Source organism: Nannobrachium achirus (assembly GCF_963921795.1).
Source record: "Nannobrachium achirus genome assembly, chromosome: 18".
NCBI classification, from domain to species: domain Eukaryota; kingdom Metazoa; phylum Chordata; class Actinopteri; order Myctophiformes; family Myctophidae; genus Nannobrachium; species Nannobrachium achirus.
In genome coordinates, this window is record NC_137825.1 from 37,103,568 (window position 1) to 37,385,316 (window position 281,749).

The 281,749-nt window shown below is 41.5% G+C and overlaps 17 protein-coding genes and 1 long non-coding RNA gene across 22 annotated transcripts; 11 read left to right on the forward strand and 7 right to left on the reverse strand.

Annotated features, from left to right (window-relative positions):
• The first annotated feature begins 30,541 nt into the window (after positions 1-30,541).
• On the forward strand, positions 30,542-187,157 carry pkmyt1 (protein kinase, membrane associated tyrosine/threonine 1). 2 transcript variants are annotated; one of them, XM_080747632.1, is made up of 8 exons: positions 30,542-30,618; positions 180,446-180,883; positions 181,749-181,986; positions 182,845-183,118; positions 183,875-183,981; positions 184,340-184,512; positions 185,821-186,035; positions 186,703-187,157. In XM_080747632.1, the coding sequence occupies exons 2-8, from the start codon at positions 180,521-180,523 to the stop codon at positions 187,112-187,114; spliced, it is 1,782 nt and encodes a 593-aa protein (XP_080603758.1). In that variant the 5' UTR covers positions 30,542-30,618; positions 180,446-180,520; the 3' UTR covers positions 187,115-187,157. The 2 variants fall into 2 exon arrangements, with proteins under 2 accessions (XP_080603758.1, XP_080603757.1); XM_080747631.1 differs by lacking the exon at positions 30,542-30,618 and adding an exon at positions 179,887-180,078.
• On the forward strand, positions 45,667-53,726 carry sult1st6 (sulfotransferase family 1, cytosolic sulfotransferase 6). Its single transcript, XM_080747013.1, has 7 exons — positions 45,667-47,742; positions 47,857-47,985; positions 49,807-49,904; positions 50,317-50,443; positions 50,969-51,063; positions 51,172-51,352; positions 51,939-53,726. The coding sequence occupies exons 1-7, from the start codon at positions 47,556-47,558 to the stop codon at positions 52,049-52,051; spliced, it is 930 nt and encodes a 309-aa protein (XP_080603139.1). The 5' UTR covers positions 45,667-47,555; the 3' UTR covers positions 52,052-53,726.
• On the reverse strand, positions 53,003-66,285 carry atp2a1l (ATPase sarcoplasmic/endoplasmic reticulum Ca2+ transporting 1, like; the record flags this gene model as incomplete). Its single annotated transcript, XM_080747391.1, has 23 exons — positions 53,003-53,016; positions 54,543-54,660; positions 55,169-55,286; positions 55,537-55,670; positions 55,796-55,881; positions 55,980-56,182; positions 56,354-56,574; positions 56,684-56,907; positions 57,055-57,166; positions 57,885-58,103; positions 58,236-58,352; positions 58,481-58,612; positions 58,712-58,814; positions 58,953-59,041; positions 59,320-59,486; positions 59,619-59,916; positions 60,057-60,142; positions 60,372-60,452; positions 61,530-61,668; positions 62,954-63,058; positions 64,441-64,523; positions 65,093-65,110; positions 66,168-66,285. The coding sequence occupies 23 exons, from the start codon at positions 66,283-66,285 to the stop codon at positions 53,003-53,005; spliced, it is 2,985 nt and encodes a 994-aa protein (XP_080603517.1).
• On the reverse strand, positions 75,941-85,323 carry LOC308303850 (serine/threonine-protein phosphatase PP1-gamma catalytic subunit B-like). Its single transcript, XM_080748348.1, has 7 exons — positions 84,912-85,323; positions 82,252-82,383; positions 81,276-81,506; positions 80,050-80,154; positions 77,841-78,064; positions 76,985-77,119; positions 75,941-76,862 (listed from the first exon to the last, which is right to left on the reverse strand). Exons 1-7 carry the CDS (start codon positions 84,964-84,966, stop codon positions 76,767-76,769), a joined length of 978 nt encoding a protein of 325 aa, XP_080604474.1. The 5' UTR covers positions 84,967-85,323; the 3' UTR covers positions 75,941-76,766.
• pelo (pelota mRNA surveillance and ribosome rescue factor) lies at positions 94,009-100,934 on the forward strand. The gene is made up of 13 exons (XM_080747549.1): positions 94,009-94,194; positions 95,216-95,308; positions 95,845-95,995; positions 96,206-96,296; positions 96,554-96,717; positions 97,336-97,396; positions 98,088-98,249; positions 98,330-98,376; positions 98,503-98,576; positions 98,677-98,748; positions 99,632-99,706; positions 99,817-99,848; positions 100,354-100,934. Exons 1-13 carry the CDS (start codon positions 94,154-94,156, stop codon positions 100,446-100,448), a joined length of 1,158 nt encoding a protein of 385 aa, XP_080603675.1. The 5' UTR covers positions 94,009-94,153; the 3' UTR covers positions 100,449-100,934.
• On the reverse strand, positions 101,627-104,728 carry LOC308303073 (progestin and adipoQ receptor family member 4-like; the record flags this gene model as incomplete). The annotated part of the gene is made up of 3 exons (XM_080747393.1): positions 101,627-102,063; positions 103,075-103,293; positions 104,563-104,728. The coding sequence occupies 3 exons, from the start codon at positions 104,726-104,728 to the stop codon at positions 101,627-101,629; spliced, it is 822 nt and encodes a 273-aa protein (XP_080603519.1).
• Positions 105,644-124,116, reverse strand: LOC308302688 (uncharacterized protein). 4 transcript variants are annotated; one of them, XM_080746976.1, is made up of 29 exons: positions 124,006-124,116; positions 120,233-120,292; positions 116,859-116,903; positions 116,618-116,674; positions 116,423-116,485; positions 116,112-116,180; positions 115,965-116,003; positions 114,880-114,945; positions 114,325-114,363; positions 114,182-114,226; positions 113,940-113,990; positions 113,731-113,784; positions 112,881-112,937; positions 112,199-112,267; positions 111,946-112,014; positions 111,646-111,711; positions 111,420-111,467; positions 110,929-110,970; positions 110,604-110,675; positions 110,435-110,503; positions 109,450-109,521; positions 109,281-109,352; positions 108,685-108,744; positions 108,457-108,519; positions 108,308-108,352; positions 108,174-108,212; positions 107,423-107,791; positions 106,798-106,854; positions 105,644-106,701 (listed from the first exon to the last, which is right to left on the reverse strand). In XM_080746976.1, exons 1-29 carry the CDS (start codon positions 124,010-124,012, stop codon positions 106,697-106,699), a joined length of 1,869 nt encoding a protein of 622 aa, XP_080603102.1. In that variant the 5' UTR covers positions 124,013-124,116; the 3' UTR covers positions 105,644-106,696. The 4 variants fall into 4 exon arrangements, with proteins under 4 accessions (XP_080603102.1, XP_080603101.1, XP_080603104.1 ...); XM_080746975.1 differs by having other exon boundaries at positions 111,411-111,467; XM_080746978.1 differs by lacking the exon at positions 109,281-109,352 and having other exon boundaries at positions 111,411-111,467.
• Positions 148,183-152,487, reverse strand: patl2 (PAT1 homolog 2; the record flags this gene model as incomplete). Its single annotated transcript, XM_080747563.1, has 12 exons — positions 148,183-148,216; positions 148,834-148,974; positions 149,079-149,176; positions 149,316-149,456; positions 149,547-149,703; positions 149,884-150,026; positions 150,103-150,150; positions 150,249-150,361; positions 150,458-150,575; positions 151,861-151,984; positions 152,088-152,162; positions 152,405-152,487. The coding sequence occupies 12 exons, from the start codon at positions 152,485-152,487 to the stop codon at positions 148,183-148,185; spliced, it is 1,275 nt and encodes a 424-aa protein (XP_080603689.1).
• On the reverse strand, positions 157,707-169,614 carry LOC308303074 (transforming growth factor beta-1-induced transcript 1 protein-like; the record flags this gene model as incomplete). Its single annotated transcript, XM_080747394.1, has 11 exons — positions 157,707-157,973; positions 158,863-159,011; positions 159,617-159,698; positions 160,276-160,449; positions 160,811-160,993; positions 161,722-161,806; positions 162,641-162,722; positions 163,387-163,523; positions 164,943-165,004; positions 166,153-166,310; positions 169,527-169,614. The coding sequence occupies 11 exons, from the start codon at positions 169,612-169,614 to the stop codon at positions 157,707-157,709; spliced, it is 1,467 nt and encodes a 488-aa protein (XP_080603520.1).
• On the reverse strand, positions 173,868-178,303 carry LOC308303228 (elongin-B-like). Its single transcript, XM_080747554.1, has 4 exons — positions 178,230-178,303; positions 177,491-177,625; positions 176,863-176,971; positions 173,868-175,268 (listed from the first exon to the last, which is right to left on the reverse strand). Exons 1-4 carry the CDS (start codon positions 178,230-178,232, stop codon positions 175,156-175,158), a joined length of 360 nt encoding a protein of 119 aa, XP_080603680.1. The 5' UTR covers positions 178,233-178,303; the 3' UTR covers positions 173,868-175,155.
• Positions 187,158-192,948: 5,791 nt separating the features above from the next.
• On the forward strand, positions 192,949-196,071 carry LOC308303075 (uncharacterized protein; the record flags this gene model as incomplete). The annotated part of the gene is made up of 3 exons (XM_080747395.1): positions 192,949-193,138; positions 193,622-194,503; positions 196,064-196,071. The coding sequence occupies 3 exons, from the start codon at positions 192,949-192,951 to the stop codon at positions 196,069-196,071; spliced, it is 1,080 nt and encodes a 359-aa protein (XP_080603521.1).
• Positions 195,686-198,713, forward strand: LOC308303354 (uncharacterized protein). The gene is made up of 3 exons (XM_080747709.1): positions 195,686-195,886; positions 197,060-197,250; positions 197,470-198,713. The coding sequence occupies exons 2-3, from the start codon at positions 197,061-197,063 to the stop codon at positions 198,396-198,398; spliced, it is 1,119 nt and encodes a 372-aa protein (XP_080603835.1). The 5' UTR covers positions 195,686-195,886; position 197,060; the 3' UTR covers positions 198,399-198,713.
• Positions 198,714-199,509: 796 nt separating this feature from the next.
• LOC308302767 lies at positions 199,510-200,916 on the forward strand. The gene is made up of 3 exons (XR_013962961.1): positions 199,510-199,647; positions 200,427-200,617; positions 200,826-200,916. It is a non-coding gene; the product is annotated as an uncharacterized lncRNA (long non-coding RNA).
• Positions 200,917-202,951: 2,035 nt separating this feature from the next.
• Positions 202,952-207,787, forward strand: LOC308303369 (uncharacterized protein). The gene is made up of 3 exons (XM_080747723.1): positions 202,952-203,208; positions 204,353-204,543; positions 204,685-207,787. The coding sequence occupies exons 2-3, from the start codon at positions 204,354-204,356 to the stop codon at positions 205,647-205,649; spliced, it is 1,155 nt and encodes a 384-aa protein (XP_080603849.1). The 5' UTR covers positions 202,952-203,208; position 204,353; the 3' UTR covers positions 205,650-207,787.
• A 2,222-nt stretch (positions 207,788-210,009) lies between these two features.
• LOC308303363 (sesquipedalian-1-like) lies at positions 210,010-212,395 on the forward strand. Its single transcript, XM_080747717.1, has 4 exons — positions 210,010-210,123; positions 210,650-210,776; positions 211,165-211,477; positions 211,757-212,395. The coding sequence occupies exons 2-4, from the start codon at positions 210,696-210,698 to the stop codon at positions 212,191-212,193; spliced, it is 831 nt and encodes a 276-aa protein (XP_080603843.1). The 5' UTR covers positions 210,010-210,123; positions 210,650-210,695; the 3' UTR covers positions 212,194-212,395.
• A 5,118-nt stretch (positions 212,396-217,513) lies between these two features.
• Positions 217,514-220,033, forward strand: mylpfb (myosin light chain, phosphorylatable, fast skeletal muscle b). The gene is made up of 5 exons (XM_080746962.1): positions 217,514-217,564; positions 219,014-219,194; positions 219,391-219,469; positions 219,580-219,628; positions 219,912-220,033. Exons 1-5 carry the CDS (start codon positions 217,529-217,531, stop codon positions 220,011-220,013), a joined length of 447 nt encoding a protein of 148 aa, XP_080603088.1. The 5' UTR covers positions 217,514-217,528; the 3' UTR covers positions 220,014-220,033.
• Positions 220,034-222,643: 2,610 nt separating this feature from the next.
• Positions 222,644-228,189, forward strand: pgap3 (post-GPI attachment to proteins phospholipase 3). Its single transcript, XM_080747837.1, has 8 exons — positions 222,644-223,078; positions 223,906-224,003; positions 224,396-224,548; positions 224,952-225,014; positions 225,276-225,337; positions 225,515-225,651; positions 226,165-226,369; positions 227,059-228,189. Exons 1-8 carry the CDS (start codon positions 222,859-222,861, stop codon positions 227,120-227,122), a joined length of 1,002 nt encoding a protein of 333 aa, XP_080603963.1. The 5' UTR covers positions 222,644-222,858; the 3' UTR covers positions 227,123-228,189.
• Positions 228,190-233,288: 5,099 nt separating this feature from the next.
• Positions 233,289-270,673, forward strand: erbb2 (erb-b2 receptor tyrosine kinase 2). Its single transcript, XM_080748106.1, has 27 exons — positions 233,289-233,522; positions 248,862-249,013; positions 250,175-250,355; positions 251,562-251,702; positions 251,914-251,979; positions 252,412-252,527; positions 252,687-252,828; positions 253,461-253,595; positions 253,987-254,113; positions 254,388-254,461; positions 255,136-255,226; positions 257,634-257,836; positions 258,698-258,827; positions 260,322-260,415; positions 260,761-260,915; positions 261,048-261,095; positions 261,559-261,697; positions 262,523-262,645; positions 263,057-263,155; positions 263,537-263,722; positions 264,506-264,661; positions 265,024-265,099; positions 265,221-265,367; positions 265,772-265,869; positions 266,192-266,383; positions 266,823-267,174; positions 268,320-270,673. The coding sequence occupies exons 1-27, from the start codon at positions 233,450-233,452 to the stop codon at positions 268,667-268,669; spliced, it is 3,846 nt and encodes a 1,281-aa protein (XP_080604232.1). The 5' UTR covers positions 233,289-233,449; the 3' UTR covers positions 268,670-270,673.
• Positions 270,674-281,749: the final 11,076 nt, after the last annotated feature.

Here is a 281,749-nt window from a genome sequence, read left to right on the forward strand (position 1 = left end):
TCCCAATCATTGCACAGTGCTCACTTTAAAAACTAAACGAATTAGTTGTGGGCTCGCCTATAAGGCGAGCACACTTTAGATATTGTCATTATTTCTTTATTTATTAGTGTGGTTGCCCTTACAGGGCAACCACACTATAGTTCTAGGGTAACTTTATTAAGTGTGCCTGCCAGCATGGCAAGGACACTTATTGTTATCGCTCAGGAAAACTTCGGCACGCTACTAGTCCCGCACCATTTACGCCACCCCCGCAATACATACATCAAAACGTGCGGCTCGGTCGGGAATGGTGTGCTATTACTTTTCTTTCCGATCCGCGTTACCATGGCGACGTAATTGGCAAAAAACGTCGACATTGTTTTTTTTCCTTGATCAGGGTAAAGCCTATCATCAAAATGGGAGAATGCAAAAATTCACATTCAAGTATTTTTCTCTCGCAAACCATATGGGCTACAGTTTCAAAACTCGGAGAGGAGATTCATAATAATTTTAAGAATGAATCGATAAATAATTACATCACTCGGTCTCATGGTGGCGCTATAACGACCCACTTTACGTTTTGCACCGTAACTCTTTAACCGTAGATCGGAAAATGATAATTCTTTTTTCCCTGGATTCCTTGGGTCACGACGCATCTCTCCATATAGGCCACGCCAATTTGCACATGGGAAGATTTTTCACCATTTCGAATTTTCTCCAAAACACTTTTTGCTCCTTTTCCTACATATTTTCTTCAAATCTCACAAAAAGCGGTACACGTGATCTATGAAGCCATGCAATGAACTTAGTCAAGGGATATTTCGATAGTCCATACCGTTCGTTCGTAACGGCCTTCCAAAGTTAGCGGGAGGGGCCCGTTTGCCACAAAAATGCCATAAATCACAGACAAAAGGTCGAGTCAACACTGAATTTCAACCACAGGTCGCGGGTGGCATACTCAACAGATCCCCAAAAGCATTTCCACTTCGACCCGTAGGGGGCGTCACAAACGCGCGAAACGTAACCGTTTCGTGCCAGAACGCGTTTTTCAGGTGGAACGACCCTCTCAAAACTTAACACAGACGACTTGGTGGATTGCCTCACCGTCCAAACTCGCGCATTTAGCGAGCTGCAGGCACACTTGTAAAAATTGACTCTGTCAATTCTAGTTGTACTCGCTCATACTTATGTCGGACAGACGGACGGACGGACGGACAGACGAAAACTTCTGCGCGTAACTAGTGCCGCACCATTTACGCCACCCGCGCAATATATACGTCAAAACGTGCGGCTCGGCCGGGAATGGTGTGCTATGTAACCTTTCGTTCCGATCCGCCTTACCATGCCGACGTAATCGGCAAAAAACTACGCTTAATTGTCCCCATTGACTTATAATGGGACAATGCAAGAAATCACTTTCAAGTATTTTTCTCTCGCAAACCATAGGAGCTACAGTTTCAAACCTCGGAGAGGAGATTCATAATGATTTTAAGAATGAATCGAAAAATAATTACATCACTCGGCCTCATGGTGGCGCTATAACGGCCCACTTTACGTTTTGCCCCGTAACTCTTGAACCGTAGATCGGAAAATTAAAATTATTTTTTCCCTGGATTCCTTGGGTCAAGACGCATCTCTTATATAGGCCACGCCCATTTGCGCCAGGATAGATTTTCCGCCATCTTGAATTTTCTCCAAAACACACCTTTTGCTTCTTTTCCTACATATTTTCTTCAAATGTCACAAAAATCGGTACACGTGATCTATGAACCCATGCAATGAACCTATTCAAAGGATATTTCGATAGTCCTTACCGTTCGTTCGTAACGCGATTCCAAAGTTAGCGGGAGGGGCCCGTTTTGCAAACAATAGCCATACATCACAAACAAAAGGTCGAGTCAACACTGAATTTCAACCAAAGGTCGGGGGTGGCATACTCAACGAATCCCCAAAAGCATTTCCACTTGGCCACATGGTGGCGCTATAACGGACCACTTTCCTCGTAACTCTTGAACCGTAGGTTGGAAAATTAAAATTATTTTTTCCCTGGATTCCTTGGGTCAAGACGCATGTCCCCATATAGGCCCCACCCATTTGCGTCAGGATAGATTTTCCGCCATTTTGAATTTTCTCCAAAACACACTTTTTGCTCCTTTTCCTACATATTTTCGTCAAATGTCACAAAAATGGGTACACATGATCTTTGAACCCATGCAATGAACCTGATATTTCGATAGTCCATACCGTTAGTTCGTAACGGGCTGCCAAATTTAGCGGGAGGGGCCCGTTTGGCAAAAAATAGCCATAAATCACAAACAAAAGTCGAGTCAACACTGAATTTTAACCACAGGTCGCAGGTGGCATACTCAACAGATCCCCAAAAGCATTTCCACTTCGACCTATAGGAGGCGTCACAAACGCGCCAAACGTAACCGTTTCGTGCCAGAGCGCGTTTTTCAGGGGGAACGACCCTCTCAAAACGAAACACAGACAACTTGGAGGATTGTCTCACCGTCCAAACCGCTACACAAGGTTGCACATTTAGCGAGCTGCAGGCACACTTGCAAAAATTTACTCTGTCAATTCTAGTTTAGTATATGGGTTGTCAAAGAAACGTGTTGTACATGCTGTTGTACATGTTTCTTTGAATCACTATAGCACTGGTCATGGGCCTGACAGCATCTGACACAAACAGAGAACAGAAGAATAAGCTATTATTAATGCATTCCTTATGTCACATGAAATCACAGCACAGATAATTAAGTGTGCCTGCCCTGCCATGCAAAGCAATAGCAAAACACTTATTGTAATCCGCCATACTTATATATATATATATATATATATATATATATATATATATATCCACGAGTTTCCAACGCCCCATAGTGCACTGCGCAGACGTCTGCACCGAGCTTCCGCCGCCGATTTACAAGCTCACAACGGTTGCATCTGTGACGCGACGTGAGCTTGTATGTCTGCTGTTAAACCCGGAAGTTTGGTCCTGATAGTCTCCAGTAAGCTCCCGGGGAAACTTGTGGATATATATATATATATATATATATATATATATATATATATATATATATATTATTAAGTGTGCCTGCCATGCAACGCAATGGCAAAACACTTATTGTAATCCGCCATACTTAATTAAGTTTCGCAACAAATTTCGGCACGTAATAACTGTCGCACGATTTACGCCACCGTCGCAATATATACATCAAAACGTGCGGCTCGGCCGGGAATGGGGTGCTATTACTTTTCTTTCCGATCCGCGTTACCATTGCGACGTAATTCGCAATAAACAACGCCAAAAAACCCCATTGACTTAGAATGGGGGAAATTTCGGCACGTAATAACTGCCGCGCGATTTACGCCACCCCCGCAATATATACATCAAAATGTGCGGCTCGGCCGGGAATGGTGTGCTATTACTTTTCTTTCCGATCCGCGTTACCATGGCAACGTAATTCGTAAAAAACTACGCTCAAAAACCCTCATTGACTTTGAATGGGGGACTCTGAAAAAAAACAGAAACTTTGTCCCCACATTACCCTGACATACTTTTGCCTAGCAACGTCACTTTAAAATGCACAACTTTGGTCCGGCCAATAGGGATGAGCTGTGATTGATTAAGCCCCGCCCCCTCTGTAACAGGAAGTGCCCTTCGCCAAACAGGAAGTGCCTCTACATCTCATGAACTGTTTGTCGTACAGACGCGTGGGTGGCGTCAAATGACTTGATTAAGAGTCCTTAACCTTAATTGGGGCATATTTCGCCAAACAGGAAGTGCCCCTCACCAAACAGGAAGTGACCCTATATCTCATGAACCGTTTGTCGTACAGACGCGAGGGTGGCGTCAAATGACTTGATTAAGAGTCCTTAACCTTAATTGGGGCCTATTTCGCCAAACAGGAAGTGCCCCTCACCAAACAGGAAGTGACCCTATATCTCATCAACCGTTTGTCGTACAGACGCGAGGGTGGTGCATTATGACTTGATTAAGAGTCCTTAAAGTTATACCATGTAACTTTTTTTATAAAACAAATCTTAAAATTGTCCTAACTGTTAAATCGCTAAAGTTTTAGAACCCCCACTCCGTTATTTTCAGCTTCTAAAGCCTTCTCTTTATATGTTTTCTATTATCCCTACCGGGGACCGGTTTTCACGGAAAATTTGCGTCATCACACTACCGGCCAATCACAGCGAGGGTTATACACTGCCGGCCAATCACAGCGCATCTTGGAGTGGGGTCGCTAGGGCGGCCATATTTGTAGTCTCCCGTGTGTCTCTATACTCGGGTGCACGGTGAAGGAGTGAATCTCCGGAATGGCTGAACGCACAGCAACCAGGGACCCCTCAAAAGATAGATCTCGGCGAGGTGGAGGCAGACGCGGGAGTGTGAGAACCGAAAAACGGCCGAAAGACGCGGACGCGACCAAGGTTTGCTATAGAGCTACTGACCACAAGTTGAGCAACTTACACAGTATAGCTTTAACCTTAATTGGGGCCTATTTGGCCAAACAGGAAGTGCCCCTCACCAAACAGGAAGTGACCCTATATCTCATCAACCGTTTGTCGTACAGACGCGAGGGTGGTGCATTATGACTTGATTAAGAGTCCTTAAAGTTATACCATGTAACTTTTTTTATAAAACAAATCTTAAAATTGTCCTAACTGTTAAATCGCTAAAGTTTTAGAACCCCCACTCCGTTATTTTCAGCTTCTAAAGCCTTCTCTTTATATGTTTTCTATTATCCCTACCGGGGACCGGTTTTCGCGGAAAATTTGCGTCATCACACTACCGGCCAATCACAGCGAGGGTTATACACTGCCGGCCAATCACAGCGCATCTTGGAGTGGGGTCGCTAGGGCGGCCATATTTGTAGTCTCCCGTGTGTCTCTATACTCGGGTGCACGGTGAAGGAGTGAATCTCCGGAATGGCTGAACGCACAGCAACCAGGGACCCCTCAAAAGATAGATCTCGGCGAGGTGGAGGCAGACGCGGGAGTGTGAGAACCGAAAAACGGCCGAAAGACGCGGACGCGACCAAGGTTTGCTATAGAGCTACTGACCACAAGTTGAGCAACTTACACAGTATAGCTTTAACCTTAATTGGGGCCTATTTGGCCAAACAGGAAGTGCCCCTCACCAAACAGGAAGTGACCCTATATCTCATCAACCGTTTGTCGTACAGTCGATAATGTTAAAGCTAATGCAAAAAATGCTAATGTTAAAAAATCTAGCGCTAATCTAACGCTAATACTAACACTACCCGCTACACAAGGTTGCACACACTTAGCCAGCTGCAGGCACACTTAAAATTTCTTAGAAATCTTCTTTTCTAGTATATATATATATATAATGTTCTGACAGAATTTCGGCATGTAATAACTGCCGCACGATTTACGCCACCGCCGCAATACATACATCAAAATGTGCGGCTCGGCCAGGAATGGGGTGCTATTACTTTTCTTTCCGATCCGCGTTACCATTGCGACGTAATTCACAAAAAACGACGCCCAAAAACCCCATTGACTTAGAATGGGGGAAATCTCGGCACGTAATAACTGCCACACGATTTACGCCACCCCTGCAATATATACATCAAAATGTGCGGCTCGGCCGGGAATGGTGTGCTATTACTTTTCGGGAGAGTGTTTTCTGCTGGTGTTTCAGTCCGAGTGTATCAAAGGGTTCGTTCGGAAATGCGCACCGGGTGTGTGCTCAGTGTAGTGAGTGCCTAAACCTAACCCTAATCCTAACCCTAACCTCAGTAAAACTATATGCCTAAACCCAACCCTAACCCTAACCTCAGTAAAACTATGCCTAAAACTAACCATAACCCTAACCCTAACCAGAACCGGTGCGCATTTCCGAACGCACCCTTTGATACACTCGGACTGAAACACCAGCAGAAAACACTCTCCCATTACTTTTCTTTCCGATCCGCGTTACCATGGCAACGCTCAAAACCCCCCATTCTGAAAAAATAAATAATAATTAAACTTTGGCCCCACATTACTCTGACATACTTTTGCCTAGCAACGTCACTTAAACTTTAAAATGCACACACAACTTTGGTCTTTTTCCGGCCAATAGGAATGAGCTGTAATTGATTAAGCCCCGCCCCCTCTGTAACAGAAAGTGCCCTTCGCCAAACAGGAAGTGCCTCTACATCTCATGAACCGTTTGACGTACAGACGCGCGGATGGCGTCATATGACTTGATTAAGAGTCCTTAAGCTTAATTGGTGCTTCCTTCACCAAACAGGAAGTGCCCTTTGCCAAACAGGAAGTGACCCTTTATCTCATGAACCGTTTGTTGTACAGACGCGTGGGTGGTGTCATATGACTTGATTAAGAGTCCTTAACCTTAATTGGAGCCTATTTCACCAAACAGGAAGTGCCCCTCACCAAACAGGAAGTGACCCTTTATCTCATGAACCGTTTGTCGTACAGACTTGTGGGTGGTGTCATATGACTTGATTAAGAGTCCTTAACCTTAATTGGGGCCTATTTTGCCAAACAGGAAGTGCCCCTCACCAAACAGGAAGTGACCCTTTATCCCATGAACCGTTTGTCGTACAGACTTGTGGTTGGCGTCAAATGACTTGATTAAGAGTCCTTAACCTTATTTGGGGCCTATTTTGCCAAACAGGAAGTTACCCTTTATCTCATAAACCGTTTGTCGTACAGACGCGTGGGTGGTGTCATATGACTTGATTAAGAGTCCTTAACCTTAATTGGTGCTTCCTTTGCCAAACAGGAAGTGCCCTTCGCCAAACAGGAAGTGCCTCTATATCTCATGAACCGTTTGTCGCACAGACGCGTGGGTGGTGTCATATGACTTGATTAAGAGTCCTTAAGCTTAATTGATTAAGAGTCCTTAACCTTAATTGGTGCCTCCTTCGCCAAACAGGAAGTGCCCTTCGCCAAACAGGAAGTGCCTCTATATCTCATGAACCGTTTGTCGTTCAGTCGATAATGTTAAAGCTAATGCAAAAAATGCTAATGTTAAAAAATCTAATGCTAATCTAACACTAATGCTAACACCCAAAAAAATCACCAACACCAACCGCTACACAAGGTTGCACACACTTAGCGAGCTGCAGGCACACTTCTTTTCTAGTATTAATTAAAACTGCCAAATTCTTCAAAGAGTATTTCACAAAGAATACAGAATATGTATATAGGTAGTAAGTAGTAAGTGAGTAAGTAAGCCTTGCCGAGGAATGTGTCTCCTGTTTCTGCAGTGTGAGGCAGTTTGATGACAATTATGCCCGGACATGATGCTATTATGTCGCAGGGACTACCCCAAATAAAATTCAACCCTTGATGCTGTTTGCCATTGGGTCCTATTTTAGAGTCTTTGGAATGACCTCCCAGTCTCAGGGCGAACATTATCGCCACAAGGCTAGTTATAAAGTAGGTAGAAAGCATGCAAAAACAAGTAGTTCTAAGCCTTGCAGAGCCATGAGGCCCATAGGGCAGGAGTGTATCTCCTGTTTCTGTAGTGTGAGGCAGGTTGATGTACAAGTACAACCCCTGGACATGACACGAGTATGTCGCAGGGACTTACCCCAATCCAACCCTCGATGCGGAGTGGCAAGCAGGGAGGGAGGCATTGGGTCCCATGTTTCTTTGGTGTGACCCAGCCGGGGATCGAACCCCGACCTCCCAATCAGACACTTGAGTGTCTAATTTGTTAAAGCATTCATCATAATCCTGTTAAACATAGTATGCTCTCAAAAATGAGACGTCATCAAAGAAATACCACCATTTGTTGTCCTTGAGTGCATACCTGTCAAGATCGTCAACAGGATTACCATGGCCACCTTTCCGCAGTAGCAACCATAGCCAATGTAATCCAGGATTGGCAGGCTACCAAGTACCGTACATTTAATCATTTTACGGAAGTGCCAAAGGGCACGTTTTCTTCTGATTGCCGCCTCCGAAGCTATTTGAAGGGACAAGAAGATTGCTTAATTTCACATGGTCCACAAATCTACAGCAACACAATTGATCTGACTGTATCCTCGTTACTGAGGATGTTATTTGAACACATTTGCTCTAAATTCAATGTTTGCATGGCACTAAACCGAATTCAATATTCTATGGCTTAAGGTTAAACTGCATTCAAGTCTGCATGACTCAAGTTAACCTTAAATGCCTTGCGATGGGCCCGCTCTTGGGTACCATTGGGGGGTTTTGCATAGCGCTCGCTGATTTTGCTTAGGAACTGATATTGACATCAGTCATAAAGGATCAGCAAGTAGGCTTAATAAATTAACATCATACTGGAAAATTATACTGGATATTAATAACTGGGATTCGTTTTGAATCGAAAATTGATTCTGAATGATGAATCAAAGAATTGGAATCAAATTGGGGTATACCAAAAATATTAACAACCCTAATAATAATCACCATCATCATAAAGAAACTTTGGCAGCAAATCAAAACCAACAGGACAAGGGATAACAGAACACAACAGATTGAGACAGTTCTTTCTGTGCCAAGGGCCAAAATGGCCCCAAGGTATTTGTGCCAGGATTTTGTATGTTTTTCTTTACTATGCAATGAAAAAAAAATGTTTTTTTTTATAAAAGATTTGGTCAATCAGACAAATGGTTCCAGAGATAGAGCTGTTTGAATCAAAAAAAGTGTCCATCCACTAGAATGAACACACATTTTCTCAATCAGCTAAACGAGGGAGCCAACACACAAACAGAGAAAAGCTGATCTCTGATCTCAGGTCATTTTGACATCTTTTTTATAGCCTTTGATCAAAAGACGTCAAAGACGTCATTGGCACACAGGGCCCATTGAAAAAAGACATGAGACGTCATTGGCATTGAGTGAACCTAGTCTACAACAAACAAGATAAAACCAAAGTCTGTCTGTATATGATGTTTCTAAAGTGAAGAAAGCAGCTAGATAGTGTTGTTAACATAACCCATGTTGGATGTTGAATACTCACAGACTAGGAGACAGATGCACAGGACAAGCACAACACCACCTAACTTCATTTTAACTCTGAAGATGCTGTGATGTTGGAACCGGAGCATCTTATGTGGTATAAAGACCTTGGGGCGTGATCCCAGGCCATTGACGCCAATGTATACCCTTCAGGCCAATTTGTATACCCTTCAGAAGGGTACCCTTCAGGTATACATTGGGTGAAATTGTTTGTCATACAAGCTCCATCATTTGCTCTTCCAAGAAAGGCTAAAAGAACAGAAAAACAAAGGAACACAGGTCATATTATGTTGCGTACACAATATGCAAAACGTGCAAACAAAACAAAACTGACCCCACAGCCGAGCTGAACCAAAGTGCGTTACATGGTTAAAACACAAGCAGAAAACAACAGAACTATTCATGAAACAAAACAATTCAAAACAACAAAATAAAAGACAACATCAACAGACAATATGCTTAGCATTACCATGTGGAAAAGTTAAAAACAAATTAGGTAAACTCAATGCAATAAGATGCAATGATGTGGATCGAGAGGCAGACTATAGAATCGAGGGGCCATGGCCATAAAAGAATGGTTACCCTTGGATGTAAGGTTTCACAAGCGCAGAGGTAGGACGGTGCTCTGTGCCGGTATAAATGAATTACTATCTGTTGAAAATATTAATTTGAGTATGGGGAAACCTCATAAAAAACTGATTTGAGTTTGTGTCCCATTAATTTACTATACAGGAAAACAATACAAAAAATAACTAAGCTTTAAGTAGCATGTGAGGTGTCAAACTAGGGGTTTTTCATGATGCTGAATCCATTGCAAGCATTTGTTTTGCATGAAAAACATTCCTTGGGCTAAAAACTGACCCACAAAACGATGGTTTAGTGATGAATCATCACTTTTCACCGTTTTGTAGGGGCCATTTGTAGCCCACGGAATATATAGTAAAGTTATAGTCCTGTCCTGTATAGTAAAGTTAATGGGACACAAACACAAATAAATGTTTTTATGAGGTTTCCCCCGGGAGTTGAATTTCAACCTTTTAGTACATATTATTACACACCTTTAGAAACACATTGGTGAAGAAATTTCTTGGTAACGATTTACTTCGCAGATTTTCTTATGTTCCCCTTACTATTGGGTCAATGTCTTTGAGTTATGTCCCCTCATATAAATATTTGGGTTTTGTTTTTCATGAATTTATGATTTTTTCTGAGGGAAGGAAGGCTGACTCAGCTGGAAGAGCATTAGGTGCCATATTAAGTAAAACAAAACTGTGCCCTGATTTAGCTTTTTTTTTTGCTACATTTACCAAGCTTTATGATTGTATGGTTTCTTCTATTTTATTTTATGCAGCAGGTGTATGGGGCTTTGAGGAGGCCACCGAATGTAAAAACATTCAGAGTAGAGCATTGAGGTGTTTTCTCGGGGTGCATAAGTATAACACTAAATTGGCCATTGAAGGTGACACAGGTTGGGAAAGCTGCCTTACAAAGCAGAGGTGTGAAATCATTAGACTGTGGAACCGCCTTACCCAACTGCCAGAAGGGAGGCTTACAAAAATTATATTTAATTGGAATAGAACAGGTAACTATCCATGGATAAGAGAAGTTTCTTTATTTTTTTTCAATTTCTGACTTAAATAACGTATATTTCATGAATAATCTCCCATGTAATATAAATATGGTTAAATATAAATTGTCAATACTACACCAGGAGCAATGGAGGGTGGACACTTGTAAAAAAGCAAAGTTAAGAAATTATATCCAATTTAAAGATGATTATATAACGGAATCTTATGTTTTATTTAACTTAAAGAGAGGACAGCGGTCCGTCTGTGCCCAGTTAAGAACTGGTGCATTACCTCTGGCAGTTGAGGTGGGTAGGTATACTGGTATTCCTGAGGAGCAGCGTATGTGTGTTCTTTGTGATTTGGGAGTTGTGGAGGATGAGTTTAATTTTGTTTTTCACTGTCCACTGTATCATGACTTAAGAAATTCCTTATTTGAAAAAATGCAAGCCAAAAATCCAGATTAGTTTTGGATGTCTGAATGTTCTATGTTACGTTGGTTTTTTAACAAGGAAGTTGTTGTTTTGGCAAAATTCATAGAGAAGGCATGGCAGTTGCGTTGGAGAACATTGTACCCCTAAATAACAGCATGGACTATTAATGGACTATCAACTATCTTCTTAAGCATTTTTGTTTGTGGTGTATCTTGGTGTATGTATATATTATGTTTGTGAGTGTCTTGTAAGCCCATGTGGGCTAGGCATCATTTGGTGCAGGACACATAAATAAAAATCTCTATCTATCTATCTAACTATCTGGACGAGATGAAGGCGTGAATGAATAGCCATCTCAGTGATGACGGAAGAAGTCTTAACTGAAAAAAAGGATGGTTTTAACGATGGAACTGATATGTTGATTGAATTTGAAGATACTATCTGTAGTTACACCAAGGTTTTTGGCAGATGAGCGCATATAAGGGGTGACAGTGTCCGGGATAGTGCAGGGTGGGATAGTGTCATGGTCAAATAATGATTTCAGTTTTATTTCCATTAAGAGTCAGAAGGTTTTTTAACAATCCAGGTTTTTACATCCTGGAGGCAGGCGAGCAGTGACTGGAGAGAGTTAGTGGAGTTTGTTTTTATGGGAAGGTACAGTACATCTGGACACCGTCAGTGTAGGAGTGAAATGAAATGTTATGTCTATCAAAGATTGACCCTAGAGGCGCAATACATAATAAAAAGAGTAGTGGACCTAAACTAGAGCCTTGGGTGACCCTGCATGTTAGGGGGGCCCTAGGCGAGGAGAATTCCCCCAATAATATAATATATAAAATATAGCGATATTATGACGGTGCATGGTTGAAATAGCAGCAGATGTAACAACATCTAACTATTAATTTACAGAATGTTTATACACTACAGTACCCGTCTGACCGCCTGTCTGCATGCTGACACCACTGATACTAAACAGTGTCGCCACCATGGTTACAATGCCCAACTGACATCAACAAAGCCCAACTGACATCACTGACTGACATCACTACAGTGCCCAAATTTGGAGATGAAATCACGGATTGGCCTGGACACGGAACACCATATATGGTGATAAAAGAGTGCCAGCCAGACAGACGGATACAACGGGTATTTCACAACAGGACATCGATGGTGACTATTCTGCCAAACGGGCAACGGTCTGGGTTCTCAAACATTACTTCTGAGACTCCTACATTCAATCCCTCATCGCACACCCTCGGGCACAGGACTAGTATACTGTATTTACAGTACATGATTCACATTGTTTCTGGAAAATCACAATTAAATGTGGCATTTAAAAAGCAGTTCACTAGGAGAAACCAAGCATCAGACAAAAAATAGGTTTAGGTTGTTTATCATAAACCCAAGAGTATGGTCATTTATGGGCGCATCGCATGCGTGGCATGGGATGTGCGGCATAAACGGACAAGAATTCAGAGTGCTAATGGTCATCTAAGGTCATCACTACACGCAAGCCCTAACAACATTTAGCTTTTGGTGTATGATCGTTTATGGGCGTATCGCCACGTTTACTGGAAACTATACAGTACCACCGTGGTTGGTAGAGGAGGAGTTGTCAGCTTGATAGGAGATGGGTGAGATGTTGGCACTGGGTGGCATGGCTGGAGTTACCAGTGGCTGGTTAGAGGTGGTTGATTGTCCTCTGCTTGGCCACACCTCCCGAACTTCAGTTGTTCCATCATTAGAAAACAGAAAAAGAAGGAAACAAAGGAAAACAGGTCATATTATGTAATAACATTGTCAAATATACATACCTTAAGTAGGTTGCCTTGGGAGCTAACAATTCCCAATGTGTCGATGTACAAGTGTAATGGGGTCAGTTTTGCACTGAAGTTATGTTTTCCTTTTTATTATTATTGTGTGCTTATTTGATCAGTTGTGTGTTTTACCTTTGCTGTGTTGATTTGTTTTGGTGCACAATATTTCTGTGTTAACTGCCCCTAGAAAAGTTCCCACGCCAATAATGGGCAGCTCCGGACAATTACACTCATCAGCGACGGCTGCGGAAACGCCGCAGGTGCACAGACAGTTAAGTCCCCCAGAGCACAACGCCAGAGAGAGACGGTACACAGAGCACGCCACACGCCGAACGTGAGCAGAGCAGACAGCACGCCAGCACGCAAAGCAGCAGAACCGAGGAAGCGAGAGACGAAACGACAGCCGAGAGAGACAGAAAGACGTTCCGGTATAGCAGCCAGACAACGGTGCATCCTGAGCAGTGAAGCAGCCGTGGTTGACGGACGGACGCGCCCATCTCGTCTCATTCAGCGCTTTGACCAGAGGGGAGGCCTTACATCCGCAGCAGAGGGGCTAAGTTACGACTTGCCCCTCTCTAAAGTTTAAGTCCCCTCTATAAGTCGCCTATATCTGCACGTGCTGCCCTGCTTTTAGCTTGCGTTTTAGTCCTTTTAATTGCCCTTTTAATTCGTTACTTCTCACTGTATCAAGGCTCCGTTTTTGGGACATTTTTAGCTAATTTTGTTTACTGGTCCCCACTGTTTTTTTTTATTATAACCACTGCATGCTTTTAGTTTCCTTTTAAACTTTAATATTGTTTTATTAGAGTTGTTATATTTTTAAGTGTGCAGTGTGTTGTTTTGGAGTGAAACGGCCAATAGGCCATTGGGGGCTTTGTATTAAAACCAGCTATTTTATTTGACCCTTTCAAGGAGGCCTGTGAGAGAGGAGGAGAACTTTGGACAATTTGGAGAAAAGGACTCTAGTGTGTGCTGTTCCAACGGACTGCCTGGAACGTTTTGTGTAGGCCACTGTACATCAGAAGAAGCCCATTCATCTGTTTTTTGCACATGTTCCACTGCCTGTTCATTTTATCTTTTTTAATAACTCAGTAATTTTAGCAATAAAACTATTTATTGCACCACTTTTGCTTGATCATTTCTCTGCTCAAACCTGATAAAAAAGAACCTGTGTTGCACACTATTGAGTATATTGAATAGAGTTCCTGGGCTCTCCTCCAGGTGGCGTTGTTGGCAACAATAATTTTTAGACTTTTTAACCTCGCCACAGAGCCAATTTTGACGTAGGTCGGCAGGATCAGGTGTATTGAGCAGAGATTTATCAAGGTTTTTATTTTTGTTTTATTTTAAAACATGATGATGATGCCTGTTTTTCCGGGTGCACCCTGGGTGCCAAAGTTTGGTGGTGCAGACTCGGAAATGAAATATGGTGAATGGAAAGAACAGTTACAGGGACTAGTACAATATGCAGGCCAAACAGAACAGCTGAAAGTGAGTGTTTTAATGGGGGCACTGACGGGAGTGGCTAAAAGACAGATAAATGTTTTAATAGTAGAAGAACGTAACACTGTCGAAAAATTGTTCACAGCATTAGACAAGCTCTATAAGGTGAAGGTTCCAGTCTCCGCAGTCAGGGCACAGTTTTATGGGTGTCGACAGAAACCAGACGAACCTGTACAGTCTTATGTGCTCAGGTTAAGGGAGCTCTATAGTAGGCTGCAACAACATGACGAAGACGAGGCCCCTACTGATGAACACCTGAGAGCACAATTCTTGCTTGGTTTAGAGGAGGGCCCTTTAACCCAGACTCTGAGGAGATATGCTCGGCAAAATGCAGCAGGTAGTTTTGATGCCCTTCAACAAGAGGCCTTGCTTCTAGAGGAAGATGGATGTGGACGTAAGTGGCCAGAGGTAAGCTGTGCTGCTGTGGGGGGGGCAAATGGCTCTCGTCCTCAGGCTCCTCACCCACAGAAAGCTGATTGGAAATTAGAGTTCAAACAGGAGATCATGACTGAAATGAAAGACCAGCTGAAGGACTGGGCCCAGGAGTTTCTGCGGGAGCTTGCACCAAAGAGCCCACCAAGACAGACCAGATCCAGGAGCCCACCCAGGCAGACCAGTTACGTTCCTCGAAATAGACCTGAGCACCGCCAGGAAGCACCTGCACCGTCCACTGATTGGACACCGGATGGTAAGCCTATCTGTAGACTCTGTCGTCAAGTGGGACATGTTGCTCGTACGTGTAGACGCTCTAGCCAGCCCACACAACATTTAAACTAAATGTCCCCACTACTGAGGCTCGGGCAGTGGGACAGACAGAGGTGTTAGAAGGGCCAATGGAAGCATTGATTGGACAATGCCCACAGGTTGAGGTTGTGATGGGTGGGGTTGAGATGACTGGACTGCTAGACACTGGCTCACAGATATCTATAATACGACATAGCCTTTTTCTTGAACATTTCCCAGACTATGCGGTCAAAGAACTCCCAACCATGATTAAACTTAAAGCTGCAAACAATGTCCGTATTCCCTATTTGGGTTATGTGATGATGGATTTTGATGTCGAGGGCCACAAACTCGAACCAAGAGGGGTTTTTGTAGTGGAAGACGAATCTTCATCTAACCCCCTTCTCATAGGCATGAATGTCGTACAGGCCTGCTGGGATGCTGTATTTAAGAATGCCAATGGGCCTGTGTCTTTTAACAGTCAGAATCCTAAGTTTCAGGGTGCCTGGAGAGCAGCCTTTGCAGCATGCCGTGGAACTACAGTGACAGCGGAAGATGGGTTCCGGGGCTACATTAGGCCCGCCTATCAAAGAAGAGTGGCCATACCTGCAAGGAGCGAAGTGGTAATCTGGGGGCGAGCCGTGGCTGGAAACAGCGACTACCCGGGCTGATTGAGGCGCTCCCAGAACCTGGCACCATTTCTGTGGCTCGAACAATAGCTGTGGTAAGAGAAGGGAGGGTTCCTGTCCGTGTCCGTAACCTGCAAGACTTCCCTGTCCTCCTAGGACGCTACCAGAAGCTGGGCAGGCTATTCCAGGTGGGGAAAGGTGACATCCATGGAGCGCGTGATGTCAGCCTGAAGCCTGGGCCCGATGGCGTCGTTGAGGTCAATGTGGTGGATGTCTGTGCTGGACCGGAGCAAGATGAACTGTACGAAGGGCTCAAGCAGGCTGAAAGGCCGGACCTGACCCCGGATGAGCAAGGCCAACTGACCGCCCTACTGGACAAGTGGGGGAAGGCTTTTGCTGCCCATGAGGAGGATTTCGGGAGGACCGACGCTGTGAAGCATGTTATACTGACAGGTGACGCAGCCCCTGTACGAGAGCGTTTTCGACCACTGCCACCCCTGCTGTACCAAGATATGCGAATCCTGTTAGCAGGTATGTTGCAAAATGGTGTCATAACTGAAAGTTCAAGTCCATGGGCTGCACCCATTGTAATGGTTAAGAAAAAGGATGGCAGTTGGCGATTCTGTGTTGATTATAGGAAGCTGAATTCTGTTACTCATAAGGATGCTTTCCCACTCCCTAGGATCGAGGAGACGCTGACCTCGATGACCCGAGCGGAGTGGTTCTCCACTTTGGATCTTGCCAGCGGCTACTGGCAAGTAGAAGTGGAGCCAAAAGACCGTGAGAAAACAGCGTTCACCACCCCCCTAGGTCTTTATGAGTTCCAACGTATGCCTTTTGGCCTATGCAATGCCCCAGCGACATTTCAGCGCCTAATGCAGCAGTGCCTCAGTGGCCACATCACTGACTCCTTACTAGTCTATTTAGACGATATCATTGTTTATTCCCCTGACTTTGCCACACATTTGAGACACCTAGAAGAGGTCTTTGAGCGCTTATGGAAAAATGGCCTAAAACTTCGACCTGACAAGTGCAAGCTGTTCCACAAGCAGGTTAAGTTCTTAGGACATGTAGTGGACAAAAATGGAGTAAGCCCAGACCCCGGGAAAGTGTCCGCTGTGGTTGATTGGCCCGTCCCCACTACAGCTAAAGAACTGAAGGGTTTTTTAGGCCTAGCCGGGTACTACAGGCGTTTTGTCCCGGGGTTCTCTAAGGTTGCCCGCCCTCTGAACTCTCTTCTAGTGGGGATACCGAACGACAAGCGCATGGGCTCCCGTCGTCTAAGTTGGTCCGCAGAGGCCCAAGCATCCTTTGACGAGTTGAAAAAGACATTAACCGAGGCCCCTATTCTTGCATATGCAGACTTCTCTAAACCATTTGTTCTCTACACAGATGCCAGCAACCATGGACTGGGAGCAGTTTTGGCCCAAACTCAGGAAGGTAAAGAGCGGGTGATCGCTTACGCTAGCCGCAGCTTACACCCCACTGAACAGAACGATGCTAATTACAGCTCATTTAAACTGGAACTGTTGGCGTTAAAATGGGCGATTACCGAAAAGTTCAAAGACTATTTAACAGGGGCTAAGTTTGTTGTATACACGGACAATAATCCTGTAGCTCACTTGCAGTCAGCGAGATTGGGTGCTGTAGAGCAACGCTGGGTAGCCCAGATGGCATCTTTTGACTTCGAGGTAAAGTACCGGGCCGGGAGGGAGAACACCAACGCAGATGCTCTCTCTCGATTTCCCACAAATAGGACTCTACCTGAACAGACGACTGACTCCGTAGCCGTTTTCACGACAGCTGCAGTGACTCAAGAGGAGAGCCCCCTGGCACCGGAACTGGACTGGGTGGCAGAACAACAGGCCGATCCAGATATCCAAGCGGTGATGAGGTATGTGGAACAAGGCCGACATCCTACCAGGCTTGGACAGAGAACCCTACCGACTGGCACTGCCAGATTGTTAAAACAATTCAAGAGACTCTGTATTCGTGATGGCATTTTATGTCGCAGATTTATTGATCCTAACACCCACGACCAGTGGTCCCAGATCGTGTGCCCAGGTCCGAAGCGCCACGACGTGTGGAAGCAGCACCACGAGGCAGCGGCACATGCTGGAGCAGGGAGGACCATGACAACCTTGCGACGCCGGTTCTTTTGGGTTGACATGGAGAAAGAGGTGCGTGTTTTCCAGTCAGAGTGTGTTGTCTGCAGCCTACAGAAAGACAGGGCCGAACCAAGAGCTCCCTTGAACCCAGTGACTGTTACATATCCTTTAGAGGTAATTGCTCTAGACTTCCTGACTCTTGGTAGACCCAGTGATTCGTACCAAAACATTTTGGTTATGACTGACATGTTCACTCGTTATTCCTGGGCGGTGGCCACTCGTGACCAGACGGCAAAAACCACAGTGCGAGCAATTTGGTCCCAAATTATTCAAACCTTTGGTTGCCCTGTTCGTTATCACTCAGACCAAGGTGCTTGCTTTGAGTCAGAACTAATGAAGCAGCTATGTGAGATGTACGGCATTTCTAAAAGTAGAACAACTCCTTATCATGCAGCCGGAAATGGCAGGTGTGAGAGGATGAATCGATCTTTGCTCACTATGCTCCGTACCCTGGGAGCTGAGAAACAAAGTAGATGGCCTGAGCATTTGCCCAAGCTCCTGCAGGCCTATAATAACACCATACATAGCGCCACAGGTTTCTCCCCGTCGTACCTTATGTTCGGCCGGCACCTTAGGCTCCCAGTAGATGTTGGGTTGGGGGTGGTACAAGACCAGCCAAATTGTGAATTGGGAGGTTGGGTTCGTGAACACAATCAGAAATTGACCTATGCTTACGATTTGGCACGTGATAGAATGACTAAAGCTGCAGACCAGTCTAAACGCCACTACGACCAGCGAGCAAACGCCACCCCACTATTGATTGGTGAGCGCGTATGGGTCCGTTGTCGAGACAGACAGGGGCAGGGAAAGCTCCACGGGGGTTGGGACCCTGAATCGTACCGCATCTGTGAAACAGTGGGAGACACAGGGCTAGTGTACAGGGTGAAGCCAGAGAGGGGAGGGAAAGAAAAGGTTTTACATAGGAATTCCCTTAAGCTATGCACAGGCCCACCGCTACAACCAAAGCCCATACCCTTACCAGTCCCAAGAGAGAGACTTCCAGAGGTTCCAGGTTTCTATTGCACACCTGTCTACGATACTGATGTTGAAGCGGAACCTGTACGGCTCCCATTTAGACGGAACCGAGGAGTTCCACCAGCCCGTTATGGGATGTAAATGTTGCTGGGACTGCCAACTCAAACTGGGGTCAGTTTTGCACTGAAGTTATGTTTTCCTTTTTATTATTATTGTGTGCTTATTTGATCAGTTGTGTGTTTTACCTTTGCTGTGTTGATTTGTTTTGGTGCACAATATTTCTGTGTTAACTGCCCCTAGAAAAGTTCCCACGCCAATAATGGGCAGCTCCGGACAATTACACTCATCAGCGACGGCTGCGGAAACGCCGCAGGTGCACAGACAGTTAAGTCCCACAGAGCACAACGCCAGAGAGAGACGGTACACAGAGCACGCCACACGCCGAACGTGAGCAGAGCAGACAGCACGCAAAGCAGCAGAACCGAGGAAGCGAGAGACGAAACGACAGCCGAGAGAGACAGAAAGACGGTCCGGTATAGCAGCCAGACAACGGTGCATCCTGAGCAGTGAAGCAGCCGTGGTTGACGGACGGACGCGGCCATCTCGTCTCATTCAGCGCTTTGACCAGAGGGGAGGCCTTACATCCGCAGCAGAGGGGCTAAGTTACGACTTGCCCCTCTCTAAAGTTAAGTCCCCTCTATAAGTCGCCTATATCTGCACGTGCTGCCCTGCTTTTAGCTTGCGTTTTAGTCCTTTTAATTGCCCTTTTAATTCGTTACTTCTCACTGTATCAAGGCTCCATTTTTGGGACATTTTTAGCTAATTTTGTTTACTGGTCCCCACTGTTTTTTTATTATAACCACTGCATGCTTTTAGTTTCCTTTTAAACTTTAATATTGTTTTATTAGAGTTGTTATATTTTTAAGTGTGCAGTGTGTTGTTTTGGAGTGAAACGGCCAATAGGCCATTGGGGGCTTTGTATTAAAACCAGCTATTTTATTTGACCCTTTCAAGGAGGCCTGTGAGAGAGGAGGAGAACTTTGGACAATTTGGAGAAAAAGACTCTAGTGTGTGCTGTTCCAACGGACTGCCTGGAACGTTTTGTGTAGGCCACTGTACATCAGAAGAAGCCCATTCATCTGTTTTTTTGCACATGTTCCACTGCCTGTTCATTTTATCTTTTTTAATAACTCAGTAATTTTAGCAATAAAACTATTTATTGCACCACTTTTGCTTGATCATTTCTCTGCTCAAACCTGATAAAAAAGAACCTGTGTTGCACACTATTGAGTATATTGAATAGAGTTCCTGGGCTCTCCTCCAGGTGGCGTTGTTGGCAACAATAATTTTTAGACTTTTTAACCTCGCCACACAAGCAGAACACATGGAGGGAGAGAGTATGCCCCAGGATACTGGGAAACCAAACCCACCCCTGCAGTGTCAAAGTCACTATTTATTTTCCTGGAAAATAATATAAAATTTTGCAGGAGTACATGTGTGCACTATGGACTCGTTGAACAAACACAAGACACTGGGTGGATGCTTGGAGCTACGAAACTCTGTTCCATGTATGGTCTCGTCATACAAGCTCCTATCAGTTGCAGTTTGAAGAAACTTGGAAAGAGAGAAAGAGAAAAACATGGACACTGGACAGTGTGAAATATAGTGAAAGCATGATACATACTACATACATACGGTGCATGGTTGAAATAGCAGCAGATGTAATAACAGATGTACACGAGTGGCATAGTTTAACGCAAATGACAATTAAATGTGGCATTTAAAAAGCAGCAGGTATGATAACAACCATGAATATATACAGTCATACTTTATAGTCATATATATCCTACACAGAAAAACTAATCGTGGGTGGTGGCCTGTGTCATCAGGACAGCCTGGTGACAAGGTGGGCTCAGGCGCTCGGCACTGTTCAACAGTCAGTTGGAGACTGTTCAGAAATCTGGATTTCTTTGGATACATCGGCAGGCGGTATAGAGCTGGCCTGGCCATGAGCCAAAGTTGAAATTAATTATTCATTGATAGAAAACAAAAACATACATGTACATTAAGTAGCCTACAATCTAAATGTTTCAGGTTTAATTATTCATGTATTCACTATTCAGCTTTTGGGGTGAAGGAGAACTGGATAAATGGATCCGATGAGCCACAGGGCTTACATAATCGGGGGATATCTTAAAAAGTCCTGGAATAAATTCCTTACCAAAACATTTCTTCACCAATGTGTTTATAAAGGTGTCTAGTAACATATCTAACAAAGACTGAAATTCAGTTTCCCTAGGAACATCTTTGACAGCTAGGGTAATTCTGGGTCTCATTCACTCACTATACACTATACTATAAGGGAAAACAAATGTTTTGCACCAAAAACATTCCTTGGGCTGTTCAACAAGTCAGCTGCATTGCTGACTTGTTGAACAGGAACACAAGACACTTGAGCTGAGTGAATGGAACGAAGTAGGCTATACATCAACAGAAAACAACAAAGAATTACAAAAGGCTGGCATCTCATTAGTCTGGCGTTCGGTTAGGGTCAGGGTTAGAGATAGTGGTGAGAGTTTGAAACATCACGATCTGAAGGTTGTCACTATACATACATACATTTTATGTATGTTTTCAGGTTCTAAGGGGACTAACTGGATAACTCTCTGGGACCGCTTGGTTCATGGGAGAGGACTGTGTGCCCAGCTATGACTTCTGGGAGTGCTAACAAAAGCTACGTTTGGAATGATGCAGAATCCTGCTAGACAGGAACATTACATACTGTGATGACGCCAAGAGGGATGAAGATTAACTCTATTTAGGACACATCCAATGACATAGCAGCCCCATTGATGTTCAGTTTATATGCAGATAACTTCTCGTCCTTTGATGCTTATTTGTGACCAACAGTTTTCATCATACATAGTATTAACCACTGTCGTATAATGGTGTCACACTGCGAAAATAATCAATCTAAGCTCTCGCAATTTTCTTTTTAACAATTTTAGAAAATATTTGCCTATAATGATATGTGCTAAATGTGGACACCAGGTTAAAAGTGGTTATTAATTGAATTAATAAGTGGTTAATACATTTGCTAAAAGATTATGGAAGCTCACCTAAATCAGAAACAACTGAGGTTGTTCTCCTGGCACCAGAGTGCCAGTGAATTGAGCTCATCTCTGTATCAGACTCATCATTGTTGACATTCTGGCTTATCACTGTTGTATCATCCATATTTCACTTAAAAAAAACACAATCTTATCTTCTACTCAGACCTTTGTGAACACCAGACAGTTTTCAAGTTGCTAGATTCAGAATTTATATATTTGATATTCATTTTATCAGACAACCCTTTCTATACAAACCCATTGTAACTTCAAACTCCACATTTAACCATAGTACCTACTACAGTATTCATCAAAACACCCATCTTGGTTCTGGTGACACATGCTGCCCTCTTATTACGTGAGGGGGCCATGTTTTTTTTATTACCTTTTTCATATATTTTATTTACAATTCTTCTTATTGTATTTATTTTATTATTTTTATTTTCAAAAAATATATACAAAAGAAATGAAAAAAGTAGTTGAAAAAACATTCCCATCTGTCTATCCTGCCATTTCCTGTCTCTCTCTATTATCACCATCAAATAAAGGCTTGAAAATATAAATACAAATATAAACAACAGGCACAAAATGGAGAAATTAAGTGGCTTTGTCTGAGAGAACAAACCCTCTCTCCTTGTGCACTCATATTGACTCATACTCAATGCACATGGACTGTTGCCATCACCTAAATGACAAAAGAAAAAGAAAAGCATTAGGCAGCCACGACTGTCACATACCAGCAATGGCATATCGACAATAAAGTATACATCGGGTTTACAACGAGAGGTCATAGCATGTTGGTCAACCTTGTAGCTGTCAAGTTTGGGTTCCGATTATTTCCACACGGCACATAGAACTTTAACTAATATTCTGTCAATCACATAAAAATTAGTCAAGGGAACATATAGAAATATTGTATATTGTATATTCTGTGGCCTCACTTGGAGTCTTGGAGTCTCACTTGCCAATTAACAACAAAATCAAGAATGTCAATAGGCAAAAATACTCACTGGGACAAGTAACAGTCTTGGTGGCCTTATCACATTGGTGTTTGTATATTTTTGTATATGGGTTGTCTATGATAGGCCAACATCCAGGGTGTTGCATTGCATCACCATAACACTTGTCATGGACCTGACAGCATCTAACACAAACAGAGGATTAAGCTATTATTAATGCATTCCTTATGTCACATGAAATCACAGCACAAATAATAGGCAATCTCCCGGCTATTTCTCTAGTGTGAGGCAGCTTGATGTTCAAAAAAATACACCCTCTGGACATGATGCAAGTATTTCGCAGGGACTTACCCGCAAACCCTTGATACTGAGGGGCCTATTTTGATTGTCTTAAAGGGGAGAACCACCCGTTTTCAACATTGAACTATGTCATTAATATACCCTTGAGTTGTTATGTGGAAATAAGAAAAAAAGTCTTCTGTGTTGCCTAGAACTGGAGGATTGATTTTGGGGTTTGGCTTGAGAGGTACACTGTGATGACATCATCACGGTGTACTTTGACACCACAAGGCCACTGAGCTAGTTACTGTACATAGTACAGTATGTAGGGAGAAATAAATACATATTTTCTTAAATAAAGTAGTAGTAGTGTAAGCCTTGCCGAGCCATGAGGCCAATAGGGCAGGAGCCCATCTCCTGTTTCTGTGTGAGGCAGGTAAGTACACCCCCATGACACTAGTATGTCGCAGGGACCTACCCAAAATCCAACCCTCGATGCTGAGGGCCAAGCAGGGAGGGAGGCATTGGGTCTCAGGGCAGACACTCTAGTCTCTAATTTGTTAAACTAAGGATTCGTCATAATTCTGTAACTATATACTATACTGTGCATAGTATGCATTCAAGTGCTCCCAAAAACTAGGCATGGCAGAGGGAGAGCAGAGCCCAGGATTACATAGGCAATTGGCACTGGGTGAAAAATGGGTTGCAAAATCGTGGGATAAAAATTATATAAAAGAAAAAAACTCATAGCCTATAAGATCAGGCAACAAATAAATACTTAAAACAAGAAAGCAACATACTGTAACACATCTTTGTAACATTTACATTCCCATCCCACCATTAGTTGTCCTTGAGTGCATACCTGTCAAGGTCATCAACAGGCGTACCATGGCCACCCTTCCCACAGAAGCAACCATAGTCACCGAATTTCAGGAGTGGCAGGCTATTCGGTATTGTGCATTTAATCATTGACCAGAAGTGCCAAAGCGCACGTTTTCTTCTCCTCGCCGCCTCTGAGGCTATATGACAACGGCACTAATCTGTGTATCGAATTTGAAGTTGCAGTCGAATATGACGCAGAGGTTCTTTGCGCTGGTGTGAATGTTGGATGTGAGGGGGCCCAGGGTGTTTACAGGAAGGGTGGGGTTATGGCCGAAGATGATGATCTCAGTTTTATTGTCATTTAGATGTAGGAAGTTGGCATCCATCCACTTTTTTATTTCATTGAGACAGTTAATCAGGGGGTCAAAGGAGTTATTGCTGTTGGGTATGAGAGGCATGTAGATTTGTACGTCATCAGCGTAGCAGTGGAATGATATGTCATGTTTGGAGAGGATGGGGCCGAGAGGAAGCATATATAATAGGAAAAGTAGGGGGGCCAAAATGGAGCCCTGGGGAACCCCACAGGTGAGAGGAGCCTCTGATGAGGAGAATTCACCCACCTGGACCGAAAAAGTCCGATCGGTCAGATAAGATCTGAACCAGGATAGGGCCGTCCCGGAGATGCCCACCTGGTTTTCCAGTCGAGAGAGCAATATTCTGTGGTCGACTGTGTCGAAGGCCGCTGAGAGGTCCAACAAAACTAAGATGGCTGGGCTACCCGAATCAACTGTTAAAATTAGGTCATTAAAAACTTTTAAAAGGGCTGTTTCCGTGCTGTGTCCGGGTTTGAAACCTGATTGAAATTTTTCGTGGATGTTATGATTGATTAAAAACGACTGAAGTTGCATGTAGACTATTTTTTCTAAAACTTTTGACAGGAAGGGTAGCTGTGATATTGGTCTGAAGTTGGAGAGAATTGATGGATCTAAATTTTTCTTTTTAATAAGCGGGTGGACTATAGCATGTTTAAAGGGGACGGGGACCAGACCTGAGTTGAGGGACATATTAAAAAGTGAGGTCAGGCTTGGGCCAATGGAGCAAAAAACCTCTTTGAGGAGGCGGGGGGGGGGATGCTGTCTGTGGGACAGTTTGTAGGCCGGAGATGAGAGATTATGTCAGAGAGGGAGGAGAGGGATACCTCTGTGAAATGGTCGAGGGTGGCAGGGCACGGTAGAGATGCAGGGGGTGGGGTAGTGAAGGTGTGCAGTGACCTGAGAGCAGAGATTTTCTCAGTGAAAAATGCTTGAAAGTTATTACAGAGTGAGAGAGAAGGGGTAAGAGGGGAGACATCACGGGGATTGATGAGAGAATTAAAAATATCAAAGAGCACTTGTGGTTTGTGGCTATTGTTAGTGACAGTAGTGGATATAAAAGCAGATTTAGCAGCTTTTACGGCTCTTTGATAAGAGGCATGGCATTCACGGAGAATTTCAAGGTAGACCTGGAGTTTATTTTTTATTCCAACGTCTTTCAGCACGCCTGGAAGAGCGCCTTAGAGCTTGTGTTATATCATTCAGCCATGGCTCCGAAAGTGCGTTAGTGCGTTTTAGCCTGAGAGGAGCGATGTTATCTAAAATGGAAGTGCAAGTTGCGTTAAAATTTTCTAGGAGCACCTCAGCAGTGGGAGAGACATTCATGTCAGTGTTGGCGGCGAGGACAGTGTCATTGAATATATGGGAACCTGCTGATGATCACAAGTGATGATAGAGAATTGACCATTGGTTATAGTGAGGCAAATCTTTGTCACCATTCAGGACAGGTAGATGTGCTGCTGAAAAACATCAGTTCTCCGCGTAGGGTTGCCAATAGAAATATATCTAATAGATAGATCTATATGTTGCCAACTACATGAAATTCAAGCTGTAATAGGCCTAAGGCCAGTTTCATCGTACACGTGTGCACTGTTAAGTCGCTGATGTCATACAAGCTCCTAGCGGTTGCAGTTTCATGAAAGTTGGAAAGAGACAAATAGATAAACATGGACAGTGTGAAATATAGCGATAGCATGATATATATATATATATATATATATATATATATATATATATATATATAGCCTACAAGGACTGACAAATACAGAGATCTCCATTTATGGCTTTAAAAGGGACAAGGTCTGACAGACACATGCACATATATGGGCATATATCAGTCACATCAACGGTGGCATGTAGGTTTCGAATTCTAAACGTGAGGTTCTAGTTTTTTTCACCATTTTAGAAAATGTTTTCCCTATAATGATATGCCTACATGGACGCCAGCTAAATGTGGTCAATACATTAGCTAAAAGAGTATGTAGCTCACCTGAGAATCAACTTTATTGTCACTGCAAAAAAGTTTTTCTCATTTCAGAATATTTCCAGGAATTGCATGTACCGTAGGAACCCCGAAGCTCCATCATTTGCTGTTCCAAGAAAGGCCAAGAGAATAGAAAAAGAAGGAAAATAGGTCATATTATGTTATGTAAAACAAATGTCAAATATACATCAGTAGAGTAAGTTGCCTTGGGAGCTAACAGCTCCCAATCATGTGGCTTAAGGACTATTACAGCTTGATGTGCAAGCACTGAACCCCTGGAGTGAGAGTATACCCCAGCTAATAATGATACAGTCAGTACACACTATGCAAAACATGCAAACAAAACCCATCCCTGTGTCAAAGTCATCATTATTTTTCCTGACATTTAGGAGTACATGTGCGCACTGTTGACTCGTTGAACATGAATACAAGAACAAGACACTGGGTGGATGGAGCTCAACTCTATTGCACGTTATCATCACATGTCATAAGCTCCTTTGCTATTCCAAGAAAGTTGGAAAGAGAGAAACAAAAAACATACACTGGACAGTGTGAAATATAGCTATATACATGCTATATAAATACTTTGCATGGTTGAAATAGCACCTAGACAAGTGCAATCTGAAGGTCAACAATATTTATCAGCTTTGGGGATGAAGGTGAACTTCATTGGCGGTCACAATAAATACATGGACTGAAGGTACATGGCTGAAAGGTCAAACAGGGCATGAGTTATACCTATTCAAAGATTTTTTTAATATAAATATATAAACAGATTAAACACACAGCAGGCACAAAATGGAGAAATTAAGTGTTAATGTTTTTTTTGTTTTTTATTAAGAGGAAGACACCTCAGAGCCAATATATCATGGCCTCAATGTGTGTGTGTGTGTGTGTGTGTGTGTGTGTGTGTGTGTGTGTGTGTGTGTGTGTGTGTGTGTGTGTGTGTGTGTGTGTGTGTGTGTGTGTGTGTGTGTGTCTGTTGCTTAATGACAGCGTTTGTGGGGAAGGTGATGATGCTCCGGAATGTATTTTGTACGGGAGAAACATTCGACCGCTTTCCTGTCGCAGTCACAGATACATTTATCACATTTACTGTTGCCGTCACCTAGATGACAAAAAATTAAAAACAAGAAGATCATTAGGCAGTGTCACATACCAAAAATAGCAGATCTACAAACTTGTAGATGACAAAGTATAAATCGGGTTTACTACGAGAAGTCATTGCATTTCAAATAGCTTCAGCCAGCTTCTTCAGAAACTTGGTAATGGAGAAACAGATAAGTAAAGAAGACTTCACCGTGGTTAACGTAGTACTTAGTACATAGTACTGTAACTAATATTCTGTCAACAAGTGAATCATGGGAAGAACTCCCTGTTAATGTCATGTGGGTACATAGAAATATTGTACACAATTTCTAAGCTTATACAGTATGTTCTGTGGCCTGTTTCCAGTTAGATTTAGTTACTTAAGCCCCTTTTCCACTGGCCCAACACCACACCACTCCACACTGCCCACTTGTGCTAGGTTTTCCACTACAAGGACCTGGGTAGAGTGGTGTGAAAGTGGTACTAAACATGGTACTAAAAAGTATCCAATCCAGAGTCTGAGCTAGGCCAAACACATCATAATGACTGATCATTCACTGACTTTTCATTTAGACCACCAGCATACAGTATAGTTGTAATACATGATAATAGATTATATTGTGTTATAACCACTATTATAATCTATTATAGTGTATTATAGTCACAGTTTTATAATCCATTATAGTGTATTATAATTAGGTTAGTTGTAATACAATTTTATATTGTATTTATACCTGTCAAATTTAGTGCGCTATTAACTAGTTAACTCACAATCCTTTTAATGCCACTAATTTTTTTAACTTGCGATTAATGCAGCTGATGTTTGAGCCTCGGTGCGCTCCGTAGTATAGAGAGTGAGGAAGCGAATGCGCTGACAACTCGCATCCTTATTATTATAGCTCTATGCTCGCATCCTATGCTCGCATCAAATACCGAAGCGTTGAAACGGCACATCTGCAGACAGCGCAAGCCCCAGACACACAAGCTCCCAAGAACAGGAGCGTTCCAACTTGTACTGTACACGAGCACATAGTAGCCTACTAGCCTACGTTCGTTATACAGTGCCCCCCAGAAACCCCGCACCAACACACTAACAGTGACCACCAAATGCATGCAACAACGGCCAGAGAACCCACATAGCAAACAGGTTTGGCCCAAATCCGGCTGTTATGGCCCACATCCGGCTGTTCTGGCCCAACTCCGGCTGAAATCCGGCAGGTCTGGCTGACTGTGGCTTGTGTGCCACACATCTCCAACAAGCCATCAGTACTCTCTACATCATAACAGCTGGGTTTCTCATAGTGAACTAGGGTGCCCAATAACACCAGTCCAGGGTGCCTCAGAATATTTTGATAATATTTAGAATGTATCAATATTACTTCAGTTAAACCAATTTAGACCCTCTAATGCCTCATGCTTGCTTTGTAAAACACCCGAGTTGCACTGTACTTGAGTTATATTTATACACCAACTCTCTTCACCAAAAATAGCCGATCTACAAGATCTTGTAGCATCTTGTAATGAGCTTGTAAATCTGCTACATTTGGTGAATATCCCCTTAGAATAGGGATGTTGGGGTTTAGTGATTGCTATTTGTCTACTCCCATGTTGATATGAGTATTAATATCAGTTTTAGGTAGATTTAGAACAAATAAAAAATATGCGATTAATTGCGATTAATCGTGCGATTAACTATGGACAATCATGCGATTAATGGGATTAAAATTTTTAATCGACTGACAGCCCTAATTGTATTATAATCACAGTTAAAAGGGTCAATTTGCTTCTTGCCGATAGGGGTACTTTTGTGTAATGGAAAATGTAGATAATTTAAATGGTGCGGTGTGGTGTGATGCAGTGTAGTGTTGTGTAGTGTGGTGCTAAAGCTGCAGTCAAAAAGGGGCTTTAGATATCACATGCATTTAACAACAAAATCAAAGAGTGTCAATAGGCAAAAATACTCACTGGGACAAGTAACAGTCTTGGCGGCTTTATCACATTTGTATTTGTATAGTTAAGTGTATGGCAGAAACACTTATTGTACTCGCTCAGGAAAGCTTCGGCACGTAACTAGTGCCGCACCATTTACGCCGGCCACCCCCGCAATATATACATCAAAACGTGCGGCTCGGCCGGGAATGGTGTGCTATTACTTTTCTTTCCGATCCGCATTACCATGGTGACGTAATTGGCAAAAAACGAAAATTACGTTGCTATGGTAACGGATTGACTTATAATAGGAAAATGCAAAAAGTCACATTCAAGTATTTTTCTCTCGCAAACCATAAGGGCTACATTTTCAAAACTTGGAAAGGAGATTCATAATAATTTTAAGAATGAATAGAAAAATAATTACATCACTCGGCCTCATGGTGGCGCTATAACGGCCCACTTTAAGTTTATCCCCGTAACTCTTGAACCGTAGATCAGAAAATTTAATTTATTTTTTCCCTGGATTCCTTGGGTCAAGACGCATCTCCCCATATAGGCCACACCCATTTGCGCCAGGTTAGATTTTCCGCCATCTTGAATTTTCTCCAAAACACACTTTTTGCTCCTTTTCCTACATATTTTCTTCAAATGTCACAAAAATCGGTACACATGATCTATGAACGCATGCAATGTGTTCTATATCTATGAATGTGGAAAATCTTGCAAGCACATTCCCACTAGGTCAAGGAACAGATGCCACCCTTCTTACATTGGCCTGTTCAGCGACGTAGGAGACGGGGGGGTCGCGTACGTTTTGTCCCCCGTGGGCCGCGGACCACCAGTTGGGCTGCCGCGACGCTGAATTCCAAAAAGGAGAAGAAAAAAGCCTCAAATGGGGCCGGCACTAGGACCACACGGACGCTAGAAGAGGCTGCGGTCAGCCCGTAGGCTTCCCTATGCTCGAAACTGGTCGTGTCATGTAATTCTAATTAAGTCCATTACTTCCTGTAAGTAGACTTAAAAATAAAACCAGTTCCCTACGGGAGTAGCCTCTTATTTTGAAATCTACCATTTTGAGAGGAAGTGAAGTGCTTCTGCTTGTTAGTTATTGGCTACTTGGCGCAGCCTTTCTGCAGCCCAATGTAAACAGAAGAACTCACGTGTGGACCAGTGTGGATTGTACAAGCTTTTGACTAAACTAAAGTTCATATTATGATATGAAAACAATGCTCCTTTGACTTAAACAACGTACACCCTTTGAAAGTTTGTTAAACTTTGCACATCCGCAGCAGATTAGGTAAGGAGCTGGTTAATTACCTTCTGCTGGTTGGCTGTTCTTGTTGTGCCTCGGTGATAACTGATAAGAGCATAGATTGTAGAAAATAATTATGTTGAGAGGCATAGAGCTGTTGCTTTGGTGTTGCGACTGTCTCTTTCTCTTTATAGTTGTTTATTTTGTCTCATCTCTCTGTGATACAGTAGTAGTTGTGCTCCGTGTGTACAGGAGTGTTATCAATTAAAACAAGCATGCATGTCGTCACTCGTCATGCCGTCATGTAATTAACGGTTCATTGCTTTTAAATGTTCTAATGATATTTTGTATGGCTCTGTTGCACTGCACTGTTAGGCTATGTGCTCTAAATCAGTGCTGAAGTTTCTCCTCCATTCTTTTTTTGCACAGTTGAAATTGGCTTAAAAATCCACATTCAAAGACGTATTTGACATGTATTTAATGGCTGGGCTGGGCTGTGAAAATTGATGCTGTGTTGGGGCAGTTTGAGCTGGGTCAGAAAATTAAAATGTGTCCATAAAAACCCTACACGCGCATCACTAGTGTAGTGCATGTGTGTAGTGTGCACGTATGTACATGCTGCGCTGTGTGGTATAACTCATTGTTACACACCAGAACCGACCTGGAAATGCACACAGAAACCCAAACAAAACCGAATTTTCGGCCGATCCGAACCGACCCGAACCGCGTTTTTTTGGCCGGCGCCTTGCGGCGCCGGCGAATCATACTGGACTAGGCTGTTGTGGGCTGGGTCGGTCCAAATAGGACCCCCCCACCTGGGAACCTACTGTAACCCTACGCCTATGGGCCTGTTATAGCGCCATGAGCGGGTCAACTTTTACATAACACATTTTTGGAACAAAATGCCTCAAATCATGCATGCAGCGTCTGATTGCGTCAGTAACGTCAAAGAGAGCACTGCTTGCGATCTTGACATTTTGTACTTTTATAGCCATTGTTTTCTGGCTTGAAGCGAGCCCACAATTGTTTCGAAGGAACAATATTTTCTAGTTTCTTTATCTATCAGACAGTTCTCCTCAAAACTTTGGCACCTTTCTACTCCTACATACTTAGTGAGAAAATGAAAATAAAAACATCAATGTGTTCAGCCTACAGTTGCGACGTGTGCTATTATTGTGGGCTCGCCTGTAAGGTGAGCACACTTTAGATATTGTCATTATTTATTAGTGGGCTCGCCTGAAAGGCGAGCACACTCTAGATATTGTCATTATTTATTTATCTATCAGTCAGTCAACAGTTCTCCTCAATAATTCCGTTACTTTCTACTCCTACATACTTAGACAGAAAATGAAAATAAAAACATCAATGTGTTCAGCTTACAGTAGCGAAGTGTGCTATTATTTTTTACAGCAATCGGCCAAATGGTGGCGCTGTAGGAAGCCTTCGAAAGTGCGAACTTTGAACAGGTAGAGCTCATGCTCTGTTTGAGGTACAGCCATGAAACCTGTATACACGTATGCGTCTCCTCATGCCGAACAACTTTTACGCTCTGACTTTTAACCTTTGACCTTTAGATCCCCCAGAATTTTGAATTATATGAAAAACAGTAAAAAAAACTTTTTTCACATGAACTTTGGACCAATACGGTCAAACTGTCTGGTCGCATTTCTTTTAAAGTGAAATATATTTTTTTAATAATTCAATCAATATTGCGGTTTTATGCAAATTATTCTTCTGCCTCTAAATCATACATGCAAAGTTACACGTTCATGGCATTTGGCAAAGATGTAGAGGGTTAGTCAAAGTATCACTGAAACCAATTTTATTCCAATCGGCCAAAGGGGGGCGCTATACGAACGGGCATAAGTCATGCCTCGTTTCGTTTGAAGACATGCAACTTGCTTACACGCGTGCTTTGACTCAAGCGGAAGACATCTGTGTCTTTGTTAAGTAAGCTCCGCCCTTAGATTTTCCGCCATTTTGAGCAGTTTGTAAAACGCTTAAACCCGCTTTTATTCTGGAATTTTCGCATCACGTCCACAAAACTTTTTTTACATGAACTTTGGACCAATATCTAAAGATCTGTCAGATCGGATTTTTTTTTTTAAATTGAAACATGTTTTTTTTATAATTCAATGAATATTGCAGTTTTATGCAAATTATTCTTCTGCCTCTAAATCATACATGCAAAGTTACACGTTCATGGCATTTGGCAAAGATGTAGACGGTTAGTCAAAGTATCACTGAAACCAATTTTATTCCAATCGGCCAAAGGGGGGCGCTATACGAAGCGTTTGAAAATTCAAACTTCAAACGGGCATAAGTCATGACTCGTTTCGTTTGAAGACATGCAACTTGTTACACGCGTGCTTTGACTCGAGCGGAAGACATCTGTGTCGTTGTTAAGTAAGCTCCGCCCTTTGATTTTCCGCCATTTTGAGCAGTTTGTAAAATGCGTAAACCCCCTTTTATTCTGGAATTTTCGCTCCACGTGCACAAAATTTTTTTTACGTGAACTTTGGACCGATATCTAAAGATCTGTCAGATCGGATTTCTTTAAAATTTAAACATGCTTTTTTAAATAATTCAATGAATATTGCAGTTTTATGCAAATTATTCTTCTGCCTCTAAATCATACATGCAAAGTAACATGTTCATGGCATTTGGCAAAGATGTAGAGTGTTAGTCCAAATATCACTAAAACCAATCTTACCCCAATTGGCCAAAGGGGGGCGCTATATCATTTTGAGCAGTTTGTGAAACGCTTAAACCCGTTAGGATTTTTTTTTGCAATTTGCATGAAACATTCTACACACAATCTAAGGACCATTATCTAATATGCCTATGAAGTGCACACACACACAAAAAAATAATAATAATAATAAATATAGCTGCAAGCAGCCATAAAGTGGCCAAGGCCAAAAACACATCAAATCATGAACACAGCCTGCAATGTGCGTGAAATCTTGCAAGCACATTACCAATAGGTCAAGGAACAGATACCACCCTTCTCACATTAGCCTGTTATAGCGCCACCAGCGGGTCAACTTTTGCACAACACATTTTTGGAACAAAATGGACAAATCTTTGACGTCGGTAACGTCAAAGAGATCACTGCCTGCGATCTTGACATTTTGTACTTTTATAGCCATTGTTTTCTGGCTTGAAGCGAGCCCACAATTGTTTCGAAGGAACAATATTTTCTAGTTTATCAGTAAGTTCTCATCAATACTTTGGCACCTTTCTACTCCTACATACTTAGTCAGAAAATGAAAATAAAAACATCAATGTGTTCAACTTACTGTGGCGACGTGTGCTATTATTTTTTACAGCAATCGGCCAAATGGTGGCGCTGTAGGAAGCCTTCGAAAGTGCGAACTTTGAACAGGTAGAGCTCATGCTGTGTTTGAGTTACAGCCATGAAACCTGTATACACGTATGCGTCTCCTCATGCCGAATAACTTTTACGCTCTGACTTTTGACCTCTGACCTTTAGGTCTCCCACAATTTGGAATTATATGAAAAACAGTACAAATCTATCTCCTCTTGGGATTTTCGCGTTACGCGCATGAAACTTTTTTCACATGAACTTTGGACCAATACGGTCAAACTGTCTGGTCGGATTTCTTTTAAAGTGAAATTAAATTTTTTAATAATTCAATCAATATTGCGGTTTTATGCAAATTATTCTTCGGCCTCTAAATCATACATGCAAAGTTACACGTTCATGGCATTTGGCAAAGATGTAGAGGGTTAGTCAAAGTATCACTGAAACCAATTTTATTCCAATCGGCCAAAGGGGGGTGCTATACAAAGCGTTTGAAAATTCAAACTTTAAACGGGCATAAGTCATGCCTCGTTTCGTTGGAAGACATGCAACTTGCTTACACGCGTGCTTTGACTCAAGCGGAAGACATCTGTGTCTTTGTTAAGTAAGCTCCGTCCTTAGATTTTCCGCCATTTTGAGCAGTTTGTAAAACGCTTAAACCCGCTTTTATTCTGGAATTTTCGCGTCACGTCCACAAAACTTTTTTTACATGAACTTTGGACCAATATCTAAAGATCTGTCAGATCGGATTAAAAAAAAAAATGAAACATGCTTTTTTAATAATTCAATGAATATTGCAGTTTTATGCAAATTATTCTTCTGCCTCTAAATCATTGAGCAGTTTGTAAAACGCTTAAACCTGCTTTTATTCTGGAATTTTTGCGTCACGTCCACACAACCTTTTTACATGAACTTTGGACCAATATCTAAAGATCTGTCAGATCGGATTTAAAAAAAAATTGAAACATGCTTTTTTAATAATTCAATGAATATTGCAGTTTTATGCAAATTATTCTTCTGCCTCTAAATCATACGTGGGTCAGTGACGTGACGCCCCAAAAAATGTGTTTTTAAAAAAACTTTAAATTGCAGGCATAAAAGTTATTTACTTTTGTTCTACTCACTCTCAACCTTATGGAAATACATTTTGTTTTTAGATATTTTATTGGAATCAGACTTTATTCAGCAGTTTGTTGTACTTGTGCCTAAAATCGTCATATGGTGTGACATGAAAATAATTGTTCATAAAATGAAAATGGAGTACATCTTTCTTAAGTTACTCACTTTATCAAAGTCCTTTATCATAACTAACCAGTGATCCACTATAGTTTTTTGAAAATTAATTATATCTGTATATTTTTTTCATAATCGACACTCTGTGTGAGGCCCATGTTCATGATCTTACAACATATTTTAAATGTATTCTGTCAAAACTTTCTCTAAAATTACACAAATATTTGTGACTCTTCCTGATAATATTCTCTATGTAATCCATAAACATTTTTTTGGTTTAATCATTAATAAAGGTATGATTATTCACTATTTGGAATGTCACACCAAATGATTTAGTGTCACACCGTATGATCATATCTTCATGTGTCAAAGCAAACTGTGTTTTAACCTATCTATTAGTGAGTACTGAACTTTACTGATTGATTAAACAATTACCCAGGATAACATGGCCTTAATATTTCTGAACAGGATATTATTGTAGAGCTTTAACATGGGATAAGAAAGAATTGTAGTAGTAGATGGATGATGAGGATGTGCACAGGAATGCTACGCACACCTAAGTCTTCTGCCGGCCCACGGCAGAAGGATCCTAAAGAGACAATAAGGCGCATAGCCACACTTGGAGCCAAGGCAACATTTTATTAACACCAATTAGTGGAAACAGAACTCAGCATTCAGGTAAATTGCTTTTTTCCGAAGTCTCCTGAACTTGAACACAGCATTTTGTGTTGAACAAATGTAATTAGGAATCATGACATTACACCACATCTCCACTAGCTAAAGAGTGCTGGGTTGCTCAACTCCGAAAATAGCTGATCTACAAGCTCTCGCAGCACAACGTGTTGAGAGCTTGTAGATCAGCTATTTTCGCTAGTTTTGTCTCGGGTCCTACCTTAACACTTAGTCCAGGCAATCTAGCGTTTTACGACAAAGTAATTGTAACATAATTTTTTTCTTCACAGACCTTTTCTATAAGGTCTCCAGAACAACATACTAAAAGTCCTAAGAAATCCTAGTTGCGGAAATATGTTTAATTGGCACCAATCCAAGAAATCCACCCAGGAGGAAAATACCCAGAAAAATATTTTTTTTCTGGGTATTTAAGGAGGATCTGAGGGGTCTAACTAGGAGTTTGTCATGATGCTGAATCCATTGCAGGCATTTGTTTTGCACAAAAAACATTCCGTGGGCTAGAAATGGCCTCAGAAAACAATACACGTATGGGTGAGTATTCATGTTAGTCGGAGGCCTTAGGGTTTTTTTTCTCGTGCTAATCAGTCTAAAAGTGCAAAATTTTGCACAGATGTAGCTCAGGGCATGCTCTAATGATTTAGCTAGGGCGCCCGAGTCGGCGACCTTCGGGGTCACCACAGCACCCACAAAACTCTGACTCATCACTTTTCATCACTAAAGTCGATGGGAGCCCAACTTGATTTGGCCGCTGTGGCGACCCCGAATGTCGCAGACTCGGGCGCCCTAGCTAAATCATTAGAGCATGCCCTGAGCTACATCTGTGCAAAGTTTTGCACTTTTAGACTGATTAGGACGAGTAAAAAAAAAACTAAGGCCTCCGACTAACATGAATTCTCACCCATACGTGTATTGTTTTCTGAGGCCATTTCTAGCCCACGGAAGATTTTTTGTGCAAAAAAAATGCCTGCAATGGATTCGGCATCATGACAAACCCCTAGTTAGACCCCTCACATCCTCCTTAAATAAATAAAAAATAAAAAAAATATATTTTTCTGGGTATTTTCCTGGGTGGATTTCTTGGATTGGTGCCAATTAAACATATTTCCGCAACTAGGATTTCTTAGGACTTTTAGTATGTTGTTCTGGAGACCTTATAGAAAAGGTCTGTGAAGAAAAAAATTATGTTACAATTACTTTGTGTTTTGGTTCCAAAATGAGCTAGTTTGCCTGGACTAACTGTCCACTGTCCAGTCCAGTGAGTGAAAGTACAAAAGTATTAGATCAGATTAGATTATACATTTAGACTGTATTGTACATCAGCCAGTCGTATTTGGTGAGGGTAGCAAACCGGCTGCCTTGTTGCGGTTCTGCTATGCCACAGACAACCTCCTGCTCTTCGTAGAAAATGCAGTCTCGCCCCTTTGGCTCCTCTCTCCTTGCTGGGTCATTGTTTAGTTTCTCCCTGTACTTTCTCGTTCTCTCAGCACTCATTTTCCAGCTGACAAAAGAAAATGGAATGTATAGTTTAAGACAAAGAGAAAATATTGTTTAGATTGAAACAATATGTTAAGGTTTCTGTGAAGGGGTTTCTGCTCTGTCTGATGAATTTGAAGTATCACTGAATGAAGCTAAATTACATTTTATGTAAAAATGTTTAAAACAAATGTTTAAATGTACAAAAGAAACATGGAACTTTGTTATTTATTGTTATATCTGTAGTTAAATACAGTATAAATCATATGGTGTGACAATCAAGTCATATGGCGTGACAAGCAGACATGTCACACCATTATGATTAAGTGTCACACCATATTACGTTTTCTGCATTTAGGTTTACCTTGAGGCTACTATGTACACATTAGCATGCTAACAGCATGCTAGCTATAACAAAGCAACCTAGATCTACATGGAAATATGACCAAAACTTCAAATAACTTAAGCTTTTTTTAATGAAAAGGTGTCACACCAACAGACATCCAAAGTGGTGAGTTTGTCAAAGTTTCAACAAGATGGCATTTCATGAAAATGTTAAAATCATAACTCACCTCAGACACCTGTCTTGCAGTTGTGCTGGGAGTGCTGAATAGCCTTACAGAAGAAGGACCTCTCTAGCCAATAGGTGTCCAAATAATTGCCTGTTTAATTTGTCCAAACTAGTGTCACACCAAATGATTTTGGTTTGGGGGACAAAATGTTTTTGATCAGAAATGACTGAAAACATTATGCTTTGACTTTGAAAAGATATAGGCTCACAAATAGACATTTGTTTAGCCTAAATTCATTTTCAAATGATTTTTAGCAATTCTTTTTCTTAGTTTTATTCAAGTTCCCACTTTGAGAAACAAGGTCAGGACAGTCACACCATATGAGTTTTGCCATGTTTGGTTGAAAATTCTGAAGTAATGAGGAATGAAATGTTTTAATCTTGAGTAAGTTCACATAAAGCTTAATGTCCTGCACAATATTCAGAAGGTTTTTGACAAATATATTTTTTATTTATACATGTTTGACACCGAGGACAGCGAAAACGTTACGTCACGTCACCCACCCACATGCAAAGTAACATGTTCATGGCATTTGGCAAAGATGTAGAGTCTTAGTCCAATTATCACTAAAACCAATCTTACTCCAATTGGCCAAAGGGGGGCGCTATATCATTTTGAGCAGTTTGTGAAACGCTTAAACCGTTAGGATTTTTTTAGCAATTTGCATGAAACATTCTACACACAATCTAAGGACCTTTATCTAATATGCCTATGAAGTGCACACACACAAAAAAAATAAAAAATAATAATAAATATAGCTGCAAGCAGCGATAAAGTGGCCAAAGCCAAAAACACCTAAAAAAAACACCTTTTAATAATTCAATCAATATTGCGGTTTTATGCAAATTATTCTTCGGCCTCTAAATCATACATGCAAAGTTACACGTTCATGGCATTTGGCAAAGATGTAGAGGGTTAGTCAAAGTATCACTGAAACCAATTTTATTCCAATCGGCCAAAGGGGGGTGCTATACAAAGCGTTTGAAAATTCAAACTTTAAACGGGCATAAGTCATGCCTCGTTTCGTTGGAAGACATGCAACTTGCTTACACGCGTGCTTTGACTCAAGTGGAAGACATCTGTGTCTTTGTTAAGTAAGCTATGTCCTTAGATTTTCCGCCATTTTGAGCAGTTTGTAAAACGCTTAAACCCGCTTTTATTCTGGAATTTTCGCGTCACGTCCACAAAACTTTTTTTACATGAACTTTGGACCAATATCTAAAGATCTGTCAGATCGGATTAAAAAAAAATGAAACATGCTTTTTTAATAATTCAATGAATATTGCAGTTTTATGCAAATTATTCTTCTGCCTCTAAATCATACATGCAAAGTAACATGTTCATGGCATTTGGCAAAGATGTAGAGTCTTAGTCCAAATATCACTAAAACCAATCTTACTCCAATTGGCCAAAGGGGGGCGCTATATCATTTTGAGCAGTTTGTGAAACGCTTAAACCCGTTAGGATTTTTTTAGCAATTTGCATGAAACATTCTACACACAATCTAAGGACCTTTATCTAATATGCCTATGAAGTGCACACACACAAAAAAAAATAATAATAATAAATATAGCTGCAAGCAGCGATAAAGTGGACAAAGCCAAAAACACCTCAAATCACGAACACAGCCTGCAATGTGCGTGAAATCTTGCAAGCACATTCCCAATAGGTCAAGGAACAGATACCACCCTTCTTACATTGGCCTGTTATAGCGCCACCAGCGGGTCAACTTTTCTCACAACAAATTTTTGGAACAAAATGGACCAATCTTTGACGTCAGTAACGTCAAAGAGAGCACTGCCTGCGATCTTGACATTTTGTACTTTTATAGCCATTGTTTTCTGGCTTGAAGCGAGCCCACAATTGTTTCGAAGGAACAACATTTTCTAGTTTATCTATCAGTAGACGGGAACTTCGGTCCTTTCTACTCCTACATACTTAGATAGAAAAAGAAAATAAAAACATCAATGTGTTCAGCTTACAGTGGCGAAGTGTGCTATTATTTTTTACAGCAATCGGCCAAATGGTGGCGCTGTAGGAAGCCTTCGAATGTGCGAACTTTGAACAGATAGAGCTCATGCTCTGTTTGAGGTACAGCCATGAAACCTGTATACACGTATGCGTCTCCTCATGCCGAACAACTTTTACGCTCTGACTTTTAACCTCTGACCTTTAGATCCCCCAGAATTTTGAATTATATGAAAAACAGTAAAAATCTATCTCCTCCTGGGATTTTTGCTTTACGCGCACAAAACCTTTTTCACATGAAATTTGAACCTATATCTATACAGGCTATGTGGTGAGAAGTTTGTACATTAAATAATGATTTTTTAATAATTCAATGTATATTGCGGTTTTATGCAAATTATTCTTCGGCCTCTAAATCATACATGCAAAGTTACGCGTTCATGGCATTTGGCAAAGATGTAGAGGGTTAGTGAAAATATCACTGAAACCAATCTTATTCCAATCGGCCAAAGGGGGGCGCTATACAAAGTGTTTGAAAATTCAAACTTCAAACGGGCATAAGTCATGACTCGTTTCGTTTGAAGTCATGCAACTTGTTTACACGCATGCTTTGAGCGGAAGACATCTGTGTCTTTGTTAAGTAAGCTCCGCCCTTCGATTTTCCGCCATTTTGAGCAGTTTGTAAAACACTTAAACCCACTTTTATTCTGGAATTTTCGCGCCATGTGCACAAAACTTTTTTTACGTGAACTTTGGACCAATATCTAAAAATCTGTCAGATCGGATTTTTTTTTTAATTGAAACATGCTTTTTTAATAAATTCAATGAATATTGCAGTTTTATGCAAATTATTCTTCTGCCTCTAAATCATACATGCAAAGTAACATATTCATGGCATTTGGCAAAGATGTAGAGTGTTATTCCAAATATCACTAAAACCAATCTTACCCCAATTGGCCAAAGGGGGGCGCTATATCATTTTGAACAGTTTGTGAAACGCTTAAACCCGTTAGGATTTTTTTTAGCAATTTGCATGAAACATTCTACACACAAGCTAAGGACCTTTATCTAATATGCCTATGAAGTGCACACACACAAATAATAATAATAATAATAAATATAGCTGCAAGCAGCGATAAAGTGGCCAAGCCAGAAAAAGCAGGAAAGCAAAAAAGCTAAAAAGCAGCTCTGGAAAGCAAGGGAAAAGTGGGAAAAGAAATTAAAGAAAAACTAGAAGCAGTGCTCTTCCAAACACTATAATACGCAATTTAAATAGTCCGCATGAGGTGAGACTTGAACCGGTGATCATCGGCGTTAAAGACATAAAACACTGACTGGAACCTGTAAAATAACCTCTCTAAATTAAAATATCTTGTGTGTGCGTGTGCGTGTGCGTGTGCGTGTGTGTGTGTGTGTGTGTGTAATAGTTTCCAAAGTGCCAATTTTAGGGGTGCCAGGTAGATTCTGTCTACCAGAGAAATATTCAGCGGTGGTCACACCGTCTCCTTAGCGTGACCATGTGTGTAGCTATGAATGTCTGTAGCCTGGCCTGCAATACCGCTGGGTGACTGTTGAGCAGCCTTGAAATGTACTGTTCATGCACGCATACACACAACCTTGAAATGCATGGACACCACCGCTCCATTCACACTGGTGTGATTTTTATTTTACACTTCTCCATAATTAGATATTTACGAAATGTAAACGCAAAAGTCAAGTCAAATCAAAGTACCCAAGTTATGTTTGTAACCAATACGTTTCAAAGCAACCACAAACAAACAAGTCAATTGAGTTCAACCCACAGTTCAATGAATGAACACTTTTAGCCACAGGCATGTCAAGTTCCCACAGATTTTAGTTAACTCCTCAAGGTCTTAACTCTCAATATCTTTATTTTCCAACTTTTTCATTTGTTGTCTTCTTTGTTGAAGAGTTGGTCATCAGGTTGTAAACCTTCAAAACAGAAGGTTAACAAACTTGCCATTTTCAACAACGTAAGCATCTCTTTTAAATCACTCAAGTCTTAAAAACAATGTTTTCAAATAATTCAAGTAGTAAATGTCTTCAAATAAAGTTTTTAAACGTTAAGTATTGTGAAGTCTGAACCCAAACCAGCACACAGAAACAGTTCTCAAGGTGAAAACGCAATAAGCGTTGTTTTATTCAAGGGGGCGTTCCCCTAAAACATGAAATAAAGTTTTTCCAAAAACCGGAGCTTTTAACTCAAAATATGCTTCTTTCAGGACTTAACAAACAGGGGTTATGTTCGAAACACGTGTTTCACAGTATGCCGTTGCTTCCATAAACACATGCCATTTCTCTTCATTTTTTTCACCACTGGTTAAATGTAAACAGGTGCTGACATAACTTGATGAGGTTCCCCTCCAGTGATACTGTTCATATTGATACTGATATTAAATGTAAGCATAGGTTAATGAGGCTTCTTGCCTAACTGGTCCACATGCAACCATCAGTCCATCACAGAGAGGAAAAAGTCTTTGGGATATTGAACATTTTGTGCAAAGCATATTTGCCTGTGCATACCTGCTGTATTCTTATGTTTGTTTTGTATAACTGCTGACTACAGTAGGCCTACATGTCCCTGTCTGTCTAAAATATGCCACAACTAAAGCCCCTTTAACAAAAACATACCTCAGGTTTTTTCACAATCATCAAACTCAAGGAAATCACCATGAAAAGAAGACATCTTACTAACGAATATCTCTCTTATATCATCATATTTATAGGGCTTCAACAACCAAAACATAAAATATCTTCTTTCCTCTGGTTCGGTGTTAAACCTGCCAGTCTCCAGAGCTAATGGTAACGTTCCTGGTGAATTATGTAATAATACTAATAAATATATCTACACGCAGCGATAAAGTGGCCAAGGCAGAAAACGCAGGAAAGCAAAAAAGCATCAAGGGAAAGCAAAGAAGAAATCAAATAAATACTAGAAGCAGTGTTCTTCCGAACAGGTCTCCGGCAGGTCAGGTGTTTTTTTTTGTTGCCTAGTGGTGACTCTATAATAGGCCAAAGTGAAAAGGGTACCAAGTGTTCTTGGGCCTTTCACGGCAATCGCTGCATGTGGGATTTGAGGCATTTTGTTCCAAAAATGTGTTTTGCTAAAAATGACCCGCTGGTGGCGCTATAACAGGCCAATGTGAGAAGGGTGGCATCTGTTTCTGGGCCTAGTGGGAATGTGTGTGCAAAATCTCACACACATAGCAGGCTGCGTTTGAGACATTTTGTTCAAAAAGGAGCAATCCTGCAAACCTTGGAATTCAATGTTAGCCAATTAGATAGAATATGATATCGGACAAATCCGTCATGATTACATCACTGTAGAGATACTGTGTACTGATTTGTGTGATTTTCGGATAAAATCTGAAGGAGTAATATCGAAGAATGTGTTTTACATACTGTAAGTCTGCCTTCTGGTGGCGCTATAAATGGCAGATGTGAAAAATGCAGGGCACAGGTTTTTCCTTGGCCTCTGGGAAGTGTGCATACAAAGTTTTACACTAATCGGTGGTTATAGGTAAAAGCACAAATTGGCCTCTACACAACATGTATGCAAAAGACTGTAGGCCTATATGCAACAGACATAAAATACTGTGATACTATTCACCTGGACAGTTTATGGTGCTGTACATAGTAAGCCTTGCCGAGCCATGAGGCCCATATGACTCGGCAGAGCCATGAGGCTCATAGGGCAGGAGCCCATCTCCTGTTTCTGTAGCGTGAGGCAGCTTGATGTACAAGTACACCCCCTTGACATAACGCTAGCATGTCGCAGGGACTTACGCCCAATCCAACCCTTGATGCTGAGTGCCAAGCAGGGAGGCACTGGGTCCCAGAGTCTTTGGTATAACCCGACTGGGGTTTGAACCCCGATCTCCCAGTCTCAGGGCAGACACTCAAACATGATATCATTGTAATCCTTGGGCATGACAACATAGAGTATCTGTAGACATCACATAGTTTGTATTATAATGCTTGGTTCAGGAGTTATGATGCAAAATACCTTTAGTAATGGCGGATATAAAAATATGCATCAAGGAGGGGCATTTTTGGGAAGGCTCCATAAGGACCCAAACTGTACAAGTCTAACAAATGTCATGGTTTTATGCTTATATCAACCCCAGGCGGGATTTGATCCACCAACCTTCTGCATAAAAGGCATATGCTCTAACCGCTAGACAGCCACACATTTGGTGTCAGTCATGTTTGTTAAAAAAGAAAAAATCACACCCGTGTGAAGTGGAGCTGTGTGTGTGTGTGTGTGTGTGTGTGTGTGTGTGTGTGTGTGTGTGGATCATGTGTACCGATTTTTGTGACATTTGAAGAAAATATGTAGGAAAAGGAGCAAAAAGTGTGTTTTGGAGAAAATTCAAGATGGCGGAAAATCTATCATGGCGCAAATGGGCGTGGCCTATATGGGGAGATGCGTCATGACCCAAGGAATCCAGGGAAAAAATATTTTTAATTTTCCGACCTACGGTTCAAGAGTTACAGGCCAAAACGTAAAGTGGGGTGTTATGGCGCCACCATGCGGCCAAATGACACAATTATTTTTTATTTAATCCTTGAAATCATTATGAACCTCCTCTCCAAGTCTTGAAACTCTAGCCCCTATGGTTTGCGAGAGACAAATAATTGAATGTGGGTTTTTGCGATTCCCATTATAAGTCAATGGGGAAAATTAATTCACTAATAAATTAATATCAATTAAACTATTGAACCTTTCTCTTAGCGAGTTACTAGCCCACAATTCCCGAGTAAGCCGGTCGATTTGACATATGGCACGAGTGTGTGGTGGCAAAACTGTGGGACTAGTAGCGTGCCGAAGTTTAGGAAGTTCAGGCTACATACAGACACACACACACACACACAGACAGACAGACCCACAAAGCCACGTATAGGGAGCCTGTGTTTCACACAGCTCCAAAAAAAAAGGTTCCATGTAGGCTGAGTGCCTTCGATTAAACAATGATTCAATAGCCGTTGCCACAGTATTTTATCGATTTTCCGTCATGCAGCGTCCGATTGCGTCAGTAACGTCAAAGAGAGCACTGCCTGCGATCTTGACATTTTGTACTTTTATAGCCATTGTTTTCTGTCTTGAAGCGAGCCCACAATTGTTTCGAAGGAACAATATTTTCTAGTTACTGTATGTTACTAGAAGATTACTTAGCCAATAAAAAACAATGTGAGTATTTGCCACTTAACTTGCGATTATATTTAGAAAGTGAAAGAGCAGTAAAGCTTACTCAGTTATTCCGGTTGTTTTTAGGATTGATTTTAAAATTATTTTACTTGTTTATAAAGCTCTAAATGGTCTGGCACCTTCGTACCTCTATGACTGCCTGCATAGATACGTTCCAAACCGCCCACTCAGGTCTTCTAGTGCTGACCTACTCGATGTGCCTAAAATGAAATATAAAAAATATGGTGAAGCAGCTTTCTGCTTCTACGGACCGACAGTTTGGAATAAACTCCCACTACACCTAAGACAGGCAGCCTCTGTGGATAGCTTTAAAGCACAGCTCAAGACCTATTTCTTTACTCTTGCTTTTAGCTGAATTATTTTTTTATCTCTTTGATGCTATTGACGTCCACACTGTTCTGAAATTGTTCTTCAATGTTTTATGTTTTTATTGTTCTGCTTTATTGTATTCATGTGTATTTTATTTTTTCTGTTAAGTAACTGTGCTTCATTTTCTGCTCTGTAAAGCACTTTGAGCTGCATTTCATGTCATGAAAGGTGCTATACAAATAAAGCTTTATTATTATTATTATTATTATTATTATTCATTATGTGAAAGTCCTATGATGTGTATGACATCTGACATTTATGCCCATACATGGAGATCCCTGTCTGTAGAACCAGCCACACAGATATGGGCTGTCTTGGCCATCTGTCTTGGCCATATATGGATTCTGTTAGTGTGTGTCTGATGTGGCCTCCATACTGTATATGGGCTAAACTTCTTTGCCATATACTATTTTGAAAAACTGTTTAAAATACTTCAAATAGCCGTTCTACATCGACACGTTGTGAGCTTGTAGATCAGCTATTTGAAATGCTAAAAAATGTTTTTCAAAATATTAAAACATGGCAAAAAGGTTTAGGGCCATGGATAGAGCCTGTACTGTCAAACCAATGGAATTGTTATTTAGGAATAACTGTTGGTGTTTTTTCCTTGTCATATTAACAAGTCAGTCACACAAGAAAAATGCTCACACATTTTGGAAGATGTTAGGTCCCATTATTTTACACGCTTAGCATATTAGAGACGCAGGCAGCAGTGTGCAAAGTCTGATTGAACTTGTGACCATTAAGCTATTATGAAACTTGTGAAATAAAGTATGTCAGCTGTGAGTTGTATCCAGTGCAGAAGACCCTTTCAGGAAAAGGGCAGTAACTGGCTCATCATGAGTCATGACTAGATCACTCTAACCTAGGTTCCAAAGGTTAGTTAGTGCAGGAGAGGGTCTACTGTTCTGCCTCTCAGTATTCTGTGAAGACAATGATAGTCACACCACACCATTTGTAAGGAAACTGACATATTGGCAAGAAATCAATCTTTTTCTTGTGGCTCTACACACAGGGGCGATTTCCTCTATGTTCATTCATTGCTTCCCTGTTTATCTACCTGTCAAAGTTAATGCTCAACCCAACTCATGGACTCTAGGCCACTCAATCTGAGGCTTGACCCAAAAGAAATTGCAATAGGAATCATTCAGGGATTTTCTTATGATCTTATTCATCCAAAAAACATGTTAAATGTTTCTCATTATATTCTTAGTGGATCAAAGTGAAATCAGGGGGTTCAAGTTTGGGTCCCTTCACTTACTATACAGGGGGAATGAAATACTATAAAATACTTAAAGAAGAATTTTTGGGGGGTCTTTTTTTCTTTTGGGTCAGGCCCTTTTTAGCTTAGATTGACTGGCCTACTCTGTGTATATGAGTAGCATGCTCCTCCTTGGTTCATGTGGAATGCAGCGATTTAAGACCCTCCCTTGTCCTTTCCTAGAATTTCAGATTCAGGAATAATATGCAGTATATTATTGTTGGGAGGAAGAGTGGAGTAACTGGGCTAGTTACATAAGGGCACTTTATCATAGCACGATAGAAGTGAGAAAGAGGAGTCATGTTTTAGACAGAGTGACTGAAACACTTGAGCTTTAAATCTTTAAGTCTTCAAGAGGGAGAGGTTTGGGAAAAAATAGAGAGAACCCCTTTCCTAGAAAGAGGGATGTTAAATTTGGAAAGGGAAAAATGTAATGCTGAGGACTAAGAAGAACCAAGAGGAGTTCTCACAGACAAAACTAAAAGACTTGCTGCTGTCTGACAACAGCCACCTATGGGAACATGATAGAAAGTGGATGATTACACAGGGAGTGTAAACCTATCCAGTGTACTTTGGAACGAAATCAAGCAGGAGCATTTTTGCAGAGGGTTCAAATTCAAGGCTCAAGCGAGTGACCGGCTGTGCATATTTGACAGTTGACACTGGACCAAAACGGAACCACCCCGAGAAAAGAGCATCTGGGAATGTGACTTGAAAGAATCCTGTTGTGCTCGATTGCATCATCGACCCCCAACCATCCCGAGGTCTTGCTGTGCGTGTCTTGGTGGCAGTCAGTTTCCGCTGACAACATTCTGTGCCTGCCCTGACAACTTAGTTGTCATCTGTCACCTCGTCATGTCAGGGGAGGAGGACATATCCATGCGCGATGCTTTCGAGAAGGCCCGGGATGCCATCTATCGTTTCCCACTTATCCCCATCAGGGGTGTACCTCTTATGAACCACATTGCCAACAACTGGGACTCCATCTGGGCTTTTCAACCTCACCCCTCAGATCTCCTCATCGCCACCTATCCCAAAGCAGGTAGCTTTCTCTATACCAGCAAACAGCAAAGTGGCAGTTATACAATAGAGTTTCAGAATAATAGAGAATAATGAGAGATATCAATGTTTTTACCTGTCTTTGATCATGGCAAAGGAACCACATGGACCCAGGAGATAGTAGACCTCCTCCTTCACAATGGAGATGCCGAGATTTGCAGAAGGGCTCCAACACTTATCAGGATTCCCTTTCTGGAAATCTTCTCTCCTCCCCCCATCCCCTCAGGTATGCATTTCCTTCGCTATTTCCCACTGTGACTTTCCTAAAAAAGTTATACCGTATCTATAATCGTAATAATTGTAGTGTGGACTGGACATCCATTTGAATTAGAATTGTTTTTCGATACATTTATTGTTGTGAAGAAGGAATAGAGAATAAACACAGCATATGAACAGATAACTAGCTGGTACCGTATGTCGTGTTTATTTTGCAGTCTGTCAGCTGGCCTGGATGCTGCAGTAATTTTACAGGGGCTAACGTCTGTGTTAGGGGCACAGGTTCAGTGAATTCTCATTGATTTAGGAATATTGCGATATTTAGAACACAACTCTAAGATTTCCTGGACAAAACCATCAACAATGTTCAGAAGCATGTGGGCAATATAGAAGGTGCACAACCATGGACCTGATCCTGATTGCAGACTCCTTGTCTCCCGTTTCCATTATCACTACCCAAGAGTTGTGCGATTAATTAGACATTGCTTGACACTGCTGCTGCCTTCAAATATACAGTTTGAAGCTTAATACACAACCAAGAGCACTACCTGGGGAATGGAGAGAACAGACAAGGAAATACTCACACCTTACAGCCATAATACAGCACTGTAAACAGATTTAGTTCACACACAGTATTTGTGTTGAATTGTTCTCATCATCCTCCCTACAGGGACACCCGACATGGGTGGCCCTGATTCAGGATGGAGAGCAGCCAGTTGGATTGTTAGGTTCCTGGTTTGGTCCCCAGCTCGATCCTCCTAGCTTTGGGTCGAAGTGTCCTCTGTCATTGGGATGTGAATGTAATGTACATTGTAAACTACTTTGGATAAAAGGCCCAATATAAATGTACCATTTTACACTAATTGAAGAAAAAATAACAACAAAACCGTTTCACATACATGCAAGAAGAAACATTCAACAATGAAAAAAATCCTGTTCCATGTAGGAGTCTTTGTTCTCTGTTCGAAAAGGAGTCTGCTTCCAGATACAATGCTCTGTTTCACTTTTTAATTTAAAAATGTCCTCTAAGTGCCACATTCAAGGATGTGGCCTGCAGAAAATGATTACACAAGCATTTCTATCAGCAAGCTTGATTACACACACACACACACGCACGCACGCACGCACGCACGCACGCACGCACGCACGCACGCGCACACACACACACACACACACACACACACACACACACACACACACACACACACACACACACACAGTTCTATCAGTATGCAGTTATTTATAACATACAAACTTTATTTATTAACTTTTATAGAAATATAGTTCTTATATATTATATAAGCGTATAGGCTATGTCACAAGTCATTGATTATGTTCTGGCCCATCATCTAATTAGAAAAAACATTGCATGATGCCAAACTTACTTGCTAACCCTTGCAGAATGTGAGTTCTAGATAGACTGCACAAAGAGCTCTGTCTCTCTTACGCTATCCATCTGTCTGTCTGTCTGTCTGTCTGTCTGTCTGTCTCTCTCTCTCTCTCAAAACATGAGCACACAGAGATATCCGCACGCACGCACGCACGCACACACACACACACACACACACAACACACACGCACACACACGCACACACACGCACACACGCGCACACACGCACACGCACACACACACACCAACATTTTACTAGTCAGACCATAGGTTTCCCTATGGGCGCTGCACACCAAGAAATAGCAGCTCTACACGCTCACAAAGCATTAAAGCGCAACAACCAACTAAGTATAAATTAGGTTTCTCTATTGCAATTTTTCCTAGGTTGGGGGGCCATTTTTTACATGAAATAGATTGACTGGACTAAACTGCATGTTACAGGTATTGACCTTCTGAAGAAAATGGACCCACCAAGAGTCATCAAGACTCATCTGCCATTCCAACTGGTGCCAAGTGGATTTTGGAAACACAAATGCAAGGTAAAACCTGGGGTTTAAGAAATTCTGCAATGTACACTGGAATGAAGTTACCATGGTGAGAACAGAGAACATAATTTCACTATGGGTGCAACAGTTAATCAAATAATGAATTTGTAAAAAAAATATATTGACAATCAATAACTGTATAAAATCATTGATTAATAATGAATCCCTATTTTGACCATGGTATTGTAGCTTGTAATCTTGTAGATCGGCTATTGTCACAATTATGTGAGACTAGGTATAAAATAATTGATTCATGGTTAATCGATTCGTTGATATATAAAAATGTATCAATAGAATAATCGCTAAGAAACTGCATCTATAATTGCAGCCCTAAATTTCACCCAATCTCTGTATCCTTATCCTTGTGAATCCCTCCTCTGACTCTTCCTTCCTCTGGCATCCTAAGGTGATCTATGTGGCACGCAATGCTAAAGACAACATGGTGAGCTACTATCACTTTGACCGCATGAATCAGACACAGCCAGAGCCAGGACCCTGGGATGGCTACATTCACAAGTTCATGCGAGGAGAATGTAAGCATACTGTAGTAGGTTATTATGTATAAGCATTACTTGCCTATATGTAGCCTTTAAAGGTACATTGCTACATTGCTAGGAGTTACCACAAAGCACCAGCCATAATGCTGGTGAGTTTTGGCGGTGTACTTCTACAACTCAATGCTTAGTGTTAATTTAACTCTGAGAGAGTACAAATGTAACCAAATGGTCCAGAGTTTGAAGTTTTGTCATGGGGCTGTGACTGTGTACTTGTTGACTGTAAATGTACAGCTTGGATTGCCATTCTAGTGCTATTCAATTCTACTGCATACATCTTGCCACAATATACTGTAGCTTGGTGTTTTTGAACATTACAGGAAGCATATTCTTTTTGTATAAAACAATTATTTGGTACAACAGTGGTACAAATTCAGTGTATATTCAAATTCAGTGTATGTGTATTAAATGCATGATGAATAGACACAACCGGGAGAAAACACTTTGCTGGAATCAGTGTTAAGGTTCGATGATAAAGACTGGACTGACTGCTGTTTCCAACAGTGGCATGGGGCTCCTGGTATGACCATGTGAAGGGTTACTGGGAGGAGAGAGAGAAGAAGAGCATCCTGTATCTTTTCTATGAGGACATGAAGGAGGTAAGAATGTTCCACGTGGTCTTTCTCTGTCCACCTCTCTCTCTCTCTCTCTCTCTCTCTCTCTCTCTCTCTTCCAGACACCCACACTCAAAACCTCTGTCTCCGCAGAACCCACGGCGTGAAGTGGAACGCATCATGCACTACCTTGGCATGTCCCTCTCTGATGATGTCATCAGCCGTATTGTAGAACTCACATCGTTCAAGGTCATGAAAGAGAACCCAATGGCAAACTACTCGTTTTTGGCAGACCCTGTGTTTGACCACTCTATCTCTCCTTTCATGAGAAAAGGTCAGTTCATCTCTAGATATTCTGTCGGTCTCAACCTTGTCCACAAGCAATCCAAAACAGTACATTGCTTGCCCTTAGGAAAAAAGGGATTAAAATGTGTGGGTACGGCTGATTTATCCTGTGTGCATCAATTTGCCCCGTGTGGCTGTTTAAGTCAGGGACATAGTGCATGCTCATCCATAAAGCTTAAATAAGCCATCAGCACACATCATTTTTAAAGCTGTGCAATGGAATGCCCACATTTGTGAATCTGTCTACTGGTTTGCACATGCTAAAGTTTACACAATCCAATGGTGCCCCCTAGCAGTTACTTTCTAGACCAGTGTTTCTCAAAGTGGATTCCAGGGACTCTGTGGGTTCCTTTTGAGGGGTCTAAATTGACCCATAAAAGTCTGTAACTCTTGAGAGACCTTGAAATTTGAAAGTTTGAGAAACACTGTTCTAGACCAACTGGGTCTGCATGCTAAGGAGTACTGAGGAAAACAATACTAGTACTTGTAATTATTACATGTATTATTTATTACATTACATTTAGGCTGTAGAAATTATTCTACTTGAGTCCTCCTTTTTTTCTCCCTTCATTCAGGTGAGGTAGGTGATTGGGCCAATCACTTCACCCCTGAACAATCAAAGATGTTTGACGAAGACTATGCAATTCAAATGAAGAGAACCGACATACCATTCCGAAACCAGATCTAAAGAAGTGGGCTTCCTCTTTTCCAAATCGACGCAGGCAATGCTGCAAACAAAAGACCCATTTTTGTAGCCTACTGAACAGCACTCTGCACTCGTCAGAAATCATCTTAGAGATCAGAGATTCAACAGTGGACTCCAGTAAGTGAGCTCACTATTCAAATCCAAATATACAAACAATAGTCACTGTGCCTTAATTGTGCATATCTTTATGTATCTATGTACTGGTACCTATGTATGTATGTATGTTTTTTTGTATGTACTATCTATCTATCTATCTATCTATCTTGTATAGTAAATATACAGAAGAAAATCAATGTTGATTGTATTGCTCAACAAAAATGTGCTACACAATACGATACATTCATTTGTAATCACTTTATTACAACTTGTCACGTAAACGATATACGTATATATAAGACCAAAAGTGTTGTGAGCGTGCGGGCATGCCCATTTATGTCATGGGACTTCCAACAGTGTCGACTGACTGCACAGAGCTTATGGAGAGTACTGGCAGCTGGGAAGCATGTGCCTTTTTCTGTCCATATGAAGTCATTTTGCAACCCTACACCCCCGCACTATACAGTGCTCAGTGAAGGCAGCCAGTGTTCACAAGACATGAGAAACATAGACCAAGAACAAGAGTAAATGAGATGGAAAATCAAACAGACAAGCTGAGAATATCCAAGTTTAACAAAAAATCACTTTTAATACATACTTTATTTCTTAGAATAAAATCTTAAATACTTTACTATGTAATTGGCAGGGACAAGTACCTCCATTTCAATACATCTTTCTTTACATAGAGGTTATTTTTATGTAGATTTTTTGATGTATTTTGTATTGTTTTTTAAAGGTTTTCCTGTGTTTTGTCCTCTCTCTTCTTCTGGTTGGCTCACTAGAGCTCCCTCCTCATTGGTTGTGATCTTCCTCCTCTTTGCCAACTCTTCTACTCTTCTACACTTTTGAAGCTGGAAATACAAAACCAAGGAGACACAATGAGAGTGGGAAATGATACTCTTAAAATTGTTAGTAGTATACAGTAAAACATCTAGGATTATGTTAGTGTAGAACAAATGCTATCTACAACTCACAATCAAATCCAATCGCCTGGAAACTATAGAGCCGAAATATACAGTCAAAAGTGCACTCAGCTAAAGTAAACTGGATATAGCAACAATGTAACATTGAAAACCTCTAAGCCAACTGCACTTTGGAATGTAATAATATTCAATGCAATTAAAGCAACTGCCATCCTTACATAGTGTGCAAGGCATCTAATGAGTATAAGCATGGTGACAGTCTCCTGCAGAAACCTCAGATCTCCAAATAACATTCAGGAATTTAGTTTCCGCCTCCAACAAGGGCATAATTGGAGATACAAGGTTGCTGTGAGATACAGGCAACATGACACATGTTCATACCAGCGGTACCAAAAAGGACGTTGCTCACTATACACACAAACAACTACTGCAGAATACAAACAGTGATTCCACGGACAACACATGACATGAGGCCATTCATTCACCTGTTGAGGACCTTCACTGATACTAAAACCATCTATGAATGGCAACGACAAGACACGGGAGCACCAGAACATGACAAAAAACTAAAAGTCCTACAGAGGATGCAACACAGTGTGTAAAACAGCCCGTTGACTTGATTATTATTGTATTTAAAAACAAAAATAAAGTATAAAAACAATTATTAATATTATTTTTGTTTGTTTTTTCTATCCATCCAATTAATTTGTAATAATTCAACTCGGCAAAAGGCTGAGGACTGAGTACCAAGTTTTGTCAACAAACGCTCTACCATATCGGACAACAAAATGTACATGAAGTGTAATTTATAGTATGTCATATGTACGACAAATTATAAATTAGGCTTACCCATGGCCATGACACGCTCGCTCCCAAAGCACACACAAAGAAATACACTAACATAGACAACGATAACAAGAAATGTTGCTGGAAGGGCAGCATTGTAGAATACCTTGCTTTAGTTACAGGCTAATGATGGAAAGTTGATTGAGTTATTACTCTGGAATAGAAAAGGGGGTAAGTGAGTTAATGACGAGTTAATGATGAATGGAGGATTGCAGAGTTACATGAGGAAAGAATGAGAGAACAGAAAAAAGAAGATAGTCATGAATAAAAGTAGATGGGGAGGTAGATGGATAGAATGATTTCAAAAGAGAAAAGATGAAAATGGATTAAATTGATGGTATTAGTAATACATTAATACAATTAATAAATGAATTGATTGATAGATTCATTTCAATTAAAGGTAGTTAAATTATTAATAATTAATAAACAATGTGGGAAATTAGAATAACTTCAAAGATTTTAGAAAGAGAACCTTGAAAGCTGTCTGTGGAAAGAATAGCAGGAACATAATCGGATGACACAAAGTATGCCTTTGATTTAGTGTCCGCCTGTTCCTAGTTTCTTCAAGTTGAGGTATTCAAAGCTATTATCAATGTGAGGATACGTACTCTCAATGTAGTTACGGGCAACGAACTTCAGGACCTCATCAATAAGGATGACGGGGATGGAAAGCTTCAGGACAACCAGCCACTGCTCAACGTTCAAGTGAGTCAGATGGAAGACCATCTAATGGAAGGGAAAAGAGTGGTCATTATTACAGTATGTCACAATAGAAATACTAGTCAAAACAACAGAAATCCTCCCTTAAAAAATAAAACTATAAACACATACAAATCATCACATATCATACATATCATGTGGGTATCAAGACATGGAATGAGTCTGATGGATCTCTGTAACAACTGAGTAACATTCTCAGACAGTAAATGTATGTAGTCTAGTATGTCTGTCATAATGTCATAATGTACTACATAGGGCTCCCCCCCCTGAATCAGCCTCATCAGTCAAATGAGATTCTTTGAGTACTACCTGTGTTGTCTTTCCAATCATCAACATAATTTGAAAAATAAAATAAAAAAATAAAATAATAATAATAATAATATGATTGCGAATGAAAGAAGGTCCCCAGAGTCCTTTAACCATGTTATTATTTTGGGCGTGTTATTATAAGCAACATTTTTCACACATTCCGCTCAAGTGGTTCAAGTGGACTGTAGGGAGTGATAGGACTTACGGGCAGGGGATCCACATAGATGATCATGAAGTGCAGGGAGAATGAGAGGGTCATGGCAGCAATCAGCCAGAAGTTGCTCCATGGGGGCATGCGGATCAGAGACTGGTTCTCAGACAAGCTGGAGAGAAGTGATGGAGAATGAAACTGTTATCAAAGGCTTTTACACCAATAGAGGAATGATTTCACAGGTGGTGAAGTCATGAATTTCAAAATTGCTAGTTGAATAGCTTGGTTTATTTTTTAATGGCATATGTTGATGTAAAAGTAACAGAAATCCTGAATATAACATAGTTTGAAAAATAAGCTAATTTAACTCTCAGTTAAATTAACGCATTTTGTTGTGTACTCAGAGCCGAAATGTATCGTACCTGTTGAGGGCGTTGCACATCTCAATGGTGACCAGCACAGACAGGGCCATGGTCATGGGAGCCTCATGCTCAAAGATCTCGCATTCAACACCAGCAAAGTCCTCGTTGGCATCGTGGCACTGCATGAAGTGGGACTGTAGAGAAAGTGGGAGGGAAAGAGAGACTTGGTCACCACGTGCTGGCATAACGGCGCGTTATGTTTATGAATCTCTGTGTGCTTTTAGAGAGTTACGAGTTTGTGCCTGTGTGGGATACGTACCAGCTGGTAGTAGGTGACACCGGGACCCTCGACATCATAGATGAACCAATAGGCAGCAGCACCAACAGTGGCAGCACCGACGTATCCTGTCAAAGGATGTCACATTTGCTATAGTCGAGTCTGTCCAGTTCGCACCCTGATATCATTCTACTACATGAAACACCATAATGAGATAACTACTTACCACCAATAGCCATGTATCTGAAGAACAGCCACCCGGAGATCAGGGGCTCCTTGGTCCCACGTGGGGGCTTGCCCATGATGTCCAGGTCAGGGGGGTTGAAGCCCAGGGCGGTGGCGGGCAGACCGTCAGTCACCAGGTTGACCCACAGCAGCTGGACGGGGATCAGAGCCTCGGGCAGACCCAGGGCAGCAGTCAGGAAGATACTGAGAGTGTGGGGGGGAGAGGGTGGAAGGTCAGGAGGACACTTCGGAACCATTGCAATTTTGGACAAAGCCAAACGTGAACAAAAAGACTGCGAAGGAAAGGCTATAGGAGCATACAGGAAGAGGAAGAAGACACAACGAAATCAGACGACCAGATCAGCGACCACTCACCAGACGACCTCACCGACGTTGGAGGAGATGAGGTAGCGGATGAACTGCTTCATGTTGTTGTAGATAGCTCTGCCCTCCTCAACGGCAGACACAATGGAAGAGAAGTTGTCGTCAGCCAGGACCATCTCAGAGGCAGACTTGGCAACGGCGGTGCCAGAGCCCATAGCGATACCAATCTCGGCCTTCTTCAGGGCGGGGGCATCGTTCACACCATCACCGGTCTGGGTTAAGGGACAGAGGAGGCACACAGTCAGCATGGACGTCTCTAATGGCACATATACCTGCAGATGGTCTTAGTGAGCATGCATGTTTCTGTTGAGATCTCCTCACCATGGCAGTAATCTCATCGTAACTCTGCAGGAACTCAACAATCTTGGACTTGTGGGCTGGCTCCACACGGGCGAAGCAGCAAGCTCTGCACACAGCTGGGCCCTGCTCGTCGCTGGGCAGATCGTCAAACTCACGTCCGGTATAGGCCTTGCCCTCAACATCCTCCTCCTCTGTGAAGATGCCAATACGACGGCAGATGGCGATGGCGGTTCCCTTGTTGTCACCTGGAGCAGGAAGAGTCTGCAGGTTAGCGGGTACAGCCAAGCCAAATAAGAGTCACACAACTGTTTAATATTACACATTAGCCAGGCACCTCTAGCTGCATAAACATCTGGCTATGAACTGTCATACGCTACAGGAAGTACACAAACCAGTGATCATGATGACACGGATTCCAGCGGCTCTGCACAGCTCAATGGCTGGAGTGACCTCCTTACGAGGGGGATCCAGCATACCAACGCAGCCAACAAAGGTCAGGTCAGTCTGGGGGAAGATGGGAGGAAAGGAGGTAAGTACAGGCTTACCGAGTTATATATAACTAGAAGTTTGCGGCCCTTCGGGCCACAAAAGTCTAGAGTTCAGGCCGCTGCGCAAATTGAAAAAAAAAAATTAAAAAAAAAAAAAAAGTTTTTGGGGAAAAAAAACGCTTGCGCACACGCGCGCACGCAGCGCACGCAACACACACACACACACACACACACACACACACACACACACACACACACACACACACACACACACACACACACACACACACACACACACACACACACACACACACACACACACACACACACACATGTTGTAATTCGATACTCTACTCAGCTCCTCACCCCCCTCCCTCCCCCTCCCTCCCTCTGTAACTTGATACCCTGATGATCATTTTGACGTTTCAGCACTGGCCAGAATGTTCAGAATACTATGTCAGGACTGGCTGCTCTGCGTGAGGCGAGATGTTGTTAAATTGAAATAAATGCGGTTCAAAGAGTGGCATGTTTAAAATGTGGACAGTTGTACATTTTCACGTTTGTTCGACGTGGTGGCTATGTTTGTGAGAGGTGTTTGTGAGAATATGTAGCTAAACATTCTGGTTTAGGTTTGCCACCAATTGCTCCAGTATAGATGCTTGATGCATTTAGCTACTATGCCCTTCAATGTTCAAGCACCTGGCAAGCAGAGCCTGAATTTGTGTGGTTCTTACCTCATAATCAGCAAACTTAGTGGCATCCTCAAGGACCATCTCCTCAACCTTCATAGGGGTGTCACGGGTGGCCAGGGCCAGACAACGAAGGGTGTCACGGCCAGTACCCCACTCCTTGATCACGCTCAAGATCTTGTCCTTGACGGCAGCGTTCAGGGGCACGCGGGTGGTGCCAACGCGGACGTAGGCGCACCTATCAATCACACCCTCGGGGGCACCCTGTTGAAGATATGAACGGTTGCTGGTTGACAGAGGATGATGTTTGTTGACAGTGGATGATGACATGTTTCATTGCCACAAAAGTGTGGGTATTAAGATTCTGATGGGAAGAGATGGAAAGACGGAACTGACCTTCACGAACATCTTGGCACCGCCATCACCCTTAGCTGGGGTGCAGTAAGCGGACATGGACTTCCTGTCACGGGAGAACTCCAGGGTGAATTTCTTGTTCATCAGCTGCTTGATCACCTGTTGGAAGAGGTAAAGAAAATAATTCATTTAAAAATAATAATAACTGAGTGATTTTGAGACGTTTAGAGATGAAGAACATGAGCAGGATTCTATCAACTATGTGGCAGTAGGCACAAGACACTCACTGAACAGCAGGCATTGGCTCTCTCGATCTTTCCCAGGTTCTTGACGTTAGAGTTGAACACGTTCATCTTCTCAACCAGGCAGCTCAGGGCGGTCTCAGTAGCCTCACCAACCTTCTCATAGATCTTCTTGGTCTGGTGAAATAGAGGTGTTGATTAGAATGGGTTGAAGGCGTGAGAGAGAAGCTTAGCAGAGTTCTACTTCGGATGTCAGGTTCAAAACATCAATTCTACCTCATTGTAGTCGAGAGAGGAGTCATTGCACAGGGCGCAGATGGTAGCCAGCTCAACAAGGCCGTCATATGCACTGCAGTTGGTCTTCTGACCTCCCTGGGAACTGACATGTGTGAGAAGTAACAACAAGGAATGAATTGAAAGACAGAGGTCAAGTGTATCTTCACTTCAATGTTGGTCTTGGAAGATAACAGTCTCAGTATTGATTATACTATACATTTGTCATGGAAATCAGACTTACACTTCGCCCTCAGGAGTGTACTTGGAGCCAGAGATGTCAAAGGCATCAAGGTCAACATGGTCAGCATCAACATTCTTGATAATGAACATCTGTGTGCAAGAATCAAAGAGATCTGTCAGCTTTCAGGGTATGATAGGTATGGATCATTACATCAGTAAAGGAACAAACTTCAAAAGTATGGAGTAGGGAGAGTATGGACGTACGGTATGTTTAACTTTATTTATTACACTTCCTATTGTTGGTCACTGTATGGCCTTAGTTTCTCTTCCTGTCTTAGCATCACCAACCACCATTTAATTTCTCCTTTTCCCTGACAGGGTGCTCCCTCTCCATTCTTGGTATAATTGTACAACACGTCGACACCCACCTTGGTCACACACATCTGGTTGGTGGTGAGGGTGCCAGTCTTGTCGGAGCAGATGACAGAGGTGCAGCCCAGGGTCTCCACAGAGGGCAGACTCCTGACAATGGCGTTCTTCTTGGCCATACGGCGGGTTCCCAGAGCCAGACAGGTGGTGATGACAGCGGGCAGACCTGCGACAGATTGGTGCAAACTGTGAGCTGGGATAATGAACAAGCAGAGCAACAGAAAATCGAGGACAAACGTTCTGTCCACCTCTGTCGCTAACCATCATCTCATTGTTTGGTTGAAAGTATTTCGCTCACCCTCAGGGATGGCAGCCACAGCCAGGGCAACGGCGATCTTGAAGTAGTAGACGGCACCACGGATCCAGGAACCTCCATGGACGGGGTCGTTGAAGTGGCCGATGTTGATTGCCCAGACAGCAATGCAGATAAGAGTGATGACCTTGGACAGCTGCTCGCCGAACTCGTCCAGCTTAGCCTGCAGAGGGGTCTTCTCCTGCTCAGTGGCGCACATCTGGTCACGGATCTTACCAATCTCAGTGGAAACACCGGTAGCCACAGCCACACCAATGGCCTTGCCAGCAGCAATGTTGGTACCCTGAGGAGGAGACAGGAACAGGAAGGTGAAAAGACAGTAGTGAACATGAAAAAAAGGAGAAGATTGGAGAAAGAAATGTATGAAGAACAACAACTATTAAATCATAAATAATATTTAAATAGGAGTCACAAGACACTTACAGAGAAAAGCATGTTCTTCTTGTCCTGGTTGACAGCCCTGGGGTCGGGGACTGGATCAGTGTGCTTGATCACACTGACAGACTCACCTGAGGGTAACAGCATCAAATTGATTAGAAACAGGGTATAGAAACTATTACTACTACTACAAGTCATGCATGTAGAACCCTAACCCTAAAATAAAATAGGTTTACTTCCTTATGCACTACAAACATTGCTGTAAGGAATATGTAAATCTATTACTGATGGCATCCCACTAAAGTATCCATACGTCTACATTCAATCCTTCTTCCCTCCTTATAATACAATAGAACTTACCAGTAAGGATGGACTGGTCAACACGCAGGGTGGTGGACTTGATGGAAACAAGCCTGATGTCAGCGGGGACTTTGTCACCAACTGTAGACATAGACAGAGACGGAGAGGTGCTCTTAATCTAGCCTAGTTCGTTTTCCTTCATGAGAGTTATCCCATGTTATCCCATGTTATTGAACATACACATAAAAACAGCACATGTAATTGTTAATGTATTGTATTTGGAGGGTTAATGCAGTGATGATGGAACTTAGCTGCATTAACTTGAATCTATTATGCCCCCTTGTCAACAATCTTGCAATAGCTCCACTGTCAATTCCACATCATTTGCAAAATACCAAATGATAGTAAAGTTTATCAAAGGTTTCCAAAGAAAATAGCATAATTTGACACCCTGTGTTATAAGCTTGCTTCCTTTGATCCTCAAATTCCAAAGTTAAGAACAATCTCAAATGTCATATAGCAGCACCCAGTCAGAATGAATCATGGCACAGAGAGAGAGAGAGAGAGCAGAAAGAGAGAGAGGGAGGGAGTGGGGGGGATTGCACTGAAATGAATAGCCCATGGGCAACAGGTGTACATTGGGATTGAGGGGGGGGCGGGTGTGAGGGGGGCAGGTGCCGGTGGGAGTATTTATATCCATGATTTTGTTTTCCTTCACTCAGCATGTTTTCACAGCAGTGCTCGCCCATTCCCCCCGTCCCTCCCACCCTCCCGTTTCCTTATAAAGACAGGAAGCTCGCCTGTTGCACAATTTCGCAAACAACACACGTCCCAGTTTTCTAGGGAATGTATCAGTTGTGTGTTTATTTCAAAGGGTCTGTGTTTCTTCCTCAGACTTCATTGACACTATATGGACTCATCTCTTCGCCTAAGTGCAATGCTAATTAGACAGCAAAACAGCATTTGACCCATCGGATTCTCTCGCTATTAATAGGGATATCATTTGCCTGTCCTTGACAGCACAGATTGTGGGGTTGGATTACACCTCAAGAAGAAGATCCCATTGCAAAAGGGAGAGAGAAGGTCTCCAGTTTCTCTCCCTCTGGCCATGTAAATAATGATGCTGTAATTACACAAATAGTGGTGTTTTGATAGGGTTTCTAAAACAGTTCCCTAATGCATGGTGATGACGTTAAGGGGAGAACACAAGCAACATACCAGACACCTCCACGATGTCTCCAGGGACAATTTGTCTGGCCTTGATCATCTGCACGCTCTTTCTGTCAGCACGGTAAACCTTGCCCATCTCAGGCTCATACTCCTTCAGAGCCTCAATGGCGTCCTCAGCGTTACGCTCCTGTCAAAAGTACAACCATACAGTGTTTAGATCAGTGGTTCATGTTAAGGATCTCCAAATTGATAGGCTATGTAATTGGCCGTGGACCCCCCTTCTGAAAGGGTTTTGAGCCAGGGACTCCATAAGAAAAGATTTGTGTAAAGGTTTTTTACAATTATTCCACACTTTTCACAATTATTCTAGATTTTCTTTTTTTCTTCTTTTTTTTAATAGCAAATCTACAATCTCACAATGTGCCGCATGGGGATGCGTTGTGAGCTTGTAGATCGGCTTGTTGAATATACTGTAGGGTTAAAGTTGTTACACATTTTGCTGGGGACAAGCTGGAACCTCCTCAAGGACCCATGTGGGTCCCCAAACCCCACTTTGAGAAGCATTGATTTAGATCACTAGATGTACAAATGTCTTAACAGAAAGAAACAACATTCTTCGTAAGTACTGAGTCAACATCTAAAACTTGGAAAGATCCAACATGACCTGATATATGTACGGTGATTCAGTGACTATATTTTGAATGACAGTTGCCAAAGACAGATTTATTATCAATTAAATAGTGAAGACAGTGAAGACAGAGTGACTGAATTTGGATAATTATATTAACAGAGGATGCCGTAATCTGAAACAATTTGGCACGTCCTGCAGAGCACATCATCCTTCAATGAGGAAGGGAATGTTCCCTTGCTGACTAAAGCCTGATGGCCATGCCAAGTTCTTGGAGGGATGCATGTAGCAGGTCATTGCATATGCATACATAGCCTTCGGGCCGCGAACCTCTAGTATGCATACATAGCCTGAGTCATTGACAGCCTTGCAGGCAAAACAAGACCTCATCCCAGGACACAGAGGCGTCAATTGGGTATGGCAAGGTATGGCAGCTGCCTTGCCTTGGCTACAGTGGAAAAATGTACCACTTCTTAAAACAAATTCATCATGCCTGTTGCTAAGGCATGGCAACATAACTGTTGTCTTGCACGCACCAGTCATGTTGCCATACCTTAGCTTTTGCTGAACTGACACCGCTGCCAGGACAAGAAAAAGGTGAACATATAGTAAATTGCAAGGTCCCTTTACAAAGGTTTTTTTGTTTTTTATTATTATAAACAGCTATCAAATTTAGACAACTGTGTTCTTCCTATTTCTATTCAAAACAGATTTGCTCAACGGAGGTTGGGCAAATCTACAAACAAAATATCTACACCTCACCAAGTGGAATGAATGGTAACCCCCCCCCCCCCAGGTGTCTGTCACCAGAGCAGACAGGAGGTTGCTCAACATTTTCACTAACCTGCCATACGCCGACAACGGCATTGGCGATGAGGATGAGAAGAATGACGAAGGGCTCCACGAAGGCGGTGACGGTCTCCTCGCCTTCCTCAAACCAAGCCAGCACCTGGGAGACAGAGAGGCCAGTTAGCCAGTTAGCTCCTAACGTTTGACATTTAAAATACAACCTAGGACACCACGAAATTCTGAAAAGGAACACAGTGTCCAGCATGAATCATGAATCAGCATGAAGTTTATTTGTCACATGCTGTTTAAAATGGTGTCAATTTTACAGTGTGTCGTCGTGTGAATTCTCCCTGCATGTGTTATTAAAGTCTTTCTTTCTTTCTTTTTAAACCTCTTTTGGGTCTCAATTATTGTTGAGTCTGCCAGGTAAGAAGTGTTTGAAAAGGTAGTAGTGCTTCCTGTGTTTTCTTCACTTGAGTTTGTTGTAAATCAATTTAATTAATTAATTAGCTTAGCTGTATAATACTAATACTACTACTAATACTAATAATAACAGACATTATAAAAGAAAATATTTATGTATGTATGCATTTGTGTTGTGTACAGTTATGCAACAGTTCTCATATTTCTAAATGCTCTTGTCCAGTGCTGACCTCTCATCAACAGTTCTGATTAATGATCCTATGGCGTATGTCATAGTATGATTACATAATCTGTTTTAATTTGATCTCTATGTCCCATAACTCCTTGCTCCAATCCACTTCAAATCTTATCTACCACTTTCTGTGGAAGCCACTCGTTCCTTGCTTCAGTCCTGACCTTTCCCCGAAGGATTCGGTTTCTCTCCCTGGCTTGAGTCTTTCTTAAAATAAACCCTTACCCCTCAGCCCCCCTATACTTCCCTGACCCTCATCTCTCACTTGCCCCTCAATATTCGCCTTCTAAGGCCATAATGACAGCTGACCAACAGGGTGGAAAGCAAGGGGCAGGAATTAATACACCTCCTACTAGCCCTCTCAATCTACACCCCTCCCCAGCCAGGCCAACCCGTCAAAAATACAGAGGGGTGGGGGTAAGAAGTTGTCTTACAAAGTGACAAGATGGCAATGATCAACTACAGCAATGCCTGCATGTTAGCTGAACACGTGTGGTCTAAAAATGTGAAATGCAATATAATCTGTATGAGGATGCTACATAAGACTCCGGGGTCAAAGGGGATTATTCACACTGAAGAGCTTGTTCTGGTATGGTATAGTTATAGTTGACAGTAAGACATTTGTGAAAGCTGAGAAGAAGAGAGAAAAAAAAAACTCAACTGACATTTGTGAAATGCAAATGTCACCACAATGACAACGTTCCTGTTGGGACTGTTATGCATGAGATGAACACCTCTGGCGGATTCCAAGGGATTTCTTACTCATTCTGACTACTACGCCTCCTGTAACTTTAACTTACTTGTGTTTAAAAATACCGTGACAGGAATAACCTGGGAGAAAATGTACAAAATGCAGTCATGACATATGAAGACAATCAAATACTCACAAAAGAGATACAAGCAGCCAGCAACAGAATCCTGACCAGCAAGTCCTCAAACTGCTCAGCGATCAGCTCCCAGATGCTCTTGCCTGGGTGAGAGGAAGAGATAGGAAATAAAAAGGCCCTTTATTAAATAATCACAAAATGCGAATGTGTACACCAAAAATGTGAAAGGAAGAGTGTATTGGGTATTTGAACGTATAGTCTCCAAAGATGCCGAATTGAAACAAGTGTCCATTTTTACTCAAGTCTTGATAGAGAGAAGAAATTAGAATAGCTGTTGACCGATAACAAATAGGATTGTACTGGACAAGAGCAAGGGGATTGCACAATACAGTGCCAGACATTTCTCAATTAAAATAGTGCATGCTTGTTTTGATCGCCTCCCTAAGCAGATTTATTGGTTGTGGACAGAGGCCAATTTAGAGCACTGATGATGAACCATCCCTTGTGCTGATCAAGGATTTGTAAAGGTGGCACCCTGAGCCTGAGACAATGGCCTTCACTTCTTAAAACTGAAATTACGTATGTTTTATTTTTGCGCCTGTGTGTGTGTGTGTGTGTGTGTGTGTGTGTGTGTGTGTGTGTGTGTGTGTGTGTGTGTGTGTGTGTGTGTGTGTGTGTGTGTGCGCATGTGTGCGTGTGAATAAACACTTACCCTCCTCAGCGGGCAACTCTGGTGTTGAGAACAGAGGGAAGAAAAGAGAGAAACAGATAAAAGGGACGGTTATTAAAAATCAATAAAAATCAATTTGTATTTGAGTTGGGTAGCACAAGGGTTTCTGACACCATTGAGTATAAACTCCACCATTTACCACAATGGTAAAATGGTAAAGCATTGTATATATTTTACAATTTCTTAATGTTTATGAAAAGGTGCGTGTATAAAAAGCGAATTCAATGTATTTCTAAAACTCTTAGTGATTGTAAGTTACAATTTACAAGGCCTTTGATGCTCTGCCTGCAGCAGAATGAAGGAGTCCATCTGAAGTAGCATGCCACTTTTTAAAATACTAAACAATGAAAGGACTGATACCATTATCTTTTCAACAAAACAATATATTGTAATGTGCTTCATGCGTATGTTCATGATGATGAGGACAAACTGCACAGTGAACACAAACGGCTCTCAGTTTGAGAGTAGCAAAAAAGAAAAAAGAAAAAAGAGAGTAATAGTTTTTGTTCTATTGTAGCATGGGTGAATAGCCGTTGGTATCTAATTACCCATACCATTATTGATTAGCATTCACATTGCACAAGCTTTAGCCATAAGATATCTAGGGACCTCCCCCTTTTCACCCGGCCTAAAATTATCCACCTCTCCTGTTAACGCCCGCCCTATATATCACCCAGGAAGCTTCTTGAGCCATCACCTGTCTCTCTCACTCGCCAGTCATCTTCTTTGCTTATCTTTAAATAGCTCTTCAAAGCCCTCAAAGTCTCTGCTTCTCAATGTCTCCACATTTCTACCAGCTGTTGCAACTCCCCTCTAAAAAAGCAGCCAATGCAAGACCCTCAACCCACTCCTCTGAAAACATCCTACTGTATGTCATTGACTGCTGGAGTCAGGCAATGTTACTACACACATTAGTCATTCCATCGAACATCAACCAGCCCCTACGTATACAACAATACAAACATGTTGAGCTCATTACTGTATCTCTGTGTAAGCATTCATTGAATATGTCTCTCAGCCCATCCCTAATGCCCATCCCCGATGCCCATGCTCTTACCATTGTGGCCATACTTGGCGAGGTTCTTCTTGAACTGGTCAATAGTGAGGCCGGTTGTTTCGTTCACCCCAAAGTGAGTCAGGCATTCTGCCGGGGGCACCATGTGTGCGTTCTCCATCCTGGCTGGAGAAACGAGGGGAGCGGGCTTCTAACCGCGTCTATCCGTGCTCTTAAACTTCTTTGCGGCTGGCTGGCTTTTCACCTTTGGTCCACCGTTGCCTGAATGTGTGGCACCCTCCAAACTCTGGAGTGCTTGACTGACAGAAAGAGCGAATTATCTCATAGATTTTCAGGGTTTTATACCCCAGAGGGACACATGATTGGTGGACAACCCGTGGACACACGCCCCCCCAAATACCAGCATGGGAGACAGGGGGGTGGGGTGGGGGGGTGTGGGGGGTCAGGGAGGGTGGGTCTCGAGGTGGAGCAAAAGGGAGGTGTGAGAAGCATGGCAGTCTTGAACAGGGGGGGGGGGGGGGGGGGGGGGGGCTTGGTTCTGGGGAGGAGGTGATGGGTGCTAGCGGCAGAACTGGGTGGGGTGGGGTGCGGGGCACTGGTGTGTGTGTGAGGGGGGGGTATACCGTACATGTAAATGAGATCTGTTTTTGGAACATGCATGGTCAGTGGAATAAGGAGAAAGGAGAAGGTGAGAGAGTAGGACAGAAGATCGTCCAAAGGGGAAGGGGAGTGGGGGGCTCATTGAGTGACGGCTCAACTGGTTGCTGCCGAAGAGGGGGCCGAGCCAGAGAGAGAGAGAGAGAGAGAAAACGACAGAAAGAGCGAGAGAATGAAGGAGGGAGACGGTGGTAGAAGGTTAATTTAGTACAAGCTTTAGTGGGGCGCGGTTTACACGGGCCCAGCCGGGGAAACCAGTGTAGTACACAGACACACAACATGCACGAGTGCCAACAGCAGGACGCACGGCTCAAATGGGTTTCGGGGAGGGCTTCATGCAACATGTTACCACAATCTAACCTTTTTTCTATCATCATCGTCATCATCATCATCATCATCATCTCTCTGCAGCACAAAGCACTATCATACATGGTGTGTTTTTCAGAAGCTTTGTTTCATCAAAGCAGCACCAACACAAAGAAAGATAAGCACCGACTAACCTACTTGAAATAAACTAAATGAAAGTGTTTGAAAACATAAATGAGTCAAAGTGGGACACACTTCCTATGAACAGGCTGATGACAGAACTGAGGGAATAATAAAAGAACGAAGTGAGGGTACTGCAGAGGAATGACTGCTGGCGGGGGGCCGGGGGCACAAGAATGCCAAGAGGAGAGCCGGCGTGTCATACAATCTCGCCACAGAGGAGAGACCCCGGCTGCAGATAGAGAGGGATCAAATTTTATTTCTTCTTTTTTTCCTTTTCTAGTTGCGAGATATGGCACGCCGTAAGTAGCTGTGTGACAGATGATCCAAACACCACAGACTGCCACCTCCAGTGATGTACAATGGCCTCTTGTGGTGTATCCGGAACATTGATTTAGTTGTTTAGACTGTGATGAACGTGATAGACATGTGACTAAGTAGAGCTAAATAAGAGCAAAGCTCAGCTTCCTTTGCCAGTTTGTGATCATAATTTCCTCTTGGTGAGTTTATGCTTTAGTTCAGACGCATGGAGCATTGTCTGGTCCACTCATTGATTAATTAATAGGTATGTTTGTCAATCATTGGTTTGAATTGGCTTTAGCAAACATGGTGAAAAGGACAGTCTCATAGTCCCAGGAATAGTTTTTTTGCCATTGTATTTTAGAGTCAAAAAGGTTCTGACATTTTTACGCCACTTATCGTAGAATGATTTTAAATGAAGGGACACGTCACCCTCTGAGAGTTTAGAGTGATTATGAAAGACGTTGGAGCGGTCTCAATAAGAAACTCTAGATGCGTGGCTTAAACCAAGATCTATTTCAGCTTGGCCTCTGAACTGCCATTGGACTACTGCCTTCTGACTCTGAGCCTTCATATAATGACATTGCACTTATAGCTTTGGGGTTATTTTGAGTTAAGTTGTACTATGTTTTTGTTGATTACTCAGTATAAAATTAAGCGTTTAGAATAAGTATGAGAATGACCAAAAATGACCATAGTTTGTTGGTCACGTCTAAAATGTCACAAAGTTGTAACATTCGATTGTCAATGGATGGTAATAAGACATTTGTTTTAATCTTATCCCAGGGGCAAGTGCAACAACAAACCAACTCGCACAGCTGTATTGTCAAAGCGTGGTCTCTGGCGTCAATAATGAATATACAGTGGAGTTCAGCGGCACTGTGATAATGATTTACTGTTTGTTTTAACAGCAGTAAAACAGGCATACCCTTATCTCACAGGGGGGCTGACTGACGTCCTCTATGGACAGGGACTCAAGGTGCTCTGGGTAATGAATGAACAGGTGTTCCTGGAAAAAAAAAAACCTGTGGTCATTGCTCACCCCTTCCAAAAGAAGGACACCCGGTGGCATCTATTCAGTTTATATGCTATATAATGTGGTTTGATATAATAGGCTATAACATCTAGAAATTACAGTATTGTAGATACAGAGGTGTACATTTGATGAACAGTGTATCTTTGTGGGAGTGGGAGAATGTATCAATTAATGGCGACTGTTATTATTGCTTTAATGACACGTTTGCAATTTTCAATACTGAGGTAAAAGGCACTGAGCTAAGTTAGAATAATAGCCATAAATATCTCCAGGCACGGTGCATATCTTGACCCTAGTGAATTTTCAGGTCAAGAGAAGGTCAGAGGAGCCTAAAATAATCGATCCCTGTGTGTTTTAAGACTAATATATACATTGAGCCTGTTCAATCATGTAGCCCACACTAAATCAGGTTTCAAATATGGGTCCATGCCAGAAACTTGCTGAGATGTACTGAAATGCAAGAGGCTGCAGCTTAGGCTAGGTAATATTCTGGGGTTCATGATCTATTGAGGGGTCATACACGAAGCATTTATATTGCATGTAAATGTTATCTGACAAAGTGCCAAGTGCCAACTTAACTCTTTAACAGTCCACCAGTTGACCAGCTATTTTAAAATGCATTCAATTGCTATTTAAAATCTTATCTGAGAGTCACAGACTCATTTCCCTTCATTTTGTTTTTAATTATTATTTAAAACCCTTTTAAAAACATTCCCAAAAAAGCATTTTTGTTCATGAATTAAAAAAAGAAAACAGACATTTTTTCAGTCATTTCATGAAGAAATAAAAGAAAAATCTAAACAAAAACTAATGTTTAAGATCTGCAAGCTCACAACGCGGCGCTTTTGTAGATATTTTCACTAGTTTGTGTCTAATGTCTAATTTCTCTTTTGGGTCACGGGCTAACTAAAGGATCGGGTTGAACATCCTCCAGGATATTTCTCAGCAACTTCATCAAAGTTTTTATTGTATTTTACTATAAATTATATACACAGTTATGCTCTTCTGAATGATCATCCCACCAGTATAAAAACAAACAAATGTATGATTGGGTTGTGGGGTGTTGAAATATTATATAGCGGTATTTAGATATATAAGTACAGGTGCCGTCACTTCTTTAAATGGATTTGGATTAGTGAGGGCACTTCCACAGTGCATTACTTAAAAGGGAGGTTTTTCTATAGCACAGGCCCCTGAATACCTAATAAACAACTGGTGACCTACTGACCTCAGCCGTGGTCTCTTGGTGAGAGGCATTTCAGTTCCTTAAATGTACAGTATGGTCAGTAGTATAGAGTTAGATACTGTAACCAACAACATTATGTGAATGTGTGTGTATTTGTTTGTATAAAGCTCTGAATTATTTGCAGCCGGAACAAGGCAGCATTACAAAAAGCATGAAATAATGATTATTTGAAATATCTAATCTGTCAGGAATAAATAGGAAATATGCATGCAAAAGAACCGGAAATACAGAAAATGTGATTTTATTTTAAGTTCTAGCCAAAGGTACCGGTAGTCATAGCAATTTTGCAAATGCATTCAGCACATGCGTAATTTACTAGCATTCAAGTAACTATCTTGATTTAGGGTCAGAAAATATGATCCCTTTGAATTCTGTTGGCACTTAAGGTGGCATGAGAATCATTACAGAGTATGATTACAAGTGAGTAAGCTCACATAAGCCCAGTAGTGCCCATGGTACCCTACTTATAGACCAAATACTATAGCAAGATATCTGTGCAGACTGTGCACCTTAAGAATGTCCTCGTTAAAAAGGTGCTGAACTCATGGTGTGCATAAAACAGTTAGAAGTACTTCATACTTTATTAGGTTTAAACAGATTACTATCATCTATTCCAATTCTAGCTTTGAAATATAACCATTTAATGGTATCCTTTAAACTCATTTTCCTCTTCTGTGCCCCCTACTCTGACCAACCTCTCTCTTTCACCCACATGGGTTTTTTGGGCCTCTCAGCTGTTGTACAGCCTGCCTGACCTCTGAGATTTGTTTTGGGGCTGTGACAGGGGTCGGCCTGTCAGTGTCTCCCTCAGGGTACAGCAGTGACATTTAACTCAATATCCCAGAAGGATAGAGTTTCTCAGTCTTCCCTCTCTGTCTATGGGTGAGGTGTCACTAGCCTGCATGAGTGGCTATAGACTACGCCAGTGTAACCCAGGAAGTCCAGGTCTCCCTTTGCTCCTGACACCCCCTCTCTTGCGCTGCTGATCTCAGATTGGCACACTATAATGTGCCACACCCTCGTGCCCGGCTGAGGGGCCTCCATGTACCAGCCCCCTGCAAGGTTTCTTGAACCCTACACATGTTCCCAATAAGTGATAAGTACGGAGGAGGTGCAGCCTGTCCTGTTCCTGCTGACTTGCATGGCATAAGCACACCAAGAGGGACAGGGCGCCTACAGCGGACCTTTGTTACCCATTGGTGGAGCCACGGAATGCTGCCGCCTTTCTTTAGGGAAGCCCTTAACCGCTTCCAACCTGTTGTCCCTATTTTGGGCATGGCATTATACTGTAGGGGAAAACTTATGGAAGGTTATTATTGCCCTCAATAATTTGCTCTATGAGCAGATTCATCTGTAGTTTAATAATGTAGCGGAAACAACTTGGGCTACTTTACCAAACAACCACAATATTATTATAACGTTTATGAAATGCATATATTAATTAACACCAACAGCTAATAAATCACTGTTGAGCATTGCTCGAGGAATGCAGGGGCACCATCTTAAAAATATAACTTTTTGCTTCCACAAGCTTTAGATATCCTTGCAGCAACCTTGAAGCACAAACCAAGATTTTTTCCCCCAAAAGAATTCTAGTAATCAACAGCACTATGATTAATGAAGAATCTCATTGTCCTCGACAGCGGTGCAGTAATTAGCAGCACCCAGTAACATCTAAAGATAAAGGAGTTATAGTGTCATTATTAGCAGAGCGCTTGTTACAGCATTACCTAATAGTAATAATAGAAGTAGCAGCTGAGTCTGTGAATCCAGAATTACTCCAGAGATATAAATAGACCAGGTGACATTATGCAGCTGGGCACATAGCAGCGCAGCAGCTTTGCAGATTTTTATTTTGGAATGCTGGACCTTTAGCTCAGGACTTGTAAGTCATTCTTCCATCTCTTTGGTGGGAGAAAATAAGACAGGTGAATGATTTAGAACACTGTTTCCCAAACAGTGGGTCGGGACCCATGTTTGGGCCGCGGACACATTTTTATGGGTCGCAATCCTTTTTCGTAGTCACAAAGTCACAACTTTTCATCAACATTTTTGAAACATAGTTCAAAAATAAAATGAAAAATAGATCGATGAAATAGATGAAAAAGCCAATGATTTATGTATGTAGCCAGCAAAGCTGGCGGAATTAGTTCAGGCAGCATATACTCGAGACATGGGCATCACTGGACTGACGTGGCAGTCAGCTGATCATTGCCAACCTACTTAAAGCCTGCTCAGTTGTCTGCTTCCTCCTGCCTTGTTGATTTGCTGCTTGCGCTTACTTGCCCCCACCGCCTCCCCAGCACCACCAGTAGGCTCTGCTGCTAATTCTGTTCCCCATGGGAGGTGTTTTATATCTATATATCTCTCTGCTCCTAATGGTTAATGACGTTGTTCTTTTGCGCTGCGCTAAGCAGGGAGAAGCAGAGCCAGACGCCAATATTAATGTAACATATACACACTTGTATTACTCATCAATAATAAACATTGTTTAATCCATATCGTGAGTTATCTGACTGAACTATGAATAAATAATATTCATAGAAATACTTTCATCAGGGAAGCACCGATATGTCAGCCATACATCGGTATCGGCCGATGTTTGCCGTTATCGGTCAATATCGGTATCGGCAAATAAAGCTGACATTAACCTATGGCAGAAGCCGATATTTATCTGTTGTTGATAAGCATACATTTTAAGCTGGCTATATGTTGGTTATTTGCAGCCTACCAAGAGAGTAGATTCTGAACAGTTATTTCTTATAATGTTGATTCATTTGTTTCCCTGGCCCAAAAGGGGAAATTATAACACCAAAAACGAAATAAACAAATCGGTATCAGTATCGGCTGCATTTTTATTTTAAACATCGGTATCGGCCAGGAATTTCCATATTGGTGCATCCCTAATTTTCATTATCCATTTTATGGAATTAACAGTTAAGAAGTAATGAAAATATAGCAGATCCACAAGCCCACAACACGGCACAAAGCGACATGTTGTGAGCTTGTAGATCAGATATTTTCACTATAGTTTCGGTCCCGGGCAAACATATAATTAGCCTTTTGGGTCTTGAGCTAAAAGGTTTGGGAAGTGCATGGGAACCACTGTTTTAGGACATGCTCGCCTCCATCATGTCATCAGCGGGTCCATGTGGTACAGTAGGTTATCATGGTGGTCTTGGTTGTTCACACCATTCCAACCACTTAGGGCTATCCTACGTACGAGCCACATGGGAGCCAATAGCAAAATGAGCCTCGTAGCCATAAGGGTCAAAGGTGGACGGTGTTCACTAAAGAAATAGTAATGTCAAAGCTTTTTCTTTTTAAATAGATACTGACACCCCCAGTGAACCACTTTCAATCTATCAGCCTTATTTTGGGCATTGTTCATTATAAGCAAACTTCCATTTATTTATTATTATTTATTTATTAAATACCGGTAGTCAAAAATTGCAAACTAGCAGATCTTCAAAACTCAAAGCGCTTCACAATGGGATGGCATTGGGAGGCGTTGTGAGATGCAGATCGGCCAAAGTCAGTGCATGTATTGAACTTTAATTTAGACAACTTTAATCCCTTCTCACAACATAGGCTATATTTGAGGGATTTTACATTTAGATTTTGAAGGCAGTTGAAGGCAGAGTTCCCACTGGTAATGGTGTACTACTTATGCTATTATTACACTGTGGTACACATTACCCTCTTATAAACTGTGGGAGGCATACAAAAACGCTCCTGTTCATCTTAAAAGAGAAAGCATTTTGACAAATTGGGCAAATTAATGACAATTCATTTGGACTTAACAAAGATCATTTTGCTTTCACGTGTTAGTCTCCGTTTGCTTGATCTTACAAACATCCAACAGATCTTTAAGCACTGTCAGCTCAAAGAGCTGTTCTTCCTGGCAAGTGACACCATATAAATTAGGCATGCGGCTAGGATGCAGCAGCAGACAGCCAAATGGCCATTCATGCAGTTAAGTGATGATGTAAATGCACATGCTATTTCCTTAAGAGGGGTGTTACAAAGTCATGGCCTGGAGTACTCTTTCACCTCCAGCCTTCAGTGTAGATTACAATACACACGGGACCGGAATAATCTGTTATGATTTCAGCCTATTATAGAGTGCAAACTCTACTTTGGAACATGGTACTGGGAAACAACCAATTACTATTTCATTTTGTATTGTCTGCAATACTTTTTATTGCCATTTCGCAGTATGAACTACCATGTGTAACCTTTACTGTAGTGTACATATGTCATATGTAAGGCTTTTTCAGTCTAATCATGTGTCCAAAAGCCCTCTCCTTCACCTCTCCCCTTATTGGGCTTGTGAAAGGAAGGCAAAATGACAGCATGTCTTGAAGGAAGAGTGCTGGTGACAGTAAGATGAATGAATGACAGCGGAGCCTAGGTGATAGCTAAGGAAGAAACTGGATCTTCTTTTGATAAATATAGCATGAAGAATGTGACAGAGTGATGTTCAGTTCTCAACACATTCTCTGAATGGCAACAGAGGATCAATAATCCCCTCATTAGCTTAATAACCTGACAATGTATCAAAGGACCCTTAAACAAGAAAAATCTATTGCACACAAAGTCCACCTAAAGAACCAACTGGTTTCCGGCTATACTAACGCCTTTGTGAAATGTAATGCCTCCATGCAAAACGGTTACAAACTAGAAAATGTGTTTCTAATGTGCTCCTAGTAGCAGAGGTCTTCACCAGGTCAGGTAGTAGAAGTTAATCTTAGCCAATCAGCATGAAATATGAAAAATGTGACCGTTCAGTCTTGATTACATGACTATAGAGATGTGCAACAATTTGCGTTGTTTGGACAAACTCTGTAAAAGTAATAACAGAACATTCGTTTTGCAAAAATAGGCCTCATGTTGGTGCTATAATAGGCCAATGTGAAAAGGGTGGCATTTCTTTCTGGGCCTAGTGGGAATCTGCATGCAAAATTCACAGCAATCGGAAGCTGTAAAACGAGCCACTCCTACAAACTTTTGATGCCAATCATAGCCAATCAGGATGGAATATGCAAAATCTGACAGATCCTACATGATTACATGACTAGAGATAATGTGAGATAATACCGACTTAATTTGTGTTTTTTGCAAAAATAGGCCTCTTCCTAAAAATAGAATCGGACTGAGGCTGATTTAAAAAAAAAAATGTAATTTTATTCTTGGTCTAATGGGAATGTGCGTGCGTGCGAAGTTTCGACAACAATCGGACACTGGGTTCATGATTTGAAGCATTTTGTTCAAAATGGGTTACTCCTTGGAATCCAATCTTAGCCAATCAGGATGGAATATGAAATATCTGAGCAATCCGTCTTGAACACATATCTCTATAGGCTATAGAGATAGTGTGTACAGATTTGCATGATGTTTGGACACAATCTGTAGGAGTTCTATCAAAAAATGTTTAGCCTCCTGGTAGTGCTTTAACAGGCCAATGTGAAACATTTGGGGTAAAGGTCCTGCTCTGGCCTCCAGGGTGTGTGCAGTTTCACGCTGATCAGGCCAACGGCACCGGAGATTAGCTGTGTACAGTGTACAGACTAACGGACGGACACACACACGGACAGACAGGAGGAAAAACATTCTCGGCCACGCAGAAACGATAAGACACCATTGCAGGACAGTTACTTTTATCACTGCATGGCATTCAACCTTCAAGTATACAAGTCAAAGGAAAGGAACTCAAGGACACCACCTTGTGGACAGGATCTGAACAATGTCTTGCATATAAGAAACTATAAAAGGTTAATGCACAGGCAAGTTTAAGATCGTATAGAAATCTGAATTGAAATTGTATGCGCACAGCAAATTAACAGCCCAGGTTAAAAAAACAGTTTCAATGATTGCTGTGCATTTAGGAAGCGTTCAAGGGAACACTTTGATAATTAGCTGAGGTTGGTAATGCCAGCTTTTAAGAAAAAATTAATAAATCACTATATACCTACACAACCTTCTCGTCTAGTTTGAGTAACACTTTTGAAAGTTTTGCGTACAGTAATGGTATACATCACCATGTTTAAGAAAAAAAGCTGGTTTACAATGACGACGCACATGGCACAATTTAACTGAGATTCTTGCTTTATTTATTGGTCAACTTGATGAAATACTACAAAACGAATTCACAAAAAATCTCTTTCAAGTAATCAAATCTGTACAAACCTAAACTGTGTGTTTTTTTTTACAGCTCTGGCTCGTGTATGAATCTGTGAAGAGAGTCATGTGTGTGTTTATGCTTGTGATTAAGTGCATGCTTACGCTCTCAGGAGACGAGGTGACACACTTTTGCCTTCCTGCTCAAGGACACCGAAACATCTTACTTTGAACAGGATAGGCATGGCAGTGTGCACATACACATGAACAAACCCAACCGTGTTTGACGTTTTACAGTACAGAGGACAGGGGGGGAAAAAAACAAAACAGCTCCCCCCCACCCCTCCCTACAAAACACACACATGCCATCTGTTCACAGGAGTTTGCTGCTAAATTCATCAGGGCAGCGGTCTCGCCAACCCTGCTTTTTTCAGTCACAACTACTGTGGTATCAACCTTTCAATGGGGCTAAGTGGTAAGAGAGAGAGGGATAGTACAAATCTCTAATACTCTCACACATAATGTACACGCACACACACAGGTTTTAATGCTCGCTCACAGGCAGACAGACAACTCTGTGTTTTTTAACTCTCCTGTGCACGCACGCACTCAAGACAATTCATAACATTAAATGTTTTAAGAAGTACAGATTAAAAAAAAAGAAAAAAAAAATAGGAAAAAATAAGCCCTGGGTACTGGTTTGATTTCTGGCTGTTTGGTGAAAGAGAGGAAAAAGAGAGGTAGAGAGGGCAGGAGGGATGGGGGCGGAGGTGGAGACTGAGGGCAAAGTTGCGTGTCATTTCTTGGCTTTCCTTGGGGGGGTGACTGGACGGCCAGAGCCCATGCCTCCTCCCCCACCGTAGAACAACTTCTTGTCTGCCGGCTTAAGAATCTGAAAGATGACAGAGAATAACTTAATGACGAGGCAAAGTAAAAGGATTATATTAAAAAGGCCATTTGGCCAGGACGGATGACTCATTTCCTTTTGTGACCGTCGACTCGTCGGTTTCTTACCTGGAAAGAGCACATAAGTGTCTCGTCCACGCTCATCATGGCTCCAGCGTTGTCGAACTCACCGCAGTAGTTTGGAGCTGAGAACAGTGTCACCAGCTGTCTTTTTGCAAAGAACTCATAGCCGTCTTCCACCACCTGAAACAAACATAACACGTTATCCATTTGTGCAAAAGGAAACAGGACGACTTCCTTCATTTTGTGTTTGGACACAATACAATCAGGCACGATAACAGAAGTACAGTAAGCAATTCCTGTTTTATGTAACAGAAGAGAGAACTAGTTTTAGTAAGCAAAGAGGTGCCATGCCATCATTAAGACATTGTATCTATCCATGTCACCTGCCTACCTGGTCATCAGCAAGACTGGGCTAAAATCCAGAACTGCACAGAAGTAGACACACAGATGGTCCAGGCACCGTTTCAATACTTCAGAGGTGCTGCCTGACCTGTCTTCAATTATTCCTTATCATCTGACCATGGCTCGCTTGGCAAAATTGTTAACCTTCCCTGCACTTCACAAAATCGTGGATGTGGCCTTCTTTAAATAGGAGGAAAAGATATGCATGACACAGAACAGTGCAGGAATAAAATCAGAGGCGTAAACAGCAACAAGCCAACGTGGGTGGCATCCACACTCTTGAAAATATAGGGGTCAGCCTCCTTGTGTTCTTCAATCCAATCAATGTTCATGGAGGTGCACAGGTCTTTCTTTAGGACCCCGGCTGATTAACGGCTACGCATCCATGTCCATTTATTTAAATGTAAAAAAGGGTTTATAGACCCGAAGCACCTTGAATCCTTACAGTGATCCCCTACACACACACACTATTTTTAGGCTCTCTCTCACTACAACTAACCTGGTGGGCCCGACAGATAAGGTCCATGTCGTGTTTGTGAAGGAACTTGGTGACCACGTCGGCTCCGAACGTGAAAGAGACGCCGCGGTCGTTTTCACCCCAGCCCAGCACGTCTTTGTCTGGATCGGCCCACAGCAGGTCACACAGCAAGCCCTGGTCGGGCACGTCAGTGGGGCGCATGACCCTCCGCACCTGTTCCATAGACTGTAGGTCTGGAGACAGACCTGGGGGGGGAGAGGGGTGACAGCAGGCAAATAATTAACACCACATAAGAGCTTTACCCTCAAACGCTACTGTGTTCCGGATTAAAGGTAGCATAAATAAAGATTTCTTTGGTACATTTTCTTTGTGAACGATTCAAAGATTCAAAGATAGTAATCATCGCTATAAAGTGTTTTTTCAGTAACAGGGGCCTCCAGATCTATCCAGCAATGTATTTATTTTTATGTGGGTTACAAATTTCAGCCAAGAGATAGCATGTTTCAAATGTGTCTGTTCCATAAATTCCTTGCATTATCACTTCCTTTTAACTTGTTTATTCTGTATGAGTTCGCTCTCCTGATTGGATGAAATTGTTATTCTGGCATGAAAATGCATTATGACGGTTTCTCTACCCCTGAGCCACTGCCGACCCCAGATTCATTTTACATTTTACAGATTCATTTTGCAAATAAAGTGGATAAAATATATCGGTTATATTGTTTCCCTATGTTTTGATTCTGACCCATAGACCGTAAAATATATGGACAGTGCGAAGCCATTGGTTTCTATGCAGCGCAACTGAAGTATTTTGGGTCCTTGGCATGGGTGTCGCCATCATAGATTGAAATGCGACCAGAGGAGGCTATTGGCTGCCAACGGTCACATGCAACAGCAGAGATACATGGGAGAATGTGGTCGGAGCCTCCCGAAATACAGCACACGAAAAGGAATACAGCCGGCTGGTATCAGTTTAGTTGGCCACGCCCCCGCAACTTTATCATCAATTTTAACATAAATGGGACCTTATTTTCACAAAACGCATATCGTGATTGAAAGGCAATTTTTAACTAGCGACAGGAACCATAAAGTATTTATGAAAATGTTAATTAAGGTCAGAAAACAAAAGGGGAAAATGAATGGGGTCCAATGGAGAACAATTCTTTTTGCGATCGCCCGGGGGGGGGGGGAAAACAGCACAACTATCGGCCAATCATAGGAAGTTTTAGTTCCGTATTGGAATCATTTTAAATCGGCGGAACTATGCCCCTGTTCCCTGTTCTGACCACACAAGTGGCATCCATGCAATTTGTTTGAGAGAAATCGAAGGAGTTTCCAATGTTTTCCATAGTAGTGCAGCCACTTTTACACACACTGTTAGATGCGTGCATGGCTTAATTCACCAATAGTAAACCGGGTAAACTTAAATTTCCTAAATTAAACTCCATTTTAACCACGATAGATTCATCAAATATGCCCGAACATGCCCGTCCTTTTTTTTGTGACCCCTGACACCCTCCTTACACGTGAATAGTAATACGTAATTCATCTTTAATAATTTCTTTATTGTATTTAATTTCTCTCATTTTCCCCAAATAAATGAAAAATGTTAGAAACACGGCCAAATCACCTATTAGGAGGGCGTCAGGAGTCACCAGAAAAAAAGAAGTGGCGTTTTTGATGAATCATTGTTAAAATGGAATTTGAAGTTACATTTGAGTTTGTATGTGAAAGGGGGCGTATCTGATAAAATGAATATCAAATATCTAAATACTGAACTTAAAATCTGTCCAGGGTGCTCACAAAAGCCTGATTAGACGATAAAATGACCAAAGTTTTTTTTTTAAAGTGAAATATCCCTTTAACCTAAAGTTGTCAATATCTTTGTCATAACAAATTAATTTCACAATTGTTCCCCTCTATGAGCACACATGTAATTTGCCTAGATGAGGGAGAGCAGAGTACACTTACACAAACACTTTACAAAGTGGCGCACACACCGATCTTATGAACAAACTCATTTTAAACTCCCTACCAGTGCTAGTCAACTGTCATGACTATGCTACTCTCAATATGCTATTCAGAGTTTGATTTGGAAAGAAACAACCAGTCTTTGAGCTTCATTTGTAGACTGTGCATTAGTCTTCGTAATTAGTCCCCAATCTGGGGAAGTTTGTGTTCACATTTTGGGTTTCGTCTTCCGTCTGTGATGCCAACAAAATGGTCATACCTCCATGGCAACAGAAAATCTTCTCGTCCACGATGGCAGCCACAGGCAGGCAGTTGAAGCAGTCTGTGAAGGTCTTCCACAGCTTAATGTTGTACCGCCTCTTACCTGCAGGAGGCGGACAGAGTATTGGTTGTTTGGTTACTTACAACCCTATCATGGGGCCCATAAAAGCTTGTCCCAACAACTGCCACTCTTGCAAAACATCAGGTACACTTTGTATTTTACATAATCCTGGCTCTGGAAATGGCTGTGAAAAAGCATGTGATTAATCACCGCCAAGGCAGGCAGCTCAGTCAAACTCTTTTACCCCAAGCACTAATTGTTCTGATGGTAGTATTTTATTTTTGCTGTACTGTTGAATTTGTTACCAATGGCATATGTATGTATTGGTAATTATCAAAATCGCTATGACGATTTATCGCTCTGGTTGTCCACCACCGCACCACACTTGTCGGTCAGCGAGCCCCTCCACCATATGTGGTCAATTATAGCTCCCTGTTGCCTGGGTGAAGGGGGGGCAATTCACAATTTCATCAAATAAGCATGAACAAACTATTTCACATGAACGATATTGATGTAACTGAGATATCCAAACGGGTACATATATTTTATATGCGCAGAATTACAATTAAAATTAATGTTCAGGTGAGCCCATTTCCTGGTTTGTTGTGCGAGCGGGGGAACAAGGAAGGGAGTAGGGACAGCATGGGGAGGAGCCATACAACAATACAGTAGATATTAGTTACATTATAAATGCAGGGTGGATACGGCCGCGTCATGACGTCATCATCATATTATTATATATTATTTAACCCCCCATTTTCTTGCACAATATACATAAAATTTTCTCGAGTTAGCCAAACAAATTTATAATTTCTCTTGATTATAATTTATAATTTTAAGAATATTTTCAAAGACCAGACTATGTTGTACAGGTAACAAAACCATAATAATTAGCACCTGTTGACTATTGGTTCTTATTAATGATTTTGTTGATGCGACGTGACGGTCGTTATCTCCCGATTAGGGAGTCTTACTGAGTCCCTGGTTTGATTCCTGGACCCAGCAGACCTTTACTGCATGTCAATCCGGGCTTTCTCCCCGGTTCCTCTCTCAACACTGTGGCCAGTATCAATAAAGGCAAGAGAAGCCTGTAAAGATTACTTTGAAAAAGGAATGTATGCTTGTGCATTTACAGTATATGCATGTATTGCAAGGTGACTCACACTCATCGTAGAAGCCATATATTCTGTTGATGGAGGCACATTCATGGTTTCCCCTCAACAGGAAGAAGTTCTCTGGGTATTTGACCTTGTAGGCCAGCAGCAGGCAGATGGTCTCCAGGGACTGCTTCCCTCTGTCCACGTAGTCTCCCAGGAAAAGGTAGTTGCTCTCTGGAGGGAAACCCCCATACTCAAACAGCCTCAGCAGGTCGTAGTACTGACCATGGACATCACCTGATGAGCAACATAAAGGAGTGCTGTTGGCCAGAGTGGAATGTAACTGGGTGCCAATTTTCCAAGATTTGTTGTACGTGTGACTGTTCTGCTGTGTTTATGTTCAAAACAAAGGGCAAGGGCTGGATAGCGGTTGGCACCATGTAAATCAACAACAAGCATTCCTTTAAATCAGCAATTCCCAATAAGTGGAATCAGCAGTATGACAGGGAAGATAAACTCCCCAGAGTATCCGTGTTAAACACATTACACAAAGCATTACACACCAATTCCGTAATTAGCCTGCAACTGGGAAAGTGCATTCATCATCATGCTTCACTAGTTGCTTGGCATAGGTAATTCAGAGCCTTGTGAAAAAAACAGCTGTTTATTTTCAGCAATTCAACTGTATTACTGTACTACAAGCCAAAGTTGAGGCGGATTTTGTATCTTGAGGAGGGGTGTTAACGGCGGCACAGTGAATTTAAGCCAACATCGACTCTTTCAGGTAAGTCAGTTAACGTTTTAATTAGAAAGGGCAAACGCACATGAAATTTGAGGGGAAATGATGGAGATGGACATGTAGATAAACAATTGCATGTAGGGGTGTCGGTCCTTTAGATAAACATGCATACATATACATTGAGGATTCCTTATAATAAGCATAAGCAGCATCAGTAATCTTGGAATGTTTCTGAATGCAAAAGCTGACCACACTTGGAGGAATTCAATTCCCTCGACCCTAAACACCACAACTAAGCCTTACCACAAATCTTGAGCGGCGCCTCAAGCTCAAGCAGGATTGGCTGGCTAAGGAAGATCTCGCGGGACTTGAGGCAGAGGCCACGGATTTCATTCTCTGTCAGCTGAACATTTTTACCAGGTCTGGAGCCTTTTACTGAAAAGAAGAACAGAAGAAAGAAAAGAAAATCAAGGATGGGAAAAAGACATCAGCACCAAATTGGCAACATTAGTTGTTCAACAATATCGTCATTCGACATTGAGAGTTCACATTGATTTTAGCCATAGGAAATAAGTTATAGCTGCAAGCAGCAATGAGATGGGGCCAGACGGGAAGAGGAGGAGAAAAGGAAGATGAAGAGGGAGAAAATAACCTCCACATAGAAAGGTCCTTGTTGGGCTTAGACACTGAAACATCTAAGACAACAATGCGATCCACTGAGCTGCCTATTAACCTTTTGTAGTTGCAAGTAGGCCATATAAATAGGACATAAACAGTATGACGAACAGGAGGGACATGAAGTAGAGTAGGACATAGATATTTGCATGCAATATTTATGGTGTGATGCAATGCTGAAAAATCTGAATAATTGCAGAAATATACGAATTAGAACCTTGTGCAAAACAAATGCAAACAGAGCTACAGAGTTACATTTCCTTTGTTAGGCTTAACCCTCAGTTTAACCACTTTTAACGTGATATCCCTGTTCATTAAATGTCTTAAAAAAAATCAAAAAAAGTAAAAACAAGAAAATAGCAGATCTACAGGCTCGCAACACAAAGCGTTGTTGAGTTTGTAGAGCAGCCAAACTCTACTAAACTTAACCTGGGATCCCTTCACTTTTCGGTGTTTGATCTACGTCATGTTGTAGGTCTAGACGGACAACACTTTGGCCGGAACTATCAAACCGGAAACAGTTTAACCGCAAATAATTCCCCTGCGCTCAAGGACATACTTTTAGGGCCTACCTAATAAACCCCTTGATGCAGCATAGTTTTGCTTTTAGAAAGTTAGTTTGGTATATGCATCAGTCCAACTCGTAGAAACTGGCAAGACTAAACTAGGCTACTCAAGCATTTTAATAGGGATTGGGGAAACAAACGGGGGGGAACCAAAACAAAGTGACGCCGCTTCTTCTGATTGTGGTTTCCGCCTAGACCGGATCAAATAGCCTGTTGTAAACGATCACCAGTCTTTCCCCCTGAGAAAGCCTGGTGACACGAGGTTATACTAAACGAAGGGGTAATGTTTATGTGCTCTTTTTTTTTTTCGTTTTCTGTTTGGGAACTATGGATCAAAACTATCATTCTTGCTAAATCCAGTGTATTTTACATGATATTGTTTGTGTTATGTTCATTAAATATGCTCTGTCCCTCCCAAATAATCCTAAAACCAAATAAAAACCTGCAAACCTTATGCTCAACAGACTACATTGATACCTGTGTAGACCAACCTACAAGTGGCCAGGGTCAGGCTGTGTAGACTATCAAGGCTGCATTTGAGATGTGCAGATTACAATGCAATAATCATTAAAAAAGGAGCCTATATAATGTCTCCCAGAGACTCCCATTCAGATTAAAATGCATCTTATTAAGGTTATATATATGGGTCATCAATCATCGTGTGTGTGTGTGTGTGTGTGTGTGTGTATGTGTGTGTGTGTGTGTGTGTGTGTTTAAATATCAACAAATAATCTAAGGATTTCAGCTATCTATGTTGCAAAACAGTCCGTCTTTGACATTCCCATGTGTGACACGTAGTAAAATAGACTTAAATGGCTAAAATGGTACAGGATATTAACAACACTGACAGTCAGCATTTTCATCTTAGTAAAATCTTCACAGTATCACTGGGGGATTGAACACAACCTCCTTCAACATCACAGAAAGATCCTGAAGAGGTTGCACCAAAATAAATGTCATTTGCACATAATAGGGAAAAGGAGACAAGGACATAAACAACACAACAAATTTCCCCCATGACCCTCAAAAGTTACATTGGCATTCTAAGCCCATGGAAAACATAAATTTGAAAAGAAAATATTAATGCTGTAAGCATGGCCAGCATGTTATTGCTAACCAGGGAGATGGCAGCAGCAGATGCAGGTCTCTCCCCACCTGCAACAATCATCACCCATGGCCATATGTAAAATATGCTGAGCTGTATGCAGTTAAAACTAAACCACTTAAAAAAAGAAATGGCACAAACCATATTGCGGGGCAAGGTTCATAATGCCAACAAGGGACAATGCATACTGAACTTCAAGTAAATTAAGAATTGCCCCTCAACACAGATCTACTTTTTAACCATGCTCCACAATAAAATGTGTGCACAGTGCATACTGCATATGTACAAACAAGCATATATACTGCATAACTGCAATGGATAATTGCACAAGCACATAGTGTACCATAATACTATGCCGGCACACGGGGGTGTTATTTAAGATGGGTGATGCAGAACAGATAACAGAGCACATGTCATGTACATCATTATTATGGCACCAACCATACAAACTGTATTAACACTGTATTCACCCAACTAGGCGCGACGACACTAGTCAAGTCAACGAGTCGGCTACTCGGCTAACTAGCAAAGCGGCTAACTAGCTAGCTTTAGCCAATTTAGCTCGAATACCTCACATTATCCTGGGAGGAATACTAAGCAAAATAAGCGAGCCTTACCTTCCAGGAGACGCGTTATGATGGAATCGATGTTCAGTTTATCGGCTTCGGCCATACTATTCCCCTATTTGTGGTCGGATTAAATCAATGTGAGCGGCTAGCTAAACTAGCTACCGAGTTAGCTCAACTAGTTTTTTTTTTTTAATCGGCTATCGTTAGCCAGCCAGCTAAAGCTAACCTTGGGACAGAAGAACCGCAGAAGGCAACCTCGAAACGTTGAGGTTGTAAAACGTTGTGGTAATATTTCAACAAGCCACGTTAGCCAACTATTTTCATTTCAACGAGGAATTGTACAGTGTAAATGTGTTGTGGAGTTTGGGTTTCAGTGTGGTTGGTTGGTTGTTGGACCTAATAACGCGGTTCCGTGTGTCTGTCGGCTGCCTGCTCTGATGGCCCAACCCTGAACCCTCCTCCTCCCTGCTGCACAAGTAGCCAAGATGCCGGAAGCGGTGCATCAATGCGCGAGAGGCGGAGCGGAAGTGGTGCGCACTGTTCCCTCGATGCCATTGGTCCGTTTTGGACCGCCACTGAAGCCGACTATGCGTGCTGATTGGTTAATTACCTTGTCTGTCAGTGTCAGCGTTCATTTGTTTTGTTCAATTACATAACTAAAACCAGTGGTTCTAGTAATTAAAATAATAATAAATACAATCTATACATAAAATAACAAGGACCCCCGCAGTTTGTTATGAAGACCCCCATAATTTTGAAAGTGTACCCATTCCATTTGTACACTGTGACCTTTAGGTTAACAATCAGTCACTTGAAAATATTGTTCCTTCAAAACAATTGTGGGCTCGCTTTAAGCTAAAAAACAATGGTATAATATAGCTGCAAACAGTAATAAAGTGGCCAAGCCGGGAAAAAGTAGGAAAGGAAAAAAGCAGTGGAAAAAAGCGGGAGTGGGAAAAGAAATTTAAAGAAAAACTATAAGCTGTGTTCTTCCTAGAGCAGGTCTCCGGCAGGTCAGGTAGGTTTTTTGGCCTCCTGGTGGCACTATAATAGGCCAATGTGAAAAGGGTGCCACATGTTCTTGGGCCTTTCACGGCAATCGGACGCTGCAAGCTTGATTTGAGGCATTTTGTTCCAAAAATGTGTATGCAAATGTTGACCCGCTGGTGGCGCAGGCCAATGTGAGAAGGGTGGCATCTGTTCCTTGACCTAGTGGGAATGTGTGTGCAAAGTTTCACGCACATCACAGGCTGTGTTCATGATTTGAGGCGTTTTTGGCCACTTTATCGCTGCTTGCAGCTGTATTTGCGCTGTCCTGGTACCAGAAGCAACATGTTCTCCCTAGGATTCCATTCATTTCTCCCGAACTTTTACATTTGATTTTCTTACCTTAATAAACATTGTCATGAATACTTTATGGTTCCTGTCGCTAGTTTAAAGCCTTGTTTCAATCACCATGATATGCGAAAATGTGGTCCAATTTAGCAGGGTATGTAGGAGGGGCTTGTGATCATAGGCTTGTGATGATTTTTCTTCATGTGCTTTATTTTCGGCAAGCTCAACACCACATTCTCCCAAGTATCCCTGCGGTTGCACATGACCGTTGGCAGCCAATAGCATTTGAGATGGTACCATTTCTACCAATAAATGTTGATTTCTACAATGATGGCGGCACCCGTACAAGGGCCAAAAAAGTGTTATTTTCGCAGCATAGAAACCAATGGCTTCCCACCGTCCATATTTTTTACAGTCTATGACACGGTCAACTAAAAGAATACCTCAAAAAAGCTTTTGGGTCCTTTTTTAAACTCATATAACATAGAATGACATATATATATAAAAAAAAATGTCGTAAAACACAATGCAAAATAAATGGTATTTACAATAGAAAGGTCAGGGGGAGGTAGTCTAGTTGAGGGTAGGGATTTACACTCCTTTAGGGAGTTTCACCTTTTTGTGGCATAGCAGGCGAATGAATTTAACCCATTATATACATACAGTAAGCTGAAAGGCTTCTGTTGACTTTGAACTTAATCTTCTAGATGATATATACCCAGAAACAAACAAATCAAAACTACGTTTTTGACACTCCTATAACAAAATACATTAAAAAGTGCTGCATTTTGTAGATTATTAATATTAAAATAGTCACCCCCAATATTAAACATCTACTACACTGTAACAGTCTGAGTAATGTGACTGAAACTGTACTGATGCCATGGCAAAACTAATATGCTAGGTTATACAGTAGGCCCATCAATCACAAACAAGACTTAATCACATCTACTAAGAGTACACACTGTAACAGTCTCAGTAATATGACAGAAACAGTGATAGCATGTGGAAACTACAGTATCAATCACAAACAGGCTAATCAACTATATACTTCATAAACTGCACCAAAACATATTCTACTTAACTATACTAAAGACAATCTATACTATAATTTTGCGAATGTCTGAGTGAGTGTCTGTCTGTCTGTCTGTCTGTCTGTCTGTCTGAGTGAGTGTCTGTCTGTCTGTCTGAAACAGCGTTTCTCCTCAGTGGCTGGAGCAATTGATCTGAAATCGCATCACCATTAGCATATGAACACACCTAACATAACTGTGAAGCCCGTTTGTCACTTTCACAAATCATATACTGTATATTCACATTTTTATGGTGTATCTATATCTATTTAGCCTACAGTACCTTTTGTGACCACACATGTTAAGGGAGGGGCGCTGTTGTTCAGGCCACGCACAATCACACACAAACCCACACACACACACACACACACACACACGGGGGGTGGGGTGGGGGGGGGGGGGGTGTGTGTGTGTGCAGGCGGGCGGGCGGCCGGGGGGGGGGGGGGGGGGGGGGGTTCTGGCCCTGTTACAGATTATGTCCAAAAATCATGCAGATCGGTACACAGTATCTCTGGAGCTGTTAAATGGAACGGGTATTTCTTACATTGATGCTCCTACATATTAGCATGCAAGCACCAGTTAAAGTTACTTTCCATCCCTCATATACTGTGTGCACAGTGCACATCCCATAACCCACACACTGCACATCATTTCGGAGCTCATATCTTTGAACGGGTAAGGGCTAGTTATTCTAAAAGATAAAGATGAAGGGAAATGGAGACTTTTTCAATTATCAGCAAGTTTATTTAGTTTTTCTGCCTAACACTAACTAAACTAAGTAACTTTACAAAGAATTATTAAAACTACTGAAAGTCTGTTTTGGGTGATAGGTGTCAACTACTCCTGAACAATGGAGATGTTCATGCTGTAAAGTGCAAGCTGTCACCCAAAATGAAATCTTAGAATGGCAATTTGGCGCAGTGGTGAAGGCACCATGGCTTATTGCAGCCTGTGGCGTGTCGTGGGTTAGAGTCCTGCACTGTAGCGGTGGTCCGTGGTCAAAACGGGTTTCTTTGGCCTCTCTGCAGCAAGCCGGCGTTTACCTCCAAGTTTGACCTTTCGGCAGCAAATAGAGGATGCCTGTGTGGCTATACCTGGCCCAGCACGGTTGGCGACTCGCCGGAGAGCTTGGGCACGCTGTGATGCCCTGCTGTTCGTACCAGAGTGGCCAAACGTGTGCAATGCTGACAGCAGCATGGAAGGCGCAAGCAGCTTGGAAGGCCCCACCATCTTGTCCATGGTCTTAACTATGGCTTTGAGCCCTGTATTCAGGACTTCTTTGTTTTGCAGCATCGTTTCAGTAAAATTGATCATCTTGGAGCGGAACCAGTCGTCGTCAACAACTGAAAAAAGAAAACAAAAAGGGAGAAATCAAGAGATGCTCTTGTATTTAAAGATTTGTTGTTTTGGGCTTTTATGCCTTTATTGATAGGACAGTAGACTGACAGGAAATGGGGGAGTGACATGCGGCAAAGGTCGTCCGAACCGGCGACACCGACAGGCATCCATGCCTATGTGGGAATTCCTAAGTGGTATGCGCCTGGACCAGTAGGCCAGCGGGCGCCACAGATACTCTTGTATTTAAATAAATGGTTTACTTGCATCTGTGTTCTCTGTATCTGTCGCTTTTCTCATAATTAAACCGACCTGATTCTCCATCAACCTCAACCCCCTCAGTTGCTGCCATGGCTGATCTCGACAACAGTTGGTCAGCTGTAGAGAGGGAAAAAGAACAACTTCCATTTGGCAAGAGCGTTCATTCAACCATGTGCATGTCCCAGTCTCCTATACACAAAAAATACATTGTTAAAGAAGTTGTTAAACTGACCTGATGTTTGAGGGTCCTCAGTGGTATCCATGGCTATCCCTGGACTGTGCTCGCTCAGGTGTGAACTGACGTGAGGTTGAGACTCACCAGATGAGTAGCTTGACTGTTGTGGAGACTGCAGTGGCGCAAGGAAGCTCTCATCAATGTGGACCTCTACATAAGTGTCAGACAAAAGGCAGCATGTACAGTAAGTCATTATTTGTTGACATTTAGAATCAGTAACCCACTCATGGATTAAGCCTGGTCCTGGACTAAATAGCACTTTCAATGGACATACTCCTTTTAATCCAATCCAAATAAATAGGGATATTGACAATATATTTCAACAATATTGACATTTTGGCTGATATCCTAAAAAGGCATTGACCCGATATTGCAATACAATTTTCCAGTATGGGTTTACCTTACAGGTGTTATTCAGTAACTGTGATTCTTGGTGCAGATTGCAGACTTCTGAAAGCCTGTGCTTTCTTACTACCCGTTTTGTTTTTAATTATTGTTATTATTATTATTGTCATTTCACAAATGACAAATGTGTATTACCCCATGTTTTATTGATGGCATGGATGGTCAAAGTCCCCCGGAAAGACACCCCGTTCTCCTGGTCAATGCACTGACTACTTAGATTGCCAGCGGCTGTGATGTCATTGATAGTTGAAGTGTCCTTCTTAGTAGACGGTCTCAATGGTGGCTGGGGTCCTTTAGCCCGGCCCCTTGCACCTGGGGTCGCTGGTGGTGGTGGTACGCCCTGGGTTGGTGGTGTTGAGCCTGGGGACACTGGGGTGCATGGGGTCACTGGTGTCGTGGTCAGAGTTGGTCTCACAGATTTCTCACATTTTCTAAGGTGTTGCAAAAACTCAGCTCGGTTTATTAATGTCTTGGGGCAGTGTAGGCAGTGGAAATGTTTCCGTTTGCGGCACTCCAACTCGCAACCGATGAATTCTGAAATTAAGACAAAAACACCATTAGTATTCCTGAAAGAATGTTTGAACCCACCACAGATATTATACATTTTGTCTCAGATTCCAAGCAAGAACTTTAACAGCGACGACATGCAAGCAATGTGAAACAAAACACCAAAAATGATTTGGGTTTAAGGAAACCTCCAAAAAACATTTGAACCAATTCCATTCAAAATATAATATCCATCCATCTATAAAATATATGGCTACACAACCTCTTTAAGCAAACATGCTTTCTGTGATAAGTTATTCTGAAAAGATCAATGAAACACAATGACATTCAATTATTACTGTGTGTTGGGGAGGCATAAGAGAGATGCATTGTGAAGTGAGTTTTTTTAAACTGTAGCACATAAGGACATAAATTACTACTAGTAAGACGCCTCAGGGCGACGTAAAGGGCGAGGTCGCGCCAATTCTTGCCCATCTGGCCAGTGATGTATATCGGACCAGTTACCCATAATATGCCCATACTGTATATGGACATTTTATTTATTTTATTGGCTTAATATTGATGATCAGGGATCTCCATATATGGGCATAAAGGGATTCTGGGGAATACCCATATATGGATAGGTGATGTCACCTGTGATATCACCTGTGATGTCACAGTGATGTGTCAAGGGAACCAACCCAAAGACTGTTTGTTAGAGTGGTTCCCATGACATCACAACATACAATATATTTTATGCCCATACATGGAGATCCCTATCTGAACCAGCCACACAGATATCTGGCCAGTGATATATATCGATGACATCAGGGATCTTCATATATGGGCATGAAATGGATTATGGGGAATACCCATATATGGATAGGTGATGTCACCTGTGATATCACCTGTGATGTCACAGTGATGTGTCAAGGGAACCAACCCAAAGACTGTAAAAATGTGTACAGACACACACACACACACACACACACACACACACACACACACACACACACACACACACACACACACACACACACACACAGAGAGACACGCTGTGACATTTCTCATGGTATACTGCGACCCAATTATGCGATATAGAAGAATTGCTTACCTCTACCTGGGGACATGAGGGTCACTGCTGCTGTGCCTGGGGTCACTGCTGGTGTGCCTGGGGACATCGGGGTGCATGGGGTCACTGCTGCTCTGCATGGGGTCACTGGTGGTGTGGTCATACATGGTCTCACAGATTTCTCACATTTTATAATGTCTGGGGACATCGGGGTGCATGGGGTCACTGCTGCTGTGCCTGGAGTCACTGGTGTCGTGCCTGGAGTCACTGGTGTCGTGGTCACACGTGGTCTCACAGATTTCTCACATTTTATAATGTGTTTCAAAAAATCTGGTCTGCTGAGTAACGTCTTGGGGCAGTACGGGCAGTGGAAATGTCTCTGTTTGCGGCACTCCAAGTGGCAATGGAATATTGTGAATTCTGAAAAGAAAGGAGAAAATATCATTAGTGTTCCTGAAAGAATGTTTGAACACTCCACAAATATATTACACAATGTGTCTCACATTCCAAGCAGGAACATTAAGTTATTCTGAAATGGTCTGACTCTGAAATGAATCACAATCGTACTCAATAATTAATTTAAATTGCGCGTGTTTTGGAGGGAGAGATGCATTGTGATTTGTGAAGTGAGTTTTCTAACTGTCGCTCATAAGGAAATAACTATTACTATTATGCAAGTGCAAATAAAGACTATAGCAAGAAATTGCTTACCTCTATGCAGGACTGCTTTTAGTCTATGTGATTCTATGTGAGTCCAAAGACTGTAATGGCTCTCACGGGGCTCAAAAACTGAAGGCGGGCAGAAAGGGCAATGGTACCTGTGACAACAGGTCTGGCACTGGGACAAAGGTACAGGGCCTTTTGAGAGGTTTTGAGAGGTTCTGCACTGTGAAGCAAAAATATTTGATATTAAAGCATACGGTATATTGAATTGTAAGAAGACAATCACACTATACTTACATAAATTAAGCAATAAACTTACATACATAGCAGTGTTAACAACACCGCAGGAGACCCAGCAGCTTCTGTGCCCCATGTTCACCCAACCTTGTCTCAGGTCAGATTAACTAAATATACACTAAACCTGGGCCTCTCCCATCTGTCCTAGTACAAGATCCACCATTAACTACACCTACCAAACACGTTTAATAAACAAAGAATACAATTCTGAAACCATATAAAAACATTAAAATCATTCACAAGGTATAAGTATTATTCATGTTTCTAAATCACACATCTCTTTGCACCAGTCTCTTTTTTTGTTGATTTGCCAACCACCAATAAACCCAAAAGCAGATAAAAAAGAAGAATGTCTCTAAAGCTGATCAGACCAGAAAAGAGTTAGTGGTATGCGTTTCTTTGATTAGCTAAGCGATGTGTTTTTTTTGTCAATTAAAAGATGTGTGTAAATAAACCAACTGTTATCTGTGTTGTTTGTAAGAAGAAAGGAATATGTCAAATATAAAGTGGAGTGGGTGACAATTAAGGATCACAATGAGAAACAATGGTTATCAATGGAACCATGTTAATACTGAGAAAAGCACTGAAGTGAACGAATATTATTGGTTTATTTATTTTGTATTCATTTCCAAACCTTGGCTAGTATAGGCTACTCAAATAACAGATATCATCATCCGACATCCTGTATGGTAGTGGTATTAATGTTTGGCTATTGTTACAATAAGTGTCACTTTGGAACCTTTGATATGAGTGTGACAGGCAAGAACAGTAGTTGGTTGCACCTACAGCCATGTGAGCTGATGTTTACATACTATGTTGGTAGGCACTAGGCAGCCATAGGGTGACCAGACGTCCCGTTTTACCCGGGACAGTCCCGTTTTCAAGCTACGTGTCCCGGTGTCCCGACAAATATCTCTAAAACACTAATATGTCCCGGTTTTCAACATTCACTACAAAATTGTCCCGGTTTTCGGCAGAATTAAAATAACAGTAGCTGTTTTCAGTGGTTGCATAGACATTTATCATGTTCTTTTCATGAAAACATGCTCACCTAACCAATCAGAAAAAAGGAACAAATTCATTGCGTGTCTGAATTCAACACTGAGCCTGTTTGTCAATCACTCACTGCCTGTTTGCAACCCTGCGGTGCGCGTGTGCGCGTGCACGAACGTTAGAGAATGGGCACGCGCGTGCGCGGTAACGTGCGCATTGCTTTTAGGGTCCCAGTTTTAGGTAACCTCGCCTCACCAGGCTTTCCTGAGAGAAAGCCTGGTATTCGTTACTAAACAGGTCGTCTGATCCGGTCTAGACCGGATGATATCTTACGTCATTTTGTATTCAAAACGGACTACACTTTGGCCGGAACTACCGACCGGAATCAGTTTTATCCCAGTTAGCGCATGCGCAAAACCAGGTTAAAACTGATTCCGGTCGGTAGTTCCGGCCAAATTGTAGTCCGTTTTGAATACAAAATGACGTGGGACGTCATCCGCTCCCAACCGGATCAAAAGCCCGAAATTGGAAGCGATCCCAGGCTAAGTTTTAGGCAACAGTGTTTTGCGTCCCGGTTTGAGTGGCTGAAAATATGGTCACCCTAGGCAGCCATAAAGTATAACTCATGTAGGCTAGAGAACTTTTATTTTGAAGACGTATTCAAAATAAAAGTCCTCTACATACGTTATAATTTATGGCTACTATGTTGGAGCGAAAACTCTAATACTATTGCCCAGTTGGACTATACATTGTGTGGTGATTCTTGGAGAGAAGAACGTGTAAATTCATAAATCAAGTCATCCTGGATCAAAAAGGAGAACGGGAAGGTATATTATATTATTATCCAAATATTTCTAATGAAGAATAACGTCTCTGTCCGAAACTGGAGGAAAGAATGGCAACAGGGGAGGGAATCTGCAAATGGGCGCAGAGGAGAGGACGCAATGTCATGACGCATGACGTCAATGTCATCGTCATTCATGACGCAATGACGCACGATGCAAGCTGGAGCCGAGTGATTCATTCTTAATAAGTTAAGAAATCATTCGACTAAACAATAGTAACCATGGAATTCACTCAAATCATCGAATATACACACATAACACCATAGTCCAAATATCACAACAATACAACCATGAAGTTGGTTCATAAAGACATCGAGAAAGACAATGCCGGGTGAGTTGCTAACGTTAGCCAAGATAGCTAATCTATGTTGTTGTCTTGCACGTTGTTTTGCTACCAGATGCACACATGACATGTGTCACTGCAGTGATGTGTTTCCATATGGTAAGAAAGAAGTACGAAGGCATCAAAATCTACATAACTATGTGTAGACTGTGTGAAATGTTCTATACCTCATAGTCATGAATTGGGCTCATCATCATGCTGTCAGAGCACGCCAGTCTGAACAAGGTTTATAAATACCAGTAGCTCAGCTAATGATGGTACCTCGAGCCCTGTGTTCTAAATTCTATGTTCCCTCAGAGTTGGGGTTATGGTTAGGGTTAGGGCAGACAGAGGGAACATAATAACGTTATAAAGAATGGCCATTCAGCCATCACATGAGCTAATCCCAGTATACTGTGGATGTGAGTCCACAACACATTGAGTAGGCTTCACAGTAAGATCTGCAGTCAGTGTTTTTAAATGCAACTCCAAAGAGTGTACACATCGAACCAAATGGACCTGTATGCACCACCACACAATATTGTCTTTACGGTCCAAAAAGTGTACATATACAACTTTCTAATTTTTATGCTTTAAGACAACAGGCTAATACTTACTTAAAGGGGAAGACCACCCATTTTCAATATTGAACTATGTCATTAATATACCTTAGAGGAGTTGTGTGGAAATAGAAAAAAGTTCCCCCTCTTCTGTGTTGCCTAGAACTGGAGGATTGATTTTGGGGTTTGTATTGTAAAGTACAATGTGTGATGTCATCAAGTTGTACTTTACAATACAAAGTCAAACCCCAAAATCAATCCTCCAGTTCTAGGCAACACAGAAGAGGGGGAACTTTTTTTCTATTTCCACACAACTCCTCTAAGGTATATTAATTCAATATTGAAAATGGGTGGTCTTCCCCTTTAAGCTACGCCGCACCTTTCAACGCCTCATTACACAATCAACACACAATGGTTGTTATTATTATGATATAAACAGACAGGTCTATTTATCACGACCACATCTCCAGTCAGGTGACTTTGATACCGGAGGAGGCGGAGGACATGTGGCATACCTACAACCTTCTCCAAGTTGGTGACAGTCTCAGGGCATCCACTATCAGGTAACTACAGTACTTCAGCCATCATCATCAGGCCACAGTGGTTACTGCTGGGGTTGCCACGATTATGAGATGTTACATGACGATTACTTGTCACTCAAATAATTGCGATCAACAATTTCATTGTGTTTTTGTCGTTGACAATTACATTTCTGTTTGGCTTGTAGGCTTTGAAGTTGCACATGGCAGATATGACACATAACCTAAATATACAAAGAAATGACTGACATATTTGACTTATATTATACTTAAATAGAAAATAGCCGAAATTCTGCAGATCTACAAGCTCACAACGCGTCGGACACGTTGTGAGCTTGTAGATCTGCTATTTCCACTATTTTTGAAAATATTTGAAAATCTATTAACATTTTTCAACATGGAAACGATTATGACAAAATAATTGCAATTAGACGATTATGTAATAATTGTGACAGGCCTAGCGGTTACTGGACCAAATCCCCCAGTCTTGGACATTTGCACACACCTTCACCACAACACACCTGAGCCCGATAAACAACTTCTGTCCCATATCCCATCAGGAAGGTGACGACAGAGTCATCTACTGGTAGTGTGGGCAGCTCCAGGGTGCGGACTACCCTGACTGTGTGCGTGGAGACTATCGACTTTGACTCCCAGGCATGCCAACTGAGGGTGAAGGGCACCAACCTCGAAGAGAACCAATATGTCAAGGTCTGGAATTAACAACTTTGGGCATGTCATCATTATAACCATAAATAGTTTTTTTTTCCAAAATAGCTAAATGACTTCTTTAATGTTCTAAAATAGCTAATTACTTTGAAGCTTCATTCGATGCCATGGTTACTTATACTTATTTTATTATTGTGGACATGGCATCTGCCATTTGACCTGTGTGTGACAGTGTTCTACTCTGTGCTTCAGATGGGAGCCTACCACACCATTGAGCTTGAGCAGAACAGGAAGTTCACTCTTGCCAAAAAGATCTGGGACAGCGTTGTGCTCGATAGGATCGGTAAGCGCTTTTTGAGCGGTGCTTTTTGTTAATATAAGTATTGAATCTATATTCTGATAGTAGTCATTGCTATAGAGTGTTTGCTCAGTAACAGATCTTTCCAGGTCTTTAGTGAACAGAAAATAAACCCATAGTACTGGATGAACAAGTGCAACATGCTCTTTGTGTGGCTCGCATAAATTGGTATACTGGCCTTTTCTTTTTTTTACACCCCACACTTCCAACTAACCGTATTTGACTGTGTATCTGTCATCCAGAGCAGGCATGTGACGCCACCCAGAAGGCAGATGTGGCGGCGGTGGTGATGCAAGAGGGTCTTGCTAACCTGGTGCTGGTGACTCCTGCCATGACCCTGCTCCGTGCGAAGGTGGAAGTCACTATTCCTCGCAAGAGGAGGGGCAGCTGCACTCAGCATGAGAAGGTGGGTCAGCTGACTGGTGGCTTAATTTGCACCCCGTTGTCGAGAACCAGTGATTGAAACATCAATGTGATATACTGGGAGTTTAAGCAGCCATAGCTGAGTGGGTAGAGAGGCCGTCGTCTGGTAATCATCGTTCCACCCAGTCTGAATGGCAAAGTGTCCTTGAGCAAGAAATGTAACCCTAACCCCTAACTGCTTGCCAGGCGCTGAATTAATGGCTGCTCCTCCCCTGCTGGTAGGATATGTTAAATGCAGAGGACAAATTTCAAAATGTCAAAAAATGTACCATACAAACAACTAAAGGGCATACATTATTATTATTACCAGTAAGACACCCTAAGGGTGAGGAGGTGCTGAAACAACAAGAGACTGACACAATATGTCCATATATGGGCAAGTACTACCACCCCCACCAATGACACGCCCACGCACGGACATGCACACATGCTCTCAAAGGCATGATAAAATAAGATTTTTTTAAACGACAAATGTAATTTATTATGTATTGGATTGCCATTATTATAAAACATTAAACATACACTCTTTGTACAAGGGAAGGACACATTTTGTATGGATGAGTTGATATGTGAAAGTGTTTCCTCCGTGTTCCTGGGTTAGGCTTTGGAGAGATTCTACGAGGCAGTGATGCAGGCGATTCTCCGTCACATCAATTTTGATGGTGAGGTTACGGTGCAGACATATACAGTAGACACATACACTCAGGGTTCCCACGGTCATGAAATTCCTGGAAATATTATATATTATATATATATTAGAAAAATATTTTTCCAGTACTGGAAAAGTTTTGGAATTTATCAAGGGTCCTGGAAGGTCCTGGAAAAAATAGCTATGCATTGTCTTTGGTTATTGATTTTGTTAACACCTCTGAAATGACAAATTAAACATGGGCCAAATTGTCAAATATTAGAGGCAGAAATTGTGAAAATAGCCGATCTACATGCTCACAACGACTCGCAACGCGAGGCGTTGTGAGCATGTAGATCTGCTATTTTCACAATAGAACAGTGTTATACAAAATTCCTCAACTCTTAGTGCTCGTCAGGGTGCCGGGTCCCCAGTTAAAACATGATTATTTCGGGGGTCACGGCCTGAAAAGGTTGAGAACCACTGGCATACACTACCTGTCTTTGGGCATTGCGCATAGGAGTAAGCAACCTGTTATTGTGCTGAATTATTGTTATATAGTCCTGGAAATTGGGTTAAATATTCTGGAAAAGTTTTTGAAAAGTTTTGGAAATTAATTGGTAAAAATGTGTGGGAACCCTGTACACTTGTGAGCTTATGAAAGGCTATGGCGAGCGATTCGATGCACAACAAAGGCTCAAGTCTCTTCCTTGGCTTTTCTCCAGTGGTCAAGTGCATCCTGGTGGCCAGCCCGGGGTTTGTCAAGGACCAGTTCATAACCTACCTCTTCAGGGAGGCGGTCCGGCAGGACAACAAGCTCCTGCTCGAGCACCGGCCCAAATTCATGCTGGTCCACTCCTCATCAGGCCACAAGTACTCCCTCAAAGGTATAGAGGTTTCGGATATTGAGAGCAAAAACTACGAACCCCCACCAATGATTCAGACACTAAGAACCTCTGTTTTGCAGAAATCCTGTCCGATCCCGCCGTCACCAGTAGGCTTTCTGACACCAAGGTGATTATCTGTATTATGCTACTTATTTGTGTCTGTATCACTATCTACATAGTACACGGTCTAAAGACACTACAATGATGTTACATTTACAAGTTCGATTGGATGTTAAATGCTCCTGTCTTTTAGGCAGCAGGAGAGGTGAAAGCCCTGGAGGATTTCTACAAGATGCTCCAAAATGAGCCTGACAGAGCGTTCTATGGGTGAGGGAAGGGCCCTAACATTAAACAAGCCGTTATCTACAGTTTCCTCATGCCTAAACTTTCTAAAGTGCAAACTTTATGATGTTGTGTGCCGTCATAGGGTGGCTCATGTGGAAAAAGCTGCTGAGGCTCTGGCTGTCGACACCCTGCTGATAAGCGATAAGCTTTTCAGGTACGTGCTAAGGGTTGTGATCCTGTAGGATGGCTACTTTTGAGTTAGACAGATTAATCTGCATTCAGATCGCAATCAACTTGAGAAACCAAAGTCTATTCCTTTTCTATGGCAAGAGAGATGTTGCCTCACTACACTGTTGTTTGTTATGGCACAGAAGTTGGTGGCAGCTGAATGTTGACGTTATACTAACATTACTACAGTAAATATACCATGTATATTTCTGTAACACAAGCAGTGCTACAGCAACAGAAAAAAATGTTATTGATATTGCATTGCGGTGGCACAGCGATGACATTGTTGAAAAGGTGACTTCTGGGTGGCGTAGACTAGAGAACTGTTTCTCAAAGTGTCACCCCCATGGTGTCTTTGAGGGGGTTCCATTGAGTCCCCAGCTAAAATGATTTATAGTTGAGACAGAGGTTTTCAACAGGGGGCCCTCAGAATTACTACAGGGGGCCCCCAATTTTTGTATGATTGGATCCTTTTTTTACACAAACCACTCCTGTTCTGAGGAGAAAATGTGTCAATCTACAAGCTTGCATAGTGGTGACCGATCTACAAGCTTGTCCATTTTTGGCAAAGAAGGAAAAAAGAGCAGACCGAGTGAATGGTCAAGTTGACAAAGTATTGACGTGTTTAAGTGGTTAAATGTCTGAAAATACACATGAATTCAACATACACTCATGATTGTGCTGTCAAACAAATCTATGAAGTTACCTATGAAATCTAAGAAAAGGTTTAATCTGCAACACATTTATGTTATACAATATGTATGTAGTGGGGGTCCTTGCTTCATTTGTCTCTCAGCTGACCTGAAAAAGGTTGAAGACCCCTGCTCTACAGTAATAGTTAATTTCCTGTCCTTTGTGCACACATCTAGGCATCAAGATGTCGCTACTAGGAGTCGGTATGTACGGCTGGTGGACAACGTGAAAGACAATGCTGGCAACGTCAGGTACCAGTGACCGCTAAAAATGAAACACTGTCTTATGTCAGACTCCACTTACCATCAGGCAATAATTCCATGTTTTTTGTTTCTTTGTTGTTTTTTTCCCGTTTAAACAGAATATTTTCAAGCCTTCATGTGTCTGGCGAACGTAAGTAATCTACGCCACAGAATATTTCATTGGATGTTTAAAATTAAAATAATAGTTTGGGCTTTTACATTTTATATAGTCTGTTGAGAAATCAAAAGGTAAAAGCTTAAGAGCAGGTATGTAGGCCAGTAGGCAAACAAGTGCACATCAATAATAAAATAATATGCCCGCACTGCAGCACATTTATTTAGGGAGAGGAAATGTTTCAAAATACATAATAGTATTAGTCACCACGCCTTGATTAGCGTTAAGTAGATTTTGGTCATTGATGTGGTACAAGTGAATCAAAACCTTTTCTGTACATTCTACGCACATTTTCACCCAGTGATAAAACTAACTTAAACTCCCATTGGTAATTTGTCATCCACATTATATGATGGTGTTAGTGGAGTTTAAGCTTCTATTATGATCCCGTGGGGGGAAAAAGCATGAGATATGTGTATGAGCTCACATTATACTGATGCTCTACTATCAAGTATTGACATATCCATGTCAATTTCCTCAGAGCTGACACAGCTGAGTGGGGTGGCAGCCATGTTGCGGTTCCCCATTGCGGACCTATCAGAGCCTGAGGATGACAGCAGCTCAGACGACGACTAATCCACAGAAATGAACCAGAGACCAGGGAAGTGCTTATTTGGCAGAAAAGAGAGGAAAGCAGTGAGATGTTACCACCAGAGGAGGAATGCACAGACTAAATTATGTTCAGAACACCATGTGACTGTGTTAGGTCCAATGTGTTCCAGTTCTACAGCATGTCACTTTGCTAACCTCTTTCGAAGCTAACTAACTGCAGACCTAAAACAGACCTTAATTACTTTCGATGCGCTTTAGGGTGTTGCTGTTTGAAAGTTGCAGTATCTTGAAGGTTTTTGAAATGCTAAAGCCTGAAAGATGTGCAGTTTATGTGAATGCCAAGGAAAGGTGGGACGTTTTTTTTGCCAAGTATAATTTGGAAACCTTTGGTTAAATTTGCGATTTCAATATACTATAACAGAGCTGTATGGAAAAACACATGGGGTTAATTTCTGTGGTGCAGTTTTCAAATGTACATATCCTTTCTTGCAATTAAACAGTTGAAGCATACATTCTTATTTAGTGTTATATCACTCTGTCAGTGTCACCTGAGCCACGCTCCTCCCACACTAAGAAAATGTAACTTGAGGCGAAATATAGAAAATATATAATTTATTACATAAATAAATATTTGTACATTAAAAAGAGCTATTTACAGGCATTAAAAGCTACTGCATTTTAACTAAGAATCAAGTGTGCCCAGGATTTTTAGGTTCATATAGCATTGTGATGAGTTTCACAGTTATAACACTGTAAACACCCCTTTATCCTTCCCTGGGAAAATGTCAAGTTTTCAGTCATTTGCCCAGGAAGGGAGACCATTCACCATAATGCATAATACAATCTCAATGTCAGCTGCTAGGACTAAAGTGCATATACAGTCGAATCACAGCCTGCATACTGGAAATACTTTGCGTAGATGAATCCGATTTTAGCATCAACCCGTTTCTCATAAAAAGAAAAAAAGGTACCCACAAAACATCAAAAAAGCATCTTGCATACCTTTCAGTTTGTGTCACCTTATTGGTCGATAAACACACCTAGTGTATTTGTAATGTTACGCTAAACCGGATTCAGCTACGGGGACTACTCTTTCAAGGCATTTTGGGAGATGTAAAGTAAAACCTCTGAAAGCCTAAATGCTAATTTCTTGATGACATTGCTCAGAGCCTTGAAAGTGTGTCAAGTCTGTGCGCTTGTGCCTACGAGTCAAGTGGACACTGGTAGGTTTTAATCCAGGCTAAATCCTCCAGCGTGCCCCAGTGCAGGTAGATGATGGAGCAGGTGACCATCACATGCATTATCTGATGGCTGTTGCCCCAGTTGTCGAACAGGCCCGGGCTGAAGCGTTCGGGTATCTGGATGATGTTCACCAGACCCCCGACCACAGCCAGCGAGTCCATGATGAAGAAGAGCCGCAGAGAGTTTGGGCTGCCCACCCCGCTGCCGTACACGCGAAACAGGAAGAGGCCGAAGCGGAACAAGGCCTGCCAGAGAAAGGCTTGCAGACGCAGGATGTTGGTGTGGGCCGTGGTGGCACAGTAGATGCCATAGGCGGACACCAGGATGTAGGCAAGCAAGGCCACCTGCTGCACTGCTGGGTAGCAGAGAAGGGTGATGTAGATGATGGGAAGTGCGCCTGGGGACAAGAGAAGATGAGGTCACACAGGGATCACGTGGGAGGAACTACCGACAATTATATTTATTGGTGGAGCACTAACGGATGGCTGACCCTCGAACTGACACTGCATGGAAGGATGTAGCTATAGTTCCAGAGCATAAATGGTTCTGAGGCAGTACAAATGACGTGGACATTTCTAATTGAGGCTCCATCACTATTGGTGAGGTGTTGTAGGGTTGGGATTCGGATCCACGTGCGGACCGGATCCAACATTGAGGAATCTGAATCGGTTCCTTCACATGGAACCGTTTCCAGAACCGGTTTTATTACTGCCAAAGCTGGTTATGTGGACTTCACATCTGCTATAATAATTACAATACCGGTGATTTGCAAACCTTTTAATTTAAAGGACCACCATAACTGAGTGTACAATTGGAACGGGTACATTTGGTTCCATTTGTACACTCAGAGTTACAGACCTGTAAGGGTCTATTTAGAATCCCCTAGGAATCGTTAAGGGAACCGTTAAGTAATCGGACTGTTAACAGCCAATCGTTAAAGATGGGGTGCCATGATTTCTTTCCCTCTAAAACATGATCAGGCATTATGATTAAACTAGGAAGATCTTTTCAAAAAAGTGTACAGAAAGTATTCAAATTGTGTTTTCATGTGGCCACACCCACCAGTTCATTAAGTATGCCTGGTTGTCACGTGGGTGGTGACCCAGCTGAAGTTAGCCACACCCACAGTGTTGGGTGAATGGTAAAAGGGGAGGGGATGAGTTTATGATGTCATTACATCTGTGTTTTTCGACTGGGTCTTTTGACTCTGAGACTTTCAGGAAATAACCAAAAATACGCAGGGAAGACAAGTCTGCACATTATAACCCCACCCGGTGGTCTATTAGAGTAATGTTAACTCCATAGACACATACAAAACAGAAAAAGTACAAAATTATGGCACCACCACTTTAAGGAACTGGAATCATTCAAATCTAAAAGGATCCCAACCCTCGTGAGGTGTACCTACCAAGGGTGTTGACCAGGCAAACCCCAAACATATCTAGGGAGAGCAGGGTGTCGTAGACATGTTCTCCGCCCGCGTGGTTCATGAAGACATGGTAGAGGACTGAACCCACAGTGGGGGCAAGGCAGGCCAGGTAGTGCACCACACAGATCCAGTTGCTCTCCACCTCTGTCCAGGGAATGCTGAAAGGCAGCAGCACCAGGAAAAGGAAGAATGGAATTCCTGGAACAAAAGACGAGACTTTAAATCGGTACAGTTACCATGTAAAACCTATATACTTCGTTGGAGGTCAAGTAGTGAATATAGTTTATCATTGCCTATTATGCCCAGAATAGGGATACTAGGATTAATTTGGTTAAAGTCCTTTTAGAAAACATTGATCCAGAATCAGCTCATTCTGAAATAACACAGAAACCGACCCGTGATTAACTACCTAATACTTAACTATCAGTATTTATTTATGCATGCCATTTTTTTATCACATCCTGAAGGCCTCATGTTGTTCGTACTGTGTAGAACTGAATCTGAATGGCAGCTTGAATTGTCATATGTCAGTCTTACTGTACAGTCTCACAATTACAGCTTGCACTAAAACAATCACCTTTTTTGTCAGAACAATGACAAGGGGTTTGAGAATGCATTGTTCCTGTTTTGTTGCAACAGTAACAATGTAATAACTGGATTGTCACAATATAGTTGTACTGGAAACAACTGAGCGACTCCGTAATTAATCTCCAGTTCTAAGATTGTCAGTATTAATAGACTTATAGGATAGAGAGGACAAGAGAATGCCTTTCGAAATTCAAGGTTTTACACATAGCTCATTTACAATTCATGTTCCAAAATCACCAACTTTGGCACAACCTTGGTTGAATTAATTGATTAAGCAATTGGCAAAGCCTTCATAATAAATCCTTTCCTATTCAATTCACATTTATAGGCCTGCTTTTCTGTTCAATTTCACATGGCTCGTCTCTCACAGCTGTTGCTGAAGATGGATCAGCAATTTACTTTACTCTTGAAACATGCCAGTCACCTGCACATCCTTTTAAGACCCAGTTAACGGTGGGATATTTCCAGGACAGGGATTCCCGTGGCAGATTACTGTTAATCCTCCACATCCTTAGTGTCTTTACTCAGCCTGCTTGTAAACGGCAAAGTGAGAGTATCACCTGTTTTGCATGCAACTTCCTTTTAACGAAGTGTGATAATGGATCATTTTAGAAATTTGATTCAACATTTTATTTTTATTTTAACTGTCCATTGCAGCAAGTATGGCCATAATCCTTGGGGTTTCTGTAAAACCTTTTTAAAACGTTTATTGGAATGCACAGTGCACACATGAACTAGGCTAATTTAAATGCATTCACAAATATTTTATATTTGAAGCATGATGCACATGAAATTACCTCAAAAGGGTGGTGAGATAATTGATTCCCAAGGCAAACAATGTTGAAGTACAAGCAATGCAAAGTAAACGTATGAACTTACCATGCGTGTAAATGTTCCCCAGCTCATTGTGCATATAGAAGAGGCTTCTGAGGCACTCATCGGCATTGGACACCGGCCGATAACCTGTCAGGACATATCTGTTGAACTGGAGGTATGGAGGTGTCTTTTCCAAATCCAGCAGACGTGGTCCTTTAAAAGCACCCATGACAACGTCTCCTGCACAATGTGTTCTGAAGACTACAGTTCATCAGTTGACACTTCTGTTAACGTCATAATTAGTGGCCCCCCTCCGGAATGTCATGATGAAGAATGGCAACACACTCACGGGCTTTTGAAAACCATCACTAGGACAGGTGCCGATCCAAGCAGGCAACCTGTTGAGCTGGCCTGAGTGGCATGCTTCCTCTTGAGCCAATCAGCAGCCAGCGTGTTATTCCTAGGGATAAAGCTGGGGTAATCCTCACAAGAAAGCAATGTGCTGTGCTGCTGCAACTTCACTGTCCTAGCCACCAAGTTTCTTACCACTCAACCTCATAGTGTACAATTTCCTACAGTATTTCCCTTAAGTGGTGATTCTAGAACAGTTATTCTCAACCTGTGAGTCGGGACCCCCCCAGATGAGTGTGAAACATTGTTTTCTCACAACAGTAAACAAACCAACATACGGTTTAAGTGTATCTGGGTATCTGCCCATTTCTAAAGTGACAATTTAAGGACTTTATATACCTCTAAAATGAGAAATTAAACATTGGCCAAATTGTCATATTAGAGGCAGAAACTGTGAAAATAGAACCGTGTTATACAACTTGTAATACCTCAGCTCTTAGTGCTCGTCAGGGTAGGGGGTTCCCCAGTTAAAATATGATTATTTTGGGGGTCGCGGCTTGAAAAGGTTGAGAAACACTGTTCTAGAAGATGGTACACATATTGCTCAAACTGTGTTGTCGTCAGCATAATCTAAGAACTAAATTACTTTACAGAAATACAGCTGAATTGTAAAGGGGTGAATAGTGGAGCACCACAAAGTTTTCATTATAAATAATTATTACCATGGCATAGCCATTATCATGTCAGCAAAACAAAGACAGAATAAGGAAACTACATTTGACAGTGGTAAGATTCCCCATATGGTTTTATTCATTCAAAAACTGTCCAAAAATTGACAGACACTTGCCACAGGTAGTAAAATAAATTAGACTGAATTTGAGATTACAAAACCATGTTGAGTGGACAATATGGAGGCAAAACTGACTGATTCAATCAACACATTGTAGATTTGCAGACAGTCCTTTGCATGAACTGAGGCCAATAAGTGCAGAACAGAGAGGTAAGTCAGGGTTCCATTTGTAAAAGAAACAGGGGGTACATGTTCTACCTACATGTATGTACATTGTTGTATGTGTAAATCTACAAGCTCAGCATTAAGTGCTTGTAGATAAACTATGAGATTTTAGATTTCTTTATTTGACTTTTCAAAATTAGCCCCAAATAGGGACAACATTTCTTTTTTAAATTGTGACATTATCGGACATAAATATCAAACAGTCTACATTTCCTAAAAGGAAATGCATGTATTTAATTAGTCTGACCAGAAGCTGAGTTAAAACATATCCCCCACTGACAATAAAAATGAATGAACAGAGAGGGGGTATCAAAAACTGAGGCATGGATTCCCCCTATCCCCCCCAGCAAGCTGAACCCTGAAGAAGGCAAGATATACATATGTACACCATTACGTAGTGAAGAGTTTTGGTGTCAGATTCTGTTTATCTATGCGAGTTATATACTATTTGCTATTATGTGCTTTGTTTTATGTTGTTTGCAACACTATTGCCGCTGTCTTGGCCAGGGCTCCCTTGAAAAAGAGATCATCTAATCTCAAAGGGACTCACCAGGTTAAATAAAGGTATAATAATAATAATACAAAATCAGATGCAAAAACAATTATACACTGACACACACACAAAAAAATAATACGTTAACAAAAAAAGTTTTTGGGCATGTTTGGCTCCTTGAAATACTTAATGTTGACAGACCAAAAAGACTGTCAAGAATGCAACAACTACAGGAGAAATAAAAAATACTAAATTAGAATATACAACAGCAAAAAAAAAGAAAACATTAAAAAAATCTAGTTGAAGATGAATCCTCTCACTGGCCATTGTCAACAGAATCAACCTATATAAAAGAAAGAGAATATATTCAGGTTGGGAAAGATAGGTCTCAAATGTTACCATCATGAAAATTATAAATTGTGAACCAGCCTGTTCTTACCTTGGTAACCTTGGTTTCCAAGGAAGCCACCCAAATCATATTTGCTGTCCTTTCCTCCTGCAAAAAAATAAAAATGTGTCAAACATCAACCATATGATACACAATTACAGATACAAGTTTGAAATGTTTTCAATAATGGAATCGATCCTGTATTACTTGCATTGATTAGCTACACATGAAGAAAGCTCTCTTCCGGTTCCAACAAATATGAACAATGTTTAATTTCACAATTGGCACCTTGCTTAAAATGGCATGTTAATTGTCAGGGTAGAAAGCAAAAATAGCTAGCAATAAGGCTGAAGCTAGCAGGTGTTTAATATGTTCCGTCTGCGGGGAGACATGGTGGTATATTCAGTTTTTAGTCAGTCGATCCATTCCAGCCCAAACTAAATCAACTTAATGCAAAATATATTGAATTGTATGTGTACTGTACGCCCATCCTAAAATCGGGCATAGGTGCAGGACAAAACCGGTAAATCCAAACAGAAAAAAACTTAATGCAGGCATACAATTCAAAACTTTATTGCTGGACTGTCAGCATACCGGTACTTTACTTTGCGCATCCCCGCCTCTAGCACTACCCTTCTAATCTGATTGGTCTTTGCCTCAGATCTACGTCTTTTACCTCTCCACGAATTGCTGTGCGGGTGAAAGTGCAGCTTGAGGTGCTGCTGAATGTGTATCGGACGTGGTGAGTGCTGCGGATGATGCTGCTGCTGCTGTGGGTGCTGTGGTTCTGACTGCTGCTGTGGCTGCTGTGGCAGGAAGCTGTCGGGCTGCTCGGGCAGCAAAGGCGGGGCTTGCGTTTGCGTGGCAGCTTCAGGCGCCAACAGGGAGAGGCTGGCAGTGGCCACGGCCTCGGGCAGGTCCTCTATACCTGTTACAGGGGCCACATCCACATCAGGGGGGAAAGAGGGCACCACGGGCAGATAGGAAGGGACAGGAGGGTAGGCCAGAGACGGGCTGAGCGTGGGAGCCGCTGGAAAGGCGACGACTACGGGAAGAGGAGAAAAGATAGGGGAAGTATGGACACATGCAGGAATGGCAGAGACAGAGGAGGATGGTGCACGTGTAAGCTTTTGCATGATCCTTACGAGCAGACGACAAAGTCAAAGCATGTTCACAACATCCACAAAGAATAAAGGCTGAAATTGTGTTTGGTCAAATGGGACTTCATGAAACACAGACAATATATTAATATTAAAATCTACTGGTAAACCGAATCCAAAAATGGATCTGAAATGTACAGTAGATGGATTACAGTGTGACTGGTGTCAAGGGATGCAGAACACGTGAACTGAATGCAGTATACTGGATATACTTTATTGCATCATGCACATAATTAAAATTAAATGTGGAACTGATGTTCCTGTTACCTTCAGGCTGCACATGTCCGTTTATGTAACCGCCATTGTCTGGAATACAACATAGACTGAATGTAGCAAAAGACAAAAATTGCCTGAAAGTCTGCTATTTTAACACAGGATAAACATGTCTGGAAGATACGAACCATAATTATCGCCTTCCACCGCAGTGGCAGGATTTGGGACTTCTCCTAAAAGACCAGAAGTACAACTTTGAATGGGAAATACAGGTGTGGGTTTGTGCAGTAAATTAAATATTTAAGTGAACTCTCCATATTTGATAGGCCACACGCACCGTATGATTTTCCAGCTGTCTCTGGCTCAAGAGGTAGAGGCTCATAGGACAAACCTGCCATATCTGAGGAAGTGAGATGGAAACAAAATCTGACATTGAATTTTAGAAAGTCAATACAGTATAGGACATGATTCTGACATGCAGTATTGTCCAATAAATCTGCCTTAAAGCATTCAAGTCGCACCTTATGACTATTCAACAGAAAACTGAGATATACAGACTTATTACCATAGTGTCCTGCAGGAATAGAGCCAAGGGGTTGTGACTCATAGGCTCCTGGGCTACTACCTAAAGTGAAAAAACAAAAGTCTGTGAAATATGCACTAGATGTATCTCCATTTTTTTTTGTATCCACAAGTTTCCGCGGGAGTTTACTGGAGACTATCAGGACCAAACTTCCGGGTTTAACAGCAGACATACAAGCTCACGTCGCGTCGCAGATGCAACCCGTTGTGAGCTTGTAAATCGGCGGCGGAAGATCGATGCAGACGTTTGCGCAATGCACTATGGGGCGTAGGAAACTCGTGGATATGTTTTTGGTAAATTAATGTCCTACATCGTCAGTTTCACACAGAATGGGAAAAACTGCAGATCTACAAGCTCACAATGTGTCCCAATTTGAATTATTATTATATATTATATATTATTAGGCCTATTTAAGTGAAAGTAAAAGAGGTTAAGTGTCTAAATAATAACTACATTTGATCAATTGGAACGCAGGTAATCTTTTCACCAATTCCTGAAAGGTAATGTTTTGGACATACAAGGTTTCCATGCAACGGTGACAATATGAGAATTAAAGTGACAGCAAATGAAATAAGCACCATATTTCCCCGTAGATTTAGCCTCTCCGCCAAGGCTAAGGGTTTCTGGTGCATAGGGAACTTCACCTCCACCTTAGAAAAAGGTTGACCATACAGATTTAAAAACGTAAAATGCAATAGAAAATCACACAACATTGTGAAAGAGGTTGCCATGTTTCCCAAATCTCACCATATTTGCCTGTTGATTTTCCGCCAGGTCCAAGCCCAAGAGGCTCAGGCTCATATGGCATTCCCCCCAGACCTGGGAAATAAAGCAAAACAAATGATGAAAATGACATACTGCAAGCATAAAGTATTATGTCAGCATTCCACAACCTGTATTTACTGTAGGCATGGGCTACCCAAAATAAAGAACAGCAGGATACACTGTGCTGCACTGTACCCACAAAACATACAGCAAGGAATTGTGTCCCTATGAATTACAATTTAGACATTTAACAGATGTTCTTACCCAGAGCAACATACAAAACGTGACAAAGTAACTACGGTAGAACAGTAGGTAGACAACAAACATGGCATCTAATATAAATAATAACTAGCATCTATCTAGCAAAGGCAGAGGAATAGAGCATCGCAGCGGAAGTGGTTTACTGGTCACACTAAAAAATCTCCCATTCATTTTCCCCATAGACTTTTACAAAAATATTTATAACAAATATGTTAAGCCTAGAACCAAACCATCTAGGATTGCAGTGAATCATGATCATAAAACCTTTGATCCCATGTGAAAACATATTTTAATATTACATTATTTGATATACTACATTTAATACCTACCCTTTGTTTAGCGATTTTCAAAATGTTCTTTTCATAGGATCACAGGTTTTATGGTCATGATTCACTGCAATCCTGGATGGCTTGGTTCTAGGCTTAACATAATTGTTGTAAATATTTTCGTGAAAGTCTATGAGGAAAATGAACTGGACATTTTTTTGTGGGATCAGTAAACCACGCCCACTGCGATGCTCTATAAGGATCGATATAGTCAAGAGCGGAGTGGCCACAGATTAGACCCGGCCATTGGTATGACCCGGCTGGGGAATTGAACCGTGGCCTCCCAATCTAAAGGCGGACACTCTAACCACAAGGTCACTGAGGTGGTTATCATGGCATTAAGTGGACATACAAAAAGAATCCAGTACATGTTTTATTACCATAGTTTCCTGCAGATGTATCATGGCCAAGTCCAAGGGGCTGAGCTTCATAAGGCGATCCTCCATAGCCTATGGGAGAGGCGGCAGAGGATGAAAGGTTATAGTCATGATCAGAAAATAATACAATGTGGCATTTAATACAGATGCCAAGACAGAGTCTACTATTCACCATATTTGCCCGCTGATTGTCCATTGTTGCCAACAGTAAGAGGTTGCCCACCATAGGGTAGTGTGCCATATCCTGGGAAGAGATGCTTTAAACAATCACATGACCTCATTGACTGGATTCCTATACCAAAACTCATGTTTTTGGTCCAGTATCCAAAACTTCCAAATTACTTAACCTTTTAGACTGGTGTAATCAGAATTTACTATGGTCTGATTTGTGGTTGGTATTCTTTCATTGTTTGTTACTTGTAACTCTGGGTTGAATCACCGCTTTCAGGAAAACTAATTCCGCTAAATGTGCTTGTGGATCTTTCCACCAAACTCACCGTATTTTCCAGGTGCAGGGTCCCCACCAGTGCCAAGGCCACCTGCAAGTACATTGAATTAACATCCTTGACTTTTACCTTTACCGTTATGCTCAATATAGTAGCTAAATAGCTAATACACAGTAATAATATACCATATGCAGCAGCATACAGTATGTCTCTTCAGAATCTTTCAACCAAAGTAACACCTCTGACAAATTTCAGAATGATTCAACACTTTTTTTTATTGTATTGGTTTTCAATTTGTATCTTCTGTTTGCAGCAAAATAACAAAGCAAGTCACTTGATTTATACTGTAATACCCATATATGCACAATATTATCCAGACCGTAAATGGATCAACAATCCTTCTTGAGTCTACTCAACCATGAAGCTCTTACACATGTCAAAACTAAATAGCCCAATGTATTAGAAGTCAGGCACAAAAACAGTGTCACTGAATGATTCAACACTGAGGTCATATAAGTAAGTGATATACCCACCATATTTACCAGTTGATTTTCCATCACCACCAGGCCCATAGGGGCTTCCACCATGTCCTGGACATGAAAGAATTACACCGTTGGACATGTACATGCAACAAACGGTATGATGACTGCACATATACACTGACATTCATACACTCCTTCTACTTTGGCTTCTGTCATAACGTGATTTCTTTTACAAGGAACACTGTAAGTAGACTAAAATACATCATACAATAAAACATGGACATACCATACTGTCCTCCCCCATTGGATCCCATATTGAGAGGGTGGCCACCAAATGGCATCCCACCAATGCCTGAGTCAGGGCAAAAGAATCCATGAGTGCAAACAAAGTGACAAGAAGGCAAAGACTAACGTTTGCATGCAGAAATGAACTTGCTTAATAGGCTACTTTATGACAGAACTCTACAAAGCAAGGCGTTACTGGGATAAGAAGGATATCCCTGACTTGTCTCTGTTTATCTGCTACAAAGAGTCATATTTGTGGAGTGACATAAAACTGTATCCAATAGACTGAGTATTCCCTCACCATATTTGGTTTGAGATTTCTCTGGGCCCATACCAAGGGGTTGTCCACCATAAGCACCCATACCCATACCTGTAATAGTACATTACATTTCATCAGACAGTACACAGCAAAATCCATCCACCAAATCCTCATTAGTCCTTTTGTAACTGAGACAATTTTAACCAAATAGATATGTGAGGGTCTGAGGATTTTATTGTGTATTAGACAGTATTGTACCAAACAAATCATAGAGATAAACTATTACTGTACATACCACCATACATGCTGCCTGATTTTCCATCAGGGCCAAGGCCAGCAGGCTGAGGCTCAAACTGACTGCTTCCTGTGTGACAATACAGAGTAATACATTTATTTATCATTATCATTATAATTACATTAGGCTTTGCCTACACCCAAAGATACAATGCTGCTACAGTAACTTGCAAGAGTTTTTAAGTTAGTACAGTGCATGAGCGATTGCCCTAAGGCAAAATAACTCCACCATGTCAACACCCACAATCTTTAAGTTCATCCCTGTTTTAACCATATATTTAGGGAAAGTTAGCCGAGTCTTTGACCAATTTGGGAACTAAATGCTTACCTATAGCTTTGTTAAAAAATTTGTTCATAAAGGTGTCTACTATCATTTCTGCACTTTTTCAAACCCAACTCCCTTGGGAAACTTTGTGGGAGCCAATCAAAGTTGGGGTCTCATTGACTTTACTATACAGGAAAATAATACAAAAAATAGATCTGCGTTAAGTAGCATGTGAGGGGTCAAACTAGGGGGTTCTTCATGATTCTAATCCAATGCAAGCATTTGTTTTGCATGAAAAACATTACTTTGGCTAAAAATGGCCCCCAAAAAACTGTGAAAAGTGATGACTCATCACCAAACCATAATTTAACTAACTTTCCCTAACTAATAGTGACATGGTGTAATGACATGGCCTCACCATCTAGTCCAGCAGGAACAATCGGTGCCCCGTTGTAAGGAAGCTGTCCGGCTGCAGCTGTAGATCAAACATTATTATTATTATTAACCACTTTCAACATGGCATCTCCAATTTCAAAATGTAAAAAAGGGAGAAAAAAAACAAGATATTTATTCTTTTTAAATAAGAGAGCGGTGGTCGTGGAGGCTGCGCAACAGCAAAACAAATATATATATATCCATCATCCATCCATCCATCCATCCATCCATCCATCATCCATCCATCATCCATCCATCCATCCATCCATCCATCATCCATCCATCCATCATCCACCCATCATCCATCCATCATCCATCCATCTATCCATCATCCATCCATCCATCCATCATCCATCCATCATCCATCCATCCATCATCCACCCATCATCCATCCATCATCCATCCATCCATCCATCCATCCATCATCCATCCATCATCCATCCATCCATCCATCCATCATCCATCCATCCATCATCCATCCATCCATCCACCATCCATCCATCCATCATCCATCCATCACGGACGGCCGGACGGACGCATACCCACACACACAACCACGTATAGGAGACGGTGTGACCACCGCTCAAAAATAGCTAAACTAGCCGTTCTACAAGATCAAGACATGTTGTGTTACATGATGTTGTGAGCTCATAGATGCTCATGGACATTTTCGAAACTATACGTACTGTAGCTATGCAGTACATTTTAAATGAAACCAAGAACATTTTTATCTTTATGCAGATGAAGATGAAGCAAACAAGTCAAGAAAGTAATACAAAAAACTATATTTGAGGTGCATGAGGTAAATTGCTGATGCTGGATCAAAGTCTCACCATATTTGCCATGTGTTTGAGGTGCACCTCCATATCCACCAGGACCAAGCTCACCTGTGAAAACATCAACCACATGATGAAGGCCACCATGACATTATGATGTGGTGATGGTGACAATGACAGTACTGGACATTGTACGTTTTATGAACTTGTATGGGAGTAAGTGAGTCCTCTTCTCAAAGCCTGCCTGAAAGAAGCTTATACAGTACCTGATTTGCCATCAAAACCAGGTCCACCTTGGCTAAGACCTTGGGTAAGACCTTGGGAAGAACACAACAGAAGAAACAGTGCTTTGCTGAATCAAAGATCAATTCAGAATTCATGTGTTGTTTTTTAATGTCTTTATACTTTGTCCAATTCAATTTATTGTAAAATGTCTTTGTGGGAGTACAATTAGCAAAAAGCCACTGCCTTTTCCCATACGCTTTTCTCCTCATTTATACGTACGTACCTGCATAGTCAGGCTGTACACCAGCATTGTAGCCATTCCCATAGCCTGCATACAGATTAAAATCGGTCACAAAGTTCATAAAACTGGGAGCAGGTAATCCATGTCTTCTGTAGTCACAATATGCAGTAAATGTAAACATTTACCTGATTTTGACTTGCCCATCTCACCCTGGGCAGCTTTGCCTGACAAAAGAAAAGGGGTAGTAATAATAGTAAACAAGTAAATATCTAATCTAACTATTAATTTACTGAATGTCTGTCCGCCGTCTGACTGTCTGTCTGCATGCTGACACGGAGCACAATATATGGGCATAAAAGAGAGCCAGACAGACAGACAGTCGGAAAACAATGCCCCACTGACATCACTGACTGATATCACTACAGTGCCCAAATTTGGAGTTCACATCACAGACTAGCCTTGACACAGAACACCATATATAGGCATAAAAGAGAGCCAGACAGACAGACAGACAGACAGACGGATACAGCGGGTGTTACACAACTGGACATCAATAGTGACTAATCTGTCCAACGGGCAACGGTCTGTGTCCTCCAACATTACTTCTGAGACTCATAATCCCTCATATACTGTGCACACCCCCGGGCACAGTACTAGTATAGATAATTCATAACTATATCGAAATTCTAAATAAATGCACAGGTTTATTTAATCTAAATGACAGTGAGAGTGACTCTTACCGTTTGCACCTCTGTAGGCATTTCCATTTCCATATCCAGCCCCAAGGTAAGCTCCTTGTCCATAGCCTGATAACAGCATTAAGTGATCAGAAAACATTTATGGCAGAGGCCTTCGTATTATGTGCACTGGGGTCTGAAAATGTTTTCAGGTGGGATAAAGAAATATATTTAAACAGCTTCATAAGGAGCTTCATTTTAACCCCATTTCTCTCCTATTCCTCCTTTAGCCTTCATGTGTCATAAGAAAGTGTCAGGAGTTGAATGAGAAGACTTGTGGCTCAGAAGTGTCCTTGAGCAAGACATTGCACCCCCAACTGTTCCCGATGAGCAGGTGTGAGAATGTGTCCTTGTCCTTGAATGGTTAAATGTATTGCAACGCCACTTTGGATAAATGCACCATCTATTTATTGGCCTACTCAGGAACGATGCAAGTTGGAAATGCATCCCCCACCCGGTTATGCAATACCTGTTGTGTTGTCAGAGTACCGGTCTGTGTCCCCTTTATGGTTAGTAAATATCAAATGCAGCTACTAGTAAGACGCCTCAGGGCAACATGCGACCTCGCCCTAAAGGGCGAGGTAAATTCTCGGCCATCTGGCCAGTGATTTATATCTGACCAGTTTCACCATATATGGAGACCCCTGCATGATAGTCAACATTGTGATGTCAGAGCATGCCCATATATGGGCATTCCCAGATATTCCCGTAATATTGATAACATCGAGACAGGGATCTCCATATATGGGCATAAAACGGACAAGGACGTAATTAATTTGCAAGTGTGACTCGTGATGATATCAGCGATCTCCATATATGGTCTAAAAGGGACATCAAGCCAGAGTGTGATGCAAGTGTGACTAGTGATGACATCAGCGATCTCCATATATGGTCATAAAAGGGAAATCAAGCCAGAGCGTGATGATGTCAGATCGGCAAACGCATTCTGTTTCCATGACATCATAGTGACATCAGAGCATGATGTCAGAGCGACAAACAAGCTGTGACATTTCTCATGGTAAACTGCGACCTTCGGTTGCAATAAGAAAGGTAACCGCTGGGATAAACTTTGGGAAAACATTTCTTACCGTGTTGTTTAGGCTGCCCTCCATATGGATATCCATGGGCTGCAGAGTGAAAAACAAACACATGTGTTTGGTGATCTTTGCCGTCTTTTTCTCAAGACAAAGACTATTTTAGACTAGTAAATGTATCACTGTACAGAGCATATTTACCTGCTCCAGCCCCATATCTGTTGCCATTGCCATATCCAGGCACATAACCTCCTGCCCCAGGCCCATAACCTATGGAGTAAACAACAATATACAGTATGATTAGGTTATGGAACATTGTTGATTATCATCCATTAAGGTTTTTGTGGAGGAGGACAATAAGCATCATTCTTTACACTACAAATCGAATGTGAGCATATATAGGTATCATGTTTAACTTCATGGTAGCACACAGAAACATAAGTGCGCAGAGCTATACATTTCACGTGAAACAGAGATCTCACACTTTTCAAAAACATATTTAGTTATCCTACCTGGTTTGGAAGGCTTTGTCCCTCCATTTGGATATCCAGCTACACCTGCACTTGCACCATAACCTAACCAATTACAATTGACATCATTGTAAACATTATAGTTAATTGTATTTTGTTTTTTTAAATAGCTCAAATGACCAACACATCACGATTACAATTAATTCAACTTTAAACATTATTGAGATTTAAATTCACCATTGGGTTTGGCACCATATCCATGACCATTTGGAACCCCAGCTCCTGCACCATAACCTAATTAAAAAGCAAAGCACCATCTTAGTGACATGAGGAATAACTACTAAAGCATGGCCTGACAAAACACAATCATCACAACTTTAACACACAAAATATAGACTTATCACATATACCGGACGGTGTACATTTTAGCTCATTACAATACACCAGGCTACAAATACAGGAACATGAGTCTGTTTACCTTTGGTATTAGTGCCAGCTGATAGACCATCTACTGCTCCATACCCTTAAACAGCAACATTCAAAGAGATCAGAAAACATTGACAATTAGTCTCATGCTGATTTTCAATATCTTATCGTTTTTTTTCTCCCCAATTTAGTTGTTGCCAATTCCCCCCATCTGTATAGTCACTGTCACTGCCAACCCCTACTTGTTGGTCTTAGGGAGGGTGTGGACGTGTATCCTTTGATACATTGGTTCAGTATGTGGGGTCTGGGGACCCCCAGTGGTCCTTGAGGAAGTTCCAGGGGGTCCCCAGCTAAATGATAGTTAGGAACCAAATGGGTCTGTAACTCTGAGAGTGTACAAATGGAATATCGTTTCAAATGGGGGTCCGTGGGCTAATAAGTGTCAATTTGGGGGTCCTTGACATGAGAAGGTTTGAGAACCACTGTTCTGATACATATCACATGTTACCAACTACTTATTTTCTCCTGACAGTGAGGCGTTTCACCGGGAGGGAATAACAGGCGAGGTGAACACGCCATCCCTCCCAGTTCCATTCTCTCCTAAAAAGGCACCAGACCAACCTGTAGGAGTTACTGGTGCAGGCAGGCAGTAACAGAGAAGAATACCAGAACACTCGCCCCAAAACACAGGCGCCCCCAGAGGGGTCTCTGCCTGGCATTCCTAAACGTAACCTTGGTAAACTAGGCCTCAACGGCTTAAACCTAACCATATTCCTAACCTTAACCTCAGTAAAACTATGCCTAACCCTAAAATTATTTCTAACATTTACCTTTGCTCAGTAAAGAATACAAGAACCACTCCACCGAGCGGTTGGCGTGATAAAGTGAGAGCAAGTGTTTTGGGACGAGCGATCTGGTTACCACAGAGAACATCCCTGACAGCTTCTCATCAGCAAACACAGCAAATTGTGTTCGTTGGAGCAATTGACCCTCGTGCCACTCAGACACCACCCACCCCGTTTTAAAATCAGTCATCAAGTTAGTGATCACACAAATGTAGTTCATTAGGCCTAGGTTACAGCAGTTCTCAACTTGAGAGCTTGCGACCTTCAATGTTTTGTAACATAATGTACTGTACTGTATTTTTCCCCATGTCTGTAAAGTACATTTGTGTAGCCGAAATACTGTTTCCAATTGTTTTAAAGTAAAATAGCCCATCCCTGTATTTGTATTTTATGGCAAGACAAAATGGTTGAGAACCACTGTTTTAAATCATTATGGTACTTTTACAGAAGTCAAACAATTCTAACATATGAGTTAAAATGATAATCCATACAGTCAAACTGTAATGTATGAAGGGATGTGAAAACAGGTCAAAGGTGATAAATAGGTCATGCACTAAAGGCAAAGTACACTGTAAGAAATGGATTTACTGTGTAGAGGGGAGGTAGAGGTTAACCATCCACTAATAAACATGCCAACAGAAAGTATTGTAAGAAATCAAGGAAATCACACACATTAAAATATGTACAAGAAAGAACCTGTTAAGAATAATGTAAGCATATACAGTGAATGTCAAAACTAGACCTTTGCATGCCATGCACATACTGTAAGACCATTGAAGTTATGATGATCACTCAGTACATGGCTGTAGAAAGCCGTACTGATCACCCATATTGAAAAAGGGTTTACCAGGTCTGGGTATTTTCACCCATTGCCCATTTGGTACTCCTGATGGTCCACAGTCTAGACGAACCCGTGTTAAAAAGATGCATTAAAAATACTATTCAAGTGTTCAAATTAAAGAAAACACAGACACAAACACATCACAGCACAATATAAATTAACACACATACACTGTAAAATATGGATCCAACTCTATAAGGCAACCAGTCTTATAAATCAACGTTAAACCATTGTGACCATTGTGTGGTGGTCTCATTATAGTTAATTATTGAGTTTCCACCCTTTAGGCAATATAGCTTTAATCTTATCTTTGGCAATATTGACCATGAAGCTCAGAAACACGAGGAAACCTGAAACTCCATGTCATTGACTTTAAAAAGTGTATTTGTGCGATTTCCAGACATTATTATGTACAATATGGCCACACCTTAGCAGAATATCATAATAATGCTCACTTGGGATCTGGGTAAGGTTTTTCTATGAGGGCATCTATATGTACAGTACACATCCTGGACGATGTAGCTCCATTTAAAATAAAGTGACTATGCATGGTTTTACTATAACGGCAGTGGCATCCTGGAAGAAGTAGCTCCATTTAAAAGAGAGTAATTGCTGTTCTACAAGGGCTATCACTTCCTGACAGATGTAATTCCATTTAAAGGGCAAGAACGCTTATAGAGGTTTGGGTTGTGTAGTTACCTTCAGTTGCCATGATGCAACTAAAAAATCACACCCGTGTGAAGTGGAGCTGTGTGTGTGTGTGTGTGTGTGTGTGTGTGTGTGTGTGTGTGTGTGTGGATCATGTGTACCGATTTTTGTGACATTTGAAGAAAATATGTAGGAAAAGGAGCAAAAAGTGTGTTTTGGAGAAAATTCAAGATGGCGGAAAATCTATCATGGCGCAAATGGGCGTGGCCTATATGGGGAGATGTGTCATGACCCAAGGAATCCAGGGAAAAAATATTTTTAATTTTCCGACCTACGGTTCAAGAGTTACAGGCCAAAACGTAAAGTGGGGTGTTATGGCGCCACCATGCGGCCAAATGACACAATTATTTTTTATTTAATCCTTGAAATCATTATGAACCTCCTCTCCAAGTCTTGAAACTCTAGCCCCTATGGTTTGCGAGAGACAAATAATTGAATGTGAGTTTTTGCGATTCCCATTATAAGTCAATGGGGAAAATTAATTCACTAATAAATTAATATCAATTAAACTATTGAACCTTTCTCTTAGCAAGTTACTAGCCCACGATTCCCGAGTAAGCCGGTCGATTTGACATATGGCGCGAGTGTGTGGTGGCAAAACTGTGGGACTAGTAGCGTGCCGAAGTTTAGGAAGTTCAGGCTACATACAGACACACACACAGACAGACAGACCCACACGGCCACGTATAGGGAGCCTGTGCTTCACACAGCTCCAAAAAAGTGGGCAAGTAATTGATTTTGAATTGAATAAAAAGGGGGTAATTTTTGTTACACCGTACAATGTAAGTCAATTTGGAGCATAATTATTTTGAATGATCAATTTCTAATCAATGGAGCAACCGTTTTTGATTTCTTGCCCACCTTTGGAGTTACATCATGGCCAGTGACTACACAACCCAAACCTCTATAAGTGTTCTTGCCCTTTAAAAGAGAGAAGCATGACATGTTGAATGTCAAATACATTCCAACCCACTGCTGAACCACCAAATCGTCCACACTATGGCAGGACTTAAAGGTAAAGTGTCCGTTTACCAGGTTTGGCTGATTTAGCTCCCTGTCCATTGCTTGCAGCTCCCTCTGCCCCAAGATTCTCTGAGGGTCATAAAGGCAAACTTAAACTTAATTTACACTCCATCGCTTGCAGGCAAATCAGTTCTTGTCAACAAGTGACACCATCATTCTCCGATAAATTACAGTAGGCTACAGTAGTAAATGCATAATTTGTCTTCCCTCGACTCACCAAGCTGTTCTCCTGCAATAACATTAAACTAGACAACTAACCCATATAAATTTATTACTAATATACAACATAATTAATAAAAACACCACCTCAAATAAAATGCCAATTATAATCACCACAAACCAAATCAATTTATGATTTATGATCAGAGTAGTAATGCTGACATTTCAGAATAGCCATAAATGGTTTGAACAATAAATCAATATAGGCCAATGTAATACTAATACCCTAACCTCATAACAAGGATAAGAAAATAAATACCTGAATCAAATTCAACTAGGGATGTTTCGATTACTTATCCTGTGTTCCAAGATGTCAGCTTTTCAACAGGAAACATTAGTAACAACATAATAGGCGGCGGTAATTTGAAACACCCAACAGAGCATGCAGTCTAGCAACTCAAGAGTTGCAATAATGCAAAGACAAGCCAGACAATATTAATACTACAGTAAACACTGGCTAGGATTCACTCAATAGTGTACTGCAGTTTATCTGTAGAAGGATGCTCTTCACCAAATATCAAGGTAATGTGATATAATAATAATGTGATATTGCCAATATTCAAATAAAACGTAACCATTCCAATAGAGACTGTGTCCTAAATGAACACCTTGATTTCATGAAACGGTGAATTAATGAAATAAACCCAACTGCAGATTACCACAGGCAGATTGTCTTGAATCCTAGTCATTGAAACAAATGCAAAAACAAATAGACATGATACTGTGTATAACAAACCTTAAGTGAGACAGTCAAACCAAAGTGTCCTCAGTGTCAGCAGTAGACATACACATGAGACAAACAAAAGGATTGACTGTACCCAACATGTGTACAGTACATGGAAGGAAAAACATGCACTGGTGCTACGTATGCGACACGTATGTGACAACACCACTAAGACACTTGAACACACACATATCAAGGTTCCGTTTACCAGGATGACCAACGTTAGATTCCTGTGCCCCAGTTCCCACTACTGGAACACCTTTGACACCAGGTCTGTCAGGCTCTACGTCGGGTTGGCTCCTGAAGCTCGCCTCTTCTGGTGACAATTCTCCCTTAATCAGTGTGTCTTCGGGAGCGATGTATCCCACGCTTTTAGCAGCCATCGTTTCAGGTACAGGGACATCTTTGGTGTCCAGGGGTCCATTACTTTCAGGGACCTGTGGCTTAGGGCCAATGACCCCGTCACCTGTGTTGCCTACTCCAAAAGCAATGTCTGTCTCTGCACTTTTTTGCTCAGGGACAGCACTTCCTGTGACATAACCTAAAGGCCATATAACTTTCATCAACATTAACATGGATTTTCAATAAACTTCAATAAATGCCACTTCATATTTTAAAAATAAAAACAAAAATAAATAAAAAATACATTACACAATCATTGTTTTAGGTCACATATTTTGAAACATGTTGATTCAAATGGAGGTATATTAAAGACAATATCATGAAGAGTGACCAATTCAGAATTGATGTATCTTCAAATATTTTGTTGATATCTCTCACAAACATGCAACTTCATGCACTGAGATGCCAGTGGCTATAGATCTCACATTCAGGATGTATATTGTAATTGTATTTACAGCATGCAATGTGAATTAAGTTTCCACCAATCCAATAAATAAACAAACAAAAAGGGCAAACTATAGGTGTGTGTAGTTGAGCTGCAAAAGCTTTCAAATTACTCCTAGTCTCCTACTGTATACGATGAATAGTTCTGAAATTATGTGATAATGTAATTTATCTTCTTGACCTTGAACCACCGAATTGCACATTATGTCATATAGAGTAGCCTACAGATGAAATTGCATGACCTTGTGTTGTGAATTGTGATTTTATGATGGTGATGTTTTGCAAGCCCTTTGCAGCTCAACAAAAAAAAAACACTAACAGAACATGCATTACAACAGCAGACAGACTTGAACAAGACAAAACATGAGCACTAACACAGCCAACTAATGACATGACAGTGGTTTCAGACAGGCAATCGGAGCTAGAATCTAGTAGGCTACTCTAAAGTTAAAGCTACAATCCGGGAGTGATTTGATGTTACAATACAACTTCTACAATGGAGGTGGTCTCCATAATCTTCCATTGAGAAATTTAGACCCTGGTGTCAGGTAAGACACAGAGAGGACAATTTGTTTGTTGCAGATGGCACACTGAATCAGACACTAGACTAGACGAACATCTATATTGCAGTTTTGGACAGCATTGCAACATCATTGAAAGAAACAACCGACAGAAAACGTAAGGATTGTAGCTTTAACATTTTTACTCACACAAAATACTATGATCAGGTTTCACATAGACTGTTCTCTTAATGCTCCCAACAATGTATGTAAAAAGCCAAAACTTCAGATAGAGATGAAGATTAGATAGTTCAGATGGCCATGATGATTGTTAAATGTATATATTGAGATTATGTTTAAGAGAACAGTCTTTACTGAATTTAAATACAAGGAGATTTACCAAGACTCTCTAAGAGCCAGTCAGACATTTGTCCATTGGGCACCACAGCTTCAGCAACACCTGAAGACGACAAAGTCATCTCTGTGTTGCTCAACATATGAAACCAGGTGTTTTGCTAATTATACAGAATAGTCCATCCTTCAGTGTCTGTATATTGATAAACTATACCTATTTGCAACACAGATACAGAAACAAATGAACTAAAATGATGTCTAGAAAGGTGAACAATTCATTTTCACAGATTACAGTATCATTCTGCTACACTAGCAGTGCAACAACACAATCAAGCAGAGGAAAGTATTCCTTATGGCGTACACCGACATCCTACCACGTATTACACTGTCTTGCTAATATACTTTCAATCTACCATTAATTGATTGGCTATAGTCATGTGGGTTTCATTTAGATTAACTGAACAGAAAATTAAATGCATTTTGAAATACATTAATGCATAATTGAAAATGGCCAAAGATATTCAGTAATTTTATTTAAAATGTATTTATTTTCTGTGTGGGATATATTGTATACAGTAGCTTATGGTTAAAGCAATTATCACAATATACGGGTCAACTGAAATAATTCAGTCACACTGATAAATAAATAGAAGAGATGAAGAGTCAACAGAGGTCAAAACGTAGTGCACATTCTCTTGTAATATATTATTATTATTACGAGTACATTGGCATGCATATTTTAAAAGGTTATGACTTTTGGGGACTACAAATCCGGCATATTTACACTTAATCATGCCTGTATTGCATCATGTCTTAGTGTTCATTAATGTGCATTGTCCTGACCAAATAAACAAATAAAGTAAAAGTAAATTGGCTCTGAGGCCACGTCAAATGATGTGGCACTAAAGTTGGCGCAACCTGATCATTTCATTCTATGGTGGATAACATTTTTTGTTTTTCTACAATATGATAATTAGAAATAACGGTGCACTCATACTGTATAATCCAATGGGAAAAGTTGATGACAGTCGTATAGCATATACCGTAGGAACTGTCATCAACTATACTATTGTATTGCATTATTAGCAAATCCACTTGCAAGAGCATAATTGTTGAGAGTCCAACTTCGCTCTACTGACCTTTCATCTCCCTAATACAAATCCAGGTTATCAAGGCATGTATGTCATTATTACATTACATGCTACCTCACTGGCATGCCGCATAAAACTGACGTTTACCCTTGCTCTGTGGTTTTGGACCTTGCCCTTTAGGAGGCAGTGGTGCTATTAATGCTTGGCTCCTTGCTTGTGGAGCCACTGGCGCTAAGTGAGGTGCTCGTTTTGGGTTTTTCCCCACCGAAAGTAGCTCAAGCGTTGGTTCAGGGTACTTGCCTTGTGGAACGACTGGTGCTGCTGGCTTCGGACCCTTGCCCTGGGGAACCACGGGAGCTGCTTCAGGCTCAGGTGCCAGTGGTTTGGGGGCTGTGACTGGTTCCAGCTCTGGAACAGGCTTATAGGGCTTCCCTTGCGGTATGGCGGGCACTGGCTTCCCTTGAGGAACCACAGGTGCTGGCTCGGGCTCTGGCTTGGGACCTTTGCCCTGTGGGAACACTGGTTCTGGTGCTGGTTTGGGGCTCTTGGTTTGTGGAATTGGAGGTTGTGCCTCGGACACTGGTTCAGGAGCAGGCTTGCCTTGAGTAACCACTGGAGCTGGTCCAGGTGTAGCCTGTGGCATCACTGGTGCCGGTTTGGGGTACTGTTTCCATTGTGGAAACACTGGCATGGGTGCAGGTGCTGGTTTATAGCTCTTTGATTGTGGCACTGGTGCTGGAGGCTTCTGAGGTTTTCCCATCAGTGTCACCACTGGAGGTAGACCTTGGGTGGGCTCAGGGTCCACAAGTACTATATCTTGGGTTGGTTCGTTTGTGCTTGGTACTGGTGGCTCCACTGGAGCTGCACTTGGTTGTTCAGGTGAGAGAACTTCACCTTTTAGGCCTTTTCCATTTAGCACACCGGGAGTTTTTGTACCCTGCCCATTTGGCATCTTGCCATAACCTGAGGACCAAACAGATTCATGTTGTGCAAGCGTCCAAAAAATGTGTTGTTTGACAGTAGTCGTGGTTCAGAGATTTCCATTTAACAATCAACAGATGATACAATACACAGGATTAGCACAATTTCACACAAACAGTTAACGTTTAAAAATAAGACAATACAACACAGACAGACAAATAACATGCATAATCATGACATCCCATTAACTTGACACAAATCACAAAAACATGCATTGTTAAGGCCACAACTGTCATGGTTCAAAGATCACCATTTAACAATCAAATGATGATACAATACTAGAAGCAGTGCTCTTCCGAGCACAGGTCTCCACCAGGCCACACAAATCGGCCTGTTATAGCGCCACCATGAGGCTGATTTAAAAAATGTGGGGCAGAGGTTCTGAATTAGCATCCAGGGAGTGTGTGTGCTCAGTTTGGCAGCGATCGGGCCAACGGCGCCGGAGATTAGCTGGTAACAACCAGGCCACACAAATCGGCCTGTTATAGCGCCACCATGAGGCTGATTTGAAAAATGTGGGGCAGAGGTTCTAGATTGGCATCCAGGGAATGTGTGTGCTCAGTTTGGCAGCGATCGGGCCAACGGTGACTGAGATTAGCTGCACACAAACTGCGAGGACACACGGACACACGGACACACGGACGGACGCACGGACGGACAGAGGGGAAAACATACTCTCCCTCAGCCTTCGGCTGGTGGAGACAACAAGAGGTTAGCACAATTTCACACAAACAGTTAACACTTTAAAACATGACAATAACAACACAGACAGACAAATAACAACATGCATATTAACACGAATAATATCCCATTAACACAAATCATAAAACATGCATTGTTAAGGCTACATACAGTGGCCTATAATAACATAAAACGTAAACTACATGGAAAAACAAAACATTTGATACATGCGTTGGCCTGACATACAGATAACACAAACAAGCAACACACATATACAATCAAATTTACCAGTATTGGCTACTTTAGTCAACTGCCCATTAGGTACTCCGGCTGGACCACCATTCCCTAAGAACCACAAAAGTATTCAAAAACCACCTCAAATATCATGTGTGCAGAGTGCTGATCAAATAAACAAAAATAAAGGAGAAAGAAATATACAATCTCATATGTTGTGCAAACAGAATCATGCTCCCATACATTTTAGGGTAGAACCTGCATTGGTGAAAAACATTCAACCTTGTCTGGTTTATAGTCTATGTGCCAGAACAGTGGTTTTAAAACTTGATTCCAGGGACCCCCAGGGTTTATTGAAGGGGTTCATCGGCAAAATGAAGAGTGGACCTATGTAAGTTTAGCAATATCATATTTGATAAATAATAAACAATATGGTCTATATAGCACAATGTCATATCCAGTGGGGGACAAAGGTGTGTTCATTTGGGGTCTGTGACTTGAAAAAGTTTGAAAATCCTTGTCCTACATGTACTGTATGTAACCACAGCACATCACTATCCAGTAGATCATGTAACAAGGTATGAATATTGAGATATTATAATTTATATGTAATGTTCTCTCACCTCCACCGGGGGAAACTGCTCCAGTTCCTTTTATAGGCTGATGTTTTGAGCCTCCATTTGGAGCACCGTATCCTAGAGAAAGAGGCAATATTGTTTTACAACCATAGTTTCAGGGCCGGTATAAAATTGTTCCATATTGCACAGTAAAATCTCAAGTGTCAATTAAAAATGAACACAGAGGATTTTACTGTGTATATTATGTGCAATAAAAAGATAATTTAGAATCTGTGCTGTACTTAAATGACAGATAATCTGTTACATCCTTGGCTCAGGTTCAGCTTTATTAGTCATAAGTAGGTTAACACAAGGTCAACGGTACAATGGAATGTGTTATATGATAAAAACAGGTCAGCTCAGCAATAAGTGCATTTAACACACTTTAGTTGACTTGGAGCTCTCATCAGTAGAGCCTCTTAGAGCACACCTCTCTCTCTCTCTCTCTCTCTCTCTCTCTCTCTCTCTCTCTCTCTCTCTCTCTCTCTCTCTCTCTCTCTCTCTCTCTCTCTAATATTTAGCATAATATAGGCCTTAAGATACATATATAGATTTGAATCTTTTTTTTATTTAACACACAATAGTTTAATTCACCATTGAGTTGAGGTCCATGACCATTGGGTGCACCACCAGTTCCAGCTCCAAATCCTTGTAAAGGAAAAATGCAATTAGAAAGATATAACATTACATATAACATAAGAATACACTAGTTCTAATTGGCGTGTTTGATTGTCAGTCACCATTAGGCTGAGCTTCATGTCCATTTGGAGCACCATTGGCTCCTGGTCCATAACCTGACAATTAAAGGTGGCAAGAGTTCAATTACAGTGAAATAAACTGGTTCCAGAATTGTCCTGCTACATTAGATAACACTCAATAAACCCTATATACTTCATTGACCCAAGTCCCTCCGGTATTCCCTTCCGTTTCTCCTCTAAACCAAATATCTTCACCAAAATTAGATGATCTACAATCTACAAGATCTACAAGCTCACAACGTGTAACATTGTGATGCATTGTCAGCTTGTAGATGTGCTTTTCTTTCCAATGCCCAGAATAGTTACCTATTTAGGCAGAATGTTCACCTATTATGACATGCTCAGAATAGGGATGGTAGATAAGCAGTTAGATGAGGTTGATGTTTACCTGGCTTTGGTGCCTTGGCTCCCGCATTGGGATATCCATACCCTGAGAAGAACCCAAAATATGTATATTTGAAGTCTCTGACACATACATAGAGTAGGCCTACAGTATATCAGAATAACAGTGTATTAGTGTTACAAAATAAAACAGCAATGGTGGTGGTCTTACCATTGCGTCTGGCTCCGTACCCATTGGGAACACCACCATAACCTTAAAATAACCAAATAAAAAGGTTAATTAATTTAACCTGGTTATGGAAGGCCGTGTGAGTATTGTCAGTATCTTTGAGCTTCAGTTAAATTAGTAATAGCTAAATGGTAGCTTGATTCAGTGTAAAAGTAAAGGCAGTAAGGGAAATTCTTAGAAAAGAAGTAAAGATCTGATGCCCAGTGTGCAGGAGAGTTATACAGACATGTAATGGTAAGGGTTAGGTTAGTTGGGTTGAACTTCATTTGTATAGCGCATTTCCCAACACAGTTACAAAGTGCTTTGCAAAACAGATAAAACAGACATGAAAATTGATTTACCGGTCTGTGCTGCCCTAGCAGCACCACCGTTGGGGTATCCATGTCCTGGGAAGAAGAGCCACAGACAAACAAACTTTATAGACTCATTACCATGAAACTCATTGAATTAATGTTCAACTAGGTGTGTTTTATTGGTATTTGTTCATATACGGCTACACACACCATTGTTGGGCTAAACTGCATTCCCATTTGGAACTCCGGCTCCAGCACTATAAGCTTCAAATATCACAACATATTTACCATTACAAATAAAACATTACCATTGGACTTTGCACCCTGTCCATTAGATGCACCTGCTGCAGCACCATAACCTGAAAATAAAAACTTGGTTAATTAAATGGGACATGTCCCATACATTCAGTCAATGTTGACGTGTTATGAATATGTGAAATAGCGGCAGTTCATGTAGTGTTAGTAATTTTACCATTAGGCCTAGCTCCATATCCATTGGGCATGCCAGCACCCGCACCATAACCTACAGAAGAAGAAAGATTTAGAATGACAGACGGATGCCATTTATTGAATTCCCTCTAAGTTAACCTATATCATTTGCTGGCCAATGTCCCCCAGGGATCTGTCTGTTACCCCCTACTTTTTTCCCTCTACAGCACATAAAACACAAACAAAAATAGTCAATCTACAAGCTCACATCACAACAAGTCACATTGCAACATGTTCTCAGCTTTTAGAGATCTGTGATTTTTGCTTATTATGATGCCCAGAATATGGAGGCTAGGTTTCATGTGGTTAATAATTTAAGAACCGACAGAATAAACAGCTTGGTGAGTCTTAGTGAGTCAGTGCACCATAATGCCTCATTTATACCTGGCTGTGTGCTGTGCACGCACTGAAAATAGCCAATCTACAAGCGCAAGTGTCACATGTTGATCTTGTAGATCTACTGTACAATTTTCGGCACGCAACTAAAGCATCAAAGGCTAACAACAACTCAAGTACCTGACTTCGGACCTTTCATTCCTCTGTTACCATATCCATTCCGAGGATAGCCACCATTCATCCCATATCCTTAACAGATAATGGAAAAGAGTACAATCATATTAAGTTTAGTAAACATTTATGATATGTTTTTCCACTACTATCACTGTTGGCCATAGTGACTCACCTCCCATTGGTTGACCATGGTGACCACCATTGGCACCATATGCTGAAGAAACAATTCAACAAAGTACATGTTAATTTGCACTCACAGTAAAACCTGAGAAGACATATAATAGACCCTCCCCATGGATGATTAGGCACATGAAAGAGCTGGCAGAAATAAAGGAAAATAAGCTTTAGAAACACAAATAGAAGTGGTTAAAGTAGCATGCAACGAGTGGTGGAAGAAGTACTCTGAATAGCATAAAACAGGGGGGTCATGCTCAAGCTACCTCAACCCTATGTTCCCTCAGCCTTATGTTCCCTCAGCCCTATGTTCCCTCAGCCCTATGTTCCCTCACTCCCTAACAATTTATTATACCCTATGTTCCCTCAACCCTATGTTTCCCCCAGCCCTATGTTCCCTCAATTCCAAAATAGACCCTATGTTCCCTCAGCCCTATGTTCCCTCAATTCCAAAATAGACCCCATGTTCCCTCAGCCCTATGTTCCCTCAACCCAAAAAATAGACCCTATGTTCCCTCAGCCCTATGTTCCCTCAGCCCAAAATAGACGGTGCCATGGCATTGGTCCGACATCTCATTATTCCGATGTCCCATTAAGGGCGTCTTACTGGGCAAGGTCGCGCCATCTGTCTGGGCCACCAGTCTTGGCCATATATGGATTCTGTTGGTGTGGTTCCCCTAACAGGACTTGGGAATACCCATATTTGGAGACCACACCGGCCACATACAATCCATTTTATGACCATATATGGACCCTGTCTGTAGAACCGGCCACACTGGTTTGACTGACTGACATGTTTGGATAGTATGAGAGTGTAAGTAAACTGCGACCTACGGTCGTAATTAACCAGGTTAGCATTCACCTGTATCATCAGGTTAGCATTCTTCAGGTTAACATTCACCAGGTTAGCATTCACCAGCATCGGCAGGTCAGCATACGCCAGCCTTCAAAAGGTTAGCATTCACCAGTGTTGTCAGGTCAGAATTCACAGGTTAGCATTCACCAGGTTAGCATTCAACAGCGTCGGCAGGTTAGCATTCACCAGCATCGGACGAATGGGGCGTTAGAACAATGAGATGTCGGACCAATGCCATGGCACCGTCTATTTTGGGTTGAGGGAACATAGGGCTGAGGGAACATAGGGCTGAGGGAACATAGGGTCTATTTTTGGTCTGAGGGAACATAGGGCTGAGGGAACATAGGGTCCTATTTTGGGATGAGGGAACATAGGGCTGAGGGAACATAGGGCTGAGGGAACATAGGGCTGAGGGAACATAAGGCTGAGGGAACATAAGGCTGAGGGAACATAGGGTTGAGGTAGCTTGAGCATGTTTTCTAATATCTGAAAAGTATCTACTAATTAAAGTTTTCAAATAATCGTAATGGAAGTATAAATGATCAAAAAAGTGGAAATATTCAACTCAAGTAAAAGTACTTACAGTACTTGCGTAAATGTACCTATAGCGACTACACAGCACTGCATACAACAGGACAGTGTTTAGGACATGTTCATAGACGTATATTAGGTAGATGGTGATCCCGATGTTTTGTCTCAATGCTCTCACTTACATTTCCTCTGATTCCCTGCAAGCTGGGGAGCACCCACACCTCTGGGAATTCCCATTCCAAGAGCTGCCCCTATAGAGTCACACAAACACCATTGTTGGAATCACAGGCTAAAACATGTCAGTTGGTAGCATGGTATAATTTCCTGGAGAAGAAAGTGGCAAAGGTCACGGGATCAAATACCTGCACCGTAGGGCGGCCGACCATATCCTTTCATGGGTTTACCGCCTCCATATCCTCCTGTCGAGTAGACGCGTGATCAGAAACCTTAAACCTCAAAACTAATCTTACTTGCACAAACTTGTTGATGATGATGATGATTTATAACCACATCTGCCTATTCAAACGGTTTTAACTTTTGTTTATATCTCTCACCATTTGGCTTAGCACCGTTTCCATTGGAAGGGCCAGCTGAGGCTCCATGACCTGAAAGCGTCGATACATTTAGGCCTACTCATTTCAGAAGATTTTTGAAATGCTTCATTAAACAGTGAAAATTAACTATATTTTATCCCCCTATTTCTTTTTTTTATTTACCATTGGGTTTAGCTCCATTTCCATTGTGTCCACCGGCTGCCGCACCGTAGCCCAAGAAACAGAAACGTTATTTTAGAAAAACAAACTGAATATTTCTAGTAGTATTGCAGTACTTCTGTGTGGAAATATAACATTAGCTGATTGTCACACTGTATACATTAATGCTGTTTTTACTAGATGTTGCTGGTGTGTGTGTGTGTGTGTGTGTGTGTGTGTGTGTGTGTGTGTGTGTGTGTGTGTGTGTGTGTGTGTGTGTGTGTGTGTGTGTGCGTGCGTGCGTGCGTGCGTGCTTGCGTGCGTGCATGTAATCAATACACAGCCGTATTGCACAACGGATAGCCAATCAATTAAAAGTTCAATGAACATCTAATGACTTGTCCATTTGCAGTCTGGAACACTGTTAACTGCTACTGATGTAATGATAACGTACAAAAGCCACCAATAAATGTACTGCATGGAGACATGCTGTTACAGTAGCTTGAAAATAATGTATTTCTGCCAAGCGTCACCGTCATGTGATGAAGTATAAATAAGTCTTACCGTGGGCACCATTTCCATTTGGTGCAGCAGCTTGAGCCCCATAACCTAATAACAACACAACAAATATAAAGTAAACATGTATTTTTATACTGTGTCCCATTATTACCAGTGTAAAATGTGTTTAATCGTCCAGAATACTCATACCATTGCCCTTGGTTCCTTGTCCATTAGAGAGACCGGCCTGAGCTCCATAGCCTGCAATTGAAATGAAAGATTTACATGTATAAAATAAATTGCATGTACTGTATGTATGTACCCATGTATTCTGGCATACTGCATGTATTTGGGAAACAAACAGGTAAATGGCCTATACATTTACTGAGACTTCATTTTACCGTTGCCTTTGGTTCCTTGTCCATTAGAAGGGCCTGCTTGAGCTGAATGGCCTATAATTAAAATAATAGTTTGTATGTACATTTTGACAGCATTTTTTAATGTATTGCTAATAATGAGATTACAAAACAGATATACTTTCAATATGCAGTATACTGTACCATTGCCTTTGATTCCTTGACCATTGGATGGACCAGCCTGGGCACCACCTGTCATTTAAATCAAAGCATTACACAAAAATGTATAAACGCGCCTAGGGCTGCAAACCCTGCCCGCACAAACATCTGTTGTCATAGGTCTTTAGATTGTGATCTTGACCTTTCCATTAAAAAATGTATTAATTTCTTCGGGGCAGCCCACTGATCGTTCTCAATCAATTTCATGATGATTGGTCCATGTATTCTCAATTCGAACCTGTAACATCTGTTGTCCTATACTGTCCTATATGACTTTATATTGTTGTGACTTTGACCTTAGCAACCCAAACATGTCATCTGTTCAAGACAGCTTGCTCATCATTCCCTCAAAGTCAAAATCTGTTCCCAAGTTATCTTATTATCACACAAACACAGACAGACAGCACTGATTAAAATACAATGGCACACATTGCTGTGGGCAGGGTAATGACAGCCATTTACTGAGAATATACCATACCATACCATTGCCTTTTACCCCTTGTCCATTGGATAAGCCAGAATGAGCAGCACCATAGCCTGCAAATGAAATGTAAAGGGGTATTTCACTTTAAAAATTCAAAGATTCAATATTTAGATATTTGGTATCCATTTTATCAGACACGGTACACATTACAGGAGTGTGACTGTGTACCAGGTGTCAACAGTGAGTTTACCCTGTGAAAATATAACCAATAGTTTCATTCCTTAATCCTTGGCCATTAGATGTTATAATGGAAATAATTAATCACTAAACCCTCTATACTTAGTGAACTAATACTTAGTTGACGACGGTTGGCTCGGTACTTGGTCTGCTCTTTTTGTACCTCTACATCAAATCTCTTCACCGAAAATAGCCAATCTACAAGATCACAACATTGTGCTTGCATTGTGAGCTTGTAAAGATTGGATAATTGATTATTGGGAATATGATGGATAATTGGGGAATATACTGTACCATTGCCTTTGACTCCCTGTCCATTAGATAGGCCAGCCTGGGCACCATATCCTGAAATAAAAATCACAGGATGATGCAATTAATAATGTATTATTATTAGTCACTCTTATTAGGCCAAATCAAGTTGAACGATGAGAAAACAATGGTTTAGTGATGAAAAGTGAGTCATCACTGAGTCATCACTTTTCAGTTTTGTGGGCATTTTCTGGGGCCATTTGTAGCCCAAGGAATGTTTTTTGTGCAAAACAAATGCTTGCAATGGATTCAGCATCATGACAAACCCCTAGTTAGACCCCTCACATCCTACAATACCCAGAATGTATAGAAAGTCGATGGGAGCCCAACTTGATTTGGCCGCTGTGGCAACCCCGAAGGTCGCCGACTCGGGCGCCCTAGCTAAATCATTAGAGCAAGACTATATCCATTCCAGACAGACAGACACAGTCTCTCTCTCGACTCTCTCTCTCACACACACACACACACACACACACACACACACACACACACACACACACACACACACACACACACACACACACACACACACACACACACACACACACACACACACACACACACACACACACACACACACACACACACTACCATTGCCTTTGATTCCTTGTCCATTGGAGGGGCCTGCATGAGCACCATAGCCTGTAATTGAAATCACAATGTAATTGAAATCTCAATCTATGGACAATACAGTTAACTTCCAGTGAGAAGTACAGTATGTACTGTACCATTGCCTTTGGTTCCTTGACCATTGGAGGGGCCTGCATGAGCACCATGGCCTGTAATTGAAATCACAATGTAATTGAAATCACAATATATGGACAATACAGTTAACATCCAGTGAGAAGTACAGTATGTACTGTACCATTGCCTTTGGTTCCTTGGCCATTGGAGGGGCCTGCATGAGCACCATGGCCTGTAATTGAAATCACAATGTAATTGAAATCACAATCTATGGACAATACAGTTAACTTCCAGTGAGAAGTACAGTATGTACTGTACCATTGCCTTTGGTTCCTTGACCATTGGAGGGGCCTGCATGAGCACCGTGGCCTGTAATTGAAATCACAATGTAACTCAGCTTAGGTAGAGTAAGTTTGAATATTCTATGGACAATACAGTTAACATCCAGTGAGAAGTATCAAGTATGTACTGTACCATTGCCTTTGGTTCCTTGACCACTGGATGGACCTGTTTGAGCAGTATGTCCTGCAATTGAATTGATTGTGTTAAAAGTTGTGTGTATTGTTACTACTGGACTGTAGCTAAGTGTATACTGTAAATAAATGCATATAAGGAGGCACCTGTGTAAATCATTGAGTGCTTGTACTTATCATCTAACCAAATAACAGCAGTATAGTGACAACCTATAACACTTCTGCATTCGGTTGCTTGTGTTGTGTGCGTGTGTGTGGTGTGTGCATGTGTGCGTGCATTCGTACGTTTGTGCGTGTATATGTGTGTTTAATGTTTAATTTACATTATAAAGTGATTCATCATTCAATACTTCACCACCATGACGTTACAGTTTAAGCTATAAGCCTTGTTGATAACAGTGGAAGTGGAAAGGTGTGTATTGAATCTATCTACCATTAGATTTAGCACCATTTCCATTGGGTACTGCAACTGGAGCCCCCCCTAGAGGTAATACACACAATTACAAAACAACAATTACATAATAAATAACATTTGACTCAGGCATCAAATCAGAAGACACAAATCCCGACAGCATCAACCAATTACACACTTTGTTGACTGTGGTCCCTCAGGATAGTCTGTACGTGGTCCCCTCCTTTCCCCCCTCCACATCATTTTATATTGTTGCCGGAAACAGACAATCTTGAAGATATCAGCTATTTTTAGCGAATGTTTGTCTATTTGAGCAAAAATTGTCACCTATTATGTCATGCCCAGAATGTGGTTGCTAGGATTCATGTGGTTACAATAAAAACAACAAAGAACAAAAAAAACTAACTCCTGATAAAGTACATGTAATCAAATTGATCCTTACCATTTGATGTGCCAACTTGTCCATTTGACACACCAGCTACGGCACCATATCCTGAATAAGATGAGAAAATGTAGTTTAGACTGCTTTTTCTGGACTTTTCTTGTACCCATTTTCAGGAGTTTGATCAAACTGTTCCTACAGTGGAATACATAAAGGCCTATGGGTGAAATGGTGAATTTACCTTTAGTCCCTGCACCATTGGATGGACCCCCTGCTGCACCATGGCCTTAAACAGAACATTCATTTATTGACCATCAGCTTTATATCATATTTGACAACAACAAAAACTGCTGTAAAATGAATTGGTTGAATAAGATATAAATAAGGGCTCACATCCAAGATTAACAAAAGGGTATAAGACATTTCTTATCACACCAACATTTGAGAAACACATGCTACATCCGTGTGTGACAGGTGAATACCATGCAAAAAGTTACAGTACAAGACACAAAAGTGGATAACAATTACAGGCGGTGATCAATTAACCAATTAACGTTTACCATTAGATTTAGCTCCATTTCCATTGGGAACACCGGCTGCTGCTCCATAGCCTATAAAGGTGGACAATAGAGAAATCTCTCTCAAATAAAATAAAAAATAATCTTCAAGAGAACAATTGCATATTGAATGATTTAGTCAGATTTAGAGTCAACATTCTCTACGCACGTACCTGCTCCCTTGGTGGGGTGTCCACCATGTCCATTTTGCATGCCCATGCCCACACCTTTGGGGGAAAAAAAGAAAAGATGACTATTAGGCTATATTGAATATACTTTAAAATACTATCTTGTCAATATCTAAAGAGTTACCTTTTGAAGGCATCAGCATTCTTCCAAGCCCCCCACCATTCATTCCTAAAATGAAATCCATGACAAAAGTTAAGTACTTTTTGAAATGCTTGTGTGCAAAACAAATCTATCCAATTGTCATATTAAGCTAACCATTATTAACATGAAATGTGGATTTACCACTAGGCTGAGGTCCTTGTCCATTAGGTACACCAGACAGAGCACCATAACCTTAAAAATGTAACATTCAAATTAAAATGTGCACATAACACTCCAATATCTGTCGCTCTCTACAAAGCTGAATAACACATTTACCTCCATATCCATTTGGCCTGCCATGTGCTGGTCCATATCCTAGGATTGAGGTAAAGACAACATTAAGGTTAACTTATTGTAAGCAAAGTCATATTCTCATCCGGGATATGTTGGCTGAGTAGGAATGCTCTTTTCCAGCAAAGCCATGTTTCACATACAATCAGTTCCACACATTCACACCTGGGAGCTGCCAACCACAGTCTGATGATACTGCTGGCCGCTGAGCAGCTCCACTGGAGCAGCTTGGGAGTTGGGGTTACAGTGTGTGCCTTGCTCAAGGTCGTTTCAAGGCTGGGTTTTGAGGGAGGGGTCGAATGTTACTCAGCTACTTTGTCCCTGTCAGTCGGGGGGGACCTGTTCATATGTTTTCATACTGTGCACAACAGCACATTAGGCCGCCTGTCACAATTATGACATAATCGTCTAATTGCAATTATACATATTTTATGTAATCGTGATTATTTTTGTCATAATCTTCGTCATAAACGTTTCTGTGAAAAATGTTCATATAATTTCAAACACTTTCAAAACTTCTTTTTTAAGTATAAAGTTGCCAAATATGTCAGTCATTTCTTTGTATATTTAGGTTATGTGTCATATCTGCCATGTGCAACGTCAAAGCCTACAAGCCAAACAGAAATGTAATTGTCAACGACAAAAACTAAATTAAATTGTTGATCGCAATTATTTGAGTGACAATTAATCGTTATGTAAAATGTCATAATCGTGACAGCCCTACTGCACATGGTCTTCACAACACACCGGGAAGGTTATCAATTCAGTGAGACAACCTCTACCTCCATTCTTACTTTTCACAATAAATATACCTTAATTATTAGTGTGGTTGCCAGAGGCAACACACTATTGTATTCCGTCTGAGAATATTTTCCCAGCATAGTGAACCTGTGTTTTGTAAACTTTCTGAGTAATGTTATCCAGGTTGGATGGCTGCACAACAGGAAAGAGAAGCTTTTGGTCATCATGTCATGCTTACTTGACATCACAATATCTAACTACGTATTAATCCCACCAAATTTCTGTCTGATATGCCCGTATGCCGTCGTCTATGACGTCATAGACTGCCTACTGTAGACTCCATATTTGTGCATGCCTGACACGGAACTCCATAAAATGGACGCAGGCAGACAGCAATCTCCATACAGTATATGGGTGTGAAAGGCACACAGACAGACGGTTCAAACGGGTATTGCATAACTTGGTGGGGCATTTATTTCCCACTTAAATTGTTCCAGAGAAGGCCAGTGCCCAACGGCTACCACTCTAGTTGCGACTGTCAGGTCGCAATTTACTATGAAAAGCTCCACCGGCTGTCCGTCTGTCCGTCATGTAACGTCACACTTTTGCCCCTACTCTTATCTGCAGCACCGTTGCCCCTATCCATGCCAAACTTTGCACACACACTCCTTGGATGGCAAATCACAACCTCCGCCCATGATTTCTCACATGGCCCTCTTCTAGCGCCACCATCAGGCCGATTTTTGCAAAACACATTAGTGCATTGCAGCAGACATGGCACAAAATAAACAAGATAAAAGCCATAACAGTTTTCACAATTAACAGATGTTTTTAGATAATCTTTCACTTCATTCTACTCAGCTGCTACTGTATATCTAGACAGGGGTCTCCACTGAAGCATAGACATGCAGCTGAATGGAATTGATTGAGTTTATTGAGTATAGTAGTTTTCTCCTTTAAAGTGGAATAAATAATAATAATAATAATTTTACACACCAAGTTTCATAACACGGGAACAGACATACAAATCGTGTTTTTTAATTGGCTTCCATTAAAACATTCTTCCAGTAAATCAGCATTCTGCCAATCATGTGGTGGAGCTGGTAGGCTTAGGACAGAGAACTCAATGGAGTAACTGTGTACTAGCAGTAAAACCTCCCTTCTCGCAATGGGTTGTCAAATTTAGACTGCCGCTGTCACCAAAGCAGAGCTGCCTTTGATTTCACGAAAAGGGGTACTGATGAGAAAGGGAAGACGGGATACATGTAGTTGAAAAGAAAACTTGTAAGAGGTCCAAATGCACTTAAAAGTTACATAGCCAAGCGTTGTCAAGACATTTCTCTTGTCTCATTTTGACGTGATCGTTTGAAATTTGACAAGCAAACACCAGCGTCTGCGGGAAATTTCTCTCATCTCCCTAACTTTCCTATTCTTCATTCAGACTGGACAAGTTAGACTATTTCTCCACCAAAGCACATCAAACAGAATTCTAAAACGGTGCTTTGAACTAATTTTGTCATGGATCAATGCAAGAAAGTCACTTGAATACATAATTCATGTACATATTCTGTAAGGAAAACAAGTGTACTATATGTGTTCTTAATCTTATAATGCTTTACTTTAACCAGCGTTTAAAGGAGTTTTAACAATTTAGCCATTTCATCTGGCCATATGAATCTACTTGACTGCTCTGTATTTTAAATAGACTCAGATTGAAGTCTCTGCACTCTAGATATCACTGACTGGAACAGCTAATATAGTAGCCTATAATCCACCATGGACGCAGACAAAATCTTGACATGCTTGTTTTTAAAGAGATGGAACTGAACCTCAAGGGAGTAAAGATTCAGGGAATTGTTTAGAGTAGAAGTACAGTGCCGCTATTCAGTCTGAGAACACACACCCAGTAATGCATAGGCCAGTCATTAGCTACACTTTTGACTTTCTCTCCCTTCTGTGTTAACCTGAGCTCGATGACTCATTGCAATACGGGAGGAAATATATAATTAGAGTGGATAGATTAAGGTTTAACTCAGTATTCTGCCAAGACAAGTTATGCCTCAAAAGCATGTCTGGTAAGTCATGTACTTTGTACTGTACATGAGTGTGTCCTATATTGTAATGTTCAGATGGGCATTATCCATACAGAACAAAATCCTATGAGGGCTGCCTCAAAGACTTTGCATTATTGTGCCATTCAGTTGATGTACATAATGAATACAACTAAGCCTGCCACCTATACTCCCTACACAGAGAGCAGCTGGTAACAGTCCACCACATCATAGCATCTGCTTCTCCCATGTCATGTCTGTTCATAGCTCACAAGCTACAGCTCATGAAGCCTTTCACCTTCTTCACATAGCGCAGCACAGATACATAAACAACTGACCACATTTCAACTGTGCAAGGAACATTGCCTCCACACAGACATTAATTCCCTGCAACAAATCGTTGTCAAGCATCACCTTTTCCGGAAAGAGAAAAGTTAGACAACTAAATGTATGGTAAATTGTGCATTTATATAGTGCTGTTCTCCAAAGTGCTTAACAATGTGCAATACACCCATTCATACACACATTCCCACAACAACGGCAGAGGCAACCATCCAAGGTACCAGCCTGGGTTTCTTGTGTCCTGCTCAAGGACACTTTGACATCAAGCCTGGAGGAGACAAGGATCTTCTGAGTCTACCTCCTAGTAAATATTATATTACACAACAGCAATGTATGGTTTTCCAGATTACACTCTTCACATTTTCCATATACTGTATCTGAATGCAAATTGTTAAAATCACAAAATATTGAAAACATTAATAGCCAGTTATGTATGTAATCAGTTTAAGTAGATAGTGTTTTAAGGTCTTTACTGTATGCACATTTGAGACACTCACCCGTCAGGTGTGCTGTCTGCACCATCCAAAGGATTCCTATAGTGTGAAGTAGTAGCCATCCCAACATGGTGGAGTCTGAAGATGAAAGTCCAAAATGTTTAAGATTCACGGGAGAAAAAGTGGAAAAGGGAATAAGCAGAGGGGAATTCAGCAGGTCTACAATGTGGGCATGCAGCCTGTTTATGGGGGGCTCATATACCCTCTTGTCCGAGGTGCCCCTCCTCTCTCTACCTCGGACAGACAATGTGCCCATCATGCTCCTCCCTTGTTAAGGGGGACCGGGCAGCTCCTTGGCACCAGTGCACTGTACACACACTAACTGAATAATTGGGCACTTAAAGCACATTGACACATGAGAGAGAGATGGACAAAGACAGACGGAGTTCACGGCTTTTGGACATTGATAGATGTATAGGCTATACTCCACAGACAGTTGTAAACATAGAGCTCATAAACCCATTATAGTCACTTTGGATTGATTTGCGATGCTCTACCCTGGCTTAAATTCCCCTAATTGCATTTGCTATATTGTCTATTATATGCAGAATTACAAATAATTGATGTATATGCCTATAAATATGAGCAGACGTGCAGTGCTACAGTATATTATTTGATCAAGGTGTCGTCTCAAGGAAGGAAATGCTGTCTCTGGCTAATGCCAAGGAATGAAAAGCTTAAGTGCACTTGTGTTCCCTTTGAATTATTTCAGTGGATTTTGTAATTAAGTCGACCAGACAACACAAGCCACGCTCACCAAAACACAGAATTACAAGCTTGAATTGGTAGTATATTCATTTAATCTGTCAAACTTTGGAATGAATTATATACAGAGACAAAAATTAAACATATTAAATTCCCAAATAAAACACCATTTAGTGTCAGAAAAGTTGTGTTTGTATGAAAATGCCAACCCACTGGACATCTACTGTCTTGCAAATGGCAGGACGTGTTAAGTTGAAATGGCAACTCTGTCAATGCAATTAACATGCATTTCTTTTAAATGTAGTGTCTGATGTTTCATATTTACGTACATATATCACAACTTAACCGCATCAGTTTAACACACTTCCTTAAACTATACAGTACACGGTGCCTTGTATCTGTGGATAGTGTAAAGGTAATTACATCACGTTGAGATGCACACAAAAAAAGGCTATTTATGTTCAAATAAGATTGGCCTCCCTTGGCCTGCAGGTCTTCCATGATCTCAGCTTATATGCAGTGTCAGGTTGAGAGCAACTCATTGTTAAGGGTGGGAATACAGAGTAAAAAGAGAAATATATCTCACCTTCAATGCAGATTCCTCACCTCATGCTCAAATCCTCTTCTTATAGGGTCAAGGAGAGGTTAATGTCTCACCTCTTAACCCACCCAAACCTCTCACACACACCGCTCACTATACCAAACTCAGTGACCACCCCAGAGGGATGACCACTGGGACCAACTCACTCACCAATGACCATTACAGCCAGGGGTGGAAAAAGTGAATATCCAACTCAAGTACTGTTACTTGTTGCATTAACTATTACCAAAGATAAAAGTGGAAAAAAAGTACCGGTATCTCTTTTCAAGTCCAGTGTTCATTTATCCATTTGTAAATCAGTGTACAAATATGTCCAAATATACCCTTATGGATCCATTTAGGTAAATGTGAACACTGTCAGAGTTAACACTGAGGATTCTATTGGGTAAAAAAGGCAAAACAGGTGCTTTAATATGTCGCTCAGCTCCATCCTCCTCTTTATTTCAAATCTAAATAGGTGAGAAGGTGCAATGTTATGTTACCCTTGACAAAACAGTGGCAGTAATAAAGAGTTGTTTTTTAGCTTAACAATAATATGAAAGCTAGATATGTTTGTGTATTTTCTATTCAGAATCACGTTGATTTCAATGTAGCCAAGAAATCCTGTTTTTTCTCGTCTCAAAGTCATATCACCACCGTTTATAATGCTGCACCAATAGCATTAAAATATGGGTCCAGTCCACTAGTTTTTGAATCTGGTAACAACATTTCTAAGCAGTTGAGCGGAATCTGGTTAGTTTAACAAAATCTCTAAGCAGAATACAGTTTCTCTATGGTAACTGAGAGTTGTGTAGAGTGTGAAGTGTAAGCATATGCTCAAATGCTCAGGGGTTGATGGGTCAATCCATTTAAAATTACGATCCATTTATATATTTACCTAAACCTCTACAAAACATACAAAAAAACACAATGACGCCTCTTCTAGACCTCCCACACAGTGACACACGGTGTGGGTGTGTGTGCGCCCACACCCACACCCACACGTGTTGTCAATATGGTTTTCAGGCACAGCAAAGAAAAATAATCACTCAAATTCCTTGTCTCTGACTGTATCCATGACTCCCGCTTGTCTGAATTATATTCTCTCTGAATTAAGGTACAGTAACTTGGGTAGGCCTACCTACATCACTTTATACTGTATCATCATTACTGAAAGTAGTATCGCAAACCTGAGTAAGGCAGAAAGCAAAGCTTTGAACATGCACACCTAACCACATTAGATACAAATCATATTACTGTACCGCTGAAGTAAAGAAAATAACCAAACAGAGCGGTTATTGTTGAGGCTGGCTGTAACTGATTGATTGATGTCACCCCTCTAAGGTGCTACTGGACACCCAGATGGAGATGTGGGAGCCACAACTGAGGTGTGCCTGGCAGGATGTTAGTGTGTCGCTCTGCGTACCATACTAAAAATTAGGTGCAAAATCACAATGTAACCACAGTTTGACAAGGATTCTCAGGCTCCAGTTAACCGGCTCGGCTATACGTATACAAACCCAGGTGTGCACAGCACCACTGTTAGCAGGATGCCCACTAAGCTCTGGTCCTTAAATCATTTGCTGAAAGCCAGCACACTCTAACAACTAATGTTGGATATGCGGTACAATTGAAAATGTATTTTCCCTCTGCAAAGTAACTTTTTGCCATAAAATGCACTGTGAAATATCTTGAAACATGATTGACCTGAACACAGGATGTATGTTTCCCACCTAGTGGGCTGATAATTTGGAGTCACACATTTTGAAATATATTTGTTCACAGTACCTGTGCCTTGGTCTATGAGTCAATCACACTGGGACATGGCATACTATGTCAAATTGTTGATATTATGTGGTCACAAGAACAGCAGTGTTACAAGCCACAGTCATTAACCCAGAATAGCCCTTTTCAGTGAAGCATAGGTTTTGGGGGGCCAGGGAGCCCATAGATAAACAATCCTAAAGGACACAGATGTGGGGGTGGCAGAATGGTTAATAAACACAGGCAGACAGGGCCGGGGAGCAACTATGATTGATAGCTCCCATCATTAAACACTGAAGATTATATGGACAACCATTACATCAAAGGCCTTGACATTTGTGCTGTGGAGCATATGATATGGCACTAAGGTAACATTCAGTGTGTGCTGTGCATAAATGTCTTTCATGACATGTTTCAGAACGGTGGGCTAATTATCTGAAATGCACCTACATTTATTCATAACACTATACATACCACACAATATAAATTATGCTTTAAGTAGGGATCCACACTGATGCCATCTGTATATCACATTGCCTCCAGGACATACCATGTTCATGGCCTCACCAGTGTATATGGCTCTACAAGCAGCCATCCACACATTTCGTATAGGTATTCCATTTAAACACTCTATACACCCACAGCCACACAGTGTGTCACCCTGGTCCCACATTCCAGCCCACTCCCAGACAATAGAACAATATTGGCTCTGTCTGCCAACATTGGGATTTATCTGGCCTGTCTGTAGTTTGGAGGGGATCACAAGCAGACCAAAGCACATTAAAACATGGTGGGGCATTACAGTAGTCCTGGGTGCATTCTGAAAGCATGACCAGTCAAAGAGAAAACTATTTGACGCTTGCAAGTGTGAGGCAGTTCTTTGCTGGACATCAACCGTTGTGGTCTATAACAAGACTATAATGGAAGCACACCTCAGATCGATGATGCCCTGCGCTTCGTCAGAGGGAAACTCCCTTGCTCCAGGGAATACGAGAAGCAGTGTAGATAACAGTGGTGGAAAAAGTTTTTTTACTTAAGTAAAAGCATCAATACTGCAATATAGAAATAATCTGTTAGGGTGCCCTCACACCAAAATACCTAGAGTGGAATCCGCCAATGCATTTCAATGAGAATGGAGTGTTTTTTTGCCAGTAGAGGATTTCTTCAAAAAACGCTGCATTCTCATTGAAATGCATTGGCGGATTCCACTATAGGTATTTTGGTGTGAGGGCACCCTTACAAGTAAAACTCCGGAATTCAAAATGTACTTGAGTAAAAGTATGAAAGTGTTGGCATCAAAATGTACTTAAAACTACCAAAAGTAAAAGTAATCAAATAGCCTATCTACGAGCTCACAAACGCTTCACAAAGCGACACATGGTGAGCTTGTAGATCGGCTATTTTCAAATAGCCTAGGTATAAAATAGGACTAAAGTGGTTAATGTATGTTTTATAATATTATAATGTATATCTGCAAAGTAAAGTTTTCAAATAAATGTAGTGGAGTAAAAGTGCAATGTTTGGATCCGATATGTAGTGGATTAGAAGTGAAAGTATTGGAAATTGGAAATATTCTGGTAAAGTATAAATACCTCAAAATTGTACTTAAGTACAGTGAGTAAATGTAATTAGTTTTATAGTCAGGGGCCATAGGGTTTGTTCGTGCTAATCAGTCTAAAAGCGCCAAATTTTGCACAGATGTAGCCCAGGGCATGCTCTAATGATTTAGCTAGGGCGCCCGAGTCGGCGACCTTCAGGGTCGCCACACGGCCAAATCAAGTTGGGCTCCCATCGACTTTCTATACAGAAGGAAAATACCCAGAAACATGCTTTAAGTAGGATGTGAGGGGTCTAACTAGGGATTTGTAATGATTCTGAATCCATTGCTAACTTGATTTGGCCACTGTGGCGACCCCGAAGGTCGCCGACTCGGGCACCCTAACTAAATCATTAGAGCATGCCCTGGGCTACATCTGTACAAAATGTGGTGCTTTTAGACTGATAAGCACAAAATTACCATTCTATCTCCCTAAGGGCGGCGTCCGACTATTATTTAACTTCATAATACTATGAACAGGGGGTAATTCCCACAGGCAAAGTCTGCTGAAATGCAGACTTGTGAGCAAGAAAGTGAGCATAAAGGGATCACAAAGACTGTAAGAGAATCCTCAAGCACTTGAGGGCATCTTAAGGGCCATCCTGCCACCTGAGGAAAGGCCAAGAGGTCACACAAATAAGTTGGGGTTCTTACTCCAGGCAGCATGAATGCATGCAGAATGGTGTGCGTGTGTGGTGCACACCAATTAGAAATATTGGCCTAAGGATGTCACTAGAGGTCTAGAGCAAAGGCTCTTGGGTCACCAAAGCATCATCTGGGGAGCATGGATGCACTCAGCACTACAAACCATGGCTTAAAGCCAATAGTTGAGTTTGAGCCTTAACATCCTGGTTCTCATGGATTCACTCTTTTCCTTCCCTGGGCTAGAGTCACATCACGTCACTCCAATCAGCTTCCCTCTCTAGGAATGTCACGTAGGTGTGTTTCTGCACAGTACAGGATTATCACTGACTTGAGCCAGATGCCCTTCAGCAAAAAGGCCTGGAATCTGGACCACACTGTAGTGAGCAAAAAGTAAACTGTTGAAACTATAGTAACCAGAGTACCTAAAATGTTATAACGGCTCAAAATATTACTACTACCCAAACTAATAACTACAAGTACATAAAATGTTTTAATGGCTCAAAATGTAATATGTAGCTATCCAAAATGTATATATTATGTAATTTATGTTATAACAAAAACCTGACAATGTGCACATATTTAGTACTTTTATGAAGCAAAAAATTTAACTTCATAAAAGTAAGAAAAGCACAAAATATAACAATCAGCCTTAAAGGGTTTCAAACAACAAATCAATCAGTGCTTGTGCGTTTGCAACATGCAAGTTTGTATTGTATTTTTAACTTTTTTGTTGAAAGTCTTTTAACCTTTTCTCCCACCTATGACTCAAAATTGGGACGCCAGGTTGAAAGTTGTTAATGCATGGCATCCTCTCTCATTTCCAACTTATTTCACTTCTAATACAGATAATCCAGTTAAGTTTTCTTAAAAGTTGTTGAACGGTATTTATGTGAAGTGCATCTCCATGGGTATGCATGTCTTGTTCTGTTGAGGCAGGCTTATGTTGCAGTTTGCTCAGATTTATACCAGCAGAGGTCTGCTGCCAGTTTAAACAGAAGTGCAAAGTAGCCATTCACCATACATTAATTCTTTTCAAGCCTCTTGTTTCTTTTGGCAGGAGCAGCTGGCTTAGCCTCAAGAGAGCAGTAGCAGCAGTAGATCCACCATTACATACTGTCTACACCGGACATGAACACCTCTAAATTTATGATCCAAGCAACCAACGCTCTGAAACCTGACAATGTGCAAATATTTAGTTCAAGATGCTATTTATCACTTGATGGGCTCTTAACCTAAACATTAATATAACCCATGCATTGCCATTATATTGTGCATCTACTAATTTGAAGTTTCAGGTGAATGAAATGGGTTTGACTCTTCCCTTTTTTCATGTCCGTTCTTGCATTGTCTGGAACATCATTTAACCAGGGTTTCAGTTGATCGCTCGTATCACAATAGCGCGTTTGTTTTGAAGGGACATTTGAACGAGCCGGTATTGGATGAAAACTCTTCCTGTTAAACTGCCTACTCCACTCACTACTTATGTTTTTATCAATTATATTTACCGTTTGGCCCCTGTGGCTTTCTTGAATAAAAATATGCAACTTCATGTCTCAACTTGCTCCAGTCCGTTGAACTAAAAATACATAAAGGCAATTCCAGGAACTTGCACTTTATAACATGACATTTATCTCTTGCATCTTAGACAGTTTAACTGATTCTTGATGCATAATTACCCCATGATATAACAATGTAATAATACAAAGCTGTTTGCTCACTGTATGTCAGAAATGTCAAGAAATCTTGTTTTTTTAAGAATTTTATTTCTTATGCTTATGTGCTATACAATAGTGTAAATTAAATACTGTTTCCAAAATAATTCTTAAATAAAACTTTTTACAACTGAAACATTTTAAAGATTGAAAATACAGCATATTTAGTATGGTAGTATTGTAACTCATATGCATGCTCAAGGCATACATTCTACGTTTTTTTTTAATATAAAGAACCCAAAATTTGCACAGCATTTCATTGTGCCATTTCATGATAAATTAATTACAATAATGAACATAGCTGTACAATCATACATTACTATACAATCCTCCATTACCCCATCAGTCTCCAAGGTTTTTGATCAAAAATAGTGTAGGCCTATGCAGTGACAACTGGCATGAGTTGGAACTCTGATGAACCCATCAGCTCTACCTACTGGCCGTTCCACCAACTACACTGTTTGACACATTTTCATGGGAGAAGGTGGTAGCACTTTGTCTGAGGGTTCCAAAAAGAAAAAAGAAAAATCTACTTGCATTGCTACATCTACTGGGCCCAAGAGTCCAAAACGTTTAATCCCTATCCGTGTGGAACAGATTTGGAGTTTGGGTTTTAAAGATGTGTGATTAATTTATTGGCATAATGTTGGCCGCGATCACAAATCATGTATCAAGTGATACCAATGTTGTTTGTTTTGAACTAGCTAAAATGTATATCTGATCTACTGAGACATGTTCAAACTTTTGGGCCCTGGGGACCAGAGGGAGGAGCGTAAAAGACAAGACAATGGAAACAAAGGGGAAACAGTTTTAAGAGTGCAGAGAAAAAATAAATAAAAATAAGTGAGGGGTGAGGGAGAAAAGAAAAAAGGGGAATAGCAATCAGTCTGTTTTTAAACAAACTACACCGTACAAAACATAGCTAGAATGACACTTAGAATGCATACTGGGCTATGCTTGTACTCCTTTCACTGCAGTCTACTGCTCACCACATCCTTGTCACTGGCTGAAGAACTGATTCCGCCCGTCCCAAGTTCATGATGCAAGAGCAAGGAATCCTGTTGCAGATCTAGATGAAGAAATTAAATAAACAGCCATTAAAACCACAATAAACACATTATATTCAGTATGTTGATTTAAAGTGATTAACAGATACAATAATGTTATAGCACTTTACAGACAGTAATGCTTTCATTAAAAACACTTTTAATTGCCAAAACTTTTCCAGAATATTTAACCCGATTTCCAGGACTATATAACAATAATTCAGCTCAATAACGAGTCGCTTACTCCTATGTGCAATGCCCAAAGACAGGTAGTGTATGCCAGTGGTTCTCAACCTTTACAGGCGGTGACCCCCGAAATGATCATATTTGAAGAGAGTTGAGGAATTTTGTATAACATGGTTTTATTGTGAAAATAGCCAATCTGCAGCATGTAGATCAGCCATTTTCACAATTTCTGCCTCTAATATTTGACAATTTGGCCAATGTTTAATTTGTCATTTCAGAGGTATTAACAAAATCAATAACCAAAGACAATGCATAGTTATTTTTTCCAGGACCTTCCAGGACCCTTGATCAATTCCAAAACTTTTCCAGTACTGGACAAATATTTTTCTAATTTCAAAATATTTCCAGGAATTTCATGACCGTGGGAACCCTGGACAGTATGTGAGGGACTCACTCTATGTTGCTCTTCAGCTGGTGAACGGTGCGCTTGTCCAGGTAACGACAGAAGAGTGTGAGCAGGTTAGGTGGCATGAAGAGTGGCTCTACCAAGGAACACTGGGATAGCTGTCCTGCCACCTGGAAAATCGTATCCGTCCTGAAGAAACACAAAGGACAGCAGATTTAATGCCACTCCAACGGCATGTTAAAAATGACAAATATAAACTAAAATATAGGGATTATTATGCTGAAAATTCTCACCAGGTCTCAAAGTCACCAATGCTGGGCTCTAGTGGAGCTCCCGAGGAGAGCAGCCTTTCTCCTTGGGATAGGAGGGCGTAAAGCAAAGACAGCCCAAACTAAGAAACCAAAACACACAGGGGAAAGGGAGGGGTAGGAAGAAACACTGATTCAGTCCAAAAACCAAGTTTGAAATTGCTGAGGAAAATGTCCAACAAAAAAGTGAATGAAAGCAAAGCAGCCACAGGAAGGACAGACCTTGTTTTGACATGCTAGTGTCAGGCACTCGTATGTTGTTAGAGACTCTGATGTTGTCAGAATCTTGAGGACCCCAACGAGCTGGCTGAAGGTCAGGCCTCCAATCACAATCCGAAGAGGTGGGAAGAGCACCGGAAGAGACTGGGGAGTAGGGATGGTAGACATTTTATACAGAAGATTCACTAAAACATCTCTACATTTAACAAAAAGGATTCATCATAGATCCCTTACCTCATCTGTATCTCTGGCCATCAGTGTATGCAAATGAGAGCTCACCGCCCGCAGAGCAAGAAGAGTGGAATCATGGTCCAAAAATGGAATAAGTCTGGACAGCAGCTTCTTGCCTTTGGAGATCAGTAGACAAGGCAGGAACTCCTCACCCAACTCTCTGCAGTGAAACATTTTAAATACAGCACTAAGTCCCAAAGGGTAATTTAGCCACCACCTTCAATAATGGTGTCATAACATGTTATATTCATATCATATATTATGACAATATGTTACCTTCATGCTAGCAATAATTGTCTGTTTGTCAAGTTCATAAATGAGGGTGCTCTGGAGTACTCACAGAACATCAGGGTCTTGTAGCTCTGAGTAGATGCGCTTAACCTTTCTCTGAGTATTCTCTCTCTGCTTCGTTTCCTCTGCCTCCGTCAACACAGACGTCTTCACCCTCTCTGCGTCCTCTACCTCCAACAGCACTATGAACAACTGCAGGACAGGTGTGACACATATGACACACACCTTTTGGAGTCACAAACAAGAAGCAAACTAGAAACTGCTTTACCTTTTCAATTTTGTTGAGGAGGTCCAATCTCTGCTGTCTGGTGTCTTTCTGTTCCTGTTATGAATACATACACATTTCTGATTACAGAGGCAAAGCCTCATCAAAAGTTTACAGAAGACTAAAAGAATAAAATGAAGTCACATCACCTCATTTGGAACCTTGTGTGGAGCTTTAGCAGCGTGGACGGCGCCGATGGCACGGCGAGGCGAGTAGCACGTGGACACAGCAACCTGACCTAAGGAACCTTCAATATGCACAACTGGAAGAACAAATTCATTCCGAAATGTGTGAAAACACTAGCAAATGAGATGACAACATGGTTCATTAACATAAGACAGGTGAATAAGTCATAAACCTGGTGTATAAGTGTCTGGTTTTGTGATGTAGGGTGTGGTGAGCTTGGGCAGTTCCTTTTTGCTCCTAATGCCCAGCTCCTCTTCAGTGAGTTTAGCCTCTAATCGCCGATAGTACTCCTAGAGTTGAATAAGAGATAAATTACTACAAATCACGTTCACTCTGATGGTATAGTATTTTGTAACCCAATTTTCACCCAGTGCCAATTGCCTAAACTGTAATCCTGGGCACTACGCTCCCTCTGCCAACCTGGGGAGAGCCCCAAACTGAGCTCATGCTTCCTTTAGTGCATGTGGAGTGAGCATGCTGCTTCTTATGGCCTGACAGGGGGTGGCCTGACAGAGGGGAAGCTTCCCCGGTAGGATGTAGCACATGGAAGGAACACGTTATTCCATCCAGTTCGTTTCCCCTCCATCAGGCGCCTCGGCTGGCCTCAGGGAGCAGTATAGAGACCAGGATTACTGCATTTTTTGCTAGGGGACATGGGGAGAAGACTAATGCTTGATTTGTACCCTCTGTCGCATACCACAAATAGCAGATCTCCAAGCTCACTTCGAGTCGCAGCGGCTATTTTCGGTGCATGACAGCAGCATGCAACCAAGTATAAGGTGACAGTCAAAATGCACAAACAGACGTGTGTAGTTCACTTCCATCCTACATTATGAGCAAAGGGGCTGCGCATTGATGCATCACATGCCGCTGAACTCTACACAAACAGTTTGCCATCTAGGCATGCGATGGCTACTCCATGCCATGCCTACTCAGTCGTGCATGTGTGACCGGGCTTGATCAAAAATGCCACAGTACGATTGGTCTTAAACCAGCCAAAACATGTCTCCCCTTCTCTGCTCCCTCCACTGGCTCCCGGTTGAGTACAAAACACTGATGCTGGCTTTCAAAGCACCTCCATACCTTCATAGCCTGATCAAACTCTACAACCCATTCACTCAGATCAGCTAACACAGGAAGCTGACAGAACCCTCACTAAAAACCCCAGGACAACGATCCACTCGTCCTAGACCCTCCTGTGGAATAAACTCCACAACGTTGCACTTTAGCTTCCGCCGTGGTCTGAAGACTCACCTCCTCAGATTCCAAGTTTTTTACTGAATAGGTGCTTGGTCTACCTACGAGTACCATTTCTATGCATTTGTTGTATCATGTTAATGTATTACCTTGCTTACTGTAAGAGCGTCTGCTAAATGCCTAAATTGGACTAAATCACCCTTTAGTTTAGGGTACGGTCCCAGAAACCGCCGCTAGTTCAACACTTAACTCCACGTGAAGGCATGTGACGAGTCAAAGCACTGCAACGAGACACTTCATCGCTTTGCTCATGTAGAATGGAAGTGACATTCGAAGGCACAACAGAGCTGAGCTTTGATATCAGTGATGCTATAGTACCTGGTAGTAATAGTCCTCACGGTATGGGTTCTCACTTTGTAGCTGAATCATTTGGAGCCTGATGATCCACTCCTTTTCTTTGGCTGTCATGAGATCACAGTAAGGATCCCAACGCTCTGGTTTCCTACAAAGGGGTGATGCACTTCATTTAATAGAGGCATTAATAGTTAATGTGATTTTAATATGAAAGAAAGAAAGCAGGAAAGCTTAGTCTAAGCACTGCCAACCGTTGTATTGTCCGGAATTTCTGAATAATTTGTCGCTTGTGTTGTGGGTGGAGCTGAGTAACAGGTCCTGGATAACTGTGGGTTAGACAGGGACAAATGACACCTTTTAACAATATGTATGTGTACTCTGTCTGCTTCAGTTTTAATAACACAATCACAGCATGTTCTGTGAAACTAAGCATTATCAAACTATCAGGTAACTTCAGGTACATCATCTTTGGGGGTTGACTACTGAGTTACACCATTTTATACTTCGAATGACGTGTTGCTCAGTTATTCTAACATATTACTCCACAAGTCATGAGGCATAGACAGACCTGAAACGCTGCACTGGGTTAGATGAAGGACTGTACACGGGGCACGGTCGTGGAGAGTTGGTTCCGAAGCGAAGCTGCATCATCTTGGGGGCCATCGAGTGACGGGAGGGGGAACATGAATGCAATGGAAACCTAAAGACCTCTGTCTGATTCTACAGAAGAGCACAACTCAGTGAGAAAAAAAAACATGCATTCAATTTACCCTTTGGGAACTTAGGAAATAAACATTTACTCTCTCTATTGCATTGGAAGAGGCCAGTGTGGAGTCATGGAGGTCACCTGATTGTAATGCTGCCGTGGGGTCAGAGGTTGACGGGAGAGAAGTGGGGATTGTGGTATTGCGGTATTCATCTGCAAAACAATAAAATAATTATAATATGGTTGTACTTGCCAAAACATTTAGGAAAGTTGCCCAAGTGCTAATAGAATGAAATGGGCAATAAATCACCTGAGGAGTGCCTCGCTCGGCAAACGATCTGTTATAGTAGGGTCTTCTGGGGGATCCTCTCCTGCCTCTGAAGGAAGGAAAGGGGTATGGAGGCTCTACTAGGAACTTGGACGTTGGATGCTGACCTCTGCCATCATGACCATCAATCATATACACAATAGCATTATCCTAGAACACACACAAAGGATATGATGACTGTTGTTCAGTAAACTCGCTGAAATGAGGAATATATTTGCTCAGCAACTAACCTGTAGAATTGATCCAGAGGTTTTTCTTGTCCTTCTGTAAGACGGTGACATCCACTATTAAGTTGAAAAGGAAGCAATTTAGTCAGGGCAGCAGGCAAAAATCCCACAGTGGATAGAATTACCTTCACCCTGCCTGGGTTAAATGGCAGATCTACAAGCCAACAACATATTGTAACACGAGGGGTTGTGAGCTTGTAGATATTACGATAGAAGGTTTTCACTATTTGTTTTCATGTCTGTTAAAACTTAGAAACTCACAGCATTTTCGTCCCAACCACTCCAGGACAGAGGAGTTCCACACTCAACTATGGCACTGTCCAGACTCTTAAAAGAGAAAGAAAATCAGCATCAGCAGTCCAAGACGGAGACAACCTGCCATGCATGCAGTGAGATCTGGGGAATAGCTTCCAAATCTAAATGACTTTATTGTACCTTGAGACTAGGTCGCCCCTCCACTGTCCTCATCACAGCCGGGTCTTCAAACATCTCTGGCTTGCGTTGCCCTCCCCTTTGCCCCCTTGAACCCCTCCCCCTGCCGCGCTGCCCAACGGGGCAGGTGGGCAGGTACTGTGGTCTGTGCTGCTTGGGAGGGGAGGGTGAGAGGGAACGTGGGGTGGGAGGTGGGGAGATGTGCGGGACTGGGGGGACTGGAGGCGTTTCTTTAAACTGGAGAAGAGGTCTGCTGGAATCACCTCCTGTCAACATGTCCTCCGAATCCAGATCTAGACAGTCAAGGTACATTTTACCATTTTCCAGGACAGGGGTCTTCAACAGGGGGTCTTCAGAATTACTACAGGCAGGCCGCCAAATCTTTGTGTGATAGGATTCTTTTTTACATTAACCACTTGGTCCTTGGCCTGAAAAATGCTGAAGACCCCTGATCCAGCACATACAAATCTTACATAGTACATACATACCCATCCCAAACGTCTCTTCATTGTAGAGATCTATCATCTCGTCCTCCTCTTCCATCTGCTGTAGCTCACAATCCATGTCATTGTCGCCTTCATTCCACGGATCTCCCTTCTCGGGCCACTGTGGCTGGGAGACCTCATTTTCAGTCTCCAGAAGACAAAAGAGACAAACAAGAGTTCAGATAACAATAACCAAGATGTAAATTAGCCGCAAATTGCAACACCAACCATTGACAGCCCATAATACATCCAAACTGTAACCCGTCCGTTAGCCCCAAATCCCGTTCGCCAACTTCGCCCTAATCTTTTTCCACCGACCTCACCGCGCTAACCGCTCGGTGGGGCGTTTTTTTATATACGTGTACTTGTATTTGTTCTACTGAGGATAAGATTTAGGGTTAAACAGTTTTACTGAGGTTAAGATTATGAATAGGGTTAGGTTTTGGCACCGTTTTACTGAGGTTAAGGTTAGGAATAAGGTTAGGTTTAACCGTTTTACAGAGGTTATGTTTAGTAATACCAGGCAGAGACCATGTACCGTTCTGCCAGATAGACGGCCGAGGTAAAAGAGATTTGGGGGGCAAAAGGACTGGTATTCCTTCCAAACATTGTTATCTGAAGGTATTCCTTCCAAACAGTGTTATCTGAAGGTATTCCTTCCAAACAGTGTTATCTGTTAACAGCTGTACTAAAAGCTTGACTGAAAGTCCAGTATACATAAAAAATAGGAATTAAAATTCCAAAAAGGTAGCACAATTTAAATCAGTGGAGGACAAAGTAGGTCTTACTCACATTTCCAATGTTGATGTCAACATATTAAAGAACAAATCTAAAGTTGCAATTTGCAGCTAGATATAAATGTAGTGAAGGAAATATAAGACACATGTAGGATATTATACAAGCAAAAAAAGAAAAGAAAAAAAGAAATAGGCCTAGGCTACATAAGCAGACCGATATTCTACTAAAATGTTGGCCTAGATCTTTCATTGAAATTAAACCCTTGCACTTACATGTGGGGCCTTTGAAATTCAAGCATGCATTTACATACATAGGCTATAGTGCATTCGTTTAAATTTGAAAGCATCATACAAAAGTATGATGTTTAATACAGTCAGACTTTTCTGTTTGGATGTATGGGCTCATTGGGCTTGTGTTGCAACTCTTGTTTCAACATATTAAAGAAAACAATCTAGAGTTGCAATTTGCTGCTAGATATAAATGTAGTGAAGGAATTACAAGACAAATTAACATGTAGGATATACAAGTAAAAAAAGTGATATGCTACATAAGCATCCTTCCTAAAATGTAATAGGCTATAGGCCGCCTAGATCTTTCTTTGAAATTAAACACTTGCACTTAGGCCTACATGTGGGCCTTTGAAATTCAAACTTGCATTTTCATAAATAGGCTATACAGTGCATTCGTTTAAATTTGAAAGAATCTTACAAAAGTAGTCAAGATTAGACATTATCCCTATCGGATTATCATCTCATAAATAATGCTTGCCGAAAAAGTCTGCACAAAAACAGCAGATCTAGCAGATCAGAATATTAGATCTGTTACATGACCAGGTGTACAAGCTCACATGGAAATGCGAGGCCACGTGTTGTGAGTTTATAGATCTGGACTGGACGCGCAACACCGTCGTACGAGGAACTATCATGTCAGGCTTTTTTTTCTGCTCCAATGCTCCATTACTTCTCAGAGGCAAATATTGTACTTTTACTAGGCCTGCCCTACATTTGTTTGAAAACCTTAGTTACTAGTTGCTTTGCACTTCAGCCCTATGTACACGTATCCTTTAATTATCCCCGAGATTCAAAAAACAAACGAAAACTGTAGGCTTTAACTTACTTGTTCTGAGCCGCTCAGTGGCGTGTCCGGCAAAATCGTGTCACACATCTTTCGACAAGCTGTCTCTGAGTCAGACGCCTGGGGTCGCTCATTAGCTTAATTAATGAACTGACACTGTGTGACGTAAGGAGGAGGAGGCGTGGACCTGATGGAGAGGACCAAGCGCACCTTGCAGCTCACTGATTCCTGTCCATTATTTTTTTTGTTTTGAATTATTATTAGGCCTATTTCAAAACCTTCCCTAAAAAAAGCTATGATTTTCATTTAAAAAAATGTATTAAAAAAATGTCATGAATAAATAAAATACAAATATTTTATTAAAAAATCCATAAATTAGAAAATAAATGTTTTATGTTTATAGAACAAGTGAAAATAGCAGACTTTGCGCCACGTTGTGAGCTTGTACATCTGCTATTTTAACTAGTTTGGGTCCCGGGCAAACGTCTGATTTCTCTTTTGGTTCATGTTCATGAGCTAAAAAGTTTTAGCCTGACACTCAGCCTGAATTGACATTTCGTTTCACTTCGCCAAAACAAAAAATTTAAAGGGGTGTGGCTAGCGATTCAGGGTCTGGAACTAGGCTAAAAAAGTTTGGGAACTGCATTAATTCTTAGCTGATGGTCAAGCTGATGGTACGCTCTATTTAACCTTACCCGACTCCGCCAGATGGTGGCGTATTGAGTTCAGGCCATAGACTGTAAAAAAAGGTTCAGGCTCTATTGGCTCAATGGTACAAATGTCAGCACAAAAATCAGGTTAGTTAGAAGAGTTTCAAATCAGGTTATAAGAGTAAAGTTACATTGTGCAGCTAGTATCCTAGTAGCCTGCTCAAGTGAACCACTGATTATGAGTGCATAGGCCTAGGCCTACTGTGCATTACACTTGGTTTGTTCTGTTCACCTCCTGTGCACTGAACAGAGTAATAGTCGTTTATTATGTTCTTTGGTATCATTATTATAATTTTTAATAAATGCATAGAACAATGGTGAAAATATGATGCAATATCTTTGGCACTGTAACAAATACGTGATAGCTTAGCTGGTACACAAAACAGCGGACAGCACATCATATCTATAAAAATGCAATAGCAGTGATACTGGTACTTTTTGCAATGTAAAGCAAATATATTAAACATTTTCCCTTGCACCACAGTACAAGTCCTTCATTGAAACAATACTTTAGCTCTCAACCAGATTATTCTTTTCCTATTTACCTTTTCTCAAAAACAAAAATCAGTGGTAAATATTCAATTTGAATCAATACAGTATGTAAAAGATTACATACATCAGCATGACATCATATGGCAATTTTACAAAACATCAATATCATGGTTTAGTTTCATTCATTTTGTCTTTCACTCTGAACTACGTCATGGTTGGCTAATCTCATGTGCACATATTACCACCAGTCCAACTGCAGTCCACTTTTTTCCTCCACACCAACAACAATTTTGACAATTTCAGCGTTATTTTACACTTAGCCGTGGCAAAAATACTGGAAATTGCAGATGTACAAACTCACAATGCGTCGAGATGCAACGTGTTGTGAGCCTGTAGATTCTTATTTATAGACCATTTTTAAAAATTGTTTAAAATCTTTGAAAAAAATGTAATGCCCCAAATAGGGACGCCAGGTTGAAAGTGGTTAATGCTTTTCGTTTTTCCTCTCCATTCCCTTTCTTGAATATAGTATTCTTAAAACCCCAGAAAGAGACCAGCTCCACAATCATTTCTTCTTGTTAACGCAAAACAGACTGATAGAGAACTTAAACAGTCATGTAGCTTCACATGGTGACCAATGGAGGGGGCACTCAGATGACAGCATCTTGGTTTTGGTCCTCAGCCGAACAGTTTGATGAAACAGGGGTGGCAGTAGGGCTTGTTTTCCTGCTCCTTGAAGCAGCCCTTGCTCAGGGGCTTGAGACAGAAGTGGCACACCAGGTGATGTGGATGGAACTTGGCGCCCATGGCGGTCACGCATCGGCCCAGGATCGGCTGCTGGCAGGCCTGGCACACGCTGCCGCGTGACTGGTGGTAGTGGACCTCGCAGAGCGGCTGGCCCTCGTGTTCGAAGAAACTGCCATTGACGAAGGGGCTGTAGCACTCCTGGGGAAGGGGGGAAGAAAGAGCAAGTGAAATTCAGTCACAGTACACAGTTAATATAGTGAAAAATTGTTACTATTGTTACACTAAAGCATGTGGTATGGCATGTGAGAGCTTTAAGGCGCCCTACACACAGTTGCGTGAAACATCTTCTCCGTATCATCTGAGAATGGCCACTGGGGGCACCGTACTAATGCATTGTCAATGGAAGGTTGTTTGGTGTTTTGTCGTTGCCGTGTCTCTTGGCCAAAAGACAGCCTGTGGTTGAGCTAGAGACACGGCAACGACAAAAAACTCAATTGACAATGCATTAGTACGGCGCCCCCAGTGGCCATTCTCAGACGATACGGAGAAGATGTTTCACGCATATGTGTGAGTCCAGCCTAACCATTCATGCCTTACTATCGTACAATGAAATCGTACAGTGAAAATAGCTGATCTAAAAGCTCACCTCACATATGTGACACATGGTAAGATTGTAGATCAGCTATTTTCATGCCTTTATTCGATAGGACAGTAGACTGACAGGAAATGAGGAGAGAGATGGGGAATGACATGTGGCAAAGGTCGTCCGGATCGGGAATTGAACCGGCGACGCCAGCAGGCATGATAGCCTAGTATGTGGTATGCGCCTTGACCACCAGGCCAACGTGCGCCCCACGGAATGTATAAGTTAAGCATATATGCAAATGAACTCTTGTGGACTGAGTTCATTTAACACTGAGGATTTGACAGTGTAGATTGGTGTACCACAGATATCAAATGGGTTCCGTGGTCTAATGCAAAGTGGGGGTCCTTGAAATTAAAAAGGTTGAGAATCACTGACTTATTATGTGTCACTTTTGATAGAAATGATGAGTGACACATAGCATAAACAACAACAGGGGCTTACTCTGCAGACAAAGCACTGCGGGTGCCAGAGGGCATTGAGAGCTGAGATGTAGTTTTCCAGGATTGGCTGGCTGCACCCTTGGCAACGGGATGCGAAGAGGGTCAAAAAGCACTGCTGACAGTACTGCTGCCCCTCCCGGTCATGGAAACCTAAAGGACATGATGTCACAATTTGAAACAGGTAACCATTGTTCACATACGTATGTGTATAACATAAGACATAAGACATAAAAGACAGTGTAAATATGACTTCACATTCCACCTGGCCCTCTGCACCTGGGCTGGTTAGGTGTGCATAGTGTAGGTAAGTCAGTGAAAATGTAGGTGTAGGTATCACGTCAACAGTAGAAATGGCATATAAATAGACCACCTGCACCAGGATTGACCTGCATAACTAAATGTAATGTGCAATCTATCACAGTAAATGGGCATAAATAAGATATATACATAGAAGATATATACATATTGCTTAAAAACACAAGATCTACTCAAATGCAAGGATGATATTATAATGTTGAACACGTGTCTAGTCTCCTTTATATCAAGTATTGAAAAATCACATATACTGTCAGTATTTGGCAAATTCACACCACCTTGTAGCTAACAACTAATAATAATGAAACTGAGGTTTATGTGGCTGGTGGGGTGTTTTTGAGGGCTATGTGGAGCGTTGCTCATTCTGCAGCCTCTTGTTCATGGCTTTCAGGCTTTGTGTGTGTTGGAGTACCCCACACAGGATGTGTACTCGCCATTACCTTCCTCTCCAAACGCCCGGCTGCACTTGACGCAACAGAAACACTCTGGGTGCCAATTCTTGTCCAGGGCGGTGACCATTTTCTGAATGACGGCAGGAAAAAAGTAATTTTAGAGCTTCAGGTAGGACAGCAGTGTTTGTAAGGGTTGTTCAAGTTCATATACGCTGACAGGCTATGGCTTAATTTATACTCCATCATACGACAGTGCCGATAAGAACTGACTGTCGTCACACTCATCATCACCTTTACTTAAACTCTGGAGTACAATTGAGGGCAGGCCCTCATTTACAATTCAGCCGAGATACAACAATAATCAACAAAATATACATTTAAATACAGCAATATTAAAATATAATCAGAAGAAGAAGACTTAAACTAAAGAATATTCAAGGAACTAAAAAAACTGATATTTACCAAAAAATATCTGTTTATACTATAAATAGTATAGCAGTCTAGAACAAAATGAAACCATCCTCCTGAATTGGCCTTACTGATTTTAAGGACTTCCAATGTGACGCAATATTTGCTTGACAATCAGTTCTTAATTCTTATCAGCAGGCGACACCATCGTACTACATATTATAAATTAGTCTTATAGGTGAAATAACAGACACACATTCACATACTGCGTTCAACACACAACTTAGTATTCAACTCACATTGAGTATAGGCTTGTTGCAGTGTGCACAGTGTGGGGAATAGAGGGTGAAGTAGTCAGACTCGCAGTACGGCCTCCCGTCTTTCTCAAAGAAGTTCCGGCTGCCCAGCTCTGTCTCACACTCGGTGCACACAAAATGTTCCGGGTGCCATACCTTCCCCAGGGCAGTCACCACCTGGAAATGGACGCATGAAAACCTCATTTAACATGTTTGGATACTCTGCCTAATGGTAAGCATGCGTAAATGCAGAGCAAAAATAGATGAAGTGAGGATTTGTGTAACACTGATAGAGCAAAGGGTTAAATCAACACTGAGGATTTTACTGTGTGGCTATTGGTTTTAATGCTGAATATAAATCTTTCTTAAATCTTGTGAGAAAGTTCTTTTTTTACACAGCTTTTTGTCCCGCATCACAAGACAACTTTCTACTGTCAAGGTCTTGCCTATCAGCTAAAAACTGTATACACAGTTTTCAAAGGAGGAGCTCATTGCTAAGGCAGAAAACGTTGCTCCTTTCCTGTGCATAACAACTCACCTGCCCTACTACTGGCTTCTGACAGGCTGAACAGTTGCCCTTAGAGGACGTTTGAACTCCTTGTCTGCTCAGGTCCGATTGGAGGAGTCCCAACATGCTGTCCAATGAGCCTCCGGATGAGGCTTGCGGGGGTGCAGCTGGCTGCTGTGGTACCATGACAACTGGGGTGACAGGTGCAGCTGGCTAGTGAAGGGAAATGGAAGGACGAACACAGTGGGATTACAAGATCCACTATGGTCAGCATGGACCTAGTCCAAAAGGTGCTGTCCTGAAAATGGCTATCAGACCTGTGACGTCTTGATGTGAGATTGTGTGTGATACACTGGTGTTGGGCAGTGACCAATATCCAGACAGAGGGGAAAGAGAGGAAGAGAGAATGTATGTAATAATCAATGAGTCATAGCGAAAAGAAATCAGCAACATGCTGAAAGGCATGCCAAAGAATAGAAACAGATTAGTTAGAACATCATTCCCAACCCCAAGCCACTGGACTTCACACCTTCTGAACTCACAGTCAGTAAAACTAATGATAGAATGACATATCTCACCCACACATAGTTACAGCCATCCAAAGCAAAAGGTTTGTTAGTTATTTAGCTAACTGATGCCATTTTAGCATTAAAAAAATCACATTCAGCACATATCTGGAGACAGCAGTATTAGTTCATGCATGAACACAGCAAAGTGCACATGAACAAAGTGAATGTAATTATGAATCCACCATGAAACGATGGGAGCCCAGCGGAAGCCTGCGACAGCTGTGAATTAACGGTGAATGCCAGCATGCCCTGGCACTCACATTGAGAGCAACTGTTGCAAAGAACACGAAACCCTTTAAGATCACCAGTTTAGCAAACCACCACGTTCCTTAAAATGCTGCATTTACATGCAGTACTTGGTGAGATGCTTACTGTGCTCTGGACTCTAAAGTCAGACAGAGAGGCCATGAGTTTGTCCAGTTCCAATGTGGCTGAAGTGGCGGAAGGCTTTGCTGAACTGGAATACAAGAGACAATATTTGTGTTGGCTACTGCCACAAACACAATGCACAAAGAGTTCAGTCCAGCGATTCATGTATGGCACATTATTTATCAGACAAATAATTACTGTTCGTCAGCAACGTTGAATGTGCTACGAATCATGTAACTTAAATAATCTTAGGCCTACTTAATCTTAAAGATTTCTATTGACTGTGGACAATACCATAATTGCATAATTGCTCTTATGATGTGCAAACTATAACTTTGGTCGATATAGTCATTATAAAAACATATATTATTATTTATGGTGCCGTGCTTTTAGCCTTGTTTAACCAAATTAAGTATAGAAATTTATGTTAATATACACAAGCTTACAACACGTGTCGTGTCGTGATGCGATGTGATGCTATATTTGAAACATTTTGAAAATCTGTCCAGAATAGGCTACTACGCCAGGTTGAAAGTGGTTAACCTCTAAGCAACGTACAGAGACTGTTTGCAGTGCAAGTGTTAATATTCTTTTCACTTGAATTATAGATCATTAATTTTTTAAACAATAGCACCACTGTCCTGAATGTTCCAACCTTTATGAACTTCCTGTTTGAATCTGTTGCCCTGGGAAACAACATAAACCATGAGAGAAACATCTCTTGGTCCGCTAACTAACTAGCCTTCAGAAAAATATCCATATAATGTTTTTATTCATTACAATTAGTAGCGGTATTATTCTTGTTAAAAGCAGCTGACAGGATGATGGGAAAGGATAAAAACACATCAATAGACCTTTATGGACATTTAGTTTCCATACGACCAAATGAAACATGTGAAATAGCAGGGACTGGAGTGAGTACCTGGGTGAAGGTGATGCATTCTTGTCCTTCATCTTCTCCCTGTCATCTTTCTTAGAGGTGGGGAACTGTGCAAGGATCTCATCTGACAACACAAAGACATTCACCTCACAGTTACACACAGGGTGAAGACAAGCACTTCTGCATAAATTAATGCAGTATGTAAATATCCTTATACTGCTGTGCTTCCTCTTGGTGACTGATTTTCCCCTTTGGGATAATAAAGATATCTATCTAACCTCGTGTCACCAGGCTTTCTCGGGGGAAAGCCTGGTATTACTAAACAGGTCGTTTGATCCGGTCTAGACCGAATGGCATCCTAGACCGGATGGCAGAAGAAGCGGAGTCGCTTTGTTTTGGTTCCCCGTTTGTTTCCCCAATCCCTATTTAAATGCTAGAGGAGTGTAGTCTTGCCGGTCGCTGTGAGTTGGACTAAAAGATGGATATCCCAAACAAACTTTTCCAAAAATAAGCAAAACTACGCTGCTCCAAGGGTTTTATTGGGTAGGTACTAAAATTATGTCATTGAGCGCGGGGAATTGTTTTGGGTTAAAACTGATTCCGGTTTGGTAGTTACGGCCAAAGTGTAGTCCGTTTTGACTACAAAATGACGTAGGACGCCATCCGCTCCCGACCGGATCAAAAGCCGAAATTGGAAGCGATCCCAGGCTAGCATAAATACACAGAAAACACACATTGACACAAGTGCGCGCGCGCGCACACACACACGTGCGTGCACAGACACTAACCTGTGATGTTAAACTGGGTTGCGTTCAGCTCCTGTAACAGGTGGTCCAGTTCACTGAGACCCCCACCCAGCAGCGAGGAAGAGGAGAAGGCAGGAGGAGGGTCTGCTGTGCGGGGAGATCGGGGCTTACACACCGTGCTAGAAGACAGACAGAGAGGTAGACGTAAAGAGTGAGGAAGCTGTTAATGAGACTTGTAGAGTGAGGAAAGTGTTGATGAATTTAAGGCTGACTTAGAGGCCAGCGGGACAGGCCAGTAACTGAAGGGACAGGTTGAATTCCTTGCAACTGTCGAGATCTTTCCATCAACAACTGTACAGTATGTGTCCTACAGCAGCAGCAGCAGCAGTGCTCTAGTTCTCAACCTTTTCAGGCCGCGACCCCCCAAATAATCATATTTTAACTGGGGACCCCAGCCCACCCTGAAGAGAACTAAGAGTTGAGGCATTACATTTTGTCTAACATGGTTCTATTGTGAAAATAGCAGATCTACATGGCTATTTTCACATTTTCTGCCTTTAACATTTGACAATTTGGCCAATGTTTAATTTGTCATTTTAGAGGTATTAAAAAGTCCTTAAATTGTCACTTTAGAAATGTGCAGATACCCTCTATATACTTAAACCTTATGCTGGTTTGTTTACTGTTGAGAGAGAAAACAATGTTTCACATTAAGTTAATCATCTGGGGACCCCCCCAAAATATTTGGGACCCGACCCACAGATTGAGAACCACTGCTCTAGTTTAGTTACCAAAAGTTGTTCATTTAATCTTATCTTGTGGTATCTCATCTTATCAGGGTTATAATCAGCCCTGATGAAGGCAGCTTAGCTGCTGAAAAAAAAAATAAACATCTTAAAAAGAAAATGCGGCCGGCTACATCTATTATTTTCATCCAAAATAGTGACCACAAGATGGATGTACGCAAGATTTATGCTCCCTAGTAGCTTATTCAGCCGCTGAATCTGCCTGTGGGAAAATAACTGTACAGCGCAGACATTAACTTCTCTAGCAACAATGTTTGATTAATCTCAGCCAAGAAACGGTACAGTACAGTATGTTGCTGTTTATTGGGCAGGCAGCTCTCCAAAACAATTTGGACAGCTTCTAATGCTGGCGGACACTTCCTCTGTTGTTGCCGTCTCTTTAATCACACAAAGCCTATAGCGTCCCCATTCTGGGGCAAGCATTCAGCAAAACATATTATAATCTCACAACCGTTGTGAACTTGTAGATCGGATATTCTATTTTCGGCAAAGAGATTTGGTGTCGAGTTAAAAAAAGGAGCAGACCAAGTCGACTCCTGGGGGACTCTGGTCAACAAAGTATACAGTTTATGTGGTTTAAGTGGTTGAAATCTCATATCAGTCTGGTTGTCTGTCGCTATAATTATTTGTTTTATTTTTCATCAGTTGCTATTAAGGACTGAGATTAGAGGACCTCAGAGATTTTTGGACATTGATATGAATGCCAACATCAAGATAGACATACCAATAAGATTAATAATTAATAAGACACTGTAATTGAGGGTTAATTGGCAGGGATGACGATGAGGGTACCTGTATAGTTTGTCTGGGTTGGAGTTCTGAGACGCATTGGACTTCATGGCAGCAGAAACAGTCTGAAAGAAGACGAAAAGAGATACTTCGTTGAATACACAGCGTCCCCAACAGAATGTTTATCTGTTTCTCAACATTAAAATCAAGATACCCTTAACTCAATTTCTGAACAAAAGAGACTTGAACTAGTCTAGATACAAATCCTGTAGAGCACATATGTCAAACTCAAGGCCCGGGGGCCAAATCAGGTCTGTGAATGAATTATCTTTGGCCCGCGGGATGATATTTAATTACTATTAGAACTGGCCCTCTGGTATATTGTACGCACCACCACCACAAGGAAGCGTATCGCCTGTGGTCAACTTCCAGTTACCCCTCTCCCCCAAAATGTTTAAACAAAAGTGAACTCTGAAAACAGGGGTTTTCAAGCCAGGTGGGAGGCAGAGTAGCCTACACGTTCACGGATGTAAAGGGGCAGGTTCAATACGTGCAATCATTTCAATACGTTTTAAATAAACATATTGAACCAGTCTGGTCCTCGACTTGTAACATTTTTTCAATTTTGGCCCACTGTGTATTTGGGTTTGACATCCCTGCTGTAGAGGCTTCATTGAAAGTCAAAGAAAACGCTTGAGTGTGTTAAATTAAATACAGTAAATGAGAGTGATTCAAAACTAGGAGAGGTTTTGATACATGTGTGTCAGTCTAAGTTCAAAGATAAATTGCATGGGCATGAATCTGATATTGATCAAATGAAATGTCTGGGAGACATTCAGTAGTAACGTAACAGCCACTAATTTATAGGGAGAGGGTGGCTTCAGGTTCCCTACCCAGCAAGTGGAAGATAAGTAACTTACAACATTAGAGATGATGATGCGCTACAATTATTTGAACCTAATTCCTTTATAGAATATTGTCATACGTATACGATGAACGTGTGCAAAGTCATTGGCTAATATTTCAAGCTGCCACTACAAATTAACCTATAGAGGTTGATATTGACCTGGGCTGGAACAAATATGATCTGTTATAAATAAATGCTTGTACTTATGCAAACTTTGTTCTTATGTGAACTTTGAACCTGATAATAACATCAATCTTATAGATCATCTGAATAGCTTAATGACAATTAGTTATAACCAAAAGAAAATGAGTCTGTATTTGAGGGTATAAAAATTAAAAATTAAATCCCTAGCTATTTCTCTCTTACCTGCTGAGGGGTGTAGGCGGGTGGTGGTGGCCTGTCTTGGTCAGGGTCCTGGGAGACAGCTGTGATGGCTTCAGAAGTGGGCGGAGGATCAGAGGTAAGCAGGACAGGGCACCTGGCTAAAGGAGAACTGGTGTTCTCCAGGTCTGCCAGGAGGGCATCTAGAGAGAAAGATAGACAGAGAGAGATGGACAGATAAGGAGAGAGAAAGACGTGACCATGAAAAACACGAAAAGATGGATGGACAAAGAGACACCAAATAAAGGTAGAGAGAAAGACAGATGAGAGACAGAGAAAGAGAGTGGTAGAAACAGACAGAACTAGAAGCAGTGCTCTTCCGAGCACAGGTCTCCACCAGGCCAGGCGTCCTGGTGGTGCTACTGTATAATAGGCCAGTGTAAAAAGGGTGGCATATGTTCTTCACCTTAGACCTTTCATGGCAATCGGCAATGCATGATTTGAAGCATTGTGTTCAAAAAAAATGTTTTGCTAAAGTCTAGCTGCTGGTGGCGCTATAACAGGCCAATGTGAAAAGTGTAGAATTTGTTCCTTGACATAGTGGGAATATGTGTGGCAAATTTCACGGTAATTGCAAGCTGCGTTGATGATTTGAGGCATTTTGTTCAAAACTTGGAAGCTAATATTAGCCAATCAGGATGGAATATGAAATATCAGACGGATCAGACTTGATCACATGACTATAGAGATACTGCAGTGTGTACTGATTTGTGTTATTTTTGGAGAAAATCTGAAGGAGTAATATCCAAAAATGTGTTTTACACAAGTCTGCCCAAAGGTGGCGCGCTATAAAAGGCCGATGTGAAAAATGCAGGGCAAAGGTTTATCCTTAGCCTCTAGGGAGTGCGCTTACAACGTTTTAAACTGATTGGTGGAGCTATAGGTAAAACCACAAATCGGCCTGTTATAGCGCCACCATGAGGCTGATTTCAAAAATTTGAAGTGGCATTTCTTCCTCGACCTAGTGGGAACGTGTGTGCGCGATTTCATGATAATTGCACTTTGCGTTTGGGATTTGAGGCATTTTGTTCAAAACGGCTCAATCCCACAAACTTTGGAAGCCAATCTTAGCCAATCAGGATGGAATATGCAAAATCGGACAGATCCGTGTCGATCACATGACTGTCGAGATACTGCCTACCGATATGTAGGATTTTTGGACAAAATCTGTAAGAGTAGTGCACAGAAATGTGTTTTGTGAACATCGGCCACTAGGTGGCGCTAGAAAAGGCCCATTTGAAAAATTTAGGGCAGAGGTTCTAGATTGGCATCCAGGGAATGTGTGTGCTCACTTTGGCAGCGACCGGGCCAACGGCGACTGAGATTAGGTGCACACAAACTGCGAGGACACACGCACGGATGGACGCACGCACGGACACACGGACGGACGAAGGGGAAAACATACTCTCCCCCATGCCTTCGGCTGGTGGAGACAACAAAGCATTGGAGGATAATATTGCAACAGGAAGGGTGAAATAGTGGAATGTGTTCATGTTGATGAGTTTAGCTTCACATAGGTAATGGAAAAAATTGTCTATGAACAGGTGGCTAGATATCTTGAAGAGAATAAACTGATCTACGAGTTCCAGTCTGGCTTCAGAGAGTCCCATTCCACAGATACATGCCTCATCTATTTGAATGATTACATCAAACGTGAAATTCACGATGGCAAATATTGTGGCATGGTCATGCTGGACCTCCAGAAGGCATTTGACACCGTCGATCATTCTATTCTGATCGAAAAACTCAAAGCTATTGGTCTTGATAGCACAGCAGTGAGATGGATGCACTCTTACTTGGTGGGGAGGGAACAGATGGTGGAAGTCAACGGAACCCTGTCCCCCCCCCTCCCAGTAAACTGTGGAGTACCTCAAGGGAGTATACTAGGACCACTGTTGTTCTTAATATACGTAAACGACATGTCATCTGCTTGTGACTGCAATCTGTTTCTGTTCGCGGATGACTCGGCTCTCCTAGTCTCAGGCAGAGACATTTTGCAGGTTGAAAAGGCCCTTAACTGTGAACTTAACAAGATCTGCACCTGGCTCAATGACAACAGACTCTCAATTCACCTAGGCAAAACTGAATGTATCCTCTTTGGATCTAGTCAGAAACTTAGCCTAGTTGAGAACTTCACAATTAAAGTAGGTGACACTGTGATAGAAAGAAAAAACCACATCTGCTACCTGGGTTGCATCCTGGAGGCTAACCTATCCAGTGAAAAAATGACCACCAAGGTAATCAATAAAGTCAATCAACGAATTCGCTTCTTGCAAAGAGTTGCCCCACTGATCAATATTAAATCCCGAAAGACACTAGGAGGTGCTCTTATTGGGCCCCTCATTGATTACGGAGTCCTTGTCTGGTATCGCGACGCCCCAGCTGCCTTAAAGCTAAAGCTCCAAACAGCCCAAAACAAACTAATTAGGGTTGTGCTTGGTCTCCCTCCTCTGACCCACCTTACCGAGCTTCACCACGAAAGCGTGGGGTGGCTCAAAGTAGCTGACAGAGTACAGCATCTTGCAATGGGCCTGGTGTACAAGATACACTACACCTCCAAGATTCCCATGTACCTGACAAACTACTTCTTAAAGGTCAAGGATGTTCACGATCATAACACCAGAGGCAGCTCCACTAATCATCATCAGCGTAGATTTAACACTAAACAAGGCGCTAACTCGTTCTCCTGCTATACCATCAACATGTGGAACGCCCTTCCACAAGCCCTAAAGGAGAGCAAATCCCTAGCCTCCTTCAAAATTGGTATGAAAAGTCACCTTCAGACAGCAGCTACCCGTGACTTGTAAATAGACTAAGCCCCCATGCTCCCCCCCCCCTTTTTCTTTGTATTCTGCCTTTTGTATTTGATGTTATGCTTTTGAAACTGATATTATCCTAGATAAAGTACTATGTTCTATCCGTCTGTCTTTCAATGTTATATGAGATACTTAAAGTGTGGTTCCTGTGGAAATAAGCCTCGGCTTTCTAGGATCTCCTTTTAGTTGACCTTGTACCAGTGATTTGTACTGTCATGAAACTGTACTTTTTTCTATTGCAAACTTCTAATAAATTCTTCAATCAATCAATCAAACATTGGTTTGTGCTGGCAAGTAAGGATCATTTCCTACTTTTTGGTGTAGAATATCAGTATTTACAATGATTTACAATAGTAACAATTGTTTATGCCCATGAAATTCAAGTGACAAAAAACAAATGCAAGCACAAACATGGAAATGAAGATCATGCAAGTCAGATTGAGGGTCAAACAAAATGGAATGATAGGACATACAGACGTATGTCGAGAACAAAACACAGATTACAGACACAGAAGAAGGTGAAACACACAGACAATTACGTACCAAACACAACAATACGAGGACTGAGAGGGTAGTTAAGTGGATCAGGCACTCCTAAGGGGAGACAGACAGCCTCAGTGACCGATAACATAGCAGCAAATCAGCCCACACAAAATCATACTGACATAGCAAGAAGGACACAGAGAGACAGGCCAAACAGAGAGACCTGAGACACTGAATGGACAGGAGACACAGACTAACCTCATACAGAGAACAGCTCAATGACTCGACATGTTTAAGTTATTAGAAACACAAACATTTCAGTAGACATGCCAGTATGAAAAGGAAGGCGAGGAGGAAGAGTGTTTGGCAGCTGATATAAAAATTCATTATCTGACCCCCTTCTAACCATGACAACTCTTACGTCTTGTGTACTGCATGTGTGCCCTCTTTTGCCCATTTGATCCAACACTGCTGCCATAGGATAAGATATTGTATCTGCACATAGCACTTGCACATGTTTGACACTGCTGTAAGGAATATATGCTATTGTACCTAAGACCCTAAACCCTGACTCTTATTTCTATAACATCCAGTATTTGTATATTTTTTAAAATTATTATTCTTGTTTTTTTGTATTATTATGTTATCACAGTTCTGTGGAACAAGTCCCACCAACATTTCGCTACCTGTACTTACAAGTTGCGAGTTAGTGAGTGACAAATAAAACCCTTCTAGATTCTTGATTCACTTGTGTCCCAGTGTGGACTCCTGTGGTAAACCTTACAGCTTGCATGCATGACATCACTGTAGAAAGTATTTTAACTGGGACTAACGCCCTGGCCAAAATGTGTAGAGCGGGGTCTGAACTTGGTTTAATGCGATTGATCAATCCAATCCAATTAAGTGATAGATTATGATTGATGAGAGGGCAGGCAGATGTCTCTATTTGATTTTCCATCCTATTTTAAGTGCTTTAAGTAGGCTATAGGAATGTGCCTACTAGGAATGTTAATCTTCATTTGGTGTTGTTGGACGACATATTTGAACTTGACTGGACTTCCGCTCTGCTGACCATGACGACTGGCCCTGGTGAGTAATCTAGACATTATAACCTACACAACTGTTTGCGGATCTGTGGTTAGTCACTCCTGTCACTGGTGATTCAGACCTCTGGTACGACCATGTGGTGGGAATATTGTGCACATAGCCTACATCTTAACACCCCCCCCCCCCCCCACCCCCACTCTATCTCTCTCTCTCTCTCTCTCACACACACACACACACACACACACACACACACACACACACACACACACACACACACACACACACAGTCTCTTACAGACTAGACTGGACTGCTCATATAAGGAGCTGAACCTCACTCAATGGGAATTATGACCATATTTAGAGCTGCCCTGTCGACTTGTTTGTCTTGGGCAGATGTTTCTCCAACAAGTGGTCTCTCTCACTGAAAGCCTCCCCTAATCTTACAAGACAAACTTACAAGAGGGGTGGACAACAGCATAAACAGCCAGTCCTAAACATGGCCACTTTCTGGGAACACTCAGCTTTTAGTCGCCCGGCAACTGGTTGTGTGTGTGTGTGTGTGCAATCCAATCCAGATGTGCCCGAGTCAACGTGTCGACTACATCCAACCATTCCTCCTCACAATGCTTGTTAAGCATAAACCCCCACGTTCTGAATCTGAGAACTACAGAATACAGTATGTTGTTAAGAGAGAGGCTCCTACAACACAAGCAAATGTTTTGTTCTCTCTCGAAGCACAAACCCTTCCATTTCATTGAACTGTGTGGCTTTTGGAAATAGCAGCGTGGCCCTGTGCTATTTCAGGCCTTTTCCAACAGAGCTATTCCCATGCTGAAACAACAACAGCAAGCTCAACACATCTCTGAAGGAAGAACGTGGGAATGTAGCCTACTACAACTCATTCTTCCTTCGTCTTGTTTCAAGAGGTATTTGTAAGATGAATACATTCAATCGTGTTCCCTGGTGGCAGTCACACTCCCTTCTTTGATGTTCTCCAACGTTCAGAATGAAAGACACATTGATGAAGATTACGTGGCTTTGGCTTCTCTCTCTATTCCAGACTTGTCGATACAAATGGACGAGAGAGGGCCTGCAAGGAGCTCCTGAAATCTAATTTACAATAATTGATTGGATTTGCAGTGGATCCAGGAAACACTCAATGCTGGCAGATATATACTACAGCTCGAGTATTCTTCTGTTCCCTAGTGTGTGTGTGTGTGTGTGTGTGTGTGTGTGTGTGTGTGTGTGTGTGTGTGTGTGTGTGTGTGTGTGTAGTGTGTGTGGGGGGACATAAACATGTCATCAGGTGAATTAATCTTTCATAAATCCCAGCATGGTGTTGTAGAAGAGAAAATAGGTGCATCACATAATCAAGTTTATAGGTAGGTAGGCTACTGTATATAGCCTACTTTGCCCAGATGATTCCAAGCATACATAGGCCTATCTATGCAGTGGGATAATTAACACCTGAAGCTATGTGAAAGGTATTGTGTCATTTCTCATCCGACAGAGAAAGAAAGATAATGCTTTAAAATTAATTATATTTTTCCCCATTGATTGAAATGGTTTAACAATCACTAAACTGAAATCCAAATATTCCACTCGAGTACTACACCCACTATTTATTTACAGATGTCATCTTGAAACGCGAAAATAAATGTATAGAGGTTATAGCCTAATAAGAAATATTGTTTTTACTTTAGCTTTGCGCGGACACTCCACCCCTTTTCAAAGACACATCAACATGTTACAATGTTTCGAATGAGGAACATTTTGTAATACATACCCAAATCGTCCATGATAAAGTCTCAAAGGTTTTTAATTCCCCCCTCTCGATCTGAATCTGAATATGACAAGCATTAGCTTGTTGTGGATGTGTTTAAAGCCGGTTTCTCAAAGTCCTTCATACCAAGATGGACCGTCTCAGTTAACGGCGCTATTGTCTGCCGCCTTGGCCCCGAATAACTTCTTGGATTCCGTTATCCGCCGAACGAGAAGGGAAGGGCGTCCCGTTTCTTTCCCCCCCTCCGACTCTTCCTGTGCGTTGCCTTTACCAGCCGCTGCCACTACCACAGACCGGTGGTGTAAAGTAACTATACATTTACTTGAGTACTGTAGCCAGGCCTACTTTAAGTACAATTTGGAGGTATTTGTACTTTACTTGCTTATTTCCAATTTCCAATACCTTTACTCCACTACATCTCGGATCCAAATATTTTACTTTTACTCTACTAAATGTATTTGAAAACTTGAGTTACTAGGAGGCACTTTTCAAATATAAATTATAATATTACTACTTTAGCTCTATTTTATACTTTAGCTATTTGAAAATATCACGTCTAAGCACCTAGCAATGCAACGCGTTGTGAGCTTGTAATCTGTAAATCTGCTATTTTCAAACCTTTTTACTTTTGGTACTCTGTCTTTAAGTAAATTTTGATGCCAACACTTTCATATTTGTACTCAAGTAGGCTACATTTTGAATTCCGGACTTTTATTTGTGAAAGTATTTCTATATTGCAGTCAGTGTGTGTATTGATATTTAGAGTATATAGAGTACTTTTTCCACCACAGACCGGGAGAGGGCGTAGTTAAATGACTGCGGTTACAACCCCCCATTCCCCGGACACATGACGTCATCCTAGACATTCCTAGTCCATATTTGGGATAGAAAATTAGGGATTTTGTGGTGAACACCGAAGGCACTGTAGACCAGTGGTTCTCAAACAGTGGGTCACGGACCAATTTTTATGGGTCACGACCAGAAAAATCTCCTACAACAAAATAACGTATATATTTCAAAAGATAGAAAACATTTTGAAATATAAATATCTTTTGAAATAAAAAAAATCCAGACATTTAAACAATCAAGCAAACACATCTAATACATTCCAAAAATAAAATATAATGAAGTAGTGTAAATAGACAATCTACAAGCCCACAACACGGTGCGAAGTGACGCATTGCGGGCTTGTACAGTAGCTCGGTTTAAAAAGTTTGGGAACCTCTGGTGTAGACCAGTGGTTCTCAAGTGGGGTCCTGGGACTCCTGGGGTCCATGAGGTGCTTCCAGGGGGTCTCGAGCAAAATAAGTTAATATGGCATCAAACTCCAAGCTTAACCTCTCAACCAATTTGAAAATAGCCGATCTATGTCACAATGGTTGTGAGCTTATAGATCTCATCTGCTATTTTCAAAATATCTTGAAATAAAAAAATAAAAAAACAAATCTTGTATGGGGGGTCCGAAGCAAAATACATATTGAGTTGGGGGTCCTTGACATGAAAAAGTGGCACTATTTAAGTGGCATTAGAGGGTCCCTCTTAGTACCAATGCATACACGGATAAACCACAGTGAGGACAACACCCCTTTATTTTAATATGCTGTAGAAAGCACATTTGAACAGACAAACTCAACCAATGAAATAAGCATTTAAATTGCTGCAATTTATAAGAACTTCTGAACCCACCAGGCATGTCTGGAATATTAACAAGAACTTTGTACATCAATTTTTCATTCTAGCAATAAATAAACATAACCAAATAAGGCCTTCAGTGACTCCTGGAATTCTGCATTTTTCTAGTTGTTCAAACACACCATTAGGAACAAAAAACAGCCGGCAATGTAAAAAAGAAAAACAAAACTAAAAACTTTAATTAAGCTCACAGTTACAGGGCATGGTTATGTAATATGAGAATATGCAATGCCAGACACCGGTGTCGGTGACATGAGGTGATGTATGCCTTGCAACCCCAAAGACCAGGGTTAACACCACCTTCCTGTTGTAAATGTCACAAATACAAGTCCACCAACTAACAACTCCAAGTTTGTCCATGAGGTACCTGCCTTTGGTTTCAGTGCAAGAAACACACAACAAATGGACTGATAAGTGAAACTGAAGTGACAAAATGTAAAAAACAAACAAACAAACAAAAAAGAAAAAAACAGCAATTTCTTTTACAGTGTAAAGGAGTACTGCTTTCTTTCCTGGTTTACTTTACATGAGATGATTCTGAAATGTACAACAAATCTCGAGGAACCAGAACCAAGGACAAATACTAAATAAAATGTAGTTTCTCATTTAGGATGAAAATGTATCTGATGCTGGGAAAATAAAGCCTGAGTGCTTTCTTTTTTTAGTTTTACAATTACATTTTCTTCATGCAGTACGGTATGTAGTCATTTGGACACCGGACTTCTAACCCCTGCACATCACAGCCAGAACTCTGTGATGCACAACCAGCTAACCACAGTTTTGCCATTTTCAGAATAAGAGTTATGATAGTTGTGATAATAATTATAATATAAGTCACACGCGCAGTGATACTCTCCAAACCCAACCAACAATGAATGACACCCATTCCTAAAAGTGTTTGAGCCAATCCGTTTGTATATCCAAAATAAAGGAGCGGGGAGAGAGAAAAATAGATTTGCAAAGCATATTGGAGGGAACGCTGGCGTGAAAACGCGGTCGAGATGAAGATAAAATGGACAGACGTGGTTTGGTTACCTATAATGTCTCCATCCTGGTTGCTTCCATTAAGTGAAATTATGATACATATCTTCCTCCCCGCCATTTCTCTCCATTGCTGTTAATCCACAACACCCACACCCATCCCTCCCTTCCTTCGGTGGCCTGTTATCACTGTACAGCCTGTTCGTTGGTGGTGCTGCCCGAGTCTTGAGGCTTCATGACGTCAGGGAGTTCTGGTGGGCTGGAGAAGGACTCGACCTGCAGCTGCTCAAACATCTCATCTGGAGAACAGAGAAACATCATTGAATGCTTCGTCACGACAGAAAGGTTACAACTGGCAAAAAACGTGTATTTTGGGGAGGTTTTTTGTTGTTGCTTTATGCCGCTCATTGATTGCATGTGAGAACTCAGGGTTCTTTTTAACTGATGTTCAGCATTACTAGAGCACAGAAAACACTGACGAATTAAAACAAGAACAGAAAGACAAAACAAAAACACTTTAACTTATATTCATACATTTACATAACTATACATGACTTTTACATGAATATAAAAGATGCAATAGAGAAGAACAATACTGACCACTTTGCCTCCTCACCAATCTGCTTACAAAAATATTTTTATCTTTATCGTACCAATCTGCTTACAAAAATATTTTTATCTTTATCGTACCAATCTGCTTACAAAAATATTTGTATCTTTATCGTATAGTACTCTGCCAGGCCAAACTGTAAGGCTTTTGGATGTCCGGCCTGGCAGAGACAGTGACTAATCAACCAAATCTGATGAATTATTTAACTATGATGGGACATCCCTATCCTAGTCTAGTGCTGATACAAAAAACTATATGTAGGTTTTTGCCCAAAATGGGCACTGGCCTTGAAAAGTACTTGAGAACCAAGGCTTTGTAGTGAATTATTGGCATCAGGATCAGAAAGAAAAGCACCATGATCCGGATAGAAACAGAAAACTGCCTTTTCTCATCACATATAGATAAATGTTTGTTGATCAATAGGCTTGTCACAGTAAACGGGTTTACTGATGACATAAGGTGTGCAATCCTTTGCTGGTGTAAGTAAAAGCCACACTGATCCTACTGTAATTTTACGGCACAGCACAGTGTACATGGTTAATAATAATAGAGGTATAAACACTGACATAATTAAAAATTAGGGAATGTGCAACTGTTGAACAGATTTTAACTTTGGATGCCAATCAACTGGCTGCAAGCACAAGCATGTTTACATTGGTATACAATTACAAACCAATGCACTGAAAAGTTCTTGTGAAACCCCTCTCATTTCCCAACCCTCACCATTATTATAAAGTACATTTAATAAATGAATAAACTTTATGGATCAATGACGTGGATAAACAGTACCCCTTATCAAAATATGTCCATTATACAGATGTTTAGCAGCAGTTTCGGTAGTATAATCTTAAAAGAACTATCCACAGACAGTGTATTTGTACTGTGTATTGTAACATAACATGGTCATTTAATGAACATGAATGCTTTCCACAAGCAGGTTTCAGTAGAATCAGAGCTTTCAGAATAACTTTTTGTGGCATATGGCTCCAAGGAGGAACAGAAATAACACAGCCCTCACTAAAGAATCAGATGATAATCAGACCCCAAAGCTTGAGGGCCCAAATAAGTTGCTGCAAATAAGTAATCAAAGAAATGATAGAATTTGCTTAAGAGAATAAATTATTACATAAACAAAGAGTACAATTAAAAAATAAACATAAATTGGGACAAGAAGAAACAAAAGAAATGGACTGAAATTCATGTTATTGTACCTCAAAAGTATAACATTCTTAAGGTGAAACAGTAGATTCCTTGAAAGCAATCAATGAGTTGGACATACGTACCACCAATGCAGAAAGCCAAACCAACGGTAGCTGGGGCCTGAGGTCTGGCAGTCTGGTTGGTGAAGCCACAGTCACCAAGGGTTTTGCTGTCCTCTAACAACTGGTCATCCTGGTGAACAAAATGTTACAGAATGGCATCACCAATTCGCAGTGTCAGAGGCTGACAGGTGTAGATCTGAGTCCAATGAAAAGCAAAAAGCATGCCACATATTTTTGACCGGTTATGAAATCAATGTTCTTCATAATAGACAGAGCAAGAATGCACATAGTACGTATGCCATGTCTAAAACGTTGTTGGTAATTCAACAGAACTAATTAACAATAAATTGTTAATAGTGCAATTATAAAGCGACCGTCTCCAAAGCAATTTACAATGTGCATTACATTCAGCCGTTCACACACATTCACACACCAATGGCAGAAGAAACAATTTAAGGAAGGAAGGCAACAACCTGCTCATCGCGAGCATTTAGGGGGTTAAGTGTCTTGCTCAAGGGCACTTCGACACAATGCCAGGAGGAGCCAGGGATTGAACTGGGAACCTTCCGATTCCAAGACGGTCGGCCACTCTACCTCCTCCTGAGTCAGTGCTGCCGCCAATATAGTAACATTATGCAATTAATCCTACTTTGTAGAGCCTCTGTTCTTCTGGCGCTCTCTTGAGAATCCCCTCAACAATGCGCTTCAGCTCATAGACAGTGGTGGACTCCTTGGCGTCTGTGAAGATTGTGGTCTTCTGACGCCTTATCATTAAGAACACGTCCTGAAGATGGAAAAGTTGGTTTTAGTCCAATTATGTCATGTGAGAATATTTATACTGGCATGCAAATAACAAATGATGAAGCCATCAACCTCACCCCAGTTAACGTTCACCAGTTTTTCCTTATTTACTGTGAAATCTCACCCAGATACACATTTACTGTGAAATTTAGCATGGTCAAATTAATGTAGCCTATTAGACATTAGAGAATCGAGAGATAGTAATATTACATCAACCAGTGGTGTAAAGTAACTAAGTACATTTACTTATGTACTGTAATTTAGAGGCATTTGTACTTTACTTGAGTATTTCCAATTTCCAGTACTTGAAATTAACCTGTCACAACGTTGAGAGTGACATGAAATACCAGCACAGCTAACTAAAGCTAAGCAGTTGGCTAACATTACATTGCATTCAGCGTTACTTCCAAGCTAGGGTCGACAGCTGTAGCTGCTATTAGCTAACCTTGCGGGCTGGCTAACGTCACCACGATTAAGAACAACATTGTTATTTCGGCAGGATACATTTTTTTTAAATTACGCAATTGAATGTATATCGTATGACTATTAGACAAAATACTATGAGAAGCATTTTCTTCAAAACATACCATTTCAAGTGGTTAGCTAGCTAGCCAGTTGCGCCAGCCCTGTGTGTGTTGTCTTCACCAGAGCCCCACTGCACAGAGAGACCAGTTTTTGCCCCAAACATATGTGAGGTAGACCCCAGTGGTGGAAAAAGTACTCAATTTTTTTTTTACTTAAATAAAAGTATCAATACTGCAATGTTACAAGTAAAAAGTCCGGAATCCAAAATTGACTTGGGTAAAAGTACAAGGTGCATTACTTTTCTTTTTAATTTAATTTATTTTTTAACAATTGAGAATTTAACTTCAAATATACAAACTTGCGCTTTAAAATGGTCTCATGTAACCATTTATTTTAATATCTATAGCTAAGCTCTATACTTGACTGTCTGTCTGTACCGCATTACATCATGACGTCTAAAATGTACTTGGTTCGAATACAAGGCAAAAAAGCACCCCAATAACTCTCACTGCAGCTCCTCCGCATATTGCGCAAGCGTGATAGGAAACTTTGGCCAGTTTACGTAGATGGTTACGTACGTACTAGCTCCCCCCACTAGCTCTCGTCCAATTAGCGTTGCGCCGCAGGAAAGGCTACGCACCCTCTTGTAGTAAACAATACAAAATAAACTTTAGCTACTCACCAAAACAAAGACGGCTTTAGAGAGTTGAAAGCCTACTGTCCTAAGTGGGAACACTCTGAGCCCCCCACCTCACGTCCAAAATACACTTTTTAGCCAGAAAAGAAAATATTTCACCGGAAGGCAAAATCTGGTCAATGGAATTTTCTATGGACAAGATCTGTAGAGGGCGGTGTGGCGTAGCTAAAACCTCCGGTGAAATGTTTTCTATTCTGACCAAAATGTGTATTTTAGACGTGAGGTGGGAGATCCGAGTGTTCCCACTGAGGAAAGTAGGCTTTCAACATCTGAGAACAGTCTTTGTTTTGGTGAGTAGCGAAAGTGTTTTGTTGTTTTTTTTTTAACTACAGACGACACGAGAGGCTGAGCAGCCTGGGCTTTGAGCGCAAGGTGACAGCGTCAAGGAGAACTCCTTCTGACGCTATGGACCCGAGCTGCGTGATTATGGATCCCACTGGGAAAGATGGATAACCACGCCCCGGACAAATTTTTGAAGCTTGTGATTGGCTGAACCGGACGTAGGGAGCGCTCCGTTGTAGTCACTTGGACCGCGCGAGGTGCACCAAAACCCAATTATCATTGCGTTTATCGTGCACTTGCCCAGGGCATAAATAGAACGATTGCATTCACCACGGCTTCGTAACTCGCGCGGCGCTCCGCCGGCCGCGCAGCTGGCCTTCGCGCCGCTGAAAACGAGCGCCCTATGCCGTTTCCATCCATCTTTCCCAGTGGGATCCATAATCAGGCACCAGGGCTAGTTACGTAGCCTACGCAGCGCAGTGCGCATGCTTTCCTTCTATTTATGTTTTCTTTTTTGGCGCGAGCAGAGAGACAGCTCGACTCTTGCTCTCTGGAGGGGTGTATTTCGGAACATTCCGAGCAACGTAACTTAACAAACAAACCAGGACTTGCCTAGGTTATCGTTTAGTTTAGTCTGGTTGACATTTGTTTGCGTCCTGCTGCTTTTGGACTACTTGTCAGTGTTTAGTTGATAAGTTATAGTGCAGTACAGTACGGGTAGTGGGTACTGCTAACTAGACTAGTATTAGCCAGCAAGTCCAGTTAGCATCATTATGTATGTTGTTATTATTGACAACATCGTTAACGTTGTTTATTCCCCCCGTGCTGCTGATTATGGCTGTCACCTGTCAGTGTCAAACCTGGTAAATTAATGTAACTAAATGCTTCGGGTGTCAGTGTGTGGAATAACGAACTAACGCTACTTGAGCAGGGTAAGTTAAATTCATGCTATAGGTTGAACCACTGTTAGGAATATGTTCTCTCAGATGATGACCCACATTCCACACATGTACAGCCAGGCATCTGCTTCTGACACTTTGTATGCATAATATTGTGTGTGTGTGTGTGTGTGTGGGCGCGCGCGCGGTGGGTGGCACCCACAATTTGTATATATATATATATATATATATATAACTATAACTATATAACTGTTAATGTCTGCCAATCCAATGCTGGAACTGGTTTTAAAACTCATAGTAGGCCCTAGGTGCAGCCCTACTGTACCTGAGTCCTCAGGCAAATGCTTTTACTCTTGAATAACTATAATACTTTTTGTTTTTCTTGTTCTCTCTATTACAGTTCACTGCCTACAAAAAAACAGAAGGGGCTGTAAAATACCGGACAAATTATTAGCTAAAGACCGTTCCCCACATCATGTCAGTGGCAGTGGAAAGCACAGTGACCACGACTCCTCTCCCCCTTCCTGCCCACTTCGCCCTTGCAGAACAATCCTTCTCCCTCAAAAGACGACGAAGACTGCCCTTCTCCTCATCCTCTACATCCCTCTCACCCCACTCTTCCCCTGTCCAGCCGTCACATTCTTTGCCCCGATGCCCACCATGTGTCCATCCTAGCAGAGTGTTCCCCACCCAGCGACCCACCCCCTGGAAACCCATATCCAGCTCTCTCAGTAGGTCTCCCTCTCTTTATGACCCTGGCAAGCAGCAGTCCTACTTCGATCAATGCTTCACGAACCTGGGCCTGCTTGGGAGAGGCTCTTTCGGAGAGGTCTACAAGGTGAGACTTACAAAAGAGAGACAAGAAATGTGTTACTGACCTGGTGACAATGTAGTATTGCTCAAGACACCTGTATTTTCATGCTGAAAGGTAGACTTATTTAGTAGTCCTGTTTTATCAGTAGAAATTGTTTCAAATATCCTACAAATGGAATGTAGGGAGAATCGGAATCAGTTTTATTTGTCATATCACAGGTTTAGTTGTAAAGTGTGTGAAATATGGGGGAAAGAGATAGAAACAGGTTAAACTAGTAAGGGCGACATGCGTAGCCTGATAAATCAGTCCGCACATTACCACCCCCTGTTGGTGGTGAAGTGAAACGTAGTGTGTGAAGAGTCTGAGGCTTGCAGTCAGGCAAAAGACATGCGACCTCGCCATAAATGTGCCAATTCTTGGCCTGGCCAGTGATGTATATGGACCAGTTGCACCAGACCCCTGTATGATAGTCAACAATGTGATGTCAGAACATGCCCATATATGGTCATTACTCATTACCAAATATGGGCATTCCCAGATATGTGCTTAATATTGATGACATCGGGACAGGGATCTCCATATATGGGCATAAAACGTACAAGGACGTAATTAATTTGCAAGTGTGACTTGTGATGATCAGCGATCTCCATATGTGGGCATAAAAGGGACATCAAGCCAGAGCGTGATGTCAGAGCGGCAAACTCATTCTGTTAAGAGTGGTTCCCCTGACATCACAGTGACATCAGAGCTTGATGTCAGAGCGATAAACCCAAAGAACCACAGACAAACCTATAGAACCACAGTGTCATGTAAATGTTAAATGCAAAGCATAGCATAATATAAATAGGGCTAGGTCATACAAGATTCATCAGAAGGTTTTCTGTCACAGGTGCTGAGCCACGAGGACGGATGTCACTATGCAGTCAAGCGCTCGGTTAATCAATTTAGGGGCAACAGCGATCGGAACCGGTGTGTGAAGGAGGCACGGAACCATGAGCGTCTAAGTCCTCACCCCCACATTCTGGGCTTTGTGGCGGCCTGGGAAGAGGGTAGCCGTCTGTACATTCAAACAGAGCTGTGCTGCACTACCCTGCTGCTCCATGTAGAGGACCAGCCTCCTACCCCAGGTCAGTGATAAAGAGCAATAGATTGGGTAATAGAACTGCTCAAGAATTAATGAAGAATCACGTGAATTCAGATATAATCACGCCCTTCTGGTCCTTGGTCTGCCTGGGGGGTAGCTCAGGTCCAGAGTGTCAGCTGCACTGGCGGCTGGCTAAAAGACTAGACCAGGATTTAAGTACCCCTCCGAGGGCTCAACTTTCAATTACTTTGCTACTCACCTAACCAAAGGTAGTTTTACTTTGTTGAAAGTCTATTCTCCGCAATGGGAAACCTCTCAGCACCCCACCCATTATACATTATTATTATACATTATTTTTGTCATGAAATAAAACGCACCCACCTCGAGCTACCCAGCGGCCACCGCAGACACAACCCGGAAATAAGTGGTGTTCGGGTTGGATGTGTTTTATTTCATGACAAAATGTATTTGTATTGTAATGTATTTTACAGAGTGGGTGGGGTGCTGAGAGGTTTCCCACCGCAGAGAATACACTTTCAACAATGCAAAACTACCTTTGGATAGGTGAGTAGCGAAGTAGTTTAGTTTATTTTGACTGAAGTTGAGCCCTCGTAGGGGTAGAGAAATCCTGGTCTAGTCTTTTAGTCAGCCGCCTGTCAGAGCGTCTGTGACCTGGGGGGGAGGGTCCTCTGTGGGACGTGGAGGGGGGCCCACATCCCATTAGGGCCAAGATTATTATGATGAATCTTTATTGTTAGTGAGCAAAATAGTGTTTGTTGGTGACTCATAACTTGCTGTGATTGTGAAAAGAAAATTAAAGACTAATCACTTTGAATCTCAAATCTCCAGGCATACTTAAAATGGTTTGATATTACATTTGTTATAAAACTGCCCAATCTAGATGAGCCCGCAGCATGGTCCTACCTGTGTGACCTGCTCTCAGCCCTGCACCACCTGCATTCCCAGGGATTTGTCCACCTGGACATCAAGCCTGCCAATGTTTTCCTCACTCGCTCGGGTCGTCTTAAGCTGGGGGACTTTGGGCTGCTAATGGAGCTACCAGGAGGGGCAGTCTCATCAGGAGGGAAGGAGGAGGACCTCCAGGAGGGAGATCCCAGATACATGGCCCTTGAGCTGCTCAGAGGAGAGTATGGTCCTGCTGCCGATGTTTTCAGGTGAGAATGCATCCACGTCAAACAGGGTTATGAGCATGGTAAACGAGGTACAGTAATGTCGCACTTAGGACTTTCACAATCGCCTAATCACAATTATTTGAGATAATGCAATTATTTTTGCATAATTGTCAGAATTGTTTCCATTCGTCTGTATAAAAGTATCTGTTGAAAATTTTTCAAACATAAAAAAAAACATTTAATGGCGGAAATTGCAGATGTGTCCAAATCCACAGAGCGCTGCCGTGTAGTTGCGGTGTGAAGCCGTGTCGCTTGGCTTGATACCACACTTATGATTTCCGCCCTGTAGATTCCTCTATAAGCTATCAATGCTTGTGAGCTTGTAGATCATCTTTTTCAGCTAGTTAAAACTATGAATATGGCCTGTTTTAACCATGGTATATTATTGCCAGACCCATGAAATGGGTAGGCCTACATAAGCAAATGTCGGTCTGTCTGTCCGGGTTTTCTATATAAAGGGTATATATGATGATGACATGATGATGACATGCCTACAAAAGGCATGATGTCATAAATGATGATGACAGACAAGGGGTTGGCAGAACCGGGGTCTGGCACAACCAGGTTGACCTGGTCTAGTTTACTTAGATTACTTTGTTTTAAGTCTAAATAAATAGAAATAACATTTTTGACTTACTGTATGCTGTGATTGTGACTTCCCTAATTGTACCTACTGTATAACAATGAAAACGTGTGATGAAAACTCATCCTTTGTATTCTCTAATTACTTTTTCTCAGTCTGGGTATAACTATTTTGGAGCTTGCGTGCAATATGGAGATTCCCACAGGTGGAGATGGCTGGCAGAAACTCCGACAAGGCTACCTCCCGTCAGAGTTTACTAATGGTAACACCTTTTATTTGAAAGACCATACCGTTGGTCTGGTATGTATAGCCCATCTACGACAATTTGCGGTATACAGCACTTAAATTACTGCAGATTCGACCATTTCCCAAAGCATCCTGTTGTTTAACATCTTTGTGGAAGCCATTGTATTTTCATTTCAGTATGGAATTTGCAGAGACTTGCTGGTAATTATTCCAAAATCTTGCAAATGGCATAATATTTTGGAAAATGGTATACCGTGAGTCGTAGTCCATGAGTTAAACATGCCAGAACACTGGCATGATCTGTTAAAGCAGCAGAAAATGTCATATGTCTCTCTATATTAGGCAACTTGTTTCATTGTGATCTGTATTTGCAGTCCTGTCAACTGAACTGCAGACAGTGCTCAGGATGATGCTGGCAGCAGAGCCGTCAGAAAGAGCCACTGTCCCTGAGCTGCTATCCCTCCCCTCTGTGAGGAGAAACAGGTGGAGGAGACACCTCTCTCTACTCCTCCATGAGGCCATGCTCACTTTGGTGTCCCTCTACCAGGTAAATGAAGTTGAATGAATCAGAAATTTCTCTCTATTGCCAAGTATCATACAAGTTCTTACAAGGAATTTGTTAAGGCATGTTTCGGTGCAGTGACAATGAACGCAATATAAAACAATTAATGCAAAATGTTTTATTGTATCTACTTTAGGCCTACCGTCCCTATTTTCGGCATGACAATAGATAGTGTCCTATTATATATATTTTTTGTATTTTCAGAAATTGCCAAACAATAGTGAAAATAGACAATCTACAAGCTCACAACTCATGCAATCACAACACTTTTTGAGCTTGTAGACTAGAGATGCTATTTTTGCTATGAATACAGGACAGATGTGCCTTGAGTTTTGACTTTTAACTGAAAAGTTAGAATACCGCTATCCTAGTCTAGAACATGGGTTCCCAAACTTTTCAGCCCCGACCCCAAAATAATGCTGCCATGACCAACCTAACCCCAGAGGTAATTTTATGCACATAAACGTGCACATTTGGTGTGCATTTGTCCGAATATTTAATGTATTAACCCTTTCCAAGCCACGGGGAGCCACTTGATATTAAAACCGTTTTATACCGGACATCTGAGCAAGGAGTCTCAGCCGCGCCGTCTTTTACCGTACTATGTAATTAAAAACGAAATAAATGATTTTTATCCGAAAATCGGCGATCGTCTAACCTTCCCTAGTCACCGCTCGTCCATCGATAGCGCATGGCTCGTCTGACATGAAGCAGAAGTGACGTCAGGTCCTTTCCCTGTAATAGCTTCCCAGCTGCTGTCCATTTTCTGTTTAGACGTTAGTGCTCGCATAGCTGGAGTGCTGGGGGCTAAGCTAGCGAAAATGTTCATATCTACAGTAGAGTCATACTTGGATTATTTGAGCCGACATTTACGTGAACGGATCACGCACGCGAAACGCACGGGGAGAAGATGCGTTGGCCGAAACCGCCACTCTAAGCCAATGCAGACTGAGGAATTTCGCTGGGGAGAATACAACGGGGATCGCCTGATGGTTATGGTTCTATAATAATAGAAATTTCACGGCTAATCTACCAACTAGCCATTCTATTTCGGCTGGCGAAGTGTTAATAAGGTTGTGTAGGTGTTTTGTCAAAATGATGGTTCAAATGTATTTGTAATAATTCTTACATTGTATTTCACTCATTCCATTTCTTTATTCAGGTGTGCTTTGTTTTTTTTATAATTTCGCGACACCAACGTCAGTGTCCCGCGACCCCATCTTTAGGAACACTTGTTTGAAAAGATAAACCCCACTTATCAACTGAGTTCCTCATTTTAACTTTCTCTTGTAGTCTGTGGTTTCCGTTGGTTGGAGATTGCTGTCATCCCTTCACTTGCCGCTTCTACATTGGACAGCCCCAGCACCCTGCACACCTCCAAAGGACAGCTGGGAGAGAGACTTTACACTGCCACTTAGCATCTTAAATACTGACCCAGGCAGCCTAGATGATGAGGCTGAAGATGTGTTTATACTGGATCCAATTGACTCCCCAACCTTCTCACACAGGTGAGAGAGAATGCAACAATAGGCTAGAAATTCCCAAACTGTGGACCATGAGGGTATTGAAAAAACACTGATTTTAATGAAATTTTAATATTAATTTAAAAAAGGTTATCGTTGCTGTCGTGCAGAAACCTCTTATCTCCATATTGTAACTTGTAGTTTTTTCATAAATGAATGCCCTACTTAAATCATACTACAAAATATCAAAAGAATCAGATCCTCAAGCTCGAAAAACATGGCACAACACATTGAGCTTGTAGATCTACTTTTGAATTTGAATCCTCTGAAAAGTAGCAGTTTTGGACATGAGGTTTCCACCCGAGAGAGACGTTATGTAAAACACATTTAGTATCGGTTTAGTTCTTTCTTTGAAACCTTGAAAGATGTGTCATCACTGCAATACCGATAGATAGGAACCTTATACTACAATGGCTGAACCTAGCCAGAACACAATCAACCTTGTTTTTAAACATAACCTGCCTCCAAGTGGTCAGATGCATGGGCCATGAACGCTTTATATAAAAGTGGGCACTGATCCAAAAGTAATAGACTGTTGCTAAAATTAAGTGAAAACCTGACTTATTATATACCGTAAGTTGCGTCTTGAATCTGGACCACTTGTTCCTCATTTTGAATGTCTTTCTCACATGAATTTTCCTTCACTCAACAGGATCAAATCCAGGCTGTCTGTGATTGCGGGAAGCACTTCTACTCCTCTTCCGGCATCACCGAAGATGTACAATCAGCTCAGTCCTGCACACACGCCCACTGGCCCTGGCCTTGGCCATTCGCCCTCATCCAGTTTGGCACACACCCCTTCCAGCATCCACTCAAATGGCTCCTGCCTGACAGCCAGTCGGAGTCCCACACACACAGAGTCACAAGAACATAGCCTGAGCGACCACTCCTCCCACAGCAGGCATTGTGCATGCTCTTCTGGTTCACAGCGACGTGGACGCTACAGGGTCCAGACAGAGGAGGAGGAGGAGATCATCCTTCGCTCTTGCTTTGAACCAAAGAATTTGCTCAGTCTGTTTGAGGAATCGGCAGCAGAGGGTAATCTGTCAATTCATACAGACTAAATAATAAGACCAAGTGAATGTTCTGAGACGTGTGAATGTTTAAAACGCCATATTGGGGGTGGGGGGGGGGGGGGGGGGGGGGGTGAAAGGTTTGTTTTGCTGTTTTGCCATTTATGGTGTTCCTATAAGGATTTTCTATATGTTCCATCAGAAAAACATTGATGGATGAAATGCTGAATTATATGACGCTTAAAATGAACATTTATTTGTTTGTGTCAGTGGTCAACTTGGTCTCAAGTGATGATGTGATGGCAGTGCAATGTTTATTTAAGACTGATATTAATTAATTGGTCTGCGCTGAAATGTCCTCCATGTTTACGCAAGGTAAAATAAACTGAGGAACTGAGTATGTGTCTATAAGAATCATTCATAACAGTGGTTTTAAAAGTGTGGTCAAACCAAATTTGGTACCATTTGCACACCCACAGTTCAGTTATGGAGGTCCTTGAAATGAAAGGTTTTGCTCCATAACATGTTAGTGCTCAAACATTGCACCACTAGACCACTAGAGGGCGACAAAACATTAAACATCCGTTTATCTGCAGAAGAAGGATATTTTTTGGGTGTAGCTGCCTTTCGAAGCTGGTCTGGGAACTGTAAAGCAAATGACTGGACCATAGAACTGGATACAGATTATTAGGAAAGCTGATCCCTGACCAGTTGAAGGGCCGGGGGGGCAACGTCAACCTGGACCAGGAAGAAAACTGTCGAGATACGATACGGTCAGATTTTCTGTCGAACAACTCTTTACGGTAATTTATTTGATATATATGCCAACAGATTTAACTTATTAACTTGAACTTTCCCCAACTGGTGTTTTATTGCACACGAAGGTAACAGTAGACTAGACAGACAACTGCAGCATTAGATTACGGATATGACAACGCTGCTACGAGGATTCACACAAGATGTGTTATAAATGCAGTAGTAGAAAAACACATCGAATACTGTTCCATTCCTAACAGAATTCTGTATCTAATCTGATGCTAAAGGCGTTGATGGGTAGTGGCAACATTATCAACCTGTTCTAAATGACAGAGGGACTCATCAACCATAAACTATAGATTTGGACCCTGTTTAAAAGCCAGTCCAAAGGATGTCCAAAATAGAGCGTCTGAATGCCCGGGTGACGAAGCTGCTGTCTGTGGCCGTGCACGAGGTTCTGTTGGTGGTGAAGGACACCGTGTCCGAGTACCAGGAGAAAACAGCCAGGACTCAGAGAGAGAATGACAGTCTGAAGAGAAGACTCCAGGAACTCCAAGACCAGTTGAAGAGAGAGAACAAGGGTAAAATAAAACAAGCATCATGATACAAGCATATAATCAGAGATGGTTTATTTTAAGCCAATGATGTTTTCTGTTAAATATAACAAATGTTTTATTTTATTTTGTTTGTAATATCTTGCAGGAGTTGTGCCAGCGGTTGCTACTCCAACACAGAAGACCAATGATGTGGAGGTGTGTTCTATGATCGAGCAGGCTCAGAAAGAACTGTTGGCAGAGAAAATAGAAATCTCATCCAATGAGGACAGTTCAGAAAATCTCTCCCCAGATTCACCTAAAGATAGTGCTGGTGAGTCATCCAACTGTGAGGACAAAGTTCAGTCACTAAGTATCCCATGTCTTGAGCCAAAAAGGACGGGTAGACCTGATTTAAACAGTTTTCAGTTTGATGACCCAATAACCCTGAAAACAGAGACTTGTGACAGAACATTAACGTCAGTTTCAAATCATGTGAACTCTACATATTCAAAATCTGTCCCTGAAAACCGTTCTTATCCTTCACTCCTTGCCTCATTTGAGATCAAGACAGAACCAGAATTGGCTAAAGATTCAGCAGACACCACAGAGTATTTTTATGATGTTTCCGGGACAAGCGGTCCAAACTTGGGTTCACTAGACCAAGAACATCTTCAAGCGGATTCGGGGGCCTTCTTTGGATCAAGGATGTTCTTCAATCTGGCCCAAAATGGCATTGAAGAGCCACCAGCCGTTGGTAGCAACCTCGCTGCGCCACTGTCCAGTAGGTACAGCACAAACAGTGACGCTGAAAAGCAAGGTGACATTTTCACGAACAGGAGGGTCTTAGGTGGAACAGGCCTGCGAACATTCCAGAGACATCTCACACGGGAAAACCGCTACTGCTGCTCACTCTGTGGCCGTGTCTTCAGACATGCAGGTGACTTTAAAAAACACAACCGGGTCCACACAGGAGAGAAACCATACTGCTGTTTAGTGTGTGGGAAGTCTTTCAGCCAGTCTGGCTACCTGAAAATACACCAGCGTTACCACACGGGCGAGAGGCCCTATGGCTGTGCTCAGTGCGGAAAACGTTTCAGTCACTCAAGTAATTTTAAAAAGCACCAACTTACTCACCTGTAGCGCTAGTATGTTGCACTTTTAATACTTTTTTTTTTTTTACAAGTTATGTTTGAAAAGGCTATTTTTAGATATTTGGAAATACACTATTTATTATTACTGATTGATTAGGGATGTGTTGCAACAAATTACACCCACCGGTGCCACACGGATTGCAATGGTCTTCAAATTCTGTTGAAAAGACCAGTTGTTGTACAGCTGGATCTCAAGCTTGCGATTACTTTATGAGAATTTGTATTGAAGAAATTATTTTCAGGGGGCTGACTACTCTCAGAGCAGATGTTGGATGTAAAATAATTTATCACGTAATTAAATGTTTTCATTTGAAATGTATGTCAATGGCCTGTAATTTTAGAACTGCAATGATCTCCAGCCCATGTTCACTGTTATCTTTGAACTGCACAGTCTTCCACACAAGTCCACTTAACCAAGTCCAGTTTCACAATCGCAGGACAATCTTCAACATTATCGCTGCACCCAGTCTCACAAAGATGACTTTGAGATGAATATTTCACTGTTTAGTTACATAAATTAACAGGAGAGAGGTACTTCAAAGGGACAGCTCTGGTATGTTCCAAAACTAGTCATAAAGCTCTTCCTTCCAGTTCCTGCCTGAATGCCTCCAATCTGTTTTCTATTAGGTTAAGTTGATCATTTTCAGTATGAACTTATTTTCTAACAGAAGTAGGCAAAGCAGTATGCAAATATTTTTTACAGCAAAGTGATTGAAACAATCACAAATATGATGTAAGCAAGCATATGACATTTGATCTACAGGCACTTTACACTAGGCCAATACCTGCTTCCATTCTTTTTTTTGTCAAATATTTTTTTTTATTGCCAACAGATTATCAACAACAAAATGGACATGTTATCAGATTTACAATTTTCTGTTACAGCATATTTTAAGAAAGAAAAGAAAGAGAAAAGAAGAGTTGAAAAGAATCAAACAATAAAATACAAAACAAATTAACATAAAAACAACCCCTTCATACCCTCCCACCCCTACTGCTTAGTGACGAAACGAACCAAAGTGAATTGTTCAATGGACATGCATTAGAATAAACAGTCCGCTTAAAATAACATCCTCCTTCTACTCAGGTAACGGACAAGCTGCTTCCATTCTAATTCAAAATATATTTGCTATATTGAGTTCAAATTGATGTTAGTAGGATAAAATCCAATTGACTTCAATACCATTTAATTGCTGACCAATGTCACGTTACACTGCAGAGCTAATAGTCTAAAACCACTAAAGATTATTGAGAAAAAAAAGTAGATGGAAGAAGCCACGGTGGACAGGGTCCGGTTGTCTTGTAGTCGGAAGACAACGGGAGTCTGACACTGATCAAGATGTTGGAGCAGCTTAAGTACAGATTCTGCAAGGATACATACACATATTAGGATAATTCTGAGGACTAACATTCCTTCTGTCTGACCAAAAGATGTGTTCTCAGCACTTGAGTACAATTCTGCCTGATTAGGAAATGCACTGCTCCATGCTCGCCTCTCGGCGTCCCAAGAGCAGCGACACTACCCTGACCAATTACTGCATGAACGTGTGTTCAATTCTTATCGACTTTCAGCCATAGTAAGTGTCCTAGTCAGACCGTAGGTCGCTACTTAGTATGATTGCGACCAGATCCTGTCAGTCACTCAAAATCCCTCATTAATTTATTTGTCACTCAAAATCCCTCATTTATCTCTCTTCTTTGTCATTCTTCTGACATCATGACACCTCATCGCAGCGTCCTAGGTCCAATATGGAGTTTATTAGGTGAGACCTGTCAGCAAGATGTGTCGGGTAGCTCCATTTTTGGAGTAACAATCTTCAGTGGGTCATGTCAGGGAGATAGGCTGAAGCCCAGGCTCCACTAGAAAGACGGCGCCGGACGGCGTTAAAAAAAGAACCGTGGCGAATTGGGCATCCGAGGCCAGCACCTAACACAGTGCAACGTCGGCAATGGAGCACCCTTCATTGATTGAAAAGGGAACGTTCTTTTCATTTACGCTGACGCGACGCCCGATGGCTGTAGTGATGGAGCCCTGGCGTAAGAGTAGAGTATTCTGCTTGCCTCCTGTGCTCAAGGCCAAGGGTAATGGCCACCCTTTATATAGTACTTGGCTGTGTCCGTGTGTTTGTGACATCAGACTGATTTCAGCGCTAGATGTCCTCGCCAGCTCCATATATGGAGCTGTAGATCGTCCTATGTCTAAATTATGTAGTTTATTAGGTGAGACCTAGATAAGTTAGCAAGATGTGTCTGGTATCTCCATATCTTCAGTGGGTAACTATGGCGCTTCTCGCCCTTAGAGCGTCTTAATGGTACACTGAGGTTGTACTAAACTCATAAAGCCTCTATCAGAGTCGGTACCGCGGTGTAGTGCGGTGTAGTCTTTTTGAGTCAAAACTACAACGTTAACGCTCAAAAAGACTCTGATAGAGGCTTTAGTAGTAACATATTATCATTCTCATTTACACCCTTGCTAGGACATTACATTCAGACACATTTCAGCATACAGTCATACATTAATATAACTGAAGTAAGAGGAATACTAAATATATAATAATTAATAAATCAATAATCGATAAATCAATAGCCTAAAGGAATATAAATTGTATTTCCATTACAATTAGAGCTTGGTTTTCACAAACAGTGTGTCTGTCTTGTGCAAGGATATGGTGGTTAATTATGCCTACAAATAGCCTACGGTAGCCTAACCACTGCTTAATTTCTTTACAATTACATTTACACATTTTGTCTACTACAGTATGTGGCGAATAGCGATAGAGATGAATAAGCAAGCACACAGAAACATCTGGTGCTGAAGCTGAAGCCAGATCTTTGAAGTTAAGGTGGGGTGCAGTAACCATAGCAACAACCAACCACACCGGATCACCGAACACCATTACCCACAAGGCACTGCACGAAGGGGGGAAAAAAGAAAAGAGATGAGCCATTATTTACAGCTCCCGCGAGGATAGCATCGCGTCGGGCCCTATTAGTCTATGGTATGGCTGGTCTTCACCATAATATAAGTGAAAGAGAGTGGTTGGTGGCGCACTATTGCAGATTGCAATTGCTATTGCAATTGCTATTGCTATGCTATTTGGCCGGGGTTTACTTTGGGGGCTACGGGTTAACTAACAACACGCGAATTATTTGTCCAGATAGTGATACTACTAAAGGATTAATGAAACGGCTGGCTAACTTTAAGTTTACAAATTAGAACAAACTAGACTAGACACTAGACACCCCGTTGCGGTTGTATGAAAACAAACACATAGCTTTCACGTGCTGGTGCTGATGCTGTTGGGCTTAGGTTTCGTCTGAAAATCAAAGCTGTGAGCCATCGAACATTGATCAGTGATCAATGTCGCAACATCTGTTGATTATTTACGAAACACACGTTCCCATGCAACTCATCAGCTGCGCATCAGTATAACTGTAAACCATGTCGAAACTTGAACGTTTGAGCGCCCGTGTGGCCAAGCTGCTGACGGTGGCCGTGCAGGAGGTCCTGGATGTGGTGAAGGAGACCGTGTCCGAGTACCAGGAGAAAACTGCCAGAACTCAGAGAGAGAACCACAGTCTGAAGAGAAGACTGCTGGAGCTGCAAGAAAATATAAGGAGAGACGATGCAGGTTAGCGCCATTGTTCTTCATCTTTAGCTGAATTATTCCATTTTATAACCAACAATGAATGGCAACACTGAGTCTTAACTTAAGTGTAGACCTAATCATTTAAGACCAAAGGTGTTAAACATGTAGCCTATAGTATAGGAGAAATGAATGCACCTCACCCAACTTGTAGCTCCTTTCGGAACCGTAGCAGTGGAGTGAGGGGTTCCGAAAGGAGCTACCCAACTTGTATAATTTTCTGGTTTACCATTGGTAGACGATAATTGCATTCACCATGACCAAATGTTAATGTAGGCTACTCCCTCAAAGGTGGTTCTTAATTTGTCCACAACTCTTTTGAGAATGTTTTGTTAGTAAAAGTATTTTTGGGGTCTTAATTCTCTATACTAAGCTGAGAAAATCTATTCAGGAGAATTCACTTTTATCAGTCAAGCACTAGTCATATGGTTTATAATAATACTCATTGATTGCTCTGTTTGTTTACAGACAAGACACTTTACGATCAGTCTTCAACTCAAACCAGGCACGGAGATGAACCCACAAGGCAAGATGAACTCAAACCAGAAAATGACAGTAGATGTGAGCCAAAGGTCAACTGGAAGAAACGACTAAGGAAAAAGAAAAGCAACTCAGGAGAGTTGACACCTACATCGTTAGAAACAGACGCCTGCAGCCTCATGGTTCCACTAGGTGAAGATGAGCATCCAGAGAGGTTGTCAAATGTGTCCAGTGCAGCCCTGACTGTTGACATGACTCGTCCGCAGGCCGACACTGACCAAGACCACTCAACAAAGCCTGGAAGCGGCTCAAGCTCACCCACTCTCCCAGAGATCAAAACCGAGCCTGAGCCACAGGAATATTCATCCTCACATGAACACGTGAATCAGAACCAGCTTTTCTCATCAAGTGGTGGTTTTGAGTGCAGCGCAGCACTGAATGAGGGAGTCTCCGAGCCAATGGAAGGCAATGCAGGGAATCCTACCATTGTGCACTACATCAACGCAGATGGCCTTAGCACGTTTGTGGACACATTTCCATTTGAATGCCATCCTGAACTGGTCCAAGGCGTCCAGAGACCGAGCTTTGAGAACAGTCAGGATGACAGCCACATGTGCGTTGTATGTGGGAAGACTTTCAACCGAATTGGGAATCTACGGATCCACGAGCGCTGCCACACGGGGGAGAAGCCTTTCCGTTGCCTACATTGTGGAAGATGCTTCAGTCATGCTGGTAACCTGCAGAAACACAAGCGGGTCCACACAGGAGAAAGACCTTACGGCTGCCAACAATGTGGCAAGACATTCAGTCAGTCAAGTCACCTGAAGAAACATCTCAGAATTCATATGGACAGAGACAGGGGCGTCACAAGTGGGGGGAAAGTGGGACTGAGTTACTAGGGCCCAAGGTGGAGGGGCCCTAGTATGTTATACTTTAGCTTTTGAAAAGTCGTGAAAATGTGTGAACATTTTTTAATATATGTATTTTTTTAAGCGAACATCTGTAACTAACATTTTGCTTCTGGGGGGTCCCTGGAAACTAAATGTTTTGAGATGGGGGTCCGTGGCCAAATAGATATCATTTTTGGGGGGGGGGAAAAAAACTTGAAATATTCAAAGACTTTTTTTCACGATTTTTCAAAAATAGCAGATCTACAAGCTCGCAGCGTGGCACCGAGTGAGCTTGTATATCTGCTGTTTTTCAATAGTTAAAGCACAAAAATGTGAGTGAATCCTTGTACCCAGGGCCCAGAATTTGGTGTGACAGTGACACCCCTGGACAGAGACAAAAGGAAGGCACAGAATATAGGTTCAGTTGTTAAATTCATGTTGAGTTGTATTTATTGAGCCATGTAAAGTACTGATATTTGTTTTATTTTGAGTTATGGCTATTTTAACTACTAAACTAAACACTTTTGTCTCTTACCAATATTTTCTTTTAAAAATAATTGACGATGCTATTCTGGTTTGTTAAACGTTCTACATCTGAGATTGCCCGTAAATATAATGTGCACGAGCCTTCGTTTAGCCTACCATTTACCTTCATACATGCAGTGTGTTTTTGTATGTTATCTAAATAAATGTTTCAGTGTGTTCAGATAATAACATCAATACATCACTGAGGTGTGTCAGTTATGACACCATCTTTAGAGCATAGCAAGCTTAATATATATTTGTTTTTATACAGTGATACTGTATGTATGCACTCTATATAAATTAATGAATTACCAAAATATTTCTGGACTGGTTGCACCATGACCATGATCATGATGTATCTTAATTCATTATTTAACAACATATCTGATTGTATTCTACAATATCTGATTTTATTCTTTCAACACTTTGACTTTTCTATTTTGCTGCTATAAATGTTTAGATAGATAATAGATGGATGGATACATAGATGGTAATGATTTTCACAAACGAAACGATGCATAGAAACCATAGATAGAAACCATTAAAACTCTAGACTTTTATTGTGAAACGCAGCTGATTCCTGGTAATAGTTGCGATTGTGCTTCCGGGGGTCATTGACTTTATTTACATCATCACGTCTTTTGCTTCTAAATCTTTCAAACTTGTTCTAAATGATTAAGTTCATTTGAAGATTTAATATTCTGCTGGCTTTGTATGTCCAAAGTTTCGAGCTGCTAAACAAACGGATGCACTGACTGGAATTTGATCCTGCTCTGGTGTTGTTGAGCAACCTTTTAAACGAGCACTTTGAAAGAAAAGGGATCCGTTCGCCAACAAGGTAAGCCATTGAAACTTGAATATTTACTTCTGTGAACATATGTCAGGACATTGTGTAAATTAGTTGATTGTTGATGGAGGTTACACATACAAGAAACCACTTAATAACTAATCTAGAACGTTGTCTGTCATAATCTAGATTCTAAACGGATATGATATCAGTTGTGTTGTTTTTTAGTTCTGTAGATTTAAGAAACAATTATTACTGTTGACAATAAACACTAGAAATGTACTGACGTTTGGGAAAATGGTTAGCTCTGGTCCATAACGTTAGAACGCCACCATTCTCGAGACAGAGTCATGATAGCCCTGAATACAGGACGGTCCTGTATTCAGGGTTTGAGTCATGATCGCTTACGCTTCTTCAAAGGAAGAGGGACAGACCGAGTGGGGGTCCCCCTTTCTTTGAGATGGCTTGCCAGATTGGAACTCCACTAAACGCTAGGGAAATGGCGAGCATTATGCATTATCCCAACTCTCAGATCTCTTCACACAGAGCAGTCTTGTCGTCCAATTTAATAGCTATATGCTAGCTCTTACTGAGTCTTACAGACAGGAGACAGCACATAGAACATGGGAAATTGACTAACTTATAGGTGACTGTCTGTTATTATATATTGGCTGCTTTGCCTGTATCTATCTAGTTGACCTACATCTGTTTCTGTTTGATCTGTGTCTGTTCTGATTAACTCTTATCTGACCTGTATGTTTGACCAGCACATGTAATGATTCACTTCACTCTAATCTGCATAAGCACAGATATGTTGTTTGTGATGCCATGGTCACTTGCTTTACCGATTACAGTGTATGCCCAATGGTGCAGGATGCGATTGTTGAAGTACAACTCTATCTACATAGAACATTGTGATTTATTATGTGCTTATTGATATTGTATACTCTGTTCCATTCTGGTTCTGCTATGACTCAAATCTTCTGTTCACGTAATGTGACATTGTACTATATATATATTCTGTGTTTAAACTTAGGAATGTTTTGTTTGATACTGCCTTGTCATCATGTTTTCCAAATTTGCTGCTTGCTTACAGAGAAATATTTAAACTGAATTGTCACTCACCAGCATTAATATCCAAGGACTACAAGTACGGATTGCGAAATTAACAACACTAACTCTCAGTAATAAAGATGTGTCTTTGTTTTGTTTTTGTCATTTTAGGATGTCTAAACTTGAGCGTCTAAATACTCGTGTGACAAAGTTGCTCACTGTAGCAGTGCATGAGGTTCTGGAGGTGGTGAAAGAGACTGTATCAGAGTACTTGCAGAAAACTGCCAGAACTCAGAGAGAGAATGAGAGTCTGAAAAGAAGACTTCAGGAACTACAAGATGAGTTAAGGGAAGCCAGTGAAGGTGAGCGTCATTACTGTAATTAATTGTTATTTCTATTTGTGGTTAGAGATGTATACCGGTAATGGTAATAGATGGTAACAATTATTTATTGTTCACAATTAATTAAATACAATGAAAAATAAAATGATAAACAATGAATTCAGAAAAAATTATAAACAATGTATTGCAGTTTTCACATGTACACATCTCTATCAAAATGATGTACTTTCTCTCCTACAGCCAATAAATGTGCTCCTCTCCCACCATCCTCATATAAAACAAGGCAAGATGAACCAGTGCAGGATGATCTGAAGCAGGAGCCGCAATTAGAAAACATGATCCATGATGATGCAAACCTCACAGAGTCAAAAACACTTCAGATCACTTCAGATTCAGAACCATTCAATTCAGGGGAGCTGAACTGCACAGCAACTACACATGCACATGCAGTCGAATACAGCACCACAGTTGCACTAGTTGAACAAGGAGAACATGATAGAATCTCAAATGTGGCCAATGCAGCTTTGACAGTTTACACAGGTCATTCACTAGATGATGAGCACGATAATTCAGTGGGACAAATGCAATTAATCAAAATGTCTGGACACCTTATGAGCCCCCCGTCTCTCCCAATGATAAAAACAGAGTCCGCACCACTTCCATATTCAGCCTCGCATGAACATTTGGATCAGAGTCAGTTATTCATGTGTGGAGACTTGGAAAGTGCAACAGTACAAAATGCTGGCATGCCTGAGTCCATGACAGACAACACAGAGATGCCTGGCATGGTGCATTATATCAATACAGGTGGTCTCAGCACCTTTGCAGATTCATTTCAGTTTGAGTGCCATGGTGAGCTGGCTCAAGGTATCAGGAAACCCGGCCATGGGAAAAGACTAGAGAGTCACAGTTGCAATATATGTGGGAAGACATTCAACAGGATTGGGAATCTAAAGATCCACCAACGTTGTCACACAGGGGAGAAGCCTTACTGCTGCCTGCATTGTGGAAGGCGCTTCAATCATGTTGGTAACCTGCACAAACACAAGAGGATACACACTGGTGAAAGGCCTTATGGCTGTCAACAATGTGGCAAAACCTTCAGTCAGTCGAGTCACCTCAAGACACATCAGAAACTCCATGTGGACAGACGTTCTAGTGTTCAGTGAAGAAAACAGTTGAGTCCTTGAATTATTGTTGATTTAATGTATTCAGTTGCTTTGATTGTTGATTTGAACTATTCTTTTGAACTCCGAAACTTAACAGACACCTGATACTGCTTATTTTCCTACAGTTCAAAACAATGTGAGGTCATTAATTTAAACTGCTATCCTTGGCATTTTAATTAGCTGATTTCAATGACGTATTAACAACACTATTTTGAATAAATCTATGAATCAGCAATTTTACAAATCTTATTAAAAGTAATGGTCCTCTAAATATAAAGTATAAACATGTTGTGTAGACCACTTAAAATGTGTACTTTCATACAATAACAATATTCCCAGTTAAAGTGTATTTATCACGTGTCTTAAATAAATAACAAAACTTATCACCGTTGCCATGTTGATATATTTGTATAACACATTCTCAACTACTTTTGGTTTATTTACGTGTGCTCAGATAATGTACAATGTATGCATTGTAATATACTTTCATCCCACGTGGGATTATATATTGTACAGTATGTACATAACTGAGTCAAACAAAAAGTAATGCCTCAACTCCTGCAAGTGCTTGTCAGGGTGGGGGATCCGGATCCCCAGTGCAAATATGGTTATTTCTGGGGTCACAGCCTGAAAAGGATGAGAAACTCTGACTTAAAGCATATAGGACACAAAATTGGGAGGAAATAAAAATGTTAGCATAATTAGTGTATATAGATTTGTTTGGATAGTCTGCAAATAGCCTCGTTCCCAGCCTTTTGCCTTTACTCGTCTGTGAAGAGAAATGGTCTACAAAGGCAACAATTTTCTTCTCTTTTCGTTATAAATTTCTGTCGATCGTTATAAACCTCCCACCTCAGATCATGGTTCAAGGGGGACATTTGTAAAACAAAATAATACTGCTTATCCTGCTCATCAATAACAATATAACGTCCAAATGTAAAGGCAAAATTATATAGCTTGATGGATGGATGGGTGGATTAATGGCAGAACGCCCAACATTGACTTTTATTTTGAAATGGAGAAGAGAACAAAAGGAAGTAATTGAGTTTTCTTCCGGGGGAAATGTCGACTTGTGTTGTGTTTTAGATTTTATTTAGACAGCAGAAGTTATGTTTGCTGTGCCATTCGTGAAATCTGCTCAAACGCCACTCTGCTAGAAGTTTGTTAATTGTTGGCGATACGGTGATGTGTAAACGATTGGTCGGTTACAACAAGCAAGCACCGAGCAGGATATTTTAAACATAAAAAGGTAATGTTACATTGATGGGTGCTGCACTGCTGGTAGTTATGACGTTAAATAGAATCGTTGAATTGTAAGTTGCATTGACAGTTTGACACCTAAGTTGACCTAACCCGTGTCCTTGGAAGGAAATGTACAGTATTTAGTAAACATTCAACATTAGTTTCTTACGTCATCCGCTAATGGAGAGTTATGGTGACGTCAGACTGGTGCCAGTCACCAGTGGTGCAAAAAGTACTCAGATGTTTTAAAGTATCATTACTGCAATGTAGGGAAAAAAAGTAAATGTACTTAAAAGTACCAAAAGTAAAAGTACTCATTATGCAGAATGTCCCATTTCAAGTTTTCAAATGTATAAAAAACTTTTGAAAATAGAATATCTACAAGCTCACAATTGTAGATTGGCTATTTTCAAATGGTCAAAAATGTATAAGGTTGAAGTGGCTAAAGTATGTTTTGTAATAATAATCAATCTACAGAGTAACTAGTAACTCAAGTTTTCAAATAAATGTAGTGGAGTAAAAGTACAATAATTGGATCCGAGAAGTAGTAAGTATTAAAGTAAAAGAATTGGAAATACTCAAGTAAAGTACAAATACCTAAAAATTGTACTTTAGTACATTACTAAATGTAGGCTACTAGTTACTTTACCATTGCCAGTCACTACGTATGAGATTCTAACTCAGCTTTCACTCCAGTCTAATACAGCAGTCTTGTGCTAGCTCTTGAGTTTAGGGTCACATTAAAACATGTAAAACTAAACAAAGATCTGTTTCTGTCCATTTTAGGATGTCTAAACTTGAGCGTCTAAATGCCCGCGTGACAAACTTGCTCACGGTGGCAGTGCATGAGGTTCTGGACATGGTGAAACAGACAGTTTCAGAGTACCAGCAGAAAACCGTCAGAACACAGAGGGAGAATGATAGTCTGAAAAGAAGACTTCAGGAACTCCAAGACCAGTTAAAGGAAGCCAGTGAAGGTGAGCTTCATTGGTGTAATTGCTATTTCTATTTGCTGTAAAATCTAATATTTTACCATTAGTTCCTCTTGATTGCAGACAAGGTAGTCATTTGAGGTAATTATTTTGATAAAATACTAATCATGATAACAGTGTTCAATCAATTTTACACACCTCTGCCACCGTCTGCCAGAATGACTGAATATGATGTACTATCTCTCTTCTACAGCCAATAAATGTACTCCCCTCCCACCATCCTTGTATAAAACAAGACAACCAGTGCAGGATGATCTGAAGCAGGAGCAAAGATTAGAAATCAGCCAAGGACATCATCCAAACCTTACAGAGACAAAGTCAAAAATGCTTCCGATGGAACCATTCAATTCAGGGGAGCTGAACTGCACAGCAACTACGCATGCACATGCTGTTGAATGCAGCACCACAGTTGCACCAGTTGAACATGATAGAATCTCAAATGTGACCAATGCAGCTTTGAGAGTTTACTCAAGTCATTCACTGGACGATGAGCAAGATAATTCAGTGGGACAAATGCAATTAATTCAGATGTCTGGAAACCTTTTGAGCCCTCCGTCTCTCCTGGCGATAAAAACCGAGTCCGAGCCACTTCCATATTCATCCTCCTCACACGAATATTTGGATCAGAACCAACTGTTTACCTGTGAAGTTTTGGAAAGTGGATCAGCACAGAATCCTGGAATCGACCCTGAGTCCATGACAGACAACACAGAGATACCTGGCATGGTGCATTACATAAATACAGATGGTCTCAGCACCTTTGCAGATTCATTTCCGTTCGAGTGCCATGGCGAGCTGGCTCAAGGTATCAGGAAATCCAATTCTGGGAAAAGACAGCAGAGCCACATTTGCAGTGTATGTGGGAAGGTATTCAACAGGATTGGGAATCTAAAGCTCCACCAACGCTGTCACACGGGGGAGAAGCCTTATTCCTGCCTACATTGTGGAAGGCGCTTTATTCATATTAGTAACCTGCACAAACACAAGAGGATCCACACTGGGGAAAGGCCTTATGGCTGTCAACAATGTGGCAAAACTTTCAGTCAGTCGAGTCACCTCAAGACACATCAGAAACTCCATGTGGACAGACGTTCTAGTGTTCAGTGATGAAAATAGTCGAGTGCTTGAATAATTTTATATCTGTATTCCATTATTTGTGTGTGTGTGTGTGTGTGTGTGTGTGTGTGTGTGTGTGTGTGTGTGTGTGTGTGTGTGTGTGTGTGTGTGTGTGTGTGTGTGTGTGTGTGTGTGTGTGTGTGTGTGTGTGTGTGTGTGTGTGTGTGTGTGTGTGTGTGTCTATTCTGTACTGTATGTGACAAGTAACTTTTAGCATTCTGTCAAACTGTTATCACGTGGCATTATAACAAGCTGATTGAATAACTTCACAAGATGTTTAATAATAACACATTAAAAAAATATATAAAAACAAAACAGTTTGGACCTCTGAAACGTATTTGTTCAACAACAGTTGGCCTGTTCCGAGATTTCCCACAATATTGTACAAACTGTATTTAATAACATGGAAGTGGGTAGCACACTAACTAGTGATGTGTGTCCATCTGGATATATATTTGGGCAGAACAAAATGTCAGCGGCTAGAACTATATTCTACTTATGGTCAATTTGCTCAGAATGGTGTTGCAGTTGACATGCTAAACAGAACAAGAACTCTAACAATTAAGTATTTATCAAAGTGAAGTTTTAAAGTACTTTACATAAAAACTGTTGATAAAACATTTTGGGAATCAAACAAACTAAATTGTTAAATGTATTTAATCGGCAGTCTTTCCAAAAAGGTATACAGCTTCAGGCCTGTGCGCAGAATGCCATCATGAAATGGCTCCAGAAGCTTGGAGGCAGACCAGACTAATGCAGAGGACAATTATTCTATGAAAACCCACAAATGAGCCATAGAAAATGAAACGGGTATTTCGACATAGTTTTGATTAAATGTGCCCAATTTTGGATGTGTGCACATATTGACTAATGATGACTACATTTGTCCTGGTAGCCTAATGTTTTACAAGAAGAAACTAACAATTCTGTATGTCTGCATATGTATGTTTTTTATTTTTATTTGTTAAATACATTTGGATTTTTACTCAAGACGTGACCCATAAAATTGGCCCGTGACCCAAAAATGGGTCCCGACCCACCTTTTGGGGAACCGTGTTCTAACGTCATCAATCACGTGGTTATTTCCGCACCAATAGCAAACTTCGGCACAAGCCTGTGTCTGCCATTTGCTTCCGGAGGTCAGACTCCCTAGTGTTGCGTTATATTTATTTACACACCAGTGTTTTTAGTTTCTGCTTTTTAAAGACACGTACTGGTAGAGTTATGTCGTTTCAGAAGCTACGTTTGTTTTGACATTCATTAAAAAAAACTAATGTCGGTATATACACCACTGCTCTAGTGTGGTGGGCTGTACGGTGATGCGGAGTTAAAGGGAAACCATAGGGTCGGCGGTGGCAGTCTAGATATAAGTGGTTTTAGATATCCAATAAGTTACCAGCTGGACGTTTCTGGAGACAAATCAAAAGGAATATAAGTGACACGAGGTGCTCGCTGTAAAGGTAATGATATGAATGACAAATCCTTGCCTTACAAAACTGATACGCAGCATATATCTGTCTTTAAGCACTTAACGTTTGTTAGGTGCTAATGAGAATACATTGTGGGTGTAGGTTTTATAATGAAGATGATTTTATGACGAACAACACCCAGGATGATTTTCAGGGTGCATTTTCTGTCGACAACGACATGGCTGTGTTGGTAATAACACTGACTTGGATGTCACAGTTCAAACTAATAATGTTCAGATGTCACAGTTCAAACTAAACATCTTCAGTTTGAGAAAAGTATCATTCTCAAACTGTTGATACAATGACCTAATTGTCCTTGGTCAAACAAATTCTGCACAACAATGACAATTAAGCCCCTATTTGGATTTTGTTAATAATATTTCCCACATTTTATTTTCAATGTATTGCTTGGCATAGACTTGGACTTGCCCAGAGCATACTTAGCCATCTGTACCATCTGTTGGAGGGCTCATCCCTCCTCAACACCTCAAAGCGACTTGTGAAAGTCTTGTGTGCCAACCAGCCACCATGCTCCACAAACATGCTTGACCCCCATATGAGGGCTTAAGACCTGCACTTTCTATTCTATTCTTTTTGGATTAGTGACTCCTGCTTGACTCTGGCACTGTCCGTTCTTTTGCATTACTGACTCTGGCACTGTCATCTTTTCTATTTTTATTGACCAAGTCCTGGTTTGACTTTGGCCCACTTGCACATGGACTGTTATGATGAACATGTGCTCACACTGTGTGTCTCTGTCGGCCCCTGTTTAGTTGTTGAATATTAATTCATATATTCATTGTTGGAATGGTTTACTGTAGAAAAACATGATCCGTACACTCATTGCTGAAATCTTATATAGACTGTCACTGTATGTATTTAATTCTTATATTCATTGGCCATATATCAATATCCATTGGTGATAGACTGACTGTTACTCTTGCCTGTAGCTCTCCTGTGTTTCAATCACACTTTCCTATTGTTGCTGCTATTGCTATGACACCTGAATATCCCCCTGAGGATCAGTAAAGGTTTATCTTATGTAACATCAAATGTGGAAAACTGAACTTTGAGACTCAGTTTACATATACATTGCCTTGACACTGATGGATCTTTTTCCTCTCCTTCATTTTAGGATGTCTAAACTTGATCGTCTAAATGCCCGTGTGGAAAAGCTACTCACTGTGGCTGTGTATGAGGTTCTAGAGGTGGTGAAGGAAACCGTTTCAGAATACCAGGAGAAGACGGCCAGAACTCAGAGAGAGAATGAGAGTCTGAAGAGAAGACTTCAAGAACTCCAAGATGAGATAAAAAGAGAGAATACAGGTGAGCACAAATAATGTGTCTGTGGGTGTTGGAAAGCACCTATGTATTTGTTCCTACAGACCAGAGGAGAGAATGTAACTATTTGTACAGTGAAACAAATAAGCATACTCTTAACTGAATGTTTTTTTTTTCCTCTTACAGTTCCTTTAAATGTAATTTTACCTGAAGAAGAAGCACATGCAGGGAGACGAGAGCCAAATCTGGATTTGGGTCTTGATATGCAGGAAGACTCCGAGCCCAGCGTGGCAGACCATCAACCAATTATCAGCAACGAGCATGGCCAAGACTTAAAGCAGGAGTCAAATGAAAGAGAGAAAGCCAGTGCGGTTGAATCACAAGTCGAGTGTAACTTGGCACAAACAGCAGAACATTGCAAAGTGCAACCAGAGGAGTTGACACACATTATTGAGGAGGCGGCGACTGCCCAGACGTCTTACATTGTTAACAGCGTTAGCCGAGCGCAGCTACCTCAACATGCTGACTCACCAAACAACCCAAGCACTTCACACTCCAACATGCAGCTCAGATTGAACCTGGCTGTCATCAAAAGTGAACCAGAGCTCACAGACTGCACTACATTAGATGTGCCAGCTGTCCACGAACCTTATAGTGGCTGTGTGGATTTAAGTAGTAACTCTTCTCACCATGACTCCGCTGAGGCCCAGAGGCCACAACTCGGTTCAGGACCTTACGGACTGGTCCTCGTCCGCTCAAATCATAATGCTACAAGTAGGAGGCATGTATTTGCCAAAACCAACAGGACTGTCTTTGATGCAAGAAAAAACAGGAGGGAATACTTCAGGGGGGATGAGCATGAGCCACATGTGTGTTTTGTGTGCGGAAAGACATTTAGCAGGGGTGGGAATCTGAGGATCCACCAGCGCTGCCATACTGGAGAGAAACCTTACGGCTGTGTGCAGTGTGGGAGGAGTTTCAGTCAGGCTGGAGACCTGAAGAAACATAAGAGGGTTCACACAGGGGAGAAACCGTATTTCTGCAACCTGTGTGGTAAAAGTTTTAGTCGTGGAGAGAACCTAAAAAGACACCAGAAGATCCACATTGGAGAGAATTTGCAGTCGCAACAGGCGTGGACAGAGCACCAATGAGCTTTTATGCCCCAAATCCTCATTTGTACTTTGTCGTAATACCAATACTGCTCAATGAATATAAAACATTAGGTGAGTGACGTGTTGGTATGACAAAGTGCAAATTACACTTTGTGGTTTCAGTTGCAGACAGTGTCATGCACCCTTTTTTCAGTGTTTTTCAGCAGTGGCTCACTGGCTAAAGTGGTTGATCAGCTGCTTGGAAAACGAAGGTTTCACAGTTCGATCCATGGATCATCTTGGCTTAGTGTTGAAGTGTCCTTGACTAAAACACTGAACTCTGCCGTAAAAAATAAAATAAACTTGTCCACTGCTCTTAATAGGTAGGATGGGTTAAATGCAGGGGTTGGTGCAAATGCACTAAGAAAATACACCAACAACTAAAGGGGACAACATTTTTGTTATTATCATCTATATTATTATTATTAACATGACAGATGATTGTGCTGATCATATCACTGCCGGGCAGAAACTTTGTATCTCCATATTTCGTATTTTTATTTCATACGGTTGTTCAAAAGTAGCAAAGATTGTTTAACTACAAGCCTACATACAATTCGTAAACCTTATGGGTAGAGTGTCTGCCCTGAGATTGGGTGGTTGGGGTTCAATCCCAGGCTGGGTCATACCAAAGACTATAAAATTGGGACCCAATGCCTCCCTGCTTGGCACTCAGCATCAAGGTTGTATTTGGAGTAAGTCCCTGGGACATACTAGCGTCATGTCTAGGAGGACATCTAGCTACCTCACACCACAGAAACCCGGAGATGGGCACCTGCCACATGGCTCGGCAAGGCTTACTACCACTACTAAATTTCATGTAGATCGCCTATATCCTGTATTTTTCTATTTTTTTAATGCCAGATTGAAAGTGCATGTGGGTTTGATAAAATACTTTACCAATGAAAAATAACTCAATTGGCTCACAGGTTCTCTTTCCATTCATTGAAAATAAATGGTTTTGGAAGTTTTCTGCACGATTTTCTGCCCGACAGCGAAGATATTCCGTCAGATGAAGGTTTTGTGGAGATGTTTGCATTATGAGCCACTGGATTGATCTAGCAGTTGGTTGTAACTTATCATTCATCATTTTACATGGTACAATCTGCTATTTCAGTTTTCAGAGCAAGTGAACATGGCAATGTACTAATCAGGCTAATACTTAACAGCAACCAATACAGTGATATCATAGGTAGTGATATGGAGTCAAAACATCCCAAGATCATGGGTGTGTGGGGGGGCACTTGTGTTGATGTAGATGCATGCTCGGACAGAGAAGGCCATGTTCATCATGCTGAAAAAAAGTAATGCCTAAAAATGCTTTTTAATTCCCTCCTTTTGACACAAATATGAACGGTTCCAACCTGAGAGATTCTGAGCCAATGTAATAGTCCAATCATAGTTACACTTTTTATTTATCACACAAATTCTTAATTTATCTTTAAGCCCCTAAAGATAAACAAATGTTTAAAGCCCCTCTTTTAATGCCCCCCCCCCCCCCCCCCTTCATAAATCTTAAAAAATAATTGATTCTCTGCTTTTGAGGCCCAGTCCTGAGATGCATCTATATTGCAGTGATGTCACCATCAACCATCATCACTACAAGCTTTACCCTGTAATACCATTGTTGGTCATGTCTGGAAACCTTTTGCTACAATGTTAAGCAGGCGTTGACACTAAGGGTTGCCCACCTGCCCCTGGCAGATAAATAAACCTTTCGTGGCAGGAGGCCTTTGCTTTCAAAAGTGCTCATTTGAGAGGGGACGCAACCGTATATAAAAACAACACAAGATATCTGTCTTAACACCTTAACATGGCCAGAGCGCCACGTCTGGAATTTAAAAGAGCACTGTTTACCTATAATGTGCTGTTTTCACTGTTGCTACACTTAAAATATAAAAGTGTGAACCCATAGTCATATTCATAGTTATATGGGTATTTGGCATAAAAATTGCGGTTTGTTCTTTTAATCCACAGCCCCAGAAAGTAAAGTGTTAAATTGAACGGTAATTCAAATGACCAATCATTGGACAATGGACAAATAATTTTTCGGGCAAGTGTGCATGACCTTTGGGAAAGTAGAACATGCCTCTGCCTCTTAGTGTCAACCCCTGTTAAGACTTTACAGCATTGAGTCTTCTGTACTGAATCTGTGACAATTTGACTTGTAGCATTAGTGTCAGTTTACGAGTGTTCATTTAAGTAGAGTAGCTTTGGGGTGTATGCATTTGATTTGATTTGAAGAAGTGTCATTTCTTGAAAAAAAGAACTGAATGTGTTAACTCATTTGAAATACTCTGAGCTAAAGAATGATTGATAGTCTTGACACAAAATTATACTAATGTCAGTCATTTGTATTCAAAATGGCTTGAGATTAGCCTAATGCTACTTGTAATAAAGTTGTATGATTTGACATAACTGAGACTTCTTTGCACTATGGATTTTTGGCATCATTATTAACTGAATTGTTCGTAAGGAATTCTAGTCTGAACTTGATTTGAATGCTTTAAAGTCTGGACTTGAGATTACAAGCAAAAACGTGATCAAATGGAGCATAATTTATTAAAGAACAATTGAACTTTGGCGGCAGGAGGCAGAGTGGCTTCCTGGTTCGATTCCTGGGTTTGTGTCGAGGTGTAATGCACATTGTAAGGCACTTTGGTGCTAAAGAAATTTACTTTACTCTGGGGCGCCGGATGGTGTATTTTTAAATCTCATCTACACAGATTTCATTGCAGGCCGGGGATTGTGTCTTTGGCGCTGCACACTACTGTGACTACTGCTGGATGGTTGAGGTGGTCAAATGCATGTATACAGTATAAGCACCTTTCTACAAAGCGTTTTACAATTTGCATTACATTCACCCACTGAGGAGGAAACCATGCAAGGCACAGGAAAGCATGCAAGGCACATCAGGAACAGCAATAGATTAAAGTATCTTGTTCAAGCCAAGGACACTTAGGCCTACACAAACCCAGGGGGAGCTGGGGATCGAACCAGGAACCTTCCGAATCCGATTCCCGCTCTACCTCCTGAGCCATTGTCACCCCTGTGCATGTAGCTGTTCCAAAGACAGAAAAAAGCTCTCCTTGTGAAACTCCTCAGTGTCACATTTAAAAGAAGTGGCTGGAGAGGTGACCCCAGGTGTATCAGTAGAAGGCAAGTGGTTTTCTAAACTCTCTGTGGGCCAATGGGGTTGGCATCAATGCAGTAGGCACTGTCCAATTGCCATGCCCGTGCATAGCCTATGATCATGGGGATTGGCAATGGCAGAGACCTGGACTGTTGTCAGTAAAATCTGGACTTGTGACTTCACTTGACTAAAATAGCACTGCACAACACACACACTGCCTGGCAGTATGTGACACACAGCAGGAAAAAAAACATGAGAGGCTGCTTAACATTGCAGACAAATTGTCCTAGAAAATAACTTACAAAAATGTGGATGAATTGGATAAGCATGCAGGGCCGGATTTACCATTGGGCTAGGGTGGGCACGAGCCCAGGGGCCTCAGGGGAGGGGGGCCTCAAAAAAAAAAAAAAAAAAAAAAAAAAAAATTTTTTTCAAAAAATATTTTTTGGATCCCAAAAAATGTAGTAGGCATGATCGCAAACGCGAAATTCCATGTTTAACCCCCATACCAACAAACATGGCAGCCATGTTTGTTTACATTTCAAGAAAACATAATGGCTGCTAGCTCATGAATGCCTGAACGGATTTCCATTCAGATTTTTTTGTTTGAAAGCTGTGAACAGTGTGGACACACGTGGTGCATGATCTAGGCATGGGCGTGCATGATCCGTGCACTATGAATTACATGGAAGTCTATGGAGAGGGAGGCGTTGTGGAACTTGGAAGCCATTTTGAAAAGACCCTGAATGAGTAAATTTAATGATGACATTTTAAAGTATTGCAATCCAAATAAAGTGATATTTGTGTTTAGTTACAGTACATTTTGTTTTATTATTGAGAGCTTCTGCTCTGCTGGCTGCACTGCATGTAGCTGCTCTGAAAGCTTAGTGCAGTCTAAAGCCCGCCCACTCTATGTATCCGGTACTTTACACACACATAGGCTACACACATGCACGCAAACTCCAATTCTGTATCCGCTTTAGACCCTTCCAATGAGCCAATGAGGATACACAGTCAGATTATGCACGGGCCGGTCCGAAGGTGAGGTCACGTTGTGGTCAGGTGGACCGGAGGTAGAATTTTCGCGCGCGCACAAGGGCCTCTTTATTTCCCCTTGCCCAGGGGCCTCATGTCATATAAATCCGGGCCTGTAAGCATGTGATCATTCTTCAGTTTAATCGTACATAAAAGAAGGGTTTGGTCTTCCAGTGGTATGTGTGCTGACGTGTAACTGAGCTCACCTTAGATACAGGAAGTGTTTTGCAACAACATAACTCTATGCAGCCAACCCTATGCAGCCAACGCACACAGAGGAACTGAACCACTCTACACTTCAGATAGGTGAGTAAACAACAATATGGACAATAACCATAGACCGTGGACAACAACAGAAAGTCTGAAAAGTCAATGATGATACCAGTTTATGTACGCGAGGTAATGGAGCAAGTTAAGTAACTAAATACAAAATGCGGAACATTTTGTTTACACGGAAACAGCAGTGAAGATAACATTGACCAGAATATATGTTCCAGAATATTCATTGACAAGTTGCATTTGACTGAAGTTATATATTTAGTACTATATAGTTAGGGATTTGAACGGTGGTATACATTTGTAAACAGCGCCACCACCACCGTGAGACATGCGGCAATGTTGTGTGCACCTCAGGTTGGATTTTAGTGCGTGTTGTTGCGACCGTCAGGTCGCAGTTACTATCAAAACCTCCACTGGTGTACTTAAATAGACTAGAGTCCAGGCTAATCATGTAGCCTAGCCCATTAAAAGATAATTATGAGTGTCGCTGTTATGACAGCTTTTAAGAATAGGCATACTAATATACTTTTAATTCCTTTTTATAATTCTTCAGCCTCTTCAATTTTATCCAGTGATGGCAGCGGGCCTGTGACCATAAAATGAAGATTCATGAGAAGATTCTCTGTCATTATCAGTCTTGCAACTCACCTGTCGACAAAGAAGGATACCTTGCAAAGAAGGTGATTGCTTTGTAGCCTATCTCTGGAACTGTATTCAAGTCCCCAGGACTGGGACTTTTGATTTTCTCAGGGTTATGAACCCAGAACCAAATGCAGCAGTTTGCTCAAAATCTAGTTTAAGCAGCAAAACAATCAGTATACTGTTATCTGTTACTTATTGTTTTCCACAATATTTTAGAATAATTTAGAAGATTCCTAAAGTAAAAATAATTTAAAAAGAAATGTCAAAGCAACAGCAAAACAATACACAATTTTATAATCTTGGCTACCAAATTTGCACTGCCATTACTAGTACTGCTTTCATCATCAAACCCGTTGAGAAATAATTTGAGCCAGGGAGCCGTTTGTGTGGTAAACATGATGATGACTCAACATCCTTTGGTGGCAGGGTGAAAGAAACACTTCTTATCAGAAGCGCTGGTTCATCCTGAAGGGGAACCTCCTCTTCTACAAGGACCGGCCCGCTGACCGTGACCTCATCGGAGTCATTGTTCTGGAGGGCTGCACCGTCCAGCTGTGTGAGTCCGAGGAGCAGTTTGCCTTCTCCTTGGTGTGGAGCGAGCCGGCTCAGCCGGGCCTGCGCACCTACAAGCTCTCTGCTGAGGACCAGGCCAGCCAGGAGAGCTGGATCAAAGCGCTGCTGACAGCTAACCACAACTATCTAGCCCTGCTTTTGACCGACATGGAAAAACAGTATAGAGGTGAGAGAGGGGGGTGTTGTTTGGCATGTGACAGATGCAGGCTGTGGGTGACAAAATGTTCTTTGTTCTACAGAGCAGGGAGCTGCTTGAAGCCCACTAGCCTTGTTTACTATTTAAGTAACCAATTGCCATTTGCACAGTGTATTCAACTCAAAGCAGCTATGTTGTTGTATAACTGCTCCCCAGCATGCTTTGGCTTTTGTGTGAAAGTGATCCCAGCTCTCTCCGTCATCTTTTATTTCAATTCTCATTGCCTTTGTCCTTGTCCTGATTCCACAGAGGCCCTTAGATTTTCCGCCGGTGGTCTGTCTGGGAGTCCAGTCATGCCGAGTGGCAGCAGCGCGCAGCAAGTGCCACATTCTATGGCTCGGTTGAGCCCAGGCATGTCAACACTACTGCAGAACCCAGGACCCGGAGTGGGCCAGGCACCCAGCGTTGGCTCCCAACAAATGCTTCATGCTCCACCCATTTCCTCAAAGACAGCCAATAAAAAGTCACCCAAACTCTGGCCCAAGAGAAATGCAAATGTGGTGCCTATTACTGGTCCTGCCCCACCCCAGGGGGATTGGTCTGTGGTTGGATCAGAAACTATGGAGGACTTTGGTAAACTGCATGAAGAGTTTGGAAAGGAAGTAAAACAACTCATTGCGGAGAGGCTAAAAAAGGGACCTAGAGCAGAAGTTGTTGAGGAAGAAGATTTGATTGATTTTGGTTGATCATCTATATTTATAATCTCTCAGTAGAAACATGATATGTTATAATATGGCCAAGCTGTCATGCCAACATGAAAAGGTTACAATGTTAAATAAATAAATGCTATATATTTGTACATATTTTCTTAGATTTGAAATGTTTCTAATATCTTAATTGTATTTACTTACGTTCCTTAAGTCAATAAATGTTCCATGTTCTCACGTTCCTCTGACCTTTGTTCCTAATCACTAGTTATTGATTGGCAAAACATTGAATGTAGTTATGTTCCACAAACTGCAAATGGTGCATTATGGCAAATGGTGTATTAAGTGGAGAAAACTAATGCTTAACTTTGTCATTTTATGGTCTTGCTCATAGAAAATATCCGATCTGCAAGCTCACAATCCGATGTGATGTGTTTAGAGCTTATAAACCGTCTATTTTTGGTGAGAAACAACAATACTTGACAAACTAGTATAAATCAGGCTCCAGTGTCCCAGTGTTCAGAGTCAGACTGAGACACATTTTTAGAAATCAGATTTGAATCGCATTTCAAGCCGTCTAGGAATGTGGTTCAAATCTGATTAGCAAAACCAGTTTTCATGCGTGTTTTTTGCTGTTCAAACTATAAGACATAAAACCAATATGATTAAAATCCAGATAGGCTGAATATTGGATTTGGACTGCCAGTCTGAACATAGGCTATGATGATCAGATGCTATTGATCACCACTGCCAGGCTTTACTTTGGCTGTTCACAGGTGTCCTCTTTGTCACTTCCATCTGACAGAAGCCCAGCAAGCTGTGGGTTAAAAAAAGGAGTGTCAGCCATATGGGGACATGGGAGGCCAAGAAGGTATGGGGTAGTCGAATTGTCAAAATGGCAGAGAAAAAGACTGAGGTGTCAGTGCTATTTCAGTACGGCCGGCTCCCAGCTGTCCTGTTTTTATGGTCTTTGACCGTGCTCCCTCCTCTGTTTGCCCTCTTTGAAGCCCAGCGTACTTCTGCCGGCAGCCGTCACATACAATGTTTGTTTTATTACCATGTGGGGACATCTAAAAACAAAAGTTCATTTCACTCTGAAAGGCACTTGTCAGATTTAAATTATCACTCTGTATTTTGCAGTGTACTTTATGAGCTGAAACATTAGTGACAAGGTTTTGGCTAAATCAAAGTTCTAAATAACTTTAATTATAAAGAGCCGTAATGTAGGCCAGTTAAATGAGTTTATATTATGCTGTGTGAAAGAAGGTAGTTCTATGAATGCTACAGAGAGGGACATAGACAGGAGCAGTGGTGTCAGTTCCCACTGGTGCTGGATTCCTATACATATTTCTGCTGTACAGTTGCGTGATAGATGGCTGCCTGTGGAGCACATACATGGAGGCAGTGGGGCAGTCCCACGGCGCCATACGTTATACTGGGCATCTGCGCATGTGCCTCAAATTAGACCTTCCAGAGTGGGAAAGCGCTTTATGTAGTATAATCATTTGTTTCATTTCTGATCATTGATTTGTTGTCAATATCCATTATCACTGGCTTACTTGATGTCGAAGAGGTGTTGTGGGCATTGTGGAAGTGCTGTGTACATGGAAGAATCAGATGTAGGCCTATTGTCACATCACAGATTTGCAGGAGTAGACAAGTGGAAAAGAATTCTTTTTCATACAAGCTCCATCGGAAAACAGGATAGAAACTAGAAACCGATCAGATAATGAAAGTTTCCTAGTAGAGTGAATATGTGTGTGTGTGCGAGTGTGTGTATAGGCTATAACGTATATATATATCTTACATGGGCAACTGGTGGCCCGGGGGCCACATGCAGCCCCCACCTTCTCTTAATGCGGCCCGCAGGTTGATACTGGAGTACTGGTACATTATTGATTTCTGCTGTTACAATTCCAAACATGCAAACATCGTCCATATTAGTAGCCTAATGACTAGTATAAATGTTAGTCTTTTTTTTATGTCCAACGTATTTGTATTTAAGTTCATAAAGTTAACATGAGTATAACTAAACGCATTTTATATTAAATCAAATTGTTACATTTCAGCATTCCAATTCAAAAATAACAAAAAATAATTCAGGATTCCAATTCAAAAGAATCAAAAATAGCGTCAAAAATAGCAGATCTACAAGCTCAAAACGCGTCACGGTGCGACGCGTTTTGAGCTTGTAGATCGGCTATTTTTGCTTCTTTTGTATGAGATATACTAGAATGACAAGGTAGGACGTAGCAATATGCAATTGTGGCCCTCTGGAGTGAAGGTGGAAATGTAGTGGCCCTCGCCATCATCAAAGTTGCCCAGAATGCCCACCCCTGATATATATACTCTATGAAGAGGGTATACTCATGTGTAAAGTGAGTGGCAAAGTGTGTGGAAAAGTGTGTTTAACATCATTTAATGCAATCAGATAGGACTTTTCTGTTTGGATGTATGGGCTGTCAAGGCCAGAAAGTTGTTTTTTGCCACTCAGTAGGTGTTCATGCATAACTTCCGGGTATGATGATGATGTCACACACATACCCTCTATACAGTACTGTGTGTGTGTGTGTGTGTGTGTGTGTGTGTGTGTGTGTGTGTGTGTGTGTGTGTGTGTGTGTGTGTGTGTGTGTGTGTGTGTGTGTGTGTGTGTGTGTGTGTGTGTGTGTGTGTGTGTGTAAAATATATATATTTCCCTCCAATACATCCATTGTAGTTATTGGATATAGTTAGTTATATTATTTAGTCATAAGCTCTTGTTAAAAGTTTAATTAATCTACAAGCTTACAACGTGTCACAACCTTTGTATGACACTGTAATATGACGATTGACGAAGCAGGGCATTAATGTACAGTACAAAAGGGATATAAAAGGTTTCTGTATGCATAATTACAGCCACTTTAAGAAGTCCCAATGTTCCAGATATATGGATTATACATTGCTCCTAGCAGGCCTTTTTTAATAGTTCTTCTAACCTACTGGACCACCCAATCTTTTTAAAGTTGCTGACATAACATATTCACTAGTTTACATTTTTCCTTGTATCTTTTTTAAAATAATTTAAATATAATATTGTTTTTCTCTGATTAAATGTAATACCTTTCAGAAAGAAATAATTGCCAGTAAAGCCTGTATTAAAATCAAGACGGTGTTTGTTTATATTTTCATTCATGCTGGGTCACTGTTTCTTCAGGACTTAGTAGTAGTGTGTCACTGTTGGAGCTGAACCAGTTCCCATCAACCATCTGTTATAAAGTTTCATGTCTGTTTATACATCCCACCTCCTCACCACAACTGTTGTAGTTGTCACTTAGGCAGGTGATGACTTTAGGATATCTTCACTGGAGACTAATTAAGAACTTCGAGCAATTTGTTTTCTATCATGATACACAGTGTGTCTGCTGCATGATTGTCATTATGACTAAAGGGAATGAATACAGTAGTAAAATGATATTGAGCTGCCTTTGTGCTACATCATGAACCCTCCAGACCTCTCAAGTAATTTGGGACAAGTCAGATTTATGGCCCCAGTTAAAACTATATGTGGAATGGAGAAGCAGCGTTCCGTTTTGGCTTTTTTGTGCACCATATCTGCTTGTCTCTGTAATTGTTATAATTATCCCATATTTATGTTTTAACATATTCTTATTTTACATTATGTTACCTATTTTGGATATTGTTTTAATTGTTATTATAATGTCCTTTTATAATGTGTTTCTTAAGTATAAATTCTCTTGTTGTTTTGTGTAAAATACTTGGACAACTTTAGGGTTCATATTTTAGATTGTAATTAGAGAAAAGAAAAGATGAGTGTTAAAATGTTTTCATTTACTGCTTTCTATTGTTTTAGCGATTTTAGTATTTTGATTTCAGTGGTTGGGGGCATGCGTACAAGTGGCTAAATATGTCTTTTTAGACACAATAAGCCGTCAATTTCTTTGTTACTATTTACACCAGCATAAGTCACATCTGTCCATGAAAGATTGCGGTGCATCTTGGGAATGGGCTTATTGTTTTTAAAACTACATATTTAGCCACTTGCATGCATGCCCCCAACCTGGGGGCATAGAAGAAGTAAATGAAAACATTTTAACATCTATCTATTATCTTTTCTCTAATGACTATCTGTGCTGCTATTCAAATAAACACATTTTGTCCTCTCATGATGGGAATATAAAAAAGAAAATACACAAATAGCCACAACAAATACTTTGAATGAATGAATGAAGTGATAAGGAGAGAAGCAGGGAAATGTATTGGGGAAGAAAGGATGTGCGTGTGCGTGCATGTGTGTTGGGTGTTCAATAATTGCTCCAGGGCAGGCTGCCATGGGAGTTTGTCCATATTCGGATACCACCAAAGTATGTGTGTTGTGTGTGGGCATTGAATTCACCTCATTCCAAGACTCCTGGAGCCTATTTTGGAGCATTGGAAAGAGGAGACCTCCCGACACCACCGGGCTCCTCCCTCTTTCACTTACTTTTCCCATAGCTCTCTTTTCCTGCCAAACCTGATGGTGTGGCTAAAGTTAGCCCCCTTAGGGTTAGTATATAAGACCCCAAGGGACCATCACCATCATGTCAGTCACATCAGCGGTGTAGTCTTCTCTTCTTGACCAACCAATACCCAACAAACTAAAGAGATGGTGAGTGTGGTGGCGTGTTCCTGTCCTTGGAAGAACAAACAGTGCATTGGATTTTTTTTTTTCTCCTACGCTTATCTGATAAGCTGAAAGCATCACTGATACATTTTCAAACTGGATTACTACAGCAACACGGCTAAGACTAAGCAGTAGAGGTCCTCTATAGCCCAGCCACCAAAATGATGGATTTGGACCTTCTCTTACTGGTGGCTTTTGGCCTCAGTTAAAGACTGGCTAACAGCCTGACACATTGAACACGAGGAGATAGTGAGGACATCTGTTTGGGGATCACTTTATTACAGGCCCCAAACACATTACATAATACTAAAGCCTGAGTTTAATATCCATTATACTTTTTGGTCTTTGATCTGAGAATTCTTATTCAAATGGATTACTGTCAATACAGTACCATACCAACCAAAAGAAAAGATGCTTAATTGAAGCCTGAAAATGTTATGGCACTTTTGCTTTTGAGGAAGTTGAATATACCTGCAGTTTACAAGGCTTTTGATTCCAGTTTTTTTATTAGTTGGTCAAAGCAGGGCATCGCTCCTGAATCTGTGTCAGTCTTAGCATTTCTTTCCTCTTTCGGGGTAACTTGCTCTTGTAGTAAGAATCTGTTTGGTTGATGCATGTCATAATGATGTTTTGTCTTCCATCACTATTCAGGCACCCAAGAAGGCCAAGAGGAGGCAGCAGCAGGGAGAGGGTGGATCCTCCAATGTGTTCTCCATGTTTGAGCAGAGCCAGATCCAGGAGTACAAGGAGGTGAGGTTTCTCATAACATTCTACTGTACACCTTTACACCATTGTTGATTATATCGTCATTGTCGGGTGGAAACCTTGTATGTCCAAAACCGTTTGTTTTGTATTTATCACTTTAGAAATGATCTAAAATAGTTAAAATAGCCGATCTACAAGCACACAACGCCTCGCACCGTGAGGCGTTGTGTGCTTGTAGATCTGCTATTTTCACTAGTTTTGTGCGACAGCACAAGCAGGGCTTTACTTTACGAAGAAATGTACACATTTGAAACTTGGAGACATGAGGTTTCTGCTGGACAGTGACGATATGTTGAAGCAATAAGCCATTGATCTTGTAAAAGAATGCACCCGCAATAGAATACAACAGGAATGGCATACTTTACTAAGAAAAACACTATTTGACACTATCATACAGTAATTAAGATCCTGGTTGTGTGAGGATTTACTGAGGAAAGGAAAGAATATGATGTGATGCTCACGTAACTGGTGACTTAGTGTATCATTTTACTGAGGTTGCAATGTGATTGTGAACAAGTTTCTCCAAAACATAAGACTTGATCGGTTTAGCTCCATGACACGAAAAATGTCTTCATCAGCAGTAACGAGTTGCAAAATTTGAGTTTAGTGATGACAGCAGCTCCCACTGAGGGGTCGGTCAGTGACCCTCTCTCTGTGACCCCACAGGAATGCATCCCAACAGCTGCTGGATGCTTATGACATTTAAAGCTACTGGTAGCTAGAATGAATTGAAGATGGATAGTGAAAGAGAGAATGAGAAATGAAGTATTCATACCTGAACATGTTCAGTCAGTATACAATAATTCAGGAACAATTACAAGTAGCCTGTAATGAGAATAAAATGCTTGATGTCATAGTGGAAGGGATAATAAAAGATGGCACGCTGCACAACTGAAGGACATTTCCAAAAGGATAAATAATTGCGTGACAGGGATTTAGTCACAAGGTATAAAAGGGGCGGGGGAACATGTGAAATGGAAACCATCTGCTGAAATGTCATAAGGGACTTGTCCTGCATTCCGAGACCATTTTAACACCTTAGAAAGACAAGTGGCCCACAGCTGCCAATACCCATAAGGTTTCCATTGCCATCTTTAGTTTCACAGGGTGCAATAACCAGCTATGTTGAGACAGGAGTGGCAGACCCTTTCGCATTTACACATGTATTTTGAAATTATAATGTTTGTCATGAGCAAATCTCTCTAAATTTTTAATTAGTCATAATTCTTTCTGGATTAAAGCATTAACGATTCTCACCTGAGAACTTGTACTCAGTTTAACACACTGACAAACATGCTCATTTGAAGCTTATTTTAAATTCTATTTCATTCTTTTCTTTTTTCCTTTCTTTTTAAACCAAAAATCTCTCCTCTCCCTTTGTTATATATTACTACATAATTGTTAAATCGTACCTTTGTCTCTCTTCCCTTGCAGGCTTTCACAATCATTGACCAGAACAGAGATGGTATCATCAGCAAGGACGATCTCAGGGACGTGCTCGCCACCATGGGACAGCTGAACGTGAACAATGATGAGCTTGACGCCATGATCAAGGAGGCCAGCGGCCCCATCAACTTCACTGTCTTCCTGACCATGTTCGGCGAGAAGCTGAAGGGTAGGTCAAGAACACGTTTTAAATAGCTCTTTAGCGCTCTACTGGTTATGTACGTTTAGTTCGAATATTTAATTTACAGCATTTATTTAGCAATGAATTGAAAGTTAAACCCATTATCCACACTCACGTTTGACATTGATGACAATTCATGTTACATGCTTTATGTTTATGTTATTTTACATTATTTTGTTGCCAGGTGCTGATCCCGAGGACGTTATCGTGAGCGCTTTCAAGGTCCTGGACCCAGAGGCCACTGGCAGCATCAAGAAGGAATTGTAAGGGCTCTTAGCTTTCACTTCCCCCCTATACAAGTATATCACAACAGCACTCTGTGAATTCACTGTAGATCGGTTCTTGATGTGATGTGTCTCCTGTCTCTCTACAGCCTTGAGGAGCTCCTGACCACCCAGTGCGACAGGTTCACCCCTGAGGAGGTGAGATTATCATCCTAGTTGCTGTCTGTCTGTCTATTGCTCTCTCTTTCTCAGCATTGGTTCATTATAATATTTAGATTTTCCCCTTTATATGTATATGTCAAAATGACAAACATTCTGAGCCCTATTTCCCCTGCCCCAGTACCCCAGATATCATATATGGGCAATAACTTTTGTTTAAACACTATTGCGTTACGCTCAGCTACATCTCTCTGATGTGCTCCATTATTCTGTGGTTCGGTGTTGTAAATACCTTTTTCCTCCCCTCTCTCCTTTTGCTCAGATGACCAACCTGTGGGCTGCCTTCCCCCCTGATGTGGCTGGCAACGTAGACTACAAGAACATCTGCTACGTCATCACACACGGAGAAGAGAAGGAGGAGTAAAATCCACTTCTACCAAGATGTCTATTCTACCTCTGTCCAACCCCTCACCCCCCCTTTACCTCGTACTTCTCCATCTCCGTGGCGTGCTTATCCATGCTCACTCCCCTGGTTCGCCGTCTTCCCTCGCCTGCTCACCAAAGAAAGACTTGCATCATTTAACAACAAAAAGTGAGAGGACTGAGGACTGTGGGAGTGTTTGTGTGTGAGTAGCAACCAACAGGGGAACATGGGATTATTTTCAATAAAAGTAATCTTGTGATATTGAAACTACTCTCTCCATCTCTTTCCCTACCTCTGGTTCATCCTCCATTTCCCCCATCACTCACTCCTTTGCTTTTGCGTGGAGGCCAGCAGTGCATGCATCATACCTACATCATGTATGCCTCTGCAGTCCAGTGTATAAAGTCAGTTGAAACTCCTCTTGGGTGCGTGGTGCATGCACAGGCATTTATTTGAAACAAGTAAATGTTCTGACCTCGAAGGTCTGCTAGCCTCAACTTGGCATGTAGTGTTTGATGGACTCACCCCTGTCTTTGTATCAGGGAGGAGAAGAAAGTAAAAGAGAGGGCTGTACTGTACTACAATAGTTTGCCTACCCCCTCTCTCTTAATTTCTCTCTCCCTCCCTAATGCAGGAGGGATGAAAGGAAGGGTTGCATTGGACTGGGGAAAGCAGGGGTTTTGTTCTCATTAACTCTTGTAAATAGAGAAAGAGGTGATGATAGGTGGCTGGCGAGTGGGAGGCTGGAAGGGAAGAGACAAAAGGAAAACGACTTTGTTTTGATCACTTCTCCCTCCCCCTCGACAGTGTTTCACTCCTGTTTCCATGTCTATGTCTCCACTGTAACAAAAGAAAGAAACAAATAAAAAGTAATATCTTTCGTACTACACTGTGTCTGTTGGTTTAAGTGCCGGTGACCTCCAGCTGCAGGATCTTGAATGGTACCTACCTATAAACTAAGAAGATTACATTTTGTCAATTGAAAGACTAGTGCAAAGAAGCATTAAATTAGTCTTTACTCTTGCAATATTATGCTTCAAAACATTTATATTGTATAAAACAATTTGCTTTTTTTATTAGCTAAATTAATTAGCGTAGTCTAGTACAGAGCCTCGCAGCTCACTGACTGTACAAAGCTCCCAAAGTCCCAATGCAGTACTTTTCAGCAGAAGTTAATAATGTCAGTTTCAAAATGGTACACAATAAATAGCATGGATCAAATTCACTCTACACACATAATTCAAAACATTCAGAAAAATAAAGTAGATAATAGTACAAAAATCATAGTTAATTGCCTAATGTACAGCATGAAACCTTTTTTGGTATCAAATCACAATCTCAAATACGGACGTGAATCACGTGATCGTACAGTAAACAACACAACCTTATTTTAATGCAGGTGCTGCTGTGATCATGGGCCAACCGTGTAAACACAGGGACATTGTGTATAATCATTTCCACTTATGGTTGATTTCTAAAAGCATGGTAGCTGGACATGCACCGCACGCTAACATTATTCAAATCAGTCATATTTTCCATTATCTAACCATTCCTATAAACTAAGTAATACTTGCTGTGATAGGTCAGATTCTAAAAGGCTGCTGAGGCAACAGGAAAGGACATGAGTAATTCTGGAGGATTCCCCCCCATTCTCCAGAAATAAGCTTTGGAAATGCTGGGCTATCACATCACAAGTTCTGAATTTCAAAGGCACCAGAAAGGAACTTCCTTCACCCCCAATGTCGTCTTCAAGGTCAACCTCACTGTCATGGAGGCAATTTACTTGCTTTTCATATACCTAAAGTGTACAATTTTCAAATTGGTCATGACTTAGGTTAGCCTAGTGCAGTGGTTCTCAACCTGTGGGTCGGGACCCCCAGGGGGGTCCCCAAATTATTTTGGGGGGTCCCCAGATGATTAACTTAATGTGCAACATTGTTTTCTCTCTCAACAGTAAACAAACCAACATAAAATGTAAGTGTATAAAGGGTTTCTGCACCTTTCTAAAATGACAATCAATTTCTAAAAAATTCACAATATAACTGTGTTATACAAATGTTATGCCTCAACTCTTAGTGCTCGTCAGAATGGGGGGTCCCGAGTTCAAATATGATTATTTTGGGGGTCACGGCCTGCAAAAGGTTGAGAACCACTGGCCTAGTGTGCATTCGTTTATGATCTGTATATATCTCTATGGAATATGACCATGATCCCAAGTCTTCCTTCCAGGGTGTTGATAGCTGTTGGAATATGAGTTGTCACATCGGCCCACATCATTGGGGTTTATTTTGAATGACTGGTGATTAAGAAACATTATGGAGGGGAATACATCTAATCTGCAACAATAAGTTGTTCATGCACCTCATTAGATTAGTTCATGAGTGATTACAAATGGGGTTTCAAATATAAACAGGGAATGGGCCTATATAGCTCTCCCAAATTGACCTAGTTCTTAATAAAGGAATGAATTAATGAATGAAATGAATGGCCCCAGGCCAGCCCACTTCTCTCAAGTGCCCAGTTCTTCTCCTCTTCATACCGCTGTCCAAATGTGCGCATGCGCGGTGTGTCCGTGTATCACAACACTTCCTGGTTGTTGACTTGTAAACTATGCTTGTAAACCTGAGCGACAGGACGCGGGCGGACTGCGGGGCACACCGTGCACTTTCACTGTGAGGGACTTCATTAATTTGTCGCCAGGACTTGTCAGCTGTCACAACACACGCGAGCGGTTCAGCAGTGGTAATATGGGGAGTCGGGTGTGGATGTGGACATCGTCTATGCCTTGTGGAGTCTGACGGGCCGACAGACACAGCAGCCACCCAGCCAGCCAGCCCACAACACCATGGCCTCACCGTCGCAACGACGCGCGGCGGTCGGCTCCTTCCCAGCTCTGGCTGCGGTCTGCCTGCTGCTCCTGTCGGTGGCGACCACCGTGCGGTCTTCCCAGGGCGACAAGGAGCCGGTCTACAGGGACTGCGTGAAGCACTGCGTCCGCACCAACTGCACCGGGGACCGGCTGCGAGGCTTCCAATCCAGGCAGCCGCCGTACATGGCGCTGACAGGTGAGAGTTTGTTGCAGTGGTGTAAAGTAACCACGTATATTTACTCAAGTACTGTACCTAAGTACAATTTTGAGGTGTTTGTACTTTTTTTTTTTACATTTGAAGACTTGAAAAGGCACATTCTGCATAATAATGAGAACTTTCTACTTTTATACTTAAAGTAGTAAATTTTGATGCCAATACTTTTGTACCTTTACTCAAGTACATTTGAATTCTGGAATTTTAATTGTAAGTTGTAAGAATATTTCTGCATTGCAGTATTGATACTGTAATAAATGTGAGTACTTTTTCCAAAACTGCAGTTTAATTATTTAAATGGTGGAAGAGTAGGGAGACTGCAGTGCACAGTTTACACCCACTGGTCATATGGCTAATGGGACTCACACTCCAAGTTTGAGGCTGTTCGGTCGGCTTCTGAATTAATTGACATATTAGATGAATAGTCTTTATTCCAGGCATGACATTATAGGTGAACAAAGTTTCTAAAAAATCAAACTTGTCAGTTGTCACACTCTAAAACAAATGTAACTATTTGTACACTTTTGGAGTTACAAATGGAAGATCTTTTTTTGACTAGTGTATGCTTCAATCCATTTATTCTATGTGCTGCTGCTTGCAGTTTGTTTTGTATGAATGCGATGTTTTGTTGCTCATTGGAACATTGGAAATGTGGCTACAAAGACTAATACATTAGGTTATTCTGGTTGAACAAGTCCTGTTGTAATTTTACCCAGTCCGTTATAATTGTAAACTGCGGCATTGAACCGAAGGAGAGACAATACAACACAATACACAACACGCAATGTCCCCTTATCCCTGCTGTCCAGGTTGGACATGTCGTGATGACTGCAGATACCAGTGCATGTGGACCACTGTAGGTCTATACCAGGCTGAGGGGTACAGTGTCCCACAGTTCCATGGCAAGGTCTGTATGTTGCTTTCACTCATTCTGTGGTCACACCGTCACACGGTAGTCTTTATATCAGTAGTGGTCTGGTCTGCAAGTGTTAACGCTAAAGAAGGTCTTTTCACACTGGTAGTGTTAACACTTAAAGAAGGTCTTTTCAGTTTTCACACTGGGAGCTTGACGAATAAACGCCCTGAAAATGCGTCTGCAAATATTTTTTGCATCAAACTATTCTTATAGTTGATTCCTCATTCCTACAGGTTCAGGATTTTATTAACAAAATCATTTTATTGCAGTGTAATATTCATGTTCTGGGGGATGTACATTTTTAAGTTTGATACTGGCACTGTGGTTACTGCTTACGCCGCAGGCATTTTGGATCCAATAATGATATATTTCTTGTTGTCCAGTGGCCGTTTGCACGTTTCCTGTGTTTTGAGGAACCGGCGTCTGCCCTGGCCTCTCTGCTCAACGGCCTGGCTTGCCTTCTCATGCTGTTCAGATACCGGAGCTCTGTACCACGCCAGAGCCCTATGTACCACACCATCACCGCCTTCAATCTGGTGGGTAGCAAAATAAAAAGAAAGACAAACGACAGGAAACACATTTTATAGAATGCATGTTTCATTTGTTATGTGAAGCACCCCGCCCCATAGAGGTGGCATTTAAAAGTGAGTATTTTATAGACACACTAGTGCTTGTATTGAGTAGAAAGAAAATGAGTTCCAGAAACGCATCAGCCAGGTATATGCAGGATCGGGAAATGGCAACAAATGGTGAGAGAGGAAATGACCCTGAAGCTGTACTGACAACGTTAGTCTCATACTGTATGCAACTTTAACGAAATGGTCTTTTAAACAGTCCAAGCTGCTCCAGTGCTGTCATCCTCACCACTGTTGTTCTTGTTGTTATATATTACATATGAGATCACTGTGTGATTGTTTGTGTTCAATTGTGATTATCTAGGTGTCTCTTAATGCCTGGTTCTGGTCCACTGTGTTTCATACCCGGGACACCTATCTCACTGAGGTAAATACCAAAACGCTCTTCTGAGATAATGATGAAGTGTTCATTCATTACTGTGTCTTCCACATGAAGAGTTTCTGTTGTGGCTTGCAAAATCATCTCACAGGATAGGAGAAAGTCTTTTTGTATGTTCTGCCAAGGGAATTTTTCAAAATTGTAATCCTCTAATGCCACTCGATAGTATCTCAATAAGTTGCTCTACTGTACAAGCTTGTCCTTGAATTATACCTTCTACATTTACAGTATGTGTTTCTCCCTTTTTAGAAAATGGACTATTTCTGTGCATCAGCAGTCATCCTGTACTCGATCTACTTGTGTTGTGTGAGGTGAGGTTCCCTGTGTGAGGCCATATTTTCTGCCCTGCAAATATGAGCCAGACTGAGCCCAGACTCCAACACAGTCAGTTGCGACCAACTCCTGGTGTCATGGTTGGATGTTAAATCCCACCAACAAACTTCAATATTTTGTGTTTTCTGTTCATCTTTACTCCTCTTCTTTTCCAGAACGCTGGGCCTGAGGCGACCAGGGGTGTCCAGTATGGTTGGAGTCCTGCTCATCCTGGCTTTTACCTCCCATGTGTCGTACCTGACCTTTGTCAGCTTCGACTATGGCTACAACATGGCTGCTAACGTCACCACCGGTAAAGCAGACACTCACATTCATTAGATTATATGATTTTATTTGATTTTGGGTAAAATAAATATGAGTAAACGCAATATAACTTAAACCCAGGATATAATAAAAAACACATATCTGGTTGTTTTAATGCTGACCCTGTAAGGCTTTTGTGTACTTATGGTCTGGACAGTTGTCATCAGATAGTCTGATGCCATCACTTTCAGTGACTTTCATTTCCCTTACCATTAACCCGTACTTGTTATCTATAGCAGCCTCAATAGCAGTAAATATATAATCAATCTGATGTGTTGATTTTTCTAATTAGCTTGTACTTTAAACTTCCCTGTCCTTATCTTTGTTTGACCAACTTAACCTCTATTTACATCCCAGTATTCCATTGTCATTTTCTTTCATTCCTGTTGTCTGTCTGCCCTCCCCTTTTTTCTCCCTCCCTTTAATTTAACCACTGCGTTTCCTACGATATTCTTATACAACCCTTCCTCTCATTTCTCCCTGTATGTCCCTCCCCCCTCAGGTATGGTGAACCTCCTGTGGTGGCTCTGCTGGTGCTGGCAGAACCGGCGGACGTTGCCGTACTGGTGGAAGTGTGGTGTGGTGGTACTGATGCTGCATGGCCTGGCCTTGCTGGAACTGCTGGACTTCCCCCCGCTGCTCTGGGTCCTAGACGCACACGCCGTCTGGCACCTCAGTACCATTCCTGTACACTTCCTCTTCTACAGGTAAAACGCTGCCGTTTGTGTCTCAGGAAATGCTGTTGAAAGATGATGACGCTTTGGAAAATGTTACTTTTGTTGTATGCCTGTTTTGTTTGAAGAGGAATTTAAGTGGCATGTTTTGTTACATACAGTATATAGATGCAAATACTGAGCTACCAAAGTACTATACAGGGTTCCCACGGTAATGACATTCCTGGAAATATTAGTTTTTTTCCAGTACTGGAAAAGTGTTGGAATTGATCAAGGGTCCTGGACTACTGATTTTGTTAATAAAAAACATTATCTAAAACATGTAGAACATGACAAGATATGTAACATAAGTAGTTTTTCGCCGAACGGGTGTGATTGCAGCCTAAATGTATGTGACAAAAACAGATCTACAATCTCATTACATCACCATTCTATGCTTTATTTTGCTACACTGCCTGTCTTTGGGCATTGCACATAGGGAGTAACAGACTTGTTATTGCGCTGAATGGTTGTTATACAGGCCTGGAAATTGGGTTAAATATTCTGGAAAAGTTTTGGAAATTCATTGGTTAAAATGTGTGGGAACCCTGTCTATAAGATGGAACCAAATATGTTTTACTTGATCACAGACGCCTACTGTATGTGGGTACATAGGTTTTATTCTCTTTATTTTCTGTAGTATTAATTTGTTATTATTTATGTTTTTTACTGTTCTATTTTAGTTTCCTGATAGACGACAGCCTCCACCTACTAAACACAGAGAAGACGGGTGTCAAACTGGAGTAGGAGCTCATCCCCTCTTCACCACATCTTCACGCCTCGGACCCCTCCAATCAGGGCAGCCGTACACCATAATGAGGAAGGTGCTCACTGCTCAGTCTCCATGTCCTCTGCAACTATGAATTCCATCAAACAAAACTTTGTTTACATCTTTTTTCTTTTTCTTTTTAATATATATACAGTATATATATATATATATATACATATATATACATACATACATACATATATTTTGGTTCGGGATTATAATTTGTATTTTTCGAATGAGATTTATTGGGATTAATGCGTGCACTACTAAACTTTGCCTTGTAATTGACTTGTGAGCTATCCACCTTTTTCTAGTATTGTTGAAATTCAGAATGAAGGGAATACCAATTTTTTGACTTGACTCTTCCACCTATGGCTGGAGTGCATATCACTTTCCCCTTTGCACTTGAGTACTTTTGAAATTGACCTGCATCCTTGACCCAGTTTGACGTTTTACTCCATATAAACACAGTCTCACTTATCAGGGTTTTCCTGTTTGTTTTTGTTTTGTTAGTCTTTACCTCATCAAAGCCGAGAACACACAAAGCCACTCACACTTTACACAAACTGCAGTTATCCATGGCTGATGACAGATGGCGCCCATTCCCCTGCCATTGGAGTCTAACTGCAGACCAGTGTGATGCAGCATGTGTCAGGGTCCATTTGTGCTAAAAGTGGTCTGGCAGACACAGAGTGCCCCAGCCCTGTGAGGGAGGGGTTTCCAGCAGATTGTTCTAGACCGAAGGGGAGGGCTGTCACGTTTAGACGCCATTCTAGCTGACTGTGTTTTTTTCCTCCTCCTTTATTTCTGTTTTTTTTGTTTGTTTTTGTCTCACCTTTATTTTTGTGCCTCTGATCTTCCACTATGATTAATTTAACTTTGTTTTCTTATGTATTCTGGCTATAATTTCAGCTTTCTATTTAAATTATGTATCGTTTCTATTATCTTCTGACTGTTACTTTGACGTTTCTTTTGTTTGTGTTCAGTTTTACTTTGATTTCATATGTACTGAGGTATGCCTAATAATCAATCATATGGACATTTATTTTCATTCACCTGGACTGCCTTTCATTGTAAGGGAAAAAAAGAAAAACTACTGACGATGGAAGCTTAATGTAGGCAAGCTACTGGGAGTTTATAGGTAGTGTACGTAGTGGTGCCTACACGTGTCAAGAGGGTTGACACAAATTGAATGCCTGGCTGAGGTGTGGTGTGAGAGTGTAAATGCTTTCCATAACTTGTTTTCCATAACTTGTTATTTGGATGTTTCTGGAATCAATTGTCTCTGTACTGTACCACACATTACACAAACGAGCTGCTTATTACAATTTCTGCCCCATCTCAGAAAGTTCTGTCACTCGTTTTACGATTACTGCCTTAAGATAACCATGTGTGTCTGTGTATACAGCTTCTTTTTTTTAAATATACATCACAATTGTTTTGCTTTTCATTTCATTTTTAATTCTGCCTTTCCAAAACAGGTTCTCTCGACTCTGTTCTAATTCATACCATGTACGTCTTCACCATATGTGCACTTTACCGTTTTGTGTACACGTGTGTGTTCATTTGACATTCTGTCCATGCCTTTGTTCTTCTGTGTGAGAATGTGAACAATGACCAGTATGCATGTGTGCTTTGCCTTGACTCAAGGTTGTGTTGTTTTTGCAATGACCATCACAAACTGACTCCACTTTAGTGTGTGAGAGAGCGAGAATGTGCTCGATCCCGTTGTTGACCTGTCTAAGCTGTGGTTCTGTTCTATGTGACAGAGAGGGGTGGCTGTGTGAAATTGTGGATGACTATGGGTAAATTTAGCTTTGCTAAGAGCCTGTGGGTTTGAGGGTGGGAGGGATGGGGGCTAGAGAGGGACATAGAGAGGTCATTATGTGTTGGGGTGGGGGACAAATGGATATATGAAATAGTGACAGAGAGAGAGACTTCACATAAAACACAGCATATACTGTTTATATTCTCTTAACCTCTTGCATGATGTATTGTTAATTAAATTAAATTCATTATGTTAATATAAAATTATATTTGTAATGCTGAAATGTTTGAGCCAAAAAGTGCCATATCTGGAAGGTATATTTTTGTGCACTAAAACTAAATATATTCATTTTTACCAGAACATTTAGGCTACATGAAACAGAAAATAACGCTGAATTAAAAAACTTACCAGAGAACCTGGGAGAAATGTGATTATCATAGCTGCTTCAACACATTAAGCAGCCTTCTTTTTTGTCTTTCCTTGTGTCTCTGAAGAGTTTTTTTTTGCAAGACCCAAACCTACATTCTGCTCTGTAAATTATTTCATCAAAGAACATCCCATTCCCTTTGGACTTTCCAACTCTCCTCTTCAGGACAGGACAGGACACTATCACACACACTATAGTCCTGTAGTGACGGTCCTTCCACCACTAACTACTGCCCCCTGCCTGCTGCCCTGGGCACCATCTCTCTCTCCTACTGAGTGCATATTCCTGCTATATTTGACACCAGCTAAGCTTTAAGAAATGGGATTAATAAAGTGTTCTTGGTTGATAAATCGTGTGTGTATTTACTATTTTGTCTTTGTCCTAGCTCTGGTCCATAGTGTTGGGAGTTCAACCGCTATGGACCAGAGCTATCTTTGTCCTGCTTCCTTGGACGTCTTTGGATTGTCCTGTGATTCTGTCCTACATTATCAAACAGTGGTGTAAAGTAACTACAGTAAGTAAGTAAGTACATTACTCAATTACAATTTTGAGGAATTTTTACTTGACTGGAGCACTTCCAATTTTCAATAATTTTACTTCTCTACATCTCAAAGGCAAATGTACTTTTACAGCACTACCACTTTGAAAACTTACTAGTTACTTTGTAAATTTGTATTAGCCTATTATTACAAAACCACTTCAGAGAGAGAGGGAATGTTTTCATGCCAATACTTGTTAAGACTATTTCTATAGGGTATTGATACTTTTACTTAAGTAAAAAATGTGTGTACTTCTTCCATCACTGGTATCAACATTTTTCATATTACTCATATTAAGGTCACGGGTACAAGCGGACGAAATGAGTTTTCTCAGACTGGTAGCTGGCAGTTCCCTTAGAAATAGGTTGAGAAGTTCAGTCACCCGAGAGAGACTTGGAGTAGAACCGCTGCTCCTACACTTTGAAAGGAGTCAGCTTAGGTGGTTCGGGCATCTAGTCCGAGCGCCTTCCTAGGAAGGTCCTCGATGCACTCACTGGGTATGATGATGATGTCACGCGCATACCCTCTATAGGTGGTTCAGTGTATGACACAGAGGGCTGCCTGTAGCCTCTGGGGTGTCAAGATATTATTTTAGAAGCTTGCCACCTCCCATGGAAGACTCCATGGTTAGATTGATTGATTTGATGCTTTCTAAACTAGTTTGATAAGATTACGGCAGTACAGTCAAAAAATGTATTCTAAAAGTATGACACAATTTTAGGTGATAGAATAGAGTCCAACTTTGAGGACAGCTTTTAGAATAGCTCCATGTTTTGGTTTGACAGCTTGTGGGTAGACATGCCACTGTAGCTCTCTGACTCTGGCAGCCTCAGGATGCACTTTTTGGCAAGTGGGAGAGGTCAGTGTCTTTGGTGGTACAGTGGGCATCCTTTTGGCAACAGTGTAAGGTGATACCTTTACCTGGCAGCATCGGGTGGAGCTGACATAAAAAGCAGAATGAACATGAACCAATAACATACATGACATGACGCCCATTCCCATAGCAAATAATAACACAATAACTGGCACACATACAAACCCCCCCAGGGATGCTATACACATCACTTAAATCTGGATTGTTGTTTTGTGTTATATTATTATTTTTGCCTATGCTTACTCTACACATCCTTCTGGTTGTTTCAGTGTTCTTAGCTTTGGGTTGATTTGTCTGTTTTCTGTTTTTATTCTGCAAGGCAAGTGTATTTGCACAGCATAAAAATGCATTAAAAGATGCATTTAAAAGCATAAAATCTAGAAGATTTAAACTTTTTTTAAATAATAGTATCAAGAAATAAAGGAAGAAAGAAAGAAAGATAAACAGAAAATGTTCCTCAATCAAAGGTAGTGGAGAACATAATATAGTTGGCACAAGCCTCAGATCCTCTGGAAGTTTGTTCTAGCTATCAAACTATGTGTGGCACGATAACTAAATGCTGTCTCACCATGTTTTTGTTTCTCTGGGAACAATTAACAGACTGGTCTTGGTCAACTTAAGACGTTCATAACGTAGAAAGCAAGGAAATCAGTTATATGACTCACTGGAAGCATTTGTTTTAGGTATGTATAAATCTATTTTTTTTCTCTCTCTCTCTCTCAAAAGTGTGAACCAGGGAGACTCAGAGTTCCTTGAGGGGTTCAAGTTGGACCCTACAGGTCTCTAGCACTCTCAGAGTTATGGACTCTCTCAGAGTTATGGGGATCCTTGAAATCAAAAAGTTAAAAAAAAAAAAAAGATCATTCATCATATTTTTTTTGCACTTTGTAAAAGTGCTATATGAAATATGTATTATTAGTAGTAGTATAGTACAGTAGTATGTAAATGATATCAACAAACAGTCATATAATTCTGTGAATCAATACATATGAATGGTATTTTCTGTTGTGAGTTCAGCAGCTGAATCATCTCACTACCATACAGTATCTCTCACCTGCCTGCAGGGTTTGTCAACCCCTCACCCTAGTAGACGGTCCTTAGATCAGTGTCAAACTGTTTTGTGGCAAGGACCCCCGAATTGATATATGTATTTGGCCGCAAACCCCCACCTGAAAGGTTTTTGTACCATGGGAACCCCCAGAAAAGAAGATTTGTGTTAAGAAAATTCAATGTTATTCAAAAATGTCCAATACTTTCAAGATTTTTAAAAGGTGTACATGTGCAAGCTCGCAGTTGAGCTTGTATCTGTCAATTTTGAATAGCCAAATATGGATAAAGTGTTTCAATCAGTGCTACCAATCAGTGCAATGGTTCTCAAAGTGGTGTCTGAGGACCCCAAAGATCCCAACAAAATTAGTTAACCCTATATATACAGTACTATAGCCTATCTACAAGCTCACACCTTGTCTCGTCGCAACAAGTTGTGAGCTTGTATGTGCTTTTCTTTGGAATATTTTTTAGACATTTTAACAACTCAAATCTTGTATGGGAGTCTTTGGTACAAAGTCCTTTCAGATGGGGGTATGTGGCCAAGTAGGCCTACACATTAATTTGGGGGTCCGACATGAAAAGGTTTGAGAATCCCTGAATCAGTGTATGGCCTTCACAGTCACACAGTGTGACTGTGAAGGCCTGCATAGTTGCATATAGTTGTGGAAATGGATCATATTGGACTAACAAGCTTTGCATGCCCAATTAAGTACAATAGTGACTGTCACAGATGATTATACAACACAAAAGCCCGACCAATAATTGTCTTGTAACTGTAAGCAGTCTCCAGTCAGTCACATTGACTATATATGACTCTTGACTTAGCATGAAGTTGAAGGACAAGTTTTAAACATGTGTAATAACAGCTTACTTTCGTTTTCTGATGTGAGCTGCAGCCTGTCACATCAAAAGCCTGTCAGACAGATTTCTCATTGAAGTGCAATTTTAAGCATGATTTATGATCATAAATACTTTTACATTTACACAATAGCCTATAATATGGAAAGTTGAAGCCTCTTGTTTGCACAGTGCACAACTACTATCCTATGTACACTTAGTGAAGTAAAGCATTACACATTGTGTCCACCAGTAAAACTTTAGAAATCAACAATATTTGCATAGGCCTAGCCCTAGTTTAAGATTCTGGAATTTTTAATGAGGGATTTTAAAGAGTTTTAACAGCATTTCGTGTTTCTTGTGGAAAACCCAAATCAGACTGACACAACATAAGAGTAATGTAAAATCTACACCATAACATATTTATAGTTGAATTACATTTGTATCAGGGCTAAGAAATACAAAGTTTCGCAACACAATAATATGATGAGCTCCTATTCGTTCCCAGGACAGACTACAGAGCGACCAAAGAATATTTGAGTGAATCTGGCTCAACTGCCACTCCCCACACAGGCCTTCATCACGGGAGCGCGCTTCCTTTCCTCTGCCTGCCTCTCTCTCTCAGACTGTCACGATTTACTACCAACAAGCTAACCAGAGGCACGGAACTCCCGGGAAGGAAGTTACAACGGTTGGGGGAAAGAAAAAACAAACTCCAAGGGGGAATACATCGCCGCCTTTCCCGGCGAGGACTAAACACACTTTATCTTGGGGAATATGGACTAGTAGTAGTAGTGGCGCTTTCGTCAGATGGAGACGGCGAGAAGTTTTCTCTTCTTCGGAGCCCTGCTGCTCGGACTGACGGGCGCATTGGCCAGAGAAGGTGGGTCACATTCGCAAAGTCTTATTCGCTCTTTTTTTATCGCCGTGTTATCTTACGGCAACGTATACTTCCAGTATTGGATCCGAGTGGTCATCACAGTTGTGGTATAAGTTCCAGGAGGTGTGTGTGACTGTGTGTGGAGCTCAAGTTGACCCAGAGAGCGTGATATTCTTGGCACGACAATGGCATAGAGCACATTCCTCAGTGAGTTCTCAACCCCCTCACTGCGCTGTTGTTGTGGCTCTGGGATTTATGAAGCGCAGATAAGAAGGAAGATCACACCTGTCACAAGTGCTGTTAATATCAGTGATCAGTGGTGAGAAAAGTACTCGAATGGTTTACTCAAGTAAAAGTATCAATACTGCAATATAAAACATAGGCCTACTCTTAGAAGTATATGTCTGGAATTCAAAACGTAGGCTACTTCAGTAAAAGTACGAAAGTGTTGGTATAAAAATGTACATAATAAAGCACCAAAAGTAGAAGTGCAAAATGTTTGAAAATAGCAGATGCGACCAGTTGTGGGCTTGTAGATCGGGAATTTTCGAATATCCGAGGTATAAAATAGGGCTAAAGTGTGGTTAATGCGTGTTTTCTAATATTAATTCATATCTGCAAACTGCAAAGTAACTAGTAGGTAAAGTTTTCAATTAATTGTAGTAGAGTAAAAGTACAATATTTAGATCCGATATGTAGTGGAGTAGAAGTAAAAGTCAAGTAAATAACAATTTCAAACGTATAGGCCTACTTTTAGTTACTTTTACACCACTGCAGTCACAAAGTGCTGTTAATATGAGTGATGTTGTTCTGTGTTGGTGTTGCTTGGACCATTGCAACATTCATGAGACCATTCTATGCACAATCACTGCCGCAGCTGATTATTATTATAGTACTACTATGGAACAGGAAGGTGCGCCGAGAAATATGAGAACCTGCTTTGCAACTTGGTGACAATGGTTCTCTTGCGCATGCAGGCAGCTATTAGTCTGGGTTGCTGGACTCGTAAACAACAACAAGTCAACAACAGCCAGCGCATTGTGCTGCACAGTGCACAAGGACTCATGACGATGTCAATTATTCTCTTCTTGCACTAAAGAGGACATTGTCTTAATGGGGGCCACTTGCTGCACTTGTTGACTTGGGGAGTGGGCTGCAAGCAATACCCTATCATATCAAGCACAAGTTGAAAATGAAAAATAACGGTAAGCCAAGTTTAGTCAGATAGCCACACCAAGACATGTTTTCTAAATTAATTATGTTAGTGTAAGTCAGTGGTTTTCAACCTTATTCATACCAAGCAAAGGTCCATTATTCAGCATTTGAGCCAAAGACCACCATTGGATTTGGATGAGATTTTGCCTCTCTGACCCAAAACTTAGAATATTTTGGATAAGATTTTGTCCACAATTCCATGTAATTCCTGTAACCTATTAATGTGAAAGTAGAGATAACAGGCAAACTAACAAAATAACAATTCTTCCACATTCTCTGATTGTGTAGACATCTTGTAAATGTTGTGCTCTCAAGAGTAAAAGATCTAAAAGGGTCCATTTGGTTACCAATACCAACTCTTCCATCATTTAGCTGGTAACCACCTGTAACTTTCTCAAGGACCACTGGTTGAGAAATGATTGTTTTGACATTGTTAAATACATGTGTTATGTTAAGTAGCTCTATATTCTGATAGCAAATCATTTCAGTTTGTAGAAAAAAGTGGTCTCCCTGCCGATACCTCTTAAATGGTCTCTCCAACCTTTTAGAAGGCTAAAGCAGAAAATACATTTCCAGGTCAGGATGGCATTTTAGTCCAATCAGGAGAGAGAATGAGTACAGGATACTGGATAAACAAGTGAAATGGAAAGTGACCAGCTGATTGGCTGAAATTGGCAACCCACCTGAAAATGTATTAATTAGTAACTAATTAAAGTGCGAGACCCAACTAAAGTGAGAGATGGGAAGACCCCTGTTATTGAATAGTCTTTAGATTGTTAGGCCTACGATCAGAATAGATCTTTAACAAAACAAAGAATCATACACTATACCTTTTTTAATACGTTTTTACAACCTTAACAAAAGTAATATATTTATGCTATTTGTAGGCCTATGTATGTTTCTGGGGTAGTTGTAAATGGGACATCATGCCAAATGTCAAATTATGTCAAAAGCCTCAATCTGTATACTATTTAACAATACACAGCACTGTGTTCTCAAAACAATTTTGAGTAACAGTCCTGTAACCATTTAGAGCAGTGGAGCAGAGAGATTAGACGTTTGCCCCGGGACCCAAACTAGTGAAAACAGCAGATCTACAAGCTCACAACGTGTCGCTTCGCGCCGCAAAGGGACTCATAAAAATGTGTCTGCGACCCAGGAATTTTCCCAAACTCACTGTTTGGGAAACAGTGATTTAGAACCCCCTTGAGGAACCCTGAGGGTCCCTGACGCTGGACCCCACTTGAGACACATACACACACACACACACACACACACACACACACACACACACACACACACACACACACACACACACACACACACACCAAACTGGTTGACACAGACGGATGACGTGATTTCAAAATACAACTGCATTGTTGCCAGGAACAGGTTGGTGCACTTTGCATAGTGTGGGTCTCATTAGTGTTTCTGGCATAAAAGGGACATAATATACTACTGTAACTTCTTTGCAGTTGTTACCCAAATTGCACAAATCAAGAAAATGTATTTATTCTCATATTTTGCTAAAAAAGTTCCTATTCCGCAAAGAATCTGAACATTGATTTTTAGGTTACCGTACATGCGTGTACACACACACACGCACGCACGCACGCACGCACGCACACACACACACACACACACACACACACACACACACACACACACACACACACACACACACACACTCTGGCTGAATGATTTCCAAAGGTCAACAACAGTTGAGGATTGATAAGTAACTGTGTCACAGTTCTTATTATGCAGGTGGGAACAAACAGTTTCAAAATATTGGCTCTATGGCAACCTGTTCCCGGATTACTAGTACTTGTGCGCGTGTATGTTTGCTAGTACTTGTGCGCGTGACGCGTGTATGTCTCTCTCTCTCTCTCTCTCTCTCTCTCTCTCTCTCTCTCTCTCTCTCTCTCTCTCTCTACTGGCCCCATTCTACACAGGCAGAGTTGAACATTTTTCTCACACTCCATTGCACCCATTGAGTGAAACTCAGTGTGAGGTGATTAAAGCCCATAGACTCAGGTTAACTCAACCAGCTGTGACTCACCAGTCTAGACTGTCACTGCGTGCTACGGGTGTTAAATCACTGTGGGATGAGGAGGATGGGACCATCCGTGATGCAGTCTGTCCATGGACTGGACTGAACACCGGAGGGGATGTAGTTAATGCTCAGTAGGGGTCAATCGAACAAATTCATTCAATTAATAACAATTTAGAAATTAGCACATCTACAAGTTCAGCGTTGCATCAAGCTTGTAGATTGGCTATTTCCAGTATTTTTGAATGACACGAAGTATCATCGAAGTATGTATGGCGAAGTATAAAATAGTTTGATCAAACTAATCAATTTAGTTGATTATAAACCATCAATTGGAATTTTTGCCTGATGATATACTGTATAATATATACTGTATATATTTTGGGCTTTTCTGTCTTTATTGGATGGTACAGTGACGAATTACAGGAAAGAGAGAGAGAGACATGGAGCAAATGCATCCAGGCTCAGCAATCGAACCCTCGACATGGGCCCTATTATGATCCAGGTCTTATGCCTTATGGCTTATGCCTTAACTTCGTTGCCTTTTTAAAAAAATGTTTTTTTTTAAAATATTTCAAATAGCTGATCTGCAAGTTCACAACGTGCAGATGTAGATCAGCATTTGAAGTATTTAAAAAAAAAAATCAAAATAGTGAAAAAAAGGTAAAGAAGTTAAGGCATAAGGCATAAGACCTGGATCATAATAGGGTATGCACATTAACCACTAGACCATCATTGCTCCAATACGATGATATATTAATTAAAACAAACAAATAATTGTATATAAAAACGTGCTTCTTGAAAAAGTAATCGATAGTTATATGCTCAGTTTATTAAAATGAAGAGGATTGCTTGACAACATAAGACTTCTTGTTGTCTTCACGACAAATATGAATACAAAATTTGAATTTATATTAAAATTGATTTTGATTACACTAACAAAATGAAAGCTCAATCCAAACAAAAAATAGGATATTTTCTGTCGCGTTTAGAATAGAATTGGACACGGCCTGTACTTCTCTGATGGAGTCGGTGGAGCACAATTTGATTAAAAATGGGAGGAATATTGAGGAGCAGAATTTACGAGCACTGGCTTTGTTTAGGCGAATAGTCACAATGAATAGATTGCTTGCTGATTGAAAGCTGTATTAGCCTAATAGCCTCAGGGAAGCCTGCAACACATAGAGCTTTTAAAGCACTTTGATGGTAAATATTCAATACATTGTACAGCCAAGTGGAAAAGCATCGATGACTGTTGGTAGCCTCGTAAACCAGCCTCCTCCGGACATCTACATCCCTAACTTCCTTTAGAAATGGTCTGAAAAGTCACTTACAGGCGGCTGCTACTCAAAACTGGTAATAGACAAAGCCTATACTTACCTCCCCCTTTCCACTGTAAATCTTTTTTTTTTTTCTTCTAGTTTATTTTTCAGTTTTATGACTTTTTGCTATTGATGATATGATCCTTTGCATAGTACTGTGTTCTCTCTGTCTGTCATTCAATGTTTATATGATGCATAAAGGTTTCCTATGTAAATAAGCCGAAAGGCTTTCTTGGATCTCCTTTTAGTTGACCTTGTACCAGTGAACTGTACTGTCATGAAACTGTACCTTTTCCTATGCAAACTTCTAATAAAGTCTTCAATCAATCAAAACTAATTTAAATGTAGATTTCCAGAGGAGCCTGGTTACTGTTGGTGCTGATATCATCAGACAGCATCTGTTTGATGTTAATTGCAGGAACCCTATACTGTCCCTATTTTTGCTCGTTTGTAGGTTGGTCTTTTTTTCTTTTGGCAAATAGATTTGATGGAGGGGAAAACACCCTGGGGGACTCCGATAGACTACAGTTCCGCTATACAGTTGGGTTTAAGTAGTAAATCATTCTTCTCACTGAGATAATGGAGTGTATTTAAGGCCTGGACTGTTTGGGTCCATATTACATACACTCTCCAACTCAAATTAACACTGACACATTTACTGTGTAGCCTATATTATAATCAATCAGATTGATTTGAAACTTTATCTGTGTCACTCTCTATGCACTTTCCTTGTCCTTCCCTTGAAACAAAACTGAAGTGAAGTTGCCAAAGGAAAATAAATAAATCCATTATTGCCTTTATTCAATATTGGACAATTATTTGGCTTTAATTAAACCTTTGAACATTTGGTTCATATTAAATCATATCGAATTGAATGGTGTAAATGTCATAATTAGACCTATACATGAGGAATATAGTGATGATGACTCATTGTTACAATAGTGCCTCTTTCCATGCCTCGTTGCGTTATACAGCTTCATGATACAGAAGTATCCCTCTTTGTACTGTGTGTCTCCCCTATATATTGAGTGTGTGCATGCGTGAAGAGAACACAGCGTCTGCGTCCACACTCCACCGCAATAGCGCAGAATCCGCAGATCCTGTTCTGCTTGTCTGTTGAGCAATACCTGTTTGCCTTTTCCCCCTCTCTCCAGCCACAGAGACCAGGGGAGGGGAGAGGAGAGGGGGGGGGGGGGGGGAGAAGTAGAACGTTTATGCAAGACACGTTGCTAGGATTATAGTCGCATTAGGAGTAGAGTTGACAATTCACCCTTTGTTAGCCTCCTGGTTGGTCCCTGACTGACCAACCAGCAGGCTCTATCTGCCTTGTCCCGCCCTGGTTCCGCCTTTTTTATGTTGAATTAGCTAAAACATAATTTTTGGAGAAATAAAAACATTTAAAAAACATGCTGATTCACTATGCTGCCACTGAGCAGCTCCAATTGACTGAAACAAAGTTTGAAATTAGAATTGAGCACACAGAATAACAATATGAAGCAACTGAATTAACATGGCAGTGGATGGAATGTCCCACTGAATGTCCCTCCAAGTCAAAGCAACCAATGGGTGTGGAGAGGGGCAGGACAATGGGCGGGACTTGACAAAGGGTGAATTGACATGCTAAATCTAGGGGCTAACAAACAGAGGGAGCAAGTTTTGTGCGACGCGTTCTTTGTGTACAGCTTTAAAGGCACCCAATCCATCAGAGTGGGGTTGAGTCCAAAAGGGTTTGTTTTGGCATCATTATTATAGAGTGGTTCAATTTAACACCCATAGGAGCATCCTTAGTCCTCCTTAGTCGTCTGCTGTCGACACATTCAAAGTACACACACACACACACACACACACACACACACACACACACACACACAAGCTTAGGACAGACTCCCTATGCTAACTGGCATGCTGCCACATGCAGGTGTGGCTTTAAACTGGCATTCAGGTATAAAGGCCACTTTTAACCGCACAGATTCGTCGACGATTCGGCCAGAAAACAGTCGGCTACCGACAGGCTGCCGACAGGAGCTCGATCGTCAGGTTTTCGGCAGCCGGTCGGGATCGCTATCGACCGGTATCGACCGAAAACTGGAAGACTGAATTTGCCCGGTTTTGTTGAGTCGGTCCCTTGCCCGTCGGCAGTGAAATGAGCCAACGAGAGCGGATAAAAGACAACACACAATCCGCTGATAGCTATCTGTTTGGCATACATACTGTTTCCACACAGTCACAGAGGACACGAGACAACACACTACACACAACTGAATAAAGTGGGCGCGAGTGAACTGCTTGCCTAGCGCGATGTAGTAGTTGCCCAATTGCTGCGCTCAGAAAGGTGCTTGATTGTATAATATCCACGTTTTATTATCGTCAACTGGGTCCAGTTTGGTTTAGATTACCTCCTCTTTCAGCTGTGAAAAGCTGGATGTGTGCTTCAGCGTATGACGGTGCGTGTCGAGCATAGCAGACATACAAGCTCACAACGCTTCAAGTTCCGACATGTTGTGACTCGAGCTTGTAGCTCTGATATTTTCAATGCGCGACGTCACACCATCGTATGACAGCTACATGCCAAATGCAACTGCACACAGCAGCGGAGGCAGAACGCTGAAGCAGCAACAAGCTGTTGTGACAGTGTCAGATCATGATACAATTTTAAATGATTATGATTGGTTTTAAAGGTTGTTCTACTTTATCCAAATAATAATATTAATAATAGGCTTAATAACAGCATTTGGCATGCAGGGACGATCAACTATGGAGTGAAAATAGCCTTTCAGACTACTGCCATCTCCTGGTTTGGAATGGTATTTCATGCGATCTCTCCGCGCATGCGCACAATTGCATACAGTAAGTACAGTCGGCATACAGTCGGCAGGCGAAGTTCTGTGCAGTTCTTTGCAGTCCTTTGCAAGTTCTTTGCAGTTCTTTGCAGTCCTTTGCAAGTTCTTTGCAGTCCTTTGCAAGTTCTTTGCAGTTCTTTGCAGTCCTTTGCAAGTTCTTTGCAGTTCTTTGCAGTCCTTTGCAAGTTCTTTGCAGTCCTTTGCAGACTTTTTGGTGTGGAGAGGCCTTAAGGCACAGTCAGTTTTACGTCATCATATTCTCTTTAATTAACTAGTTAGCCGCAGTTCGAAGGAGCCTGTGGCTGCTGACAGATTGATGCCTGTTTTTGGTGGCATACATTAGGCTGTACTGTGAAGGCTCACAGCCCTGTCTAGAACACAGGGTGAGTGTGGTTTAATTACATTATTTACAATGCATTTGCATTCTTTATTGTAACATTAAATAATTTAAATTGAATTGAATGGACAGTGTTTTAGTTGTTTTGAGAATGAGATGGATGCCAGTGGATTTGTCCTTTTTTACATTTAGGTAAAATGAGTTGCACAGTGATAGTGTAGTCTTTTGTCTCTAAAGATTTATCTCTATCCCCAAACTCTTGTGAATTTGTAGATCTGCCTGCTATCTTCAGCATGTCACATGGCCGATGGCGTGTTGAATAAGCATTTATAACGCTGTAGAAAACGTTTATTTATTTATTCGATATTTTTGGCCTTTATTGATAGTACAAGTAGACAAGAAATAGGGCAAGAGAGATGGGGAGTGACATGGAGCAAAGGGCGTCGGGATCGGGACTTGAACACGCAACGTGCTGCCAGGCATCAGAGCCTATATGGTATGCACTTGGACCGCTAGGCCAGCGGGCGCCCCATTGTAGAAAAGATGTAGCGGTCTGAATTTGACCTAAGATTTTATAAATTATGTTGTCGACAACAGTGTCCATAAAGTTAGTATTTCATATTTATTCAACCATTTTTTATTACAACATTTGTGCTACACACTGTCAAGATGTTTTGCATCTACCAAATAAATTGCTCCTGCCCTCAAATGTCAGTCTAAGTGTCTATGCAGGTAATTCATCAGGATGAACCAGGATTGTGAAGAGCAAAACATGAAACTGGCTCTTGTAAACACTGAGCAAGATTGATAAAAAAGAAATACAGGCATTTAGTGCTTTGAATAAACCAAGGATCTGCTTCTTGTAAGGGGGCGACAGGACTAGATTTTCCTATTCCACTGATATCTGTTGGTTTATGAACCTGAGCTATAACTCACCGGTATGTCAAATTGAATTGAATTGGTATGTAAATCTCATGACAGTTATCTCACAATGTCGAGTTTGAGCAAAATGAATAGCTATATTGTTTGGAGTTTCTTAGTATATTTGTTAAACCAAGTGCAGATGCTAAAAGCCCTCGTGTCATAAGCATGAAAATACTGGAGGAGTGCAGGAGGACAAAAAACTCTATCACATGTGAAGCACGTAGACCATCATAATGCCTTGCACAGGAAATGAAGCAGAACCCTCCCACCCCCCCTCTCTATCTCGCACACGCACACGCACGCAATTCACTCAAACGAGTGAATTGTTACCAAAGAAACACTTTGTCATAGAAACACTTCCAAATTGAAGTTGCCAAGATACGGTGTACAGAAGCATTTCCAAGTACAAAAAGATCTCTGTTTTGGATGTTTGATGCCAGTGGTAGTAGCCTTGTTTTACAGACAGACGGTGAACTGATGGTTATGTAAACTGGACGTTCACTGGTTTGATGCTGCTGGCAACGTCCCTGTTTCCCCATGTTGATATTGGTCAGTCTGTTCTTTTGCAAAACACAGTCGGCCGTTATTACACTTTACGAGTAAAAGTAACACATTTTCCCGCATACTTACTTTCCCTCCGTACTTACTTTTTGCTCAAGGACATTTCAACACTAACCCTGGGGGAGCTGGGGTGGGAACCTTAGGATTCCCAAGCAGCCATTCTACCTCCTGAGCCACTGCCACATAACCACTTTGAAATTCTTAGATTATTTCCCTCCCCTATGACATGCTCAAAATGAGGACAGCAGCTTGACAGTGGTTGGTTAAAGGATAATATATGAGACAAAATTGATAATTGAACAATTACCCTAAATTGCAATGATCGAAGATTGAAGCTTTACAGTAAAATGACTTAAATTGATTATAAAACATATATGAGATCATCTGTTTGTAAGGTTAATTAAAAAAGAGGCAGGGAGGGAGCTTAAGAGGTACAGAAGAGAAAGAAGGGAATGAAGGAGGTATGCACTGAGTATTTCAGGCATTGGAAAGGAAAGCTGGGCTGCTACTCTCTGGCAGCACGCACATGCACGCACGCACGCACGCACGCACGCACGCAAGCGCGCACACACACACACACACACACACACACACACACACACACACACACACACACTCTTTTCCACTGAGACACACACATTTTTCTACTGAGAGACTTATTGGAGACCAAACAACAAGGGTATAAAAGGACAGGAACTGTCTTTACACAGTTTTAGGAATGGAAAATCTGCTCCATTATGGTGTCTGCTACGGCACATTTGCCTAATCCCCAAAGTTGGAACTGTCCACATTGTGTGTGTGTGTGTGTGTGTGTGTGTGTGTGTGTGTGTGTGTGTGTGTGTGTGTGTGTGTGTGTGTGTGTGTGTGTGTGTGTGTGTGTGTGTGTGTGTGTGTGTGTGTGTGTGTGTGTGTGTGTGTGTGTGTGTGTGTGTGTGTGTGTGTGCGTGCGTGCGTGCGTGCGTGCGTGCGTGCGCGCGCGCGTGCGTGTTTCCTAGAATTTCAGGATGTCATGAAGTTTTTTGCTGTTGAGATTTGTCGGCTTATCACATAAAATAAATAATTAAATGGTCAGGTTCTCCCTATGGGAGTGACATCTGAATATACTGTACATTTCCATGACGACATTGCTGAAGAAGGCAGTCATTTGATTAGATATTTGATAGAGATGGACCGATTGCAAAATTCTTGGCCGATACCGATCCACCGGTTTTATGAAGGTCTGACCTGCCAAAACCGATTTTTCCGATACCGATTTCTTTAGCTAAGAAGTAGGAAATAGGGTTGCTCCAATACCCTTTTGTTTCAGGCCAAGTAGGCCTACAAGACATACTTCAATTTGAGTACCAATAAGCTAGAAGAACACTAATGCCAAATCAATCACAATAGTACAATATCCAAAATCACAGACAAAATCCAGTCTAATATGACCGTCTGGACTAGGCAGGAGGAAAGCAGGTGACGCATGCTTTTTCCCCCCCTTCTTTTTGGAAACGACATTGACACAGGATTATGGAATATATCCTTACATTGCAAAGGTAATCGGCACCATCTGTATTCTGTAGGGTGCCACTAAGTAGACTGGCTGCTACTTGCTAATGTTTACGTCACAGGACCGAGCATCATGCTGTGCAGTGCAAGAGATACAATTGGCCGATTTTGGCATATTTATGTCAGTGACCTGCCGATCACCGATTTGGCCGGTTTGATATGATACCTGCCGATTTCTGATATTGGCCGATACCGATGTCCATCCCTAATATTTGACACAGGCTACGAGGTCACTCGGGGTGTATTTGTGGGAGCCACAGTTTGAATCGTAGAGCCATTTGCTGGATCTGAATGTACACTGAATTGATGATGTGCGTGTCTCATTTAATGATTTAATTACATTCTTACTACACCACAGTTTGAGACCCTACACTGCAGCTTAATTTGTTCCCAAATTCCATTTAAAAATCCATTACATATTTCAGAACATTTTCCTTGTCTTTCAAATGTATTTCTCTCTCTGTCTCTGTTTTACTCTCTGACAGGTGTACTGTATATAGGAAGTACATTACTAACGGCTTGGCGGATCACCAGGGAGCTTTAGATCAGTGGTCCTCAACCTTTTCAGGCCGCGACCCCCAAAATAATCATATTTTAACATGGGACCCCCCGCCCTGAGGAACACTACGAGTTGAGGCATTACATTTTGTACAACACAGTACCATTCCATTGCGAGGCGTTGTGAGCATGTAGATCGGCTATTTTCACAATTTCTGCCTCTAATATTTGACAATTTGGCCAATGTAAAACTGTCATTTTAGAGGTATTATTAAAACTATTATTAAAAATATTACACAGTCCTTAAAGGGAGATTACACTTTCAAAGTCATTGTATCGTCTAATCAGGCTTTTATGAACACCCTGAACAGTTTTTAATTTGCTTGATTCAATATTTAGATATTTGATGTAAATGTTACCAGGCCCGACACGCCCAGGCCCTCTCCACATACACACCCATTGTAACTTCAAACTCCATTTTAACCGTGATAAATTCATTAAAAACAACCATTATTTTTTCTGGTGACTCAAACTACCCTCCTAATACGTGAGCAGGCCGTGTTTTTTCGATAACTTTTTTCATTTACTTTTAATAATCCATTTTTGTATTAAATATTTTTCATTTTCCCAAATAATTATTAAAAATGAATGAAAAAAGTTATCGAAAAAACACGGCCTGCTCACGTATTAGGAGGGTAGTATGAGTCAACAGAAAAAACAACGGGTGTTTTTAATGAATCTATCATGGTTAAAATGGAGTTTGAAGTTACAATGGGTGTGTATGTGGAGAGGGCCTGGGCGTGTCGGGCCTGGTAACATTTACATCAAATATCTAAATATTGAATCAAGCAAATTAAAAACTGTTCAGGGTGTTCATAAAAGCCTGATTAGACGATAAAATGACTTTGAAAGTGTAATATCCCTTTAAATTGTCACTTTAGAAATGTGCAGATACCCTCGATACACATAAAACTTTATGCTGGTTTGTTTACTGTTGGATTGTTTGTTTACAGAAAACAATGTTGCACATTAAGTTAATCATCTGGGGACCCCCCAACATAATTTGGGGACCCCCCTGGGGGTCCCGACCCACAGGTTGAGAACCACTGCTTTAGATGAGGCAAACACACAGGGCTGATTGGAGCCTGAGCACACAGCCGTGTCTTGCATGCAAACCTGGGAGAACACACTGATATACCGTGACCGTATTCCCCAGGGCTCAGTGCCCCACCTCGCCCTCCTGTTTTTGCCTAAAATAGCCGACCGAGCTCATGCTGTGAGCTTGTAGATCTGCTATTCTTGCTGAACGGTAGCCCCAGAATAGGGATGCCGGTGGTTAAACTTCCTGTTTCTCCGTATGTATGAACGTGTCTCCGTCCAGCTGGCTGTCTCTCACTCGCTCCCTAATAAGTAGGGAAAGTGGTCGCGCAGAGGGGGGAGGACGGGTGGTGGTGGGGGAGACATGGGGGGGGGGGGGGGGGGGTCATGCAGAGTTGCGGGGGTGTCCAGAGGAAGTAATCTGTAAACTCTTGTAGGAGGGACTGTCCACTGTGAGACAGCAAAGGCATGGGAGCTATGTGTCTGCAAGTGTCCCCATGAATTCTAATTCTGTATGACCCTGTGTGTGTGTGTGTGTGTGGGGGGGGGGGGGGGGGGGGGGGATCTCTGCACTTTACTGCCGGTGGAAAAAGTCACATAATGCAGTTATGAAACAGAAGTAGTAGTCATCATGCATACATACGGTTTGTTCTTTTCCGAGGCTTAACAAAATCCTTACTGGAAGGTTGATCGGACTTCAAATGGTTCCCGGACCTCAATATTTGGTGTGATGTCATTTGTCATTGCTTGAATGTTAAACATTGCTCAAGCCCGGCTATCTTTAACCTTGTGATGAGCAGCTCCGTCTATTTGAAAACATCACTCTCCTCGAAGAAATATGAGAACGGTGGCCAGATGACTTCTGCGCTATGCTATAAAATAAAACACACTGAATCTAGATATTTTACATCGAGGTATAAAATATAGATACTGTAGTGTAGGCCACAATTGCCCTTCCTTTTTCCACAGCTTGTGTGTGCACCCAATGAACCACTTGAACACTATAATACTTTGTTGACCGGGGTCTTTTGCTGACAATAGCTGATCTACAAGCTCCGTGGCACATTGTGAGCTTGTAGATCTGCTATTTTGCCTATTATCACATAGGCCTGTCACAATTATTACATAATCTTCTAAACGCAATTATTTGAGATATTCGCTATTATTTTGGCATAATCGTCATAATCATTTCCATGTTGAAAAGTTTTCATATATTTTCAAACATTTTCAAAAATAGTGGAAATAGCAGATTTCCACTATCAAAGTATAAACTTATTTATTTAAGTTATCAAAGTATAAACTTATTAAATCATATCATTAATACTGTAAGTTATTTGTCATATCTGTCCTGTGCACCTCTTGTTTTCACAAAGCCTAAAAGCCAAACCGCAAATGCATTTTTGGTCCAATAATTCAACGACAGAAACACAATTGAATCGTTAACCGCAATTATTTAAGCGACAATTAATCGTTAAGTAAAATGTCGTAATCGTGACAGCTCTATTATCACATGCCCAGAATAGAGATGCTAGGGTTCAAGTGGTTACGCTTATGTCTGGATGAATCAAAGCTTCTTCATGTGGAACAAACGCATCACAGAGGCCCCCATGGATTGATTACTTCCTCTTCCATGTTTGACACAGTGTTGCTATGAATGGAAATGTCCTTTCTATATACATTTGTTTCTGTGTCTGAGTGAATGATAAAAGTGTCGTACTTTACGTTAAAGAAACTACTAATTCTATGAGTTCATAAAAAGGTGCTAAAAAAAGGTGTAACATTTTTATTTAGTACCCCTAACTGGAAGTGCATGTGTGTACATGTGTGTACATTCATAGTTAAAGGGGCTGTTGTTTGTTTTCCAGACCATTAAAAAATACAGCAGACTAAAAGAACGTGGCAGGCTAGGCCAGCACAGTAGGCCAGCACAGTAGGCAACACGACAGAACGCGGCAGATTATAAAGTTAATAATGGGTGTGTTTGATTTAGACATGTCCAAAATCCACAGTGGTCAACAGGTGTGTCAATGTGCACTGACACACCAACATTGACACACCAATTATTAATGTTATTAGCTGCAGGCAGCTGTGTTGCAATCACAGTACAGTACAGTTTTACCCTGCTAACCTGAACTGGAAAGCAAACTTCAAAATCAGCCTAAGGTCTCATTCACTTTTAACCCATTAAAACAGGGACACATTGTGTAATTTTAGATTTTCACATTGGCTATTTTGTGAACACTTTTGAAAAATCTTGAAAGAGTGAGAACTACTGATTTAGAATGTATTTGTAGAATCGACCTCAGGTCTGTTTAAATCCACTCGAGTTTTGTTGCCTAGTTGTTGTTAGAATTATTGAATGCTTTAACTATTGAAAAATAGCAGATATACAAGCTCACAGCGCGGCACCAAGTGCCGCGCTGCGAGCTTGTAGATCTGCTATTTTTGAAAAAGTTGTGAAAATGTGTGCAAATCTTTAAATATATGTATTTTTAAAGTGAACGTTTGTAACTGAAATTTTGCTTCTGGGGGGGTCCCTGGAACTAAATATTTTGAGATGGGGGTCGGTGGCCAAATAAATGTAATTTTGGGGGTCCTTCACTTGAAAAGGTTTGAGAACTAGTAGTCTCTCAAGAACAGACTAACTGAGCTCCAGTTATGTGAAAAGGACCTTTCTTTGACGATGGCTAGCCAGATTGCTGACAATAGAAACATAGGTTTTTCAAAAAACCTTAGAAGAATTCAAAAGAGATTTATAGAATCGAGTCAAAATTCACATTTTCTAGATTTTTCTAAAAATGGCAGATCTACAAGCTTGTAGATCTGCTATTTGTCAATAGTTAAAGCATTCAATAATTCTAGGCCTAAATGGGTTAAAAAAAAATAAAAGATACAGTTCCTGATCTGTAGAATTGAACCCTAAACATGCCTTTTCTTTGTGTGTTCTAGTGTGTCTGGGTACGGACATGAAGCTGGCTCTGCCGTCCAGCCTGGAGAACCATTATGAGACACTGAAGCTGCTCTATACGGGCTGCCAGGTCGTCCACGGTAACCTGGAGATAACACACCTTTACGGACAGCCTGACCTCTCCTTCCTACAGGTATTTCATTTGATGTTCTGCCGGTGTTTTATCCTGGTGTTTTAGCTGATGCGAGGGAATGTCTGCAGTGAAAATAGCCAAACTACTAGCTCAGGGGTGCCCAAGCTATTCTGTCTCAGGGCACCCCATAAATATTTCTTTTAATCCGAGGCACCCCTACATTATAATTTTCACTCCCAGCGCCTTATGTATAGCATATCATCTATAAAATGTACTAAACTAGTGAAAACAGCAGATCTACAAGCACACAACGCCTTGCATCGCGATGATGATGGAGCAGGGCTTTGCTTTACCAAAAGATGTACACATTTGAAACTTGGAGATACGAGGTTTCTGCCCGACAGTGACGATATTTTAGTGATTATGTTGCGTGGAAAACGTTGAGATAATAGCCATTTTGGTTAAAACTGACTGAAAATAACGTTGTACTTCAAGTTTAAAATGATACTAAATATTTTTTCAAGTGTCAAAAATAAATTCCAAATATTATCAAATTATCTTGCAGCACCCCTGGACTGCCGTCACGGCACCCCAGGGTGCCCCGTCACCCATTTTGAAAACCCCTGTACTAGCTCACAATGCATCACATCGTGATGCATGTGTTGTGACCTGGTCAATTGGCTATTTTCACCTTTTTTGAAAATGTTTGGCAAATTTTGTGCATTTTTGTACATTTCCACTTATAATATCATGCCCATAATAGGGATGCCAGGCCAGCCATCATCATCAGCCACTTCATAATGTGTCCTCTGACGGTGCATCCTCTATAACGATGGTTCCCAAACCTTTTAGCTCAAGACCCAAAAGTGAAAACAGAAGATCTATCTCAAGATCACAACGCTTTGCGCCGCATTATGAGCTTGTAGAATATCGTCTATTTGCACTACTGAAATTACTTACTAATTAATCATTGTTTTTGTTTTGTTTTTGTTGTTTTTTGTTTTTCATGAAAATATTAGCTTTTTGGGGAATGTTTTTTGAAAATGTTTTTAAATAATAATAATTAAAAACAAAATGTGGGAAAGTAAAAAAATTAAGCGATGCATAAAAATGGGTCCCGAACCCAGTGTTTGGGAACCAGTGCTCTATAAGGAAACAAGCTTTGTCATGTCGGGTTGTTTGGTCTCATGCTGGTCTTCTCCCACTACCCTTCCTCTCCAGGGCATAGTGGAGGTGCAGGGCTACGTGCTGATAGCTCATGTGGCTGTGAGTCTGCTACCTCTGGATAACCTGCGAATCATCCGTGGCAGCCAGCTGTACAACAGCTACTCCCTGGCCGTGCTGAACAACACAGACGGGGCAGACCAAGGGCTCAGGACACTCCGACTCCGCAGCCTCACAGGTCACAAAACAATAGGAGAGCTTGGTTGTTGTGTTACCCATTTAGGCCTAGATTTATTGAATGCTTTAACTATTGAAAAATAGCAGATATACAAGCTCACAGCGCGGCACCGAGTGCCACGCTTGCGAGCTTGTAGATCTGCTATTTTTTTTAAACCGTGATATATATATAGAGAGAGAGAGAGATTTTTTTTGAATATATCTTTTTGAAAGTGAACATTTGTACCTCAAATATTTGCTTCTGGGGGGTCCCTGATACAATATTTTGAGATGGGGGGGTCCCTGGAACAACATATTTTGAGATGGGGGTCCGTGGCCAAATACATGTAGTTTTGGGGGTCCTTGGCATGAAACATTTTGAGAACCACTGACAGAAACATAGGAAAAAAAAAGAAAAAAAAAACTTTAGATTTAGAAGACACTAGAATCGGGTCAAAATATCCAAAGATTTGCACAAATTTTCAAGATCTTTCAAAAATAGCAGATCTACAAGCTCGCAGCGTGAGCTTGTATATCTGCTATTTTTTAATATTTAAAGCATAAAATATTGCGTAATAATTTGTTCAGGCCTAAATGGGTTAAGACTGTGTAACCCAACAGGACCCGATTAACTGTGGCATGATCCCTCACTTCATTGTTTGCGTTTTAGGTCAGGTCTGACCTTTCTCATCGTCTTTGGTATTATTGTTATACATGATATCCTCTCAATAGGAATAGAAAGTATAGGAAATATAGATGGTTTTAATGTTTTTGTTGTGTGTTTGCGATTAAACCATTTCAGGAAGTAGTTATCATGTATTATTAGTTTACACACATGATTATGTGATTGTGATTGGTCGATCAAGGTGTACAGTACAGTATGTCATTTCCTGGTAGAGGGACCAGCTGTTCCTCAATAATAGACTAGTGTTCTTCCTCGTTCATGTTGTTATGGAAGAGGCAGCTCATAACCTTTTTCTTTTTTTCTTTTTGCTCAATGTATTTTTTATTGAATGGAAGCTCATAACTTTTGAATTGTATGTCAAATTACTGATCTTGCTCGTAAGTAACCCTGTAATAAGCGGGGTGATGTGCAATGAGGGGGTCATTATCCCTATTGAGAGCCTGGTCCTGGGTCACCCTGAAGGCGGTTATTTTTCAAAAATGACCACCTCACTGGCTCAATAACTATACCTTATGACTAAAGTTCCTCCTCTGTATCCCACAGAAATCCTGGAGGGTGGGGTGTACATCTGGGGGAACCCTCAGCTATGCTTCCCAAACCCCAAGAACATCATCTGGGAGGACACTTTGGACAAAATGAACAAATATGCCAGTGAACTTCGATTGCAAACTCAGGCCCCCAGTTGTGAGTGCTTGATTGATTGACTGAATGGACAATACTATATTGCACATTAAAACTACCAGGAAGTAAATTGCGATGCCTGTCTGGAATTGTCTTATTTGAATTGCTTGGTTATTTTTAACTCCATGTGCTGTCATCATCAGCAGTGTCTTGAGTCTTGACTGTGTTATCTGTGTGTTTGTGTTTAAACTGTGTGTGGTCTCCTTTCGTGCAGGCCCAAAGTGTTCCTCTGTCTGCCGGAATGGCTGCTGGGGGGAAACTGCAGAGGACTGCCAAACCTGTGCGTTAACAGCAAGAACACAAACCTGCACATAAAACACCTGTTTTCCATGTGATAGCCAAGATAATATATTCCACACTATTGTATTTTTATGGTTGTCACTGGAGTGGGTGGAGGGAACAATCTGAAATTCTGTTGTTATGGTATCATTACACACACTGTCTGCCATTCAGATTTCAGAGTTGAATTTCAATCACCTAGGTTGATAGTTACAATATAGTAGTAGTAGTTAGTTGTATAATAGCTATAATTAGGTCTTCAACTATCGATTACTTTTTTAGGGGTTAACTATCGAATTCCTTTTCCAATTAAACGTTTAAAATAAAATAAACTGATTATTTCATTCAAATCTATTTTTATAATCGACATCTTTGTGTGTGTGTGTGTGTGTGTGTGTGTGTGTCTCTCAATCTCTCCATTTCTCCTCCAAAGTGACTCACATGAACTGTTCGTCTGGCTGCCGGCGATGCAAGGGCCCCCATTCCAACGACTGCTGTCATATGCAGTGTGCTGCTGGATGCACAGGGCCCAAAGACTCAGACTGTCTGGTGAGACACACACACACACACACACACACACACACACACACACACACACACACACACACACACACTCACACACAAATATATAGTCTAACGTAGAATCTCCTATACAATCTCCATTGACGTGATTGCCGAGAAACAAACCCTTCCTTCCTCTTCCTCCAGGCGTGCCGCCACTTCTACGACAGCGGCGTGTGCAAATACAACTGTCCTCCCCCCAGTATCTATGACTCAGTCACCTTCGTGTCCAAACCCAACAAAAACAAGAAGTTCAACTTTGGAGCCACCTGTGTCAAAACATGTCCCCGTAAGACTAACTTTCTTATTGTTTTATGACTTGCGTGTTTGAGTTGGCCAGGGAGGGGTGTGCGCTCTTATCAGCAACGCGCTGTGTGTCACAGTTATACAGTCAGACATATTCACAGTGGGTATAACCCAGTTGGCCACTGAGCTGCTAGCATTTGGGGGTTAAGCACTTAAGCCCTATTTTTATCTCCGCCAGGCGAGCAGGCAGGGGGGCCTTCCCAATATGCTCCATATATCAAGTGAGTGCTAGCATTGGATAAATGTCTGCTAGACGAAAGAAAAACATTATACCACAGATTTCAGGGTCGAACAGATTTGGTGTAGACTAGAGGGAAAAAAAGGAATGGGCCAATGATAGTGCCTTGGGAGACCACCATTCGACAAAATATATACTGTAGTGTTTAAGGGCTCAAACTCAGAGAGATGCAGGTAAAGGAGGGTTTACCGTTTCCTCCCAGGTGTTCTCATTCAGTAGAGGTGTGAACTATAGCTTTTTTATGTTCAGGCCACCGCTGCCACCCTTTGCACACATCCTTTCATATGGGGACTAATTGCTCCCCCCTGTTTACATACTACAGTATAATACAAATATATAACATACTGTATGTGTAAAAGGCTGCTCTTTGTCTACAGACAACTACCTGGCCATGGAAATGGCCTGTACCATGGCGTGCCCCAAAGACAACCAGGAAGTCATCATCACCCAGCCTGACGGAAATGAGACGCAGAAATGCGAGAAGTGTGAGCCGCAGCGTGACTGTCCCAAAGGTGGGTCAGATTTTATGTTTGTGTGTGTGTGTGTCTGACCTATCAGACCTGATGAAGACCAACAGCGGTCAAAACGTTGTTTGAAGAGCTTAATACATTTTCTACTGGGAGCTACAGTGTGCGAACTTCCCTTTCCTTCAATGTACGTATTTTTGTTGGGATGTGCATGCATTTGGCACAAAAAGAGTGTTTCAATTACATGTGCATGGTGTGATGCTTAATTGGGTGATTATGAATGATCACTGATGTGTGCAAAACTGTACAGTCTTGTTCTTGGCAACATTGCCTAGCTGTTGTTGTTGTTGTTGTATCTGGTAATATAATCACATAATCATAATCGTCTCATGGTCTTGAGATGGTCCGTTCTCATTGTGTCACTGCTCTGTTTCAGTGTGCTATGGTCTGGGCATGGGCAGTCTCCAGGGAGTTACCATGGTGACCTCTTCTAACGTGGAGCAGTTCAACAGCTGTAAGAAGATCTTTGGCAGCCTGGCCTTTCTCCCACAGAGTTTCACTGGGTGAGAGCTAAGTCAATTCTAATGAAATAATTCTAAAATAAAAGACAAGCTAGTTAGATGGATTGTCTTTATATTTGTGTTTTAACAACATCCCTGGATGACACAAGAAAGTCGTCAACCTGTTTCTAATGCATTCCTAGTTGTATATAACAGATATTTAGTGTGGTCAACCTCAGCTCCAGCTGATGACTATAATCTCAAATATTGTAAGTAGTAAAGTACCGGTAGGTTTATATGGGGGTGGGATGTTGACCTTCATTACTCCTTTGTCCAGTGACCCAGCGACCAACACATCAGGCCTGAGTCCAGGTCAACTGAATGCATTCAAGAACTTGGAGGAGATTACAGGTACTCAATAATTAGGCTGAATTCACACAGAGAAAACACTGAGTGATCAAGCTCTCGTTGCGTCGTGAAACGAGTTCCAGTTTTTCTTGATGGATATAAATATTCTGTCTGAGCAACATTTTTATTCCACCTGACAACTTGTAAATGTGTCATTGGTTTCACTTTGATTTAAGAAAACTCCTCGAACCCTGTGGTTTCCCAAACTGTTCAGAACACACCAGATATGGGCCATGTTGCGTTAAACATCAGATTTGCTGTAATCACATGAATCCAGCCTGAGTGCATTCACTCACACGATCACATATGCACACGCTACAAATCCTCACGCCTGCGTTATCGCTGATATCTCACTGTGTATATCGTCACTGTCGGGCAGAAACCTCGTATCTCCAAGTTTCATTTTTTTTATGTTTTAGTAAGTAAAGCCCTGCTTCATCATACAAGACTGTCGCACAAGACTAGTGAAAACAGCAGATCTACAAGCACACAATGCCTCATGGTGCAAGGCGTTGTGTGCTTGTAGATCGGCTGTTTTCACTTGTTTAAATTGTTTTTAAAATGATAAATACAAAACGAACGTTTTTGGAGATATAATGATTCCACCCGACAACGACAATATATATGTTTTGTCCTTATAGTAGTTCTGACTGATTTACTATGTTTAACTACTGCAGGTTACCTGTACATTGATGCCTGGCCCGCCAACTGGACTGATCTGAGTGTGTTTGAGAACTTGAAGGTGATCCGAGGCAGGATGCTATACAAGTAAGGCTGTTTAGCTGTCTGTCTCTCCTAGTACCTGTCTGTCTTCATTTGCCTTTTTACTTTTTACCCTTCTAATCAGGTCCATCTGCCTGTCAACATACTAACCGTGTAATGTATTAAAAGTCAAACAAGACATGCTATGTCACTTAACCGGGATGTCATTTTTGTTTTTACTGTGTCTAATATTTAGTCATCTACATTTGTAGGATTTGCCTTGTGTGGATGATGAGGATGCATGAAATGCAAAACACACAAGTGCAATGAAAATAAAGTAATATCTTTTCTCAGCCAATCAATCTGTTAATGTCTGAAATGAATATGTGTCCCTGAGTCAAGCTTGTGTCACTCCCAAAACGCCATCATGTTGAAAGGTAGAGCAGGGGGGGCGCCCGCTGGCCTGGTGGTCAAGGCGCATACCACATACTAGGCTATGATGCCTGCTGGCGTCGCCGGTTCGATTCCCGATCCGGACGACCTTTGCCGCATGTCATTCCCCATCTCTCTCCCCATTTCCTGTCAGTCTACTGTCCTATCAATAAAGGCATAAAAATCCCCAAAAAAAAAACAAATCTTTAAAAAAAGAAAGGTAGAGCAGGTGAGCCTCCTTGGCTGCGGGGGTGCTCAGCTGCTGTCAATAGTTAGTATGAAAAATAACAACAAATCAATGGACATACCGGTAGTACAGATTTCTATCCTTTGGAGTGCTGCTACAGTATTAATACCATCATGTGTGTCTGCATCTGCATCCCCTAGATAAGTGGTTCTCAACCTTTTCAGGCCACGACCCCCACAATAATCATATGTGAACTGGGGACCCCCACCCTGCACAAGCACTTGGAATTGTAGGAGTTGGCATTATATTTAGTTTCCATTCAAATTTTGTTTCCATTGTGAAAATAGCTGATCTACATGCTCATAACGCCTCGCGTAGATCAGCTATTTTCACAATTTCTGCCTATAATATTTGTCAATTTGACCAATGTTGGACCAGAGGTACTAAAAAAGGTCTTTAAACTCCTTAAATTGTCACTTTAGAAATGTGCAGATACCCTGTATACACTGTATGTTGGTCTGTTTACTGTTGAGTGAGAAAACAATGTTAACATTTAGCTAAACATCTGGGGACCCCTCCAAAATAATTTGGGGACCCACAGGTTGAGAACCATTGCCCTAGATCCCTGTTTTCTACTAACCCTGTAATGAGTCACTACTGCTAATGGAAAAGAGCTGTTGCTTTTTGCCCTCATGCCGTCACTACAGATACGCTGCAATACAGATTTGACGATTTGACCAAACATGTGGTTCCAATTAATAACATAACGAAAATGATAAATAACACATATTTTCCACCACAAATCATCATTAATAATATTTTGATCATAGACAACTATAATAATCTTTTTGGCCATAATCGTGCAGCCTCTCTGCCTTAGTGCACAACTAAGGCATCTGCCTTATGGATTAGACATTGTTCTCTCAGGTTCATGTTAGGTTGTTGACTCACTCTAGGCTAATGGTTAGCCAGCCCTGTCACCTAAAGCTGCAGTGTAGTCTCGCTAACTTTGTCCAGAATAACAATCTATGGGAAGCTCGCCAGCGCATTATGCTAAAACCAGGTCAGCGTGACTAGACTACTGGGGCATGCTGGGTATGTTTGTCTGAGAATCTTCTAGCAATTTAGGATAGACTTTATGGGCTGTTGTTTCAGTAATTGGAGCAATCAGATCGTTTGTTTTTACCTTACATATCTACATTGCTCTTTTAATTGTTTACTTCATTGAGGTGTTTTCATGTGCAGAAGTCTAGATAACAATTCATGTCATGATCAAACGATTCTAGTATTTCACATAATTATCCTCAGTGTAATATTTCCTTCTCTCCAAATTTTAGTTTTCTTCTAAAACATCTCATAGCACGGAGCACTCTAATTAAATTAGATTTTCTCTGTATGCCAGCCTCAATCTCTACAGCCCTTCTTAATAGTAGGGCCTAAGCAAATTCCAAGCTGATCAGCACTATTCAGCATGGTTAAGTTTGGTTCACAACTGAAACGGGGCTGGGGTGGAAAGACCATCAGAAGCGTTTCTGCAACGCACCGAACCGCACCTCGCTCAAAATCATAGTGGAAAGGCCCTATAATAGTTTCACGTGGCTAATATGATCAGAGATCTGTGCCTCTGAATTCAATGTGCCAGAAGAGCGCTGAGAAGCATCACCAATTCACAAATCTTATGAACACAATGATGACATAAGCCAGTGTTGGAGTCAATTCACTTTTGGTCATTTTAATAAAAAGGACATTTTCTGTTCTGAAGATAACAATGAAAAGATTGAAAACAACCCACCTCTTAAAACAAAAATACATTTCAACCAAGCCCTAACTAACCTCTCCTCTCGCTGTGTCCAGGGGGGTGTTTTCCCTGGCGGTCCAAAACCTCCACATTCGCTCCCTGGGGCTGCGTTCACTGCGTAGCGTCAGCGGAGGTCTGGTCCTGTTGCACAACAACCCCCAGCTATGCTACACCACCTCCTTACCCTGGGGAACTCTGGTCCACCACACCCAGGGACTCTTCCGCATTGTCAACCACAACCAGGACCACCAACTCTGTGGTAGGTGGACTCTTGGACACCCATACATCCTGACTTTGAGACATACAGGGTTCCCACGGTCATGAAATTCCTGGAAATATTTTGGAATTAGAAAAATATTTTTCCAGTACTGGAAAAGTTTTGGAATTGTGCAAGGGTCCTGGAAGGTCCTGGAAAAAGAATAGCTATGCATTGTCTTTGATTATTGATTTTGTTAATGCCTCTGAAATGACAGATTAAACATTGGCCAAATTGTCAAATATTAGAGGCCGAAATTGTGAAAATAGCCGATCTACATGCTCACAACGCCTCGCAACGCGAGGCGTTGTGAGCATGTAGATCAGCTATTTTCACAATAAAACCGTGTTATACAAAATTCCTCAACTCTCTTCAAATATGATTATTTCAGGGGTAACGGCCTGAAAAGGTTGAGATCCACTGGCATACACTACCTGTCTTTGGGCATTGCGCATAGGAGTAAGCGACTCGTTATTGAGCTGAATTATTGTCCTGGAAATCGGGTTAAATATTCTGGAAAAGTTTTGGAAAGGTTTTGGAAATTCATTGGTAAAGATGTGGGCCGGGAACCCTGGACATAGATACAGTATAAACACACACATAGTGTTGTTGTCGGGTGGAAACCTTGTATGTCAAAAACATTTTTTTCTTTTAAATACGTTTGAGAACTACGGATTTTAGATGGCATTTGTAGAATCAGCATCAGGTCTTAATGGGTTAAACCCATAAACCCCCCACTCCTAGTCCCTATTATAAGACAATGTATTGTGTGACTCTTGATCTTCATGTAGTATTTTAGGTAAAAGGTCAAAGTGTGAGTGTCAGTGTCTGTCAGTGTGACAGTGTCTCTTTGTGTCTCTGCAGAGGAGCAGGGCCGTGTGTGTCACCCCCTGTGTGAAGGGGGGTGTTGGGGCCCGGGGCCCAGCCAGTGTGTGTCCTGCAAGACCTTCCAGCGCGGAATTGAGTGTGTGGAGGAGTGCGATATCTATCAGGGGTAAGGAGGTTATGTTTTTGCCACGTCTGTCTGTCTGTCTGTCTGTCTGTCTGTCTGTCTGTCTGTCTGTCTGTCTGTCTGTGACCATTTCTTGAAAAGTAATGGCCATTGTGTTGAGCCCATGACCTTTCCTCTAGCATCACCATCAGGCCACATGAGCAAATAGGAGGGATTCTTAGTCCTTGGCAGAGCGCTGCGTTCTTGTCTTTGTTGTGTTGTGTTGTGTATGCAGTTAATGGGTCGGTGATTGAGTAAATGTTCATTATGACGGTTGTTGCCAAAAGTACAAACAGAGGCTCTAAATAATATAGAGCTGCTGTAAATCAATCTGAATGCTTTTAGCGTTAAGTGTGCTCCCAAGCTGTCGATTTGCGCACAAAGTAACAGCAACAGTCATGTAAGAGGACATTTATGGGTCAATGCTCATGATTTTAGTCATTATGAGTGAACTGGTAAGCATCAGTGTTGTTTGAAACACTGGAAGGCATCAATGATATGTTTTCAGTAGAATGTACATTACCTTTGTTGAGTGAGTACATTTTCTTTTAGCACGTGTACTACAGTTATTTGTTTGCAGATAGCACCATGCGTATGTAAAATGCATACGGAAGGTTTTCAAACCCTTTCAAGTTTTCCAGATCCGCTCCAGCTATCCTCAGATTGACACCGCAGTCGAAATAGAATCTGTGTTTCTTCTAAATCGGTTTCCTCAGGTGTTCTAAGTTCACTATTTCAAGCTGCAAGTGTAAACCCCCCTCATCACCCCTGTCTGGCTAATTTAACATCCAGAATACCACCACCATAAACTTCACCCTAAAACAAACTTGTCCTGTTCACACTCCATGCAAACAACATTCCATATAGTTGCAACTTCAGCTTCATGGAAGGGCATTCCCAACCACATCTTCCATATCCTTGGACACTGGTCATCATAAACCCCCCCACGGCTACACCCGTCCCAAGTCCAATGACTTGAAAAATGCACACAACACCCTCATTCATGCCCGCAGGTTGAATTATTTTTGGGGGTCTCAATCGCCCACCACCGGACACAGAATCAGACAGAATCAGGGTGACGATTCTCTCCTGAACCTCGTCCCAGTCTTCCCAAACCCCCATGCCCTGAGCTCACAAGCTTCACATCCAACATCACACTGACCACAGCATCACTACACCACCAACGCCACTAACCACTTCCACCTCTCAAATAAACAACTCTAAATACATTTGGTGAAGGCATTGGTCTTTACCTAGTGAACCAAGTACTAAGTTTAATACATTTACAAAAAAGTCCTTGTTTTTTGCTTTGTCATTGTGGAATATTGTGTGTAAATTGAGGGGGGACATTAATTAACTCTAGCAAAACATAGCAAATTGTAAAAATCTGAAAGTCTCTGAAAACTTGTATGCTCTGTATGTTATTTATCTTCCCCACTATACTGTACTTGCGTTGCAGGTCTGTTATTTAATTTCCCCACTGTGGTTGTGTTGCAGGTCTGTGCGTGAGTACACAGCAGATTCCATGCTGTGTGGTGCCTGTCATTCAGAATGCCGACCAATCAATGGCTCTGTCTCCTGTCATGGCCCGGTAAGATCTGGTCTGCATGTTTCTGGGTCCAGTCGTGTATTATGTTGGTGTGTGTACACTACAGTGCACAGTGTCAACTACAATACTATACTAAAATGACTCCTGTCCTGAAAGTGGATCTTACTTTGCAAGCATTTCAGTCGAAGTTAGCCTACAAGTATTGTGTATTTGAAATGGTGTTTTATGAATGAACCCGTAAGAGACAACATTTGCACCTTTGTTTGTATTAGTATACAGATATGCTTACAAATGTTAATAATTGTACACTTATGCTTGTGTGAACTAAAATCCCAAATGCGTGTGTATGAAATATGAACAGCCATTTCTCCTACACTCCTCGTGCAGGATGCAGACCAGTGCACCGAGTGTCTAAACTTCCAGGATGGAGATGCGTGTGTGGAACGCTGTCCCAGTGGTGTGAAAGAAGATCAGCACACCATATGGAAATACAGCAACGCCACAGGCCACTGTCTGTCCTGCAACACCAACTGTACCCTTTCGTGAGTGAAAACACACTTGCTCAGTCATATGACACACACGCACACTCACGCACACACAAACTATCTATACTAAATTTCTGCTTTGTATGCAAGTTTTATAATTATTTCACATGCAGCTCTTCTTTGTTTCAGCTGCACTCAAATGGATGAGAGAGGCTGCCCTATTCATTCCAAAACAGGGTAAGCTATTGAAGGCATAAGAAACGAGCTACTTGACTTTCCCCTCCGTACTTGGCTTTCCGATAACAAACTCAAGGTCAGAGTTGACGATATATTAATCTCACTCGAAGAAGAGGTTACCTATTTGGGCTGTATTCTTGACAACAAACAGACAGGTGAAAAAAGTGCATCAAAAAACATGGAGCCCTCATTCAATGCATTCAAGACTACATGCCATGGGCCTGTCGCACCATCAGCGGTGCCCATGGTGGACTATGCAAGGCAGGGGCGTCCTCTTCCCTGAGCCAGGCCTAAACCTGACCGCATACCAAATGGCTGAATACATAGGACCATATTGGAAACAAGTCCCCTAAACTTTTTTCCAGTTATTTGCCCGAGTGTAAATCAGAAGACAAGCTAAATCCTACAGCCAGTTTGAGTTGGACGTTGAGAAATAAATAACACAGGCATTTTGTGTTGGCAGACCGGGGACATCCATTGCAGCAGCGGTGGGTGGCGTGGTGCTGTTCTTCATCCTGCTGGCTCTGCTGGTCCTCTACCTGAGGAGACAGAAGAAGATGCAGAGGAAGGAGACCATGAGGAGGATCCTGCAGGAGAACGAGGTCAGCACTGGGCATGATGGGAAATGTAGTGCTTGCTGACTAGGGATGGGACGATATGAACATGTCATGTCATGATTATTGTGGCCAAAGAAATTGTGATTTACGATATTATCGGGATAATCAAAATATCCCCAACAGCCATTATCCTGGGGCGGAACATTTGCCAAAAAATAGCAGATCTACAATGGCAAAGATATTTGGTAGAGAGTAAAAAAAGTTCCAGGTCCGTTTTACAACTTAAAGGGGGTTTAAGTGGTACTGGATATGCAGCTCGGCAAATAAAAGGTGAATTGATCCCAGTGCATGACAGAGGACGATTTCACGATAAATTAAATCTCCATGATACGATTATTGTGATTGCTTTTTATCACAATAAACGATAATATCGATTATCGTCCCATCCCTAGTGGTGACTGATCTACTAGCGCTTAGTAATTTAAACACAGAATCCTACTTGCAGACATGCATCAGTCATCTGAAATTACAGTAGCTCACTTTAGGTTGCGTTCCAGCTTTGCCGGTCATTCATCATTTGTGAAAAACGACAATGCGATCAAAATGAAACACCTGGGGTGCAAACCCCGTCTGCACCAACATCGCTTGCCTTTGCACTGATTGTGAAATGTTGACCTTTATTTTGCCCTTGCCTTTTGGCCCTTTTGACCCAAATGTTAATAATTTCTTCCGGGCAGCCTATTGATCGTTCGCACACACAGACATCCAGACAGGAGTGATTAGAATACCCTGCTATGAGCAGCCTAATAAATTGCACATTGTTTGTTTAAAATGTTAGAGTTGTAATGTTCAATAATCCATTTACTGCAGCTGGTGGAGCCCCTGACTCCCAGCGGTGCACTGCCTAATCAGGCTCAGATGAGAATCCTGAAGGAGACGGAACTGAAGAAACTCAGGGTGCTCGGCTCAGGGGCCTTTGGTACAGTCTACAAGGTACTGTATACGATCCATGTCTCTTATTTGGTCGACAGTTTCCCATATGACATTTATATATACATTTTATATAAAATGCATATACATTTTTTCGCTTATTACAAGAGGGATGGAGAGTCACTGTCTATTTGCTAAGCAAGTACTTGATTTGAATGACCAAATGACGTCTTGGTCACTCAGAGTGACTGTTGTTACTAAAATCAGGTATTTCCTTTAGTGATTAAAGAGACCAATCATCCTTCTTTGCTTGTACACTGGATTGTACACTTGCAGCACTTCCAATTTGGGTTGTTTGAACACGGACCTTTTACAAACTGATTATTACAAGACAGAGTTTAGAGTCATTTAGACAAAGCACACTGAATGCGTTGAGGAGTGTGTGAAGTGACTGCTCCATGGCCACTGTTTCAGGGAGTGTGGGCTCCTGACGGAGAGAATGTGAAGATCCCGGTGGCCATTAAGGTATTACGAGAGAACACCTCGCCCAAGGCCAACAAGGAGATCCTCGATGTGAGTTTGTAAAACAAGTTCATTTTAATTACATCTGTGTAATTGCTGTCACAATCATGACATTCCACTTGACGATTGATTGTCATAGAAATAATTCCGATTAACGATTTAATTGTGTTTTTGGCATTGAACTTTGCAACATATATAATATATATGATAGATATGACAAATAACTAAAACATACAAGAACTTACTGAAAAAAATACATAAGCGATCTACAAGCTGTTTTTTTTTTATATGTGAAATGATTCTGGCGATTATGCAAAATAATGCTAATTATCTCAAATAATTAAGAGCGATCATGTAATACTTGTAACAGGCCTAGTAACTTTTTTTTTGTCACAATGAAACAATGAAATCTTCTGACTCCATGTATCCCAGGAGGCCTACGTGATGGCGGGGGTGGCCAGCCCGTACGTGTGTCGTCTCCTGGGGATATGCCTGACGTCCACGGTGCAGCTGGTCACTCAGTTGATGCCCTACGGCTGCCTGCTGGACTACGTCCGCGAGAACAAGGACCGCATCGGCTCCCAGTTCCTCCTCAACTGGTGTGTGCAGATAGCTAAGGTACGCTTAGCTTAGGATCCTTGATGTTACAGCTTTTCTTTTGTGACAAGTCGCTTATACGTAACATAAAGTATTAGTTGGCCTTCACTATCTCTGTCGGCCTTGTCACACAAATATGTGTGCACACTTTTAACATGCGAGTACAGGGGCGTCAATTGGGTATGGCAGGGGTATGCAGCTGCCATACCCTGGGTCCAGGGGGGAGAATACAAGTTACTTTAAAATATAAATCCATGAATGTCTCTTTGTCTATCTGTGCTGGTTATGTTGTTAAATGACAGTAAAATAACTACAAATGCTAAATTTAACAAGGTATTATAATTATATTCTCCACACTTTTATTCTCCCCATCTTGACTGAATAGTATATTCCCAGGTTCCGCAGGTCAGCTGCACAGGTGCAATTAATTATTGTTAATTGTGGCACGTTTACGCCAAGTTTAGCCACACTTGAACAACTGTTCCAGACTGCCATATCCAGCCCAAGAAACCATATAAAGTTTTGGGGAAAAGAATTAGAATGTACTTCTTAAAATAAATGTATCATGCCTGTTGCAAAGGTGTCTGGTGTCTTGCACGCGCGCCTTCGCGCGCGTGCAAGACACCAGTCATGTTGCCATACCTTACCTTTTTCTGAACTGACACCACTGTGCCAGTACAAGCCTGATTAGTCTTTTGTGTTTTCTTGAGTGCGTTTCTTGAGTTTGGAGTTTTACGTGATTAACATTTGTGCATGCTTATGGTTGTATGAGGTTAATGTATCTTTCTCTGGGTTGACGTGCAGGGAATGAGCTACCTGGAGGAGGTGAGGCTGGTTCACAGAGATCTAGCTGCTCGCAATGTTCTGGTGAAGAATCCAAACCACGTGAAGATCACAGACTTTGGACTGGCTCGCCTGTTGGACATAGATGAGACCGAATACCATGCTGATGGTGGAAAGGTACATTAGGACGCTGTGTGTGTGTGTACACTGTAAATACCACACACTTTCTGAAATTAAATGATCGCAGGGGGGTTGGAGGGGGTGGGGGGGTGGGATGCAGTACAATCCATCATACGTTAGGACAGTGTTTCTCAAACCTTCACATTTCAAGGTCTCCCCTTAACTCTGGCAGTGTACAAATGGATCCATTTGTACACTGCCAGAGTTACAGACTTGTATGGATTAATCTAGACCCCTCCTAAAGGAACACACAGAGTCCCTGGAATCCACTTTGAGAACCACGAGTTAGGACATGGGCTCTTGGTTAACAAGTCTAAAATTAGGGTTTGGTAAACGTTACTTTTCTTGTGACATTTCAGGTGCCGATCAAGTGGATGGCTCTGGAATCTATTCTCCACAGAAAGTTCACCCATCAGAGTGACGTTTGGAGCTACGGTCAGTTTATTGCGTGCTTGGCAAAATATAAAATCTGGTGAGGGAGCCCATTGTGAACTCGCTTTGTGACTACAAACTCGAGCTCTAACTCTGCTGTCCAAACGTCCGTCTCTCTGTCTAGGCGTGACCGTATGGGAGCTAATGACGTTCGGGGCCAAGCCTTATGACCTGATCCCTGCAAGGGACATCCCTGAGCTCCTGGAGGGAGGAGAGAGGTTGCCCCAGCCCCTCATCTGCACCATCGATGTCTACATGATCATGGTCAAATGTCAGTTGAATTATTCTTATTCTTTATGGGAGAAAATGGAAGATTGACGGACAGTCAATCAAGCACTCATTAACCACTTGAAACCCAGCGTCCATACAGTATTCTGGGGGGAACATTGGCCAAAAATTGCAGATCCACAAACATGTTGCTATTCTGCAATGTTTTGGAAAAGATACTTTGTGTAGAGAGGAAAAAGCGGTCCAACTATAGAGACAATTTGTGTCCAATTTACTAATACCGCATTTTCACATAGCCAAAATGCTAGCAGTAGGTTAGTAGTAGTAGTGTTTAACAAGAAATAGGAAAAAAGATTTCACCATGTATTATATATTATAGACGGTTTAAGTGTTAACTGAAACATGTTGGATTAAAGTTTCTTTCTTGGTTGGTATTTGATTGCACAGGTTGGATGATTGACCCTGACAGCAGACCAAAGTTCAAAGAGCTGGTGAATGAATTTGGTTCCATGGCCAGAGATCCGCCTCGCTATGTAGTCATTCAGGTGTGTTTGTGTACGCATAATACAGACTGTGAGCTGTGAGGCCCCCAAATATTTGACAAAACACCTCGATTTAAATGATAATATAACATGAATATTAAAAAGAAAAATGTTAAAATATAACATGTCATAGTGATAATAATAAATAAGAACTCCAATGCTGGAACACAATCGACTGATTGATGATTAAAATAAAAAGGCTCTGAAATTGCTTGTGTCCCCACCCATCTTTATATATTATTTATCTCTTGGTTATATTTCAGTTCCTGCATTCTTTACCACACTCCACCGCCCACTGAAATCTTTTTCCTCTGTCTCCCATCAGAATGATGAGCAGTTAGGCTTGTCCAGCCCGGTGGACAGTCAGTTCTTCCGGATGCTTCTGGAGGAGGAAGGGGCTGAAATAAGGGACCTGCTGGATGCTGAGGAGTACCTGGTACCACAGCCCAACATGTTTACCAGGACGCAGGGAGACGGGGCCTCCGTTAATGGACCCTCTCGACACCACTCGTGCAGGGTCAGTGGGGAAGGAGGGTTTGGGGTCTCTCTCTCTGTCTGTCTGTCTGTCTGTCTGTCTGTCTGTCTGTCCATCTCTCTATGTCTCCCTCTCTCTTACACCTTCCGTATTGCCTCTTATGTCCACAATTAAACACTCTATGGTCAATTGAAAGTGGCACCAAAGTAGCAGATACTCCCCCTGGGGCCCACAACAAACATTACAATACAATACAATACAATAAAAATAATAAAACGTTTTTCTTTTTTTCTTTTTCAAGTAAACAAGTCAATTAAAAGGAAAAAAAATAAAGAAAAAATAATAGGCCCGATAACCCATCAAATTATATTCCACCAGGGTTATTCAGGTCAGTTAATTAACATTAGGGTTATTGATTATGTGTTTTTTAAGGAGTTTGCCTTACTCTCTCTTAATATCTCCTAACCTCTCTCCCCTACAGAGTACGGATCAGTGCCTAGAAGCTGAGACATCCCTTGTTGGCGGACCAAGGAGCATGTACTCATCCCTAAGCACCCTGCGCAGCCAGTACCCCACCTTTCCAATAGGGGCCGGTAGCTCCAACGGCCCCTGGGGCCCTCAGTACCCCTCGCTGGCGCGCAGCCCCTCCACTGGGGGCCAGTCTGACTCTGTCTTCCTGGACGGTGGTCTGGATGACCCTTCAGGACGCTACAACAGCCAGGGGGACCTGGAAACGGATGGCCCGCCTATCCATCACCATCCTCATCCTCATTACCTTCATCACTCCTTACCCAGACGGAGTCACGGGTATAATCACAGTCATGCTTTACCAGGTGAGACTGAGACCTATGGGTTTGCTGCTCTGACATCACGCTCTGACATCACTGTGGTGTCAGGGAAAACACACTAACAGAATCCCTTTTATGCCCATATATGGAGTTCCCTGATGTCATCAATATTAATCCCATATCTAACAGGACTTCATATGGGAATGCCCATATATGGAGGCCACATCGGCCATATACCACACTTACAGAATCCATATATGGCCAAGACAGATGGCCAAGACAGCCCATATCTGTGTGGCTGGTTCTACAGACAGGGATCTCCATGTATGGGCATAAAAGGGTATGATGTCAGATGTCATAGATGTCATAGGACTTTCATATAACGAATAACTGAGTAAGCATGTTTGGGCTCTCACAGCATCTCCATACACGGTACATGGATCTCCATATATGGGTACCAGTGTACAAGTACCAAATATTTGGACAGCAACATGCCATGTTTTGATTTGTCTCCCACAGTGACTAGAATGAGTGAATATAATGGAATATTGGGCACAGCTAAAAGTACATAGTATCGGCATTAAAAGCACCAAAATGGATAAAATCACAAGAAAGCTGAATCTTTCCATGGTGGTCCATTTTAAAACATTAAACACCCAACAAACTCTACAAACAGTACGAACAGTGTGAAAACACAAACATTTCAGATCTGCTGGCAGAGCATTGGCTGCATAATAAAATGCATTCTTACACTTCAGGTCAAGGTCATAGGAACTCCCCCTGGTGGAGTATCCATGAGCATGCTCACTCTGGACAGGCAATTGAGAAGTACTTAGTTCTTAATACGATTTAGGATCTTGAAAACACATTGCTGTTGGGTGGAAACTTTGTATGTCCAAAACAGTTACTTTTCAGGATATGGAAAACAACCTGTGTTACGATGGCTCCTCTTTTTAATACTTTGTCATTGGTTAAATATTTATAAAACCCTCAGACAGACCTAACCATTTTCATTTTCTCATCTACATTCTGTTTCAAACTGCAGACCATAGAACATCAAACTAATCAGACTGCAAATGCAGATTTAGAAGTGTAGTCATTGCCAGATAAGATTCACTATAATGTACAGTATATGGTCCATAAATTGTGTGGTTCACTTCCTCTAACTCTGCTTCCTTCCTCCCGGTCAGAATACGTTAACCAGGAGATTCAGGACCTTAGACCGGGGATACCGGAGCGGCCCAGCACTCTGCCTCGCAAGGTGGCCAAGTCTGAGCGACGCCTGCCTAATGGCCTGAGCTCTGGACACAGTGTGGAGAACCCTCAGTACTTGGTCCCCTTGACCTCTGGTACCCCTCTGTCTCCAGCCTTTGACAACCCGTACTACCTGGACCTAGTGGCTAAGGCCCAGGCCGGCTCCGGGGCTCCGGGCATGGGGAGGGACGGAGCTCCTCCCAGGCAGGTGAATGGCTTTGTGACCCCCACTGCGGAGAATCCAGAGTACCTCGGACTAGCGGACACCTGGAGCGGGCATACATGAGGGGAGGGACTGGAGGAGGTGCCATGCGGAGGAGCTGAATTCATACCAATTGGGCTCCGCCACAGGGAAAGGATCAGCTAGAAACAAAGGGAGATGAACATATGTGTGTGAGAACGAACAGAGGGGAGGTGGGAGTGGGAATGACTGTGGATGACAGCGACAGTGATGTGTGCCAAAGAATGTGTCCAATTATTTGTGTTTCTGTGAGAGAGAGAGTGTGTGTGTGTGTGTGTGTGTGTGTGTGTGTGTGTGTGTGTGTGTGTGTGTGTGTGTGTGTGTGTGTGTGTGTGTGTGTGTGTGTGTGTGTGTGTGTGTGTGTGTGTGTGTGTGTGTGTGTGTGTGTGTGTGTGTGTGTGTGTGTGTAATTGAATTGAGGGCCGCTGTCGAGAGAAACCCTGGTTATAGACAACTGAGGGTGTCACCAAATCACAGAGTTGAAACACACCACCACCCAGTACCGTGTAGCACTAATTCAGCTGGTAAGTTATGTACACTACATGCCCTTGTTTATTTTCCTGCTTGTCTTCTCTTGAAGCTGTGTTGTGTATATATATATATAAATTATGTGACCTGAGTGCCAAAACGAAAGTGGACACAGCTTCGACAAGGACTCAGTACTTTATAAGCAATGGAAGTCTTTTCTCAAATACTCTCAACTCGAGGTACGAGCAGGCAAAACAACTTTTTTTATTTTATTTTCACGTCATTTTGACAAACAGGGAGAATCCAACACTGGACTGCGTTTTATGAACTCGATAATTTTTTCATGTTTATTTTCTTTTATACATGCTTATATGTTTATGGTTGTTTTTACTATATGTGAATCACTTCTTTTGTAAACTATGTTTTGAATCCCACTTTGTGTTGACACACAGAAGGTTCCGGCTTGTCTGCCGATTTGGACGGGAAAAATATATAGGCTAATTAAAGCTTTTCTTTTCAACAAATGTGAGCCATAATAGGCATTGATGGTGATATTTAGTATTCGGGTCAGTTGCTCCCAGACCTGATCTTTGGTACAGTCAAAGCCATTTTGTTGTGGCTAGAAAAGACCCTGGTTCCCATCTGGCCATTACACATAGGCTACATCCCGAAAGAAAGACGTCCTGTATGTGGAAAACAGAGTCATTGTATCACACTGATATATGTGGACATTAATGGTTTTGGCTGCAGCTAGCATCTGGTACGATCCACAGTAGCAGGATATTTTAAAGACGCAAAAAGAATTGTATTATGTTGCAAAGACTTATAATTTAAGACAAAAAATATATTTTAGAATTGAGTTTGGAATATTCAAATTGACAACACAACTGGTATTGTCATTTGCATTCTTAAAGAAAAGAAGGAAAAGAAATATGTGCAATATAGCATTATGCACTAGCCTACGGCCCAAGGACCCAAAGCTGGTGTCATTACAATGCATCTTGTGTTTTGGGCCATTTAATGTGCCAGACAGTCCTGCAAACTGTTGGTGAATATGCCTCATAGAAGTGGAGGATGGAAAGTGGGATATCTTTGACCCTGTATGATGAGGAAAAGGTGCTTTCGTTTAATGTGAGATGAATTGATTTTATAAACAAATTGAGCCATGCACTACCACACTGGAAAAGAATGTAATTTCTAAGGAGAGATGTGCAGCTCTCCTCAGTTTCGATAATCAATGCATGGTTCAAATTCCTCCTAGCAAGAGCCCACTGGCCTCCTAGTTAATAATCAACTACAGTTTTCTCCACGTTAACTTGTGTGTTTGCAGCAGCAAAGGGGGGGTGGGGGGGGGGGGGGGGGTTGTGCCACACCAGTCAATGGAGCCTTTGTCCCACCCCCTGTGGACTTGTTGGAAGGTCAGCAGCAGCAGACTGACTAACCATCCCAACGATAGATATTGTCACAGCTTTGAAAAAGGGAGACAATGCAATTCATCTACAGTATATGGGAATGTGGCGGCTCTGAATCCTCAATACTTTTTTTTATAAAGATGATCAATAGATAAAATGATTTTACCCCAACATGTGGCTCCTGACATTCTTCACAATGTCAGTTGCAGCGTACAGTTAAATATACGGAATTATGGTACTACTGAGTTTTGAACACTGAAAGACATTTTCTCTCTGGGTTAATGAATGTCGCCAGCTCATCCTGAAGAAGATGGATGATTTCTCTGCGGTTCTTTTTAAACAATGAGTTGAGTGTGCCTGTGTAGGGGTGGGAGGGCTCAGACATTTGTTGAAATGTGTGCAATCCTCTTACCCCTCACCCACCCCCCACCCCCGCAACTCTTATTCTCTATGAAGTCTCTGTGGCATGCTGAATTATCATCCCTTTTCATATATGGCGAGTTTCATTCTAAAATGGTACAGCCTACCCAGTATTTGAACAAAAGTGACACCTACTTTTACAAAAGGATGGCTGACATAACAGCAAAAAACATTGAAAGTTATTGGCTATTTTACTACGCCGACCAAATGCAGTTTTTGGAATGGGACCATCTGTGTTTATGAACTGTTGATCGATTTTAGATAACATTCTTCGGTAATAGCATTGCATTTTGTAAGAGACATATTAATGTACTTTCAAGGGTGTGGTATCATCTTCAATTTGAATCATTGACCAGTTTCTGTCACACTACACAATCTTCTGATGTTCAGAAAAAAGCAACAGTTATCAGTGAATTGGATATTGTAGGTGGTCCATTGAGATACATACCATATCATTTCTAACAGAAACCGAGCAGGTTGTTACTCTTACTGCATCTGTCAGACAAATTCCCATGTGTTCATTTAACCCTGAGAGTTTACAAATGGATCTCTTCTACTTCATACATAACATAATGCACCCTTGCATGGACCTAACTAACCCATAAGTAATGGGAGTTCCGCAGAGGGGGCTGCCTTAAGGATCTGGGCCCTGGTTCAAGAGCTAATGTGCCCCCCCACCCACCCACCCACATTACCTGAGAGGTGGGTGGGGCCCACTGACGGTCGGGCCTGTTTCAATTTAAACGTGTGAAACATAGCTAAGGCCACCACCAGTGGTGGCCATAGATATGTCTATGGTGGTGACCGCCATAGACATATCTATGGCCACCACTGGCTCCACACAGTAAATGTGGGTGTAGTGCTTAAAAGGACCATCCCTAGTTAACACAGAAGTCTCAGGTTCGATCCTGAAAGCATTTATGTAACAATGTTGGTATATGTGATTCAGGGAGTTGCGGAAAACGACAGAAGTATTTCAGAGCTAAGCCAAAATAATTATTTCTTATGACTGTCTTGCTAAAGAATATCTGGTTTTGGACTGAAAGTTTTTTTTTTTTTTGGCAAGTGATGCATCACACACAGAGCATAATATGGATTAACCTTTAACATGATTCCATATCATGGTAATTTTGTCTTCATCTATGAGAAACGTGAGAAATGAAAAGCCTAGGATATGCTGAAGGCATATAGAAAAAAAAGAAGAAAATCTGTAATGTATATTTTAAGAAAATGTATCTTTTGTACCTTTTCATGTGAATATTTGTATATGTTTCATGGACTGCGGGATGTATAATAACACTTCACTGGGTGTTTCATGTTGCCTTCTTCTATTGGTGAGTGTACAGTAGCTAGAGCAAAAACAAAATGTTTTGTAGGTAATAATTGATTTGATACATTGTGACCAGTCGTGGCTGTGTGGGTTAAGAGAGAAACGGTAAAAACATCTGAAATGATTTTATATGGAATTATTGTAGACACCATGTGTGCCTGAAATACACAGGTTTTCAAAGTGCGGGTCTGGACATGCATGAGGAAAATAGAACATGAATTAAATCATACACACACGTGTCAAATGGTGTAACTGGTTACGCCCTTTGATTCCTATTATAATACTTTTGTTAGAGGCCAATTATGTAAAATATTAAACATTTTATATTAAGACTTTATGATGTTTATTTAATGATGTCATTAAATAAGCAGTATTAAAATCCATAATACGACTGGAAAAAATTATATGTCTACAATTGAATGTAAAACATTTACATGCCATGCAGAGCTGACATTGTGAGTTCATAATTCAAGCTGAAAAGCCTCTTGGTTAAAAAAAAAAAAAGGATGCTTTTTCTTTTCTTTTAACTCTGCCTGACTAATATTTAACCAAAGGGCATGCACTAGAATATCACAGTGGTACAGCTACAGCATGCATTAGGCACATTCTCACTCTCCATCTAACATTCTACAAGGTTATGTATTTTATTTTGTTCTCACTTGCATCTCCCATGCCAGCATGGCACAAGGAATAAGGTCAGGTGTTTATAAATTGAAGGTTCTAGGTTAAAAACTCAAAAACAACTATGAAATCAAACTGGTGCAATACAAAAATTGATTCAAGTGCTTGAATAAAAACTTAAAACTAACATCAAATCAAACTGAATTAAGATAGGAACAAAAATAACTTAACTCAAATAAAAGATAAATCCAAGTGCCAAATAGAATTATGGCTGGTATATTACCGGTAAATGGTGTTACTTTTGACCCCAGTCTACCCCTACCCAAAGACTACATTTTGAAAAAGCTTTATAAGGAGAAAAACAGGCTAAGACTAAGGAATAAAATCAATAAAAACTGTGGGGTGATGAGAAAGGGCTTCTCTGAGAGTTTTGGGGAGTGCATTTCACAGGGTTGGGGCACTGGGGCAGCAAAAGCAAAAGCTCTATCTTCCCAGGTACGGTATGGCTATAGCGTATGGCACTTGTCCTGGGGACCTCAAGGAGGTTGGCGTCACCAGACAGGGGACATGATGTTTTTAGGTCAAAGATGTGGGGGGATCCAGATTGTTCAGTTTAATTTGTCTGTAGAATTTATCTACAGACAACTCAAGCTTCAAGGCTACCCACTAATACTACATACTAGTTACGTCTAGTGTTCTGTTCTTTACCCATTTTCTGATTATCTCACATGAAAGATTCTCAGGCAAGTTTCCCTCTTAACAGACTGGGGCATTCATTCATATCGTTTCACTGTACAGTATGTCTGCAAGTGGGCAGTTAGCAGGCATCATAGTTAGTTGCAGTCACAAAACCTTGAGTTAATGCCATCTGGTGGATGTTTTGGGACCATACAGGTCATGTTAGATTTAGTATATTTCAAATATATATTTTAAGTGCATTAAATAGTCAGTTAAATAGTATAATAGTCAAAAAGTCAGTCAAATAGGCTCCGAGCGTCTTCCTTAACTATTCTTTTCCAACTAAGACATAACAAAACACACCCAGGTGAACTTGATTTCATCCAATCGGGAGAGAATGCATACAGAAGATAAAGACAATTGGGACACTATAAATTCAAGTTTGGGTTCCCTCCTGAAATACACTATAGCTGTGGTTCTAAAAGTGGGGTCTATGGGACCCTCAGGATTGCTTGAGGGGTTTCTAAATGGACCCTTACGTCTGCAACTCTTGAGTTGTGAGGAGCCTTGAAATAAAGTTTGAGAACCACATAGCAATGAATACCATTGGAAAAACTCCCACAATAATAACAGTAAAAGAGAACAGTAAAGAACGGTTTAAAAACGGCTTTCCAAAGACGTTACATTTGAAAAAACTTTATTAGGTAATAACAAACAAGAAATGCCAAGACATTAAAAAAAAACAGTAAAGAACGGACATCTTAGGAAATAGACTTGGGGAAGACAACGTTCCCACTTGAGGCACAAGGAATCAGTTCTTTCCGAGCACTCATGTCCAGATACTTTTCTATGAGGACTTCCACTGGCACCTTGTCAGTCACATGCCCCTGTCTGGAGAGAGCAAGATGCAAACACAAAGATAAACAAACATGAATAAAGAAAGAAAATAAACATGTGTGACCAGTTTGTAACCTGGCTGAGCATCTATGCAAGTGGACGCATTACCCATCAAGATAAAGTGTAAAAACATGCCATTAATTTTTCCCCATAGACCTTTATATATCAACTAATGTAGAAAAGCAGTTCCTGCAGAAACTGCATGGGACTTTCAATTCAGCTCAAGCAAGAATAGCAAGACAGAATTCATTTCCCAGAGGAATCCACTGGGGAAATGTTTTAAAAAATCTCAAAGTATAAACATTTGTAAAGAGAAAAGTACAAGCAATAATAACTGTGTAAAGCTGAACAAGTTCAAGTTTGAACAACATTTCTAGCTCAAAGAATGTGGATATAGTAATAGGATGCAAAAAAAAGTGGCAGAAATAAATAATATAATTGGGGATAACTAAGCCTAGAATCAAGCCATCTGGGATCCTGGTGAATCATGAACATGAAACAGTCGATTCTGTGAAAAGAAAAATACATACATCGCTAAACAAAGTACATCATATAATTAAATACAAATTTCTTCAAAAATCTAAGGTTTTATGGTCATGATTCTTCAGGATCATCGATGGCTTGATTGTAGGAATAAAATAATTGATATTATGTTTTTGTAAAAGTCTATGGGGAAAATGAATGGGAGAGTTTTTAGTGGCACCAGAAAACCATGCCTACTGCTATGCCCTGGCCTATGAGTTTGGGAAGGGTAGCTTGTGTCTTGAGCTTAAGAGTTGACACAGATTGACAAAATAATTTACATATGGGCAGAAAACACATGAACGGCTGGCACATTTGTCTGTAGAGATTTGTCCAATTGAAAACCTCACAGCAAATATTCAGGCCTGGCTGTGGCACTTCTGTACTGGTTACAATCAAAATATCCACACCTTTTCAGCAGAAGGACAACATCTTCCACTTCAATGGTTTTCCTCTTGGCATGATTGGCATACGTCTCCAAGTCTTCCACCATCCGGTCAAAGAACTTCTCCATTCTATTAAACCAATAGGGAAAACAGAACATTGTTTTAACACCTGAAATGTCCAGTTTGGAACCCTCCGACACCATGCCATGGGCTGGGAAGAACAGATATCATTAATCCAGGAAGCTTCCACTTCCATTTATCAGTTCCATTAGAATGCAAACACCAACTGAAAATGTAGGTAGACTTATATTACCATGAAAAGCAGACCAAAAAGTATGCTGTAAACGGCTGACTGTTCATCTTTTTATGGTTACCATACCTTGACAACCACAAAACAAATTTGCCAACTAGCTGCCAAAAGTCTTTCACCACTTGTCACTTAAAACAGTTGTTTGAACCCATATGAAGCAACATACCTGGCAAAATCAGGTCAAGTATAATAGTATGGTCAAGTATAATCAAGTAGCCTTACGTTTCTTTAAGAACAGGGTACACGTCTGAGGAAACCTTGGTCTTTGCAAAGTGTTTGAAGTTGCCCATGCAGTAACTCTTGGTGAAAATGGAGGGGGGCTCCCTTTTCTTTTCTCCACCCGTCTTCGCAGTACGCTTCTTTGGTTTAACAGAAGCTGCATCTTCAACACTGGAGGAACAAAGTACATTTAAATAATCAACAGGTCACTTAGATAGATAGATACATACTTTATTGATCCCCGAGGGGAAATTCAGATATCCCATAGCTGCATACAGGCATATTAGTTAAAAACAACACAAAAAGAGGAATTGGACACAGGTTAAAAACAGAGTGAATACACATAAAAACATTAAAAAGCATTTAAAAAGGTAACCATAGGGAAAATAAAAAGTCCACTGCATAGGCCTAAAAAACTAATTAGTAGTCCAGGTCTAGCGGCTGGCCATTGAATTAAAAAGTCTAATGGCGGAGGGAATAAAAGTGTTCTTAAAACGATTATTATTGCAGGGCCACGAACGGAACATGTCCTTACGACTGCTTTTCTGGCCTTTTAGGATGTTGTGGAGAGGATGACTAGCGTTGCTCATTATGGCCCTGCTCTTGTTATTTGTGCATCTCTCCACAACCAATTCCAGTGAGTCCGGCCTCTCCCCCAGAACGGAGCCAGCCTTCTTCACCAGCTTGTTCAGCCGCTTAGCGTCCTTGTCCATCAGGCTGCCTCCCCAGCAGACTGCATCGTAGAACATGACACTTGCCACAGCTGACTGGTAGAACATGTGCAGCATCCTACTGCACACATCAAAGGACCGGAGCCTCCTCAGGAAGAAGAGCCTACTCTGAGTCTTTTTATAGACTGCCTCAGAGTTCAGAGCCCAGTCCAGGCAGTTTCTCATCCAGGTGGAGTCCCAGGTATTTGTAGGACTGTACCCGCTCGATGGCTGTCCCTTGGACTTCGACAGGCTGAAGAGGAGCAGGCTTGTCCCTGCGGTAGTCCACCACCATCTCCTTAGTCTTGGAGGTGTTTAACAGGAGGCAGTTCCTTTCACTCCATTCCCCGAAAGCCTTCGTCAGGTCCCTGTACTCCTCATGTCCACCCTTGACACACGCCACAATGGCTGTATCATCAGAATACTTCTGAATGAAACAGGACTCTGAGTTGTATTTAAAGTCTGACGTGTACAATGTGAACAGGAAAGGAGCAAGGACAGTCCCCTGTGGAGCCCCCTGTGTTGCTCAGCAGCGTCCCCGAGACACAGCTCCCCAGCCTGACATACTGTGGTCGTCCTGTCAGGTAGTCTGTTATCCAGGTCACAAAGGAGGGATCCACCCCCATCCCATCCAGCTTGTCTCTGAGTATGGGGGGTTGGATGGTGTTGAATGCACTTGAAAAGTCAAAGAACATAATCCTCACATACCGACCCGGCTTATCCAGATGACAGTGGACTCGGTGCAGCATGTAGAGGACAGCATCCTCCACACCGATGTGTTCCTGGTATGCAAACTGCAAGGAGTCAAGCTTGTCATTGACCTGTGGTCTCAGTTTACAGAGCAGTAGCCTCTCCAGGGTCTTCATGATGTGTGAAGTGAGGGCCACCGGTCTGTAGTCTTTTGGCTCCCCCGGCCACCCTACCTTGGGTACCGGCACAAGACATGATGTTTTCCACAGAACCGGGACCCTCCCCTTTTGAAGACTGAGGTTGTAGAGTCTCTGTAGGGGCTCCGCCAGTTGGGCTGCACACACCTTTAGCAGTCTTGGACACACCCCGTCTGGGCCAGCAGCCTTTCCAGGGCGCAACCTCCCTAGCTCCACCCTAACCTCGTCCACTGTAATGAACAGTGGAGGTGGTGCAGATGTGGCCAGAGTAAGCACACAGAAAGCAGCACCACCAAACATTCTGCCATTCGTCGTTTTGCACTAGATGGAAAATCTTCCACTACGCAGGAGTGGAGACATGGATGTGTTCTTCATACACCACTTCCAAGCCTTGTGACCATCAAAACACTCACAATGCAGCCTTATGTACTCTATGTGATTAATGCCAATGACATGCATGGTGCTTCAACAGAGAGTTTAACTTGCCTGGGTTGAATATCTCTAAGCACAGTAGGTGAGGACTGCGGTTTAGTGACCACACCCTTCCTTATGGCTCGAACGAATGCAGGAGTCTTCATGGAGAGATCTAAGGTCATTAGAAAACAAGAAACTCATGAAATAAATATTCCATTATATTCAAATATTCATACACACAAAACCGTAAGAAAACTAAAAAACACCTTCAGGCTCATGATCATTTTCTTCATCCTCCCACTCTTCTTGGTCTGCAAGATCGCCAGCCATCTGTGCAGAAGTACCACTGACATGGCCTGTCAGGTGGGGACCACTGTGCCTCTTACTCGGACCTTCTCCTGCAGATTCATTACCTGTCCACTCTACATGTAAAGAAATGCATCCTTTTACTTGATATAGCAAAGCCTAAGTTGCACAAGTTGCCTTGCATGCCTTAGCGTCTGTGTGATTTACACAGGTGGGTAGTGTGTGTCAAGCCAGTCATTTACTACAAATTAATTAACAATTGTTGAAGTTAAGGACAATACAGTGGCATCACATCTATGTAAGAGAAACCTTTTTAACATGCTCACCAGCCTCTGTGGCCTTGGGTACTGCCCTCATACTCCTGCGATCCCCTCCGCCTTCCACTGCAACAGGCATACGACCACCACCTTCAGAGCGAAAGGCCCTATGATTGAGCTTTCCTGAAACACGCGACGGCTGCCTTGGTGTACCTTCGAGTGTAGCTTCTGGTATCCCGTTATCCTCTTCTTCCGACTGGGAGTCAGGAACTGCCTCTTCTCCCATTTGGTCCACGGGGACCTCTTCATCATCCGTTTGGGACTCAGGGGCCTCAGGTTCCTCCTCGTCTGTTTGGGACCCAGGTTCCACCTCAGGGGCCTTGGGTACTGCCCCCATACTCCTGCGATCCCTTCCGCCTTCCACTGCAACAGACCTACGACCACCACCTTCAGAGCGAAAGGCCCTATGATTGAGCTTTCCTGAAACACGCGACGGCTGCCTTGGTGTTCCCTCGATTGTAGCTTCTGGTTTCCTGTTATCCTCTTCTTCTGACTGGGAGTCAGGAACTGCCTCTTCTTCCATTTGGTCCACGGGAACCTCTTCATCATCCGTTTGGGACTCAGGGGCCTCAGGTTCCTCCTCGTCTGTTTGGGACCCAGGTTCTACCTCAGGGGCCTTGGGTACTGCCCCCATACTCCTGGAATCCCTTCTGCCTTCCACTGCAACAGACATATGACCACCACCTTCAGAGCAAAAGGCCCTATGATTGAGCTTTCCTGAAACACGCGACGGCTGCCTTGGAGTTCCCTCGATTGTAGCTTCTGGTTTCCAGTTATCCTCTTCTTCCGACTGGGAGTCAGGAACTGCCTCTTCTTCCATTTGGTCCACGGGGACCTCTTCATCATCCGTTTGGGACTCCGGGGCCTCAGGTTCCTCCTCGTCTGTTTGGGACCCAGGTTCCACCTCAGGGGCCTTGGGTACTGCCCCCATACTCCTGTAGTCCCTTCTGCCTTCCACTGCAACAGGCATACGACCACCACCTACAGAGCGAAAGGCCCTATGTTTGATCTTCCTTGAAACGTGTGACGGCTGCCTTGGTGTTCCCTCGATTGTAGTTTCTGGTTTCTCGTTGTCCTCTTCGGACTGGGAGTCAAGAACTGCCTCTTCTTCCATTTGGTCCACGGGGACCTCTTCTTCCTGTTGGGACTCAGGGGCCTCGGCTTCCTCCTCGTCTGTTTGGGACCCAGGTTCCACCTCAGGGGCCTCGTCTAATTGATCACCTGTTTGAGATTCATGGGCCTCTTCATCCGTTGACACGGTGGCGTCTTCTGGTAAGGACTCTGCCTCCTCTTCTTCTGGCAGGGACTCGGGGACCTCGGGCTCTTCCTCCTCGTCTGTTTGGGACCCAGGTTCCTCCTCACGGGTCTCTTCCGATTGATCATGGGCCTCATGGGCCTCTTCATCCGTTTGGGACACGGCGGCGTCTTCTGGTAGGGACTCTGCCTCCTCCCCCTCTGGTTGGGACTCGGAGGCCTCCCCCTCTGTTTGGGACTCAACTCCATGCTGCACTTCGACTGCTTCATCTTCAGTCTGAGATGCCCCTTCGTCTGAGGGAGAATGAGCTGCAGCATCCTCTTCCTCAGGTTGAGATTCCACAGAGACGTCCTCTCCCCCTTCGGCTGGAGGATAAGAGCTTGATTGTCTTCTTATCAGCTTGCTGCACTCTACTTCCATTTCCTCGTCTTGGCTGATCTCTCCATCCGCTTCATCCCCAGTATCCCTCTGTATTCGCGATGCCATGACCGTGGCTTTGTCCTTTGTGGCAGTGATGGGAATGGTGGCCCCCATGACAGATGACTGGGCGTAGAGGGTGGTGGCATGGTTGAAGAAGTCAATGGTGCATTCAGGTTCAGCATCACTCAGATTCAGGGTTAAGTCATTGGAGCGTGCCGCCTTACTGAAGACCCGACTACCTCCACCATCTGAGAGGTGAACACGAAGAGGAGAGTAGATTTAGTGGTGGCACTAAACTTCACAGGGTCTAATAGCGACACCTTCAGTAGTTTATGACAACCGTTACAACTGCATATTTGGGCAGGATTTCATCCCGATCCAGTGGTTCTATTCTAAATATGTAATATTTCAATATTTATTTTTAGACATGATAAAACAGGTTGAGGTTCTTCCTTGGTCTAATGGCAGCGAGCGTGTAAAAGTTATTTGTTGAGGTTTGCAAGATATAGAGGACAACACACAGACAGATCTAAAAGGCTCTGCCTCCTTTTACGCCACCATAAAAAGAGATGCCCCGTGGCTCAACTATTAAGAATGCATACCACATATGCTCAAATTAAAACAAGCATAATGTGCCCTGAGAAACATCTACGCACAAAATACAGAAATCATTTGAGCTAATTAATTCCATTAGTTAGGCCACTTACCAGAATTACCAACCGTCTGACTTAATACACCTTCTTCAAAAGCCTCCACGCTGAATTGGTGGGGTTGAGGTGCCCTTCTTTGAAGAGCCTTTTTCTCAGTGCGGGCGCCCGTGTGTGGCGTTTTCAAGCTTAACGTTACACTGCAAAAGAAATTAGACAATAATGCAAGGCTATCAGGATGATGAATTGTCAAACATAATGCGATTAACCGTTTTTGAAATAAACAATTACATTTGGCTTTTAGGCTTCGTAAACAAGAATTCCACTAGGCAGATAATTTAAATATGCAGGTAATTGCAATTGGTGATTATCTAATAATTGTGACCCAACAATATGTAACTCCATAATCTTTCTTATATTACTACAACAGCCAGTTAGAAGTGACAGCACTCAGAGGATCTATGCATGTAATATATGAAGTATTATGTATACTGGATCTGAGTGAAGTTCAACAGCAAGAGAATCATGAGGGAAAAACATTAACTATTATAATGAGGGAAAGATGTTAGATATCCAATTACCCCGACAAAGTGGTAGAGGCTGTAGGGGAGGGTGACGCTCTACCATCAGTGTCTGCAAACAGAAACACCAGGTAAAAAAAAACAATCAATACTAGTCATGTAACATGTAACCCAAAGCATCTGTACGTTTCTGTGGAAGGAGATTTCTGAGAACAAACACCAAGCCCTAGTTTGAATGTGTCAAGCACTTATTCCTTACCGTTGCAGTATGCCACCATAATTTTTGTGTCTCCATAGGGAACCACTGTTGGTCATAAGACTATTGGGAATGCGACAAAAACAAATCTATACATCCATGAATTCAAGTCTCCATGGGGTGAGTAAT

Excerpts from the sequence above, each read along its gene's own strand:
- sult1st6 (XM_080747013.1), top strand. The coding sequence starts at position 47,556 with ATGTCAGGGGAGGAGGACATATCCATGCGCGATGCTTTCGAGAAGGCC. Across the intron at positions 47,986-49,806 it reads TCCTCCCCCCATCCCCTCAG|GTATTGACCTTCTGAAGAAA; the intron begins GTATGCATTTCC and ends TGCATGTTACAG. Across the intron at positions 50,444-50,968 it reads CAAGTTCATGCGAGGAGAAT|TGGCATGGGGCTCCTGGTAT; the intron begins GTAAGCATACTG and ends TGTTTCCAACAG.
- LOC308303850 (XM_080748348.1), bottom strand. The coding sequence starts at position 84,966 with ATGGCCGAAGCCGATAAACTGAACATCGATTCCATCATAACGCGTCTC. Across the intron at positions 82,384-84,911 it reads CATAACGCGTCTCCTGGAAG|TAAAAGGCTCCAGACCTGGT; the intron begins GTAAGGCTCGCT and ends TCTTCTTTTCAG. Across the intron at positions 81,507-82,251 it reads GGCGCCGCTCAAGATTTGTG|GTGATGTCCATGGTCAGTAC; the intron begins GTAAGGCTTAGT and ends GTTGCTCATCAG.
- pelo (XM_080747549.1), top strand. The coding sequence starts at position 94,154 with ATGAAGTTGGTTCATAAAGACATCGAGAAAGACAATGCCGG. Across the intron at positions 96,297-96,553 it reads CGTTGTGCTCGATAGGATCG|AGCAGGCATGTGACGCCACC; the intron begins GTAAGCGCTTTT and ends TCTGTCATCCAG. Across the intron at positions 99,849-100,353 it reads CCTTCATGTGTCTGGCGAAC|AGCTGACACAGCTGAGTGGG; the intron begins GTAAGTAATCTA and ends CAATTTCCTCAG.
- LOC308302688 (XM_080746975.1), bottom strand. Across the intron at positions 116,181-116,422 it reads GACAAAGCCTTCCAAACCAG|GTTATGGGCCTGGGGCAGGA; the intron begins GTAGGATAACTA and ends TTTACTCCATAG. Across the intron at positions 116,004-116,111 it reads CAGATATGGGGCTGGAGCAG|CCCATGGATATCCATATGGA; the intron begins GTAAATATGCTC and ends TTCACTCTGCAG.
- LOC308303228 (XM_080747554.1), bottom strand. Across the intron at positions 176,972-177,490 it reads AAGAACAGAGGCTCTACAAA|GATGACCAGTTGTTAGAGGA; the intron begins GTAGGATTAATT and ends TTTGTTCACCAG. Across the intron at positions 175,269-176,862 it reads TTTGGCTTTCTGCATTGGTG|ATGAGATGTTTGAGCAGCTG; the intron begins GTACGTATGTCC and ends TCTGTTCTCCAG.
- pkmyt1 (XM_080747632.1), top strand. The coding sequence starts at position 180,521 with ATGTCAGTGGCAGTGGAAAGCACAGTGACCACGACTCCTCTCCCCCTT. Across the intron at positions 183,982-184,339 it reads CCCGTCAGAGTTTACTAATG|TCCTGTCAACTGAACTGCAG; the intron begins GTAACACCTTTT and ends CTGTATTTGCAG. Across the intron at positions 186,036-186,702 it reads TCCCCAACCTTCTCACACAG|GATCAAATCCAGGCTGTCTG; the intron begins GTGAGAGAGAAT and ends TTCACTCAACAG.
- LOC308303354 (XM_080747709.1), top strand. The coding sequence starts at position 197,061 with ATGTCTAAACTTGAGCGTCTAAATACTCGTGTGACAAAGTTGCTCACT. Across the intron at positions 197,251-197,469 it reads GTTAAGGGAAGCCAGTGAAG|CCAATAAATGTGCTCCTCTC; the intron begins GTGAGCGTCATT and ends TCTCTCCTACAG.
- LOC308303369 (XM_080747723.1), top strand. The coding sequence starts at position 204,354 with ATGTCTAAACTTGATCGTCTAAATGCCCGTGTGGAAAAGCTACTCACT. Across the intron at positions 204,544-204,684 it reads GATAAAAAGAGAGAATACAG|TTCCTTTAAATGTAATTTTA; the intron begins GTGAGCACAAAT and ends TTCCTCTTACAG.
- LOC308303363 (XM_080747717.1), top strand. The coding sequence starts at position 210,696 with ATGAAGATTCATGAGAAGATTCTCTGTCATTATCAGTCTTGCAACTCA. Across the intron at positions 210,777-211,164 it reads AAGGATACCTTGCAAAGAAG|GGTGAAAGAAACACTTCTTA; the intron begins GTGATTGCTTTG and ends CTTTGGTGGCAG. Across the intron at positions 211,478-211,756 it reads CATGGAAAAACAGTATAGAG|AGGCCCTTAGATTTTCCGCC; the intron begins GTGAGAGAGGGG and ends CTGATTCCACAG.
- mylpfb (XM_080746962.1), top strand. The coding sequence starts at position 217,529 with ATGTTTGAGCAGAGCCAGATCCAGGAGTACAAGGAG. Across the intron at positions 217,565-219,013 it reads AGATCCAGGAGTACAAGGAG|GCTTTCACAATCATTGACCA; the intron begins GTGAGGTTTCTC and ends CTTCCCTTGCAG. Across the intron at positions 219,470-219,579 it reads GGCAGCATCAAGAAGGAATT|CCTTGAGGAGCTCCTGACCA; the intron begins GTAAGGGCTCTT and ends GTCTCTCTACAG.
- pgap3 (XM_080747837.1), top strand. The coding sequence starts at position 222,859 with ATGGCCTCACCGTCGCAACGACGCGCGGCGGTCGGCTCCTTCCCAGCT. Across the intron at positions 225,338-225,514 it reads ATCTACTTGTGTTGTGTGAG|AACGCTGGGCCTGAGGCGAC; the intron begins GTGAGGTTCCCT and ends CTTCTTTTCCAG. Across the intron at positions 225,652-226,164 it reads GGCTGCTAACGTCACCACCG|GTATGGTGAACCTCCTGTGG; the intron begins GTAAAGCAGACA and ends CTCCCCCCTCAG.
- erbb2 (XM_080748106.1), top strand. The coding sequence starts at position 233,450 with ATGGAGACGGCGAGAAGTTTTCTCTTCTTCGGAGCCCTGCTGCTCGGA. Across the intron at positions 254,114-254,387 it reads CTCCCACAGAGTTTCACTGG|TGACCCAGCGACCAACACAT; the intron begins GTGAGAGCTAAG and ends TCCTTTGTCCAG. Across the intron at positions 257,837-258,697 it reads CCAGGACCACCAACTCTGTG|AGGAGCAGGGCCGTGTGTGT; the intron begins GTAGGTGGACTC and ends GTGTCTCTGCAG.